We start from the raw sequence: 287463 nt of genomic DNA on the forward strand, positions 1-287463 counted from the left end.
GCCATTCAGCAACAGCCAAAACACCAGCGTGCTATCAAATCTGTTTTAGTCGCAAACCCCAAACACAGCAGTGCAGGGGCTGTAATGGAGAACAGCAGCTCCATCCTAGCAGAGGCCATCGGGAAGTTCACCTCTTCAATGAACCTCCCGGTGCTGTATAGTTGGCTGGGATACAGCAGGGAAATAAAAGCAAAGAAACCAAACCATAGTAGGGCTGGCTTTTTCACAGCAAGCTGGCTCCTAGCAGTAGCATTCAGTTGCCAATCACCCCGAGCTAATCGCACCCAGGCCGAAACTCCGGGAGGAAGCTCACCGACAAGCAACTGCTGCCAGCCATGCGGGGGTTCACTGGTGAAACTCCCACTCCAGCTAAAAATAAGCCAGGGCATAGTAGTATGTTATTTCCTGACCTTCTGTCTTTAGGTGCTTGAGTCTAAACTATCTCCAAGTTAGTGGAAACACCAGAATAGTTTTCCTGCTTCTATGAAGGCCGGATCTCAGCTTAGGAAAGGGGAAGGTAACGCTTAGTAAGGAGCCCGGGATAATTACAATTAACATTTTGCAGAGCAACAGCAAAATGAGTTGGTCTGACTGAATTCCTCTAAGAGGGATTCTTCCATCTGGAGCAAGACTGATGCAGCGATGTGGTTACACTGCAGGGTTACACCTGCGTAAAGGCTTCATCTCACTCTTCCCATCCTGCAGTACTGCATAATTTCTGAAGTGTTTCCATTTGGTTTAATTGGAGCTTAAAAGAAAAAAAGAAAGATATTAACAGCAAAGCTGGGCAAAGTTATGAAGCAAGAGTGGATCAGACTGGTTTCCGAGGACTGCTGGAGGCTGTTGCTGCAGCCACACAACTCACCCGCAGCCTCCTGCAGCTCTCAGGTTTACAGGACTGAGAGCACCCCAGCTCCAACAGCCACCGTGCCAAAGCGTCCGACAGCACGCTTTATATAGTGCCATCAGCTGTTAACTAGGACTGCCCGTGCTGCCAGCAGCAGCGGAGCTGAACTGGAATTAGCAGTGGTGAGAATGAAGGAAAATATGCCCAGGCAAGCGCATAAAGTGGGAGGAAAGAAATAAAAGGGCAGTCGGAGTCCAACCTCAGGTGGGTATTTTGGGCTATCGTGTTACAAACAGCCTTACAGGCACCGTATCCATAATGCCATCCCTTTCCTCTGCATGCTGCCAAATGAGTTTCCATGTGAGATGCATATTCATGAGACAGCCACCACATCAGTTCTACTATTATTTATTTTTTTAAATATTTTTGAAAAAATATAATTTTTTTACAATATTTTCAACTTAAACACTATTCACACTGAACACGTATGGCAGCTTAACCTACCCGAATATGAAGTTTAAGAAGCCAAAACTGTTCTAGCTTTATTAAAAGAAAAAAAAAAAGTTGTTGTGCTGTAGACTATTGTGTAGTGATGATTAAACAAAGCAAGGGAAAAGCACCACTCAAATCACTAATGCTAGGGTTTTCTTGGTTAAATCCAGCTATAATAAAGTTGTATGCTAAAAGTTACATAGGCAGTGCTATGCACATATCTGGGTTCTTGGAAGAAATTGTGATGAAACTCACATCTCCTTTAACATAATCAGGAAGTGAAACATTTCTAACATGATAACATACTGCAAAGTACAGGGAATTTCTTCCTTCCAATCACTTGGATGTTAGTTCAGTAGCTGAGATCTACGACTCTGTACAGGTCTGTAAAATTTCTGTTAAATCTCATGCTGCTTAAAAGGAGCATGAAGTTTTTTAAGGGGAAAAATTAACATTAGTAACAATACTGATATTTCAAAGGAAAGTTAGCTAATTTGCCTAACAATCAGATATCCTTGCTTTCATTTTTAAGTTAAGGCATTATCAGGTGCAAACTAGCACCAGTTAACACATCTTTAGTTAAAAACAGACCATCCATAGCAAATTCCAAGTCCTATTTAAAAAGACAGAGTCTGCAGAAGGTTTTATAAACGTGGTACTTTGTCTCAACTTGACTGGTGCTTCTTACCTCACTGCCTCCTTTGCAGAAAGCCAGGGCCCAATTATGTTTCCATTAAACTTTTGACAGATTTACTTAATAACAGTCTCAGCACTTTTATTGAGCATGCAAGACTAACAAAACTTTGGCAATGCATAAGTGTAACACAGTGACAAGAAGAGAGAGCTTTTACAATTAAATCTTCTAATACTGGCTTCACAGTGTGGAAATTGTGCTACATCCACCAAGAGAGGGCCCAGTCTACTCAAATATTTAAGTACTTCACCCCAGGAACAAACTCCTTTGCGTTTGGATTCAGATTACTCTTGACCTGAGGAAAGGAAAAACAGAAGTCTAGTTGAATCATTATTTATATCTTCCATTTTCAAGCTGAATACAATCCTGGGCAGACAGCATTAAGAACCGTTTACGGACTTAGAGTAACAGTCAGGCATATAATCGGGTTTTTGCATATACCAAAAGTCTCTATAATCGCTAGAAAAACCCACTCCTCTGTGCTAGTACCTGAATTACCCATCCTTCTTAGCACCGCCTGGACGTTTCAGTCGGATGAGGGCTCAGGGAATAAGAAACAAGAAAACCACAGGCACGCATCAAATACAGCAACTTCGCCTAATGCTGAAATAGCTTTTTCTGAAGTTGAGCTGTTAAAACGTGCCATGAGGCTTTTAGATCTTGCTTATTTAAGCAAGAGGAGACTTGTTGCAGGAACTTAAGCCACTTCTGGGAATTTAACATATACGAGCGCTGTATTGATTTTTTACAATTCTATGTCTGTGACTACCCAGTCCTCTCACTTGGTAAGCTGCTGCTCTACAATGTCCTGCTTTGTCCACCTGTTATAGGTGGGCAGCCAGCACCTTCAGAATGAGCTCTTTATCACAAAGAAATGGCGGATTAGGCTTTTGTGTTCTGAATTGAGTCTAAAACTGCTGCCTGCAGCTGCTTAAGCTTGGAAAAGTAGGGGTTTGCACCTGAATTTCACAGCCATTGTGCGACACGATGGTGTGGTTTTTGTACGCTGTATCAGTAACTTCGTATTTTGTTAGGGAAAATATGTACACACTGCCCTTTCCTTTTAGTTAAGCTCCGAACAGAAGTCATAGAGCAAGAAACAGGGAAATAATCATAGTTTAGCTGCTTTCCTCTTCCTTAGGATTTCTACAAAGAGATCTGCTATCGTTCACATGATCCAAACCAGACCTTAGAATATGGCTCGCACCTACCCAACATGTAAGTGTTGACAGATGCTGAATTAAACTTTTGCAGTCCTGTCACCAAATGGCACTTCACAGGGTCAGCATGCTTCGCTCACTGCCTTTCTTTCATAACATGGTATGCATACCCAAAGCCACTTGAATTTATGCCATGGACGAGGAAAGGCACCATGTGGTTATGAAGAAAACCACCGAATAGGTCACATCACTCAAGGAAACATCCCTTGCCCAACCGTCCCACATTTCCCCCTCCGCCATAGCCACACATGGTTTAAGAGTCTCTGGCCTACATGTAAAGGATTTTCTCTAGCCATTATCAGCAACAAAAATCAGCCTTGGACAAAGAGAGATGTCAAGTTTTAGAAATATGATGAGAAACTGAATTTACCACCAGATCCTCCAGTGATGAGCTGTCACTGATAACAAGGTCATTGAACTGGTCCTGGATTTGATCCATTGTTTGTGGGAGATCACGGGCTGGAATAAACCATTCGTGCTCCTCCTCTTCTTCCAGCATCTCCTGGAAACAGCGCTCAATAAATTCTTCTTCCCACAACTCCTCTTCGATCTATACAATGAGAAGAAACCGCTTCATCAGCAAACTTATTGAGAGCCTGTGTTTTCATTCCAAGGTTTGTGCACCTAGCTGACCTTCCTTCTAGCTATGCAACAGGCCTTCTAGCAGAACACCATGCTTGTGCTGCAGGAAGGCAAGCAGCTTTGATTTTTTTAACGTAGAGAAGTGCTCAGAACTTGGGCTGCAGTTAAAAGGGAATGGGAGAACACCCCAGCCCTAGCTGTTCAGTTTGCAGCTTGTTATGAGCTCAAGGAGAAGGAAAATGTTAGTTTCAGGTGAAAATTTCAGTTGTACCAACTAGTCTGGACTGAACTGACTGCAAGTGTGAGGAAGGGAACCAGGGACAACACATGCAGCCGGGCTTACTCCCTCGGTAAGTGTCCTACAAGATTCTTGGCGAAAAAAATAACCACTGTCCATCACTTTGAATGAGGAACAAGCAGCACCTCCTTGGCTGGAGATTATGTGTTCGCCCAGTGTAGTTCTCCTAAGGAACTCCACGTGATCTTAGCAGTTGCTAAGAATACTGATCTGCTGTACTACACACAGGACCCATCAACTGATGCAGAACTGACACGCATTGCAAAGATTAAAGGAAAGTTTTGCTTGGTTGTTCAGTAAACAAGCTTTTGGAGGGAGTTCATCCTGACAAATTTTCCATGTCCTGCATGGCAGTACATAAGAGTGGAAAGCAGGGAAACAGAAGCTGGTGTGAATGACTTGCCAGACATAAGGGAGCGGAAAAATGATTCAGGACATGTTTAAAAGTTCACTCAATGGAAGCTCGAACAAGTTTTCCTATCTATCCTTCACTCTGAAATCAAACACGTACTCGATCCTAGAGTGGAAATTAGGTTACATACCACAAATACCAAATCAAAAAAGTTAATGCCAGAGTTCAGGATTCCTATAAAATCCAGGTCCCCTGTGCTTGGGGCAAACACAGCTCACTTGGTGCTCAAGATGCACAGCTTTGGGGAACAGGGACTCATCACCATATGCTCTAAGCCTGTGTCCAGACAATTCAAACCCCGCATGAAACACCGACTTGGTGATTTCCCCAGTAAAGCACTCCAGCAAGGACAGCAGTCTCCAATCAATCCTTCTTGTGAGGCACTGTCTCCATCCTGCATGCAGGTAAAATGCAGCCATGGGCATGCAGCCACAAGCTAGTATTACAGCAGGGGTTGCCCAGCTCCAGGTTTTTTGTTACATGGTTGTACACCTACAAGCGCCTCCAATGGAAGCTCCAGAAGTACTAAATAACATTTAATTCCCCAAACGTCTTGAAATTAATATTGCCTCTTTGTATTTTCCAGCCCAAGTTTAACTTGTTGAGGTTCCCATAGAGAGATGTGCCTACAGCGGCAGGCGACCAGGCTGCCACATTGTGTTTGCCTGCCTGAATAAGACCATTCTCCTCTCGTGCTCCCACTTTTCCTCTTCTCTGAAAATGGAGTCTGTACCTGAAAAATACTTTATTCACGGCAGAACTCTCAGCTGCTTCCCCAAGAACTACACGTCCTGTATGCTAACTACAGTACAGCCCCCAGGAGGAAAAACCCACCAAACAGGAAACAACACTGAGACCATCCTAGCATATTGCACAAGAGAATTTAGATTTTGCGAGCAACCTGAATTTCAGATTATGTTTGTGCCCTGCTGGCACCCTAAAGAGAGAGCAACAGATGTATCCTATTTCAGAAGCTCAGACTTCAGCACAGCCATACTGTGCTGGCGTGCAGAGAAAGCAGCTACCTGAGTACAAAGATCAAGTTTTGATTAAGAAAGGGGCGGTGGAAAGAGGTAGGCTGTTCCCAGCCTCCAAAGGAGAGAACTGCGTCCAGATGCAAGGTGAAATATGAAGTTAAGGCTTCCTTCCAACCCAATTGCGAAGGCCAGCTGTAAGACGCTTAAGTATTAAGCAACAAAGAGGACTGCCACCCAACAGCTACATCCACCAACTCCCTTAGGAACAACAGCCCTGTTGACGAGGCAGGTATGCACCTGGACGTATCCAGTTCAGAACTACAACAGCGGGCATGTTTGCACACGTAAAACCTCCACAACTCAGCAGCCTAGCAAGACCTGTCCCTTCCAAAGTGCCACATAAAGTCTGTCAACTATTTTTTTTTTCTCCCTCCTGCAGAAGTAGGGAATCAACAGATACATTAGAACATGTTGCACTTCCCATATTTTCCATCAAGATTACAGAAAATAAGTATTTATTGCCAGAGAAAATGTTCCCCAGGATTATTTTAGCAAGCCTATCTTAAAAACCCCTTTTCTAAAGGATTCCCAGTCTTGTACCCCAGTTGCTAAGCCACAGCGCCTCCCCCTTCAGCTAGAAAATGGTAAGGCACATCACAAGACATTTATCGAGGGAAATTACTTGCCTGCCTGTTAAATTCCTCTTCGTTCTCCATCCACATGTACTCCGCAAAGGGATTGTCATCTTCATGAGAATGACCATTTATAATCACATCTTCACTGATGATGCTTGGGCTAGTACTGCTGCGACTTGGATCTTTCATGGCTGCGTCTTTGTTTCGAAGTCTGCAATTAAGAAACATGGTAATTAAAGATGTGCAGATTCGCTCACCACCCTGCTTCTGCATAAGCCCAGCCCAAGGGAAGGCTGCACCTGTATTTGAAGGTTCCAGGTAGCCTTACAGTGACTGTAGCAGAGGAGCTCTGCTAATTGCAGCAAGTAAAAAAGTATCGGAAACGCCATTTCCATTGTATGCAGATTTGAGTGACAAATTAATTTCCCAAATTAAACCTCACCAAATGCCAAGCACCACGACCAATAAAAAGTGACAGGAAAAAAAAAAACAGAAAGCATGCATACTTGCCAGTAGGAAAGTATTTAAAGCAACGTTCAAGAAACAAAAGGGAAAATTTGTTTTCCAAAATACTTTTAAAACTTCCACCCGAGTTTCAGCAAACTCCCCTGGAAATGAACTGCTCAGCATCCGTACTGTTTCAGAGGTGGTGGGCAACACTTCAGGGGAATTTCCAAGGATACCCACCGTAGGGGAAACTTCGGCGTGACTTTTAGCCTACCCAAATTCAGTTACAGGATGTTCCATATGATCACATCAACCAACTTTCACAGCCACCTCACCGCTAGGAAACCTTGCAAACGAGGCAGAAACCATTACACACCGATTCCTCACAGAGCCAAGTTGGCACAACAGTTCTTACAGCTACTTCGTTAGCAAAAGCCCACTGATGGGGAAGCTTCAGGTAAAGAACACCATAAGGCACTGGAAGACAGTACGTGCTTGCCTGTCATCCCACTTCATTAATATGGATTGAGTCACACCTGAAGAGCACTCAGCATTTCTGCGTGTCCATGATACATGATACCACAACATGCTGAACTCAAGGAATGAAGGTACAGTTGGCAAACGTGTTTGTTCCACCTAACCACTGCCAAAAGCAGGACAAAACCTATATTTGGTCTGAATCCTTGTCATAAGAATGGTATTGCAGCCTTTCAATCAGGCCTGTGTGAAGCTTGTAACTCTTGAGTTCAGAGACCCAAGTCTGCTCACAGCCTGGGTTCTTACTGGAAATCTTATTTGTGTTGTAAAGTAAATGAGACAATACTGCTGATTTTCTTATACCATGCTTAAGTACAGGTATTAATACTGGAAAAGCTGAGTATTTTTAGATACCAATACTAGCAGTGTTAAATATTTTGACAACAGTATACAAAGCCTGTGAGGCAATGAGCTCAAAAAAAACCCCCCAAAAAACAAAAAAACCCAAACTTGAATGATTTTCCAGTGCTAAAAATTCACAATGAAACGATGCAGCAGTAAGTATTTTTATTTTATTCACAACTCGACGTTTTAGTTCATCGTCTGCAAACCAAAAAATGACTTATTTGGAGAAGAGGCTATCAAAATATAGCCTCCACTGGCATTAGAGTACAAGGGCTTATCACGTAGCTCATATTTCTCTTTGTATTTCAGTTGGTCCTATTATCTGTGGAATTAATGCAAGTTTTGGTTCAAAATGTATTCTTGATAATACCAGGTCAAAAACCTGCCACATCCAAAAGATCAATTAAGAAAAGCACAAAGAAAAAGGAATTTGCCTGGTTTGCTCTATTCAAGGTTTTTAAATCAAAGGCAAACCCAAGTACGGAAGTCACTTTAGCTCCTTAGGAAGTACAACAAATGAGACAAGAACCCGGGTATTCTAGCAAGAGAAAACAGGTTCTTTTTGATGTTCTTTCAAAACAAACTTGCAAAGGATTACTGGCAGCATTTAATGTGAAACAGGAAAAGACATTGCATTTAACACCCCAACTCAAGCCTGAAATTGCTTTAAGTAACTTCAGCTGTTCACAAGCTAACAAAGAGGATGGACTAAAAGAAATAAAAGACCTCAGAGTCTAAAAAGCCTGATTTCTTTTTTTTTTTTTTTTTTTTTTAATAGTGGCAAGTGTTTTCACCTTGGTTTTGTGGAGTGAATCTTGACATTAATATTCCACTAGGCTTTCTGCGCACCAACAATTTACACTACAGGTGAATAACTGCAAGATTACTGTAAGGTACTCAGGCCCCATTCCAGGCAACTTCTGTACAAAGAAGACAGCACCTAGACAAGTCCATAAAGTTAAAAATAATAATTAAAACACCCCTACTTGTTTGTGTAAAAGCTTGAAAGGTTAATTTGTCAAATCATGGGCAAGTTTTCCAATTTCTTAAGCTTCCCACAGAACACAAGCCATTTGCTTTAGGAGGGAGGGAAGAGAAGTGCAGTGTTTCACATTTGGACTGAAACAACTTTTTCCATTACTGCCCAAGGACGATGTGGATCATTATCTTCGAGAAAGATCCAAGGCTCAGCCTGAATATCTGAAGTTTATCTGATGAAGCCCCAAGTCCGCTCATGTTTTCCCAGAGGAAAACACATCAACTAACACTTACCCTGCATGAACGGTTAGGAAGCCCCAGGCCAGTCCCTTACTCGCAGCACTCCTTGTAATTTGATTTTCTGCAACTTGTAATAAAATACACTGTATAGGGAGCTTTCCATTTCAAGATACAAACCAATTGACTTTCTGTGCTTATTTGCGAGGACAAGATTAGTCTTGTTTCACTGGTATTAGATACAGGCTTTTTAGTCAAGAGCTACAGGCAATTCTGAGGAGATCCAAATGCCGCTTTAGTCTTGCAAAAAAGTCACAATCTAAGAAGGCTGCTGCAGAAAAGAAGCCACAGCGACAGGCTACGCTACCATCGTGAATAAAAATAATACATTTTCCATCTGGGAGTAGGTGGAAAGCAGAGGATCTCGAAGCTCCTTACACTAGAACAGGAAATAGAACATTAGTAGTGCTAAGGAACAGAAAATACGGAGAATTTTGCCATAGTCCTATGACTGGCAATCCAGCCCTAAATTATTCCAGGATTTTGGTGGGGGGTGGGGGTGATGCAGGAAGAGCAGTGTAAGTGCATAAGGAAAGACAGAAAAAAAAAAAAAAAAGGATTTTTATCTCAGGAATTACGTCAGAAATTAAAAAACCTGTAACAGCAGGACTTTCAGTTGACTCAAAGTGTTTTCTGCATGAAGTGTGGAACTCATTACTGCAGAACATCATTAAGGTCCATTAATTTACCCACTTCTCTGAATTCTGCTGCGTTTATAGCAATGAAGAACCCTAGACTGACCATCATTAAAATTCAAAGCTTTGCGATCGAAGATTTTGCATTTAAACCCCAATCACAAAAGAAGATTATCTACCGCCTACTTCAGAAGATAAGGTCAACGGGCCTAATTCCGTATAGCAAAACCCAGGTCCTTACCCTTGATAGAAAAAATCCAGAGGAATAAATATGAGGTATTTACTTCAAGCACCCAAAAGCAGCAGAGAACAGCGAGCAGCACATTAGGACTTCAGTAGCAGCTGAAGTTTAAGCAAAGCTGTTTTAGCGCAGCAGGGAGTACTTTGAACTTCTGCAGAAGATGGTGTTATTTGTTTATTAACTAGCGATTACTCTTGTGAGTCAGGAGCGCTGGCCGAGTTCCTCGTTATCTAATTAGATTAGCAAGCGGCAGTTATCAACCGATTATACTCCGTATAATAAACAGATTTCTCAACCGAATCCGTGAGGGATGCCAGCGCTGTCTGACACTAACACTTCAAAGCACCGCGCCGGAGCTGACTTGAAACCAGCCGACCGGCGCAGCGGGCCAGCACCGAGGCGTGAAGAACCAGCAGGGCCCTGGCGGAGAGGGGCAGCTCCGCGGGGCCGGGCAGGCACGTCTCCGGGGCGGCAGGGGGTTCGCTCCCCGAAACGCCTTTCTCGGTGCCGGCGTTTTCGGTAGCGGCGACCGCCGAGGCCCGCGGAGCCGCTCGGCTTCAGCGGGAACCGGGCGAACCCGTCAAGCTCAGCCGCTCTCCCCCGACACCGCCTCGGTTACGGAGGCGAGGCGGGGCGGGCTCTACCCCTCCCGGGAGAGCGGCCGCGTACCCGCCGTGGCGAGAAACGCCCGGGAATCGCAGACACAGCCCCCAGCTCCCGCCGCGGGTGGATCCAGCGCCGCGGCTCTGCGCCTGAGGAGCCGCCCGCTTTGTTCGCCCGCAAGGGCCGCCCCCGCGGCGGGGGTGCCGTGCCGTTCCGTGCCGTTCCGTTCCCTCCCGTCAGGCCCCGCGCCGCCGGAGCGCACCCCCCCCCCAGGACCCGGATGGAGCTGGAGACAATAAAGACGGCGCCACGGGGCGGCCCCGCCGCGCAGGCCACGCCGCCGCGGGAGGCGGGGGGGAACGGCGACGGGGACGACGACACGCACACGACACGCTGAGGGACGGACGGACCGACCGACCGACGGACCGACCGCCGCCTCAGGGGAGGGGGCGGCTCCCCCCGCGGCGGCGGCAGCGGTGGCGGCCCGGGGCTGCGCGCCCCCCTCACCTGCGCGCAGAGGGAAGGACCGCGGGTGCGCAGGCCGGCTCCCAGCTGCTCCGCCGCCGCCGCCGCCTCGTCCCCCGCTCCGCTGCCGGCTCCGCTCCGCGCCCGCCGCCCCGCTCCCCTCCCAGCGCCGCAGCCCGCCGGACGTGAAATCACTTCCGCTACCTGCGTGACCTCACAGACGACGCCCCCTTCTCCCCCGGAAGCAGCTGCGGACGGGCGCGGCCGGCCGGCAGCCCGGGCGGAGAGGCGGCGCGCTGCATGCCGGGACGCGCAGTCCTTCCGCCCCCCGGGCCGCGCCGCGCGGCACGCCGGGAGTTGTAGTTCCGCCCGGCTGCCATTTCGCGCGGCGGCGCGGGGCAGGCCGGGAAGCGCAGTCCCGCCGGGGCAGGGCAAGCCGCCATCTTGTGGCGCCGGCTGGGATGGAGGCGCCGAGGGGGCCGGTCGTACTAACAAAGAGGTAGACCCCAAACACCACCGCCCCCCCACACCCCGCTTCCAGGGCAAACCTGCCCCGCTTGCAGCGGCACTAGTGCGCGGCCGCGGGCAGGGAAAAGGCCGTGGGGAGCGTTACCACACGGGAAACCTGGCCCTGCCGTGCCCCCAGGACTCCCGAAGCTTTTCCAGCCTCCCTCAGGGGTCACCAGCCGACCTAGGGAAACCACTGAGCCCTGGGCTTCACGGAGGAAAAAGAAATTTAATACTTTCTGAAAAACACGCCCGTTTACAAAACAAATGTTTCCGCACTAGACTCGTGCATTTTTAAGGCTTTGTATTAGGCAACGCAAATGAATGCTCTTTTCTGGGACCTACGGTAAGTGCCCGGACTTCAACCCTATTTACAAAATGGGTCGAAAAAGCAATTTTTTTATTTTCCTTTGATTCCCGCCCCCCTTTTTCTTAAAAGTGAGGTGGAACTGACTCTCTCCTTCAGACACCACCTGCTAAAAACAGTGCACAGAGGTTTTAGCAACGATCAGAGCCATGCTGTGCTCCTCACTGCATTTACCCGTCCTCTCCACTACTCTGCCTAGGTACAAGCTTTTCTAGTCCTCTGATCTTCACAATCTCCTAAAAACCAAAGGAACTAGACACTGACAAGAGTTAAAAGCCCCTTTGTTCCATCCAAGCCACAGATGAACACAGTCCGACTTGATGTGGAGTCAAAACAGGCAGACTCGCAAGCTAACCACCACAAAAAGCAGGAAATCTGCCCCAAGGGCAAGCTGGGAGACATATGGCAGAAAAACGTTTTTTATGTGCAACTGCAAAGCCCAAAAGTGTGCGTTACTGAGGTCTAAGTTGCACAGAAATAAGTAATCTTGGATAACACCAAAATCCATTAGTGGTTGAAGAGTCACCATATGTGACAGGGTTTTTCAGGCTCAAGAACAGTTAGTGAGCTAGCAACATACAGACCAACTTGCCCAGCGTAGCTCTTTGTATTACACCACCTGTTAGGCTGCAAAGTCTCCTGTGCTATCAAAACACTCATGTAGGCAGCTTGTGAGCAGGAAAGGGGCTATCTGAGGGTAACAATTTCATTAACATTTCTCTGCTCAGCCCCTTTACTGCCTTCCTCCTAAATTTTAGTAAGGGTTAGCCAACTCTACAGAAAGTCTTGGTTTTCTGATTTTCCAGGGACATATTCTCCCTTAAATCAAGCTACTTATACTGATTTTATTAGTCACCATTACTGACTTATGTCCAGGGCCTAAGTGCTTTCTCTAGGGCCTGTCACATGCTCACTAAATGCTTACCTTCTAGCAAAGTACAACCTCAAAATACCCCTGTAAGGATCATTCTTTAAAAAAAAAAAAAAATCAAAATTACTATGCTCTTACTGCTCTTATTTCCACCTCTTATTTTAGTAAATTCAGCACAACATGTGGTTTTCTTATCTATAATGGAGGCTTCTCTTTCTACTTATTTCCCCCAGTGTTCGGCAAGCCTAGTGCCTTATTGCACCTCTGCTGAACTACACACATGGCAAAGAGGCAACAGGCTCCAGGGTTACTCTTCTGAGCTGAAATTCATGTATGAAAGCTGGCATCTAAATTGCAGAGCCTGTTCAATATTTCACTCAAGTCTCATGCTTTGTGTGATTTCCCCTCACCCCCTTACAGTGCAGATACAGTTATTTCCAAAGAGTAAGCAGCCCATGGCAACACCACATATCAATTGCCACCAAAGTGTGTTCCTGGCATCTGTCCTCAAGATCAAGTTACTCTGATGCCTTCATCAGAAACTGTTGCAAGGCATGTATTCTCTCTCTGTCCTTTGCGTAAACAGAAGATGTTCTGCAGAAGCAAGTTAGGTTTGACTTACTTTCCAATGTATAGAAGCATCATGTTGCACATGTGCAGGTGCAAAGATTTACATACAGCTCACCAAGGTTTTGAAAGTACATGCATTAGACACCTAACATCCACTGATACTAGAAACAAGAGTTGATGGGAGCAAGGGATTTTCTGACTCTGAAGCTGGACTATGCCACAGTTACTTTATGCCTGGGAATTCTTTACATTTAGACACTAAACATGATGCAACATCCTCCCACAGTTTAATTCCCACCAGTTACACAGGTTAGCATTTGCAACAGACCGAGCACACTAGGTGCAAGACCACTGAACTGCACAGCTATTTAAGATGCAGGTAATAGCTAAGGAAAGGCTACTTTAAAAATAAAACACATAGAGCTGTAATATTTCAATACATTAATCTTGACTGCCATGTTGTAAGGAAACTTAAAATGCTTGGGGGAGGTAAGAATTTATTTTGAAGGTCTCTATCTACCATCTTTAGAGAGACAGGGGATGACTGCCAAACATCAAATGACCGCTTTGAAGTCAGGTCCTCCACTTGGCTGATGAACTCAGCAGCCTCTTGGAGACAGATGAATGACAAATGTCATCATAAGCAAGCAGGGGTCCAAGTACATCCTTGTGACTTCATCAAAATAGAACTGACTGCAGGGCTGCTGCTACTTGTGCTTTCTTTCAGGGGCCTAGGAAAGCTGTAGAGTAGTTTTAAGACTGTATCACTGCATTACATTTAATTGATTTCATGCAAACTCAAACAAAATTTTGCATAGTAATGAGTGCCACGTAGAAAGCAGTAACAGTGCAAGAATGAGTTGCTGCATGATAAAATTTTGTCATTTGGGTCTGCACCTTTAGCTGGTTATTAGCATTTCACCACTCTCTATACAGACAGTCCCCAGAGAAACTGCTACTATCACAGTAGGAGATATTGAAGTTACACTTAATTCTTGCACAAAAGGGATCACACACCTCCCCTTTTTGTGAGGATGCAACAGCAGAAACTTACAACTGGAAAGACAAGGTATCAAGACTTTACTTCCCCAAAACACACCATCTTGTGTCTGCTAAATGTATTTGCTTAAGTAAATTAAATTCATCAAGACTCAGCCTTCTACATTTGAAAACCCTTCTTAGCACCGAAGCCTCCCTGTTGGCCAAGAGGCTCAGGTTGAAAGAGTTGTCCCTAGTCATTTTTACCCACACAAACGTGATGATGTGCCTTGAACTTAAGCCTTGATGAAAATACCATAAAACTCAAGAAATAAAACTGTCAGCAGAATATACCTACCAGTGTTTTAACAAGTGGTATTTTAATTTGTTTGGAAACGAAAGAGGTTTTAGGAAAGAGAAAGAAGTTATGCAGTAAGGTGCTAAATCACAGGTGTTAAAACATGCAAATTTTAAAAAGACAGCTAGAGTTTCAGTGTGGTATCATGAACACAGGAGTAAAGAGTTCAGTAGACACATTGGTTAACATGCCAAACATCTATAACAAATTACTGTTGCCTAGCTTTGTTTATTGGTAAATCACTTTAGTAACCTGAATTCACAAATAAGCAGTAAATAACAAAAACTACAGATAAACACAGGTTACACATGCAAATTCCTGTTCACATATCACATGTGCAGGTACATAAAGAGCACAGTTCTAAAGATTCTTGACGAAACCAGATTTTAACAAAAACTGTTTTAAAATGCAGGTATGAAAAAATTACATGTGAAGAATATAAAGATACCTTTTTACATTTCAGGACTCAAACGCTGCTTTTGAATATACTAGAGATGTATGACAGCTACAAGATTCAAGTAAAAGCAGGAAGAGCTCAAGGAAATAATACTGGTCAGAGGAGAATGGGCATTTACTTTTCACTAAAAATACACGGAATAGCTGAATAGGAAAGTCTATCATCAAGAGCTTAGAAAAAAAAATCACAAAGTTGTAAAGCTGACTAATCACTAGTTTTCCTATTTGCTATATAACAGCAATGACATTAAAAGAAACTGCAATTCAACATTTAAAAATGCAACTTACATTTAAAGCCTTCTCAAAAGTGAAATGCAATGACAGCCTTACACTCGAAATTAAATATCTGCTAGGCTCAGACTGAAATATGGAATGTTCTAGATAAAATAAAAATACAGTGTTACTTTTTATTTTTTATTGAGAATGGAATTGAAAGACAATTTCTGAACCTTGAAAGTAGTAAATTTCACTTCAGTGAAGTTTTCTTCCCGTAGATGAGCTTTCCACAAGGGTGCAGGATTTTTTCTTTAATAGCTTGAAGTGTCAAAACGAAAACTTGTTGCCATTCTCACATCAAGAACAAATTTTTGTCATTAACTTAACTGCATATGCTTTTTTGCTACAACATTTAACACATGAACAGACCTATAATGCCTACTGTATTTCACTAAAACAAAAAAAGAATACAGTATTTCCATCTACTACTTGTACTGCTTTTAAAAAAGATTAACATTAAAAACAAAGCCACTGTTTTCCTTACATCCTTCCTTCCTTTTAAGCTTCCTTCTTTTGCCTGTGGTCTTCTGCCATTTTATCCAGAATTTTCTGTTGAAAGAAAGCAATCATATTTTGGATAAAGAGTTTCTCACAATCACAACATCAATAATAGAAACATAAATCCAATTTTCAAGTTGTAAAATCTGTGAATATTAACTGCAAAGGTAATAAATAACAAGACTGGCACTTCTCCATATACTGAAGTGGAGCTCTCCTGAAGCACCACATTATCATTATGTCACTGAACATACAGCTTGCCACCAGTAAACACCAAATGGCAGCCTCTGCAAGCATTTACCTGGCCCTACTGTTAATGCCTTCCTAATAGGCTGGCAAGCCAAGAGAATTACTTTCCATTTTGTCATGGACTTGTGACAGCGATCGTGCCACTCACCTGGTTGGAATTTGCCATCTATAAAACCAGGGATAAAACATCTCCCCTCCCTAGAGAAGGGTTATTTTGGAAATTTGAGGAATTTGTTACCACTTCGATGACATTTGGCAGCAATATCAATTCATCTATTTATTTACTCTTATTGCTCTCAAAGTGAACGAGACTCCCAGCTAGAGAAGTGCCTTGCCATTTTCAAACAAAAGCTGCATTCCCCCCTCTTCTTCCCCAATTGTAACATTGGTGTGGTTTTAGAAAGTCATTCAACAGCAGCTCGCTAGTCATTTGTGCCATGGAAAAAGCAAATCAAATCATGTTTCATTTAAGTAAGTGATAAAGTTAATAAACTGGGATTATTTCCCCCACTTCCCCTTTTACATCAGGTCTTTAAAGTCCCATAATCAGGTACCTCAATGGAAAAAAAAAAAAAAAAAGCTATGGGTGATGGATGAGGTGGGTTTTTCTCACTACAAGATTCTGCATGGTAATTGATTTTCTGATCTACTCCTCAATGATGTTGTTTGCTTCGTGACATTTAATTGTGCCATCTGCCTTCCAGGGCCCTGTATTTGTTGAGGGTTCCCTATTATTGCAAGGGAGAAAGCAAACGTTTTGAGTCTGAGATGCCACCTTCTTTTCTATGGAACCCCCAGGGTTTGTTTTCAGCTCAATAATCAACTGGTATGAAATCAATTTATGTGAACGCTACATTACTATTAGAATTTTGTTTAGGATTTCCCTTCCTCAGAGGTGACATTTAAAAGCAGCTCACAGTACACAAAGATACAGCAGCAGCATTATCATTCATGCCATGCAATCATGTGATACCTAATCCAATTAGAAATTGTAAAACATGCTCACAAAATCAGAAGTTGCAAATATAGATTTTTTTTTTTTTAATATATAAAAACTTCAGCTTAAGCTCTGTTGACCGGTTAAAAACACTCTCAAAGGGACAACTGGAAGGGATTTGAGTCATCTGTATTTACTCTGCACCACTACTAAGCCTGGCCTTTACTCCAATCTGAATGTCCTCTTTAATCCAAGTTTACAAAAAAAATGCTGAAGCCCATCTCTAAAATGTGTATCCTGAGTATTATTTTCACAAGATAAAGTTTTGGAGAGGTCTAGCTTGAGTTAAAAGTTATAGAATAAGCCAATTTCCACTGCCTGAGTGCTTTTTTTTTCCTCAGTCCAGTCTCGTTCAGATCTATTCCCCAGGAAAGAATCACGCCATTTAAAATGAACAAGTTTTTGCCTTACCTTCAACTTTTGATAATGAGGAAGGCTGCTGCAATGGGTCTTTTTTGCAACATCTTCATTTGTGTAGAACAGGGAACACAATTTGCAATAAAACCCTGTTTTGGGTACCACATAATTCACACCTAGAGAAGTAAACACCACAAAATAAACTAAGAGATCTACTCTACATCATTTCTTTTAATGTCATATGTCATTTCAGCTAAATCTTAAAACCATAATTCACTTTACATTAAAAGCTGCTTTATCTTTAAAAGTCCTTGGTTTAGTTTAGTCAAGCCGGGGCCTAGTAATAACTAAATATGTGCAGGCTTTTTTTTTTTTTTAAATTTAAAAGCAACCTTTCAGATTAAGGGTCCATTTTATCGGTTCTTTCAAAAGAACTAACAACGTTTTGTCATCAGTTTCTGAGTATTTAGTATGAATCTGAACTATTAACCACTATTGTGCTTTGTGCTATTAATGGAATTTGTGTTACTAAAATATACCTCTTCCAATTTAACTTCTGCCTAAGGAAAGTGTTATGGAGAACTGCATGAAAATAAGGGAAAAAAAGAAAATACTAGGGTTAGGGGAGGAGTGAAGAAGGGGAGAAGAGTGGGAAGCCCTAAAATGAAAGGCTCAGAGGCAATGCGTTGCCAGAAATAAAAGTCAAACGAAATGAGAAATGCTACTGCAATGCATAGAGACATATTTGAAAAGAAATGGAAACAGCCTTACCAACAGGAATGTTTGGCTGGTATGGCCCAATCCTAAATTCATCTGGAACAAGAGGTTTCTCTTGGACATTCTTCGTTTCCTGTTCATCCTGGGTGTCTGTATTTTCATGGGCATTTTTCTCGGTATCTTGTGCTGTTGTGGTATCAGAAGCTTCAACAGCTTCAGCCTTCGAACTATCTTCAGGTTTGGTTCCATTTTCTAATGTTTCATTTTCCTGCTCTGGCTCCTCAATCTTGTCTACCTTGATTTCTGCCAAACTATCGTCATTTTTGCCAGCAGATTTTACTGCCAAACCTGACTTGCGGAGTTTTTGATGATCCGAGTCTTCTTCATCACCAACCTCATCTAGAGTGACAAAGCCTTCCATGCTTCGCGGAAAGCCACCCACGTATCGCTGTTGAAAAAATGTTTTCCTCATGTCAGCTTATTCTTAAATGTTTCCCTCAAACTGTCTTAAGTTTCAGAAGAGAAATATCTTCTCCAAATTCCCCGGAAAAGTGCTTAAATTCTTCCTTCAAGACCTACCTCACTCATTCAATATGTTACTCAAGCATGCAGAAGTGTAACCAGCCCTTTTTAAATATACTCCACTGTCCCAGAATCAAGAGTTCAATTTCAGAATTTTTTTTTTTTTTTTGCATCATGAGGGTCCACTGTTTTATCATATGAACATGTGATCTTCAACTTGAGAATTTCAGTATCTTTTTGCTATATTCTTACTTTGAAAGTCCTTCTAACATGAGTATTTTAAGTGGAAGTAATTTTGGAATGCCCAAGTTTTGTTTCTATTCGAGACAGTCCCACAAGATCCTCAAATTCATGCCTGCATAAAAGGCAAAACCTTACCAGAATAATTCTGTGCCCACTAATAGTATGAAAGTTCATAAAAAAAAAAAATTAAGCACTTTTTCAACCAGTGGAAAGCTTGGAGCTTCCACATTAAAAAAAAAAAAAACAAAACCAAAACAAAAAACAAACAAAAAACCAACCGAAAACACACCAAAACTGGAGTTTTCTTAAAATCCAGCTTCATTAAAAGACAGCAGATCTGTCTGAATTCTGATGTTTTTGAAACGTTCCTGCTGATAGGGAGTAGTACTGAAACAGCATCGGCTGTACAGCTGTGCTCTAAGAATGTAGGTCTTCAAGGAAGCAAGTCTGGGTTTTGAGGCAGTTTATCATAACAAATACCCACATAATAAGAAATAATCACTGCCATTTGTATTGGCAGTATTAGTCCCAACACCATGTAACTAGCTTCCTGATAGAAGGATCCCCCAAAATTGAAAACCATGCACACTTCATTCATTAAGAATAAGGAACATGCCTTACTTTTTTGCAAAACAATATTCCAAGTCAATAAAGTTACTAAAACTTTGCATGCTACGCCACGTAACCAAGTATAATTAAAAAGCAGCTGGTAGGACATAAAAACCCATGAGAGTATGGGGTCATCTGGTGAGAGAAAGGAAATTCACAGCAAGTAGCCTATGACTGAAGACACCTTGAAACCAATTTCCACCCCCCCTCAATTGGAAATGGGCCTTGGCTAACCACAAATGGACTCGCCTACCTTTCTGGCCAAGCATAAAGTGTAGATGTATGTACAATTTTGTCCAAGTCTAGATTAGCCTCAAGTCCCAAATATATAATTTTTTGAACATCATTGTTCTGCTCTGTGCTCAAACTACAGCCAGTCTCACAAGAAACTGCTTGGGAGAAAACAGTTCCTGGCTGCTTAGTATTAGTCAAAAAAGGGTTGAAGAGAAAGGCAAGAAAAACCCCAGGAAGCGACATGGGTAGAAGCCCACAAGTTAACAGTTTCCGTCAAAACAGAAACAGTGATTTACAACTGATTCCATTTGCAAGTTGCATCCAATGGCATCTTCTATTTTCTTCACAGGAGCTTTAACACCCGTTTCTCTTCAGACAGGTGTGCCATGCATGTGCTTTAAAGGCCCACAGAAAAAGATCTGAAATAGAGTGTACTGTGGTGTGCTATTTAAGTTACACAGGGTTTTCCACACTCAGGTACCTTGCTATATGATTACCTTTTTAAGCTTCTTCTTTGTTGCTGGATTGGCCACAACATTCCCCTCAGTTTTTATGGTCACATCATCAGCTGTGTCCTTTTTTTCTTCAGTAGTCACATCAGCTAAATTGGCAACATCTGCATCATCTCCTGCTGAGCTGCCACTTTCTAACAGTGCTGCTGCTTCCTCCTCATCCACTAGCAGCTCATCTTCAGATTCAAGGAGTAAACTAGGCTCATCTTGGTCTGCCTGTTCACTGCTTTTAGCACCCGATGGCTCAGCAGCATCATCTTGTTTCTCCTCTTTCACTTTTTCTTCTACACTGCCACTTTCAGGTTTCTGAGTAACATCTGGTTTAGACTTCTTATCACTTGGAGAATCTTTGCTGTCTGGAGAGTATGTTCTCTTTCTGTAAAGAGCAAAGAATACTTGCTTGTAAACCTGAAGAGAGCCCAGAAATGACTAAAAAAGGTAGGTTGTATTTTTCTAGACAAGTCTAAAAAAGATTGTGTTTTAGTCCAGAAAATGGAAGGTTGAGGAACCTTGAAGGATACCATTCTTCAAATATGCAAAAGGCTGCTGCAAGGAGGAAGTGTCCTTACAAGACAGGACAAGTGTTCATGGGTTTAAATTGCAGGAAGGTAAGGCTAATTAAGGACTGGAAAAGATTTCCTGAGGAGCCTGAAGAGGCTGTGAAATCTCCATCATTAGAGGAAGAGGGTAGGTAGCATATTAGAAACAGTTAATCTCAGGGCACAGCAAACAACAATTTGATCTCAGAGCTTGCCTGACTTCTTTTGTCTAATTCTATACTCTGGATAAGGTATTTTCATATTTTTTTTAAAAGAACATTATGCTTTAACAATAGGAGATTACCTAGTTTTATCCTTTTTCAGCAGTTCAACTCCTTTGTTTGGAATCTAAAATAAAATTAAAAAGCATTGTAAGTCACAGTAGAGTATCATTTATACAACTGTTGCAGCATTAATTCAGACCAGACAGCAGAATCTAGCCAAGTGCTTCCAATTATGTAAATCCACAGGTACTCTTCACCATGCCCACCCACCAACCAATTAATAAAATGCTATTAAGTTAGACAGGACATTACCAACCTAGAAATGCCATGTCTTTATTCACAGTAATTATCAGTTATTAAATACAAAACAAATGGGATATCCTCCTCCAGAAAAATCATATACAATTCCCCTTTTGTTTATGAACTGATACAGTGTGGTGCAGGCAATGGCACAGATCAGTCTTAATCTATACCCTTCTCCCTATCATTAGTGGTGGGCTACACAGACTGCTTTAGCAGACTCACAATGCTTCACGTATTTATGAGTTACTGAACAGGGAATTCCACTTGTGTGGCAGTAACATGGAAAACTATTCAATGCATTGGTTAAATATTTGAATTTGCCAGGAAGTGTTCATTTTTGGTGCATGATCATGTGCAATAGTAAGATTTCTTCATATTCCACAATAGAAAGCTTATGTTTTTATGAGACAGCTTGATAGTTCAGATTTCTCCTGCTTTTCTACCTAGTGTCCTAGTCTGATGGACAAAGTCTTGTAATTGCAAGAGTAGCCTGCTGTTATGTCAAAAAAAAAAAAAAGCAGCTATCATCCAACCCTGCAAATATGCAGTTACAAAGTAAGTTTTGACAAAGCTTATTCTTACAAATTAGATCGTAACACAGTCTAGCTATCTAGGTAGTTGGAGTTAGTGTCCACAACAGGGATGAAAAAGCTTTCTGGTGCTAAAGAAAAAAGGTTTTGGACAGCATGCAATACAGGAAATGCATTGTGTTGTAACACTTCATAGTTCAAAATAGAGTCCCTAACAACATTTTGTCTTTTTTTCTGTACACAAGAGTACATGTACAACAAAATGGACAAACCAACCAGCAGCTGTGAAAAGCCAAGAAATAAGCATACAATGTACGAGTACAGAGTTCTGCCACTCAGCTTGATTTTACTCACTGATCATTTTTAGAGGAGCGTGAGAACAAAAGAACCCACATTACAGAACGTTCTAAATGGAGACATTTTAATTAAAATCTACACCAATTACTCTAAAATCTGAATTCTAGTTGTTTGGTTTTTGTTTAATCCGAAAGGAAAATCCTATTACTTTGTTCTAGGCCTCATAACACCACACTCATGCTAAGTAACTGCACTTAAGTAGCCAGAAAATACTAAAGCGAATCCTTCCATTTTACATGTGGCACTGAATATTCAGTGAGTGATAACTGTCTTCTACTTCACTTTACACCTTCAACTACAATTAAAAAACTAAAACCACTACTTACCCTTAACACCAGTTTCTTGTATTTTTCAGATAAATCCACTTTCACACATCTGCCTTGGAACCAAAGCGCTTTGTTGGCACAATGCTCAACCATAGCTAAAGCATCTTCTCTGGTCTCCATCTCAATGAAAGCCTGAAAAGATTAAAACACACATTAAAACCGACTATGAAATACACAACACTTTTGCAGGCAAAGCTATTTAACTTAAAACACAGCGTTTCCAAATGCTGAAACAAAATTATGAGATTCAGCTATATTCAGCTATCTTCAAACTAGCCGTACATCTTAGAATTTACCTAAGTGCTCTATATATCCAAGCTATTCAATTCAGTAATATCTGTCACATAGAAAGTTCTGAAATTAAACAAAAGGCATTTAAATAACCTGCAAAAAAAGGTCACCATAAAATAAAATATGTTTCCAAATAAAAAGCATCTGGACAATGAAACACATTCATTTGGTGCTTTAGTATCTGGGAATTCCAGGGTAGCTAAGAAACTACCCCAGTATTTTATTTTTATTTTTCGAGAGAAGCCTGAAACAGAAAGGCAGCAACTGCTGGTCTATAAGCCCTGCTTTGTGAGGTGTTCCTCCAAGAAACAAGCCTATGACACACAAGTTTGCTGAAAAAGCTTTTAAAAACACATCTGGGCTAGAGTATCATTGGCAGACAGAAGAAAGCTGTTTCTGCATCCAGCTTAGACAGCAAGGGATTTTATTTTCTAGTGAAATAAGGTCAGGGAGGACTTCCTAGGGGTCATACCATAGATTCAAGTAATTTTTCACACCACAAGTGTGCCATTACAGGATTCAGGCATTCATCTCTCTGAAAAAGTGCTGGAATTTCCTATTTAACTCAAGGGAGCAACAAACTGGGACAGCAAAGTTGAAAAAAAATTTAGAACTAAATACTTTAAACCGCTTTTTAGGTTTATAGGAACCATATTTATAGGAACCATGTACATGCACATCCAAAGCCTTTTACGATACACATGCATGCATTATCTTCAAACTTTTTTTTTTAAGTTAGAGCACCACAGCAGGACTGCTTTTGTTTCATTTTAAAGAATGAAAAACAAAGGGTAAATGAAAGAAATGTGTAATAGTGGAATACATTTGTTAATGTTCCATAGGTAGTATTTTTTCAGCCTTAAAAAAAAGTTCCAAGACTCCTAGAAATCTGCATAACAAAAAATTAAGCCTCAATGCTAAATATATGTTCTTCACAGCTGAGGCCTATTCTTTCTTTTTTTTAAAGCAGCTCACATTACAGTAACATTTTGCAGTATGCTAGATACCAAAACACCACCTACATAGGCCTCTAATAATTTCCATATCTATGCTAGAACAGAAAGTCGACACATACACCAGTTAAAGACACGTCATTTCTTCACAGTTAAAAAAACTTAGTTTCAAATTTTCACACATATATGTTCCTATGGTCAGTTACCTGGCTTTTCATTCTCATGAGTATGTAGTTCTTAATTTTTCCATACGGTTCAGCCAGTTTGAGTACTGCGTTGTCAGAGTATCCCGAATGAGGTAAATTGCTGAGGTGAATCACACGACCAAGTTCTGGTTTTGGCGGCTCAGTTTTTTGGTCAGGTTTACCCTCGGGTTTCTAAAATTAAGTGGGAATGAAATTTTTTAAAGTAGACACTACATAAAATATACATGGATGACTGTCCCTTGATTAAGTTGATACAGCTGAGAAGTACATAAACTAAGAATAACTTAAATGCAATGGCCTCACAACACTGACTGCCCTAGATTAAAATCAGGCAGTGTTAAAAAAGCAGAAGTGTTTTACCTTTATTCTTTTGTATTTCTGTGACAAGTGGACTCTGACTGGTTTACCAAACACTAGTGCAGGTGTTGTTGAATAGTATTCTACTGCAGCCTGAGCATCTTCCGTGGTCGACATTTCGATAAATGCCTGAAGTCATATAAAAACAAATTAAGCACTATTCCTTCAAGAATTAGTATTTTTGTTTAAAATCTCAAGCTCCTCCTTGCTTTCCTGTAAAAACAGCTGCATCAAAAATGAAAATTGCCTTTTGGTTACAACATTAACTGACCTGCAAAACTTCACATGAATTTCACATACTTTATTTAGGTGCACAAACAGAACTATTTAGTTTGTTTACATTCCACCTAGATTTGGATTCAGAACATTCAATTGCTTCCTGCTTTTTCTCTTCTATGGTATCAGCTTTTCCACACTCCAAAATACAACACACTGTATGATACAAACTAAGACCAAGTAAGTTTTCAGAGAGTATTAGAACAAGAACAGAATTTGCAAGCACAGTGTATTTTTGAGAAAGCTGTGAACAACAAACAGGAAGGATTTTTTTTAGCAATATTTAAGTTAAAATGCAGTACTACAGCATTTCTGCAAAGAAACATAGCGGTCACTCTTCCTTTCACACGTGACCTTGGTGACACGTGTGCCATCTTGCTTGGTAGCTGAGTAAGTCCTTTTACAAAAATTAAGCTCAGACAGTAAGCATACTAAAGACACCAAACAGCACCCACAGCAGTACTAAAAGGCCTAATCTTACCTCATTGATTTTGTTTAGAATCAGGTGATTTGTAATTATTCCAAATGGTTCAACAAGCTGAAGCAGCTGATATCTCAAGTTCTTTCCCCTCTGGAAATCCATGATGTGAACAACTCTGCTTGTTTCCTGTTGAAGACAAAGCATGCATAAACATGAAAAAAAAAAATGTGTATCAGCTGACCTAAACAGAAAGTCTGTCAAGGCTCAGCTCTACTTGGGGTTTTTTTTGTGTTTTTTTGTTTTTTAAATTTTTAAATCTTCAAGCAGTAACCAAAGCAAGATGCATATAGAAAAGGCACAGAACCTCCAGGGATTTCCACAGAGGAAGATGCCTGCCATGCCAAAGTTGCCTTTCTTGTATGTTCATGTCCCACAGCTTCATCAGAAGAGAATGTTTAAATAGGGTTTGTACAGTTTTGGAACAAATATTTTGTAGAGTACTTGGCACAACAAAACCCCAATCATATTCCAAAGCTTCAGTATTTCCACACAAATAAATCCTAAAAATCTCACTTTTAAAGACAATCCATTCATTTAAAAACAACAACCAAAAAAATCTTATGAAAGCAAACAAAAAGTATAACATAAAATTGTGGTTTTTTTAAAAAAAACAACAAATTTTTAATACTAACCACTCTGCCCTTTTGCATGTGTCTTGGTCCTTGCATATTTCCATTTCCAGCTCCTTTAAGAAATTAAAAGAAGGAGCAAGCTTAGTTCAACCTGCAAGACTAGTATTGTATTAACACATCTCTTCACAAGTTCTTAAGAAACCAGAATGACATCAAGTTTCAAAAACTAATTATTTCCTTACAGTCTGAAAAGGCTGATAATTTGTTTATTTCAGAGCTCTTGTAACTTGACATCCTCCTTCCTGGTCATTCTGTTCAGTTTAACATTAGAGAAAGAGCTGCATTTACTGATGTGCAGAAATAGCAGAGAGTAAGTAAAGCCCATTGAAAAAAATATCTCCTGTTTTAGAGTAAGATTTGCCATAGCAAAATGTCTCTGTACACAAAAGCTGTGAGATCTCCAAGAAGGATACACTTTTCACTATTGAGGTTTTTAGGTGCAGAAAAAGACTCCTAGTTTTGGTTCTAAACCAGTACAAATTCTATCATAATGCCCATTTTACTAGGAAACACCTGAAAAAAGCCTTTCAGTTAGTTAGGCTCAAAGTCAAGTTTGAGATGTTTTGAAAAATTAACAGTGTTATTTTAATGAAATTAAGTATGAATGCACCTATAATCTAAAAATTCCTTTAAAGTGTCTGAAATACTTGTACTCTGTCAGGATACATAGGTAAATGAATTAGTTTTGCTCTTTTAGTCACTTGAACTATTTAAAAGGTAGAAAGTAACAACTTCAGACAAGAACCTGATTCTTAGCCTGCCTTCCTGTGAAGAGGCTTGCATCATCTATCTTCCCATTTCTCACTTGCTATTCAAATCTATTTGTCAAATTCATTTGAAATTAAGGGGGAAAAACACTTAGGACACTGAATTCTATCAAGTTTCACCAAAAAAACCCCACCAACATGTAGCTAATAAGAAGACAGATACAAAAAAATTATAGACAGGAAAAAATACAAGTCCAAAATGTGTGGATTAATCAAACACAGTTAAAACCCAGCCATAATAATGTGACTTGTACTTAGCAGATGGTAGAAAGGTGAAAGTGTGGGATCTGAGCACCAGTCTTTGGCTAGGGAGGGACTAAAATATTTAAGTTCCACCACTTAGAAAAGTGAGTGTTTTGTTTTGTTGTTCTAAAACACTGGTAACAAATTAAAACAAAATAAGGGGGGGGAAAAAAAATCAGGAACTTAAAACTTTCAAAAGTAGGTGCCTGTTGATGTTACCTCTTGGCCCAACAGGAGGTCCTCCAAGGTGAAACGGAGGTGGTGGTGGTCCCAGAATTCCTGGTGCAGGGTTTGTGGATTGCTGCAACATAAAGGGATCACCCCTAGAAAGAGGGGAAAACACACCTTAATTTTAAACCAAAAAACTGCAAAGCTTTCATTCTCAAAAAAACCCTAATTTCTGCAGAACATCTAAGGAGAAGTCAACTTTAGCTATTTTTACTGCTGCTCTTCAGCTAATAGAAAACAAAGGGAGGTATCCATTTGAAGAAAAGGAGGTGTTTTGTTTCACATAAGATGTTAAGAATGTCCTCCGCTTCAAATAAAAATATTACTAATACTTCAAAAATCATTACTACTTACATTCCATGTCCTGAGTCACTGTCAGGATTCCATTCTGGATATCTTAAAAGAAACAACAACAAAAAGAAAACAGTAAGAAAAAATACAATCTCCTCTACCTACGTAATAATTTTCATACAAGCAGCTATACCTTTACATGTTAACACAGGTAAAACACACGGTAACACTGCCCACTACAGGACCATGACAAGAGTCATGAGCAGTATCTATTGACAGAATAGAAGTGCTATTCTTAATGAGAAACTTCCTACACTACATGTAACATGTCTGCCAATTTATAATACAAATTGCACAAAGTTCATTTTACAACGAGAATTTAGGAGTTGGTATAATTGTCTAGTAAAAAATTACAATAGATTGTCAACCGTTAAGATCCAACTCTTTAAAAATGTTACATATAGATAAGTAGGATTCAAAAGTTATGAACCAAGAACGCTTTTTTGTCCTGAAGATACTCTTTTAAGTTGTTTTTACTCCCTACAAGGCACAGCATGTTTTCCAAACCTGCTTTGTGCAAAATAATTGACCATTATTTAGTTGTACATGCCCTCATGCCACAAGAATGTTTACTGTACTTCAAATTCATACATTTCAAGCAGCAGCTGACAACGTCGGCTGTGAGTCGCTCCATTGATATGATGGTTCCACTCCTGCAGCAAAGTAAATAATTAAAAATTAACAGCCACGTATAGCAAGCCATTTTTAACAAATAATGTTGTATAGCGCAATATCTTCTCTTCTAAGCTGAAGTATCAAAGACACATAGATACCAAAATCTCTTTCTGTAGTGCTTTAAAGAAACACTGAAATTGGACCTACCTCTTAACTCCTAACCTGGGTGAAAAGGTGTCTGATGAAAAATGTCTTGCAATCTATGGGCTTGAACCTGCCTCAAAGGTGCAAAGCTTACCAGGGGATAACTGCTACAGCACACATGCATATCATTGCTATTTCAACTTTTAGAACTGGATGCTGAGATATTTTTTTGTCTTCAGTAATTTTAGAATTTCCTCCACTCTCTCTGCTTCATTCCTCAGACTTTTAAAGATTAATGTGAACTAAACACTCAAGTTTCTAGAACCATAAAGAAGCCAAGAAATTTCAAGGAATTCAGAAAGGAAAGACTAAAGAAATGAAAGTGCATAGCTAGGACAAACTACAAATATACAGGTGAAATATAAAAATAATGACCATTTGAGGGGAATAATTGAGAAAAAAGGAGATCTAAATCAAGATGGTACAAAGGAGGAATAATGGAATTAAACCAAATCAGCCAGGTGAAACTACTTCTGGTTCTGGCTTTAGCACTAGAAAGGAATGAGGGCTTTCTACTTTTTCTCTGCAGACTATTTTGATTACAAAGGGAGTTATTCAAGAGGTGAGAAGTCATGGGGACTCCTCCTTTATCGAAGTACAGAGTGCCTGATCTCCATATGCTTACATTTTTACAAGTAACAGCACTAGTTTGTGCTATATTTGCATTTTTAAAGTGACAAGAACTTCTGAAGTTTCACTGCTGCACAGCTGTGAGCCACGGTCTAATTTCTACTCTGCTGCTCTTCAGTAAGCAAAGGGATCAGCAGAGACACATGGGGCAAGTTAGCTTTATGTTCACAGAGAAGGGGAGAGTAATTACAGATTTTGGGGGGCAGTTTAACTGAAGGTTTTCTCTTATCGGCTACATTTTCAACTGTGAACAGGTATACTGCACCAGCTGATTGTTTTATATGTCTCTGCTTACATGCATATTTCTGCTCAGCACCCACAAATCATTTTTTCCTAATCCCTCATCTTTTCTGATTTTTAGTTTCTGCAACACTACAGCCACCCTTCTGGATACAATGAGACACTCCTGAGGCTTACTGTAGTGTTTCCATATGCTAAATGCCTACCTTGCACTTTCCACAAAGGAGAAAAACCTGGATGTAAAGTCTCCCATAAAGTACTGTTGTTAAGCTACACTACAATATTACTCCATGATACACAGAACATAACGTGGGGCAAGATGAAACCTTCATTCATTTTATCAAGATGTAAAATGAGAGCACCACTTTTTCTTATTAACTGCACAAGATGTAGGCTCTGCAACTATAAATTAATAAATACGTTGGCAATTAGGATGAAAAAAACCGCCAAAACCCCCAAGCAAACCTACCTATGAAACATTCAATACTTAAAGTTTCCTCAGTTTAAAACTTGCTAACAAGTTTTAGTACTATACTAGAGAAAACAGTCCTTTAAACACTAAAAAAAACCCTAAATTTGGGTGCGTAATCTGTAAAGCCTCGGTGGCTGATTCTGCTAGATGTAACATGCTTTAAAGCTGTCTTAACATATAATTTTAAAGTATTATAAACTGAAGTAGACATCTGCAAAATAGAGCCAAACTTTGGAAGATCTAATTCTCATTATATGTCAAAATTTTAAATTGCTTTTAAATTGGCAAAAAAGGGAGATCTGACATATAAATTAGGATCATTCCCCCCCCCCCCCGAAAAGTTTTCAGAACAATGGCTCATCTATATTATTAACTCTTTATTAAATACAGTTCTTAATCTGGACTTCCCTTTACTCCCTGCCTCTACCCAGTCTAAAGCATCACTCTTCTGAGGTTTCAGGGCACTAAATATTTACAGACACTGATTAACATTAACACCCAAAGTTAAGCTAGAGAAAATGTGAACTGAGTTTCTTAAAACTCAGATTACCTTTTGCCTCAATTGATGCAAGCAAGAGGACACACTGTTCTTCAGAAAATTAGGCCAAACTTAAGCACCTAATTTTAGATAGCCCTCTATTAGGGACACGGCCATGTTTTTCCTTTGAGATGTATCACCATTTCAAGTGTTTAACCTCCAAATTCATCTGCTCATGTTGCATCAGCCTTTTTCTTTGGCAGGGGAAAACAATCCCTCCCCATCCAACACCTCATTCCTTGATAAAGGGATCAGGATTGACAAAATGCCTAAAAACCCTGGGGCACAATTTACTTCACAATTAGACAGAAAACAAACTGGGTCTTAAAATAAATACACGTCAAATTAAAGAAGCAATTAAGAATGTCGCTAAAAAAGAAAGACAGAGGACCAGCCTGCCAGCTTTAGTTACACTAAGGGTGTTTAACCCCTTGCTCGAGCTTAAAATACACATTGCTTCATCACACACTTTTAAAAAATCTCATGGTATTTTTATTTGGAGGTGGGGGAAAATGAGATTTTGATACTGCAGTAATAAGTTTACATTGTCCCAGCTAAGAAAAGCATTCCCTTTCTGCTTTCCATAAATTTTGGTTCAGATCAGATTACTTTAAAAGTTAAGTTCTACTTGATTCAATTTTGTGGGAGACACAAAATAAGAATTCTGTAACTGTTAGGTATGCAAAGCAGAGGAAAAAAGGAGAGAAAGAGAAAAATTCTTACAGTGACATGATTTCTGTAATTAGAAACAAAGCCCAAACTTGGGTCATAAGAAACAGATGATCCAATCTCAAATATTTTATGGTGTACTAGCAGTTTTAAGTCAAAGCATATTCCTAAAAAAAAGACGGTTTTACATATTACAGAAGAAGTCAGCCACTTAAGTTATGCTGTCAAAAGAATTTGGTATTTCTCATACCTGGAAAGATACTTCATGTTGGATATCCTTTCAACAGATCTTCATACCAAAGCAAACTAAGAACCACGAGGCTTTAAAATGAAGTGCTAAAAAGAACCCTACTTACAGGATTATTGGTTGCCATCTTCAAGGGCCTCAGAAGTTTTTGTTTTCAATCTAACCAAATGAAGTCCTTTTACAGAACTGAGCATGGCATCTAAACTGTCAACACTTAAAACCTTTTATGAAAAGCAATGTCAAATATAGGAGACAAGAAACCCGGATTACTGTGATTATTTTATATAAAAAGTAATTAAAGCAACACAAGTTCATAAACTGTCAGATCAGCTGGAGTCATACAGTGTGTGCTCTAAAACTGGTCACTTCCTTGCAGGGACAGAATAATTCTCATGTTTCAAAAAGATTAGATGTACAGAAGCAGCACTTTTTGAGAGGTAACTGTAAAGAAATGGTTAGTAACAGCAATTCCACATTGTATCAATTTTACAGTAATAGCATGTATTGTATTTTCAATTGAAGGCCTTCAAGCTAATTAGCCACTAATTGTGATAAGAGGGGCACTGCATTAGCCAATTAGCCAATTAAATTGCCTAGTATACTGAAAATCAGCAAGATGAGTAAAATTGGAAAAGCTGAAAGGGAGAAGGCTCTGAAAATAACATCTGAATAAACAGGCCACTTTGAGTAACCTGCTACCTTTGCAGAGAGTTGAACTACTCATGAATAAACTAAGAGGGATGTCTCAGCATAACTGAATATACCCGAAGATCCACTCTACTGGTGAGCCAAGTAAAGAACACTACTAGGAACACAGAGCAGGATACTGCAACAGCAGACTGATTGCTCGGAGAGTCTACAGGGATAGATGCAACATGTGACAATAAAAAGTGAGTCTGAAGTGTCTAAGAAAGTTGTGAAAAAGGAGAAAAATGACGACAAATTTCAGCCATAGTATGAGATAGAGTGTTAAAGTGAAATTAAAAAGGCAAGAATGAGCTAATCTAAAACGTGGTTTTTACTTTTGCAAATAAGTTCCAGGGCTCTACATTAACTCTTTCCCTTTGGACAGGGAAAAAGCAGAACTGTGCAAGAATGCATCTTAACTACATATAAATCAGCAATCAAGACAGATGTGGAGGAGAGCTGAAACTAGCTTCCTGAATAGCACAGTAGATACACAGCAAAAAAACCCCAAACCAACAAAAAATAAAAAACCCACCCAAAAACTGCTTGAATGCCAGATGTTTGTGGTTAAGAGAATATGTAGATGTAAAATATAAATAAGATATCCCAGCAGATGATAGCTGTTTGACTTGAAGTTAAGCAATCTGGGCAAACAAAATACATTAATGTAAAGCCCTGGTTTACAATGTTTGTTAACAATTACCTTGTAAATAAACCAAGTGCCTTTTTCACTCTCAAACCAACTTTCAGATCATTTCAAAAGCAACAAGGCTATAGAAATAATTAAAGAAATAGGTAAAAACAGAACAGATACTACAACGTAAAGGAAAATAGAAGTATCTGGTGCATAACTCACCTTATTAGAATGAACTGGCATATCACATATAGAGCACAGATGGGGATAACCCTTCGGTAAGAATCCATGGAAGTCTTCAATATTGCTATTTGGAGGAGCACCTCTCTTTTTCTCAAAGAGAGATCTCTCAGGACCAGGACCACGACCCATTCTGTCATACTCACTGTCAAATTTATGATAGTTATGCGAAGTCTCACCATAAAAAGATTCATCCCTACACCTTTCTCCATCTCTTAATCTGTCATCTTCATAATCCATTCTGTCATAATAACCAGATTCTTGAGAACGACTTCCATGGTCATAGTCAACCACTGGGTTGAGACTAGGACCACGATCATCAAAGCTATCTCTTCTAAAATGCCTTTTTTCTTCCCAATCATCCCTAGGTACTCTGTATGGTGGTTCCCGTGTGGATGATCTGCCATCTCTACCATAACCTTCTTCAGCTCTCCTCCTTTTAAGTTGTAGAAGAATCTGAGGCAAGTTTTCAGGAGTAATCTTGTCCTCGGGATAGCGACTCAGTTCATCTAAGTCTCTAGCAGACAGACCAAAGCTGGCCAAAATGTTAGTGGCCTGGTCTGCATCTCCACGGTGCTGAGAAGACAAAGGGAGTGGACCTCTACTTCCAATGTTAAATATAGACTGCAAATTATGGGAAGAGGTACTACCAGAAGACAGTGCACTATGAGATCCTTGTTGGTTCAATGAAGAACTCATTCCAAGATTCATTAAGCTAGCAAGGCGTGCAGTACCCTGGTTCATCCTTCCAAGAGATGCTGGCATATTTAAAGACTGGGTAGCAGCAGCAAGAAGGCCTATTCCTGCAGAGAGGTCACGCCCATGACCTTGTGAATCCCTACTCAGAGATGACTGCTGGAATGACTTGGACATTGTAGAACTATAGCTTGTCTACTTTATGGATAAAAAAAAATTTCTTTTTTTTTTTTTTTTAAAGATGGCTGAAAAGAGAGCTCACACTAGAAAGCTAGGCAAACTTCACTTCAAAAATGGTAACGCCAAGAAAGAGGATCAATAATGACTGCAGATCTTCTTCAAGCTGAGAAACACCAGACAATTCTGTAGAAAAACAAGCAGTTTTAGTCACAAATCCCTTTAAACAGATGCAGTTTTAAACTTATGCATCATGTTGATCTAAAAAACATTAAAGATCTCAATCTTACAAGGCTTTTATTACATAACTTAACAGATTCAAGAGGTACCCAGAACCTACATGTATTATTTCAGATAAAAATACAGTAGTGTTTCCTATACATACTACTCTTCTTCTACAAAAAGCTACTTTCATACCGAAGACAAGCGAATTTCAGAAGTTTGGGATGTCTGAAAGCATCTAAAGTTTACTAGCATATAAGCCTTGATCTCTGGTTAATGGTTTTGTTTATACCCTACATTACTGTACTGTGTCTATGAGAAGACCACAAAAAAAACCTTTAAGCCCATAGAATCCAAGATGACTTGGGCATATAATACATATTTGAAAATGAAACCTATACCACCACAGAATAGGACGAAAGGAAGTTAAAAGTAACTGAAGTTTGGGCAAAAAGTTTCTGCGGTAAGATCTAGTAAATAAGACCAAACATAATATTCAATCTTTATGCAGTAAAATTCAAATTACTGATGTGAAGACAGATGTGAACAAGAAAAATAAGTTTTAAAATTTGCAGGAAGTAAACAAGACCTCTTGCTCAAATTGCAGTTATACTGATAACAGCACTTCGGAAGCGATTCTTTATTCTATTATATTGCAGCTGTGACATCAGCCTGTACTCGCAGACCTCAAGCTAAACAAGGTCAGGCTTAGTACTGCGATGGGAGACCCAAGGAAAAACCTGCTCCTGCAGAAAGAGACACTAGGTGAGTCAGGAGATGGCACTACGCCCCCAGCCAGGCCTGCAGAACAGCGGTGTCCATGTCTCTTACCAGCATACTGCTTCCTTGGTTCAGGCCCGACATTTTTGATACCATGACCACATGTGGTAGTTAAAGATCCTGAAACAATACTCATAAGAGAGAGAGATATCTGCCCCATGTCCCACTAAAATACTAACCTAGTATTAAATATTTGGTTCAGTTGCAGGTACTTAGGTACTTGAAGTTTTAACTAAACAGTGTATCAATATCCACGGTATATTTTATGATGCAATGGATATATTTCATAAAGTGTGTGTGTGGGGGGGGGGTGTTGGGGTTTTTTGTTTTTGGTTTTTTTGGTTGTTGTTGGGGGGTTTTTTTGTTTTGTTTTGTTTTGTTTTTTTTTAAGTGCAGAGCAGAAATAAACTGTAATACTTCTCCCCATACTCTTTCAGCCTTAGGATAGATACACAAAATTTAAAGCAATTCAACGCACATGAAAACATTCCACCAGGAATACACCATTCTTGGGTCCTCGATGTGGTAAAGCCCTTTCAAATCTCTGCAGAGCAGTTTTGCTTCTCCAGCACTGCCACTCAGATGCACATAAAACACATAATCACTTGAAAAAGAAACAGGCACAAGTTGCATAGCTCCAAATGAAATCAGCTTCTAAGAGAACAGGTACGTTTGGGGAGGAATGGAAAAGACAAAATGAAAGCAAGGATTTTTCCTTGAAGAGACCAGTTCTGCAGAAGGCAATTTCTCTTGTACTGGAAACAGAAGAAAAAAGGTCAAGGTTATGAGCATGTCTCTGTCCCAACTGCCTACACAATCCAGGGCCCTGTTTCAACAGCGCATAAACTTTTTTCTACCTTAAGTTGAAAAGCACTTGGGTTCTCTTTCTCAGTAACAGCATGTTACAAAACTATGCATTTATGTAGGAAAATAATGGATTCTATGAGATACACATAAAGTACACAAAACCCACACAACTCCATCTTTGAAAAGTAACTGCTTTATACAGTTTGCTACATATTCCGTTATCAGTACATCTGAACTCATATTTCAGCTATGCTTTTAAGATCCACATACATTGCAGTCACTTAAAGTAAGCTTAACTGTGTAACATTTGGTTAAGAGTAAGAGATTGAGAAACACGGGGATGGAAATAAGTTTAAAAGTATCTGAGGCAGAAGACAGAAAAGCATTGCAGAAAGCTTCAGAGGAAAACAGTAAAATAAGAATACAGGGAGAGCAGACGAGGTAAATTCTAAGTGAGATATCCAGGACAAGCTGACCACACTAAGGAACACCTGAATAGAAAGCATTTAAGAACTGTATCATAAAAACCAAGACTCTTTGAAGTTCAAACATGAGAGAAACACTAATATTTACCTGGGTACCATGTTTTACCTTACACACATTCAGTAATCTTCAAAGTACTTTATGACAATTTTACAAGTTAATCCTTATTCCTTCCATTTTTACATATAGATTTCCTTCTAGTTCATTCACACACTTACAGAATGGTTTGAAACTGAACTTACTAGGTTCTTCATAAAATCAGGTATTCCAGAGGGCTTTACAAACCTGACCCTGACAGTGATTCAGCAGACAACCATGTGGTCAGGAAAGGCACGGTGCATCCTGCTGTTAATGCAAGGACCTGCACGATACAAGTTTTCACTAAATCAGGAAAGTTCTCTACTCTTCAAAAATACCCTTTCTCTTTGAACAGATGCTCACTAATCCTCTTGTCACAATTTTCAATTGGCAGCTCATTGTCCACTGCTCTGGAGAGATTAGCAGAGAACAAAACCCAACAATTCCCAGCCTGGCATGGACCTGGGCTGCAGAAAACCTGATTACATGCCATGCTTTGATCCCACTTACACACAGAGGTTTTACATAACCATACCATGCTGCTGCTGCTGCAAACACCCATAGAAGAAAGAAGCAAAGGGTAAAATACAAACAGGAAAGATGGGAGGAAAAACGAGACAAAGAAACAATGAGGGACAATCTTACAAAAAAGCATGAAGTGGGACAATAAGACAACTGTATGATGAAGACAGAATATAACATTAGCAGTTGGTCTACTAGCCAGTACACTGCCCTACACCTAATCAGGTATTCCAGTGGAGTACTTAAAAAACTAAGTTTTGAGTTACCCTCAAAAATCACTATTTATCACATCACCGTCATCTTGCAATTGCTGTTGTACTCTACTCCTAACCATCCCCATTCTTTAAGATCAGATGAAGACAGCAACAAAACAAGGTGGGGGAAGAGCTCTAAAAATCATACCAAAGAATGTTTAACTTCCACATGGTCAGGTTTAATATGTGATTCTAAGATAGCATTTCTTGCACTGATCACTTCTGAAAGATTTCATGTCAGTATCTGATAGAGACAGGTTCCCATGGACCAATGCCAGCTTTGAAGCAAGTGTGCCATCAACTGAGTCACAGCAACAAGATGAGTATGACTGAACAAAGCTGTCTAAAGATCCAGACATGATTTAGCGGAGTTGAAAGTGTTATTCTAATTGTTCTTCATGTAATTTCAGCTATACTGGGAACAGACAGGCTTTCAGATACACATTTTTTAAGATCTGTGGACAGAAATTTGGCCATATTACTATTTGAAAATATATAATATAAAGCAATCTTGAAATAAGTTGAAAGTCAAAATGTTACTAGATTTCCAGACAAATGCAGACAATGAAAAAAACATTTTATATCTACAAGTTGCAAAAGAGTTTGCTGTAAAGGCAGACAACAAAAAAAAAAAGAAATTTGAATCCTAAAGAATACACTGCTACCAAATAAAGGCCAAAATGAGGCTGATTTAAAAACACTATAGAAGGTTTTTCTTTTCATGTAAAACTCTTCAATAAAACTTACAGAACTCTTGCTCCACATAAATATTAATTTTGTTCCTGATAACCATTTAATACAGTGAATTCTTGAGATACATTGATCATGGTGAACACCATAACCTTATAGAACACCAATACCTTGAAAATAATTCCCTAGCTCCCTATTCCTTCTACCACTCTTTTTTTTTCTTTTTAACCTGTGCACACATATTATAGCTTTAATATTAATCTTGTTCTTAGAACAACTCATCTTTTACCCACTCCTATTCCACTATTTATAGAAAAGTCTCAAAAATTAAAAGTAACTGTTTTCACTTTCTAGTCAGTTTCACTTTCACTTAAAAACAAAATTACTCAAAACACACTGAATTTAATCAAATAAACTTAATTATGGTAAAAACATGAAGAAATCTGCAAGCTGAAAAACACACCCTCAGTTTATAACACAAGACTTTTGAAGACTGTACACCCTTGGGAAAAAAGTCTCAAAGAAGTGTCACATCCACAATCCTTGCTCTTTGGATAAAAATCTACAGATTTTTCTTCTCCTCCCTTACATGTTACACTCAGTGCAGCAATCTATTCTGCTATGGAAGAATTCATATACTTCTCGGCAAAACTATCTCCAACGCATCATGGCAAAAAAAGGTTATCGACAGAAGAGATCTGGAAGTCCGAGTGACAAATTGGACAGACAGCTCCCCATGTTGCTCTGAGAACTAATGGTAGTAAAAACAAGAACTTGCAAGGAAATTAGAAGCAGATGTTATCTAGCCGCTGAATGACCGAGTGTAATGGATTTGGAATCTACGGGATTACTTTAACTTGGGACAATACAGAAAAGGCCATTGTCTTTCCAAAGGCACAGGAGGAATTGTCTAGCAGCCTTAGAGAAAATGCAGATTATCACCCATTTCAGGCACCAGTATTCAGAGTGGTTATTCAATATTGCTGTTTCACATGCAAGAAAACAACTCATCTTGTTCGACTGATCTTCAAAGGTCATGACCTCAAAAATTTAAGCAGCACCTGGCACACTGGATGCATGCGCTTTTTTTGTGCACAGATGAGACAATCTGTTTCAGGCAGAACAACTGGAAGAGTTTCATTTCTTAGGATTATGTTCAACTTCATCTCGGTGACTTGCTCGATCAGAGGAGCACATAATAATCTGGGATCTGAAGTTACTGTAACAGGATTGCTTCAGAAGTATAACATATGAAAAAGACTTAATTTATAAATGGGGAATTGAAATGACTAGTTTAGCAATTAAGAATCTTAAAAGAACTTACACAATTTTAACAACATTTGAATGTAGAAAAGAGCACTGTGAAAGATGCTGATTTCCTATTTCTGCTCATTATATAATTCAATAAATTCAAGCATCCTTCCTTTTGTAAGAAGTGCATGAAAAAAAGTGCATTTTTTCCTTTACAGAAACAACAGAAGTGAAAAAAGGGTCCAAAGAACAGTACAGAAAGAGTAGAGGAGTCAAAAAAATGTGTATTTTTAGAAAGGGAAAATAGAAACAGCCAGGAACATATAGAGTAACTGCCATGACGTGTACTGACCACTCCATCAACACACGATTACCTCTATGGCTTCCACGTACTCCTTCCTACTACTTGTAAGTCCACGCTTTGTCACTACCTTCAGAGCTCCAACTCTGCAATAAGATGGATACGCACAGGTTCCAGCACCTACGAAAAGCTCCATGAAGCCATTAAGACTCAGTTCAACAGAAGAGGTCTGCCAAAACCAGTCATTGCAGAATGCTGCAGGACCTTAGCTTGGAAGCTCTGGTAATAACGACCCTACGTTCATGCACTCAGCAAAGCAACGAGACAATCACTATTCATTCACATCAGTTTTGGAGATGAATAGCCTCACAGGCACCAAAACTTTGACAAAACCCACAGAACATAGCATAATTATTTTTAAAAATTAAATAGGTCATACATAAGATGATTCAAAGACAGTCCAAATCAGAGAGTTAATCACTGTAACAGAGAACCAATTTTACATTTAAAAAAAAAAAAAACCAAAACAGAACACTTCTGTATTCTGATCTGGTAAGCGATTAAAAAGCCTTCTGACTAATCAGATAATGTAAGTCTGCCTGCCTCCAGGCATTTCCAGAGCTGGGATAAAATCACATTCTTTCCCAGCTGAAATCTTGCATGAGGTTGTTGAGATGTATTCTGGCTGCAGAGAAGAAGAATCAAGGGACTGTTTGACTGTTTTAGTGCTCAAAATAAAATCTCTCGTTTTAAGTTATAACTACACAATATGGTACTTAAACACTTGCAAACTACATTAGTTCAGAAAGATTGCGAGGTATTTGCTTTTGTTTTCAAGACTTGTTGACTTAGAGCACTGAGGAAGAATGTAAGCAGCAGAGAGGTGACACAAATACACTCATAAATTAAGAAATAAACTGAATGGAAATAATTTCTTTGCAGCTTTGCTTACAAGAGCTTCTCCCTCAGATTTGCTAAGCTACCCAGAACACTGTAAAGCATTAGATTACAAAATATCTTTACCAAAACTCTCAGCAGAGATATGTGCACATCACAGAGAAGGGCAGTAGACAGTATTTACTTGTTTATCTCCCACCAAGCTAATACGCATTTTTATTTAAGTGCAGTCCTGAATGAACCAGGTGGCAATCATATTTCGGTTGTGTGGACCATGGATCATTTATTTAGTTTGGCGCCTCAGAGACTGACTCTTCATCCCTCCTCCTTAATTGGTTTTTAGTTCTTACTTTTAGGAACATGGATATTCACATTTTAAGGATGCATTTAGGAATTTCTCTTGGTTATTCTTCCCATCATTTAGTGCTGGGATGTACATAACACCTAGATATGTGCAAAAGACTGGAAACTGAAGTTTTCAATACACAGTAACTTCAGATAGCTTCTCTAAAACAAACACACAAAAAAGGCTAGTGACATTGCAAGCCTCACCAAAGTCATTAGGAAGTGATCAAAATTCTTGTTCAGATTTCATGTCCTTAGCTAGTGCACAACGTAACATTACGGATATTAGGTTACCACTGAACAAACACACGTACAAGGCTCAATTGCCAGTACCCTCACCCAAATTTAATTATTCCATGTAATTCAGTAATGAAACCTTTTGTGTGTTTTTGAATAACGTTCAGGACAGAAGTTCATCAATTTCACGGTAATACATTAAAAATGTTAACATGTTTCACTACATTTTGAAAAAATAACACATGATTTAATATATTAAGATTTTCAATGTATTAACATGTTTCAAAATTCCGGAAGACCAAACCACTGGATCAACAGATTCTTTATAAAGAAGTATCAGAAAACTCTCCCTTTTTCTCTCTTCTGAGGCACGAAAACTACACAGACTGTTTTAAAAGACTTATGTTTTCAACAAGAGCTGCTCCCTACTTATCTTACTCTAGGAAGTCAGGACCACCTACTCCACCCATAGGTCAAAAAACCTGAAGAATTTAAGGCTGACTAAAAAGAATAAAGACTATTCAATTGTTTAAAACAGTATCAGGTACTTTTTTCCCAAAGGTATGCTTTGTGGAAAGGAAAAAAGGTGCACATTTAAAAGAGGGATTTTTCAGCTTTCTTTCTACAGCATAAATGCTTCATTTATCAGAACAAAGCAGTTCTTCATGTTCCCAGGAAGTTCTTTTTAACTTTTGCTTTTTTCCAGCATAGGTGAACTTTATATCTCATTACTTCGACTCTAAAAACAAAATACATACATCAAAAAAACCACAGAATGTTATTAATCCATCAGAGGAGGGAAAAAAAAAAAAAAAATCCCTGCAGCATGATTTGCAACCACAGCCTGAATTATATGAAAGTGAAACTGAGCAGAAAGAGGAGTCAAACGGATGCTTCCACTGTCAGTATTCTTAATGCTCAACTCATTAATTCTTAATACCAGATAAACATCAAACCCGCAGTTTTTGAGACTAACGGCCTTCAGAGACGTTAAGAAGGCACGCACGATACTGGCATGCTGTTAAACTTCCGAGGGGACGTTCTTAGGGGCTGGGGAGGAAAGATGCCGACTCTGAGGCCTCAGCTGGAACCAGGAGCGCTAGCAGGGCGCTCCAGTAAAGTTTCAGTCAGGGGGCGAAGCGTGGTTCGAGCTGGGGTGACCCCTGAGAACACGTTTTACGTGCCGGAACACCGAGCAGCCGCCCCTCTCCCTGCCCTCAGCAAACGGCGCGGCGCAAGGCCGGGCAGGCCGCGCACCGCCGCCGGAGCCGGCCCTTCCCGGCGAGCGGCCGGAGGCGGCGCGGCAAGGGGAGCCGCGGGGCTTTGTTCGGGCCCGCCGGAGGCCGCGCGGCGCGGCGCGGCCAGGCCCGGCCCGGCCGCAGTACCGCCGGGCGGCGGGCGGGGGCGCCGGCGGCGGGCGGCCCGTGGGGCAGCCGGCGGGGGCCGCGGCACCGGCCGGGGAGGGCCCGCCGCTCCCGCATGCGCACTGCTGCCGCCGCCGCGCGCCAGCCCCGCTCCCCCCACACACCTCCACCTCCCCCCCCCCCCCCCCCCCGCCCGCCGCGGGGCCGTTCCTAACGGACGCCCCCCACAGCGCGGAGCGGCGGCCGCCGGCGCCGGTTCCTAACATGGCGGCGGGCCGGGGGCGGCCGCAGCGCCGCTCCTACCTGCGGGCCGGGGGCGGCGGGAAGGGAGCGCGGCGGCGCCTCCCGTTCGCTGTGGTACCAGCGGCGGGGGAGGGGAGGGAGGGACGGAGGGAGGGGAGGGGAAGGGAGGCGGCGGCTGCGCGAGCCCCGCGCACGTCTCGCCGCGCTCGCGAGAGCACGCCCGCCCGCCCGCCCGCTCACGTGCCCGGCGGCAGCCGCCCCGCTCCGCTCCGCGCCGTGCGGCTCGCCTCCCCGCCGCTCCGCTCCGCTCGCTGGCGACGGCCGCCCGCCCCGCCCTCCGTGTGTGGATGTGGCCGCGGGGTGGGAAGCGGGGGGGGGGGGGGCTGGGGGGAGGGAGGTGGGAAGAGGGAGGGCCCGCTGGCCCAGGTCTCGCGAGAGGTGGGAGCCGCTCACCCTGCTCTCGCGAGAGTCCCGCCGCGCAGCGCGGCGCCAGCCCGCCGCTCGCCCCCTGCTCATTGTCCGCGCGCTCCCGCGGGGGCGGATGGGAAAGTGCTCGGGGGCGGGGCTCGGCGTCGCCCGCCTGTCTCCGCCCCCCGCCCCCCCCCCCCCCCGGCCGGGGCTGAGGGAAGCGGGCGGGCTGGCGTAGGGGGCCGCGGGTTCGCGGCTGCCCTCGGCCTCTTGCGTGCCTGCCGCCCGCGCGGCTCCGCCGTCCCCGCCCGCCACCGCTGGAGCGGCGCGGGGTGACAACCGGAGGGACGGTCCCGGGGTCTGTGGCCTCTGAACCCCAGGGTCCCCCAGGCAGAAACGCGTCCCTAGCCCTGGCCGAGGGAAACCCTCCTCAAGACAGAGCCGGGGCTCCCCTCAGGGCCCGCGCCGGCCTCTCCCGCTTTCTGTGACTGGAAAGGGTGGAACGGGTGAGGCTAGCCAAGCGCTTCAGCACGTATTTTTCCGAAATTAGGATTCCTCGCTGCCACTTGGCTCTTCTAACCCCCAGAGCGTTGTTACCTTTGTAATTGGGCAGACACTCATAGTCCCTGCAGCTCCCTAGGCCGGGCTCCTGGCAGCCAGTGTGGCCATGCTCTGTCAGCTCAAGCCTAAAGACTGCTCTCCTCAGCAGAACGAAGATGTTACCATCTCTAAAATATTTAAGACAATGGGCTCTTGATGCCTATTAGGTTCATTAGAAGATTCTGGTAAAAGAAACCCTACAGCTTATATGCAAGGCTTTCCTTTTCATCTAAGCCAATATTGCCACCTTGCGCTGGTAGGAGGAAAGTTCACTTTTCCTGTGCTTTCCTTAAATTGCTTGATTTTATGACCGAAGTAGTACGCGTGCAATCGGGCAAATGCTATATATGATTTGAAATTGTTTCACAGTCAATATCTTTCTTTCCAATTTAATTTTGTGGCTAAACACCCAGTCTCTCCATCCTCTTGGAAGCTGCTGTGTTCCAGCAGCTTTATGAAGGTGAGGGTGCCTAGCTGAATGCAGTCTCCAGGGGAAAGAAAATACCTGCCTTTTGAATTCATCACAGGCTGATTTTTCTTCTCTACGTGTGGCTGGAGAGCACAATGAAACGATAACACAGAAGGTATTTGAAAAAAACAGGGGATTGGTACAAAACATGTGTTGAAATAATATGAAAGTGCTCAGAGAACAGCCACAAGAAATTCAGCTCTCTAACAAGCTCAGGATAAAAAACAATTAACTGCTCAAAAACAAACACATAAATTTAAGTTAACAATACTTCTGTGATCCAGTACTGCACAGCAGTAAAAGCAGAGCAAAGTGCCTTGATGAAATGTAAAGCAATCTAGCCACTTTTGCCCAGTAAAAGTCATATATAGATTGCAAAACGTATGGTGCTAATAAACAGAATCATAAATCACGTTAGCATTTCCTGACTACAAAAGCGGGTCTTGCTCCATTTCCCTGGCTTTATTTCAAAGCCAGTATTTTGTTCCTTTTGGACCACATGGGTTGTCTCTCAATTTCCTTTGTTGTCCTTCGGTCAAGGCACCAAACTGGTGGCGAAGTGAATCATTGTGACCTTTATTGATTGCATTTGTGCTGCAGAAGGAGCCATACAGTGCTGACCATCACTACCCTGCTAACACAGCTGCTGCGGTAAGACACAGAGCTCCAGTTCCCTGTACTGGTGCTGATCACTGGAGAATGTTTATGACATTCCTATGTTTTTTCTTGTCCAGTATGTGCACAAAGCCTGGTGGATTTGGGGAAAAAGTGGTACCCTCCATCTGCCTGAGAGTGGTGGGGCCTCAGAAGAGCTCTCATGCTGCATAAGGCAGAGCTCTGCAGCCATTCCCAAGCGCTCTGATGGGATAATCACCGCTGCCGACAGACTTCCTCCATCCTTTTCTACTGCCTTTTTTGCTACAGCACAACCAGGCCTACAGGTCTTGGGTTCAGCCCTGAGACAAGTGTAGCAGAGCTTTATCACAGCAACAGTTTTTCAAGGAAATAAGCCAGTCAGTGCGTATTTATTGTCCATATAGCACTTGCTTTCTGGGGCTGTGTCCTGGTTTCAGCTGGGATAGAGTTAATTTTCTTTCTAGTAGCTGGTATAGTGCTGTGTTTTGGGTTCAGTATGAGAAGAATGTTGATAACACTGATGTTTTCAGTTGTTGGTAAGTAGTGTTTATACTAAGTCAAGGATTTTTCAGCTTCTCAGGCCCAGCCAGCAAGAAGGGAGGGGACACAGCCAGGACAGCTGACCCAAACTAGCTGAAGGGATATTCCATACCATGCGACGTCATGCCTAGAATTTAAACTGGGGGCAGTTGGCGTGGGGAGGGGTTCGCTGCTCGGGAACTAACTGGCCATCGGTCGGTGAGTGGTGAGCAATTGCATTGTGCATCGCTTATTTTGTATATTCCAATTGTTTTATTATTATTATTGTCATTTTGTTATTATCATCATTATTATTTTCTTCCTTTCTGTCCTATTAAACTGTTCTTATCTCAACTTTACTTCTTTTCCGCCGATTCTCTCCCCCACCTCACTGGTGGCGGGGATGTGAGCGAGCAGCTGCATGGTGCCTAGTTGCTGGCTGGGGTTAAACCGACAGGCTGACAGTAGAGTGTATTCCTCGTTTTTTGCCAATTTCAGAAATACCTGGTACAGCAGCAGAGACCCCTGATGCAGTGAGCGTGTTTCTTGGCAGTCAGCAGGCAGAAACCCACATCCACCCCGAGGGCAGCGGGCAGCCAGCCATAGAGCACCCATCGCTCCCCTGCTGGGCGAGTACTGGGAGAGAGGAAGATTGCTGGGTACAACGTAAATCCGTAGGAAACCTGGTTATTAGTTTTGCAGGTAGAACTTGTTCATATAGAACCAGTATAATTATATTCGTGTATGTCATAGACTTCAATTAAGAAAAAACTTTTTTCCAGTAGCATTGAATACTTCGACAAATATTTCCATGTAGAGTATAAAAAACTCATATTCAAAGATCAGCAATACTCAGATGGCAGAAGAGCTAACAGGTGAGTGAGCAGTGTCAGGGTCATTTAAAACTTAGGAGAGCCCTGAAAAAATTCAGCACTGTAATTCATGCATGACAGAAGCACCTATTTGACATAAACCATCAGTAACTTGGGAACTAACCTGATGTGCGCTAGTGTTTTATCAAAAGCCTCATGGTTATAAACTCCAGCCACTATCAACATAAATACATTGACGCTGTTCACTCCTGCAGACAGCAAGGTGTACAACAGCAGTCTCATGTCCATGCTTCCCAGTTTGTGTATAGATGGCACGGCAGCTGCAGTAGCACCTATGACAGGATAATTGTAATGTGATGTGACTGAAGGCCCTTGAACCATTTTTAACACTGAAAAAGATCAGTTTTAGCCTAAAAAACTCCTAAGTTTTGATTGTTTCACACAGTATCCTCCAGAAGACTGCACTGAATCCAAATGGGTCAGGCATCTTGGTGAGAGCAATATAGTCCTTTGCTCTGACAACTACAGTCCCTTTTGCGTTTAAACAGCATTTTTGTCTGAATCTGTGATGGTTGTCTTTCCCCTCCCACCAGTTTCAATGTATTTTACATATTTGGCAGCCTTTTCCAACTCGCCCATTTTTTGTGGGCTTCACCTCCCCCCAGGCCCAGGGATGGGAGAGAACGAGAAGTTCAGGAACTGAAGCACAGGAGGGATATCTTGTGAACTTGTTCTGGCTGTGTATGCAGCAGAAGTAGGAATCCCAGACCTTATTTCCTTTATGGAAAACTTTAAACATCTGATCTCCTTCAGAGTGCCAGAGGAAAGGAAGCCTTGTTAAAAATCTGTCCTTGCAGCACAGGCCCTGGAGAAGAGTGTGTGTGCGTGGCAGGAGGGCACCAGGTGCCCAGCACCCCATTCATTCCTGCCTCTCCAGAGTCTCCCACAGGCAAGAATTCAAGGTGACTTTCAAATCCTGCTGTACCCGACAGCCTCATGGTATAATAAAAAAGCAGAATGACCAAGTTTAAATAAGTTTAATAAATATAAGTCACAGAAAAAATATAATTTTAAACAAGCAGCAAGAGGGGATTAACAGCAAATTGTATACATAATTCTTGTTATACCTTGCCCCAACCACCTCTGATGTTTCAAGTTACTACACCCAGATCCTGAAAACAAGTACTTCTCCAGTAGTCCCATTTAAGTTGTGGACTCTACATTTCCATCTTCTCAATCTCTTTCAAATGGGCATCTTCAAAGCAGCACCAACAGCTTATTTCTTTTCTTTTCACAACCACTGCTGCTCCAGCAAGCCCACACCTGCAGCGAAACATGCAAACCGTTTGCCTGTAATTAAAAAACATACAAAGACAGTTAACAGGAGTAACTCTAAAGGCCCCGAATTCAACCCTTAACACTGACCAGTTAATTAGCCGACCTTCATTTTTATACAAAAGATGCAGTATTAAACAAAATGTCCACAACATTTTTAATTTTCTGACTGCACATTGTCTGCATCCAGTCTAGGATTAACTCCACGGAGAAGGAGTTACTCCACTCTTAAGCATGCAGAGCACTGCCAAAACCTGGCACCATCTAGGGCCAGAACAGCACCTGTGGTGCCAGGAGCAACTTGGCAGCGCATTTCTCTCCCAGCAGCGTAACACTATCGCAGGCACTGAGCAGCAATGGGTAGCTGACTACCGCTGGATGAAAGAGAACTCAAAATTGAGTTTTTAAAGGACAGAAGGAAGTAGAGGCCCAAAAGCATATCCCTCTGGCGATGCGGGCCTCGCTTCTAACACCTCCTCTCATAAGGGCTTCCTCCAGCAACTGGAAGCACTGCGTGCTTCACTAGATAAACCAGGTTATTATTTCCACCCCAGAGCAGCAGAGGCTGGCACAACAGCCCATTCACAAGCCAGCAGAGGCCATTTAGTTTACTTAGTATGGCAGAACAAACGGTCTTTTTGCCCATCTCCCCACATTAGCTCGTGGAGAGACCTCACCCACATAGCTCAAAAGGCTCCTGAGCTCTCCCTGTGCCTCATGTGCATGTTACTCCTTCACATCTCCTCTCAGCAGGTCACACTACTGGAGCAAGTCTCCTCCAGAAGACGCCTCACTTGGCTGCTTCCACCTCCTGTAAAACTCGGGGGTTTTCATAAACGAAGGCCACCGGTGAGGACCCGTTACCTGACGGCTGTATCTTCCAGACAGCTCTCTTGCCACCCGAGACCTCCGATTTACAGCCATCCCTTCACACACGCTTAAGCTGCATATCAGCTGGAAGCCCTAAAGAGAGCACAAGAGAAACATCACTTCAAATATTCGATTAATTAAATCTATATTAATAGAGCTTAACAGCTAGGATTTGGCTTGCGGATGGGGGAAAAAAAAAAATCAAACGGAATAATAGGCTGAGAAATTGCTTCTAAACGGCACAGCCTGAACAAATTACCCTCCAGTCCCAGGGCCTCGGAGGTTATCAGCCAGCGCCGGCCGCCGGGCACCACCGCCTTTCGGCCATTAATAACAATTTAATAAAAAAAAAAAAGGGGGGGGATATTTCAGGCGGCGTTTTCCGTTTCCAGAGCCCCGGGGAGGGGTGAGGCACCCCAGGCGTCCAGCCCCGGCGGCGGAAAGACCCACGGCGGGAAACCCGGCGCCTCCACCTCACCTCACCTCATGGCGGCGAGGAGGCGGCCCGGAGCCCCCACCTCACCTCACCTCATGGCGGCGGGGGGCAAGGGGGAGGCGGCCCGGAGCCCCCACCTCACCTCACGGCGGCGGGGAGGCGGCCCGGAGCCCCCACCTCACCTCACGGCGGCGGGGGGCAAGGGGGAGGCGGCCCGGCGCCCTCACCTCACCTCACCTCATGGCGGCGGGGGGCAGGGGGGAGGCGGCCCGGAGCCCCCACCTCACCTCACCTCATGGCGGCGGGGGGCAGGGGGGAGGCGGCCCGGAGCCCCCACCTCACCTCACCTCACCTCACCTCACCTCATGGCGGCGGGGGGCAGGGGGGAGGCGGCCCGGAGCCCCCACCTCACCTCACCTCATGGCGGCGGGGGGCAGGGGGGAGGCGACCCGGAGCCCTCACCTCATCTCATGGCGGTAGGGACGGGGCAGGCGGCCCGGCACCCTCGCCTCGCCTCGCCTCACGGCGGCCGTCCCGGCCCCGCGCCGCTGCGCTCCGCCATGGCTGCGGTCGCCGAGAGAGGCCGGGCCCCGCCGTGCGGCCGAGGTGATTCCGCAGGCGCCGCCCCGCTCGCCCCGGCCGCTCCCCTCGGGGCGGGCCCGGCCAGGCGCGGCCCGGGGAGAGGTGGCGGGGCCCGGCGGGGCCCGGCGGGACGGGCGGCCTGCCCCGGGAGCGGCAGGGTGACGATGAAGTCGGTAACCTCCTCAAAGAGAAGAAAAGGCGGGGAAAACGGCGTGGCTCTCCCTTCCTCTCCTTCGCTCGGGGTCAGAACAACTGCTGGTATCGAGGATTAGCTTGTACCTCACCGTGCAGCGCTTGTAGGAACAAATACAGTGTGTTACCATCTCCAGTCCCCAGCTGTGACAGACAATTGAGGTTATAAAAGCGCTTTTCATCAGAGCCCAGCTAATGCCCCAAGGCTGCTTTGCACGTTACAGCCACGGTACCTGCGGCAGTAAATGGCCGAGGGAACCAGGACTGGCTGACGCAGCACGTTTGCAGAACTTTTCTTGCAGCGATTTACTGAATTTTCTCCCCCCTCCCACAGTATTGTTTTTTCTTTTACTCCGGAGACTGTCCGTGCGGCACAGATGCTGCTAAGCCAAGGTCTGGTAGGTGCGGAAGAATCACGGTACCGAGCCTGCAGCACCGGAGCCGGACAAGAGCAGGCGACCCCGGGGCAGGGAGCAAGTCCCCGGGCACGGGCGGTTTCGGAGCTGAGGAAACACTAAAGCATCGCTCGTGCTGTTGCAGGAGCTCCAGACGTTGGTCTGTCCCATCCCAGGCTTGTAGCATGCATGTTTTTGAAGCATTACAGCTCCATGCTACTGCAGGTCCCTCAGGTGGATGTACTGTGCCAGCAGACAGTGGTTCATGTCCTGACTTAACCCATCCCGCTAATTTATGGGAGCAAAACCTCTCAGATGTGATCCCTCCTTTATTCTGTAACTGAGCATCGACAGGGGTTAAACAGGCCTCTGGAGCCTGTTGAGTTGCTTTGAAGACAAACTGCAGGGCTCTGTCAGGATGCAGGGAGTTCAGGGGACGCTGTGTCTAGACTAGAGGAGCTCTTCTGAAGGCTGGCTGTGCTTTTGTTGTGTGGTAACTTGTATCTCTAATCTGGCTTGAAACAAAGTGTCTCAGTCCCTTCAGTCCCCAACACTGCACTTGCAGGAGAAAAGGAGGATGTATTTGGCTTCCACCAAGCCAAGATGAACAGCAGGCCGAGCAGGGATCTTGGTATCAAAGAACAACGTGATGTTTGCTGACATCAGCTATGGCCTGGGAGAGGAGGAAGACCAACACAGCTAAGCAGATGAAACTGCCATGAAACCAGCTCTCGGACAGTCAAGCCAGCGCTGTGGACACTTCTGGGGTATTGCTGCAGGCAACTGCCTGTATCTGACCCGTCCGCAGGCCTGGAAGCAGGCGGGAGGTCAGGCAGAAGGACCTGTTGCCCAGCCAGTTGCTGTTGCCAGTCACGGTGTGGTTATGCGCAGCTCTGCAGACTGGTGTCTGACCAGGCTGCTGCAGCACGGACTCCAAGCATGGCATTGCTGGGCTCAGCCTGTTTCAGAAGGCTTTTGTCATCCCCTCGGAGAGATGCAGCAGATCTAGAGAGCACACTCACCAGGAAGCTGTGGCAAAAGAGGGCTTCACTTGATACCCATGGCAGAGCCGTTGTGTTTCACCTGGTATGACACCTGTTACCCAAAGCTCACAAATAACATGCAAGCATTTTTTTGAGATAAACCAATGCTCCAAACCCAATTACTGGAGGGGAAGGCTGTGCAGGAACGCAGGGAAATCTATGCTGTGAAGTGAAAGGCTGGTCCTGGCATCAAGAGTCACTGAGTTCTGGTATTTGGCATTCAGAAAGCTTTGGAAGTATCTCCCTGGTCCTGTTGAAAATGTCTTATTATAGGAGGCAAGGCATATTAATTTGGGCCCCATGCTGCACTAATGAGTTATACAGCTTCCAAACTGGAGCTGTCGCTTAGGCAGCCTGCTCTGGGTCTCGGCAGAGCTCATCATCCGTCCCCGTCTGTGGGCACATGCCCTCAGCCACAGGCAGTAAGACCTCCAGTAACAAAATCATGAAGTGCTCTCTATGTTTGCTATTACCTATCCCACCAGCATAGCAGCTGTTCATCAGTGCTGGATCTTCTGCACTGGAGCATAGCCAGAAAACTCTTGTCCTTCACTAGGTTCATCACTAGCTGGGAAAGCACCTAACGCTTTCCACTGCTCAGCACCAGCCTCTCTCCCTGCACGCAGCCATGGCTGTCCTGGGCAGAACAAGCCCAGTGCTTCCTGGGACGAGGCAGGGACAGGCTGCGTTGGGGAGGAGCACCCCCCATGTCATGGCCTGCATAAGCATCCCCACATCCAGGAAGAATAGCTGCCCACCTTGGGCTGTGAAAAGACCAAGAAGCATTTGAAGAAGACAGAGATGGAGTGGGTGGTTGCCTGAGGCAAGAGACAGCTCCAGCTGAGCATCGGTGGTATCCCCAAGCTCTGAGACCCTAAGCTACAGGAGGAGCATGGGGGAGGGATCCCAGCCTTTCCCAAAAGGCCTTGAAATGTCTCACTGGAGCATAAAGCCCCGGTGAAAATCTTCCTTTGAATGGATCACAAGTGAGAGAGGTTATAGCTACACCGCTGTGCCTGGGCATGGATACATGGAGCACTGAGCTGGTGTTAAGGCATCCAATAGAGGTTGGGAAAGGTGTAGATGTGTCTCTCTCCCAGCGAGGGACTTGGCAGGACTACAACTTTTCTTCTGCTTGTTTCAGGGCAGGGGTTTTTGCTGTTGGCAGCTCACAGCTGTTTCCGAGCTGACTCTTCCTACCTCATGTGTCTGAAGTGCAGTATCAGGGGTAAGCAGAGAGCCAGCTCGCCTGCGCTCTGGTTCCCGTTAGCTGGCACTTGATTTCATTTTTTCCAGCTTCACAGATCCTGCGTTTCCTGTACTGGTTCTCCATACCCCTACATGCGCATCTCAGCGTTGTGGTCAGTGTGGATGTTTACAGCAAAGTTGATCTTGCTGAACTCTCCATCTTCAATCTGGGAAGAAAAGTTCCTTTACTGCTTGGATATGGCACTTGGAACCAGAAGTCCTTCCACCGCAGCTCATGACACAGGTCGCACTGTGTCCTTCCATGCTGAGAAGAAAAATTAGCCCTCAGCACCCAAGGAGAGACACAAGTCAGATTCTTCAGCCTGGAAGAAACTGCTTTTGTAGCCAGATAAATGATCTAGAAAGAGAAATATTAACTGAATGAATCATTTTCACTCTCTCAAAGCAAGAATAGGCACTTTTCTATCTGAGACAAATGTTCTCTTAGCCCCTGGCTTGTTAAACTGGGGTGCTTCTGCGCTTTCTATCCGTCTGAATGAGAGCCACGCATTTCATCCGCAGAGGGGACCCTGCAATTTCCACTCCCAGCTGTCATCACAAGATGGCATTGCAGACTTAAAAGCTGAGCTGGCTCTGCTAATGCTTGGAGATCTTTTCCAGACCCGGGGGCGTCCAACCCCAGAGGAAGCTGTGGACTTAACCCTGCCTGCTGAGCTCCTCCACCAGGTCTCAGCCCCCGACACTTGCTTTTAACCACGTCCCTTTAATGTCAAGGCTGTGCTTTAAGCACACGACATGCGGAATGAAAAGCTGCAGCCGTTACTCCTGTAACCTGTGAGCCATCTAATTGCACTGATTTAAGCTAGTTATAGTTTTGACAGTTAATGGCATGCAGAGCGCTTTAATCTTGACCTGCAACCCCTCTGGCTCTTCCAGGGCCTCCTCTGCCCCCGAGGAGACACTGCTAATCAGACCAAACAGTGAAGTAGTTTAAGACATGGCTAAAGGGAGCCAAGGGCAAATCATGAACGAAATACACCCAACTCATTTTGCTGCAAAGCACTGTCAAATTTAGAACTGTCTTTTGTTTGCCCAAGAGTGATTTGGGAGAGCAATGATAAGTCTTTTAATAATTTACAGCTTTAAAACAATAACAAAAAGAGAAAAATCACTCTTCTTAGCTGTGATTTTAAAAAATAAAGCTTATTTTGAGTTAGATGCATAAAGCCCTGGTGTGGTGCGCTATCCCCTCTGTGTCTCCCCTGCTACCTCTGCTCTCGTGGGGCTGCAGCCTGCCCACCCGTGGCATGACCCGCAGCCAATGGCCACAGCTCAGCTTGGCCCCACTGGTGAGGAAGCTCCAGCCCCACACGCTGCCCCGTCACCTCTGGAGAGGGCATCAGCAATGGTATTGGCTCATATGGGACTGTGCTCCCCTTCAGCCCTTGTTGCTGCCATCAAAGCAGGCAATGCTTTGCCCAGATCAGCCTACCATAGCTGTGCTCACTTGCTGGGTAGGTTCTGTTTGCCGAGGGTTATATGCAGCTTGGATCAGCCCCAAAGGACCAACAGCCCTTAATGGCCCTGACCACCCTCACCTGACACCGCTACACCCATGGGACAGCAGCCCCATTTAAGCTCAGCCCTGGAGCTTTACTCCTTCTATGAGTGATGCTGCAGGAATTCCTGGCTCTAGCTCTGTCTCCAGCCCTGCTCCTAGATAGACCCTCAGACATATGTTGTAGCTATGTCTCTGGCTCTATTTTCTAGATGAACTTTGGACCCATGTTGTAGCTATGCTTCCAGCCTCGTCCTTGGCTCATCTCCTCCTGCTCCTGGGTGGGTTCTGGACCTGGGTCATTGCAAGCTGTACCTGGACTGCTGGTGGACCCTGTAACCAGCAACTGGCTGGGCTCAGACCTAGCGGGACTCTACCTGCTGGTGAGGATGATATCTCTGCTGGCGTTATCTTGGCTCTGCTTCCCTTAGGGAGCAGCTGGACCTTCCTGCTCCCTGCTAGGCCCGTCATCTTGTTACAAGAGCGTAAGTACAAAGCTTGTTAATCTCTACACTGACCCCGCTCCTCTGTGGATCTTCCTGGGTCCCAGTGGGAGGGAGCTGTCCTGCTATGGTATTCAGTGGCTGTATCAGGAGACAAAGACGCAGGGCTGGGTTAACATGAGGCTTGCTGTTCCTGCATGTCAGTGGGTGCTCCAGGCTTTATCCACCAGTTGCTCCCTGCAAGAAGCAGCCATGATCTAACTGCACCCTCTTCCCTGGCCAAGGGCCCTGCAGCCTCCCATCAGGGCTTAGTATTTGTCTGTCTTGAGAGATTGGTGGCTGTGCTGTCTCCTGGGGTGACAGCTCTCCCCAGCGCAGCTGCCCTGGGGGTGGCAGTGGGGCGAGATCTGTTGCTGAGCCCTCTCTGAGGCTGTAGCTGGATGCATCCCTCTGGGCAGCACAGGGAAATGTTGGTCAGGCTGTTCCCTTCACTGCAGAGCTAGAGAGCAACCTCCCTTGGCCCAGAGGAAAGAGCAATCAAAAAATGTTATATAAACCAAAATCAGCCTGCTGGAGGGGTGGACGCACTGGCACCAAGTGCGGTGCCACTCTGCATCTGGCTGGGCAAGAGCATGCCCTGCCTGCTGGGAGAGCCCTGCCTCCCCTCCCTGCCTGCAGCCCCTCTCCCCAGCTGCCCTCCCTCCAGGCCTGCCTGGGTTTCATCCTGCTGCCAGAGCCTGGGTCTTTTTGTTGTTCAAAATGTACTTGGGCAGCACGAGGAGCCTGTGTGGTTCCCCTCTATTCTCAGCTGAAACTGCTGCAGAGCAATTTCTTTTTCCCTTTTGTCTCCAGCAGAGCCCTGGAGCTCTGCTGCCTTCCTCTTGCCTCCTTCCTGTGCTCCTGCTGAGCTCCTCCCTGGCTGAGTCTCCTTCCCTGGTGTCCCCTTCCAGCTTCTATTCAAACCCCTTTTTTTTTTTTGCTTCTCTCCCTCCTTCAGTGCTCCCATCCAGAAGACAGACTGCAAACTCTCTGTTACTCCGTGCCTTTCATCTAACAGATCCTGACCAACTTTCTCAGCATGATAAATGTGATCTCCTAATCCTGTGGAGGGGAATCCCGGGGACGCAAGCCACCTCTGGGATCTCCCACAGATCCCACGGCATCATGCTGCAGGGTCTGTCTTGGTTGCAAGTGTACAAGTGGTAAAGTGTCCCTGAGCACAGGCATCACAACTTGCTCTGCTCCCCCAGACCTTTTTCATCTTAGGAATTTACACATGCAGCAAGACTAACCAAAGCAGATCTTCCTCCTTTCAGTGGTCCACCAGCTCCCTCTCCAGCAAGGAAGAAGCTCAGTGGGGCAAGCAGCTGGGTATGGGATTAAGTATGCGGAGGAGAGCTGGGGGTGGGCTTGCACCAGCCTGAGCATGCAAGTGGGCTGTTCTTGATCTCTTATTACTCTAAATTGTACTATGATAATAAAACCCAGTTACTCTGCCATTTTGCTGGTGCTGGTTTAAATCTGTGAGGTCTTGTAAAGCCTGACTTGAGCCCCAGGGGATTTTAGAGAGTGCTGGCACCGGGAGCAGGGTGGTGTAAGCATGGCCAATGTATCCTGGGGTTGAGTGGTGGGTAGAGATCAGTGGACACACCAAGAAAAGCACCAGCCCAGCATTTTAGAGTAGAGCTAAGTAGAAACAGCTTATTCCATTTTTAAAAAAAAAAAAAGGAAAAAAATCAGTCTTAATTAGGACAGAAACCCCCAGATAGGCTTTTTCTTTAAAAAAGCCTAAAAATACCATTTTTGCTTTGATTTAAAAACTATTTTTGCTCTTCAGACTGTAAGATAAAACACATTTGAATTGATGATGCATTTCACAACAAAATATATTCCTTTTCATCTTGAAAATGCTGAAATGGGTTGTTTCAAAATTTTCAACATTTACCCCCCTTTTTTAAAAACCGAAATTTTTAATTTAGCTGAAATGTCTTTTTTTGAAAGGAAACTCTTGATTACATTTTTTTTTTCCCCAACAGCTTTAATTAGAATTAACAATTACAGCTGATTCTTAGTTGAGTGATAAACAGCTGGACTGAATCCACTCTGCAGCCCTCCCTGCTCTGGGACTTCCAAACAAGCTCCAGCACTAGCAGGAGATTAGCCCTCCACAACATTTTAGCCTTGTCTAGTCACTGGAATTTATTTTTCTTTCTTTTCTCCCCACTCTTTCTCCTCTGAGGGTTAGTTTTTACTACTGCAGCATCTCTAACAGTCAGGGAACTTCACAGTGAGTTGAGATCGCATTGATTTCTCGAGGAAGAAGCTGCATACTAATTTTTCCTATTTTTCTCCCATGAGGAAAGCAGGTAACAGCTTCAGGAAGGCAGCTGGGTTTGTAGATATTATGTTCACCTGCCAGATGACAGGAAAGTCTGAGGTCTGGGGGACCATCATGGGAAAGAAGGAGACCTTGGCTGGTCTGATGCAATGTCTGAAGGTGAAGCTAGTGTTGCTGGTAAAGCGAAGCATGTGGGATTAAAGCAGAAAGGGTTAAGCCTGAGAAAAGCATTAGGTGAGGATCAGGGGATGGATCAGTCCATGGTCCAGCCAATAAAAAGGCCAGGAAGGGCATCCTGCTTAAACCAGGCCCTCCAGCAGGCAGAGGGGAACCCTTGCTTGTCATGCACAGGGTGATGCTTGTTGTAGGCAGCAGCTCAGGACTCCCAGGGCAACGGATTGTTCTGGGCAGCTTTGAATCCATTGCTGGATCGACCCAAGCTGCTGTGTCTGCTGCCTTGATGCCTCTGCAGCAAAACCCACCCATTAGCTGGAGTGTTTCCAGGCTTGTGACCACCCTGGAGGGCCCCAGTGACCAGCAGAAAGGTGCTGCAGAGAATCCCAATGGCTTTTCAGACTGGAGCCCAGGTCATAAGCTTTCTCAGATGGTATCCCAAAGGTGTCCAGGGCCTTTTACCCCATGGTGTGGGGCTGGGGGCTCAGCCGCTGTCCTGGCAGTGCTTCCCTCTGTGTCCAGGATGATTCTCACATACCCCAACTCTTTGGGGCAAGGGAAGGAACGCTGCAGCGGTGTGAACAGAGAAGGAAGGGCATGGAGGTGGAGGGGAAGGGAAGATATTGGTCTGCTCTGAAAAGCCCTAAAACCTCTGTTTCAGGCACCCAGGCAGGTTTGTCCAGCCTTTGCAGAAAACCTCCAGAGAGCCAACAGTCACTGGGGCATCCTCCTTGGCCGAAACCAATGTCCCCGGTGCCCATTGCAGCTCTCCTGCTGCCGGATCCGGTCCTCTTCATCGCTGTCATCCCTGTGTTGGCTCGTTGCTGTTAAGGGCTGGTCTCTTTTCCCTGGAGGCAAGGCCATGGCTTCAGCCTGTTCCACCTTGCTGCTCCTACTCCCCTGCCAAGCAGTTATTACCATCTTGGATGATCTTGAGATGGTATTAAGTGAGAGGGAGGTTTCCGTATAGAAGTCTCCCTGTGATTAATGGATTAAGAGATTTTGTGAAAATTAAAGCCTTTCTTCATACTTCACACTTTTAGCTCTTCAGCTGTTGCTTTTTCCCTTTTACTTCTGTACAGAAATCCCTGTGGGCCTTGCTTGCCCCATCTCTTTTGCCGATGTTTTCACCCCACGGTGACGTGGAGATGTGGCCGGCAGTACCCACTTCCTCCTTATTTCTGTATTTATCATTGCAGTTCAGATGGATGAGGAATCCGATGGAAAGTTAGGTGAAACAGAGGAAATGAAAAAGTGTTGGTAAGTGGCAGCTCAGCCAAGAGACTGGCAGCCTTGAGGGTTTCCAGCAGCAAAAAGGCTTTCAATTACCATGCTGAGCTGCTGCTCAATAACATCTTAATTTCCCCAGCTGTGCTGCCGGGATGGATGGGGCAGCAGGTCCCTGCTGTGGAGCACCCCATGCCTTGCCATCGTGTGACCCCAGCTGTTTTCGCAAAGACTGCAGCCTGGTTGTTACAGTGATATGAACCCGAGACCCTAAAAAAAAAAAAGCACATTTGGTCTTGTTGGTGTTTTACAGGTCTGTTTTCTTCCTGGATGCTGGTAGGTACCATGAGTAGCAGCAGAATGTGGGTGCTGAGGCGCAATAAATATCTCCAGGTAACGAGCATCGCAGTCATTCGCGCCATGCTGGAAAGGAGCCGCAAAGGCTTTGCTGGACAACTTCAGAGCACCCAGCGCTGGGCGTCGGTGATGGATGATGATTTAAAGCCCATTTTTGCGGGGAATAATGGCTTACAACAGTCCCCTCTCCTTTAAGTGTGCGACACCACTGAGATTTATGGTCTCCTTGTTTCCACCTTATGGGAAGTGTTTTACTAATCATCCCTGTGCTTGCTCCCGAACCCACATGTGCTGCGGTGTGGGGATGCTTCAAATGTGGCAAAGAGGAGGTGGCAGGGCGGGATGCGGCTCCCAGGGGAGGCAGCCGGAGCAGCAGGGATGGGTGCTTCCTGGGAGCTTTCCAAGGATCTGAAACCTTCAGCCCTGGGACAGACTGTCTGCCCACGGGCCAAGGGAGCCTGGCTCAGCCTGGGCTGCCCTGCCGGGGATAACCAGGACTGCATGTCTCTGCCTAGGGCCTGTGTGTCCCTGGGGAGGAGGTGGAGGATGGAGCTGCCCCGCTGCTGCCTGCACCGTCCCCCTCCGGCACCCCAGGCCAGTGAATTTATTCTTACCTAAATCCCTGCTTGGACACCTGGAAAGGCTCCTGCTCAGGTCACTAGAGGTGACTGCTTCTAGAAAGGGTCCCTGCTGCCCTCACAGTCACAGCTGAGCTGGTGGCACTAAAACTTGATGTTCCCTTCACACCAGTTATGTATCCGCCAGGTCCTTCTGCTCTTGCTATGGTCTTTATTCTCCTCTCTGCTGCTAAACCATTTGTGCATGGCTTCCTAGGAAAGCGGCTTTGAATTGATCACCGTTGCAGCCTTATCTAATTTAATCCAAACCTGATATCAAACGGAAGAGAGCGAGGGAAGCCCGGTGGGAAGCCTGTGTGCGGCAAACCGCTTGGATGTGATGAAAAGTGTCGTTAATAACCTGTAATGAAATGCTGGAGTCATCTGGCATTGCCCAGCTCTTGAAATGAGGCAGAGCCTGCCCTCGCTCCCCTGGCTGAAGCCGCCAGGCTCCTGCGAGGGCCGAGCCATCCTGCGTATGCGTTCCAGAGGGAGAAGAGTCGTCACGGACTGACACCCGCCAGGATCCCAACCCCGAGCTGTGCTGCCGCCGCGCTGGCAGCAGCTCACCCAGAAACCCTCATGCTTTGCACCCTGGCCCTGCTGGCAGAGTCTCCCCACAAGCGGGGATGGCTCATCGCATCCCATTTACTGCTCCAATGCCTCCAAGGAATTGACGGCAAAAGCCCTTGGATGAGTCTTTTTTTTTTTTTTTTTTTTTTGATGGTGAATGAAATAGTATTTAGGCTGGTGGTGATGAGAAGCTGCAAGTGGGACCCATCTGATCCTTACGGCAGTTCAGAGAGGCTGATGCTGACGTGGTAGAACTGGTCCCGTAAAAGCCCCTGTGTCCCAGCACACAAAATGGGTGAGAAAAAGCATTTTTTAAAAGCAAGTGGTGTAACCCTGCAGCTGCAATACCACCTCATCTCAAGCCCAGGGTTCACTTCTGTCCTCTCTGGATGCATGTGCACTGCCAAAATCATCTGCTCTGAACTCAGGCTGGGTCATGACTCGCTTCTTGGGTTGTAAAGATGTGTTTCTTCATCTCAGGGTGGAAAGTGGCTGCTGCCAGCTCTCTAGCAGTGGCGAGGCCGGCCAGGGCAGGCTGGGAGGTGATGAAACATGGCACCGGAGCTGCAGGTTGTTAAACAACTATACCCACTGGAGACTGAATTTCATCTAATCTTTTGGAGCCACAGCATGATAGAAAAGGTTGAGGGGAAGGGAAGGCTGGAGGGGAAAAGTGTTTCCAACGACAGCCCTGGTAGGACTCTCTTCACAGTGACTGTCTGGCCACAAATCCATCTATTTTGGTGCAAGCATGGAGTGCAAAGCCTGGACCTGCCACCTAGAAACTCAACCTAATAAGTCTCCTGCAGCCTGTGGAGTTTGCTTATTACCTGGGAGAAAGACACGTTTCATGCTACACAGTCCCGGGGTCCTCCCGGGGGAAAAGGGCAATCAAACCCTCTTGGTGACAGCAGCTTGATGCAGAAGCCCTGTGAACGAGGCAGGGTGATGAGGGAGAGCACCGGCATGGGGGGACGGGAAGGTCCCCAGTGCCTGTCAGCCACCTGCAGCTGCATTAGAACAGCATCTCATGGCTTTCCTCAAGGTCTTCCCCCAATGAAAACTACTTGCAGGTACTTCAGCATGAAAAAAACACCAAAACCTAAGAGTTAACCAGCGAGGGGCAGCGCTGTGTGGCTTCATAGCGATGGCACATTGTTATTTGATTTTGCTTTTGGACTTAAATTGAATGTCTGATTACGAGTCTGGGGGTATTCGGCATGAGCCAGGTAATTCCATTTCTGACCAAATTCGTAACGTGTTGCAACAGCTGAGCTGCTGGAGAAGCTGGACGGTCCCAAGAAGGGGACGTGGCTCCAGCTGAGCATGTGATGGTCCCAGGCACAAACTCACATGCCTTTTCCTGAAGAAAATCTGAATTTCTGGTGGCCCAAAAGTCACCCTGTGGCCCTCAGCACCATCTCTGCAGCGACTGCCCATCTCGCCTCCAGCTCCTGCCCAGGAAGCAGCAATCCTTGAAATCAAGTAATTAGGGCCAGTAGCAAAGGCAAGGAGAAATTTTATTGATTTTATCGTGACAGTGAATCACACCGTGGTGTCAAGCTATTGACCTGGACTTGTGCTGATCAAGGGCAAGTTTTGTATCATCCTGCCTAAGGGGAACCAAGCTTTCCCTGCTGCTTCGCTGGTGCTTAGGCATAGGACTGGCCCAACATTTCCGGACCATTAGCCTAGTTCACTGTTAAACTTGTGAAGCTGTTGACATCAGTGCTGTTTGGCAGGGAATAACCCATTTCTGCATCCGCAGCTTTTCTGATTTCCTCTTTTGAACAGCCCAGCACTACTGATATGGGTAGAACAAGGCGCCCATGGCAGGTATTTGGGGATGCCAGTGGCTCTGGGCTTGCAGGCAGCCTGTGGGAGCTGGGCAGCAGTGCCTGGTGGTCTCTGCCTGCGAGAGGGGAGCAGGCAGGACCTGGTGCATGCCTGGGCAGGATGCTCTGCCCAGAGGGAGCAGCCCCGAATCCCACCACGTGCTTAAAGCTGAGCTGCTTTGAGCAAAGGTTGCCCCTAAAAGAAGGTATTTAAACACAAGGAATCAATTGCATTAAGTGCAAATTCATCTGTTGATGCTGCTGTATGCGGGCAGAGCAGCCGTTTACTGTGGTGTGTGATGCTGCGGGGATCAGCTGCTCTGTGCTCATTAATGCTCTGGGCCACTAACGATGCCCAGAAGTGGCTGCAAACAAAGACAACTGAAGTCTGATGGATTAATGCTGCCTCCCACCAATACAGCCCGCAATCCATCAATTACCTATCTGCTTAGTCCTTTTCTCCATCCTTTTAAAATCTAAATAGCACATTTTATAGTCGCTGCTAAGTGATGTGATCAACATCAATTACCTACTAAAAGAGAATCAAGTCTTGATTTAAAATTAAGTGCTGCATTTTGCCATGTTCTTTATATGTAGCCAACAGAATAATTGCAGTGACATAAAAACTAATTACAGAACTCCACAATTAGGCCTCCCTCCTAGTGCTGTGATTGTCTTTAAGTACATTGATGAAAAATTACTCCCAGCCCTAAATTACTCTCTCACACCCATCTTCTCCAATACCTTTGGAAAAAAACCTCCACCCCATCAGATCAAACAGAAGAACTCAAAATGCAGAAGATAATACATGCAGAGCGTGTTTTCTGATCTCTTTGATGTGTGAGCAGTTTCAGACGGTGGGATTAGGCTGGCATCGCCCGAGGATGCAGCAGTACTCCTCTCTGTGACCATGGACCAAGCATCTCAGCAAGACTTCCCAAACTGCCTGGGGCTGTCACGGGGCCATGAGGCTGGTGGGCTGGCACCCTGCAGCATCGCCATTAGGCTGTGGCTGGGGAGAAACTCCTCTTCCCTGTGCCCCAGCCGATGTTTGGCTCTTGGGCTGCAAGCAGAGGAGAGGCCAGCCCTGCCCGACTGCTGGCCTTGGGTTTTACTGCTGCTCCTGCTGTGCCTGAAAGAGGGGGCTCACCGTGGCTTTGGAGAGATGGCTGATCATCCTGTTAGTGCTGTTCCACCTGGCAGAAACAAGGGGAAAAGCTGGATCCAGCTTGCCTGTCCCACTGGAGAGACCATGGCAGGGTTTGGGCAGAGATGGATGGATAAGCCCAGTCCTGAGCTGGTGGCAATGCTCCTCCCAGAGCCGAGGGGGCCCAGAGCCCCAAAGGGAGAAGAAGGAAGAGGCTGGAGTACGGCAGTGCTTTCACACATCCAAAGGGCAGGAGTTACATCTTGCCAGAAATCACGTAGCTGCCTGAAAAATCACAAACCCTAATAAAAATCATAAACCTCAATAAATCTTTTGCGCACTCTGATGGGCTTTGTGGGTTTTGATTCCAGATTCTGATTTTGAGGTGTTTACATCCCACCTGGAAAGACTGAAAACATTTCATTTACTGGAAATGAAAGCGGAGATTTGCTTACAATCAATCTCTGGCTGCCAGGATCTTTGTGGGTGCCGGTGGCAAAGCACGGCACATGTGTGAGCAGAGCTGTGGGGACACTGGCCCAGGGGACAAAGTGGGCAGGCAGATTCCTGCTGGTGCCCTTACACCGTGCCATTCCGTTGGTCGTCACTTGCTGTCGCTGAACGTCCTTTGCCGGATAATTAAGCATTGCAGGTTTAATTTTGGGGCTGGCAGGGTGTTTTTGGTTGCTGCCTGGTGCACAGTGGAGCCCATGGGCATCCTTGTGCACCAGCTGCTCCTCAGCCACAGCCCAGCCCAGCCCTTGCTGAGCAGGAGGGTTGCGTAGCTCGTGGCTGTGGCTTTTCTGTCATTTCTGCAATGCCATCGCTCAGTCACCAGCCAGGAGAGGGGTGGGAAAAGCTTTGGCACCCAATTTTAATCAGCACGGTGCTGTGAGCAAACGAGGCAGAAGGGACGGACCCACGGGCCCACGCCTGCAGTCCGCATGTCTTCCAGTCTGACTTTCTCACCTCTTCTTCAGCTCGGTCCTGGGGACGTTAGGTGCCAAGGCTGTGAATTAACACCCTTGTATTTACCTGAAACTTCACTACCTCCCTCCAAACGTGTGAAAAACGTAGCGGTGCTGAAGCAGCCAGCTGCAGGGAAGCTGTGATGTGCAAGGCCAACATCTCGTGAACCTTGCACATACCACCCCCTCCTTCCCCACCGCCCACCTGGTGTGGGGGACAGGGGGAGCTCGGGATGCCCCAGGCACAGGCGGGCCGAGGCTGGAGCAGGCTGCCTGGGCAATGGCGGGCAATGGCGATCCCCACGGCGCCAGGCGAGCCCGAGGGATGACGCACGATGAGCGAAGGTCCTGGTGGCTCGGAGTCCGCAGGCAGACAGCTGCGGCGTTAAGGCCGCCCCGAAAGAAAGCAGGCGTTATTGGGCAAAAGCCGTTTATTTTTACCCTTTTTCCCTAAAACCGATACGGAAAGGCGACCGTCAGCCAGTCAGTCAGTCAGTCAGCCAGCCCCTCCCTCAGGCGACCGCCAGTCAGTCAGTCAGCCAGCCAGCCCCTCCCTCAGGGTGACAGGATTTCTTCAGGGCCTGGCACGGCCTCGGCGGGGCTGGTGTCCGCTGTCCGGAACAGGCCGTTTGCCCACGGCTAGGGCGTCTCTCCGGGGCCCGGTTCGCCCCGCTGCCGCTTCGCCCCGTCCGCTCCCGGGGCCGCCGGCCCCAGCCCGGGACACGGGGCGGCCCCGCTCCCTGCGACGGGGGAGGCCCCGCCTCGCGGGGGAGGGGCGGGGCCACGGGCGGGGGGGCGGGGCCGCCGCATCGGCCAGCGCGGATTGGGCGGGGGCGGGGGCCGAGCGGAGCGTGCGCAGTGCGGAGCGGTGAGTGGCGGCGGGCGGGGGGGGAGCGGTGGCTGAGGCGGGAGGGCGCCGGCCCGGCAGCCCTCGGCCCGGGCCGCTGCTGGGTGCCGGGGCACCGGGCCGTACGCCGGCCCTGCGGGTCCTGCGCCGCCGCCTTCCGCGCCGGAGCGTGTCTTGCCGGTGCCTTCGTTCGAGGGGAGCCGGCGGCGAGGCCTTGCCGGGGCGGGGGGTTGCCCGCCGCCCTGGTTTCCCGCCGAGGGACACCCCCTCTCCCCCGTCCGCCGCCCAGGCTGTGAGGGCGCAGGGCCCGGAGAGCTGCCTCTGGGGTGCAGTAACGGCGTTTGTCCTAAACCCGGGGAGGTTCGGCCGGCCTTGGGCAGGGCTGGGGAGCGAGGGCAGCTGCCTGGGCTGTCGTGTTCTAGAAGTGAAAATCAGGGCCCTGTGGCGGGCACCTGCCCGCAAAGTGCAGGGCAGAAGGCCTGGGCAGGCAAGGATCCCTTACGCCGAAGGGCTTTAATTACAAATTCAGCGAAACGGGAGCAGTTTGGGCTCTGCTTTGAACACGAGGACGGGCTGGGTGACCTCAGGCCCCCTTTGCACCTGGGCAGTTGTGGAATAAAAGTGTCCTGGTACTGCTGGTGTAGCTTTGGGCCATTAAAATGGATTTTGCTTCAGGGTATGCACTCGGTAATACGAGGCCTGAATTTTAAAACTGTTTAATTATTTTGGTACAAGCTTGCGTATGGCTCTTGCTGGAGAGCTAGTGAAATTACATGGTGCACAAAGCCAGGCAGTGAAAACTGAGCAAATGGGATTTTGTATATAAACACTATTTGGAATATTGCCTTAAAGTGTTTAACTTCAGTGGTTGACTAACACTCGCATTAGAAGTAATCTTTGACAAATAATCAACACTACCCGCCTCTCAAGATGGCCTGGGTTTACACTAGCAAGTTCTGTAGACGCAATTTCTTAGGGGCAAGTTATTTATTTTACAGTGTTTTGCTGATAGAACTAACCTAGTACAAATATGGCTTAGAGGCAGAAAGTATGACTTCACTGATACTGTTTAATTTGCTTGCCAAAGGAGTATAAGCTGCACAGGCACTTCTGTTGGTAGAGCTGTCTGCGCAAGGAGGCTGCTCCAGCATACAGCCGTGGTAGGAAACCTTTTAAGTGCAGATAAGTCTCTACGGTGTTGGAAGCCGATGACACACCCTGTCATTTACTGAACACGCTACCGCAGTGTTTTTGCTCTGTGCGATCCTTTTGAATTCATTTGCGCTCTGGGAGTAGCATTGTTAAGGGATGGACTACTTTTTTTTTTCTCCTCTCTTTTCTTTCCCCCAACCCTGCCTGAAAATGACCAGCCTGGACCATGTTGGTATTTTTTAGCAGGCTCCAAGGCGTTTCTATAGTGGAAGCATCCGCAGTCTTGCCACAGAAACTTTAACGTAGAAGTGCAGCTAACAGAGGTGAGAGCAGTGTCTGCAAGTTCCCAGGGTCTGCCATCTGTGACCACGTATTTACTGGATTTGAAGGGATACAAACATGTTCCTTTTAAAGAAATAAGCTGGAAACTGGCAATTCCTAATGCGTTGTCAGAACAGCCCTTGAATCCACAATGCCGTGCCCTAAAGCAACACAAGACCAGTAGTGGTGCTACCACTGCTGCTTTCTCCTTTTTTACAGTTGAGAATTTCTTTAGCCTGAGCAATAAAACACCTGAAAAACTCTCCAGCACTCCCAAACCATCTCTCTGTCTGGTCTTGGCAAGGAAATGGAAGACTACTTAAATACAGATGTGGTCAAGCTGAGCAGGTGTGGTTGAAAGCATGTCAGCTATACCCTGAGAATTTGCAAGGCAGTGGATTATTGGGATAAATTTAGGTATAATAGTTAGCCTTTGTGTGTGCTAATCCTCTCTGCAACTGACTCTCTCTGTGGCTTTTATAACCCACCTCAGCTCTCTTACCACTCAGCTTTCCCCTCTGAGAAATAATGTTCAACTTGCACTTGTGAAGTAGGTGAATCAGCTTTAATGAAGATTTGTTGAGCCCTTTGTTGATAAGTTCCCTATAAAGCTAGTTACTATTTTTTATTAACACACAGATATTCTTAGCATCTGAAGTGAAAAATGACACAACACTGGGGATCTTCTGGGAAATAGCCCCGTGAAAGGAGACCGTGTGTGCTAACAAAGGCTTTGTCAAATCACTTCTGGCTGCGGTTCATGAGGCAGCTTGCTTCTAAAGCTCTGACTCAAAGAAAAAACCAAACCCCCAAATCCTCTTGAGTCACTGGGAAATCTTAAATGTTCCTGGAAGTTAAGCCCTGCTTTTGCATAAGATTTGTAGGTCTTGCCCCCTTGCCGTATTTCTCGCAGAGCCTGCGGTCGGGGTTTGGTGCAGCTGTGTGTGTATGGCATCAGCTGCGCAGGCACAGCTGCTCTTGCCCGATTTGAAGCACCTTGTTTCAATGATTTCAATTGCTTTCAGCAATTACTGCCTCAAATTATTCTGTCTGGGGGAGGGAGGGCTTGCCTGCTCGGCTGGGTGGTGGCTACAGCCCATTGCACGGGTCAGTGGGGCTGTTTGGGGGTAAGAGGGGAGGAGGGAAGCCTTGCCCTTCCCCACGGGCAGCCCAGGTCAGCATCCCTCACCCTGCAGCGTGTGGGAAGGCCGTCTTCACCACCAAAGTAGCATGGTGGCAAATTGAGCTGAAGAGCTTCGTTTATGAAAGGTAATGAAGATGTGGATTGAAACGGTTACGGCTGTGCTCGTTCTGCATTGCTGTGTGGGTGCCCTTTCGGCAGGATGAGGAGCCCTATTGTATTTTGGGGAAGAGAAGACTGTTAATTTAGCTGTAAGATATCACTGCTGTAGCAGTGTAGAAGTGGCCAGGTGGAGGATGCTAAAATGAAATGCCGGGCTGGAAAAGCCTCCTTGTCAGTGCCCCTGTCCTGAGGCCAGGTAAGAGATACTCGGCTCCAGACTGGACAGCGGTGGATGTTAGTGCAGATCTGGATGGGGGCAAGTTCCCTCTGGGACTTGATGAAATCACAGTCTCGGAGGGCCTGATACCTCATCTAACTTGCCCTTGCAGCAAATTAGGCAGGCCACTTTGTCTCTTGCCTTCATAGAATGGGGACCCCAATGGATGGTTGTCCTTGTAAACAGCTGTTAAATGCCGAGAGCTGATAAGGACCCTGGATGGGAGCAGGGATGGAGAAACCCTTCAACAGCTGCTATGCGGCTGCGTTTTACACCGCTGACTGCTCCGCTTGTTGCCCAGACCCTCTGGTTTGTCTGCAACTTTCTTAGGTGCGATACCCAGCACTGAGCATGGCCTTCCAGCCCAAAATTAGGAATTTTATGCTCTTAAATCACAGAATGATGTTTAGCTTTGCAGCTGGAGCTGTGGTGTCACAGCACTGACACGTCGTATCTTTAGTGCAGTCCCCGATTTTCCTCCGCGTTACCTCTGTCCAGAGGGATTTCCCCCGTGTTGTATTGGTGTGCTTGATCTTTGTTTTTGCTGTTTCCAAGTGCAGTTCTTTGCATTGTTTTCCTTGCTTTTCTTTTTATTGATTCCTGGGTGTTTTTGGAACTTTTCTTCAGTTTATCAATTCTGATCGTGACCTCTGGAGTGCTTCTAGCTCTTAACTGCTGGGCATCCTTTCAGGTTTTATAAAAGTACTTTCTCTTTCATTGCTCAGGCCATTAATGAAAAAGATGAATAGAAGCAGACCTGGGCTGAGCTCTGAGGGCCCATACGTGAGGTTTTCTCCCTCTGTGACAGGGAATTGTTGATGGCTACCCCCAAAGTGTGTGTGTGTGAGTTGCTTTGTTGTTTTGTTTTTTTTTTTTTTCTTAGTTAGTAATGAGCACTGTGCCTCGTTAAGGTGAACTTGCCTAGTCCGAGTTCCCCTGGTTTGCCTGAAAGTGTTGGATTGATAGAGTGAAAAGCCCGCTTTAATGCTGCTGTGCTGGTCAGAGGTGTGGTGGGCAGATCTCTGCAGAGGGAGATTTGTGCCCTATTTCTGAAGACTTGGGTAATTTTCAAGAGCTTTCATGAATCTCACTTAACTGGGACTTCTTGCTGGTGCTTGCTGGGATTGCTCAGAGGCAATCCTCTGGTTGCTCAGCCCTGCTTTCCACCGAGAGCTCCCCAGCTTTCTCTGCTTTGGTAGCAGAGGGGTATGCATGGGGGCAGTTTGCATCCGTAGTGTCCTGCTCCCCTTTGTTTTTCTGTAGGCCTGTCCTCAGTGAGAGTTAGGCTTGTCTGTATGTGACTAAGGCAGTAAAAATACATTTTTCTCCTCAAGCAATTCGAAGTTTCTTGTGTGATTGCTCTGCTGTGGAAAAAAAAAAAAATTACTTGCTCTGGAAAATTTAATTACACTCATTTTTATCCCTGAATAGTGTGTCGCTGTGGGAGCGGTTGCAGGATACCTCGTTCTATCAGGGTTCTGCCGGTCACCTTCTCAGCGCAAACTCAGCTTAATGAAGAGGAGTTACTTTAACTGAAATACATTTAACTGGAGAAAACGTCACTGTCCAAAGAGAACCACCTCTAACCACCCTGAGTTCTGTAAGTACTGAGCTGCTGTGTTCAGCTTTTTGAATTTTAAGAGGTTGGTCCTTTTCTGAAGTGCACTTCCACCCACTATACCATCTTTCTTTGCATCGGTGTAACTGTGGGGTGAAATTTGGGCCCCACTGACTTCAAGGACAATACAGGGTTCCTCTGTGGTTTTCATCTCTTCTACCTCTCAAGGCTGGTAACTTGAGGTACCTGGCCACAGCTGTTCGCTCAGGCTCTGCTTCAAGGACATCATCAACGGGATGGAGAAGCCGTGCCCTGTGTGTTCCCCTTTATTGGTCCACAGCTGATGGTGGGTGCCCTGAACAAATTTCAGTTCCAGGGGAGAAAATCAGCCTCCCTAAAACATTCCTGTGGCTTCTGTTGGGTTATTCCTTACTCCTCTCCAGGGGACTGCATGCTGTAGTTAAATACTGGTAGAAATATTGTGTTCCACTCTGGATTATGGCTGAATCTCGGTGGTGGATAAATTGCATCCTAAGTCCAGTTTGCAAAGCCCTTTGGGCTTCGTGGGATGCAAGAAGCTGTATTTTATTCTAGATGTGTGTTTGTTGATAATTCTATAAGATTTTCAGTGAGCAGGTTGTAAGAGTCCTGATTATACTTGTTCTCTGTGCAGTGAGACTCTTTGCCCAAATAATTCAAAAGCCTGCTGCAGAGAGAGGGAAGGGAAGGTGGAAGGATGATTTAGAAACCTCTGGGTCACTGAAATAGGTGGGAAGAAGATGCATATGTTGATCTGAAGGATATACTGAGCCAGGTATATGCCTTTAAGCATCTAAAGAAAAGTCAGTATTTTTTTCAATGGCTGCCTACTTTAAACCCAAATAGTTTCTTTAATGAGAGTTTTTAAAGGTTTAGCTGTTAATTTTAGAATTTTTATTTCAAGCATGCTTCCATAAAATTAACTTTTTCAACGCAGAACGCTTTAATGTCTTCCGTGTTGGTGCTCATTTGCAAGAAATCTATGCACAATTATTTCTTATGTACCAGTTAAGTCTATCAGCCAACAGATGTCAAGTGTAGCAAAAATGCTATAATAATATTATGGTCTAATAATAGTTATAATGATTCTAATTACCTGGCGTGGCTTTTGAGAGAGGCAGACTTAGAAATTAGTGCAAAGGAGATGTGTAACCTTGAACTGCAGAAGCAAGGCACTTTCAGAGGTGTCTGGCCTGCGCCCCCTCCTCCCTGTCGGACATCCCATTCCCTTTATTTCTTTCAGCAGACTGGGAGTAGCTGTCTGGTCTGTTTTAAATGTTCAAACCTCATTCTCGTTATGTTCAGAGGTGGAGAAGAGTGCTGGAGAGCTGTAGATGAGCATGTTTCTTGAAATACCTGTGAATGTGAAGCCCCCGTCATTTTTATTCTCACGCTGCAGTCTAGCCACCCCGGTTTCGGCACACTCCTGCTGCCTCATGATTACAGCGTTCACAGATTGCTCTCACCTCAGGAAGGCTGCAGGAGGCTCAGCAATCTTCATCTTTTATGCAAGCCGGTTGTGCTGCTTTTAAGTGTCAGGGAGGCTTTGCCACAGCGTGGAAATCACAAAGCCAGCCTGAATCTGCCTGAGTGCTGCCGGGCAGCGTTCACTCTGTCTGCTGATGGGAGAGCAGGTGTGGGGGTGTACGGGCAAGCGGACACGAGTTGTTGATCCCGATGGAGGCTTTGGTGTGGGAGGCGAGGAGGCTATGTCAGCAGATGGGAGCCAGCCACCTTGCTGGTGCACGAGTGCGGCACTTGCTTTGCTTTCGACAGTTTGGGACCCGCACAGCCTCGTCGGAGTCTCCTTCCCCAGTTCAGGAAGGATGCTCTGTGTGCCAGCTCCGTTACGTCACTCCCAATGCCCCTCTACCGCCATATTTTTCCTTTAGGAAGGCTCCTGGGCTGCATTTTCTATATTCTGTTGGTTTTTGCCCAACCTTGCTATGTAGTGTCTTGGGGTCCCAGTGCTCATTATTGTTGTAGGACTGATAAGGCGATGCATAATGGATCACCCCCTGCCGCAGCTGTTCGTTTTAATTTTGTGACGTGAAGTTGGTGAGGAGTCCCTGATTCACAGGGAAGGATCCTTTCTGCAGAGGAAGCCCTGCATAGGCTGGAAGTTGACAGCTTTTAATGATTATGTGCCAGGCTGAACGTTTTCCCTTTAAATAATAGATTCAGCATGCTGATGAGAACTCAGCAGGACCTACGGGAATTCGGCTGCTGGTTGCTGATCCCCGACATGGGCAGCAGCTGTGAATCTTAGTTACTGTCTTCCTGTAAAATGGATCCAGAGGTGCCCTTGCAAGGTTTTATTCTTCATTTCCAGCCTGCTCATAGGCTGGCATGCGCTGCTTCTCACAAAAGCCCTGCCTGCCAGTGCTGCGCGCGCTCGGCGCACACAGCCCACCTTTCCCCGGGGCTCACAATGGTGGGAGCTCTGCCATCTTCAGCCTTTTCTTTGGGGAGGTTTGCCTTCTTGCCAGAGTCGGTACCTCCATCGGTGCATCACCATGGAGATGGGGCTGTAGAAGCTGCAGGGCACAGACTTATCCAGGCTCACGTGAAGAAGGGTGCGGTAACGGGCTACACTTGTTTAGGGAAAATGATTTCTCAGAGTACATAATTTGTCAAAGAATACTTGTTATTGCCCCAGATGCTATTAAGGAAGAGAGAAATCTTGGATCTCTTCAAGCCCAAGCCTGAGCTGTAAGGTTCATGTAATACTCACTTGCTTTTTAACGTGCTGCTTTGCTTTGTTCAACATCAGGCATTGCTGCTATGACCAGCGCTGACTCACTAACCTGCTTGTGCTTTTACTTAGCCCGAGAAACCAAAGCTCCCTTTATTTTTCTCCTCCCTGTAAATATTAGCAGTGTATTTCTCATCCTGTCGCAGAGCACCTTTCTGCATCCCTTTTTGCAGCCCGTTGAGAGTCCAGATTTTCACTGCTCTGAGTCAGTTGCAAAGGTTCACTTCCCTATGACCAGTATGGCTCTGGCTGAGTTTCCAAAGGACGCAAAGGGTGTGTAGGTGTATTGAGCTCTCCTGCACGCAGAGGAGTGCAGGCACCTCTTTGGCTTGGCAGACCATGCCAGCACACCCCAGACCCTGAATGAGCTCATGCTGAAACCTCCTTGGGGGTTTGGGGACGCTGCCCTTTCTGCTTGCCTGGCACTGGCACACTCTTTCTTTGTCTAGTTTTTGGTAGACAGAGAACTGCCTTGACAAGGTCTAGAAGAGCCCTCTGGCACCTCTCTGCCTCACTAGCTCCATGTCTCATTTCAGACTTCATCTGTAAACATCTCTTTGCCCTTGCTGAACACTGTGTCTCTTAATTTCTCTCTGCAAGAGTATTATTTAATTTGTAAATGTTTTGGGACGTTATTTGAAAAATACGGTATGAAGCTGTATTTCATTTACTGTAATGATCCACTAATGCGGGCATATTTCAAAGGCAGGCTATGCAGTACTGTGGGTTTTAATTAAATTTTGTTTTTCAAGTAAGCATCAACAGACAGACAATAACAAATGGTGGACAATATACATACAGAACAAAGTCACTCCATTTTCTTTTCCAGGACGGTGGAAGTGAAAATGTATAGCCCTTAAAATGTACTTGGCCTGTTCACAAGTGCTGCTTTAGTGCAGTTACTCACTTCAGGGGCACTTTTTTCTTCTTACTCTGACTTAATTTTCTTGATCTCTTCGTGCCCACAAAATGAACTGTTACACTATGGAAAATTTCCAGCAGGAGCTTTGGGTGATCTAAGTTCTGCTGCAAGCTCTGGACTTAGTTTTGAATATTGTGTTGTTGCTTAATGCATTATGGCTTGTAGAGATGGGTCCTCATCAGGGTTACAGAACCAAAGGGCTGGGTATGAGCTTTTGTGGTTTAACCCCAGCCAGCAACTAGGTACCATGCAGCCATTCACTCGCTTCCCCCCGACCCAGTGGGATGGGAGAGAGAATCAGGAAAAAAAGTAAAGTTCATGGGTTGGGATAAAGACAGTGTAATAGGACAGAAAGGAGGAAACTAATAACGATAATAATAATAATAATAACAAAATGACAATAATAATAAAATAATTGGAATATACAAAACAAGTGATGCACAATGCAATTGCTCACCACTTGCTGACCGATGCCCAGTTAGTTCCTGAGCGGTGATCCCCTCCCCAGGCCAACCGCCCCCAGTTTATATTCTAGGCATGACGTTGCATGGTATGGAATACCCCTTTGGCCAGTTTGGGTCAGCTGCCCTGGCTGTGTCCCCTCCCAACTTCTTGTGCCCCTCCAGCCTTCTTGCTGGCTGGGCCTGAGAAGCTGAAAAATCCTTGACTTAGTATAAACACTACTTAGCAACAACTGAAAACATCAGTGTGTTATCAACATTCTTCTCATATGGAATCCAAAACAACACTATACCAGCTACTAGAAAGAAAATTATTCCAGCGAAGCCGGGACAGAGGTGCTCATTCCTTTGGTGGGAAACGCCTGTCTCCAGTGGCTGGATGTGGTGCACACCAGCCCTGGCGCAGTGAGGTTGCCGTGAGGTAAAAATGATGTTGTTGCATCCAGCATTGTTGTACCCAAATCAGGAATAAGCAAGTGGCTCTTGAGTGCATTTTGTTCCTTTTCTTCCAGCAAGTGTGGGGTAATCAAGTACAAAATGTATGCAGAGAAGCTTGGAAAGTCTGTTCAACGTCAGCGGGAGGCTGTTAGAAATCATAATGGCACTCACAAGCATGGCACTTGTACAAGTTTTCTACTGGTAAAGAAATTCATTGGTGATGATGTAAATGGGCTCCTTTGTTTGGGTTTGTGTGGAGAATCGCTTGAGGAGCAGAATGAGATTGCTAGCTGGAGCATTGTTGAATTCTGGCTGTTTTCTGGTGGCTAGCAGGGGTTTTGTCCTCTCTTAGTGTTTGGGAAATTTTCCATTGTTTAGAAACATAAGCAGAATTTGCTGAGGAAATCAGTGCAGGTGCCCTGGACTCCTGCAGCACACTATAGCCCTTTCATTTCTCTCTGAAATCTCTCCAAGTCAGAGAGCTGAAAAAAAGGTAAATTCTTCAGAGGCGGACCCCCCGTCCTCTGTTCAGAGATTTGATGCCTAAAGCTTTGCCTACTTAACCTGCCTGCAAATGGATCCTGGGCCAGGGCAGCGGGGTGGCTGCGGGCGAGGGCTGGCTTTGCCTGGTGCTGGCTCTGCTCACTGCTGGCTGACCCGGGGTGGGTCACTATCCAAAGAGCTGTTGGGTCGAAATTGGAGCATGTAAAGCCTGGGAGAGGCTGTGGGAACCTGGTGCTTGACTGGCATCTCTGCAGCTGTTAAGTGCCTGAAAAGCATTGCTGTAAATGACAGACTTCTGTCTGCTAACCTCCTCCTTCATGAGATCTTGGTTTAACACTTTCTGTGTTACAGTAACAGCCTATGTTTTCTCCTTGCTGGAAAGCAGTTCCACAAGTACTTTACAGCTCTCCTGGTGCACGTACCGGCTGATGGTGTTTTCTGTGCTGGATGAGATGCTTGTAGGAAACAGCAATCCTGTCCAAGTAAGGCTGGCAAGACGGTGTCCTGTGCTTGATGCCAGTCCCTATGGCTGGAGACGAGTCCTGGTACAGATAAACCAGTGTCTAAATGTAACTTGTCATGAGGCGTCAGATGCTCTTTAAATAAATTCTGGAAAAAAAACCATGCAGCTGAGGTTTGCGCTGGTGCTACCAATAGCAAGGGGAATGCCCTGTGCCTGCCACCTTGTTCTTCCCTTGTTCCTTGCTTTAGGCTGCCAGGTTTTTTTCCTTTTCTCACTTCTTTTTGTTGATATGTAGTGTCAATTGAGGCTCCACTGCTGGGTTTTGGGGCAGGCAGTTGCTTTTTGATGACTCAATGCAGCATCTCCTACTTCTCATGTCCTTCCTGTGGATCTCCTGCTTTTTTTCTCACATTGTGATAAGCTAACCTCCTCTGTGGGCTGGTCAAGCTTCCTATCCAAGGACCTCGGGCCTCTTGCAGATAAACTTTTCTGGGGCCATTATTCATCTTCTATGGAAGGAAAGGTTTTCCTGGCCATGCTGGGGCTCAGGTGGCTGACCCCAGATGAAACACGCTGGCATCTGGAACATCTGGAGCAGGCGGCTGAGCCCTGGGCTGAGGGATTTGCCCTCTGTGTGGACCAGTATGTGCATAAGCTTCATCTTTGCAGGAGCAGGTGAGTGATTTTGGTTCCCCACAGTACTGGCTGGCACGATTAAATCTTGCAGATGTGCCCAGAACAGGTTTAGGGGCTCATTCTCCTGTCCAGCAGGATAACAGAGAGAGAACGATGTGCCCTGCAGCAGAGCCAGTGCTGGGAGTCTAGGGCCTGTGCTTTAATGGTTCTTGCAGGACTGTGCTGCAGATGGGGGACCTGCAACGGGCCTCGACACAACGTCTGGAATGACACAAGCCCAGGGCATGGGAAGCTATGATAGTGCTCAGGAGTGAACAAAAATAAAAGGCTCTAGGACTATTTAAAAGAAAAAAAGTAATCTGTAATTCAGTTTTGGGGGAATTAACTTCTAGTGAGAGAGCGCGAGGCTGGCTGGGAGAGGAGGAGCGCTTGCTCAGACGGATGGTAATCCATTGCAGCACCTTACCACGCCAAGGCTCTTTGACAAACATTAGCCCTCTTAATGCCTCCCTAGGATGAGCGAGATGCTGTGCTGCTGGATGTGGAACGTGAAGTTTCTGGACTATGAGGAGCTTCATCCCAGTGTGATAATTTAAACACCGAATTCTTTTTAGTAATGGATATTGTTGATGGCTGCCTCGCATGGGAGTGCTGCACAGGAACAGATTGCGTTGTACTGATGTGTTTTAAAAATGAAAAGTGTGCTGGTCTTCGTAAGCACTTGGGTCTGACACCGGCCAGCTAGGTTTCTTGGATTTCTCCTTTGGAGTTTGGCAGCCGTCTGCTTCAGGGAGTACAGTGGTCTCATAAGAGTTTATTTGATCTGACACATGACAAATTGTTTCTGCTGGTGGGTACTTCAGGCACAGTCTGTTAGCTGGCAGCCGTAGCTTTGCGGGTACCGGGGAAGTTGGGGAAGGCAAGCCTGCCCTCCTCCTCCTCTTAGAAAGTGTCAGTGGAGGGGGTGTTGTTGTAGTCCACCTCCCATTCCAGCCTTCTTTTTGCCGGTTGTTAAATTGTGCTGTTTGCATAGATTATTAATGTTGCTTATGTGCTGGGTGTTCCTGCAGATGGTGGTTGTGTTTCTTGTTGCGCCTTGGTGTGCAGGGCAGAAGAGAGCTTCTGTTTCTGGAACTGGACCCAGTTGCCATTAAAGGTGCTTTGTTAAGTTGCTTTTTTTAGGGCACCCTTTTAACTATGTAATGAGGACTGGAATATTACATTCCTCAGCAGAATAAAAAGTACATGTCCCCTGTGAGATACTGTAAATACATTTTATCTGTTCTATTACCTACAGTTTTGAGAATATGTCCCCTAAGCATTTTAATCTTGTTTTCCAGAGTTGTCTCAGGGTGAGGAATCACTCCTATTTGCAACTTTGGGAATAATTACGGTGTTCATTAATTTCTTCTCTTTCTTGCTGTCCATCTATTATTGCTTCTGAGAAAAAAAAATATCTCTGTAAATCTCCACTGAAACAGGACTGACTCCATGATTAGAATGAGAGTTATGTGCACTAGAAATGTGTTTGTGAGAGAGCATCTCGTAGCGGTGCACATGGACAGACCCACCGGCGTGTGCTGGCTCCTCCAGTGCCATTGAAAAGCACTTAGCCACATAGAGCCCGCCAGATGCCCGGGCTGGCTCACTGCTGCTTACCCTACGGTTAAAGAAGAAAGCACTGCAGGCAGCACGGTTCTGGGCAGTCGTGGCACACCTGGAGCACTGCAATGAGGCAGGAGTCTGAAGGTCAGCTCTGCTCAACCACCCGAGCGGTGCTTTGCCTCCTGAAGTGCTTTGCCTGCAGTGCCGGGCTGCTGTTATGAAATAGAAATTAGACGGGACAATAAGCGAAGTGGTTCATCAGCTGCCGCTCTTTTGTCCAGCAACTAAAAGCCAGTTCAGAGATTTTTTGTGGAAGCGCTGTTTGCTTTGGTCCTTTTTTGCTCTTTCTTTAAGTACAGACTGAAAGAACTGGAGACTGGAGGCCACTGTAATTATTATTCCTTCATGACTAGCAGAATAAATGTGCCATTTAATGCATAAATGACAGGGTCCTTGCCTCAGAAAAAATATGTGGTCTGACCCTGATGCTGCAAACCCTTCTACATGTGAGTAACCGTCCCTGCCTGGTTCTGGGTGCACTGAGATTTCTCACTCCCTGGATCAGGGTCAGTGCCAAAACTTGTCTTGACGTGTGATGTCTGCGGTCATTGGAAGTCACTGTAGAGGCTGTCATTGAAACAGCCTTGATTCACATCACAGCTTTTTTTAGATGGCAGCTGATGCAGAAGCTCTGCAGAATAGTTTGTCCATCATGTGATAAAATCTGCTTGCAGGAGGGAGCAACTGAAGTCTCTGGTCTTCGTGGGAGAAGCTCCCTCTGTACAAATGTGGCCTGGCAGTCCTGTGATGGATTTGCCATCTCCCCACCAGATGTGGCAAGATGAGGCTGTAGCACCACCAGCATGTAGAGGAAGCTGCTCAGGATGTTCTGCTGTCTCACAGCAGAGAGAAAGGTGCTGCAGTTACATTTTTCATCAGAGCTTAAAGAGTATGAGTGGCTAACAGCCTGCTGTTAGCTCTTACAGCAGGCAGGGAGATTTTGAGAGTCCTCCTTGGCTTTGCAAGTACAGCAAAGGCCAAGAAACAGAGAGCGAAAATCACTGTATCCTTTGGCTGCTGCTTCCCACTGCCTGTGGGTGCGTGGCAGAGGCAGCAGATGCAGTGACAGCCAGGACTGCCAAAGAAAGGACCCTTTGTGGACTGGTGCTGCTCACCTACTGAGATATGCCAGTCCACAAAATGGCTCTTTGTAGGGTATTCTCTAACAAAAAGATGTTCCTTCTAAGTGGCTGGGTCTCCGGCTGTTGGTCCAAGTTCCAGATGAGAAACAGTGGGTCTTGTCATTCTGGACTGGAAGGTGCTGAGGTTACAAACACAGTCGTTGTCCCTTAGAAGGGAAAATTGTGGAGGAAAACCACTCCTGGTCGCATCTCTGTTCCCCTCCTTCCCCAGCCTAGGTTTTGGGCTGCTGGAGCCTGCCTTTCTTGTGGCTGAGGGGCAGTGGGATGGAGCTAAGGTACTGCTCCTGAGTGAACCCCATGGCTCTGAAGAGCAGTGAGCATGGTCATGGAGCTCAGGAGGGACCTGTGGACTGGGAGCAGTCCTACTGCTTGGAAGGTTTACTACTTCTTTGAGTCTATCCATGACCCTTCATTGTGCACACCTATATGGCGCGGTTCAAATGTCGCTAGTGAAGCGGTTGCTTGAGCCTTCCCTGCAGAGAGGAGCTGTGTGGACCTTGCAGCCCTCAAGCGTGGAGGCTGGTGCGACTCTGACGGCACATGCAGGGTCCCGTGGTGGCTAAGGCATTCGCAGAAATGCTTTTTCATAACCTCTGCTGGGATTCGTGAGATGTAGAGGCAGGTTCCCTGATTTGTCACCATGTCGTAAGGATTTAAGGTTGAAGAACTCTTTGAAGCACCAATACAGCCTGTTTTGCCATGACAAGGTGGAGAGGAGCGCCAGCGTGACTTTTCTTCCCCAAGGAAAACGCTGTTTTGCACAGATCACAAGCCGTGGCTCTGCCGCTGTTTGAAGAGACCAGATGAATCGCAGTGACGGGCACTCTGTGCAACATCAAAGTCTGCCCCTCCGAAGCCGAGATGCTAAGGAACTCCAGCTCAGCATCCTTCATGTCTAGGCAGCAAAAGGAAAGAAGATCTCTGAACCGGGAGTCACTTGGGGGATCAAAGCTCTGCTTGGCGGAGGCTGATGAGGCAAAAGGCAGGACGACAGCAGGAAGGTCACAGCCCCTGTGGATGATCTGGGCCATCTAATAATGGCAGTCGGGCCTCCAGAGGGGTCTGTGAAACCTCCTCCTCTGCTGGAGGACTTGGGCCTGCATCTACGCCCGAGGAAGCAGACATGCAGCGTCCAGCACCTGCGCTTGGCCGGAGCAATTATGGGGTCCCTGAGGGATTGTTTAATTAAAGCGAGGCTACACTGTCACATTTCAAACTGTTTTTTCCATATGTTGCTACAAGTAACATCTAAAATAGCTCTAAAAGGCAAAAAAACATTCCCCAAAGTAGAGGTGGCAGATGATGAAGAACAGGAGAGGGAAGGAATTATGTTCTCTTTCAGCTTCCCATGTCTCTGCATCTACTTCTGCAATTGCAGCCCTTGGAGCTCTTTGCTATTTTAAATTTCCTTAGGAAAAAAACTGCTGAACGAATGCTGCCTGCTGCTGGCTGGCTGTTCTGCTTTGGTTTCAGACTGGGGAGGCTCTTACGCTTGGGGAGCAAGACTCTCTTTTTAGTCTTGGTGGGAAATGCCTGGGTAGAAGAATGGAAATCATCATGAGAGTCGTTTCTAGATGATGGTACTGGTAGTCTCTCGGATCTCTCTTTGTGCTCATTACTGTCCCAGGGCTTGCTTAATTGCTTAAGACCACTGAGACCACTTTAAAAGTACTAATGCAGTGGAAAAAAATAAGCAGACTCGGATAACGCCTTTCATCCAAGCGCGTGAAGATATCACTGCAGACATTAGTGGAAGGAGCCCCGCGATTGCCTTGGTTATAGCCGTGGTATCTGTGTTAAGAGTGGAGCAACTGAGCCCCAGCATGGGGAACGACTTGCCCATATTCATGCAGAGATTCAGGGCAAAGCCAGGAGCGATCCCGAGGGAACCTGCTTGGCCGTAGGTTATATTCATCCCCAGAGAGCTCCTTATTCCCCTTCAGGGGAGGGTTTAAAATTGGCTTGTTAGGGCTTTATTCTGGATTTTGGTGCCAGTGGCTGATCTGGCAGCTCCTGGGGGGGTTTGGCCCATGAGGCAGATCCCGGTGGCCCTCCACCTTTTCAACTGGGAACTTGCCATAAAACTGGAAGTGTGGGGGAGCCCAACTCGCTTGCAAAGGAGGTTCTGAGCTGGGCATCCAGCCAGGCGTCCCGTGCAATTAATCCCACGGGCTGCCATGCCACATTAATCCTGGCCACATAGCCAGAGAACGCGACAGGCGAGCCACACGTTTGCTGCCTGCGTGCTGTCCTGCTCCCTGCTGTGACCTGTACCCGTGGGTCGTCACGTTGAGTAAGAGCTGTCACTGCCGCCCAGTGCACTGTAGAGGTGAGGAAATACATTTTTCATAAACTTCACAGCTCACCGTTTCTGGCAGATTGATAGGGCTGCTGGAGAAGCCCTTTGCTTGCCCGCTGTCGGGGCACCTCTGCACCAGCTGCTCCGCAGGGCTGTGGCAGCGGGTGTCCTTAGCTCAGGAGAGATGGCGATCCCGATGGGAAACCTCTGGGCTGAGCTGGAGCCGGCAGCGAGGGTCTTGGCGGGGACAAGCTGAGATACAGACAGAGGGGATAGATGCTTGTACTGGGGCAGGCAGCGTGGTGTGGGTACTGCTGTGAGAGTTGTGTGCCTGATACATCAGAGTTGGATTTCTCTAATACTGAGCTTGAATTTTACATGGTTTTTTTAACCTCTTAATTGAATCTCTTTATAGGGAAGCTGGCACCTGACAGGGGAAGGAGGTTGTTATTCGATGCAAGAGCCATGAGTGAACAGCAGGAACTTGGAAAATACAAAAAGCTGTTTCCAGAGAGGCTGGGAGTATGCCAATTAAATCTTTGGCTCTTTGTGGGCCCAGCTGCAGTGGGACATCAGGGTGCCCAGTGACCTGGCTAGTGTGGTGTGCGCTTTCTTTCCTGTTAGATTCTCCAAGCTTGGGAAAGCAGAAGGGGTAAAAAAAATATACTCAACACTGGCAGGCTCCCAGGTTAGTCCGAGGCAAGGCATCACCTTGCAAATAGGGGCTGATGGAAACGATAGATACATGTCGGGGGGGAAATATCACTCAATTGTATGTGCTGTACATGGGAAATTGCAGCAAGGAGCAGGAGAAGGGATAGGAGCAGGGCAGGAGGAGACATGTTTTCAGCTGGCTTTTGGGGTGATGGGGAGGCGATGAGGAAGGAGAAAGCTGTTTCACGTGGTTGAGGTCAGGCAGTGTGGCAGCTTTCAGAAAGATGTTTGTCCTGAAGGTCCCTGTACATCTCTTATCTCCAGGCGAGTCCTAAACTGGTGCAAATCATCGCCCACGCTCTGGTACGGACTTGAACGTGCTTGCTAGCCCCAAAGCTCTGCAGAGTGAGGGTGTTGCGTGCGTGTGCAGGCTGTCGCAGAGCACTGCGAGAGCAGCTGCCAGAAATTCAGATAGATGCATTTTTTATAAATAATGAATGATAAATTTGGTCCTCTGACCTCTGAGGCATGCTCTGCTTTTGTACACTCCATCCTGAGCGGAGCAGAAGATCCCCCCCATGCTGGACCCAGGGCTCTCCAGCGTGGAGGGTCTGAGGACTGTTGGAGACACACTGGCTGCAGCGCCTGGGATCGGGGATCTTGCTGAGCCACGGCGGAGAGTGGCCCCTTCTGCCATCGCCGCTAATGAGCGGGTGGAGAGGATGACGGCAGCCTTGCTCAGACTTCAAACCACCAAAGTATAAAGCTGTGCTCTGGCCCTCTGGAGAGCAGTGTTTTCTGTGAACACTGGTTTCTGAAGGAATTCATTAAGTAAATTTAATTAATAGACTAAGTGATGCTTAATGTTAAACTGTGTGAGGTTGTATAAACAACACAGTCGGAGTTGCTGTGGTCGGGTAGAAGGAGCGATGCCAGGTTTGTCTGTAAATGACCTGCAACAACCCACTCCTCTGTCCCTGTGCGGAGCCGTGGCCGGTGCCATTGAAGCCGCCGGGTGCTGAGAGCTGCCCTCACCGTGCCCGGGTGCTGCTGTGCTGTCTCCTGTCACTGGAGACATCCGTGCTCTGCTCTTGCTTGCATCGGCACCTGGCAGTGCTTGTAGGAAAGACCAACGTTAGGTGGTATTGTAGCTGAGCTGCTGTTAGAGGGACTGATGTTAGCTAAGCAGGTAGCCTGTAGGGGTTATTAATATTTATTTTTATTATTTGTTAGTGGCGGTTATAAAAGTTGCATCATTGCACAGTAGATTCCAGGCTCTGTAAGCACATGTTTCTGCCATGGTTATCCTCCTCCCTCCCCATCCCTACCGCCCCATGTCAAAATTTCTTCCCGTGTGCTGGTCCCAATTCAGAGCGGTGCTTCTGCTGCAGGTCAGAGCAGGACCTGTTGCTTGGGGGCAGGCTGTGCCTCACCAGCAGAGCTCGAGCCACGATTTATTCCTGTAAACCTAAAAGCGTGGCCTCCTGCTGCGTGGGTTCTCTGTAGGCAGCCAAATACGGGAAGGTGTTCCCACAACTTTTCCCTTGTGTAGGAGTGTTTTTAACACACCAGAGAAGAGTCCTGGTAGGAGTAAATGATGAGGAGCAAGCAAGAAGAATAAACGATTTTTAAGCAATTTCATAAGCGGGATCAATGAGATGGTCTGTATTGCAGCTGCGCCTTCTCTGCTAAAATCTTGGTAGGGTTGAGGGTGTTTGCAAACAAGTGGTGCTCACTGTCCTGTCTTTCACCCATACACGTAGGGCTTCATGCCCAGGTGGGACCCTCTGGCAAGGTTTGGGGGCTCTTGGTGCAGAGAGCTCCTGTGTGGAGCTGGGGATACTCGCTGGAGGCATGAGCATGCTTTCCCAATGGCAGGACACCAGGAGGAGCAGAGCTGCTGAGAGCATCCTGAGTGCAGCAGAAGCAGATGCAACGTCACACCTCGAAGCTGTGCAGAGCCCATGCCAGCTCAATGTGGTGGGTCCGTACCCAGAGAAGTCTGTTCCTGCCTGGTTTGTCCTGGGAGAATTGAGGACAAACAAATTGGGACTCCCTCAGGAGCACTGTGTAGGTCCCTGAAGGAAGCTCCTTGTTATGTTTGGTTTTGCCATTCAGGGCTCTTCTCCTGCTTTGCATAAGGTGATAGATAGGTTCGTTATTATTATTTTATTCTGTTTTTATTATTAATTTTTATTCAGATCCAGTTCTTTGATCAGTCAAGTGCATTCAGATCTCTTCCAGGATCTTTGTAGTTTTAACGTTGGCTTTAATGAAGGGAAAATTCACTCCTGCCTCCTTTTGGAAATGTTGCTGATCAGGACCTGTCCATGGCAGGAGTGAGCTCAGACAGATGTATGGAGCAGGATGTCTCCCAGGTGCCTGTTGAGCAGAGCCACTGCCAGCTGTGCCAGCTGTGCAGAGCCACGGCAGTTCACCTGGGCACTGCACCTAGGGCAAGTGCAATTAATTGCTGGGCCTTGGCTTGGGGAAGAAAAAGTGTGAAAAGAAGATGAAGATGTCTTTTAAGGGGGAAAAGTGGTATCAGAGACTCACAAGTCCTGCTCTTAGTGAAGGCAGTAGGGAATGCTCACATTGTACAAGGTTTGGTAGCTCATTGTGGTTCTTGCAGCATCTTGCCCATCAGCTCACGTCTTTCTGCTGGATCCTGCACGTTAAAACGTGCTGCAGGTAACCATTTCCAGGTAAACATGTTTGGAAGGACAGGACCTGTGTTCTCTCTTATGAGAGCCATTGGGTTTCTAATATGGGCAAGTTGTCTTCTTATGGTTCCCATTTCCAGGGGTAATCCAAGAAATCCTGTGCTTCATGCCAGAAGCCACAGTGCAATGTCCACATACTGTCAGGGCAGGGAGAGCTGAGGCAAGTCTTCAGGATTGAGACCTGCTAAGCAGACACATGGTCATCTGGGCCTGTGTCCACCAAAACATGAGTATTTCCGGGCTGGCTTCTCTTAGCTTGGTTTGTACTTAACAGGAGCCTTTGCGTCCCTGTGCCTCTGGGAAGAAGAGAGGATAATTTTATTTGCAGATTGGTCTTGCTCATCTGTTTGAAAGCAGAGGGTTGTGAAGACCCAACTGTAATGAAATGGGGAAGGGCAGAGTGTCCTGTGGTCTCCTAGTAATCCTCTGTTTGTCCACCAGCTGTTTCCTCTCTTACACACAGGCTGAATTTCAGATTAAAACCTCTTCTTTCTCCTGTTGGTGTAGCTGCACAGTCATGGGAGAAGGAGGGACTGCTGGCTATGGGACATTCCCAAGGTGTCTGTCTGACTGACACTGCCCTGCTCTTCAGTAGCAAGTCAGCAAAAACGGGTGCTCATTACAGACCTGGGGACCCTATTGCTCAGAGGAAGAAAATTTCAGGTCAGTCAGCTAAATTTCCTTCTCTTTCTCCATTGTATGGCGCCTCACTTAGCATGTCATGCTGGTCTCAGCCATAGATGCCAGCGTCATTAAAATGACATTGTGTTTGAACAGGGATCTTGACACTGATTGCAGTATGTGTCCTGAGTGCACCTCTTCAATCAGACATCCTAGTTTACACGTCTGTCTTTAAAATAGTTTCCTTGACTGTTATTGCCCATCAAACTTTGGCTTCAGCCTAAGAAGCTGTGAGTGCTTGGAGGTCTTCGTGCCACCGGTTCAGCTGAAGGATGCTTGGGCTGTGTTCCTTGATGTCTTTTCCTGTTTGATTGTTCTCCAGTGCTGACCTATGCTCAGGGAGGGGAGCTCTGTGAATTATTTGTGCTTGTAGACACATAGTGTGCTGTTGACGCTTTTGTTACCACCAGCTATCTCAACAAAGGGTGGCTGGACAGATACCTGGCCTGAACTAATAAATTTGCAGACAATTTTGCAAGACTTATAATTCCCGTACTGCTCCCTCGATCCCTAGATGAGAACAAGGATTAGCTTATTGTTATTGCTTCCAGTTGGCTCTAAAACCAGAGCCTGGCAAGGGGGCCGGGGAGCTCTCTGGGACGTCCATGTGCTCTCCTCAAGCAGCAGATCAGAATTCAGATGAGGCTTCAGATGGATTTATTGGAGTGGCATAGTATACGCAGTGTGGGCTTTGAGTTAGGACATGAAAGAGTGGTGTGTTCCCAGCAGTGGAAGGCATTAATGAAATATGTTCCTCATGCTGACTTGCTTTGAACTGTCACCTATGACTACAGCAAACTTATTCACGGGGCTGTGCAGCATTTACTGATGCACAGCTAGTAAAATCAGTAAAAATGTCCCTGCTAATAGAGAGTGTAATGGCAATGCTATTGTTTCTGTGGCTGCTGGTGCAGACAGGATTTCCTGGAGCTGCGGAGCAGAACCTCCCTGCACTGCGAGCCCAGAACATTGCCTGCTCTGACAGGAGGACTGCCCCAGGAACAGAGGCTTCTTTGAGTGTGACCCTTTGCTCATTCCCTAGTACCTGATTTTCTTTGACATAAGAGGATTATTGTGGAAAAAAAACAACACCCCACTCCACACATGGGCAATTTGTGGTCCTCCTGTAGTGGTTCCGGTGCTGACTGGCTGCAGCTGTACATGGGTGCTGCTGGATCCAAAATAATGTCCCTAAATAAGAGCAAATGCTCCCCATACAGGTGGGGTCTACCACCCTTTCTGCTTTGTGAGCTGCAAGGGTCAGTTCTAAAAATGCATTGTATCCACATAACATTTGGTTTGGAAATCCTCTTATGCCCTCTGCGTGTGTCTGTCTTGTAATGAGATGTCAGCCTGTGCAGACTTCTCTCCAGGAGCTTCAAACCCCTGTGTTTCACATGTTAGTTCCTCCTGCCTACCTGGGACCTAAGCAAACTGCTAATTGTTGTGCAGATGTCATCTTCCAGGCAGGCATGAGTTTGTAGGCTTTAAAGAGTCTGTACTGTCATTTGCTACCAGCCTTCTTGGTACACGTGAGCTCTATTTTTATGGGAGTGTGCATTTTCTTTCAGCCACTGCTTTGTTGAATTTCTTTTTCTTCTTTTCTCTTTTTATTTCTAGGCTTGCAGGTAAAGTTTTAGGGATACATCTATTTTTCATTATCCCAGTTTTGCCGCTTGTTTTATAACTAAAAAAAAAAACAAAACCCCACCAAAAAACTGTTTCCGATGTAAAAAGCAGCAGTTTATTCCAAGGTGAGTTGAGGGGAGGACTGTATGTCTTGGTCAGTCTGAGACTGAGGTCCTGACTGTGGCACTGGCCAGAAGGATACGTTGATCTTCTCGGAGCAGGTGGAGTTTGAGCCCATGAACTCTGCTCTGGGTTTTCCAGCTCAGGAACGTGGGTGTTAGTTGTAGCCTGGTTGCACTTGGCAGTGCCCCAAGACAGAGATGGAAGCTTTGGTCACAGGCTGTCTTTGCCCGTCTTCTGAAAAAGGAGCGCTTTGCTTCTACTCCGTTTGTAGTTTAGTAAGGGCTTGTAGGTCCTTGAGGTGGTCCTTTGACCCTTTAGAAAAGAGGAAGACATCGAAGGAGGATATCAAGCATCAGGTCAGAAATACAAGGTGGTACTTTCATGCATGGTGTGAATTAAATGGTGGAACTCATTGCCGAGTTGCTGTGGGTGTCAGAAGTCCAGATCTGCTCCAAAAGCAATTAATGGGAAAAACAAAAATCCAGTTGATCTGGATTTGAGTTCAAAGATAGAGGCTGCTGTTCAGGAAGACCCTGGGTCAGGAGTTTCTGGAAGATGCAGAAGGGCATCAGATGTATTACTATTTGTGCTCCCTGCTCTGCTGCTTTTTCCTAGATGTCCACCACTGACCAGCATGATGCGGTGTTTTGCCTTTTCTTTTCTTTTTTTGGCTAAAGCAAAAACCAAGCAGGAAGAGGAAGAAGTAATGTAATGGAGTGGGGAGACAAGCTGGCAGTAAAGGAGGGGAAGGAGAGGACTCTACTCCCTCCATGTCCCCGAAGTTTTTTGTGGGGAGAGGTCCTTTGGTGGCAGGAGTTGGTGGTGGGTGTGCCTGTGAGCATATTTTCTGTTTCGTGGAATAGGAGATGGTTGCTTCAAGGAAGGAAGGAAGTCTGCGTTTGATGTGCCATCCTGATGGACGACAGAGACAGAAAGATATTTAGGACTGCATGTATGGGAGGAAATTCTTTAAAACCTGGATAGGAGTAGGAACAGACTTGATGGAGGGATGAGTAATGAAGGAGTGTTTGAACGGAACTAATCAGTCCCATCTTCTTTCAAAAGACCTCATTTAGTTTAATTTAGCAGCGTGTAAATTTAGAGCCAATCAAAGGAAATACTTCTCCAGCCTGTGTGCTGGCAGGCTGCTCTGTTCCCTACCCCAGTATGAGAAGTAGTAGTGAGCTGAACGCTGTAGGTGGATTTAAAGCCTCGTGTTGCGAGGCAGTGGGGGCACGCGTGTGCGTGAGCATGGTTACACATGTAGCAGTGAGGACATGAGCTCTGTACCAGGGTGACTGGCAGCCACAAGAGGAGGACCCTTCTTTTTTCCCCCCTCTCGAGTTCAGTACGTGGTCTGTAGTCAGTCGGGGCAGCTGTATGCCATGGGACTGCTTCATGGTCCACTGCAAGCGCAGGCAAAGCCAGCTCCTGGGCTCACAGTTTGGGTGAGCTGGCACTTTGAGCAGCAGGGAAAGTCTTGTGCTGTAGGAACGACCAAGTACACCTTGTTGACCTCTGCAAAATGTTTTCCTCAAGAAAAACCTATGTATGGGTTTAGATAAACTCCTGATCCTTTAATGGCTGGTAGTTTTGTTTAATTTGAATTAATGCAGCTACTTCTGTGCTTAAAATGAGGCAAAGGCATAAAAAGCCTTCGCAGGATTGCACTGATTTTTATTTTTCCCTGTAGTTGTCATCCATGGCACTAACACAGTGATTTTAAACAAGACTTGCTGGTCTCATTGTGTTTTCCAGGAGAGAGATAAGCCCCTGTGGGGTCAATATAAGCTACTTTTGTCATTCCTTGTCATAAACTCCATTAGCAGTAAAATCGGTACCTCTTGCTGTTGGCTGCCCCTGATGAGACCCATGCACTAACACCTCAAGGTGTTCTGTTTCCTGTGGTGTTGCACCCCTGAACCCCTGCTGTGTTGCAAAATGTCGTGTAAAGAATGCTGAAACCTGTGAAAATGTGGACTAAAATATTGTTCATTTTGTTTTCCTTTGCATTTCAGGCTGATGGCAATGTCTCACTGGGCCAGTCTCCTCTCCACTGCTGCCAAAGTCAACCTGCTGGTCTTGGTGGTTTCTGTGGTGTTTTCCCAGTCAAGCCTAAGCAACAGAGCTCCTGTAAGTGTTGGCTGCTCTGGCTGAAAGCTTCGCTCACAAAGGGCTGTCCAGCCACCGGAGTTTCTGGTGGGGCGACAGCTTTACCTGATCCCTCTGTAGGGCCAAGCAGAATGTAGCAGCAGTTGGTGAATCACCTCTCCTTGACAGTGGGCCTTCAATAACAACATTTCAGAAGGGCTTCTTTCTTGAGACCGCTTGCCTCACCCCAGGAAATCCAGAATATGCTCAATCCAGAGGGTTTGCAACAGGCACAGTGCAATTTGGGCAGCTCTCTTGTTTGCTAGATGTCACTTTTTCTATTTGGAGTTGTCACACGTTCCTACTGTGGCAAGAGGCAAAGCTAATTATGCGGTCTAGTGGCAAGAAGATGGGAAGAGGTGGCCTCAGTTATGTTCCTAGCTGTGCCTCTGTTGAGTCACTGCAAGTGAGTCAGGCTTAGAAGAGCACCCTCTCAGGTCCTTGCATGTGCGTGGATTTTGGTACTTGCAGTGTTGTTCTGAAGCTGCAGTTGAGGTGAGTGGTCGCTGTCTGTCCCTTTGCACTTGTACAGGTGTGCAAAACTCCCCTGGTTTGGATTCTGCTGCTAAGCCCCAGGTGCTAGGCCCCCCTAAATTAGCAGATCTGGAAAGCTTCCTTGAGAAAGCTTGAGTGGTAAAGAGTGGTGGGTTTTTAGTTTAATTAATGCTGTGGCTTAAAACAGGGGGTCCCCCAGCAAAACTGGAGTAGAGGATCACTGGATGCCACGTCCCTGGGCACTCGCTCCTGCCTTTGCATTGCAGCTTGCTGCTCTGTTGGTTGTGTGATGCAACTGTCTGGGGACTGTGCTATTACCCAGAGCAAATACAAGGGACAGCTGACAATGTAAGCACTGTAGACCAGCGCCTTGGGCCCACCTGGAGTCATGTAACAATGAGATAATTTGTCTTTATTTCAGGGAGGGAGGGGAGGAGGCTGGAGATAGAGCACAGTCATCCCAGCTGAAGAACAAGCACTGGGACAGCCACCCAGTGATACCTGCCTGAATTGGCAGGCAGCCTGACACCGAGGTTCAGACAGGATTAATGCAATGTGTGGTTAACTCTCCCAACACCTTTTCCTGCACTCCCGCTACAACGGCTCCATGGTGGCCATGCCCCTCCTTTATTGCAAACAGACTGCAGATTGTCTCAAACCCTCCCTGCTGAGGCTTTTCAGCTTATTGCAGTTGATTTCAGACTGATAAAGCAAGGAGGCTTTTTGCATTTAAGGAATTTCCATTGTTCGTTCTTTCTACTGTCTTAATTATGAAAACAAACTGAACAGGTTTCTACCTAATTTCTGCATAAATGAAGAATTGCTTGTGTGTTGTTGCCCGGTTTTGCCAGAAATACTAATGAAAATGGGGTATTGCAAAGCAGCTGCGGGCCAAGCAGTGGCATTAACATTTAAGTGAACCAAGTCACACCCTTTTACCCTTACTGAACATTTAGACACTTCTCTTAAGCAGAGCCAGTAAACATCAGCTGTCTCCATTATGTGTTTCAACAGATACAACACTTGGAGGCCTGTTGGTAAATTTACAATAGCCTGTATCGTTAAGTCCCTCTTGGATAATAATATAGCAGCGTAAATAAGCTAAGTAATAACTGCTCTGACTCATTTATTTTAGTCCTGTGGAGTCTTGGCTCAGAAAATGTTAACATTGATTTTCATCTGCAGAACCTGGCTTTTTATGTTTATGATTGTTACTGAGCTTTAACCATTTGTCATAATTTTAACAATTTCAAGCCTCTGATGCACTACGTGAAAGCAGGAGTTAAGCTCTGCTTTCCAGTGTATTTCCGAAATTTCAATCCCTTTTGACAGATAAAATAAAAACATTCTATAGGTTTGTCAACTATCTTCATGTGTTACCACTGTCGTTGCTAATTGTACGTGTTTTTCTCAGGCTGACATTTCTCTTGCTCAGAAAACACTCTCCTAGGCTGGGTAACGGATATTTATATGGAAAGCACCCAGATTCTGCCAGGAAATATGCATGCATTTTTTCCAAGAAGTGGAAGAAGTGAAGGCAGAACATGGCCTAAAATTTCCAGTTAACCTCTTAATTGACTTCTTCTTTTTCCATATGAAAACATTCTAAGGATTAATATCAACACACTTCATGAAGTGAGCTGTAACTCTTATTCTAATTGCCAACAATGAGGAACAATCTTTCCCTATAGGCTGGTTATTTGAAATGATTCAGTGGTGGCATTCTTGGCGATATCAGAAGCTGATAATACTCCCTGCAACAGAAACTGAGCTGTCTGGATGATTAGCCTGGGCTAGCTTATCTGTTCCTGTGAAAACCGGAGTAGCAAAGACCTGCTTCCCGAGCAGTTAATAGCCAGGTGTAAGATAGTACGAGGTCGTTACTTACTATGCGCTCTCAATAATTTTATCTGTTGCAGTTTTACATGACTCCCACCAGCTCCCTAGGGAGACTTTCCAGTGAACAGCGAGGTTTCCCTCACAGCAAAGATTTTTTCCTGCTTTTCATCCTTGTTTTTTCCTTTGCGTAATGTCGTACCACTCGTGCTAGCTGATCTACCACACCTCTGCCATTCGCGTGCTGCACTTGCAACGTAGGTGGCAATTAAATTGCTGCCTCATTGTTTTAAAAGACTTGGAGGACACTGGGAATGGGTGGAGAAAAGGATGCTCGCTTTTTTATCGTGTGGGCAATTCGGTGTGTTTTCCCCGTGTCCTATTTTGGAAATAGCTGAACTATTTTAGCTGAAATCTTCTCCAAGCCTGAAATAAGTGCATTTAAGAAAAAAAAACCCCAATGCTTGAGGCGTTCCACTTGCGTGGAAAATTTCAGCTGAAAAAGTTAAAAGTTTGACATATTTTTAGAAAAGGGAAAACGGGGTCTTACAACGTTACACAACCCTAGTAATAGTCAGGGCTCCTGGTTCCGACTGTAATATAGGTGAGGCTCTGTGAAAGCTTGTTTTAAACCTGCAGCCTGCATTGGAATAGGAAATAAGCTGCGTTGCTTTGTTCAGCACAAATGTCATGCTACTTATGCATGTTTAACCTTTAATATACTTTAAATCTAAATTTAACCATGTGGAAAGAATCTTGGATGTCAAAAAAAAAAAATCTGCTGGCGAGGGAAAAAATTTTGTATTCTCAGCCGGCACTAAATTACTCAGATGCAATTGCTAATGAGCTGAATCTTTTCTATCCGAAAGGAGTTTGCCCTTACAAAAATAGAAGAGAGCGACATAAAAGATGACAGTGGGAAAGAGCCGATAACAGAAGATGATGCTGATCCTGAAGACCTGGAAGTGTTTTACCCCACACATCAGTGGCAAACCATCCGTCCAGGTAACGTGCTGATGACTAATTATAGCATCCTTCTGAAACCCCACCTGACAGCACTGACAGAAGCCTTGCAGAAACTCAAAATACCTGTTTGTTCCCATGACGATGTATTCTTTTGCTGGTGTTCAGACAAAGAGGTATGGACCCAATGACCCAATACAGGGACAAGAGACCATCACCGAACCGGCTGGCAATGGGAGCGGTTGCTAAAGTGTTTTCAGTTCACTGGAGCAGGTCGAGTGGGCTGCCAGTCACATTGTAGGTGGTGATGTGTCTCCCTCACTAGCTCAGAAGCCCTTTCTCTCTTTGTACGCTTGTCAAGGGACAGATTTTATAACGTTTGTTGGCATGTGGTATCCCAGGTCTGCTGTGCTCCAGTGTGGGCTGGTGAAATGCTGCTCAGTGGCAATCTGATTAAGAACCATCAATGTAACACTACACAGCTTTTTAACAATGGGCTTTCTGTTCGTTGGGTGTTTGAAATCCAGCTCTTATCCCTATCCACACATGCCACAAAAAAACCCTCTTCCCTTTTTTTGGGCTGGTATCTTTTATTAGACGTGTATGGGACACGTATGGTGAGAAGACACCAACTGAGTAGGCTGGCTTCACTGCAAAAACCCGTGTGCTGGGAATGGCTCTGGAGAGGATAAGCCCATTTAAACACACACACAGATGCATGTGTGCACACTTATTTCAGCAATTAGGATGATCAGTAAGCCTGCCTCTGGGGTCTTGAACAAGGTATTTAATCCACTTGTGCTTTGGTGTCCTCATGTATATGCAGGTGTAATACCTTCCCACCTCAGAAGGGTGAACTAAGTAGTAATTAATTTTTATAAAGTGCTTTGAATTTAAAAGAGCTTTATCCTGTGCTCAGTTATCATTGAATGAATAAATATGGGATCCATTTGTCTTGAAATTTCTGCCAGATATAGCAGAACAACTGTTCCAAATGTAAATCTTTGTATAACATGAATGTCTAGCAAAAGCCCCAGTATATACTTGTATTCCATTTTGGTACCATTATGTATGGAAGGCGTGTGCTGCCGCTGTTCAGTATTCAGACTGGCGCATCTCCACCACCCTTGTGGAAGCAGAATACGTATATACTTGCAGTCACTATAAACGTCATTGCCAGTTTTGTTCAGAAGCACCTTCTCCATTGCTCAGGTGTCTTGTTCTGCTTTATTTTTGTAGCAGTTCCAGGCTGGGCCTGTGCAGTGAAGGGCTTGTGGAAGTAGGGAGCTTGTTAGCATTCGCAGAAGAGAAGAATTTCAATTACTCTTGTAAAAGGCTTAAGTGGTGGCCTGCCTCATCGTCTAGCCACTACGGATCCTCATTTCAGGTGTACGTGCAGATTTGGGTAGAGACATGTCAGAAAGAGGAGTCGTCTTTGGTCTCCCGCTGCCAGCCTGGGTTTTCATCCCCTGTGGGTTTCTCTGTAGCGAAATCTTGTGTGTGGACTGTGACTCGCACTTTTAGCATGTGTATTACCTGAAGCAAGGCTGGGGAACCTGCTACCGCCACGAGCTCATTCCTATGGCCTCTGAGCTTGAGGGTTTCCCCCTTGCTAGCACAGGTCTGTGCTGGGGAGGGAATTGACCCACAGGACGAGGGAAGCAGCCAGCATGGCTGCACGAGGGATGTGCCTTTCAGTCCTTTAGCAGAGGCACACACATCGGCAGCGTGTCTAATCTGGTGGTTCTGCGTCTTCCAATGTTCTCTGATGTGATTTCACTCGCTCGTAGCCGAGCAGAGTCCTGGCTGGTGTGTGCTCAGCACAGGCCAAAGTGAACGGCAGCACAGTGCTCAGAAGTTTGCTTTCTGCTGCCTGCCTCTCCAGGATGCCTGCATGCTGTCTTCTGTTGGATCCCTGCAGCAAAGGGGCCAGTCTCTCCAGGGGAAGCAAATGTTTTGATTTAAAGTCTGGATCTTCAATTTTGAATAGTGGAAGGGAGCTCAGAGTTGCGTTTCTCCCCATCGTGCTCCTGTTTCATCTTGTTCCTGTTCTGAGCTCAACACAGGATTTTTATGCTTCTGTCCAGTTCTGCAGTTGCTCATCTTTTATACATGTATTTCCAGTTTTGCTCTGCTGTGTTTCTATTCTCTGTTGCTAATTGCATCAAACCATGTTTCCGTCGAGACTGCAGCAGTGTCATCAACCTGTAACCTGTCAAATCCCTCCACCAAATTCAATTGTTATTGTATATGTAACACTGCTTTGTGCGGTTGTTCCCTTGCTGCCTACAATGTGAGCTGGATTTTGATCAAGTGCTTTCTTGCACTTTGAGCACGCTTCAAGCTGCTGGAGGTAGCTGGATGCAAACACAGAGAGACAGTTACCCTAAGAGCTCTGCCGCCTGTAATCTGGAAGCAAGGAGATCAGTTGTCTCTTCTGCCAGCTAGCTGGGAAGCTGATGGGCTGTGGAAAGGTTGGTGAAACTTCACAAAGTCCTTTAACACTTTGTTAGGCATTGCTTCTTTCTCACTTGGCACTAAATAATGCACCAGGCGCAGCTGGGTTAGACAGAAAGGACATGTGCGCCTTGGAAAGCCCTCCAGCACCTCTATTATTTTACTTCTTTTGGTATTGTCTGAGGAAATGGTGAAGTCATCTCTGGGGCTTTTTGTTCTGTTCTTGGTTGGCATCCATAGGAACTTGCAGGCTGTGTGGGTTTTAATGAGTAGGATTGCAATGTCCTCAGAATGGATGTTCACACCCGTGATCAGATCACTTCTTGTGGTCAGGTAACTGTTCCACCACAGACACAGAATTTTTCTGAAGTTGTGCTTCCTCTGATGTCTTTTTCCTTTCTGAATGCACTTTTACCAGGTGATAGTACTCTTGTGAGTTGGAAGATCTCAGAGAAACGTAGCAGAGGTGGTGACTTGCTTTTGTTGCTGCTCTGTCAAGTGCATGGAGGTGAGTCTGTCAGCACACAGAAACACCCTACCACTTTTCAAGGTGATCTCGCCAGATGGTTATGGCAACCAAAGGCTGATCCTTAGTCTTTGGGATGGCAGAGATGAATGGAAGGATTGGATGGTGCTGATGGTCTTCTCCACCAGTTTGACAGTTTTCTTGGGGGTTCTTTATATAAAAGCATTTCTTCCATGTTTTCAGGTGACCTCAAATCTGCCACGCAACATCCTAGAGCACATGAATGCTTCATTTCCTGGGAATTACCTACTTTTGTTATTTGGGTACCTTATTTTCCTCTATTTTGTTTAGCATTCCTGATGATGATTGAAAGTTTGATTGCTCTGACCAGCTAGTCATATCACTGGCCAACAGATTTTCCACCTGACATTAGGGTCAGAAGTAGCTCCTCTGGGAAGATATTGCTGTGAAGATTAAGAAAAAGGATATAAGAGGCAAGGGTTTAACTGGGAAAGAAAAAGGGCGTTAATTATCTTCTTAGCAGTGACCAGTGCTGCGGGGAGCCCGTGCTGTGCTGCAGATGGGCTCTGTCCACCTCTGTGGCAGCAGCATTTACCTACTCCCTGATGTGGCAGAAACTTGCTGGCAGGTTTCTCAGCTGACAGTTTGAAGTTGGCAATTAACGTGTCTAGTTTCCAAATCCAGGTGGACCAAGCGAGAACCTCATCTGCCCAAAATACCAAAATATTTACAGTCTACTCTGCATGCTTTCCACTTGAGAGGAGCCAACAGTGGGGCACAGAAAGGTTTCCTTTGGTCCAGAGCAGCTCCCTGCAGACTGGGGAAATGGAGCAAAATCTTGCATTGGCGATTGAAATGTTGCACCATTGAATCTCCTCTCAGGTTTGGATAGCATGTCTCAGTACCTACTGAGGCAGAGCATGTGTTACAGGAGCTCGGCTGGCCTGTACCTTTAGCTGTGGTTAAACTTCTTGCTTGCAGAGCTCTGTGCTGATACCTGCAGTTACTCTATAGCATTTGTACTGTTCAGAGTAATTTTCCTAAGTGCCTAATTATATTGCAGTTAAAAAATAAGAAGACATGACTGCTGCTGTTGATCAAACTGCCAGAGCAAAGTTGATGTGAGCATGCTCTTGTTGCTGCTTCTGCAAAGATGAAACCATCTTACATTCAGCGGGGAGCTGATGATACATTGCTTAGCATTTAAATATCCATGGCTGCAGCTTCCAAGGATCCTCAGGCTGCTTTCTCTGTTAGTAGCTGTCTTTGCTGTTCATACTTGTCTCAGGTCTTCCCCTGTCTCATTTGCTGCACAAACAAGGTTTTACACATATGAAAACACGTGTTTTTTCTTCTCAAAGAAAGCATTCACGTTAGGGAGGTAATTTCAGAAGCTGCTTTGAAGGACTTGCTGTGGTTTTGGAAAGAACAGGACTCAGAATGGGGAATAATTCAGTCCAGTTTCATTGCCAGTCTTTGTCTTTCAGGAGATTTCAGTGGCTGAATGAGCCAGCACTGCGATAAGCTAAGAAGAGGTTTTTAAAGCGGGGAGGAGAAGGTAATGGCAGGAGGGATCCCTTTGGCTCAAGAGTCCCATGCCAGGGCCTGTCCCACAGCCCGTGTGGGTGACGTGGTGACTGGCGAGGATTTCCTTACACCTTGTTGGTGGGTATCTTGCTCCTGCTGTTCACTGGGATCTCCTGAGCTACACTGGCTCCTGCTAATTGTTTTGCTGAATTAATGAATCTGTCCAAACCATTGGCTTCTCGGTGACCTAGACCTAACTCAAACAGTTGTGTGCAGGTCTCTGAAATATTTATGTCAGCATGGTTGAGAGAGGGCTGTGAAATACGGCATTAAACCACCAGGGTATGCTCGTTTTTGCAAAGCTTGACATGTGTAATCCAGGAAATAGGAGCCTCATAAGATCAGCACAGCTTTGCATGAAGAGGGAAGGCAAATGGGATTTAAAAACCTCATTTATGCTAGATGAAATGCTTCTTTTCCAGGTCTCTTTATAAAATAACTTGTTACTGATGTGCAGAGGGGGAAAATCTCGACTGTGGAGTTGTTATAATTTTCTCTGGCCAGCAACAGGGAGAGCTGCAGGGTGATTACAGCAGGTAGGAAAGCCCAGGCAGTCTCAAGAGCAATTGCAAATGTTCAGTGCTTGGAGGTAGAGTTATGGCCACTAGTAGCTCTTCCTCTGCTTGTTTTCCATCTGACCTCTTGCATACGAGGCTTTTGATATCTTAAATATATCTTGTGCCTGTCCTTTTTATTACCACATGCCTTCATGCTCTACTCTCTCAGCTTCCCTATCCTTGTGGGGTTTCCTTGACTTCTCACCTTCACATCACAGGATGCATCGTCTCCCTAACGCTGGCTTGTGCTTAATTCCTCCTTACGCTGAAAGCCTTCTTTGGCAAAAGTGCCAGGGCTGAAGCTCCATCTGCCACTTCTGGCTCTGGTGTGGGGCACTGGAGGGCAGGCATGTCAAGTAAAGCAGAGTCTCTGTGCCTTAGTCCTCATCCGTGTAAGAGGGATAACAGTGTCCCTGCCTGTTGTTGGTAAGAGGGCAGGATTGGGACTGCTCAAGAGACGCTCGGACAGCGTGCAGACAGGCGGCATCTCAAACAGCTATTTGAGTAGGGTGTGTTTGAAGGATGCCAGCTCTTGGACATGGAGATATTGTCTGTACGAGCATCTTTCCCTCTGGCTCAGCTGTGCAGATGAGGCCAGTGCTGTTACCTGTTTCCAGCCTTGCTCTGCATTATCCACTTGGGTTTTCTTTACTGGCAGGTTCCCTGAGCTGGGGAGTTGGAGGGCACCCACCAGGGATGCACACCTGGTCCTTGTCAAGCCGTCTCTTCAATGTGCAGACAACGGCTTGCAGCACTGCACAGTGAGCGGTCCGGCGTCCTGGCTGTGAGGCAGGTGTGGGCTGGCTGTCCCCAGCACGGTGAGCTGCCGGGAGCTGCTGCCAGCATCCTGATGAGATGCCAGTGTAGGTGATGCTGGGAGCATTGTAGCCTCGGACCTGTGTAGTTGAAACACTCATGAAACAAATCATGAATGTTAGTGGGCTGGGTCCTTGGGCACAAAGCTGACTTTTTCCAGGAGAGGTCAGAGCTGCAGAGCCTTTGTCATTCACACTAAGAAATGGGAAAATGGTAGCAAATAACAGAAATTTATAGGCCAGTAACTGAACATGCACATTAAAATAATAAAAAAAAACCCTCCCACTTTATAAAAAACACTCTGCACCTCTAATTTGACAAGTGTATTAATGCGATTTTGATTATATATTTTGTAGCGTGTTGTATATGCAGTATATAGATATTTAAATTTTGATAATGTAAGACCTCAGAACTGTATAGCTCCTGGTACTAAATCATTCCTGGGAACTGGGCAGAAATGAACTGTTGCATGTCACTACACTTAACTTGCAGGTTTTAATTACGCAGAACTGCAGGGGTTGGTGGCTGTGCCCAGCCCCAGCGCAGCACTTCTCGGAGTGGCGGGATAGGCGGCAAGGTGCCACTCAGTGCGACATGTTCAGCGTGGCCGGGTACTGGTCTGACTCAGGGCTGTTCCCTGTGTTTTCTGTCTGCTTCTTCATGACCTGGGAGGTTTTGCAGCCATTGTTTTCCCAGCACATCCGTGAGGGTATTGGGTTCAGTATTTGTGAAATGAACTGGAAGCCAATTTCCGCCCCCCCCCCCCAAATGCAGAGAAAACTTCTGTTGTCTTCTGTCGTTTCAAGAACTGTCGGTATCCTGGCAGCACCAGAGTTCATGAGAAAAAACTCTAAATTTACTACCCGGATTGCTCAGGTTTAGAAGCAGAGTGGGGCTGAGATGGGTTTTCGGTGTGTCAGGGTGAATACTTTCCCTTACTGGCCATGGTGTTACTGGTTTCATTAAACAAGCTGGTTATAAAAGTCTGCAGTGATGCACGTACTGCCAAAAATTAATTACGCTTCTGACCAGCTGAGATAAAAGTTTGCAGCTTCTTTAACACATGGACATGGGCTTGGATGTTGGGCATAACTGAAACAAGGGTGTAATGATGTATTTTCACGAGACAAACCGTGACTCCTGCTACCTGCATGTATGACTCTCTGCTCCGCAGTGTGTTACAGGTTAATTTAAAGTGGTTATAAACCAGGTGATGGAGGTGTTTGAGAGTCAAGTGGCTTTTTTTGTGCAACAGGAGGAAGTTAGGCTGCATTTTTCAAAATATTTTCGAACTTAGCTTTAATGATGCTCTGACTGGTGTTACTGTAAGTGTAGCATTAGCGAAGGGAATAAATGTATCAGCTGTATAGCAGTAGACATAAGCAGTGGGAATCATTTACATGGTTAAATTTACATTGTTTGGAGGGGAAAAAGTGCTTTGAAAGAAGAGAGACTGTTTCCCAGAGAAGATATCTCTTATTCTTCTCTTTTATCTTCTTTCTGCCAAGCCAGGGATGCTGTGAGCATGTGAGCTGCTGAGAGATGCTTAAATGTGTGCTGGGTGATGAGGAATATCTTGCTATGATTTTTATGTGCAAGCATGCTATATTTTCTGCAATAACTTTAATAACCTTCATGTGACTGTTTAGAAGGATGAACCTCATTAAAGAAGAGGTATTTAATAACAGGCCTATTTTTATCTCTGTCTTTATCTAACAGTCTGCACATTTATTTCAAGCTTGTAACAGTGCTTTGGAAGAAAAATGTTTTTCCTCCTGGAAGATGTTTTGGGAGTGGATCCAGCCTTGGTTATTTTGAATTTCCAATTTGAGTATCTTCCCTCCTCCTTCCAGAGCAAGCAAGCCATACCAGGACCTTGGCTCCAACATTTTCATTGGGTATTATGGGAAAGTGTTTTTCAAAAAGTGTAGCTTGGGTTCCAGAGTCATTTAAATGGTTCTGAAGGTTTGACCAAATATAATCAGAGCAACCCTCTCACACTTCAAATGCATGATCTTGTTTTGTGGGACAAGCATTCCAGGCATTGTAATGTGTGCTTGCTTAGCCACGGGTTGGACCTCCATCCCCACGAAACCCTGGAGGGTGCTCCTGTGGCCGGGAAAGTGTTGAATTCCCACCAAAGCACTATCACAGATGCTGGAGATCAGGTGAGCCATCCAGCTGCTGCTGCACACTGTGAGCTCTGAGCTGCAGGGTAAGGCTCCTTGTGCCAGCAGAGCTCAGCACCTCCCGATTACCTGAAGCCGTCCTTCTCTCTTCTTTGGTGACAGAGGGCTCCAAGAGCAATTATTTTCCTGGTTTGGAAATTATTTCCTGGCCTGTGGCATGACAGCAGAGCAGCACTGCTCCTGGAGCATGGGGCTGGGTTTGCTGTCGGACATATTTTGACCACACACTCTTGGAGAGGTTGGCAGCTCTGGAGATCAGGCCTTCCTGCAGAGTTGATTTCCACCCCCCCCCCCCCCCAAATTTGCAATTTTATTATGTAATCTCATAAATTAATCCTTGACCTATTGATATAATGCAGACATTGTGTTTTCAGACTGCTCTCCTGTGTTTTATCTCATTTGCTGGCTGAGGTTGGCCGTGATGGAGGCAGGTGGTCTGCCCCATCGCTGAGAGGATGCACCATCTTTCCAGTTCCTTCCACATCCATCCCTTTAATGTCACTGGTTCTGCATCCCGACTGTCTGCCTTGACTCAACGTTTCTTGGAGCAGAAGTGCCGTTTAGCCCACACAGAACTATAGTACCATACAGCCTGTGGCCAGAATGACCATTTCTGAACCCTTTTCCCAAGACACATATGTGGCCATATGCTCTGGGAGCTTGTGGGTTTGGTCCCTGGTGTGTGTTTGACAGTTGTTACAAAAACACCTGGCTCTGGGAGCTAAACCCTCCTTTTCTTTGGTGTTCAGTGTAGATCACGTACGTCACTAAAACACAGTTTCACAGCATTATCTTTTTCATAATTAGGAAGAAATTATTTTCCCCCATGGTCTTGCTCTGGCTGTTCCTTCCTTCAGTCTCCCCCATGGGCTAAGACCCTGCTTACTAAAATTTCTACAAAACTGATTCTAGGTGGGTGAGCACAAAGTCAGATTATTTTTTTCAGGCAGTCAGCACACAGTCAAATGGCTCCTGTGAGGAATATTTCATCCTGGTCCTTCACAGTTCATGCCTGCAAATTAGTGCTCTTACTCAGATGGGGCTGCACGTGCTGCTTTTTTTTTTTTTTTTTTCCTAATTTTTCCATATGTTTATGTGTAGGGTCACACTAGCAACAGATCTTCTTTTTCCACAAACGCTTTTCAGAGCCATGTGCTCTGCCTCCTCTATTCTGTCTTAAAAGCACCTTGCTCTTCTGAGGAAAACTCTGAATATCCATCATGCTGGCCTGATTTAGTGAGACATTTTCTCTGATCTGTGCCTTCCGTTCATTTTAGAATCTACAATGAATTTGGGAGGTAAATTAAAAAAGCTATTTGATATTTCTTGAGGTCTAGAAGCTTGTTTTGCATTTGTTCTTACTTGAATGCACACTGAAACAAATGTCTCTGCTTTACTGAAACAACTTCCTTTAGCATCTCAAGGAAGCTTCTGAGTTAAAAAAATAAATATATCTCTGTTATTCCAGCTCTGCTTTACCAGCATAAGCTTGGGAATGAAATGTAATCTCCTTGGGTCTGTCTTGATGTTTTGTAGAACTAATTCCCATTTATTGCAAGAACTCTTACAACACTATATTCAAGTTTAAATTTTTATTATGTGTTTACATTTTGGAAGGGGTAAGTGTGGTGGTGTTGGAAATTCTAATTAAGGATAACATTTCTGATTCAAAAGATCTTTCTTCAGTCCAGAGATTCTTTTTCCTCTTTCCTGATTTTCTGCCTGCTCCTTAAGACCGCAGGAAGTTTTGCTTGGGTCATTCACTTGCAACAGGATGTTATCTGAATACTGAATTAATGTATGCAGTCTGTCACTTGGTATTTCTTCTGTTCTTCTGCTGGAGATCTCCCAGGGTTGCAAAGACCTTGCAAGCGGCAATGGCAATAACAGGAATGTGCCTATGATCCTGCAAAGTAAAAGAAGAAACATTAAGCTGCATGTCTCTCCCATCACTGCAGGGTGTGAATAAATAGATCTAATCAACAATTTACATTTTAACCTCAGACCAGGTTTTATTTTTAGGATTTGTCATTCAGCCCAAGCGAAACCTTTCCGTTTCTGTCTGGTGGTGTTTCTAAAAGCACCTTTAAGTTATCACCGAGACTGTGTATTTTAAGATACATTTACGTTTTGATATAATCTGCTGCTTTTCCTATTTGAAACAAAGCCCACCTGTTCTTCATTAATTATACTGTCATTTAACCTGCTAACCAGGTTGCTACTAATTACAGTTATCTCACTGTTTTGCAGCTGATAATATGCAAAAATGATTAGACCTCTCTGTATCTCGATTAGCTAGAGCTGTAACGAGGTAGCAAATTGTGAAGGTTTTTACAGGTATTGTGAAGGTATTTACAGACTATATGATATAAAGCTGGGAGGAGTGGCTACTGCACCTGTAGAGTGTGCTGCCCTTCAGAGCGGCCTCGACAGCAAAAACTGAAATAGAAGAAATCCTGTTTAAACGTAGAAAAATCTGTTTTACTGTAGGGCGATTGAACACTGGAGCAGGTGTGCTCCACCAGAGAGGTTGTGGAGTCTCCATCCTAGGAGACCTTCAAAACCCAACTGGACACAGTCCTGGGCATCCTGCTTGAGGTGACCCTGCTTGAGCAGGGGTTGGATGGGATGATCTCCAGAGGTGTCTTGCAACCTCAACTGATCTGTGACTCTGTATGGCAGTGCCTTTTTTAAGACAGAAGATCTCGTGGTGAAGGAGCTGCAAATCCTGGTGGTGATGCTGACTGTTCCCCCTTGCTAACATCAGCTGAAATCTGAATGGAGCAAACGTGGGAAGAGTTGCTGAAGAATTCTCTGGAGAGAGGCAGCAGAAAGTAATGTCTGAGACCAGCTGGAGCCAGGAGCCGGAGGCTGGAGTGAAGGCACCCCAGGGGCCAGAGCCTTTGCTGGAAGATAAGCGGGGGGGCTTTTCAGTTGACCCCTGTTTTAATCATCTTTCTACCCACTTTGATCTCTCCAGATGCTCTCAAAACCTTTGGATTACATCCTGAAGTGGAAAGGACATGTCCTGAAGGAGGAGCAGAGTGAGGCTGCAGACAGAGGAGAGCTCATACCTCACCCTGCCGCCTGCAGGGAAAGCCCGGTCTGCTGGCAAACAGGAGAGGAGGAAGAGCCAAGGGTCTTCCAAATCAAGCTGTGTCAGTCAAAGGTGTTAATGTGACCGCTTTATGAGGAGGAAATGTATACGCTTTCCTTCATCCACTCCAACAAATGTCCTCAGGTTAGGTCAAACCACCTACACTGACTATTTTTACAGTTTGCTCTCTGCTATACTTGATGAACTGATTTGTGTGTGGGTTTTTTTGTTGACTTTTTTTTTTTTTCTGAAGAGGACTATAGATGGTTCACATGATTTCTTTTGTGTCCTCTGCAGTGCAGATGATGCAGACAGGGCTGGGGTGATACCCAAGGCACTGCCGATGTACAGCCTGAGCGCAAAGGTGATCTTGCAGGCTTAGGAATACTATACAAACAGGTAAAGCAAGACACTCGATGAAGACCACGCTGGAGAAAGACTGTATCTGCTGTCTAAAAGCCAGATACAGGGTCACTGAAGCGCGTGTCGCAGTGGTAGCGGAGCTGGGAACCCTGAACGGGAAGGTTTCCTGCAGTTCTGTCACGAGGAACGAGAGGACCTCCCAATGCCTTGCACAGGGCTTGCAGTGACGCCGGGCAGGAGCTTGCTGATGGGGTTGCTCTGTGGTGCAGCCCGGCAGCGTTCCTGGGGACTGCACGGCAGTGGTGCTTGGCCGCTCTCGGCGTGCTTCTGCTCTGAAACATCGCTGTGCGTGAAGGTGCCTTCCTACAATGGCTGCTCCTTGTCTGCATCGCTTCTGTTGGCGGAGCAGGGACAAAAATACCCTCCTGCTGCATCGCAGTGAGCCCTGTGGAACCAGCACACCTGAGAGACGAGCAGATGGTCTGTACTCTCCTGTGCATCGCCTGGGCACTACTGGTTTAATCATTTATCCCTGTTCACACCACCAAAGCTTTATATTGGGTGGAGATGCGTGTATTTGGTGTGGGTTAACCCCAATGGGTAGCTTGTCAGGTGTCAGGCAGGATTTGCAACACTGGTAGCTGGGGAGAAAAACTGTTACTAAGTGTAACGCAGCACCTTGGATACAGAAAGCAGGGGGAGACAATAAATACAGACTTCCGTAATGTCATTTTATAGTGTCACTCTTCAGAATTTATTAAGACTTAGTTACAGTGATGCCTGCAGCTTCTTCTGGTTGAATCGGTAAATTCTGTTCATTATCTCCAGCACTTATTTTGACCTACTGTGTTTTAAAAAAGAGGAAATATTGGAGGCATAGGGGCACCCCAATTACTTTCTTTGGCAGCTGGGTTTTTTGGTGTAAATCCAGATTTTCTCAGGTTTGCTGCTGACACCCCAGTCAGTGCTTCTCTGGGTGGATGGACAGACCCAAAATGTGAAGCGTTACTTGATGAGAGCACTGAGAAATGCAGGCACCGGTGACCTGCCTTGATCACCGTAGCCTCCTGCGGGCAGTGTGCGGCAATGGGAAGAGAAGAGCCGCAGCGAGGAGGGATGCGACTGTCATCTTGGAGCAAGTTTGCATGTCTTGTCATCCCACCCTGGTACCGCTCCAGCGTGTGGACAGTCTTGGACAGGCTGAGGATGGAGAAGGGTTCACAAGAACTTTCTTCACTACAGAAAGGTGGTTGCTAAAGCTGCGAGCTCAAAGAATAGTTCACTGTCACCTTGCTGCGGGTGTTGTTACTTGTTCGCTGTTGGGAGCTGGCTGCCTTGTTGGAGCTGAGAATGGCACTGGCTTTTTTCAAGAGTTCCTCAGTCTACAAATTAAATTATGCCTGTTTCTCCCATTTTTTGTCAAGCACAAATCACAGCGGCAGCGTGTTTGTGTACCTTTACCCCCGTCCTCAGCATTTAGCTCTCCAGGATGGAAGAAAATGAGTTCAAGCCCAACCTTCTGATAATTTATGTTCTTTGTGCTTAAGGGCAAAATTTAAGTTGCCAAAAGCAGATGTTTGCTTGCTCCTTTTTTAGCTCTCAAAGTACTTTCTGCGCGCTTGATTGATGGACGTCCCTGTTACATTAATAGTTGGGCTTTGCAGAAAGCTGTTATTACCAGGAGAATCTGGTGTGGGTTTCAGTTTTTCTTCTTGCATTGAAAATCCATTATTAATGTCTTTTTGAGGAAAAAAAGGCTTCAATTCAGGCATTTTGCTTTGCTTTCTCAGACTCCTTTGCAACTGTCTTCTCTGAGGCTCTTTTAAAATCAATATTACAAGTGTTCTTTATATTTCACTGTGTGGTTGAAGGTTTCGAAGTCTTGCTATTGATTTCAAATTGTGTTGCAGGACGTTTGGGTGCACGCAGATTGCCATGTGATGGACTACTTTATATGTGTCTTCCCAATCATCACTGGGTTGGCTTTTTGCATGTTCCCTCTTGCAGGATGCTGCTGCTGAGCCTGGAAGATACCGGGAGAGCTTTGCTAGCTTGTAGCCCGTGAGTGCAATCTTGAGACACTGAACTTGTGACCGCTCATTTAATTTTGGTTTTGAATTTCGTTTTATATTGGACATGGAGGTATGCTTGTGAGGTCTCCTTTTTTGTGTTGTCTTCATGGAGTTGTTCTGCCCTGGTTTGGGCCACTTCGTGTTCTGCATCGTAGGAGAATAACAGGTTGTCCTGGTTTTGTTTGGGGTGGTCATCCAGCTCTTTGGATCAGTGCTGGCATGAGCTCTGAAATTGCCCCTTGGATCAGCTCTGCTAGCAGATCTTGGCATTTCTGAGGTGCAAAGTCCAAGTCTCAAAATAATATGGAAACACAGACCACATCTATAGCTGCTGTAAAGTTGGATTTGCAGATATAGGCTCTCAGAGCACATCAGCATCGGTGGAGCATGGGGCACATCTGTTTGAGAGCTTGCTGGGACTAGAGGAGGGTGTGAGGGGTGACATGACTGTGGCCAGCACAGGTGCTCCAAAATGCATCCATTACTCCAGGTGGACTGCAGTGGGGGAAAAGTGCACACTGAAGAGGACAGAGGACCACGCGTGTGTATACACATGGCAAGTCCTAAAAGCACAAAGGAGAAAGAGCAGCCACAGAAGTTTTCTGTGTAAGGAGGGTTTGCATGTGCCTCAAGCTCATGTGAAGCAGGGTGGTGAGCAGTCCCACTCCAGGGCTCTCCAGGCAGGTATGGGCGTGTTTGTTGCTTGACCTGCCTGCGGGCAGGCTGCTTCCAAGCCCTCTGTGCATTGGCAGCACAAGCTCCATGTCTACTGGCTGCTTTGGTTGCGACAATACGCAATATATAGGTGGTCTGGATATACAGTAAATTGCTGCCAGCTGGATTGGGGTGTTCGCTTGTCGGGCTTATCTTCAGTAAGGTTCAACTCCTAGACATGTAAAACACACTGCGCTTCATGGAGGCCAGTTTTAGCTTTTAAGGAATTGGTTGTTGTAGTTTATCCATCCATGCTGGGGACCAGAGCAAAAAGATGGCGGAGGCGCTGGCACCATGTCTCTGGAGGAGCAGCACAGAGTGCGGGTGTTTTAAACATGCTCACAGAGGGGACAGGCAGCCTGAGATCTTCTTGGGTGCAGCGGTGCCACCGTTTGCTGGAGCCGGCAGTCGGGAGGGGGTTGGCATGCATAACTATGGGCAGGCTTTGACCTTGCCGCTGGAACTTTAGTTAGCGATTCTGTTGATGTTCTGGAAACGAAAATATAATTCAGGCCACCTTCCTCCTCCAAGCTGACCCTGAAAATCTGGGAGGAGAACAACTACTGAATAATTAGGGGCCTTTTTTTTTTTTCTTTTTGCTAGAGTTACTGCTCAGTGTTGAACTGTGCTGTAAAGTGTCATTAGTTTCCTTGAACTTATTGGTCCAAGTGTACTTTGCATTAATATAATTGCGTAAATTGCAGTCTCATTAATCACAGTGTGCTGCAGCATATCACTGTCTCGCCTTATTTTGCGGATGGTTTGGCTGGTGAGAACCCCTGTAACCCTGGCCAGGGGGTGAAGGCTGTGGCTGTAGCACTCCCCCTGTGCTTGTTTTAGCTCACGCTTTATATTTGGATGCCTCTTACTCTGTAAGATCCAGGAGCATTTGCCAGTGCTGCCATGACTGTGGAGAGCAGCCACGCCGCTGCGGAGGAGGGCAGCTGGGATGCAGCCGGGGAAAGGTAGGTTTGTCGCGAGGGAATTGTGCCGTACCACATCCCTGCAGCTGCTGTTTTGTTTTGGGTCCATAGAGGTCCTGGCATGGCAGAGCCCAGGCTCCTGGCTTTGCAGTAAATGCCCAGAGCGTGAGGTCTTGTGCAGGGGACCGCTGCAGGGCCGTTCGATGATGCTGTGGCTCTGTCTCCATGGCAGAGCTCTCAGACTTCCTGGCAATGTAAATTCTCCTGGCTGCATGCTAAAATTACACTGAGTTATTGATTTATCTTTGAGAGGATTTCCTTCCCGAGGGACATTTCTGGCCGTTGTAATGATTTAGTTCTTCTGCGAGTGCAGAATCCATAGCAGAGCAGAGCCACCCTCCTGCCCTCAAGTCTGCAGCCCAGGGTCGTGCCCCTGCAGGCTTCCTCCACAAGCTGATTTCTATTCCAAAGCTGGGACAAGGTTATGCTGTTCCTTCTGAGTGAAAACTGCAAATAAAAGGGCATTTTCAACTTTTCACTGAGGAAGCTGCAAGTCTCGGACTAGCCTTTATGCCACGGCACCAGCATTGTTATCTTGGACTTGTTGCAAATGCAACTCTGAGGCTGGCACATGGGAACCATGAAGCTGTGCTGGCATTAATGCACTTGGGCTCCTGGGAATGTTTTAATTCCTTAAAGCGGGGTATGATGGGAGCAGGATCATGCAAACATTTTTTTCTAAAGATGCAGGGTACAGCCTCTCTTTTCTTTGCTTTCTGCTGACTCGCCTGTGGATCATCTCTCAAAATCAGGCCAGGCAAGTTCAATTTCAGTCTCCTGCTTGTAATCCTGAGGAGGCAAAGCCAATTCTCTACTTCTACCACCATTTTTCTCCCCTTAGCCCTGAAATCACAGTCCACTGGTTGTGGCTCAGCTGGTGGGCACCATCAGTAGAAGGACCTGACCCTTCAGAGTTGGGCCAAATGTTTTGCCTACTATATGTGGAAGCAAAATGACAGGCTCTGTGTCCCTGGCTGCCCATCTCCAGTGATGGCCCGTCAAAGCACCTCCGTGTGGGTTCCTGGATCTAACTCCACAGTGGATTTGGATCCGATCTCAGCTGCAGCATGCACACTGATAAAATGTGAGGCTGCTCACACACACAGTGTTATAAAACTGCATCCCCTGATTAGGCCCAGGGAGAATGTCAATTTATTTTCCTGTGAACCAAGTGTGGCACAACTACTTTCTTTCCTAGTGATCTATCTGCGAGATAAAATAGGTCCTTAGTGTCTGTCTTAAATACTGCAGTGTTGACAAGTTCTCTTGACAAAAATTAGGCTAATGTCCCTTACCGACTGCATTAGCTATAGAAACAAGGCTTTAAACTGAAGCTTTGGAAAGCACTATACCAACAGTCTCTCCAAGGCATCTTCTTATTCCAGTTTTTATTATTCAAATTTATTCTTGCTATAGCATGGCAGCGTAGCTGGCAGACGGGTTTCTCCAATACATTCTGCTAGTCTCACAGCCAGGTGGTTTGGATCAGGCACCTTTCAGCGTTGACCAGGGGAAATGTTGTCCAGCTGTCTGCGGACCTGGGGTCTCTTGGCTCTGGGGGGATGCTCTAGGCTCGGGGAAATGTTGGTGCCGGGATGTTACTGCGGCCGCTGGTGTGAAAACATGAGATGAGCCAGCTGACACACATTGAGTAGGGATGCAATTTGAGTCAATAAGCTGCATGCCTTGCCAGCAGTACAGTGTGTCCTGAAATGCTCCCGGTGATAGCTGGAGCTGGGAGCAAGGAGTTTGGTTTTCCTCTGTTGTATGTGTCTTATCTTTTCAGTTTCGGCCTTGATTGAGTTATAAACAGAGAAGCTGAGGACAGGAACAGGGATCGCTGAGACCTGGTCATGAAGACGTCTTCTTGGGCTTTCCAGCCTTCCCCTTGAAAATAGTTTCCCTTTTTGCCCCTTTTTTCCTCCTGTTGCACAATCTCAGGCTTCAGCTCCTTGTTTCCAACCATGGATTAACCATGGCCAGCTTAGACCTCTTGGTTCTCATACTGGTGTTGGTCCTGATGGTTTATCCCTCCCTAGAGAGCACTTGTGTCCTTTCCACGCCTCTGTGTTGCCAGGTTCTTTGGGGATGGTTTTCTCTGCCCTTATGTTCATCTGTGGTGGCCATCTCAACAGCCACTGGAGAGAGGAAGAGAGACTCTCTGCGAGTGACAGATGTGGAAGACAGCTGTGGCTGATGATGTTCTGGAGGTGCTAATCTCTGTCATAGTAAAGAAGCCAGTGGCGCCTGTCTCAAAAAAGTATTAGATGCCTAAAATTTGGCAGGACAAATATCATCCTTAGCTCCTTTTGTCAGGTTCTCAATTCTCCTCGTCATCCCCCTCGTCCTTCTCTGCCTACATTCTGCACTGATCTTCTCTGAACGTAGATAAGCCTTCAGCATCCCCGATGGGCTTTCTAGTATAACAAATACACCTGTGGGATGACAATTATTGAATAGGTTGCAAGTGACATTATGAAGTAGTGTAGGCTTGGGGATAAATAACTTAGTGAGTTGGAGAGGGATTAAAATTGGCTTTTGTAAATAATGTTTCTCTTGGACGTTGAGTTGGCGACATGGTGAGACAAAGGTCACTGCAGTGTCCGTGCAGCCCGGCATGCTGTTTGATAGCTGAAATAATCAGAGTGTGGCTGGACAGCTTTGATCTCCACTTGCTTCTTCTGCCCAGACCTTTGTGGGATTAAACTCTAAACTGCTACAGTTCACAGAATCGAGCCCAATATCAGAAGAGAAAATAAATTAAGTGCTTTGTATTGAATCGCTAAGCACATGCATCATGCTGTAACCAAGGGTGTGTGGTAATGCATAAGAAATGACTGGCTCGAAGCTGGAGATAAGCATTTGCTTATGAAGTGAAAACATGTGTTTTTGCCAATTTTACAAAAGGGCAACCCTTCCTCTTCCTTCCGTGCTATTATTTTTTTCCTGGTGTATTTTCTGCTGTTGCAGTGCAAATGAGAGAGAAGCCTTTGCAGAGAGGGAGGTGGAAGGGCAGAAGCACTTGTTGCGAGGAGCTGGAGCTCTTTGCCATATGAAGCTTTTCTATATTGGCAGCAGCAGAAGATGCATCAACAGATGCCACAGCAGCGACTCCCATCAGAGAGGCACCATATGTCCTCTCCCAAGCCTTCCCGTCGCTCCTTCCCTAAGAGTCTTCCTCCCCAGGCACCTGGCTAGCATCCGCCTTCGTTTCCATTGCTTACTATCTCAGAGCATCCCGGAAAGCAGCAGACAGCTTGCAGGAGGTACGTGCTCTGCCCTGCACGTGACAGCCAGCACTCTCGTCCTCAGTGGTTACCTTGCCACGAGAGGGTCGAGGCTTGATGGGTTTTTAGGCAGGCAGCTAGCTCGGCTCTGTGTATGCCCCTGCATGAGGCTGGGCTACGTGCAGAATAATCTTTTTGGCTGCCAGCGATGGTAGGCGTGAGTTGAATGGACCTGCTCTGACAGCGTCAACCAGGATCCCTCTCCTGTCACTGCCAGGTTCGCCTGCTTCTCCCTCCCCTTCCGCTCTCCCGCTGCCGGAGCTGGAGGCGAAGCCAAGTGCAGGCAGTGGGTGGATTTGGCAAGAGGCATTGGGAGCCAGAGCCCGGTGCTCACGGGGTACCGCCAGTTTGAATAACTGGGCTCGTGGCCCCTGGCACTTGCTGATCGATTGAGAGAACATAAATACTGGTGCTGTAGGAGAGCACTGGATCAGTTTAAATTGGCAGTTGTAAGTAGTTGTCCAGCCGAGTGTCCAAATCTAACTGATGCTTTTGCGTGTCTAACCAAGTATTACTTACTGGAAAGCCCCTTCCTTGCGATGCTTTGTTCTCTGCTAGCTGCGGATCAAATCGCAGGAGGAGGGATTTGATTCTGGCATCATTTTAAAAACGTTTTCATTATATCTGCCGAGGGAAACAAATTACAGAGAAGACCTCTCAGCACTAGGACAAAAGAGTGGCTCTAAAACCCTTTTCAGATAAACAAATGTTTGAGCTGTAGGCCTGATGGATGGTGCTTAAAGACATGATTATTACTGCAGCAAGCAAGCGGTTGGCATTAAAAATCATAGGATGCAAGAAAGTAAGTTCTCCCAAGGTTCCCGTGGGCATGTGTTTCCCTGTAATCCTGGTTGTGAGGAGCCCTTAGCACCCTGAGTCCACATGGTGATGTGGCATTAGCCATGGGAAAACAGTAGCCCAGCAAGCACCAGTAAGTAGCTTCTCTCTTGCTAAATAAGAAACTGGAATGGGAATGGCCCTTTCTTTGCACCTTATTCGAGCAGGGTTCAAGTCCTGTGGAAAGTAGTGCTGCTTCTGTGAGACACATAAGGACCCTGGGCAAGAGCAGAGACAGTGGCACTTTGTGTTGGGATGTATCAGTGCAGTGAGTTTGGGTTTTTCCTGGGGGTGGCTCTGCTGCCAGCAGCAGTGCTGGGCACTGAACTGGGAATGGATTCACCCTCAGTGAGCTTGAAAATATTTCAGATGTCTTGGCTCTGCTGCAGCGTGGAGCAAAATCGGTATTGGAGAAGATGGTGTATTTAAACATCACCATTTTGACAGGTTGAATTGCAAGGTATTTGTTAGCATAGCTTGGAGTATTATATAATTAAGGTTAGATATTAGGAAAAAATTCTTTACTGTGAGGGTGATGAGGCACTGGAACAGGTTGCCCAGAGAAGCTGTGGATGCCCCATCCCTGGCAGTGTTCAAGGCCAGGTTGGATGGGGCTTTGAGCAACCTGGTCTAGTGGAAGATGTCTCTGCCTGTGGCGGGGGGTTGGAACTAGGTGATCTTTAAGGTCCCTTCCAACCCAAACCATTCTATGATTCTATGATAAAGATTTGTCAGATAAACTAACCAACTAAAGTGTCTTACATGAAACTTCGTTGATTTTGTTGAGGTTTTTTTAACTGTTCATTCAGTCTCTCAACAATTCATCACATTCAGGCATTTCTGGAAGAGAGTGGTACAAGTTGCTGCTGAGAGCTAAATACCTGTGACTTGGGGATCAGGCCCTTCCTGCTTAGTATTTGTCTGCATGCTCTGGGAGGCAGAAGAAGACAGCAGTTTGAGTTGTTTGCTTGTGCTGTAAGGACAAAACTCCTCTCTCGTGATTTCCTCCGTAATCCCAGGAAGGGAAGGACATCTCCTTATCCTTGCCGGCCCTCTGCACAGCAGCAGAATCTTTGTCCATATCGAGGGGCAATGATAAGACAAAATAATGGTGATAAAACCGGCCTGACAGCAGCAGGACTTTTCATTTGCAGGCAGAGGCAGCGTGGCTGCCTTCAGCCTCGAGGCAGGCAACCCTGGGAGAAGTGGCACAATGGGAATGGCCACGGTGGGTCACGGCCAGGGTTCATCAAGCATCCCATCCCCTACAGATGCTGCAAGCACATGCCTAAGGAACAGTTCATGAGCATGGTAAATGTGGTGATTATAAAAGAGTTTTCTCAATAGTTAATTACAGTAGGTAATTAGAGCCCCTGCTCTCACTGATGGTGTGGACCTGAGAAATCCAGGAGCGCTGGGCAGTGACCAGGACGATGCTGTGCTCAACAGGCAGCTGTGGTTTCCCAGCAGAAGTACAGAACTAATGGAAGCAAGAGATGCACATGAAGTGGCTTTGTAAAGCATTTCATCCAGCGTCATAGGAGTTTCTACTTGAAATGTGGATGCAGATATCTGAGCTTCCTCACCGTCTGCACTGCAGGCGAGGTACAGTGGGAAAGGCTGGGGGATGCTGGGGCAGCTTCTGGGAGGAGCTTCCAGGCCTGATGCTGTTAAACCTCTCTGCCAGCTATCTGGAAGAGGTGATATATAGCATATTAATGACCTTTTCCGGTGGCACTTAATTGGGAGGAGCAGTGAGTGCCAGAAAACAAACTAATACAAAAGGCTGTAGATGAGTGAAAAAGGGGCAGGAAGTAGCAAAATGAGATTCAGGCTCTGGGCTTCCTCTTCCCATCAGTAATCCATCTCTTCTTGACCTGTGTCTTCTACACATCTTCCCTTCCTTTTGTATGTAAAAATGTTCTGTTTTGAAATAACAGGCAATCCAAGGAGTGGTATGACTCACCCTTATAGGAAAAAAAAATAAAATAAAAAAAAAAAAGCCAGGCTTTGCTGCTTTCTTGCTCGACAGCACTAACGGGAGAGTCCGGAGTCAGAGCACGCACCGAGCCCCATCAGACTAGGGCTGGTTCCTCTGTTTCCTCTGAGCCCAGCATTCAGCGTGAGAAACAGGCAGCATCTTCATGCAGCCAGAGCACCGTGCTCATGTGAAATCCCATCCTCTCCCCAGGCAGAGCCCGTAGCAGGAGCAGGCAGCATGAGCAAGCAGTGCCAGCGATACGGCAGAGGGGAGCTCTGCTGCTTCCTGGGATTTGTCTCCTTGTGTATTTTTTTTAATCATTACTTTATTAAAGGAGTAGGTACGGTGCCATCAGATAACTTTTTGTGGAGGTACGGTGCCATCAGATAACTTTTTGCGGATGCTCTGTCAATCTTGCACAGCTTTATTGTTTTTAATATCGCAGCACTGCTGGTTTGTTTTGCTGGGAACATTCACGTATTGATTCATGGATTCTTTTGTTGCCTGTATTAGAAAGAAAGTCCCTTTCCCCTCACTTCCCTTCGCTGAGAGAAACAAAAAGAAAGGTAGATATTATCTGACGCTTGCTCAGATACCAAGGTGATTCTGAGAACTGCAGAGCTAGTTACTGACTCATAACTGTGGTTTGTTTTCACACTGTTAATAGATTTTTTTTTTCTTTTTTTTTTTTTTTCAATGGCAACCAAGGACACTCAGTTGGGAAGAAACCAGGGGATCTGCCTTCGTGAGCTGGATCACCCTTTTTTCTGCTTGCAGAAGCCTTCCCAGGGGGACATTTCTCTGCTGCAGGGGACAAAGTGTTGCCAGAAGGTGTTTCTGGAGGGGGAGAGTCTCGTGTCCCTCCTGAGCTTCTCTTGCTGAGCAGGTCGATGGGTGGCAGCTCGCAGGCCCAAGGGGTGTATAGGGGATGGGGATGCCCCTGCCAGGAGCGTAGTGAGTTATTGCACGATCTCGGTATGAGATTTGCATGTCTATGTATGATGTAAAACTTACCTGGTTAGTTTTAATGCCTGCCTGTTTCTGTGTAGTGAGTTGGGGCTCAGCCCTGTCCCCATGCAGAAAAGCAAAACCACTTTTGTCCAGCACTAAATGGAATAATGTGCTGGAAAGGAGCCGGGCAGGATGAGACTCTTCTCATTTAGTGAGGAAACACAGTTGATCATTTGCTTGGTCTAGAAAAGGAGAGATGGGGTTACTTGGATATTACTACGTGATGCATATTCAGCACAGCAGCCCTCTGCTTTTAGTTATCCTGTATATAACGTGCCTGATTCTTGCCTTAGTTGTGAGCGTGGTGGAAGCGTGTTCTGTTTTCCATTTGTTTATTTATTTATCATCTTGTTTTCAACCTCTGCAAAGCTTGATATAGGTATAGAGCTTCAGAAACGTACACATAACAGAATAACAGATAACTGTGATTTGGTTACAAGGCAATAATTTAAGTCGACAGGTTTAGCTGATAACATAAAACACAAGAGAGAAATAGCATCAGTTTATAAATGTCAGCAGAACCCCTGCGAGTGAGTTGCTGCCTTGAAGCCGACTCCGGTGCTGTTACTCCGTCTAATATATTATAAGAAGAAATAAAACTATGTCTGAAAAAATCTGGCTGACCAAGATTAAAGGAATAGGGCTATAAATTAAATTCTTCCTTGGCATCACTTTAAGCAACTTTCAGGACAGACAGAACATGTCCAAGTAAGATGAATGCTAATGCACTAGAAGGACCTCCAAAAGACCAGGTGTTTTTAGGCTGTGGATGCTCAGACCCATAGCAGCACCCAGGCATCGGGACAGTTTGTCCGGAGAGCAGTGTAAGTCAAAGCAGTTGTGTTCCAGCTCGTGTGGGAGAGCAAAGCCTGTCCTGATGTCTCTGCAGCCGATAAAGGGATTAAATTGAGAACGGGAATAACATCGTCCTAGCAGTGCATTGCCACAGGATCAGTGTCTCCTGCTTGGAAAATAAATGCTGTCACTTTGCTTTGACATTTATTCCCAATAAATACCTTGTCATTCGTGCAGTGGCAAGGGTTTTTTTTATCCTCTGGAAGTATTTTAGCTGTTGGATGCTATCTTTTTGGCTGCGAGGCAAAGAGCTGAGTGATTGAGGGGCAGGCGGGTGGCACGTCCCCATCGGGGACACTGGGTGGTATGCCTAAACCCCGTGGCTTTCTCTTGGATCCATCAACCCAAGTTGATGCAGTAACGTATATTCAAATCAGTTTAGTTGTGGTTTAAAAAAATTCCAAGTATGAGATATTTTTTATGTAGTAAAGAATACAAACCAGTTATGGGGGAAAGAGTTTGCCAGCTTCCTCCTCCAGCAGCTATAGCCTTTTCTGCAGGTTTGCGGAGGGGTTTTCGCAGCTATTTCTACTCACTGGGTAGTTGATTTGAAGGTGGGAAATCAATTAGAATAGAAACTCTTCTCTCTGTTTATAAGGAGTGAGAGAGTAGGACAGGATGATATCTAGCAGCTGTAGGATTTGGAGATCTCTGGAAAGTGATACCATTCAGCTTCATTCAGTAACACATATATGCAATGCATACCTGTTTGGATAGACGTCTTTTATTTTTCTAAGGTGTCAAGGAGAAAAAAGGTCAGAAAATTGCTTAAATATAAACTTGTTTTTATATTTTTTAATTGAGTTTCATTTCCCAAATTCAACTTAATACAAACAATAAGTAAAAAATTAATTTCTCTAGGAAAAAAGCTATTAAGAATATGATTCTGTATTAACAGCATGTGAAGCTGCATAATTGCTTACATATGTATTGCTCCGGTGCGTGCTCCCAGTTGTTGAATAGTATCAAATTATAGGAATCAAAGAGAATCAACTATTTTTAAGGGAAGTGTCTAGAAACTACATATTGAAACATGATTAAAATTCAGGATTTCCAGCTTGCTCATTTAAATCAGCAATTTTAATCACATTATTCAAGTCAACCCACCCTCAAACACACTTTATGAATAATACTTCAAAATACCCCAAACTAAACAAGACTGAAGACCTCATCCTGTCTCAAACGTCTGGAATATTTTAAAGTGACTACGCCAGTCTTTTTGCTGAAAACAGAGACATCTTTCTTGGTTTATTTAATAAAGCAGTATGTTTGTCCTGCTGTGGCATGAACCTGTGCTGCTGTGTACAGTGGCGAGAAGAAATCCCTGTAGCAACGAAAACTGCTTAAATACATCAAGGCTGAGGTTTGTGCTCTGGGGTTTGGATGGTCTCAGTCAAATCTCGTTTAGGAAAGTGTGAAGAAGTAGAAGCAGGAAAGGTTTGTGTCTTTTCTGATGGCAGTCTCCTTAATTTGGTTGTGCTGGGTTTGTGAGCTCATGCATGCCGGGGTTCGCGTTTTATTTACTGCTTGCTGAAAATAGAAACTGGGAGGACTGGTCACACAGGAGTCGCTCAGCCCTTCTGGAGGCTGGTCCGTTGCTTTTCCTTTTGATGTTTCTTTTAAGCAAAGCCCATCAGCCTCATTCCTCTCCCCTGGCAACCGAGTGAACTGATGTGGCCAGATGCACCGGGATCACAACAGCCAGAATATACTGTACTCTTCTAATGGGGACATTTATTTCTGCCTGTGTCTGACAATTCAGGAGTTGCTTCAGTGAGTGCTGTGGTTGTAAACTGGGCTGTCCCAGTGCTTGTGACCCAGCGAGGAAAGCCGCTGGCTTTGGAAGGGAAGGACCCGGCTCGCCCCTCGCTTTCTCCCCTAAGTGGTGTTCGTGCCCATGGAGGAGGAAGACATCCTCATGTATCTGTATGTTCGGCATGCAATGCCAGCGGGAAGATGCTCCTCTATCTAGACGTATAGATTAAAGCTCCCACGTATCACGAGTAAAGGAGCAGGAGGAGGTTTTTGTCCGTTGGTGGAAAGTGTGCCAAGTGTGGAGGAGGTACCTCTAGCCTGTCCTTGTATAGTTTAAGATGGTAAGATAATTGTGTCTATCCTCTTGCTTATCCAACCAATGCAACTTCCTATAGACAGGGCATGGAAGAAAGAAAGAAGACCTATCAGAAATGCACCCTGTTCTAATAGAAAATCCTCCAAAATGGATTTTTGGTTTTTCTAAATGCATTTATACCTGCTGGATGGCTTTAGGCTTTGAAATGTTTTTGTCTGAATTGTGACAAACATCCCAGTCTTATGTAGGAAGTACCAGGTCCTTTGATCAGTGAAATGTCTCTTTGGTCTTGAACAGGGAGGGATCAATCTGGTTGTTCCCGAGACTAGAGGATTTTTGTCTTTGAGAACACGTATTTATTGTACAAATTAATTATCCTTGTCTTTGCTTCCCTTTGGTAGGAGATGCTACCTGTCTCCTGCATGCTGTGTTATTTTATCCTAGGCATCTTCATAGGTAAAAGGAAACAGATAAAGAGAGAGAGGAGCATGAGCAGCTGTGTGTCTGTTTGTCCGTCTGTGTGCAGCTAAGACCTCTGTATTCATTCAGCTGTGACCCCGCTCTCCTAAGCAGACAGATTTCTTGCGTTAAAAGATGAAGCAACATCAAGAAGCACCCAAATATTGCCATCTCTTCATCCCAGTGTGACAGCTGGCTGTTGTGACATGTTCGTGGTGAATCGTGACCAAGAAAAAACAGTCTGAATTTCTCCTCTTTTCTGCATTTAAAACCAAAGCTTAATGTATTCCTTGTGTTTTTGTTGGTGGATAGTAGTGATCATATATTCCTTTTAATACAATATTTCCAAACCAACACAGCCTCGCCTCGGTACACTTGCTATTCAGCGTACCTGGCTGTACTCTGCGGTATGCTTTGATTTCACTTTGGCAGCTGTATTTTATGCTCTACCCCAATCAGCAACCAATTCCCCTTTCTCCAAATAGTCTCCAAATCCGCTCCTGATGTAGAGTTTTAGTGCTCTCTTAAGAACTGGCCCGGGAGGGAGGAGGGAGCTGGTGGTCTGCTGGGCTCGGGGTCGCTCCTCCCCTGCGGCATGGAGCCAGCCCAGCTCCGCGGGGACGCGTTCAGTGGGTCAGGGTGGCATCTGTGCGAGGTTGAATGGGCACTTGGGTCAAAGGGGCACTGCTGGAGGGGAGAGTGGTTGGCGGTGGATAGCCCGCTCCTGTTCACTGTGCGGGGCCAGGCTCACTCGGGTAGGAGTGTGCGCCTTCAGCTCGCCCTTCGTGCGTGAAGGTGAAATAATGCATGTGCCCTAAAATAATCTGACCTTTGTTTGTAGGTCAAGCTGTTCCTGCAGGGTCACACGTACGATTAAATCTGCAGACGGGAGACAGGGAAGCCAAGCTCCCAGATAGCGAAAATGGAAGGAGTGACACGAGAGAAGAGAGAAGAAGAAAAAGGTACAGTGATGCAAAGCATCAGAAGTGGGTGGGCTGTGGGTTTCATGTCTTTTATTAGGGGCCGGATTCCCTGATGCACTCAATTGCTGTCTCTTCCTGAGACTTAATTGCTGGTTTAAGAGTTCAGCAGTGCTGAGAACTAAGCCCCGTCCTTTGTGATCCCTTCCGGGTGGCAATAGAGGTGCCCTGAGCGTATATTCAGAGACACCTTCATGGCTTCTCATGCCACAACGCTGAAACTAAATTTGCAATGTGGCTTCTTCGAACGACATTTATTCCTTTGTAATGTCTGCAGCAATCGGTCTGAAACTACTTTCTGAGCTTGAACTGTCAGACCAGTTGTGAGGGGCTCGCTTTGTGTTGACCTGAGCCATATAACATTGTTTTCAGCTGGGTGCAGTCAGTAGGATTGCAGCATTCATTTACACATCAGTTACTACTGATGTTCTCCTTAGATCACAGCCTTCCCTGCACCTACATTTTTTAATTTGTTTTAAAAGTTTCACTGGCGCTGACTTTCCCCTTGGCACCCTCCTAACAAAGACAGGTTTAGTTACTATGGGGAACTTTCTTTCCTAAAGTGCATGGGATTTACCACCGCTTCCCTCACTTCCCTAGTTACTCCTGTTCGGAGCATGGAGAAGCTCTTTAGTTTCCTGATGTCTCAAAGGCTGGCTTTCTTTTTTTCTGTGCAAGAGTGTTTAAGGCCCAGATAAGTTCCCTGAACAAATGAGATCAATGTAAAGAGCAACACAACATGGTTTTAAGCATTTCTGTGTAATTTCTGCTTGGATTTACCCTTGCCCTAACTGTGTGTGTGATGATCATCAGCACTTCAGCTGTAGATCTCCCTGTTAAAGCTTGCAAGTCCTTACCAATGATCTAGTGGCACAATGGTGCTTTTTTGTTTTTCCTCTGAAACATTTCCTGCTTTTCTATATTGCTACATGAAATTCAGAGGCATAAATTAAGCAGCTCTTTCTGTTGTGTTAGGATTTGAGATTTTGAGCTGGCATGCAGATTACAGAGCCTTTTTTCTCAGGGTAAAGTGTCTGCAAACCACACACAAAAGGTAGCACTCGGACTAATCTTTTCTTGAGTGTGGAGTTTTTCTGTGTGTTTTAAGTGAGATGCATGGAAATCCAGCACTCTTAACTCCTTTTCTCCTAACGTTATCCATTGCTAGTATATCACGATGAAAACATTACAGGTACAATCGTTCACTCATAAAATGTTTTGTTTTGTTTCCTCTGCAAGGCTCGGCAAGGTGGATGTTGACTCAAATTCATTCACGGCCCAGGAGCTGAAAAAAGCGTTGGCTAAAATGAAGGAGAATGAAAAGGCAGAAAGAAAGGTAAGGGGAGTTCCTTGTTTCTAAAGCAATGCACACTATACAGGTGCGAACACCCTGCATTGCATGTCTCAGAAATATGATGGTTAAAGTAATTGCTTGAGAAAATATTGTGCAGACTAATCTTCTTGTAAATATGGACCTAAAATACCTTTGCTAGCCTGTTAGTAATATAGTTCCCTGGGAAACTCTCACCTCTTTTTGTACTAATCCTGGGTTTGTTGTAAAAATTAAGAACTCTTGTTCAGGTCCGTTTTATTCATTTCAAACTTAAAGGCCTTGTGTTGCAAGCTGCTTATAAGTACTTAAGTATATCTGCACAGTTCAGGGTGTTTCTCGGTAATAATTATCCCGTGAGCTGTCAGGGGAGAGGGGCTGCAGCGGTGGAATGGGCTGGGATCAGCAGTTCAACGACAGATCAGCCATCAGATGCTGCTGCTTTCTGGTCTTTACTCAAGTGAGTGGGATCTCAACTAGCAAACCAGACATACAATGTCCACATAACCATCCTCATGAGCCATTCAGACACCGAATTTCTTACTGCTATTCTTGGTGTACCAAAGCTAAAGTGAGGCTATGGGATCTTTCCTGAACCCAAAGCAGGTATGGTCAGTGAGCTCTCCGATGTGATGCTGCTCCCCTAAGTTTTCTGATACCAATGTGACTAGACCTGAAGTAATAATGCAAAAAAGTAACTTGCAAATGCTTGTGTGTACCCACGGGCTGATTTCCTTTCCATTGTTATTTTTATCCATTATTTTGATTTATTTGTTCAACTGCTGCTTGGTTCACAAAAATGTCTCCAGACCCCCAAAGTGGACTGGATTGCAGCATGATGGTGTTTGTAAAGGAAGTTATTTTGCTGTTCACTGTCCTCCTAAGTGTGAGTAAGTACAAAAAGTGTTGTGTAGCCAAGGCACTTCTTTTCTGGATTCAGTGATGGTGACAAGCCACTGGACATAACATCCCCTGCCACTGGCACAGCTGGATCCAGAAGTGATCTTGTGGTTTAAGTTTCCAATCTCATGCCTTGGGTAGTAAAAACCAAGTGGCTGTGGTGAAGCATAGGCTGAAATTTCCTTATATAAGCTGTAAGTTTCCCATTTAGTTATAAATAGTCCACAACCAAAGTAAAATTGTAAAATTGAATACAAGTGCTGCTTTCAGCCCTCTCCAGGCTTGGAGCTGGTCCACAGTCACTGGCATGACACTGGTGCGATGATATGTGACTCATCAGGTGGACCACAGCCTTTTTTTTCCTCTTCCACTCATCAGTATTTCCTTAGGCCCTAGCTCCTCCTGCTGCCTTGACGTTGTCTCAGTCAAAGGAAAACTGAGGTAGGAGTCAAGTCTCTAAAGTCTTGGAGACGCATAAAGTCTTTTTTTTTCCCCTATCTGGTACCAGGGCATTATTTCATTTTCTGTAAGATTATTTGTGTAGCAGCCAGCATTACTGATAGCAGGACTTCTTGAAATGAGTGTCATTTAAATGCAAAAATTAGTGGCACTCTATTGTGTGAAAATAAACCATATTTTAAAAAACCCTGTTAGAATAGCTATTGTCCCAGCAACTGGGCTAAAACCAGCTACATCTAATGGACCTAAAGTACTCCATTTAAAATCACTCCTGCAGGGAGCAAATTCATCCTCAAAGTAACTGTGTCAAAGTAAACTGAGTTACGCCAAGCGTGTTCCCATCTACGCTCTTGCAAAAGCAATTCTGTGTGGTTGGGATGAGGATGGTGTTCTGCGTTACCGCATGGTATCTATAGTAATTAGGCAGTCATTAGCACCGGTTGTACGGCTGCTGTTAGGTTGACAGTGCTTTCACTTCCATCGATCTTTTTTTTTCCTCCAACGGCTCGAGACCTCGGCTTCTGTTCACACGCAGGGGAGTGGGGCAGTGCTTGCTGGGGGGAGCACTGCACGTGTAAACCCTCTAGTTGGGGGTCACTCCTGTATAAAAATGTATTTTGGTATTTGTGTTCATGACAGAATCCCTTTCAAAAGGCGCTTTCTTGCTTTCTCCTGCTTTTGGGGCAGCCCATCTTCAGCACAGCCGCTGTCCCCTGCAGCAGCAGGCTCTGTCCCTGCCTGTCCCAGCGCCACCAGTGCTGATGCTGGAGAATGGGTCCCTGCTGGCTCTGGGGCTTTCTCAGATCTCTGGCAGTACCTTTTCCTTCTCACCACATGCTTTTCCGCTCTTGGTTCATTGCAGCCCTTGGGGTGCTGTCTGTATGAGGAAGACCGGCCGTGCTGTGGGACGAGCTATCTCCTGGCCAAGCCCCATGGCACAGCACTTCAGCTACCCCCATCTTATAGCTGGTCCTCCCGCTTTGCTTTCTGACAGCTTCTGTCCCCGACAATGAGTGCATACATTTCCACGAGAGATAAAGCCATCCTGAAACATGTTAAGTGATTGGGAGGACGAAAGCATCTTCCTACGTGTCCAAGGAGATCTCCTTGATGTCACTGGCCTGGAGTCACTGGGCAGTTCAGGCTGGACAGGACCTCAGGAGGTCTCCAGCCCCATCTCCAGCTCCAAGCAGGGTCAGCTGTGAGATTTGGGGAGGTTGCTCAGGGCTTTTTGCAGTCAGGCCTTGAGAACTTCCACTTGCAGGCAAACGGAGGACAGCAGTGCTATGCGTCTGGGCTTGATGGTGTTTTGGAAGGCACATAGGACGTAGAAATGGTGTACAAAGCCCTAGGTACAAGCTCAGCTCCTTGGGGAGTGCTTACTGGTACCCAAGGTGGGTGTCTTACAGATACTGGGTTCCTGGGCTTCTCAGAAGGACCCTCCAATGCTGCCCCCGCATCTCTGATGCACAGTGGTAAATCCGTTTGCATAGACAGCCAGGGTTCCCCTTGTAAATCTGGGGCTGGGGTTTCTTTCTATGACTTTCTTGGCTCTCTTTATCACCTGCCTTCATATCTGATTTCCTCCTTCTGCTTTCAAGGCCCACGAGGAAGAGGTGAGGAAGAAGTTTCGGCCCATAGAGCAGCTGAAGGAGGAGTTTGAAAAGCTGAACATGAAGATGGAAACAGACTATGAAATTATGGTTAAATTAATCAGCAAATTCAACAGCTCTGCCTCCACGCTGGATGAAAAAGTAGCGGCGCTTTATGATCTTGAATATTATGTTCACCAGGTAACAAAAATGCATTAGTAACTACTGTGTAAAATCCAGGGGATACGGTGTCATAAACGTGGTTTTATTTTTCTTATCGGTATCAGGTAATACAAATTGCTTAATTATCATAATCCTGGGACAATAACAGACAGCAGAGGGCTACTGCAGGCTTATTTTATATCGAAGTTTGAATAAATCATTGCTTGTGCCAGTAGCGAGCAGTTTCCTGCAGGTTAGCGTTGCCTGGTTTGTTGTCTGTTCTCAGGCTTTTTTTCTTGCCCTCTCTTTTTCTTCTTTTATATGCTTAATGTTACAAAATGGGGTTTTATCTGCCATTTTTTGGTAAGTAGAGTGGTGGTTGCTAAGAAAATAATTATTTTCTCGTTCCTTCCATGGAAAGCCTCTGTGGTTGCAAGTAGGTGCCCTTACATCAATTTGCAGAGAATGTCTTTGTACTGGGGAAGACAACAGCCACCCAAACCCCTGTATTTTGTCTTGGCGTGAGTAAGAAATGGCATGTAGAGCCTCTCTCACAGCTGTGCTGGTGGTGACAATGACTGAAGGCTCAGGTGAATGGCAAGTTGCTGAGCATCAGCTGAGCTGTGCTCATCAGCTCTGTGTGAGGTTGAATATATTTCCTGAAATCTCGCTTCCTCAGTTTTATGCTCACACTTTTTCCCCCCTCCCTCTGATCTCTCTTGCTCTGCTTTCAGCTCGCACATTTTTACCTCCTGTTGGTTGCAGGCTGCAGGGACACTGCTCTCCTCCTTTGTGCTTAGTGCCTTCCCATGCTGCACCCGCTTCGGTGGGTGTCTGGGCATCGAGGCTGTGTTCTGCCTCATGGGAAAGGACTGGGCTTCTCCCTCCCCAGCGACTGGGAGAGTCTGGAGTGGACTGGGAGAGTTTCCAGTGTCGCTCTCAGTAACTATCATTTCAGAGGGTGAATGGGACAACTCTTGGGAGATGCCAGTGCAAGACCTTTCACTGGAATGGCACTTAAAACCAAACGTGGTATTTTGGAGGAAGGTAGCTGAAGGAATGCGCTGCTGAGAGAGGGAGTCCATGTACCATCTAATAGAAGTGTTATTTCCAGGGCTCTTTGTCTTGAATTTCCACACTAAATCTCTGTCATACACATGCAGAGGCTTCCTTGCTGTTTGTTCTCAATGCTTTTGTTTCACTGACGGCATTTGTCTGACTCAGAGAATAAGTATGAACAATGGGTGCCCAAAGAGCTTCATATTTATACTCAGGGCTAATTCTGTCTGGTTACGGGTGCCAGAGTATCAGGCCAGCATGCTAAAAAGCAACCCCCAAACACCCTGGGATGCTTTGGATTCCAGCATAACGGTCTGGACCATTCCAGCATAAAATCCCACCTGCTTGCAGCATGGGATAGGGCAAACAATTTCAAAAAGGCAAGAGGAGCAGGGAAGCAGTCCCAGCTCCCTGTGCGGGGACTGGAGCATCAAAGGGAACCACATCCAGCATCAAAGGGGTCAGAAAGAGGGAAATGGCAGGGAGGCTGGCAGGGAGCACAGAGGACTCCTTTGTGCATCGATCACAACGTTGCTCTGTGCCCGCGCTGTCGGGGCAGATGGCTGGGCAGCACCTTCTCATCAGGCAGGAAGCTGATAAGAAATATGACTTGTCTCTAAGCCAGCATGGCTTTTCCTCCTCTTTCTTCTTCCAGCCAGTTGAACGCGTCCAGAGCATTATCTCTGCTTGGTACTGACTTTAGCAGCACTGGCTTAATGTAATTACTGAATAGCAGCCAAATACGCTTGTGCCGCATAACCCTGGAAGGGCTGAACTTGTCAGGAGTCTTCCGTGGCGAGCCACAGCCGTGCCGCTGGAGGACAGGGATCCTTGCAGGTGTGGGTGGCCCAGGGCAGCGTGCACCCACGTGTGGGACCGGTGACGGCTCTGCTACTCCCTCTTCCCCCAGACTCCATCTGAATGGTAACGTGCCATGGCTTTTGATAATCGTTCAGCTTCCAGGCATCCTGCTGCTGCCTCTGGGGCACCAAATGGTCTGTCGAATGGAAAATGCCATGCCCTGTAGGGTTTGCAAGCAAAGGATGCTCTCCGCTCTGTGGCGTGGTCATGAGCATCCTGGAGCGCTGGGATGTGAAGCAGCACGTGCCTCCGAACTTGCTGCGAGGGAGCGGAAGGGAAGCCATGGCCGGTGCTGAGCCGGGGGAGAGATGCTCTCTCCTGCTCTTGAAGAGTCAGCCCAAGGGCTCTGTGTTTGCTCAGCTTTTTGTTGCCAGCTCTGGTTTGCTTCTCATCAGTCAGGATTCAACTTGGCATGTTTGGGAGCCCATCTTGGAGAAAGAGCAGGAAGGTTTGGCTTGCTAGGTTATCTGTAATGCATAGAAACCAAATGCAAATGTGAAGAGGCCAGAGCATAACTCATTTATAAACAGAATTCACGGTGCTTGCACAGCAGTGTGCGGAGCCAAGACCCGTTCTCATGCGTTGCAGGCTCTTTCTCTCAATTATTTACTCTCCTTATCTTTCTCTCTCCCCTCCTCTGACATGCTACACCATTTCTCACTGCTAATTTCCACTCCGTTGCGTACGGTTGACATGCTGCTTTTCCTTGCTCTCATTTTCTAACATTTTCTCTTCTCGCCTTCCCTCCCTGTTTTCTTTCTCCTTCGATTCAAAGCCGCTCCCTGAATAACTGCTGTCATATTTGCTCTTCTCCCATCCCTCTCCTCGCCCACCTTGCCTGTGTACTTTACTCAAGAGCTCTTTTGATCTTTGGCTTTCTTCTGTGCCGATTTCAGTGGACTGAAAGAAGGCGCGAGCTGCTGCCTCGCAGCATCCTCCACTCCCCAGAGAGGTTAATACCTTCAAGTTGTTGAGTTTGGGGGTTTTGTTGGTTTTAAAACAGTGAGTGAGAGAAGGAGCTCTCACAACAGACTCCAGTTAAAAAAAATAAATACTTGTTCAAAATAAGCTTTACAGCACAATCTGTATTCTGCGGTTGAGGTGTCTCGCTAGTGCTGGCCTGAAGGACTCCGGTGCTGATGAGGTTACAATGACGGTTGGTTTTACCATGACTGATGCTGGATGCAGACTCCTGCCTGTCTATGCATTCCCTCTTGAGCAGAAGTCAACGTCCAATTCCAGCGTTAAAACAGCCTGAGAGTTTTTACAGAGGCTGAGCAATAAAAGGACCCACTGGTAGCTGAAATTGGGTTGCTGCATAGATTTCTTTGTAGACAAAGATGGTCCTGCAGAAAAGTAAGAGTTCTGGCAGGTCCAGTTTATGGGGACAGTGAAAAGAATAGGATCTGAAAGGATACAAAAGCTGCTGCAAATCCTGAATCAGCCCCAGCAGACCTGCAGAGATCGGCTTTCTGTCACCGGCTTTGCAGAGGGACAGCAAGCAGTGGGTATTGTCCCACTGGGGAGAAGAGACAAGCTGTAGCTCCCCAGGTCCTACTTTGGTAAAGACATACCCGTAGGACATAAAGCTAAGTAGCTTCTTCATTCTCCTGGGTACCTAAAATATCTGACTTATGGCCAATTTTGGTGGAGGTACACAGTTGAGATAAAAATAACACTGAGCATGAAGTCACTGTCGACTAAAAGAGCATTCAGGCTGGAGCACAGTGCCTGGGCCTGACATACCCTGAACGCCTTGTGGTGTTTGTCCTGTCCCACCCCATTGGTGGGGTCTGCTTGCTAAAGCTGGGGAGGTCCGTTTGCCTGGCTGATAACTCGTTTTTATGTTCTGTTTCCATCTGCCAACAGATACTGTTGTCTCCCTATCTTTCAGGGAGGAGAAACGTTGAAATTCTAAAACTGAATTTTTTGCACACGCAGTTCTAAGCGTTCATCAGATTCCCTTTTAAACTGCCAAAAAAATCCTTGAAAACCAAAATGCATTAATTTGACTTTGGACCGAATTTTGTACTTGAAGCACTTTGCACTGTTTCTCTAAATTTTGTTTGCGAGCCACTCAGAGCCCTTTTCTAATCTCCTCTCCAAGAACAGATGCCCACTGTGATTTGTGCCTGGTTAGCCCCAAGTCTGGTTAAAGTCAAAGATGGATGAATCCCTACTAATGTTTAAACTTTTCCCTACTGGCAGTTAGTCCAATATTGTCCGCTTTAGAAAAATCATTGCTCAGGCTGCCCCAAGGGAAAGCTCCTGTCTGACCCTTACAAGCAGGGACTGGCTTTTTTTTTTCATGTCTGCATGAAATTGTTGATGGTACTCATGAAGAACACCCAGACCTCCCCATGCGCCTCGCTGCGAGTAGAGGTGATGCTGCCCGTGTACCTGCTGCTGACAGGTACTTAAACATTCCTAACTCCTGGTGCTACAATTAGAGCATCAATTAATTAATTGCATTTGCAGAACATACAATTCCCTGGTTTCCCAGTAAAGGCCTGCTTAGGTGAGAGAGCAAAGAACTGGGGTTTTTTGACATCATTGGATTTACTGAATTTTTAACATCACCTGAATTACTGAAATATGCGTGAAGAATAGTTTTGATAGCTAATCAAAGTATTTGAGTTTTCAGTGATGCCTTCTGCATGTAGTAATAGCCACCTGTCAGTAGACTGCGCTTCTGCAACCAGGACATCCACTGCTCGCGGACAGTATTGTACAAAATTCAAGCCACAGTCATTCCCTCTTAATTTTTAATTGCTTTTAAAATTCAGTGCTGGTTAGACTGGGAGGGAGGAGATGCTGTGCTTTCTGAAGCAAGGTGTTCTTGAAGAGTTGTTGAGTGGAATCTGGCTGGGGGTTTTGTACTGATGGGGACCTGCTTTCTCCCAGGTGGACAATGCTAAGGACTTCCTCTCCATGGGCGGACTCCAGCTTGTGATCAATGGGCTGAACAGCACCGAGGCCACACTGAAGGAGCATGCTGCCTTCGTCCTGGGAGCTGCACTGTCCAGGTGAGCTCTGTCCCACCTTGAGTGGGAGGGTGAAAACCTCGGGAGACCAGACCGGGTCCGTGCTTCTCTTCATGTCTCTTGATTTATTCCTAATAGCAAGAGCTGAAAGCTTCTCTCGTCCTGCAACACACCAAATTGCCTTCTCCACTGCCTAGCCCTTTCCTTGCAACGCCACCTACCCTGGTCTTCTCCTCAGTGCATCCTCATCCTGCTTGTTAGGCTTAGCTAGAGCTAATTTGGTGTGGAAGCTCTGATTGTTTCTCGATTTTCCTGGGCTCCTTGTTTTTACAAAGTCCAAGGGGAATAATTCTGCCTCCCCTCCTCTCTTGGCAGCCCTCTCAGGGCGGAGATCTTAAGGATGGTGCGGTTGTGAGCACCCCAGGGAGCACCTTTCTTCCTCCTTCTCCTTGCTCCCAGGCCGCTTTAGGATAACGAGATGCTGATTTCGGAAATACAAGCGTGGTCTTTGGAGGGGGTTTTTAGCCCCGTGGGCATGTGCCTCTGACCCACAGGCATAATCAAAGCGCTGTCGATTAGACATGGGGTTAGGAATGGGGTCAGCAGACGGAATCAAGAAGAGACTGGTCTGAAGGATGTTTGTGGTTCATTGGAAGGTGGCTGTTGCCCAAAGGAGCCCAGTTGGCCTCATGCTAGGGCATAGCATGTAGTGCTACAGGTGGTACTGTGTGGGCTCAATGGGTTTTATCGGTGCCCTTTTTGGTTTACGGGTTTTGGGGCTTTAGGGTGTGTGTGTTGCATGTTCACATGTGCAGAGACTTTAGAAATGCATTGGATGGACCCAAACTTCAAGGTCAGAAGTGCAGAGTGAAGACTGAAAGTCAGGACCGTTATATCTGCATATTTCTATGCCTAAAAATACAGTCATCTTCTCCACCATTATAAATTATTTATCACTTAGTCTAATATATTGTCTACAAATCTGCATTTCTTTTGCAATCTTGTATGTGGTACAGTTGGTCCTCAGTGTGTGTGAAGTAATATGGCCTTGTGGACAGCAGCAGGTACCCAGATTTACACCAGGAAAGGATCCAGCTTATATTTTGAAACAGAGTTTGACTTATTGATCACAGGAAGATGTGCTCTTTCACATCAGAAACACAGACCCACTCTTCATGTTCTGGTGTATCTTAATGTTTGAAGCAATATTGCAATTGTTTCCTCAGGTTCTTTAATAGCATGTAGACTCTTAATGATACGTTTCATAAAGAGAAAATCATGTAGAGGCTTTGGGAACATTTGCAGGTAACCTGCAAAATGACGAGGGCTATTAAATCGCTTCTTTCTTGATTTAGCTAATGTGACATGATCAAGACTCAAGAAATTAATTGTATCGTGAGTGTGTAGCAATGGCCACAAAACTAGTGGTTTTATATACTATTCCTCAATTAATTGCAAATGCCTTTCTTTGGACAGAAACAATCTCTTTTTTCTAATATGACAATATTAAAACACTGCTTTGGAAACTTTTAGACCTTTTTTTGTTTAAACGACATTCTGACAGATGGTAATTTTGAGTGGTTTGGATGATGTATTGTCTGAGAGCTCAGTTCCAAAATGCGAGGAGTATTATGCCTGGATGTTGGGTTTGCTTTTTTTTCCCCTTACTGTGCTTAAGCTTTCTCAATAGACACCTACATGCCAACTCGTCTGCTTTGTGCTATCTGCTTAATTTGTTTGTTCGTACATTTTCTCAGCTTACTCCGTGCTCCATTTAAACTGCCGCGGGCATTTCAAGTACTTCACGCTAAGCATTTTCTGATGTCTGTGTTTTTCTGAGGGGTTGTTTTTTATTTCCTTCACTCATGTTGTTCCTAGGGGCCTCAGTTAGGTGGTAGGACTTTCCAGTAAATGCCCAGAGGTGCCACAGCTCACTGTGCTGTAGGGGCACAATCTGATGTGTACTCGTGTGCCTGGGGCTGGTAGCGGATTGTACGCTGGATGCTGAGCCATGCCTGGGCAAGAGGTGATGGTCCGCTGCTCACCAAATGGGTCTGTGGCTACCTCCCAGGTCTCTTCAGCCAGGTTGGCTTAGGCCAGCGGTTTCAAGCCAGGCAAACCTTCCCAGAGGAAAATCAGGGCATGATCATAGCAGTTCCTTGGCCCAGCCCGGGAGGTCATTAACTGCTGGCACAGCTGAATCTGGAAGAGGGAGTTTGGTGTTGTCTGTAGGCAAGTTGTTTTATGCAGGAGAAAACCACTGGACACAGAGCAGTCTCAGACGTGCTTGGGTCACATCCAGAACTTTTTCAACTCTTAAAAATACCCAGGTCTCCTCCAGATTTTTGTTGTTCTTAACACCAGTCAGGTAGTGAAGCAGGTAAGGGATGAAGCAACCAGCTGCATCACCCAGGTCTTGCCTGCACGCAGTCCAGCTGGGACCCGTCTCAGAGGTCTGGCTGTGCTGAAATCTGGTTTGGGATAAGAGTTTTCAAGTGGATCAACATCTTGAGCCAATGGGCCAGGTGGCTGGCCAAGACATTGGATCAGCAAAGGCAGTAGGAGGAGAAAGTGGAGGAGGAGAAGGCACAGCCGGGGCAGCTCAGGATTTCTCCCTCCTGGTACCGCTCCGATTTATTTGGGTTAAACTGGACCTGAGAAGCAGCCTTAGCACAGCAGAGTTTGGTCCTCAAGGCAAAGGGTCCCAGGGTCTAGCTGCCAGGGTGCTGCCTGCATGGATGCTGTCCTCCCGGCATCCATCTGCCCCTATCTGTGAGCCTCTGCCATAGAAGAGGGTGACCTGATATGGAAGAAATCAAGATTTCAACTCTTGTTTCTCTTATATGTCCTTCATTTTAGGCATTTGGGTTTTAATCACCGAGTCTGTGACCAAATCAAACATCATTCCATCTGGTAGAGTTTTCTGAGCAGTGCCCTTATTGCAACTCTAAAACCTCATCACAGTCTTACTGTTTTTAAACCTTTAACAAAATGTTTTCTGTTCAGCAGTTTGCAAAAGTAAACTTCATTTGAACAATCCTCAAGTGCTCTGATTGCAAATAAAAGTTAAATTCACTAACAAAAATAATTGCTAGGCATGTGGGATTGTACATTTAGGTATCCATAATTCACTAACAGTATATGCCAATACACAACATTATCTGGATTTTCAGTGATTGCATTAGCATAAAAGCATGTTAGGGTTTATCCAGTGGTACTAACATTTAAATATATATAAGTATGAAATATTAAGATACAGCATTTTGGAGGCAAGTAAAACTACTGTCTGTAAAATGTTCTTGCATATTTTTGAAGGTACACTCTAGTATCTTCGGATGACAATCAGCATTCGCACCATTGGGTCCAAACATTGCAAAAATGTCAATGTTTTATGCAAAGAGGAGCTATATTAAGCTAAAAAAGATTGCTGATGAGAGAAGTGTCTTCTGATGGCCTCTGAGCTATTTACAGGCAGCATCTTCCTTTGTTCGTAGCGCAGCCAGGCCTCTGTGCAATTTGTATCTAGATGTTTCACAAGACTGGAAACGTTAGCCAGAAAGGATTATGCTTGTGATTAAAACCTCAATTTTTAAAAACTTTACCTCCAGGAAACGTTTTTCCACACCAATAATTAGAACATTTTAATATTTTGTAATAAAAGGACTTTTGTAATCCGTTTAGAAGGGGAATAATAATTTATGTCGAACGCATTCTTGAAGCTTTATCCCAAATGCTCCCTGTATGCTTAGGGGTGAATTAGAGGTGAGGATGGAGAGAAACTAAGCTGTGGGACCTTCAAGGCAAAGGGAAGCAGTTTGTATTTCATGGGGAGAGGGCAGAAAGAACAAAAGGTGAGATTTTGGCATGGCCAAATTGGGCAGCCAGGAGGAAAGTCGCTTGTGCAGCTGCATTGAGACATTTGTGGTGTTTTGGCCAGTCCTTTAAAAACCCATGTGCTGTTCAAACTGGGTAGCCGGGGACAGGATTTCAAACTGATGGTCCAAGCTTGCATTTGCCACGTGTCCTAGCAGGACACAAGGCAGTCCTCAGCACAGCCTCTTCCAACAAGCCCAGCACTACTGGGATCTCACTGTTCCCTCTTTTGGCCCTGAGTGATAAAACAAATGTTATAGGTCTTGGTAAACTCATCACAGGTAATAACTCAAGCATCATCTTGTAGCAGCACTCAAGAGTTTCCTAGAGATGGCTTGCACCTGGGTATTGCTTGTCTTAACCACTTCCCATGAGATTAAAGCCCTTAAACTATGACAGTGTGCATCATGAACATCCCAATCACCATTATTCATGTTACCCAGCTCTGAGGCTTGTTTAGAGCTTGCACCATTTTGGCAAAGCAGACCGCCATAAAACATGTATCTGCTTTTCAAGATAAGCCTGAAAGAAAAGCCCAGAGCGATGGGCTCCCTTGCCTCCCTGCACAGTGCTGTGCTGGGTTGTCCGAGTAGTGCTCAGCATCATGATGTCTGGCTGTTTTCGGTTCTGCTTTCTCCTCTTCTTCTCATCGGGAGGAGGGATGGGGTAATGCTGTCTCCCCGTCCCTGCTCTATCCATCAGTATTTCAGTGGTGTCCATTCTCCTAGGGTGCACGACTTCCATGTTTTGTCAGAGAGGCACCAGCTTCTTCGGGATGTCTTTGTCAAGAGGAAAATGCTTCCACCAGATTTAACGATTTTGAATTAAGTCCAGCTTTGCAATGAAACTGGTTGATGCTCGCTGCTGTTAAATAACATTAAGGCCCAAGTAATAAACCCAGGAAAAGTAAAATTAAAGACCTTGCTTCAATGCTGTCTTGTAAGGACATAAGAATTTCTGGGCAGAGAAATAAATCTAGTTAGCTTAACAAGCACTGTCCCTACCCATTTATTTCAAATCCATCTTCATGTTCATCCCTTCCTCCTCCAGCTTCTCCTTTTACATCTTACAATCTTTGCCCATCTTTTCATCCATTTTCACCGTTTTTTTCAGTGGCCCTGTTTGCCAATGACGTGTGTTTTCCACCTCCCAGTTGCAGTAATTCCAGCTTGACTCCCTGCCCGCTTGTAATTTCTTGCTTTGTAGATTGTCTCTTCTATTTTTATTTGAACTTCTGACTTGTGTGGAGTTATCAGCCTCACTGCACTTAATTTCAAATTAATTTGATTGGGTCACCTCATTTTTTTTCTGTAACAATAATGAACTCAACCTATTTAGCCTTTCCCCATTATGAATAACCTTAACAAAAACTGCAGTGCGGTATAAAACTGTGTTTCATCGTTATGGTTAATTACACAGAAGAATAAATCCCTAAACATTTTTCAGCATCTGAAATCTAACAAGAAAGTGTAATGAACAATTAAATAGTAAACTGCCATCCCTGTGCTCTCAGGAAGACAGGGAGAGCAGACCCCGCAAGAAAAATCTAGAATCCAAGGTTTGCTTCTGTTTTTGTTTTCATAACTGCTTTGGTAATTTAAATGCTGGGGAGATTCTGGCATCTGGAAGCTGGCAGGGTGCCGCAGCTCAGGGTCGGGTGCTCATCCTGTGCCAGGTATGTTTTCCTTAGGTGCCTGCAACTGCTGGATAGTTGACAAGGTGGGATGGACGTCTTAGCCTCACCCTGTGGGACTGGTTTTAGGCTGAGGACGTTGTCACTTCTGTCAAATGTGGGAATTCTGGAGCGAGTTACTCCATCCAGAGAGTCTGGGTTGGGCTGGTGGTGCGAGAGAGGAGGACAAAGAGGTTAAGCAGTGAGGATGCAGATTGCTGAAATTGGAGTGTTTGGCCTCACATCATACTTCAGCAGCGAGCACACCTGCACGGCTTCCCCCCAGCACCAGTTACTGTTGCATTTTATCAGTTATCACAGGGCTCAGTCTTGACGATGCAGGTGGTCTCTTCCTCGTGTGTCCTTCACACAGAGATGAGCGCTCCCAGAGCTGTGCAGGGTCTCGCCGGTCCCCTGCTGCTCGCTGTTCTAAGACCCGCGTGAGGTGGCCTGCCCTGAAAACACAGCCCTGCAGAAGAGCTGGTGCTGCCAGGGGACGTGGCAGGGATCAGGAGCACTGGGAAGCCACGCCGGGGGGTGCTCAGCAGCACCCTCTCTTTAGTAGGGAGGTTGGTGACACAACCTGCAGCCAGGTCATGCGTTACGTAAAACACGTTGTTTCTGCCTCTTCTCATTTAGTAAATACTCTCCACTAAAGCATTTGAGTTTTTGTGGTGGTTTCCATTTAAAATATGTATTCGGACTGGTTATCTAATTGCTTTCTGCAAAAAAAACCAGCCCAAACTTGCTGTTTCTCAGTGTAGACCTGGTTTTGTCACTGGACGCAATGTGTATTCTTCTGTCTCTTCAGCCACTATTTATTCATCATCCATGTTCTCTGTTTATCCTTTTTACCGTAGCCTGTGCACTCAGCTAATGGCTTCACAAGCTTCAAAGATTTTCCTGCCTAACCACCTACATTATTTTCCTGACCTGCTGTGACTTTCCCATGTTGCGTGTTCTTCGCATTCCCTCCAAGTAATAGGTGCAAAACGCTCCACAAAGAAGAGGCATCTGCGTCTACTCTTTAATCACGGTGTACAGGAGGCTGTAGCAGCCCGTTGTTAATGTGTTTCAGAAGGGAGGTTGAAAAAGTGCATTGAATAGAACAAAGAAGTGAAGAATGGGAGGAAGATGAACAATGAGAGCAGGAAATGCAGGATCCAGCCTCAATTACGTACCTGCTCCCAGCAGGGTTTGGGGTGGACAGAACTGACCCAGCGATTACGATTGCGGGTATTGTCTGAGCTTGTATAGGAGGATCCAGATCCCATCTCTTCCTTTGTAGGTCCTGCTGTGTGCACCCTCCTACCCCTTTCCTGATTGCAGCTTTTGTTGTATTTAATTGCTGGCAGGCTGTACGCAGTGAGCATGCAAAGGCAGATCCAGCCAGGTTTGCAGTCTGAATGGTAGTGGCAGAACTGGGCTTTTGGAGGAGTCTTGGGGGCTGCCCTTAGCTCTCGTGGGCTGTTTTCTGAATTTAGCCATATTTACTCATCGGCCCTCTGTTGCTCCACCTCTCTTCCCCTTGTGCTGAGAGGCAGGCAGAGCTGCTGGGCCCAGAGCTTGCATAGGAGGCAAAATCAGATGAGCCAGCACCCGCAGGCTTTCGTGGCATCTAAGACTGGCCTTTGCCTGTCCTGATTGGAGAGGGATCAAGTCCCAGCAAGGGAGCTTGTTCCCAGGTTGGCATCTTCCAGCCTACCTGTTCTCCCGATGCAGTGTTTTGCTAAGTTTTTTCTCATCTGTCTATTTGTGTGCTTTAAGGTTCATTGAAACAGTTGATTATTCATCCACAAAGACAGTTCCTCCGGTCTTCCACCAGACTGCTGCCAACCTCAGCCCCTTTAAGGCTCTCCAGGTGTTTGAACTGGGTGATGTTCTGCAGAGAGAGAAAACAACAGCTTACTGGAAATTAGCTCTTTCTGAAGAAACTCATCATCGCTGTTGACTACTTGCCCTTCCCTCAGGTGCTGACATTCTGTGTCTTCTTGTGAGCTGGATTTTGATCTCTTTATTTTAGATGATCCTATTTCTGCTTAAAAGGAGATGTCCGTCAGAGGCCCTCAGAGCTGCCTGGCATGTTTTGGAAGGGGATGACTCACTGGCTTGACTGTCGGAGGAGCCGTGCAGACCTCTGAGCCCTGCTGGTCAGGGCAGCTGTCTGTGGCCACAAGATGTCTCCAGGGAGCTGGACCAGTGGGCAGCCCCCTCCCCGCGGGGTGGCTTGGAGTCATCACACAAGTTGGAGAAACACTATCGCAGCTACTTCCCACTGAGTCTTAGCCCCTTGACGCCACTGCATGAGCTCTGAATAGATTTGAAAACTAATTTGCTGCTCAGAGCATCAAGAGATGCATGTCACTTGTCCTTTCTGCTGCATTTAATGAGTTTCCAAGGTACTGCAGCCAGTTCCAGAAGGCAACCATCAAAGGATTGCGTCTTTGCTTCCATCAGAAGCGTCTAGCTGTCCCTCCAGCACACTTCAGTTCTCACAGATTCTCTCTGTTTTTGTCTCTTATGAATTTAACGTGCAGTTCATCGTATAATTTCTTGTAACCATCCTTTCCAGACTGTCTCTCCTTTTTTTTTTCTGAATGCCCTGAAAACAGGGGATGGAAAAGAAGAAGGACTCTTCCCACAGTCAGATGGTGTTAGCTGGAGCCCAAGCGATATATGGGTCATGGTAAATGTCCTGTCATGCTGCTTCTCTCCACATTCATGACTCTCAGTTATTCTCTCCTGTCACCCAGCCGTACCTGTTCCCTTCTGTTAATCATCCTGGAGCTGGCCTATGCTTTGAGCCTCCCTGCCTGCGTCAGTCCTGGCTGTCACCCAGGTGGGACCACATCTTTGCGTGGGTGAGGAGTGAGTGAATGCGTTGGTGCTGCTGGACCGACAGCCGGGAGACGATGGGCACAGCTCTGCGGTGGCTGTTTAGAGGGACAGGGCGTTAATCCTCAGGTCCATCTGCTGAGATCAATAATTAGGGCTGTGGCTTTGTATAAACCACCAGATCAACACAGGAATTGCCTTATTAAAGTGGACGTGTAGGCCTGGCTGGTTGGAAAGCCCCTGTGGCTGGATTTTGCAGAGGTAGGAACAAAAAGCCCAGGGTGGTAACGGTATGGTAACATGCAAATGAGGTTTCCCTAAGCTTTAAGCAGCTAAAACCTGCCATACGTGATGAACCACAAGGGTTCTTGGGTTTTTTATCTATTGGTGCAACGGAGAGGGTTGAAAGGGGGTTCTGGATCCTGGTCTGTGCCTGGTGCAGCAGGGTGTCTGCTGCCAGAACCCCTTTGGTTGGCAGCTGCACACACGAGCGTTTCCGATCTCCCTCTGCATGTTCCTCACCTCCCTTTAGAGGCAGATTGTGTTACATTTCCATACGTACTCTGCCATAAAAGCCCATAAATATGATTTTAGTGTGTTTGCATGTCTTGCAATAAGCAGGAATTCACCTGAGTTGTTTTCCAAATTAATACCCTGCTGCTTTTACTTAACAAGATCTTTTTCTAAGCTGAGAATGGTAACGACTGAAATTTTCTTTTTAAAAAAATGCATTTTCTTCTCAGGCACTTCATATTGAAATCTGTCTTAATTTCAGTTCAGCTAGTGTGTGAAAACACACGGTGAGGCATTATTAGTCCCTGAAGGAATAAAGACAGATGGAGCCCAAAATGGAATTGGCTGTATGATTAATTGAAACCTTCAAGAGTGGAATGGAGTCAGGACTTGGTCCTACCCCGTCAGCATCTGGAGATCAATTCAGCTGGCGTGAACCTCCATGAGCGCAGGCTGAGGAGCTTGGCAGGAGAAATACAGATGTCACTTGGTACAGTCAGCCCTGGGTTGTTCCCTTCCAGGTGGGACCTGTTGCTGGAGGAGGGCACGGGGAGGACCGGCTGGTGGAGCGGTGAAAGGGGTGTGCAGGTCGGGGTGACGGGGAGAGGATCGAAGGGTGTATCGGGGTCCTTGGCGTGTGATGACGTGCTTTAGTAATGAGCTGCTATTTCTGGCCTCGAGCTTCCCGCAGCTGTGCATGATGGCTCTTGTGACTGCCACGATGGAGAGCAGAGCTGGGAGGAGGGGAATGTTTTGAGGCATGCTCCAAAAAACTTGGGAATGGGCATGTGGAGGCGTGGAAGTGGTGGGCGTGGGTAGTGAGTTCAGGCTCCTGTTCCACGTGTGACCTGAGCAATTTCCTTGGGGGCTGTGGTTTCACATCCTTGCCTGTGAGATGTGAAGGGCAGACCTGCCCCTCGAACAGGAGTAGTGGAGAAATACTAGTTGGTGTTATCTGCACTGGCTTTGGCATTGAGAGCAGCCCTGAGGAGAAGGACTTGGGGATGTTGGTTGATGAGAAGCTCAACATGACCCGGCAATGTGCAGTTGCAGCCCAGAAAGCCAACCGTATCCCAGGCTGCATCAAAAGAAGCGTGACCAGCAGGTTGAGGGAGGTGATTCTGCCCCTCTACTCCACTCTCATGAGACCCCACCTGCAGTACTGCGTTCAGCTCTGGGGGCTCCAGCATAAGAAGGACATGGACCTGTTGGAGCAGGTCCAGAGGAGGGCCCCAAAGATGATCAGAGCGCTGAAGCACCTCTCCTATGAAGACAGGCTGAGAGTTGAGGTTGTTCAGCCTGGAGAAGAGAAGGCTCTGGGGAGACCTTATAGCAGCCTTCCAGTACCTAAAGGGGGCCTACAGGAAAGCCAGAGAGGGACTTTTTACAAGGGCAGGTAGTGATAGGACAAGGGGTGATGGCTTTAAACTGAAAGAAGGTAGATTTAGGTTAGATGTAAGGAAGAAGTTCTTTACTGTGAGGGTGGTGACGCACTGGAACATCTTGCCCAGAGAGGTTGTGGATGCCCCATCCCTGGAAGCGTTCAAGGCCAGGTTGGATGGGGCTTTGAGCAACCTGGTCTAGTGGAAGGTGTCCCTGCCCATGGCAGGGGGCTTGGAACTAGATGATCTTTAAGGTCCCTTCCAACCCAAACCATTCTGTGATTCTGTGATTACTGGATGTTTCTGGAGTCTGTAGCCACAGACCTTTATGGCATTCCTAACGTATCTGCTAGAAAGGAGAAAGAAAAGTGTCGTGGTTTAACCCCAGCCAGCAACTAAGCACCACGCAGCCGCTCACTCACTCCCCCCCCACCCAGTGGGATGGGGGAGAAAATCGGGAAAAAGAAGCAAAACCCACGGGTTGAGATAAGAACAGTTTAATAGAACAGAAAAGAAGAAACGAATAATGATAATGATAACACTAATAAAATGACAACAGCAATAATGAAAGGATTGGAATGTACAAATGATGCGCAGTGCAATTGCTCACCACCCGCCGACCGGCACCCAGCTAGTCCCCCGAGCGGCGATTCCCCCTGCCCCCACTTCCCGGTTCCTATACTAGATGGGACGTCCCATGGTATGGAATACCCCGTTGGCCAGTTTGGGTCAGGTGCCCTGGCTGTGTCCTGTGCCAACTTCTTGTGCCCCTCCAGCTTTCTCGCTGGCTGGGCATGAGAAGCTGAAAAATCCTTGTCATTAGTCTAAACACTGCTAGCAACAACTGAAAACATCAGTGTTATCAACATTCTTCACATACTGAACTCAAAACACAGCACCGTACCAGCTACTAGGAAGACAGTTAACTCTATCCCAGCTGAAACTAAGACAAAAGATGTTGCAGAAAGGACATCTCTCCATCATGCTTTGGGAGCAAGTCCTTCCCATGCAAACTGGCTTTACATCTCAGACCATGACCACGCTTGCGTGGTCCGCAAGTTCTGAGCAGCTGTCGAGTTGGGGAGAAGCAGCAAGTGAAGGCAAAGTTGCTTTGCAAAGGCAAATACAGGTCAGTTACGGAGTTATGTCAGCATGTGTGTTTGGAGAGGGTACAAAGGGTTGAGTGCAATGGTGGTATCCCCAGGAAATGGCCCAATTTCCCACCCCACCGGCTCAGTGCTCACAGCTGATCTTCCCTCTGTGCACGGGATTATGCTGACATGGGGCACGCTTGCCAAAGAGAGGATTGTGGATGCCTCTACCTTAGCTAGCTGAATGAGGCAGAGGGGTCTAAAATAATTTAAAGAAGGATTTGGTGTAGAAAGTTGATGTTGCCTATGGACATCATGGTTTAAGGTATGCAAAGTGGCCCAGAGGCCCATGACTGTGAGTGTGCTTGGCAGGTCTGCACTCCCTGCACCCTTGCCATACCCTGAGAGCAGGGGTATGTTGAACCCATCTTCCTGGGGCAAAGTGGATGAGGAGCAGCGTCCACAGGTGCCTGTCAGCTGGGAAGAAGGTACAGAGGGACATATCTCCTAGGTCCAGCCAGGACAGTCTTTTCACAAGTGCCAGCACCCCTTCCTGCAGCGCAGTAGCAGCACTTCCGAGTTAAGAACGTGACATGGATCTTGCTAATTGTCCTAATGAGTGGGAGGACTGCTACAAATGAGCTGATACTGCAGATCAATGGGGAGCTGAGCAAACACGTGAAGCATCCTGCCCAGCACCTCACAAAACATCTCTTGTTCACTTATTCTGACAAGTGTAGTTTGATTTTTATTATTTCTGATACACCCTAGCATGGCAGCAAATTTGCCGAGGTGTGTTTTGTAAAGGGAGGAAGGTTCCATAGTGTGAGGTCTTTCTGCAGGACCTGCCCAGGAAATCTTGGAGAAATACTGCAAGGCTGCTGTGGATTTTCTTTTCTTTCCCTGGGGACTCTGGGGATTGCAGATCAGCGGATTGTGGATTAGCGGATCAGGAATTAGAAATGCATTTTTCATTCTTGTGTTACACACTAATGAACTGACAAATTTAATTTTTCAAATCCAGCTACTTCAGCTAGAATAAGTGAAGTCGTCTTCAGTCTCTTTTGGTAACTCGGGAAAGGCTGAATTGCGATCTCTCTGGGCATCACATCATCCAAATTCAGTTCTTTGTCTTTGGCGTGTGGCTGTTAGGAAAGTAGAGTCTATTTACAAGAAAGAGCTCATCGCTCGTGGGTGGTTGCCGAGCAGTGCGGTGGCATGCTTGTTGGAGCGCTGTGGAGGGCTGCAGCTCTCTGCTGGCCACGTGTTGCCTTGCCAGTTCAAGGAGGTGAACTCAGCCCTGGGGGAGCAGGCCTTGCACCAGGCTGGTGGCTCCAGTTTCGGTGCCTGAGTCCCCTGGTAGGGACTCAGGTGTCCCTACCAGTTGCTACTGGGCAAACACCCTTTTAAAACCTAGTGCTGCGGCTCTGCTGAGTGTCTCCGTGGCACAGCACGACATGTTTGCTGGGCTCCAGGTGTGAGAGTTGCTTGGCTTACATCTAATACGTTTTTCTTGTCCTTGGGTTCATTCCTGTGAATGAAGCTGAGGTCTTCTTTCCTCTTTTGGATCCCTCTGTGGGGAAGGTTCTGGTGCCTTGGGCAGCCCCCTCTGCTGTAACGGGCTGGGATTTGGGAAGGGCTGGTGCCGGTGGATGCACAGGCTGCAGTGGGCTCCACGTGCCTCTCCTTTAGCTGAACTGTTCTTCAGGTCCTGCGGTATGCACCTCCCTACCCAAAACCTGTGCCAGGGATAACACAGAGCAGGAAAAGGCATTTATGTTGTTAAAAACCTAACGGACTGCGCTGTGGGACCCGATCTGCAGGGGGAAACCAGCTCCATCATTACCCAGTCACTCTTCAGAACTTTAAATGAGAGCTAAACAAAACGGCCTTGGCTTTCCGGAGCAGGCTTTATTCATTCACTTTGTGATGCTGAAAGTGGGTCTGAAAAGCGGCCGCCTCTCGACATGAACCGCTGGCAGCCCCAGCAGAGCTGTGGGCTGGAGCCTGCCGGGAGAGCCGCTCTCGCGGCTGGGGCAGGCACAGCCCGTGCCTTGCAGGAGGAGAGCGCTGGGACATCAGTTACTCCCCTTGACTGGTGAACGGATTTTGGGCTGTGCCCATAATATCTTGATTAACAATTAACATGATGGAACTGGAAAATACATCTCCTTTCTCCCCCTGAACCCGACAGGTGAGGATATATGTTTCCTGGTTGATTGCTGTGTCTTGTTATAGCCTATTTACGATTGATTGAAAAGCAGAGGCTTTGTATGAAGAGAGACCTTTAATCTCCTGGCAGAGCCAAGTGCGTTTTCCTTCAGGAAGCGTTCCTTCTCTTTTGCTTATCTCTAACTCCCACTTTAAACCTGAACCTGACAGAGACCAGAAAGAAGGCAGGATCAAAGTAAAAATAATTGGGATCACTGGCTTCTGTGGGCAGTCTGAACCCGTTATTCCTACTTACTAACTAGTTATTCCTAAATAACTCTTGCAAGAGACAATTCAGCAGTTGCAGCATCATCTTGATGAAAAGCTCTCAAATGGAATAACCATGGCAACAGTTGCTGAGGGCCGGTGCAATGAGGGACGGAGATGTGCTCGCTAAAGGACAATGGGCCCAGCTTTACTAACAAATGACACTGTAAAGCACCAGGGAGGTGATGTACGGTGAGCTCCGCATGCTGGCTGTTGTCCTGGTGGGGACCCAGGCACGTGTGCTGTGCTGGGGATGCAGGTTACCCCAGTGCACCCAGTAATGAGTCACGCTTCGTTAATGGTGGGCATCTTCCTCTGTAGATGAAAGGGGAGCTCATAACCTGAAAGCTGAGGGGGAACCATGGGGGCACTTGATCAGGAGGGAAAGGCCAGGGCGGGAACCTCAGGGGGAGACACCACCTCTGATCCCGAAGTCACAGATTATTTCCCAGGGTTTGGCTGCTCTGGGAAAGACTGTGTCTTTCTGCCGTTGATCTTCACTCAGCCTGATTGGTGCCAGAGACAAGTATCGATAATAAATACTTGACATGTCTAATTTCAGAGCTGCTTCTTTGTAAGCCATCTTTAAGACAGTGTTTGAAGCTCTGCGGGAGAGGTGACAGAAGCTGCGTGGTGTTGCAGGTTGAGGAGTTGGTAAGAAATGGGGCATTGGACTTGAAGAGTTGGCCCTTGGTGCATGGCAGGGGAGAGCGCAGGAACCAGCTGAGCCAGCAGCGCCTGGACGGAGCCTGGAGAGAGTTTGCTGTGAGGGTCCTTCATCCCTGGCTCATGCTCTCCCCTTGCTCAGGGGTCTTCTGAGTGCTCACTGATAGGACAACCCTGGAAAGACCCCTCCAAACACTCTGGTCTTAATATTGGCTTGGGAGCACCTTAGGTTATGCGATCAAGGCCTCTCAAATAGCTTTGTGGGGGTCGTGTTATTTTTATTAGGCAATATTCTCTCTCTGTTGTCTTATTTAATTGGACGTTTTATAAGCCTGAAAAGTAAAAGAAGGAAACTCTTTAATGTTCACCAGAAGAAAAGAGGAGCCTGCTGAAAGGCAGCATTTTTACAGATTTCTGAGAAGAAGGCAGTAAATACTCCACCTCTGCTTAATAATAATAATAATAGGCAGGCTAAGTATCTCTAAAAATATAAAATAACGTGGGCCTATTTGGAATAGTCAACATCCTTATCAGCCTGCTGCCATCTCTGCAAACAAGTTTCACTAGAGATTCTGGGCATGATTTTCAATGGCTCAGAGCAGCTGTAGCTTCTTTGACTTCAGTGAAAAGTCTGAGTGCTTGGCACGGCAGCAAACCAAGCCTCTTCCTTTCTGCTTCAAATTGGGTCTTGATTCTAAGTGAGATGAATTTTCTCCTCCTGATAATTCTGTGCATCTGAAGTGATTACAGCTCCGCGTGAGTGCTCTTTTAGGAGATTTGAATGCAGCATTTTCTTCCGTCTTAAAAAGGTTCCTTCAAGCCTTATGATTCTGGAGAGGGGGGAAAAAATAAATCCTGGTGGAAACTGTCACATCTTCCTATGCAGATTAGAGATTAAAACTTTTATTTTTATAAAACACATACGGGGGCTAAATCGGAAAACTTCTGTTCAGGCGAGCAGGTTTTGGCTGGTGACAACGTGCTGCTGAATTCTTATCTGGCGATGGAGAGGCAGAGCCAGCGAGTGGTATTATTTGGAGTTCTTAGAGAGTGAGCTTTAATGTTTGCTTAACTCCACTAAAAATAGACGCCACCCTCTTTTCCTAATAGGCGGCATTTGTCACACTTGATTCATTTCCTCTCCCAAACTGAGTTCCTTCATGAATATTCATCTCTACTCCCCAGGAATCTGCCTGTCCTCAGAAGTTGTACTCACTGCGACCATGCCATAACAATGCAAGTCAACCTTTCAAAGCTCACCGAATACCTGGCCCAATCCAGCAAAATGTTGTGATATCAACAGCTCTCATTGATTTCTGCTTTCTCTGTGAGCCATGATTGCTCGTTATCCCTCTCGATGAGACCCTTGACGAGTCTCCCGTTCCTGTTGTCATAGCAGCACCGCATTGCCCGGTATAGTGAAGTCTCTGTCACTGTTAATTGTGAGATGGGAGGATCAGTTTGGCAGTTTTTCTAGTGGGGATTAGGCCAAAAGGTCCCTTCTGAACTGTGATGAATGCAGTTTCCTTCAGAAGATACTAAAACTTGGTAGTTACAGAAAATTTCTGAAGGGGGAAGCTTTACATAGCAAAGAGAGGGAGAGCTGTCCTTACAGAGCTCTTCCCATTCATGCTCAGCCACCGCTTAAAGCAGGAGAAAAACAACCAGAAATGCCAAAGGAGAATATAAAACAGTTGATTCGTGGTTAAGGAAGTCTGTCAGTACCTCAGGCCTTCTAACCTTGGAGGTCTAAAGCATGTCAAAGGTCCCTGCTACTGTCATGCTCCAAGTTGCTGCTGGAATGAGAGAAATCTGCTGCTACCTGGTGAGCGTTGAGGAAGCAAAGGGCTGAGGTGATGCTGGAGGAATGTGACACCAGCAAAGCTGCTGGGCCATGGACCATGAAGCCCTTGGCCAACAGGTGTATGAGGAGGTGTGCATGGAAGGGCATCTGTAGGATCTTGTGATAGGTAACAGTGTGTTTCACTCAGCAGGGACCAAGGAGAAGACTTGATGCATTGCTTTTCAGGGCACTGGTATGGGTGACATGCCAATTTGCTGTGTGAAGGGGTGCTGGTAGTCACCCACACCTGCGTGGTGCCTTCCAGCACGTCAGGCTGCAGGTCTGCTCCCTGACAGTCACTCCATTCTCACACTGTTTGCTCACTGTGTTAACACCTTTCAACCTTGCTAATTGTTAAAGCAATTCAAGGACTAAAATTGATAGTATCTCAGCAGGGTGTTGTCTGCTGGGCTTGTGAGGACTACCCAGTGGGCAGACTTCTGTTGCCAGTGGGGTCTTTGCCATCAAGGGAGACCATGTTCATTTTCAGCAGTGTGCTAGAAGAGTTTTATAGGGGTTGCTGTGGTGTTGTGGGAGAAGTGTGCATAGCAGAAAGAATGATCTCATCACACCTTTCATCCTGCGAGTCCTAGAGCAGATGTGTTGTTGCCCTGTTGCGGTGAGATGTAGCCACGGTTGGTTGAAGAGGGCAAAGAGAAGCAGTGTGCTGTTTGCGGCTTGACCCAAAGGAGTGATTTATCAGCGAGGTTGCCATCGTTAACTGGTAGGACCTGTCCAAGACACTGGGTCAGCACCTCTGCTCTCGCACGGAATAGCACCGCATGGTTGTTTGCCCAGAAGTGGTAGGGCCAGCGGTTGTATGTCATCTCCAGGGATGACAGCTCATCTGCAGGCTCACTGCTGGCTCAGCACAGAGGCAGGGAATTGTAAACAATTTACTCTGTTTCCCACATGCCAAGGGATGGGGATCAGCTGTGCTTGTTCCCAGAGACCTACTCTCTGAATACGCAGGGCAGATTTGTCCTCCATGCCTGTCACTGGGTTTATTCCAAAACTCTGAAATGTAGCCAAAATAATCCGTGACCTGAACGTAGGCATGAGTAGCATTTTTATAGAATGAAAAAAGACATCCTTACCCCCCTCGCTCTCTCCCCCAAAATGAAAAACTCCACTGGCCAAGCCCTGCAAATGAGTTGTTGTTTTTTCATATGTGCAGTAAGGAGCCAGATTTCCAAAGGCTGGCTTTCAATTTTACAGGCGTTTATTATAGGCATGAATAATTGCTGGCACTGTGCTACCAATGCTGTTGTTTGCTCTTATGGTTAGGCCAATTACATATGTAAGCCCCTGATTTACAAGCAAAAGCAGAACTAAAGTAGCTTTGTGGCCTACATTTCAAGAACGAGTAATGTGTCCACAGTCAGCTGTAGGTCCCCGGGTTTGTGCTGTGAAACACAGAGGTCCGTTGCCATGAATACGTGGACCCAGATTATCCAAGGCATTATGCGACACGTGCTGTCACGGCACAGCGTGAAGGACATAAACATGGATGAGCATTTGAGGACCGGGAACTTGCCCAGATTCATCCCATGGCAAGCATGCTAGAAGATTCGTGCTGCATTTGGGGACTTTACAGAGAACGCACACAGAAGAGAGAGAATTTGAACTAAATATAATGGTTCTGAAAGATGGACTTAAAGCCTGTCCAAGTTCTATTTTCCAACATGATAATCAGTTTGTCTCCAACTCCTACTGTCCACTGAGCCCTCCTGGGGGAGAAGAATAGATGACATCCATTGCTGAATTTCAAATTGATCAACTGAGATCAAACTGAGAATTTTTTCTTGCTTTTGCATGATAGGCAGAAGAAGAGTGGGAAGGAGGTAGGTCAGCGTGATGACTGATGTCTCCATGGGGTAATGATTTCCAGACAGCTGCTCGGACAGGTCATGTCAGCCACAGTACCTGTTGACCTGGACTGTGCATTGCCCAACCTGGGGAACGTCTCACCTTGCTGTGCTGGTACCACACAATGCTATCAGCTGTGGGGTAAGGTGAAGAGCCAGCCCATTCGGTGAGGGAGGATGAAGAGCTGTACTGATCCTCCTTGGACTGGTGGCAAGCTGGTGTCCTTGCTGCTGGGGGGAGCAGAAGGGGAAGGATGTGAGTAAGGACAGAAGAAGGCAGGATGTTTGTGGACGCTGAGCTCATCGTCACAAATCAGTAGTGGATATTGTCTGCGGGAGGTAATAGCGGTAATAGCAGCTCCGCTTGGGAAGGAGGCCAGTGTTTCACACTCCGGGGGATGGCCAAGGGAGGATGATGCGCTCGTGTCGTTAGTCATTAGCACAGAGCAGGCGGCTTCTCATCTCGTAGCGTTTCTGTACTCAGCTGGAGGTCGTGGCAACCTCCTTTGTGTAAATGGCCCGAAGTCAGTCTGACTGCTGTGTGCTGAGCTGGTGGACGTTGGCAAGGAGGTGCTCTACGTGGGCTCAGCGCAGGGTGCTCCCACGTGGGTTCACAAGCATCCATCCGGGCAGGAAGCATTGGTTTAGGACCATCGGTTTCTGAGGTGATGTCCTTAAGCATCTACAGCTTCCAAAGGCAGACACAGCACCCTGACACCCCCAGGGCAGGCAGACCACCTGGTGGCATGCACTGTGCCCTCAGCAGACCCACTGGGCAGTGGCTTCTCTCTCTCCTCGGTACAAGGCAGATGGGAACGCAGACCCAGATTTGTTTACTAGGCTACAATCGACTGGGGTTTTACATCCCAGCAATTACTGGGAAGTCTTCTCTCCTCCTGCGCCTTTGCAGCACATGTGTGAACTTCTGGTTGTGTCACCTTCCCATCCTCTCTTAACAAAGTCTAGCAGTGGGAAGTGATCATCACAACTAACATTTGCGTAGCGTATGTCTTTCCACAGTTCCAGAGCGTTGAATAAATTGAACCCCGCTTCCTCCTTCACCCTTCATATTCAAGCTGTTTCTGAATCCAGGCATCTCATCTTCCACAACCACTCTCAGCTCTCAGAGATTTCTTCTGCCCCAGTGATTAAGCCCTTTATCTGCGGCCTCGCAGAACCTACCTCTGATGCCCGTATCGCTGCTCTCTATTACAGAGACAGTGTTCATCTCAAGATCTTTCTCGCTTTTCCTAACCATTTCATTGCCAGGCTAAGTCTGTCCGTTGGCTCCCTCCTCCACAGTAGCAGATGAGGCCTTTTTCTCTTTGCCTTTAGGGTCATTAAAACTTAATTGGCACATTGGCTTTCTTTGTCAAGGTATCTGTTCTCTCCATCCGTCAATGATGTAGGACACACTGCTGAAATTCCTTTCTTCTTGCATAATTATCTTATTCCACTGCATCTTTTATGCAAAATGTTCCCTTCTGAACATGCTTCTTCTCCTTGCTCCAGCCCTTTCCAAGCATCCGGTTTAGCTGTGGTACCTGCCACAGCTTTGTTTCCTGTATATGCACATGAATTCGTTGCATTATTACCATATTTTATTAGCTAGCTTGGCCATTTTAACTCCTTGACAGCTTGATTCAGGCATTCATAGGTGTTTCCTTCACCCTTTCTCTGAACATGGGATTCACATCACCTAGCTGCAGTCTTCCTTCACAAGTGTCCACCTGAGCTAACTGTCCAGGCTTCATCTCCAACCAGGTGAGAGACAAAAAGACCTCCAAAGACACAAAGAGAGCCTCCAAAAGACAAATCATCCCGTCATAAGACAGGAGTCATAGACAGCCCTGTCTCCCACGGGGCAAACCATCGTTTCTGCTCACTGCTGGTGACTGTGAATTCCCCAGACACTTTTCAAAATACATGCAGCCCGCTTCAGAGTGAATCTAAAGCCTTGGAGTGTAGACTTGCCTTTCTGGATTAGCCTGGGCAAGTCCCGTGCAAATACAGAAACAGTGGTTGGGTCTCCAGGGATGTGCAGAGCACAGGTTGGAACACCACACCAAGGGAGCCCAGGCAGCTTGTCTGAGCTAGATGTCTTAATTTTAGGTGTCTGATGTTAAGTGAGATGAATCTGACACTTTAGAAAGGTTTGGGGAAATGTTTCTGTCTTATTTTGTATTTAGAAAATATAAGGGTATATAGTGAATGTTTAAAAAAAACAACAACAACAGTAATAACAGTAATTATAGGTGGGTGCGATTTTCCTTTATCTTTTAACTGAAGCTGCTAGAAAAATTACTGCTGTGCTGATATTTGGCAAGGACACCAATGCGAGTACCCACTTGTTTCTGAAAAATGCTGTTGGATTTTTAATGACCATCAGCAGCACAACCTTGATTTTTAAATGTCATCCTAAATGTAGCAGTTCCAGCCTCCTCTGCCGTGGCATGTGGGTGTTTGAGTAGGGATGAATCAGAAAGCAGAAAGAATTGCTGGTGCTTTCTGTGACTCCCAAGTTTTCCTCGATGGCTTCCCACCCAAGAACTGGCTTGAATTGTCTGTGGGTTGCATTGCAGCTTCGTAGTCCCTGGTCCTGTGGTGGCACTCCTGCTGTCACTCTCTCCTCTATTAATGCGTGATTATGTTGCTTGATACAGAATGAGTTCATTAGATTTCTCCAGGAGCTGGTGTTCCACAGGTTATGCTTTCTGTTTATCAAAACCAGATAAATAAAAAAAGGTTTCCCAGCTTTTGCAGATGCAGCTTTTCCATTCTCTCTCTGGCTGGAAGTGTTCCCCAGGCTTCGTTTTTGGAGCTGAAGTCTGTGCTTGGCATTTGCAAGATGGTGATTTGCTTTTGTAAATGGAGCAAAGTCTCATTTTTGAATCATGACTCAGTGAAACAAATCTACTTTTCTAGTCTAAAATGATTCTAATAGCACTGTTAAACCTGGTGGGACTAGGAACAGCCAGAGTTTAAAACATGACATTGCAGTGGGTGTGATTTTCCCTGTGATCCAGCATCTTCCCTTGCCTGTAGAGAAGTGAGGTGGATTGAGATGAGGCTTGTAAGCGGTGAGCGGATCAGTTGTTTAAGAGCAATACCTTCTGTTGTGGTGCCTGGGGGTGCTCCAGGGCATGTCCATAAGCTAAACGGGTGGGAGATGATAGAAAGATTTGCTTGATGTAATGCACTGCCTTCCTTGGTTGCAAGGAGGAACGCAGAGAGTTGCGAAACAGATGGCAGGGTTAAAATAGGAGAGAGCATCGCAGAGATGCTGCTGGAAGGGAGCGAAGTGAAGTGCCTGTTCTCACACTTCGCTTTGTGTCTCATGGAAGAGCTGGAGAGTGCCTGCGCTCCGCTGGCATTCCCAACAGGGACATGCCAGGCAAAGGCTTTCTTTTTTTTTTTTTATATTATTAGCACTTGTCTTAAAGAAAAATCAGCTCAAATGAGCAAGCAAACAAATAAAGCGAATAACAATTGAAGGTCTTAGCCTCAGGCCACCTTTTAACGTCTCTCAAGATTATTAGTGGGATGCGTTAGAGAGGCACTTGCTGCTGCTGGAGAATATAAGCCAAAGTGTTAGGAGCCGGGCAGTTAGCACTAAGGCTTTCTTCTTGTGGTGCTTTCAGACAGCTTTTTGCAGTATTTTCATGTTACCTAAGGTGTGTGAATAGGTTTTGTTGGAATATTTGAGTAACGTTGCATGCCTTGAGTTATGCTTAGTGCGATATGGCAGATCTTGCAGGGATGCTTCTGTGCAAAGCTGCCCCACTGTGAGTTACTGTCGCAGAAGGGTCTTGTTCAGGGGTCCCGCAGCAGCAGCAAAGAGCTAGGTAGGACCTTGGGTGCTCCTGCGTTTGCCACCATCCTGGGCCAGTTGAGTTTTGGAGCCAGCAGGCTGGAGACACGCAGAGAAAAGGCGTGTGAAGAAGGAGAGGAGCGGGGAGGCAGGAGTCCAGCACTCATGTTTGCACCCTGGTGCTACTGCCGACGCTCCTGGGAGTGCTTGTTTCCCATCTATAAATCAGGGGCTGCTTTGAAGTCTCTGTGATGAAAAACACTGGATGAGCTCAAGGACATGGTATTAATCCTACAATATTGTTCTTGTTCCTTGCTGTGTTGTGATTTTTGAAAAGAAATCTACACAGTTTTTGTGGGCTATGGCTAAAATGGCATGGAAATAAATGAGTTCTGCTTGCACTTGTAGAGAATCGCTCGCTTTTCATTAATGCAGTCTTTGATGAAACAGACCCCATCCTTAGGCACCGATATGCATTTGACCTATGGTAAAATAGCAGGCTTTCAGAAATGCATAGAGAGTGTTTGTAAGCATGGCACATACAGCCTTAACGTTGATTTATGCCTCAAAATAAACCGTTGGTTTGGGTGATTGAGCACCAGGGGAAGTTCCTGTGATGTCCTTCTCCATGCATGGTGGAGCACTTGTTTGTACCTACCTGGAAGGATCAGTCATTCAACACGTTGTGCTGGAAGAGAGCTCACGCAGTTCCCTTGATCGCTGCAGATGGGGTATGAGTCACCCAGTCCAGCCCTTAAATCACAGCAGGTTGACAAACCCTCCAGAGTGGACTGCATGGGCCCATCCTTCACCGTCAGGAGAACGGAGAAGAGGGGCTAGCCTTGATGGTGCTGTTTCATACTCTTCCCTCTGCTGGCTCCTCTGGCTCCGTGCTGACAGGGTGATGGCAATAGCCCTGAGTATCCAAAAAACTTTGGTTTTTTAATCATAAAATAGTTGGTGGGTCTTTGATTAAACTTGTGGAAGCTGAGCTGGCATCTGAGGCTCTTGAAAGCTGCACCCCTCCGCTTGCCCTGGTATCGGTGGGAGCTTCAGGTGCACAATCCCCTCCAAAGCAGACCAGCAAATGATTCGGCCGTCAGCACTGATGTTCGTGTAGCTGGGGAGTATGTGCTGGCACCAAAATAAAGCTCAGAGCCAGCAAAGCTGAGGGTCAGGAGATGAGAGGGGGTCTGGAGCCTCACGCATGCCGGGGCAGTGGAATTCCTGCCTAGGCTCGCTTTGTTACCATGTGTGATCTCCAGCCTGTTATCATGGTACCTTTTTTTCTATGGATATAAATACAGCCTGTCGGTTTGTTGTTTGTGTGCATTCAGCAGAACAATCTGGCGTGGTTGATATTGTTATGGCACCTAAGGTTTTATTGTCCAGAGCCGGTATTCACTCTTCTACTCCGCTCCGTGGAGAGGTGAGGAGTAGGAGGGGTTTTGCTGCAACTTGACTCAGTCCCTCTGTTCACATCACTCCTCTCCAGAGCAGTCGTGCTTTGGGTGACAACTCGTTTCAGTTGGCCCAAACGAGTGCCCTGGCTGGGCCACCCACTCCCCTGCAGCTGGGACGCTGGGTCCCGGCTGCGGGGGCTTTCTGTACCCCTGCGAGGTGTCTCGCTGCAGCAGATTCGCTATTCTGTATTTTTGTTTAATTACTTACTTTTACAGCTCTTCATATAAATTTAATTATCCATCTGTTATGCTACATTATGGCACTGCAGCTTGTCTGATTTTTCTCCTGTTCCAAAATATTAGCTTCCTTAGCCTCGTCCTCTCTGGGCTTCAGCGAGCCGGGTCCCCTCCCTGTGGGGCTCCCTGTGGCTCTCGACACTGGCCACACCGCACGAAGTAGCTCTGCTCTACTCTTCCAGCTCGAAATTGTTGTGTCTGCAGAGGGCCAGAAACTCACACTAGGTAATTCCCACTTACATCGTGTATCTGAGAGCAGAGCTTGCCCTGCTTAAAGCCGATGTCACTGAGTCCCCAGGGAGCTCAGAGCTTCTCCATAATGGGACGTTATAGCCCTCCTGCTTTGAGCAGGGTCGTTGCAGGGCTCATAAGAAGCTCAACTATCTCTTGCTGGTGTCTGGGATGCAGATAGAGGGTCAATAGCAAGCCAAGGTTCCCCCAGCTTTTCCCAGGCAGTCTTCCATGCTATTTCTGCATCTCTGGGGTGACTCATGCTCCCTCAGTTTAAGTATCACATTAGCCCATCAAAATCACAGAATCACGTACTCAGCTCGCACTTATTCTCTGCGGTTCTATTCCTCCTCTTAGTAACAAATACTCAATAACCTAATTGCTCATTAAAAACCATACTTGCATCTATGTAATCCGTTATGTCACGTTGAGACGTGTTGCTCTCACAGGGCTGCTGCTGCTCCACCACTAATGCGATGAGCGCCTGGCTTGGTAGAAAGTGAGAAGGCAGCATTGCATTGAAATGGAGATTTTCATCTTCTCGGGGTTTTTTTTATGTCTCTCCTATATTCTGTGCTTTTGAACATCTAACATCTCTTTTATGCTTCACATCTTTCCTATGAAATTGTTGTATTGTGTTGCCTATTGAAACCTAGTTTTCCTTTTGTCAGGTTTTCCCCCCTCGCCCCCACTTTCTTCTTCGCTGTATTTTGATCGGCACAACTACTTAGGGCTCCATTTTTCTGGGTGGATTTTAATCTCCTTAAGTCAAAGCTCTGAAGGCCTTTGTCTGTGATAAACTCAGGTTTGAGCTGATGCTCAGAGAAGAGGCTTTCTAGGCCAGTTCTGCTGCATGCGGACCTCGGTGGGGGCTTTGGGGGTGTCTGTGCTTCATCCCTCCTCCTTCTAACTCCGGATAGTCACAGGCAGGCTTGTTGGGGTTATTTTATTATTACCCTGTACATCTCATATTGCGTGTGCAAATGTTCTTTTCGATAGGATGGGACTCTGCAATAATGGAAAGCCTCTGTGTTAAGTATGTATTTTTGTAAGAGATTCACCAATCCTGCACTTCAGCATCGTTTGCTGGCATCCCACGGCAGAGCCAGCGTGGTTGTTTCAAAGGATGAGGGGGCCACAGAACTGTTTGCCTTGAGTTGTCCTGGGTATCCTCCTCTTAAGAACCAAGTTTGGAAGAAGGTGTAGCCACTCCGTGTGTAGCTGGAATTCGTGGATTCAGAGCTGGCTGGGCTCGCTGCAGCTGCTCCGCAGTCATTTCCGATGGGGATAGTTCATGCCATAGCCAGGGCTTTCAATGCAATAGGAAAGCATATTCTCCCCATGTGTCACTTCTCACTTGGACTATTTTAACGCCTTTTTTTTTTTTCCTTAAACCTGCAATCTAAAATTCAGTTGTGCAAGTATTAACGAGCTGCTGATCATCCTGCCTCTTTTTTCTGCCCTTATTCAGACTCTCAGATTTACAGCTATAGTTCGGGCTGGGATTACTGAATTCCAGTCAAACATTTAAATGTTGACATCCTAATGATCAGTTTTATCTCTCTATCTATTATTTGTCAGGTAGTTTTAGCATGAATATACTTACAAGAGCTGTCAGAAATCCTCCAAACACAGAGGCCTCTGAAAAAGTCATTGGCCTTTTCATGTGTGACCCTGCTTGTATTGCTTTTGGTTTCCAGGACTCACAAAAATGACCTTTTCCATTGCCTTTCAAATTCTTACCCAGGTGTGACGGCTTGAGAGGCACAAGAAGCCGGGCAAGGCTTGGAGCTGTAATGCCATCGTAGGCACATTTCAGTCCGAGCCACTTCACTCTCCTGCGAGCAGAGCGTTGGTGCACTCTCATTTTCTTTGTTAACAAATTTTGGAGTGAAAAGTGGGGAGGGGGATGGAGGGAGGGGGCGGGCAAGGTAAGCCATGCTGCCTTGCTGCCTGTTTCTGATCCTCAGGTTACAGCACAAGCTAAATAGACTATACTAAATTTTTTAGGCTGTTTCACAGACTTACAGACTTTGATCCCTGGCTTTGATTTCCCACACGGCATCGCAGACCGCTGGTTCTGATGAGAGAAGAGACCCATTAAGTCCTGTCTAGCCTGGTGATTATCATGCCTTTTCACCATCACGTCAGGCTTTCATCAAAGCACGAGCTCTCCAGACTTACCTCCCCGTGCCCTGGGGAGGATGCTGGTGTAGCCTAGCAGCCGGTGACCACGAGAGCGGGTGTGCAGCTGCTGCCGCAGCAGGACATGCTCCAGCCAGGGCAGGAGGAGTGCTGTGCTCAGCACCCTGCTCCTGCCGGGCAGGAGCATCCCCTCCATTGCACTCCCCCATTCGCACCTCTCTTTGGTCTTTCTCTACCTGGCTTCAGCAGGATGCTCAGAGTTAGGAGATGACCCTTTTTTTCCTAGGGTCTCCTGAGGTTTGTACAAGCAGCAGGCCAAGAAATAAATATTCTGTGTGAGTCCTTGCTGGAGCATTAGAGACGAGGGCATTTGCCTGCCTGCCCTGCTCTGTGCTTCCGAGTCCCCAGGTCCCTCCGTACCATTTTTTTTTTTTTTTTTTAATTTAAATCTAATTTTGCTGCCGTATTGCAAGTTCCCATCTAACTCAAGAGCCACTGTTGCCTCAGGGCTGTGTTGCTGCTTTTCAGTCTTCCCATGCCCCTCACGTGCGGCCTGGAAAAACTTTGAAAAGTCTCCTAAATTTGTGCACGTGTACTTGGGGTCATTCTAGGAGGAGTAGGATAAGGGTATCTCTCGACGGATAGTACTCTTAAAAAATCCTTTCTTCAGCAAAACGGGAGCTGCTTCCATATAATGAGTTTGCCAGCGAAAATGGTAAAGGAGAAGCCTGTGCTGGATTTTCAGGAGCAACAGCTGTGTCCCCTGTGCCGGTGCTGCTCCTTAGCACGCCCAAAACAATGTTCAGGGAGAAATGGCAGCCGTCCCACGAGCAGGTCCCTAACAGCCCAACAGCAAGGTGCGGGGGAATTACAAGCTACAGCGTGTGGGGAGGCTGTTTTGGAGGGCTTTGATCCCAGCTTGTGAGACCACGTCTCTTCCAGGAAGCCTCCATCGTGCTGGTGGCTCCTCTGGCTGGTCATCCTCATCCTAACGGGTCCTTCCTTTGCTTCCACAAAGAGCTTTACTGTAAGAAAAAAGGAAGAAGGGTGCAAACATCCTGACCCAGCAGCTTGTGGAAGGTGCTGGGTGCCATCTCTGCCTTCACCACCCGCCCAAGGCAGGACCTGCCACTGGTCGCTGGGGCGTTGCAGCAACTTCATTTCAATTTTACTCTGATAGCGCTGATCACAGCGCGTCGGCTCTTGTTTTTATTGCTTTTGCTCCCCTCTCCGTGAGCTGTTGAGGCTTGTGGTGTCCTGGCAAACAAGCCTTGACTGTAATAATTTCTGGCCTCTCGTGGGAGGTTGTAACTCCAATGCAGTGAAATATAAACTGGCAGAAAACGGAGTGTTTCCTTCTGCCGTTGCAAGCTGCAGCAGGCAGGCTCAAATGGAGATTTTCTGTTGGCTTTCCCTCCCCTGCTCTTGTTTTTTCCCCTCTCCGTTGAAGGGCATGGTCATCCTCCTCCAGCCACCGAGAGGCAAACGTGCTGGGCTGATGAAATGGCACATTAGATTTGTGCTCGGCAAAGTCACAATTCCAGGAGCTTCGTAAGGAGGTAGCAGTGGGAAACATAAATGTTGTTTGTCTTGTGGTCAAAATGGTGCGTCTTAAGTGCTGCAGTCTGCTTGTGGCAGCCCCATCACTGCTAGGTGAGCCTGTCTGCAGAGGTCCCTGGGAGAGGTGGGGAGAAGCAAGGAGGTCTGCAGGCAGCTGGGACATCTTGAGTTGGATGGAGGACCAGCCCATATTGGGATTTGAAAACACAGAGTAGACCATAGTCTACACCCTGGGAAAGAGAGTATTATCTCCAGGATCCATATAGAGAGGATCTGGTGGCCCGTGCCCAGAGCTGCTCAGAGGTTCTCTCACAATCTGGGATGGATGGCCCATGTCTCAAGAACTTCAGGAACTTCTGCCGAAGAACAAAGCGCACCTTGCAAGGGACAGAGCTTTCTCAGGAGCTGCTCAGACACTGTGGCGTGGGCACCTGTGGGCAGGAGAGATTCCTGCCGGTCTCCCCAAGCTCTTCACCCCTGCTCAACGCATCTTGGGCAGCGTGAACACTGACAGCGTGCCCGTTAACCCTAGCCTGTCCTAGCGCCCAAGTGGTTTCTTGCATTGATCAATCATGAGGAGCCTGTACCCAGCCTTGTTTTCTACTCTTCAGGAACAGAATGAGAGAGAGATGGATGTGATGGATGTGGGCAACGTGGCTGGGAGGCACAAGGACCTCAGATGTGCGGTGAGGGCCACGTCTGGAGGGGATGTGGTATGACCCCGCGATTGGGGTGGGTCCTCCCAGGGCAAACTGGGGCTGTTTAGCACATGGGGGTCTCTCTTGGGAAGCTGCTTGAACCCCAGCACGACGCTTGTGTTGAGTCCCTGTAGCCTTGTGGCTGTTCCTCACCCAGGTTTGAGGCTGGTTTATCTAATCCATTGAGCACACCCAAATCTCTGCCATCACTGTAGTTTCACGCGATGTCATCGTAGGCCGTATTGCACTCCTGTCCCAGCCTCAGAGTTTCATTTCAGTGAATTTCATTGCTGGTACCGCCATCCCCTTACCCATTAGCAGATTAGCACAGGTTGAATTTCCCATGTGAGTGCTCCATAGTCTGTCTCATTGTATTTATTTTGTTCAGGCTGCTTTTCCCTGGGCTTGACAGTGTAATTTGTACAGATCTGTGCTGAGTTTTCCAAACCTTCAAATGAGCTTGTTTGTTAGCGTGAAGCCTGAACTATTGATAGTAGAGACATTAAACAACAGAAACATTGAGAAGTGAGCAACACGCCTACCATCCAGGAAGGCTTTCTAACCTCTAGAGGTGCTCCTTGGCAAAAGCTCCATGGTTCAGAGATTTTAATTAGATCTAATCCTCCAGGTGACCAACCAAGCATTAAAAGGCATACCAATTTTTCAGTTGCCTCTCTTGCTGTAGAGTTTTATTATTTATTTTAGATAGATGTGACAAAAGAACTTGGATATCCCAAACTTAACATTTTCCTTGAATGGCACTAAGAGGTTTCTGGCACAGGAGATTCTCCTTTCAGTGCAGTTATACTCAGAAAAGTGCCTGCCTGCAAGCTCGCTCTGTACTTACTCTGGTCTCCCTTGCCCAGAGTGAGTTGCATGTGAAATTTGGTCAGGTTTTCGGATCAAAAGTTGTATTTTCTGAGTGTCAGAGTTGCCAGCTCCTCCTTGGGATCTGGAAATGCAGCTGGGGTTTCTCCCCCTCTCATTCACACCGGTCACAGAGCCCCAGCATTGAAAATGTGCCTGACAGCGTGGCTGATGATGTGCCAGGCAAAGCCAAACCTCTGCGCCATGACTTCCCCTAGAAAAGCTCAAAGCAGAAACAAGCACAACCCAACCATACACAGACAAAGGCAGAGACCAAAGCTGTCATCGCTGGAAAAACAAAGCTGGAAAGAAAACTCCTTTTCCCCCTCCTACCTGGTTTTCAGCAGAGCTTGTCACAGCAGGAGGGCTATGTCTGTGCATCTCTTGTAGCGGCTGGGTGGGTTTTGGAGATGCGCAGGGCTGTCATCACGGCCCCAGTGGCTCTGCTTGTGTTGCCTAGCCTCTGCAGGAGAAGGTTTCACGCTGTTGTGGTGAGCACGCCTGTGCTCAGCCATCCCAGCTCAAGCACCAGCTGTGCCCAGCTCACTGCCAAGGGCACCTTCAGCGACCTTGGGACATGTATTGCTTCTCACTGCTGCGTTTCCTTGCTGCCTTCTGGGTGTTGCGTCTCTGGACTCCCGAAGGAGTCTTATCACAAACCCTGGATATGTCTGGCTTATACATCCATCTGGACCGAAAGGAGGTGCAGGATTTGTGTACTTCTGTAGGGTAGATGTTCCTTATCTCTGGCTCTTTTGAGGCGAGCGTCACACTTAGCACCTTTCCGCCTGCTGGGGTATGTTAGACGGGTCTTCAGCCAACTCCCGAGTGCTCTGGGAGCTGTTTGTCCTCCATTCCACCGTTGTACTCTTCCCATCTTTGCCCTGGGAGAAGTTGTTGAGGCTGGATGGGGTGCTGTGATGCTGCGGGGCTGTAGCACCGTCCATGGGCTGTCGCTGTGCTGGAGGGGCCATGGCTGTCCGTGTGAGTGCAGGTGTGGCTGGAGATGAGAGCAGTGGTTGTCATCTGGAGGAAAATCACCTTGGGTCCAGGGGCTGCTTGGGGGCAGCTGATGGTTTTGGGGCTGATGCTGTTTGCCTGCATTGACTCCTGACTCTCCAAAATCAAAGCCCAGGCCAGGCCACCAGAGATGCCATCGCTGCTCTGCAGGAAGAGGGGGTTGGCCAGGTGGGTCATTTCCCACCATACTGAGGGGGAAAATAACATCCTGTTGCTGCAGGAGGAGACTCTGCTGCACCTGTTGACATGGTGAGGATGGGGGATAAACACGTCTTGGTACATGCATCAGGTCCCACCTGGACCCAGGCACTACCAGAAGCTGGTTTGCACCCAGGGATGCTGGGGCTACTGCAGTGCCAGCACGCGGGGGTCTTCGGGTGCACCTGTGGACCGTGCTGTGAAAATCTCTTCTGCAGGAGGATCCTGAAGCTCCTGGGTTTGTTCTTTCTCCTTCCTGCCCTCTCTGGGCAGGTCGCAGATGTCCCCCTCCTCGGCAGGGTGCCTGCCGTAGCAAGCGGGTGACGAAGGAGAAATCAAAGGTGGCTTTCAAGAACCCCCTTTTTCCTGCCTTGAGGTCAGCCTGGTAATTGCAGTCAGGAACCTGCACACCAGATCTGCCACCTCCGAGCTGTGGATGACTCCTAATGGTGCGAGAAGCAAAGCCTGGATGGAGCAGGGAGGGTTGGAGACATTGCCCGGCACCTTGGTTGACATAGATGAGCTTAGTGTTTTGCTGTATTTCTGGGAGCCATGGGTTTAATTCAAAGCTGCTCCCTGCCCAAATCCATTTGTCTTCTGTTTTTGTTTTTTTATGACCCTGTCTGCCTCTGTCTCTCTTATTTCTTGGATGATGCTTGGCACTGGCTGCTCCAGCAGCTTTCTGGTTGCAGTAAGAGCTGTGTGTTTTGCTGTGGCAGGGATGCGTGACCTTTGTCTGGCCTCAGTGCAACTGCTGCTTCAAAGTCGAGCAAAGGCTGAAGTGCTGGAGCTCTTCCTCGGAGCACGAGACCTGGGATCAGGGATGTAGACAGGCAGTACGTTATGCTCTGACTGTGAAAGCCCTGCCAAAGAAGGGGCCTGTAGCATCTAACCTCTCTGCCACCTTCAAAGATGTACTGGAAGTGAATTTGCAAAGTGTCTGCATGGCTGAGATGCCCCTGCATGGGCAGCCAGTACCCAGGGGCAGCACAGACAGCAGGCAAGGTTTGTCTTCGTCTGCCTGCACCTGGGCCAGCTCTTCACATCCAGACCTGAAATTTTAGCCTGGTTCTTGCAGACAGAAGGATGCATTTAGCCATTTATATAGCCCTTGGAGAAAAGCACTTCAAGCAAGAGGTGTGTGGGTGGTGAGACGAGGCATAATTTGTGATTCAGAGGTGCTGGGAACAAGCAGGACCTTCCTCCAGGTGAGCTGGAGGGCCAGTCCTGCAGCACAGAAGCGTTTAAATAAATCAGCATGTTAACAGCAAGAGAGGAGTGGGAGAGAGGGGGAAAGTGAGAGCCGAAATAAAAGGCTGTTAAGGAATAAATGTGATGCAAAGCGAGAGGATTAATAGCTGCAAGGGAAACCCAGGGGAAGGCTCCTTGCCAGGGGAAGACAGGTAGGACATGGCCATGTGGTGGGGTGATATGGACAGCCCAGTGGGCCCTTCCCCAGCCCCGTTGCCATCGCTTCAGGTTGCATCAGTCACGTGCTGTGTTTGAGATGGCCTGCATGGCTTCACACCTTCTCCATAACCGCAAACTGTGGTCGGTGGCAGCTGGAGGGGTTTGCTCTGGGGTCGGGCTGGATTGACGCTCGTTCATGTCCACTGCGGGGTGCTGCCCCAGACAGACCCGGACTCTGTCCCACCCTGCCATACCCCACTCTGTTGGTGACCTGCCTTTTGCTTTTTTCCCTGTAGCAACCCCAAAGTCCAGATAGAAGCAATCGAAGGGGGTGCGCTGCAGAAGCTCCTGGTTATTCTGGCTACGGAACAACCCCTGGCTGTCAAGAAGAAGGTGAGCAAGTGGGGATGCACCTCTGGGTAAAGCTGCTTTTGTGCTGAACTCAATGCAAGTGCTCCTCGGGACATCGCTGCCATCGTGAGAGTGTGGGACCCTGCGCTGGTCCCCATGCTGGGTGGGCTTTGCTCCCCATGGGTGCAGGAGAGTGGCTGGCCCTGGGTGCCGGACCACCCCCAGCAGCCCCGGCTGGCCGGTGCGTGCTGGCCTCCCAGCGCTGTTGGTCTCGCCCCCGCTGCCAGCAGCGGCACAAACAGCAGCTCTGCCAGCCCCGTGGGGGACAGGGCTCAGTGCTGCGGCTCCTCTGGGAGGAAAGGCAAGGGTCCCCGTGGCAGGCATAACCATCAGAGTCTAACAAACATGGGAGCTGACATTTGGAAGGAGCTAATTGCTGGAGCCAGCCCCGTGTCCTGCCTTTGGCGGTGGCTTTGGAGCAAGCCGAGCAGCGCTGAGAGCCCCCAGCCAAATGTGCAGTGCTGTCTGTCGGGGTGGGGGCTTCCTCAGTGCCTCCCTCCCTCCCTCCTCGCTGTAATCCCTGGAGCATGAGATCTCATTACCCTTGCTTTAGCGTGTGATGCTCCCTCTGTTTACGGGCCATAAAATTATCTGGCTGCTCCTGAAAACCCAGCCCCATCGTTTAACACAGTGACCTCCTGTGAGAGGGGGTTCGGTGGGGAAAGGGAGCCACCAGCTCCTTCATTCATCTTTAATGCACCTGCTGTTATGCAAACAGTGGCGCACTGCCAGTGTTTTAACAAGCTCCTACAAACACATTCCCCTTTAGTCCATGGTAAGGGTCCTCCCACTAGTGAAAGGCACGGGAGAGTTTGGGGAACCCCTTTGCTTTTGGCCACATGTGTAAGGAGGTCCCAGCCAGAGAAGTGCACCACAGGATGCTCCGTGCTCAGAAACTCCTCCCTGGAGTGCCCATGACTCAAGCCGGAGCTTGTTTTGGGGTGGGGAGGGATGGCTGGGCATGCAGAGGCCCTGACCAGCATCATTTCAACCCCTGGGTGGTTGGGTACAGGGCGATTCTTTCCAGTGAGCCTGAACGCGTCCCGCTGGCAGCACCTGCAGAAGAGTGAAAGGGATGAGCTCAGTATCGTCCACATTCACGTGTGACCTTACGAGAGCCTCTGAGGGTTGAACCCCCTTTTCCAGGAGGGCAGAGGTTTTTAATTTCCAGTTCCTATGCTGTGTACGGTCTCCCATCTCCAGGCCAGGATCCCAAGGACAGGTCGGTGCCCCGGCCCCTTCCCACACCGAGCAGCAGCCCACAGCTCCCGCTCCGGTGGGTTTTCTGCCCCGGCGCTCACTGCGGTGTGCAGCAGCGAGGCCAAAAGTGCATTTCTTCCCTCCCCTGTCCTTTGGCCTATGGTTAAAAAAGGAGACGGAAACATCCTCCAATTCACCAGTGGCAACTCGGAAGATGGAAAATAGAAACAAGTGGGACCGGGGAAGACATGGCTGTCAGCTCGGATCTGTCCGAGGAAAGCGGGGATGCACGGTCCACCTCGGTGCGCGGAGGAGCCGGCTCTAATCGCTGGCAGGCACCCAGATGAGCACCCCCATCCCCGCTCAGGCAGCAGCCCTGCCCCGGGCAGCGTCAGCCCGTCCCCTCTGCAAACCGCGGTTGTCAAAACCAGAGGAGTGTAAGATTCAGCCGGTTGGCCCCTAATTGCCTCCTCGGTGTTAACCCCATGCCGCTCAAGGCAAGTGCGGGCGTGCTGGTGTCTCACTGGCGGTGCGTGATGCTGCACCGTGACAGACCCTGTTTTGGGACTGTGTCCTCAGAAACATCATGATCTTGTCCTCCATCCACATGGGTGTGAGGGAGAGGTGTCCAAATCATCTCGAGGGGATCAGGCTCCACTGAGCAGTGCTGGACCCCCCTTCTCCCTGTCCTTAGCCCGTAGCCGGGCTCTGTGCCGAGGACCGGTGGGGGCAAACTGTGAGGAGAAGCGATGGCATTGGGTCTGTTCAGGTGCTGGTCACAGGTCCCTCTGGGTTATCGTTCTAGCGAATGCGGTGACAGTCTGAGTTGGAGTCTGGGGGGAAGTCACCCAAGTTCAGGCAGCCTCACAGCACCGGGGAGGGTTGGGATGAGGAGAAAAGGGGGCTCTCGGAGATGCTCCTCAGCAAGGAGAGGTTTGAATGCATCTGCCAGGGAGCTCTGCACAAATGGTTTGGAGCGCGTTTCTCCTGTCCCTGTGGGATGCCATGAAGAGAGACCGCGCCAAATGCAGCGACTGTGGCCACCGTGCTGACGGACCTCTCTCCCCACCAGGCTCTCTTCGCGCTGTCCTCCATGCTGAGACACTTCCCCTACGCCCAGCAGCAGTTCCTCAAGCTGGGCGGCCTCCAGGTCCTCAGGAGCCTCTTCAGGCAGAAGGGGATGGAGACCCTCCACGTCCGTGTGGTGACGCTCCTCTACGACCTCATCGTGGAGAAGGTGAGGAGCCAGGAGGGAGGGGACGGGACCCGGCCAGGCACTCCCCACCTTCACCCCTTCACCGAGCCAAAGGGGCCGTTGAGCATCCTCACGGGACGAGGGTGAGGAGGGGCCGATCCAGCATCTCCGTGCTGTTGGGATGAGTTCCCTCCAGCCCACGGGCCACTGCTGTGGGGGACGAGCGCCCGGGAGAGCCCAGAGCGCGCTTAAATCTTTATTTTTTTCATTAAACCGCCATCGCCATTTCCACCCGAGGGTGTTTAAATAACAAAATGGCAAGGACCTGACTAGGGAAAACAGGCACCGGACTGCAGTGAGCTTGGCTGCGGCATCCAGCCGCCGGCTGCCAGCCAAGTGCCCGGGGACCAGCGCCGCTGCTGTGCCCCTGCCTGCCGGAGAGGCCCTTGCCTGCCTGCACATCCCTCGCTGGAGCCAAGCCCGCAACGTTAAGTGTTTTATTTTCAAATACCTTGGATTACTGCTGTAAATGTCAGTTTAAAACCCGTCTTTCCTTGCCATCGCTCGTTGTTTAGTCTGTGCGTTTCTCTTACTCCAGAGAATGGAAATTAAATCCACTTTCACTCAGTTTATAGCCAATTTGCCCTGCAGATTATTACTGCTGTAATACTTGGGTTTCAGGCACCGCAGAGCAATGTCTGTGTTTTAAAACAGTTGTTTTCCAGGAGACTTTGTAAAGGTGCAAATTATTTTAGCAGGTCTGAAATCTTATCAGGTGCTGGCTTTAACATGCAGCAATCCTGTCTGTCTGCTCGCATGGAAAGGGAGAGTATGTGGGCATTTTACCTGAACCGTTCCTGTTCACTCCTGCTGCACGTTTTATGGCCGCCCCTCCAGCAGCCCCATCTGTTCCCAGCTCCGCTGTGGCTGGGGGCAGTCTGCAGGCTCGGCAAATTCTCAGGTTTATGTTAAAACAATGATTTTTTGCTGCCTTTCGGACTGGGAATGCCATCTATCAATTCCAGCTGCTTCATGGAGGAGACGGGAGACCCCTCGGTGTCTGGTGGGGAGGAGGGCTGTCTGAGCGGTGGTCGCAGATTTGGGGTGGGCTGGGCGACAGTCAGATAGATTGGTTTGAAAATCGTAAACTGCCATCGGCACCTCTCTGCGCTGAAGCACAAATTGCCGGGGCTCTGAACGGCTTTTTCTGCTGCCCTCTTTCCTTTTCACCCCAAATCCTGCCTGGCCAGCGGGGATTTAGCAGGCAGCCCTCTCGGGGGACTGGGAGTGGGGACGTCTCCTCGGTGTCGTCGCTCCTTGTCCACACTGTGTCCTGTAAATCAGTACAACCAAGCTCCCTGCAGCAGCCGCCCAGGGGACGGCAGGAGTCTATTGCCAAGCTGATGAAGAGGTCAGAGAAAATGTTATGGGTGCCCTCGGGGACCCAAGCGGCCCCCGGGGACAGGATTTCTGCTCACCAGCCTCGCAGAAGCCCTCACCTGCCTTCAGCAGTCCGGGGCGAGCAGCTCTGTGTTACGCAGAACTAATTAGTGAAGCACAGACAGAATAATTATCACAGGGGCCACCAACCAAGCTGGCAGGATCCACTGGGGGAGTGGAGCCTGTTTGGGGAATTTCACGCTATCGATAGCCACTCCACCACCCAAGCCCCAAAGGGCGTCAGGGTGGCGGTGGGAGGTTTTCCTTCCTCCTCCCGGCCCCGGCGCTGCTCGGGGCAGGTCTGTCGCTGGGAAGGGAGCCGGCAGCCCTGCCTGCCCCGGTCCCTGCGGGCACCTTTCTGCTCTCGGCACCGTCCCTGCAGAATTTCAGTATTTGGGGTTTTCTGGACCAGGCTGGGAGGGGAAGGTCTGGCTGTGGCTGAAGGAGACCGAGATCTCCATCTTTTTCGGAAGAGCGGCATGCAGCCAGGCGGTGGTTTGTTAGGCACTGAAGGAGCCTGAGCGGCATCCCAAAGCAGCAGACCCAGAGTCTTTACAGGTCTTCTGCTGAACTTCTTTCCCCTTGAGTCCCCTTTCAGGGCCATGTGGTACTGAAAACCCTGGTCACCGAGAGTTTTCCAGGGTGGGTAACCAACTTCATGCATGGGCAACAGGGAACCAGGACACAACCGCGTCTTGGTTTTCTGTTGCAAGTCATTTTCCAAGGCAGGTGTTAGGGGGTGTGCGTCCTCCCCTCCCATGATGTGTCACCTCCTGCGAGCAGTTGCTTTCTGACAGGGATATTAATCCGTGTTCCACCACTTCCCACAGATGCTACTTGAGGACTCACAGCACGGAGATCAAATGGAAGAGAAAATCCAGCAGTACCGGCAAGTCAAGCTGGTCCCGGCGGTGGTGGAGCAGGACTGGTGCGTGGTCGTTTCCAACCTGCTGGCCATGCCGGAGCACGACACTCGGGAGAAGGTCCTTAAGATGGTCAGCGTGCTGATGGCCTTCTGCAAGGAGCGCTACCGGGGGGACCAGGCCCTCAGCACCACCCTCGGCCTCCTGCGCAGCGAGTACGAGGAGCTGGCGGCAGAGGAGCAGAGGGAAGGTGACAAAGAGGGCTATTTCAAGGAACTCCTTGGCTCTGTAAATACCATCATTCAGGAATTAAGATGAAAATAGCTGTAGATTCAGTTCAATTCCAGATAATTCAGGGCAACAGCGTGAGTTTTGATGGCACCAGTGTAAATGCACTTTTGAATAAACTGCTGGACTAAATGAGATCCCACCACTGGGCAAATGTGCCAACAGCTTCATTATTAAAACATACGTGTTTGGGGGCATGGCTTTTTTTGCATGGGGTACTGCGGGAAAAATAGAGGTATATACTTTAGAGGGAATGAGGTAGACTCTCAGCTTACGTTGCCTCCAACCGTGGTACCTTAGGAGTGTTCGCAGTGTGTCCGCAGGCTCATCTGGGGTGGGCAGGACTGAGGGATGTGGGACTGTCCTTGTTAGGCAGCTCTGCTGCACAAAGGGAAGCGTTTGTTCCCACAGCTCTGATCTGCCTTTGTTCTTGCCTGGCGATGACCTGCGGTGTCTGTGATCTTTTATTTGCTTCTGTATGATGCATCTCGGCGCTCAGACAGCACCGTTTGCCTTTGGATTATTTTGCACTTGTATGGGAGGACGGAGCGTCGTTTCCTTGAAACGTTGGTTGGAGGCGCTCTCTGGAGGTCTCTAATCCAGCCTTCGCTCGGAGCAGGACTATCCCTCGGTCAAGTCAGTGTGGCCGTGACCAGCTCGAAGCAGCCCAGCTCCACCACCCCCTCTGCGTAGGTCACGTAGCTCTGCCGTGGCAGCTCTCCTGCAGCCCCTCTCTGCTTGGAGGCCAGCCACGTCCCCACGGGCTGGGTGTCAAAACATCTATCTAAGCCGTGGAACCGCTCCTGCCATCATAGGGGCGAACCAGCTGGTGAAGCAAAGCACGCTTTGCCCTACAACAAACCATTGAGTTTTTCTGCTTGCGTTGTTCTTGTCTTGGGAGGTGGCTTCCAAGATGATCTCCAGGGAGTGAGGCTGGTGAGCCAAGGGGTTTTTGTCCATGATGTACAGCACGTTCTCCTTGCTGAGCTGGGCCAGGGCCTCTCCCTTCACACACCTCTTCCCGTTGCAGCTTCTCCTCTCTCTCCTCGAGGCTCAGGTCCCCTTTCCCCATGAACCTCCTCTGAGGTCCTCCTCACGCCGGATGGTCCGTTGGGGAAGATGTTCTGCCCTCTCCTTGTCGGGCTGATTCTCTCTCCCCACATCGTCCTTCCACAGGTCAGGAAGAAACCAAAGTCTTGCTCAAGGCTCTGGCTGCCCAGCCCCTGGCCTGGAGATGACTGCCACCTCCTGCCATCAGCAAAGATTATAAAAACTAACTTTATTCATTATTTTGCCTGTTTCATTAATTACCCCCTCCTTGTTCCGAACCCTTTTTGGGGAGGATTTGAGTGTTTTTTTAATAAAGAAAGAAATCAATTCTGTTTCTCATGAGTCCCCCTGTGGGAAACACGCTGAGTGGGATGCTGCAGTGAGCCCAGCGAGCTCCACGGTGCTGCCCCGTGCCTGGGGACGGGCACGTGGCCCCCCCCGGCCCCCCTGCCGGGGCTGTCCCCTAGGCGAGGACAGGCTCACCCGGGCCAGCGCTGGGGCTTTGGCAGTGCGGAGAAATGGGCATTAAAGGCTGGGTGGTGGCCACTGATTTGAGAGCAGAGGAGAGGAAGGAGAGGAAGGAGAGGAAGAGCTCCACCATGCTGTCCTCTCCTGGTGCCGTGGCAGGGGGGACACACAGCCTTTTCACACCAAGCTTTTATCTTCTCTTGGCTGACACAGCTGGGGTGACCGGGTGCTGTTCCACTGCGGGGGGAAGCCCCCATGCTCTGGGTCCTCGGGGCAGCCGGCAGCGGAGGTCAACCCCACCAGGATTTGGGGTCTGCAGAAACAGTGCAAGCAGCGTGGTGGTTTGGGGGGGGAGACGCGCTCGTCTCGCTCCCACCCTGCAGCTGGTGTTTTCCTACAGCGGGATGCCGGCACAGGGCTGAAATTCGGCGGCAGCCGGGTCCCGGCCACCGGCTTGGGCGGCTTCCAGCAGGTTCCCTGCCGACCCCTCCTCGAGGGCGGCTTTGGCAGGGGTGGCAGCGGCTTTTTCTCCACAGGCTTTGCCCAGCAGCGCGATGGGAGGCGAAGGCAGAGCGAGCGCTGGGACGTCCCAGCGCCGGGCTGCAGAGCTTTCGGGCACAGAGCGATGCTGCGGCCGCCCCTGCACCGGCCGGCGCGGGCTGCCGGTGGAGCACGCTGAGCGTGCCCTGCTCCCGGCACGGCGAGGAGGTGATTAGTTATAATTCCTGTATTCACTTTCAGAATTGCTTTCTGGCAATAGCAGGTATTTCAATCACCGCTACTCCTGCTGCCGGCTTAATGGGACCTGGGGGCTGCAGCACCAATGTTACCAACACAAGTGCAGAAAAATAAATTAAGAAAAAAAAAAAACCAAAAAAACCCACACCCCAGCTGGTCCCCACCATCCCCCCAGCTCCAAGCTGGGGCCAACACAGCCTCACAGGGCTTTGCCACCGCCGGTGACGTGCCCACGCAGCAAACACCAGCAGGACTTTGCGAGGGGCTGCGTGATTTATGCCCCCCCCCCCCGCTGCTAACCCAGACAGGCACCTCCCTGCAGCCAGCGCGGCCCTGCAGGCGATCGATCAGACTATTTCAAGGCTATTAGTCCTTCTTGATGCTAAAATATTTCTGGCTACTGTTTACAGCGTGTCAGTTGTCGCTGTTAAGTAGCGGGGCTAATTATAAATACTGATTTATTTTTTTTCTTGTCCTTCTCAGATTTCGATTCAGGCTGTTTTGCTGGGATTAAAAATAATTTTTTTTTTTTCTTTTCTTCTGAAATGCATTTCCCATCCAGGCCTGCCAGGATTTTGCTTTGTAGGTTTAAAAAAAAAAAAAAAAAATGTGATGGCAATAGCCAGGGCAAGCTTGGGAAGGGGCTTTTCTGTGCGAAGCCTGACCCCCCCCCCCCCCCCCCCCCCCCCCCCCCCCCCCCCCCCCCCCCATCCCAGGCGATGCCCGGGGGAGGCAGGTCTTCAGCTGGGGAGCAGAGCTGGCGCAGGGAGTATCAGAGCATGGATTTCTTCAGCCCTGGTTGCCCCTGTTGCTGTTTTGCAGCTCGATTTAATGAGGTAGGGAAGGTTTAACACCTATTTAAGGGCTGAGCAGGGAGGAAAAACCAGCTGGACCAACCCTCCCTGTTCAATGCCAAAGCCAAAACCCCACTCCCTAATCCCGTAAATCCGTTTGGCGTGGGTGCTGTGACGCCTGGGTTGGTCGAAGGCGCCGGTGCCCTCGGACGCAGCTCTGCGAGGGGCCGGGACCACCGTGGGCATCTCCGCCGGGTCGTTCCCACCCGCCACGGGGGTCTCGCGACGAGGGCTGGCTCTGGGAGGGGAAAAAAAAACCAAAAAAAAAAAACCCAAAAAAACCCAGCCTGCAAGTGCTTCTGGTCTCTGCCCTTCCAATCCCCCGCCACGCGCAGGTGAGGTGCCGCTGCGCGGTCCCGGCCGCAGCGCTGAGCACGGGGGTGGCACGTGTGGGTCTTGCTCTGCAGCAGCGGTTGCGGCCGAGCGGCTGAAGGGTCATGACGCCCACCGGCAGTTTCCCCTCACGCTGGCAGAGTACTGCGGGTGAGGAAGGCCACAACACTAAAAGGAAGAAAGAGAGAAAAAAAAAAAAAAAAAAAAAAATATCCTGGCATTGCTTATCACAAACCCCTTGGAACCTTGCTGAAGGTACTTGCGGTGCAAAGACTTTTTGAGGTCCTTGGACAGCACTGATGCGCAGTGACTTTCACATCCAGCAGCTGTGGCCAAACCCTGCGTCCTCCCTGCCCAAAGGGCTCTGTGCTGTGGGGGGATATGGGGGGACAGGGACAGGACCCCCCCCCCCCCCCCGCCTGGGGCACCCCCACAACAGTGCTGGGGTTTGCTGGAGCTGCCCCCAGCCCCTGCAGAGCATGGCAGCCCCTTGACTCTGGGGCCAAGGCATTTTGGGGAGGCAGTCGCATTGGGGTGGGGGTGTTACCAGTGCTAACCGGTCAGTGTCTCTGCCCGACACCCCCCCCCCCGAGAGCTGCTGTACCACAGCCAGCCCTGGCAGGACCTTGGCACTGGGGGGGGGTTGAGCTGCTAAAGGCCATCTTGGCTCTTGCCCAGAGCCATTGCACCCCATGGCCCTGGCTGCTTGTTGTATTAAGAGTGAGAGCCCCCCACCATGCCTCCTCCCAGCTGTGGGGGGGTCCCTGCGGGGGTGGGGGTGTCCCAGCTGTGCTGGGCCGCAGCAGCCCCTGCACTAACTGCTCCCAGTGCAACTCCCTTCGGTGGCTGAATACAACAAATTAACACAAATTACCTGGAAATATTGAGCACGGCCTGTGCTAAATAAAATGCAGACAATGACCCAGGCAGTTCAGCTCCAGCAGGCCGCCCCCCCCAGCCCTCTGCAGCAGTCTCCCTCTCAGGCCCGAACTGCTGAGCCAACCCCCCCCCCCCCCCCCCCCCCCACCCCCCTTTACCAAAGCAGCCCCCCCTTTATCAAAGTCAAGGCAGAGAAATCCCTCCCTCCCTCCAGTGCCTGGACACCCTGGGGATGAGCACGGTGCAGGCGGGAGCAGCAGAGCTGGGGGTGACCGGCACTGTGGGTGGCCCTGCTCCATGTCAGGGGGGGTCGGTGACCATGGGGGTGCCCCTGGGCTGTAGCACCCAGGGCTGGAGCTGCTGTGGGTGTCGGGGACCTCCACGTCCAGGCTGTTGGGGTCTGTCCCTGCAGGGAGCAACGGGACTGGTGCCGGGGGAGGCGGTGGCAGCCACAGAGTCTCAGAGGGCACCGAGGGCTCTGCCGTAGGGCAGCCACGGCCACGGTTCAGCCTTGGGGGCCGCAGCCCGAAACGGGGGCAGCCCGCCCTGCCCTGCGCGTCCCCGCGTCCTCGGAGGGCGACGGAGAAAAGCGGGCGAGCGTTGGGCTGATTTCCGCGTCCATAAGTGCCAGCCCAGGCTGGTGTCCCCGCTAATGACAGGCTTGTTCCCAAAATGGCGTTGCTGGTCCGCAGCCCAGCGTAATGACAGGGCTGCTGCCCGCCTCTCCCTCGGCGGCTGCGGGCAGGACAGGGACCAGCCCGTCCTGACCGAGTCGCTGCCGGCGGCACGGGGCGCATCCCGCTGCGGTGACGCACATCCCGCTGACCCAAATTCCCGCAGCACCACACAGCACCTTCGCCCACCGCTGTGCCCCACCACAGCAGCTCCCCCGAACCTGCACCACGGTCCCGGCCCGGAGCAAGCCGGGACTGGAGGGGTCCTGGGGCAGATGGAGACCCCAGGTAGGGCTCACTGGACCATGCAATCTGGCAGGGGAGGAGGTGGGATGGGCACTTTCGTCCTTGATTTTGGAGATAACGGGGTCCCTCTGCCCCGCTCCCTACACCCCCAAGGTGGGCAAGGCATTAAGCAGCAGTCTGTCCGGGCTGGCATCGCACACACGGCCAGCCCAGCAACAGCGTTATTGCCTCTTGCACCCACAAGAGCATCAGGAAGGTTGTGCTGGCTCAGCCCAAGCCCCCCAACCCCAAATCCTGGCATGCGGTGGGCAGGGAGGGGGCTCAGAGCAGAGACCAGCGGCCGTGCTTCCCTGGGCTGCTCCAGCCTCCAAAATCCACAGCACAGGGAAGTCCCGAGCTTTCAGCACTGGAGCACCTGATGTGCCTTCATGGATTTTTCCTTTTCCCACCCGTTTGTTGGGGGTTTTGAACCCACACGCCCCTCACCACCCACTCCGCTCTCACATGTAATTGCATGTTTGAGGTTTGGCCACCTTGGCTTGTTTTGAAGCCCGTGCTTGCTGCTGCCCATCCTACTGTTAGAAAACGCAGCTTAGGGTGCTTTATTCCCTTCTCCACACCCATCCCATCCTACCAGCGGGGCCAGTCTCCGAGCCAGGCAGCAGCAAAGCTGGTCTGAGTGAAGGGAGAGTGCTGAATGGAAAAGGCATTCGTTAAACGGCATTAAACCTCGGCGGCACAGAAACAAACCTTCACACGCAATTAAAGCAGCATAAATTCAACGTGGCTTGATTCACCACTGAATTGAATTAAGAGCACTTGAAATTTGGAATAAGACTATCTCCTGGGGATTTAATGTGGTTTCACTAATACACTTCAAAGAAAATGCAGGTTCATCTTTCCTGAGCATCCTTGCGCAGCCCAGTCCCCGCTCCCGGGGCGGGCAGGAGGGCTGCGGGGCTGGTGGGCTCGGGCCTGGCCTCACTGGGTCCTGCCATCCTACGGCGGTGCAAGGAAAACCCCAAATCCTTCCTGTTCAATAACTATTTCCATGTGTTTCAGGCAGTGACCGGGGAGCAGCCATGGCCCGGAGGTCCCACAGCCCTCCCCTGCCCAAAGCTGCTGTGGGTCCCCTCTGTCCCAGGCCCCCGGAGCCCCGTGATTTCTTCTCCTGTTAGTTGGAGAGGGACACTGAGCAGCAGGGGAAGGGTGGGAGAGGCTCCGCTCACTGCCCACCATCGGGGAACGCGAGCTTTCCCACCTCGTACCCGCACAGCTTTTACAACCCGACACGGTCGCGCTCACTCCCTCGCGGTAGAGGAGAGCGTTCCCCTCCAGCAGCCACAGCGGAGACCAACTGCACAAGCCCTTCCCCAGCGCTTAATTACATCAAGCAGTAATTACTGTAATTCTTTTCAATTGGCGCTCTAATAAAGTTACAGCTTCGCTCGCATCCGGACCCCCCTCGCTGTGCAGCGCAGCACCGCTGCCCTGAAGTGTCACTGCCGGTTTCACACGGGAGGTTTTGATTAAGACTGAAATTATCTGACACATCGGGATCAGCGTATTTACATTTTTTTTTTTTTTTAAACTACTGAGCCACCCACTCGCAGGGCCTCAGGTCCAGCGCTGAACAAGCCGGAGGCCCCGTTGCTGCTTCACTTGGGGCAACGCGAGTAGGAGCCGGTGCTGCTTCTGTGCCGGCTCCTGCTGAGCTACCGGGAGTTTGGGGTCCGCTCTGAAAGAACAAATTGCCGCTTACCGGCCCTGCCCCAGGCCCGCAAGACCAGCCTTCCGCCTACTCGTACAAATGTAAAAAGCACCGTCCACCCCTGCCGCGTCCTCCCCGTCCGTTTACCCAAGCTCACCCGCCTGACTGACGGAGCCCGTTTGTAGAGGCAAGGCAGAACTCACCTGGGTTTGAGAGCAGATCTTTGCTGGGCCAGCGCCCACAGCACCCGCCCGCACACAGGGCTCGTCCTGGTGAGCAGCAGAAGCGCAAGTGTCGATAACCACGTACCAGCTATTTATGCTGCAGCACAGAAACTGAAAACTGGATTTAATATGACACTAAATCCTCCCTCTGCTTTGGGGAGACATGGTTTTGCTTTCCCCCCCCAGCCACTTGCTGATGCATTCCTAACCAGAGCAATTAAGTTACAGCCACTAATGATTTACCTTGATGCACCTCTCCTCCACAAACCCAAACGCAACTCTCAGAGGAGCAGCAATTCTTGGATAAAAAGAAGCTGGGGCTGTCGGCCTCCCGTCCCCCCTCGCTGCCTCTCGCAGCCAAGAGGCACCAGCTTCCCTCCCGCCTCCTGCTTCCCAGCTGGGTTTTCACACCAGCCTTCATCAGGTGGAACCACATTTTAATTTGTTTGCCAACTTGATACTCAAAGTTTTTAGCATAAAATAAACTAACATTTATTTAAAAGCTAAGTACATACAAAATTCCTCTGTACATCTTAATATATGGCTTGTTTTATAAAGCTCATTAATAGATTGTATTTTGGGGAGAGTAGTGTATGTATTTTGAAGAAAACCACTGAACAGCCCAGGGAATGTAGCCTTTAAGACAACTGTATTAATACCAGGAGAGAAAAAAAACCAACCCCAACCATATTGTATAAAAGCAGTTCATAATTATATATAAAGCAAGATCTACAGCTTATCTATGACATTAACCCTTGAATGTCAGTGGAAGCAGCACATTAGCTTGCCCTTCAACAGATGTCTGATTAGATGTTAAAGGTGTATGAAAACTGGTAGATAATTCAGTTGTTTATTATCTGTACTCATGAGGCTAAAATGCTTGAAAGCATAATAAATTTGGCAAAAATATCCCAAGAACTATTTAGCTTAATTCTGATCAGCATTTTGGTAAAATGACAGCAATAACCTTGATATAGTAAATTATAAGCTGATCAAGCTAAATAAAATTATAACATAACACTGCCAAGGCTCGGCTCTAAAATTTAGGTGCAGTTTAAAACATTTAACTACAGAACAGGCTGCTTTCCATTTTAATGGATGCTTTACAGAAACAGCAAACGCAACTTTGACCTGCGCAAGTGCTTCTTCTCGAATACTGGACTTTATTGGTAAGAGTAAAACACACTGAAATTCATAAAATTTAAATAAGACAGCGAAATTATACCTCGTAGCTATAGTTATCACAAATAATGTATAGTCTAAATTGCAGCCTGAGCAAACACTATTTGCTGGGTGCCTTTGGAAGCCCAAGGCAGGATGCAGAGCAATTATGAGAAATGAGTACAAAGCCGATTTGCATCTGAATGCTGGGGAGGGGGTGCAGGGGCGGCTGGGAGCCCGCTCCATTCACAGCACCACAATACACCAGCTGGTAAAAGCAACTTTATTAGTGTCCCGCAGCAAAATACATTAGTAATTTGTAACCAGGCATTAAAATTCCCGTCCGGTGTCATACAGAAGTAATCAGCCGCCTCCATGATTGTGTGTTTTACTGGATTTGCTCTGGGTGCTCCCCCAGCAGAGGCGCGGGTGAAACCCCCTCCGAAAAGGCTGGCGGCAAAGTAACCCACCGGCGCTCCGTACGCCGGGCGCGCGTGGAAATGACCCGTCAGGAGAACAGCTCCAACGCAGCCCAGGAAAAGCAGCATCACATCACCAACGCACCACCAAGCACATCTCCGAACACGACCCCCTCCCTCTGCGAGCCCCAGGAAAACCCAACCCAGGCAAGGGGTTTTCCTAGTTTTTCCAGGTATTTTCCGGTTGTGGTCGCACCTGTGGCAGTGCAGCTAGCGCCTGCTGTATCTTCATACTCCTTTAAGTGTACAGAGCTTGTTCCCTGTCTGCCCCAACAGCAGGAATATACTAACACATACAATACTTAAATTTTTTTTTTTTTTTTGAATGAGAAGATCTGATTTTCCTCTCTTGATCACAATGAAAAACTGCAGTCTCCAAGTAGCATGATTCAACTATTAGTGTTAACCATTAGTGTTACTGTAAAATCCTCTTTGGTTATAGAATATTTTATTTAAAGCAAGATTATACAAAACAATTTTCTGCTAGAAATACACCCCTGAAATCTAAAAGCAATCTAAATTAACACACTTCCGCAGGCTGAAGCTATATTGATAGGACTTATAAATTTGAGTTTTTCCCCACGTAATCTAAACAAAGTTATCAAAATTATATTAAGTAAATACATTTTGAGGAATAGTAAACTTTTGAAAAATCCTTAGAATATTAAAAGTAGAGTTCTGGAAGTAGCAGTAGTGGGCTAGAGAAAAAAATAACCAAGACAAAGACCTCTCTAAATACTCTCCATCGCCTTGAATTCACTGAGAGCCTGCACTGGGTTAACGTGTTTCTTCTGGGACGCTCTCTTGATTTTAGTTTGGGTTTCATCTTGTTTCTCCCTCTTGACCAGGGGTTTCTTCTCCGGAGCCTTCATCTTCCAAGAGACGGCGGGAAGATTGAGCGAAGCCATGCCCTGGGACTTCTGGTACTTGGTCGATGCCACATAGGAAGCCTTCACAGTTTGCACCACCGCGTTCATCAGGTTCTTGGCTGCTTGGATAAGCGACATGGCACTGTCCACCTGCCAACAGTAACACACGTGTTACATGCCATCACAACCACACAAATACAGCATTCCAGAAAACACGACAAAAGCACTCAAAACCTGATTTTTCTGGGTTTTGTTTTGAAATCTGAAGTTCCAAATTCGAGGTGGTATTTTTCTTTGGGCACTAAGTCGTAAAAACCTGACTTGGGCTACCAAAAATGAAAGTGCAACATTTGCCCATGATACTTTTCCATATTAATGGCAATCGAAAAGATTTGTACTCTGCTGTTTGCTTTTGTGACTGTATTTGGTTTGTGTGGCAAGGTTTTGGTAGCGGGGGGACTACGGGGGCAGCTTCTGTGAGAAGCTGCTGGAAGCTTCCCCTGTGTCCGACAGAGCCAATGCCAGCCGGCTCCGAGATGGACCCACCGCCGGCCAAGGCTGAGCCCATCAGCGATAGTGGTAGCGCCTCTGGGAGAACGTACTTAAGAAGGGGAAAAAAAACTTGCTCAATTGCAGCAATGGGAGAGTATGTGAGAGAAACAACCCTGCAGACCCCCAGGTCAGTGCAGAAGGAGGGGGAGGAGATGCTCCAGGTGCCGGAGCAGAGATTCCCCTGCAGCCCGTGGGGAAGACCATGGTGAGGCAGGCTGTCCCCCTGCAGCCCAGGGAGGTCCATGGTGGAGCAGATCTCCACCTGCAGCCCGGGGAGGACCCCACGCCGGAGCAGGGGGATGCGCGAAGGAGGCTGTGACCCCGTGGGAAGCCCACGCTGGAGCAGGCTCCTGGCAGGACCTGTGGCCCCGTGGAGAGAGGAGCCCACGCTGGAGCAGGTTTTCTGGCAGGACTTGTGACCCCGTGGGGGACCCACGCTGGAGCAGTCTGTGCCTGAAGGACTGCAGCCCATGGAAGGGACCCACGCTGGAGCAGTTCATGAAGAACTGCAGCCCGTGGGAAGGGCCCATGTTGGAGAAGTTTGTGGAGGACTGCAGCCCGTGGGAAGGACCCCACGCTGGAGCAGGGGACGAGTGAGGAGTCCTCCCCCTGGGGAGGAAGGAGCGGCAAAGACAACATCTGATGAACTAACCCCAACCCGCATTCCCTGTCCCCCTGTGCTGCTCTGGGAGAGGAGGTAGAGAAAATCGGGAGTAAAGTTGAGCCCGGGAAGAAGGGAGGGGTGGGGGGGAAGGTGTTCTGAGATTTGGTTTTATTTCTCATTATCCTACTCTGATTTGATTGGTAATAAATTAAATTAATTTTCCTGATTTGAGTCTGTCTTGCCTGTGACGGTAATTGGCGAGTGATCTCTCCCTGTCCTTATCTCAACCCACGAACCTTTGATTATATTTTCTCTCCCCTGTCCAGCTAAGGAGGGGAGTTCTACAGTGGCTTTGGTGGGACCCTGGTGTCCAACTTCAGCTTTAGCACATGGCAGAGATGAAGAGCCAAAAATGGGGCAGTGTGGAAGAGAGAGAAGAGGACCAGTGAGGTGACCTCAGCTGGGACCCCACTGCTCTGGGGTGCCACTGCCCTGTTCTGCATGGGACCTCTAGCTTGTAAATGCCAACCGGTCTGGGGCAGGGTTTTAGTCTTGGGCAGGGTTTCAGCACCTCTGCTCAGCTTACACAAGAGCTCAGCAGCCTCTACACACTTAAATTCCTGTGTTGTAGACATCTAAGGAAGGTTTTGGGGAAAACCTTGAAGCCATTTCTTGTCTAGCAGCAAAACAAGTTGAGCAGGGGGGTGGTTGCTTTTCTTATGGCGCTGGTACCTTCCTTTCCATCACACTGTGTTTTGAGTACCACAACAGCAGATCGGATCTATGCCCTCCAGCAAACCAGTGTCGTCTGCTTTCCTCACCCCAGTCATTACGCTGGAAAACACTTTCATTGCATTTGACTATTTCCATAAATCTTCACAGCAGGAAGAATAATATTAAATGCAATGAAAGCAAGGAGGTACTTTTCTAAATGAATTGTCAGATTGCTTAGGGTGCAAGCTCTTACTGCCTTGGTTATAGCTCTGCTTTCACGAAACTTCTGTGGTATGTGGACGGTGCGGGATGTTAACACTGAGAAGAATTTTACTTTTAGACAGGTGAAGTCCCTGGACTGGCAGAGGTCTTCATGTGACAGAAGTTTAGCAATACTACTGGCAATATTTAGCCCCAGTGGACAGACTCCTGGAGAACAGATGAAACCAGGAGATTAGACTACAGATGCCAGCCTGTTCACGTAACTAATTTATGGCAGAAGGGTATGTAAATTCTGAAGGCACTGAATAACTGCAGTACTGGAGTACGTATTATTGCATAATGGCACATCTACTTCTTTGACAGCATGATGCCTTCAGCCTTCCAGCTAATAGGACATCAGGCATGCAACAGAGACACACAGCAACACGTTTCATTATATCTCATCACTCGGCTCTGCTGTGCTGGAAATCTGAGCATGTGGGACTGGCAGCAGTGGGAGGTGCAGCAGAGAAGCCCATCTCCCCTGTGAAGGTGCTAAGCTTATGCAAGTGTGGTTCATCACCACCATTGCTTCTGCAGCAGGTTGCTGCAGACCTCCCTCGGCTACTGCTGTCCCAAAACACTCATTCTACAATTCTAGTTTGTTTGCGGGGGAAAAGGATGTGCTAATAAGTTTAAGCACTTGAAATATCTAAATGGCAGAAGGTGGTAAGATTTTTTTCCATTTGCTTTTAAGGATTCAGATAGCAATATTGGACCTATCAGCCATTTCTGTCCCTTCTTCAAACCTCTTACCTCAGTCATGATGTGGATGTGCAAAAGCACCAGTCCAGGGCAAGGAAGAATACGCCAGAAGAAATTAAGAATTTAGCTCCACTTCCCTCCCCCCAGATATCCGTCATACAGATTCCTCTTAGAGGAAGCATTTCATGAACCACAGTGAAAAAATTATTTGCTAGGTAATGGCTAGAACAGGGAAGCAGGCTGGCCTATGGCAGCTTTCAGCTGTCATAAAACAGAGCAGCCACTAAAAATCCCTGCACTCTTCAGGGCACAGCTATTTTGAAATATTAACATCTCTGGAGCATTGCAGGGCCCCAGCATGTTCCAAGGCTGTGCAGAGACATGGGGTAGGTTTAGCTATGCTGATTGAAGTGATTTAACCTCACTAAGAGTGAAGAGCAGTCTGGAAAAACAGTACATTACACAAAGGTAAAGTGAATCTGTCTACACTGTTGAGTAAAGAAAAGTGAAGTCTGTATTTTCCCTCGTTCAAACAGTAAGCGTTTCCTCCACGAACAACGAGGCAGTGCAGGCAGTATTATAAACTCTGCATACATTAAAACTTTGACCGAATGCTCCAAAATCTCTTGTCTATATTCTGTAACGTTTAGCATAAAAGCTTAGCTTGGAATAATTGTTATCCCTGGAAGAAAAACTGCACAAACCGGACATGTCATAGTTCATACATACCCCAGACACAACCAGCTCCCCTCCAAGGTTTTGAACTTCAGCCTTCACTTTGCTACAGATGTTCAGCTGATGGCAATACAGTGCGATGCGCTGCAGGTAAGCTAGGAGGTCCTGCTTGCATGCAGAATCGGGGCACTGGAAAAACAAAGGTGAAGTTTTACTTTGCAATCACGAAAACTGGAACAGAAGTCATTTAGGGAGAAAACAGACAACTCCGTTCTGTAATAGTTAATGTGCGCCAGAGATCGTCCCCCTTTCTGTTGAGCTTTGGTTTTCAAAGACAGCTGAGCAATACATGAGCATCACTAAATACATATTAAAACCCAGAAGCAATAAACACAGGCTATCAGAACACAGGGGCAGCTGCTGGACAAAATCACCAGGGCTCCTTTCAGCTGCGCAGCTGTCCTTGAGCTCCCTGCGAGGAGGAAGAGGAGGAGGAGGGCTACCTAACCTTTCCAGAGCAGGCTTGTTAACTATAAAAGATCCTCCCTGTACACTGCACAGGACACAGCAGCAACGATTGACATCCAAGATCTCAAGCTGCAACTAGCAGATGTTACCAAATCCAGCCTCAATTCTCAGACTTGTGTATTTTAAGCTAGGAAATGATAAACCCAACAGTTACTCAATTATATCCAGCAAAGTAGATATTTTCCTGACTTCTGCTCCCATTTCTTAGCAGTGTGGAAACTAGATTCCTCACCAGGCATGAAATAAAATTTTTAAAGTGCTTGCTGAAGCACTCATCTGTAAGATAAAAGTAACTTTTTCAGCTTTGCAATTGAAAGACTACGTAGGTACCAGAGACTGCAGTGCAGTTCAGAAAGCTGTTTTCTCAGACAGAAACGAAGGGCCATCTCTTGCTTTGCAGAGCCAAGCGGCAAGATGATTAATGAGCCAGTCCCACACTGGATTTCAAAACAAGAGGAGCCCTGCTGAGGGGCAGCCACAGTCCAAAACGGGATCTGCGAGCATAAGACAAAAAGGCTACGGGAAGCCTTTTACTACCCATGCCAGTCTTGCAGCATCTTCAAAAACAGCAGCGAGCATGGTGCCCAGCATCGCTTCTCCAAAGAATAACAGGCCATCTCAGGTCTACTGGCACGCTCTGGCTGCATGAAGACTAGTGAATAAAGCAGCTGTCATGCATTGAACTCCACAAACCCTTTGCCCACCAGACTCTTGTGTTGCTGATGAATAAACCCAAGGGCATGCGTGCCACGCTCCTGCCCAGTGCATGCAGCACTAGCAGGGCACCTATGGCTGCCTGCACCCCCAGCGTGAGGCACCAAACATCTCACGACTGGGTAAATATCCGTGGAGGCTCAGACCTCCAGACATCGCCAGTGACGCTGCAAGCAGTGTCCAAGACGGCAGATTTTAAACCAGTCTGGATATATTCATAATGGCAGAAGCTATTGCAATAGGGATGCAGGAGATATTACGGTCCAGCAGGTCATGTTCTGGTGCCTGCAGGTGAGGACACCACGCTGGCAGCATATACATTTCTGACCAAAGCAGCAAGTTTAGAGCTGGGTGCTACATGCACACACAGGACGCCTATAGCTTCAATGTCCACATGTTTTACATTGCATTGTGTCAAACACACCATTGCTTAAACCCTGATCTGAACCCCAGAGCAAGTGTGACTAGTTGCAGGGCACTGCAAGCTCCCATTGCTATTTCCTCCTCTGAAACGGCTACTTTGCACATCATCTTCTCACCTTCCCACCAAGCATTCACAGGTCTCCTGGACAAAACCACTATCAGACTCACAATGATTCTTAAGTTTTCTGCTCTAAGGCAGGCAACGTTGTACCCAGCATTATTTCACCTCTAGCACCGTTCCAGCAGATCAGGAATTCAACTGGCATTAACCAGGGACAGGACTAAAGGCAGAGCCTGCAGTGATCTCTGTCCTTCTTAAGACACCTGCTCTCCATCCAGAAACTCGTAGTCTTGGTACACAATTCCCAGTCACTAAACGCAGGCTTTCCAGCATGCCATACACACGTGCACTCACATACGAAATCCAAATGCTTTTCCCTAGCCCCACAACTTAGCTTGACAGCAAGCAGGGCATACCACCCTCCACTTCTCCCCTCCAGGCAGTGTGTTAGCTGCAGGTCTGCCCGACCAGCCACTCATCCTGGAGAAGCCAGGCACCGGCTGTCTCCAAACAAGCGCCAAAAACTCCATAGAAACCACGAGCGGCCACAGTGATTTACCAGTGTTAGACGTGACAAGGAGAGAAGAGTCTTGCCCTAAGCAGCATTTGCTTCTCTTCACCCAGCACCTGCTTGCTCTTCCCACCGACCAGACCCTGAGATTCAGAGGTCTGCAGTCCGCGAGAGCTCTTCTCGACACACCTCTGGCTCACAGCAAAATCCCATTTCATCTAGTACTCTGATCCTGTACAACGGACCATCAAATGAAAATTCATAATGGACATGGTATGATTGGAAGAATAATCCTAAATGTGGCACCAATTTACTACTTAATGCTTCAATCAAGCTCAGGTTTATTGCTTACGGCCACACAGCCTCTCATCTCCTTTCAGAGCAAGGTAAAAATCCCCTCTTGGGTGTCAGCAGTAGGGTCTGAGCCCTAATTCTCACTGCAGACCTTCTCTCCTTAGCTACAAGATCAAAGTAGGAACCAAAGTTTACCTGTATATAAAAGGCACAAAAGGAGACTGCATCAGAACAGATCATCATGTTGCACAAGCAGTGGTGTGCAAACAGGGGGTCACATTCACGTGGAGCCGTTGCTTCCCACAACAGTAACTGATCTGCCATAACAGACATTCAACTCTGAAAGGAAGGTGAGTGTAGCTAATACATACATTTGGTTTTTCCAAGGCCAGAACAAGTGAGGTTTCTAAGCCAACATGGTATTTCAGCACAGCAGAGATTAAACAGCGGTACTCTATGTTGCTTATAGAGATGCCTCTGTATGGCAGGCTGCTGAGCTGTGATCTAAGGCAGCACACGCACATACACACAATGCACTATAACAGGATTTTTGGCAAGCTGGGACAAGCACATCAGGCTGTGTAACACAGGCTATGGAGATCTGGATGGCTTTATGGATATCTGACCCGGCGTGACCATAAACTAACAGAAATCACCTTCTTAGTCCCAAGGAAAGTAATGACAGACCCAAAGTATCTACAACTCTTACATAGGCCTGTTGCTTCCATCAGTGAAGTGAAAACCGTGAATAATGAAGCAGCAAAGCATGCAGGTTAATTTTTTAAGCTAATCAATATTAGTCAGCAGTACAAGATGTTTTAGAGAAAGTCCACAAATAGCATCGGCCAAAGAGCTAATGAAAAGCTGAAATTACCATTTTGGAAAATGCTCTCCATCTCCCAAACAGCTCATCTAACAAAGCGAACGAGCAGCACAGCGGCAGATTGAATTGAATGTTGACAAATGCACAATACGGCATGTCAGAAGGACCGCTAAGCAATTCAAGGTGCTTTATGGGTTGTGAGTTTATGGAAACCATTTAAGGAAAGACACTCTCAAGGAAAGAGGCTGCCGCATGTTTACCAATGGCTGAAAGAGGCAGCAAAACATTAGTGGGGGAAGCAGTGGAATAGGAAATATTATTCGGTTGTATATATCAATATGACATGAGTTGGAAAACCACATCCTATATTGTGTGTGCTATTCCTACGAGCAGAACAGAGAATTCAGTTCAAAGACAGATGATGTTTAAATAGAGATGTAACACAAGATAAAAATGAACATCAACAAAACGCACTGTGGATGCCTGTATGAGCCATGTCCCTTCCTACACCGGAAAACTCAGATAACCAAAAAACTCAAAAGGCAACAATTTCAACACTGATTAAGAAAGATTACATTATTGTATTAACCTACAACAGGCACAGACACAAAAAAATCCCCATCTGCAGAGCTAGCTTGGGAGGATTCCCACAACACGGTCACAGCAGATAGCTGCATTGTAGACAGAAACAAATGTGTGTTGGGGGACACCCCCACCTCCCCAAACCCCCCAAAATAAGGTGCTGCCACAGACTCAGTGGTGGTTGTTGGCAAAACCTAAGCTGGCTGGTCCAAGTCAAATCCAGGATCCATCCTGGACAGAGCAAACATGCACGCACATTCACTTCCTACCGCCCCAGTTGTGCCTGCAGAGAAGCAGAATCACCTCTTTCTCCCTTTTTGCAAAGAAAAGGGGCAGGGAAAGACAGAAGAGCTCTCCCATGGTGCGTGCTGATTAAAACAAGCACAAAACCCTCATCCCCATGTGTCTGGTAGGTGTAAGCAAGCAACCACAGAGACTTTTCTTCCTCCCGCTGTACCCCCAGTTTAGGGTATGAACACTGCTGTAATAATAATTCACAATAAAATGCCCCCGCCAGCCCTATGTAACAGCTGGGCTCGGCGCTGTTTGGTTAGAGAAGCTGAAAGCAGGCACTCAGTGGAAGCAGTTACCACGGCAGAACGGGCACGTGGCAATGCGTGCCAGCAGCTGTCACCCCGGACAGCCATCAGCCCACGCCTGGAGCACATCCCCGGACCAGCCTCCGCAGCGCTCGGACCAGTCTCGACAGCAAGAGGCTGCTGGAGCGTTTTACTGGGAAGCGGGGCAATCCCTACACTTGCCCCCAGCTCCTTTCAATTTAATAATCAGATACTGATGTAACCTCAACTTCCCACCACTGTCAAAGAAAAAAAGCAACAGAATTTTTCTTTTGCTTTTTAAGTATTTCAACACTGAAAAAAAATAATATGGAGAATCATTGTTTTGCTGCAAATCATTTTCATTTGTGTTGTACTCATAACTGCTTCATATTCCCCTGTTCAAAACAAGCAGACTGCTACTTTGAGTGAAAGATGGAACACCTTTGGGAAAATCTGCCAGCTGATGGCTAGACACTTTTCAACAGACGCGAAATACCTTGGATAATAGCTTTTATGGTTTCAAAGGAAATGTGCTGTAAAACTGCCTGACAGCAGGAGTTAGGAGTTCCTGACACACTAACACGAGGGGTCATGATTCACCCGGTGTCACATGGCGAACAGGACATAAAAACCCATCCATTTGTTAAAAGCCCATATTAGGCATAGGAAGGCATTAGTGCTCTGCTGAAATGGTTGCATTGCACATCCTCTGTAACTGTCAGATAGTTCTACGTTTACAAGTTTCTAAAGAGTATGTAAGCATATCTAATGAAATATGCAAGCTGAAAGTATTAGTAGAGTATGGAGTCAGGAAAAAAAGCCATATTCTTGTCAAAATGACTAACTGTACAGACCTGCTCATATTTATCTTCAAACATGTGCTTAATCTTTTACATTTTTAAGGACCTTACTTCTACTAAAAGGAGCCATTTAGTTTTCTTCTGTATTTTGAAATGGCTTGGTGCAGAAAACCGTATACCAAGTTTGCATAAAACATGTGAATTAAAAAAAAAAAAAAGTATTGTAAACCTTCAGCCCAAGATCCCCTGAGATCTAACGCAAACTGCTCCTTGCTTCATTTACCTACAGCAGCAGCGCACCTGAGTCTTCCAGAAATACCATTGTCAAAATGCTATAGCAAGGAGACCCATTTTAAAAAACACTTTTCAACTTTATCTCCCCACTGAACATTTCTCACTGCATCATTAATAAATTAGGGTGAAGACAACATCCTCTGGATGCAACATTTAAAGAGAGATCTGCATTACAAAGATTTACTTCCAAAGTGACATGGTTTTATTTAAAACCTTGCATTATGAATTTGCATTCAAAGAAGGACTGAAAAGCAAGTGACGGCTGTACAAAATAAAGTTTAGTCCATGATCTCAGACCTAACCTACCTGCATTTCAGGGTCTCTCCTGAAGGCAGAGTATTATTACTAATGCTGATGTTTGCCTGCAATTTGGGTGTGGACTGAGACCAAAGGCGCTTTTGCTTGGCCCAAACCAGTTTCTGAAGTGGCTCAGGACAGGCAGATGCATTGCATAAAAACCCTGAGCTGGCCATACTCATTCAATCCTATAAGAATTCTTTTCAAATACTTTTGTACATATAGCACAACAACATCCACAACAGCCTGGGACAGCATAGCAAATACTCGAGTCACTATGTGCCTTGCTCAAAGTCTTCATCAACTCTGACTGGACAACAAAAAAAGATACTAGAGAGTTTTGACAATCTCACCATTCAGCCTATGGGGCATTTGAAAATTGTCAATATTAAAAAGCTGCCTCAAAAATAATATTAAAGGTTGTGCAATAGGCCACATGCAATAATTAGTGTTGCCTACGCAGTCTCGTCATTGCTTTGGAAAGTATTGGGCATATTCTGAGCATGACAGAAGAAACACGAATTCAGTTTCAGTCCTGTTCAGTTACAGAAACTGGCCTAGATACTAGGTGACATGAAGCAGTGTTGGCATATTGCTACCTTAAAATGGTAGGTGCCTGATTTAAGCCAAGGAGCTGTTAGTGTTACTGCTGGGCATATTTAGTTGCTTACACTGCTTAGGGTGGCAGGAGAGCAGCTAGAAAGAAAAGGCTAGAATTTTCCAGCAGCAGTCTGGAAAATCAGTTAAAAAAAAAACCCAAACCTCAAAACTAAACACATTTTCTTCTGTTCATCATGTCTGCAGTACTAAAAGATCTCCTATTCCTCATTTGTGCTGGAGGCTTATGAAAATGAATTGTGACTTACATGGTCAGCAATAGTCCGTCCCAGCTTGTCCATCCTTGACCCAGCCTCTGCAATCTTCTTGGCTGCACTAATCACATCTGACGTATTTTTCAGTGGACCTTTACCTCTGCAAAACAGAACAGAGTCTACCTTCTAGCACCAGAAAACTGGAAGAGTGCACTATATATTGCTTTTCTTATTCTGTTCCAAACAGTACTGGAAGTGAATCCTCACCCAAACTGCATGAAAAAGGTTGCACAGAAATAGGCAGGTGTAACCATTACAGCACCTTCATTTTGAAGACAGTTTCCCCCTTCCAGCCCCTCCCCATATTTAGACTAAATCTAGGAATAAAACCATCTTAAATTTTACTGTTTTAAGAAACCTAATGATGATAAGAGATAATATTTTAGAAGACGGACTTGCAATTTTCATGGAATGCAACATCAAGTTTAAAAAAGTGTTGTATAAAATCTGGTAAATGAATTTCAAAAGGCATCAAAAAACCTCTCTTTCTTTTGCAAGTAACTGTACTAGGAACTATTTCTGCAGTATAGCAATATTGAGAAGCCCATAGAATTTAATGTTGTAAAGAACTGAGCAAATATACATATATATATATAAATTTATTTATTTATTTTCCTTGGGACAAGAATCACCCTTAAGACAGACAGGCAGGCAGGCAATAACTGCTGCGTGTCTACAGATCAATTTAAACAGTTATTACCACCCAGTCACTGCATAGTAATGCATCTCCTGAGCTAATACACAGGCTTTAATAGGGTAACATTTAAAGGAAATCATAAGTAGTAACACTCTTCAGAGTACTTGCAAAATATTTCATTGAAAGATCAGCATCCCAGCCAGTTCTGAGAGAAGACGGTGTGTGCACAAATTAAAAAGACTCACCTGGTGAAGTCTGTCATTTCCATCATAATCATACACATTTGTTTTGCCAGAACAATTATATCGTTACCGCTGTCATCCCATTTCGATACTTCAGCATCCAATTTACTCTTTTCTTCCTGGAAGCTTGCGACTTGCTCAGCGATCTTAGCTTTTTGCTCTTGAGGGAGCTGAGCCATGATAGCCTGAAAGAGAGTTTTCTCACATTGCCTTATGCCGCTGCTTGTAGAAGGCTTTTTGGAACCTTTCACTAATAACTAATTTAAGTCATGTAGATGGGGGATAAAACTTTCATAGCAATCCTCTACCTAGAGGCTTTACAGAACCATTTCCTTCCATTTTGAATCAAAGTTTATGCTCTTTCTTAAGAAAGAGTGCCCAGAAAGCCAAGTTGACACCTGAAACATGGGCATTTGCATGATAAAACTGTTAAGACTCCAAACAAGTTTGCCAGGTATTACTATCCCTCAAAGAAAAACTGCATGAAGAGGGGGAACTTGCCTTTTCTATAAAATTTAAGAGTTTTGAAAGGAAGTTCCACTTGGGTATCTTTCAGCGTTGCAATGCGCAGAAGAAGTATTATGAGTCTCTTTCCTGCAAAAAGCTAGATGTACTATTTTGAAACACGCATACTGAGGAAAGAGTAAGTGAAAATAAAGAGTATGTGCTTACTCCTGAATAAAATCTATTAGACTAGGTTTACAGCCTGTATGAGACTCAATGCCCTTGCCTTCACGTAAATACTAGGAGCATTCATGCCTCCAGGAGCAGGTGAAAAGGAGTCTTCAGTAAAAAAAAGCCTCTGGCAGCAGCTGTGCTAAAAGGTAAATTAGAAATGTCTGCATTTAAATAAAAGGGGGAGACAGATAGAGGAATAGACAGTGCTTGTACAAGGAAGGAGAGCATAAAAAATACTCTCAGTTAGTATAATTCCAAAGCCAAGGTGGCAGAAGTTTGATAAATAAGGCCTAGCTACTTCTTGCCTGGTTTCAGGCTAGAAGAGCCTCAACAAAAAAAATCTTCCATGGCACTTTCCCAAGAGTGTAAATTGTTATCGATCCAGAAGGGGACATGTCAAATAAAAACAACAGGTAAGGCCTGTTTTTCCTTCAATGTACTGATTTTAAGTTTTCACCTATTAATGATTATATATTGCCTATCAATGCTTTCATTTTTAACAGTCATAGGAAAGGCAGTTAGTTTAAATTATTTCATTTTTGAGGTCCTGTCAACATTGTCTTGATAAATGCTCAGTGGGCAAACACACACCAACACATGCATGAGAAAACATTTTGTAAAAATTTCTTGCCCACAAACTTACTATTTGCCTGTTGAAAATAACATTAGTATGATGGAATGATTTGCCCCCCATCTCCCTGCAGAAGCTCACCTAACTAACTGGCAGTGCCTACAACGTCTGCGATATCAAAGTAGTTCATCAGTATTAAAAGGATTTTGATCTTTCAGAACATCCAATATAAAACAGAGATGTTTCTCACATCCATCAGACCAACACATGCTGCATTTCACTTAACCTCCTTTTCAAAAGAAAACTGGAAATAAAGAATGCCAGTTTTCTGATCCAACACTTTCACCACCACCCCCAAAAAATTTAACCTGGATTTTCAAAGCAAGTTGAACTGTTTCTTGCAGGCAGGTCACAGTTCTATAATGCTCAGATTTCTTCCTTACCCTCGCACTTTGTCCAGCAATGAGCTGATCATCTTCGGTCTGAATACTTGTTCTGCTTCGGACATCAAAATCCTCAGTCTCAAAGTCAGAATCATCCAACTCTTCAGGAGTCTGAGGAAAGAGTAATTCAGTCAGAGTTAAACAACAGATTTCATGGCTCAAAATCAACAGGAATATTGTTTTTCAAGCAGAGAGAATGGAAATCAGTGAAGGTAAAAATTATTCAATGTTTCCAACAAAAAGGTAAATACAGGGACTGCATCCAGCTTGTGAACACCTATGATTATATATGCTTGGCTGCTCATGTTAAACACCATAGGGATCCCCAAAATTACATACCAGTAACTAAACATCTGAGATTTGTCAGGACACTAACACACTCAGGATTTGAAACACAGAAAAAAAGTTTTTGCAAAACGAACAGGATTTTTGCAAGTTGGTTAAATGTAAAAGCTTCACTTGAGATTCTGAAGCTAAAATTACACAGCTTTAAGGCCTGGTTCAAAACCACAGACATCGTCTTTAGCACAATTATGAATCAAAGCATTGACTAAATTAACAACAGATAAAATACACCAAAATTTATTCTTATCCCCCAGGAAAAGCTGAAAATTTTTAGCTAGTAAGGGCCAGCTTTTATGCTGTAGGCTAAACACATCTGACCTAGTTCCTGCTTGCCTAGGATTTATTTTTGCTACTGCCAGTCTATAGCTGGCAAACTTTTTATGAAGCTTATCAATTTTAAACAGCGTGTTTGTCAAAATACTATGTCTTTGCCTAGAGTGGCACTTCATGACAACTTCGGAGAGCTGGATCAACAAAGAACTTCACCGATAAATGCAATAAATTGTGATTAAAAGGTAAGATGCAAATAAAGTCCCTGTTCTTCAGGTTTCCTCCCCATGATATGAATTTTACAAACTTGTTTTCCGATACAGACATCTTGTGATACAGTTAAAATAAAGATGGATACACAAAAGAGCTGCCAAAAAGCAAAGGTGAGTCTGGTGACAATCAAGACCTAGGGTATTTTAGCCCTCTCCTCTTCTCCATGCCTTGAAGAACAGAGTATATCCATAAAATCAGTATAAGGACATATACTAAGTAGCTCAGTGTATCAACATTTAAAAAATTAAAGAAAAAAAATTAAAGAAAACAGTTCTGCTGCACCTTTAGAAACTGTTTATGATTCTCAAGCCCCCTTCTCTGCCCATGCATCCCAAGGCCCAAACAACCTAGGGCATACAAAGTGTAATTCTGCCTTTCAACCTGCTATCAAGGGCAAAAACTCCTCTGGGGGCAATGAGAGATTGCCTGGGGATCAGGGAGGAAAGAGCTTTACTTCAATACCCTACAGATATAGTAAGATTTTAGTTTTGAAAATACATTTCATAGACACAGAAATCAGGTGTTTCAGTGACACTTCCTTCTGGTTCCTGTAAAGAACAAGTAGTGCCACCAAACAAAGTTTCAAGTGCATCAGTGTATTTGCCCCAGCCAAGCTTAGCAGCAACCCCCTGCGAGCGTGGTTACTCCTGTGGTCCAGTTTGAGACAAAGCCCTGGAGAAGTGGTGGCTTGTTATCTCCATTTGTGTGGCTCTCTTATCCTAAACACATTATACACCTTACAGCCCTTTGGACAACAAATATAAACATTTTAACTTTTTTATAGGTCACTGATGTGTCACCAGTGAGCTGCCGTTAGCTACTGGCAGCTGCAATAAAGCCGTGGCACCCTGACATCAGAGATGCGGCACAAGGGGAAACGTCAGGATTCCTGGCATTGCCAGCTCAGCTAATTACTGACGACGTGGAATTGGCAGTCATGCCTTCATGTCCTGAATAACAAGGACTTTAGCAGGGGGTGAATCAAATTAGTTTGTCTGCATAGCAGGGGAGCATTGATATCTTCATCTAACATTGGTTGTCTATAAATCCCAAGCTTAAGTTTGAAAAAAATTATATGGTGAGCACATAGGTGGTTGTCAGCTTTTCTTCTGATTTTCCATCTGATTCTTTGTCTTAAGCAGCAAACATGGAAGATAATATATTAGTAACCATTGCAAAGGTTACTATAATCACATATATTCTGGGGCTGTATGTCCTTAATTTACTTATCACCAAAATGCATCTGCCATGGTTACCGTTCTGAAAGATGAAGACAGTTTCTCCACAAAGCATTTATGTTTGAATCAGAGGAGTACAAGGGGGAAAAAAAAGGCATAAAACCCCTACATTTGTTTTTGCTGTGTCTGGCTCCTGTGCATTTTTACCATGCTAAGGTTCAAGAAATATGCCCACAGGTCAGCCTCAACCAGAACTTTCTTTTCTGCATCCCTTCAATCAACTGCAGGAGCCCTTCTGCGTCTTCCCTGCACATCTCCTACCAGTCTAATGCTGCCTGACCTACCAGAAATTAGGACTTCCACATCACACTGCACCTGAAACACGCAAGCACAGAAGAGACAAAGCCTCTATAAACTGGTCCTTGTTTACTGAGGTTAGCCAATTAATGAATTACATGCTCTAGGAACTACAGACTGAACTCATCTAAACCTGTTTTTGACTAACTAGCATTAATTCTCAAAATTTACTTAATAAAGAGCCATCAGGTTTTATTTCTAAGCTCTCAAACTGTCAAAAAGCATCTATAGTTATGAATCCACTTGCTGCTGTTAAATTAAAGGTCACTGATTTTAGCACATTAACAAGCAAGGCATTAACATGATATTACAAAAGATGCGTGAAGGGTATTTAGCATCACAACTCTGGCTATCATTGATGCTCAGATCTGTTTAATGAATTTGAATCAAAACGTACTTCTGAAGTACTCCACAGAGCAATTAGCAGTTTTTAAGACTCAGAAGGGTAATACGAGCTAAACGAAAACCTTACGCTGTCTGCTCTCAGCAGAACTGATGCCTGTCAGTTCAATAAAGGTGGGAGAAAGCAAGCGGAAAAGCAGAAACCTATTTAAGTAAGTTACGCTCACCCGAATCATCAGTACAGCTTTCCTAATATCTCGTATTCCATCGTACACCAGTCGCGAAGCATCGATAAATTCGTTTTCATCCATTGGCTGAGCAGGGTCTGAACTCAGTGCTTCCACAGCAGCTTCTACTTGCTCAGTAAACCGCGGCATAACTGAATTAAGAACATAAAATAACAGTCAGTCCCCACCCCAATGCCACTTTCTGCTATGGACTCCTGTAAAAGGTGCCTCATTGTTAACTATCACTGGAAGCTGTGCAGAGATTCCATTTAAATTCAAAACATTCGTTACAGAAGGACACCGATACTGTAGCTCAAATCTTAGTCCAATTTCTGTTTACTCTGCTACTATTTGTTTTTTTTCCCCTTAGACAGTGAAAAGTTGATCACACCCTTCTAGCGGACAAGGAGAAAACACCTGGGGAAGCAGTTAGAAACTATGGGATAAAATATTAAGCATTTGTTTAATGTTCCCTGCAGATGTGCATTATTTTTTTGGGAAAAAAAAAATATTACTACCATGAAGCTCAAGTTTAACAAGGCACTGGAAGAGCGCAGGTTGTACTGCTGTACTTCAGTGAGTCACTGCACCCCAGGAAGAACATCACTGAACCATTTACAGTCTGTTCATTTCTTCAGTGTCACCCTTGAATCCTCATCAAAGTAATTAAAGCAAAACCAACAACTAACAGTTGGCACAACACTCACTGAAGCAACCGGAATAATTTCTTACCCTATATGGATGTTACCAGCTAGTTCACAGGAAACACCCTGATTTATTGTTTAGGTGTGGGGGACTACAACATACAAAATGTTTCTTTAATAGTTATAAAGATATTTTATAAAATTTACCCTAAATTATTACTCAAAATTTACTCTACTGGGCCAATATGGCAGAAAACTTCTTCCTGGATCCTGTACACTTACTTGCAGGGCCTGGTACAATACTGCAAGATGATCAGCATAACTTTCAAGCCCTGACTCACTGTTTGGGACTCGTTCCCTGGCGTTTTAGCTTTCTACAGCTCAGTCAATGACAGCAAGCACACTCAGGGAGACCTTGTGCACTGCTGAGTTTTAAGCCAGTCAACACAGCAAAATTACATTTCTCATTTTGCGACAGGTCTGCAAATAACTCCCACTAATTTTCATTATAGTATGTAAATAGAGTATTTAACAGATTTCACAGGTACATTAGTATCTGGTTGCCCATGCACTTGTAAGCAATATGAATTTAGGGCTCTTGGGAGTTACTGACTCTTACCTGTGTTGGACAATAACTTCGTTGCTTCCAACACCTTCTCAGTGTAGACTCCAGGTTCGTAGTTATCCATTTCAGAAGTGACAACATGAATGACTCTAGCAGCACGTCCTCGAATTGCACCAGCTGTGCGGTCTAAACCATCAACATCTTTTTCTTGGAGAGCAATGACACATTTGTTTACATCTTCTAAAATATGATTCTCTGGTGGTAAAAGAAGGAGGATTTAGGTGGTAATATCTTCTTTTCTGTTGCAGTCATCAGCATTGCAATTTCTCAGTTTGTGACCTGCTCTATAAAACCTCCAGCGTGATGCTGTAAAGCATTAATTTTTAAGCTTGCTACACAACCAGCAAACAGCTGCCCTTCCAAACTAGGTGTCAAAAAAATACATCAGTCCATCCACCTACTGGCATCCACACTTCTTGCCCCCGTTTGTACTCGATTTTACCAACAGAAAAGCTGAGTTTAGCTGAATTCTCCCCTAACGTGTTTCCTTCCATATTCCTACCCTGGACTGCCAAAGCCCTTATTCCAAATATTTGCAAACCACTCCCCCATCATTCCACGTGTGTGGGGCAATGAGGCACCTTTCCCAGCGCCACACCTAATCCACTCAATGCTCTAATAGACTAGGGAACTTGTTGCACGTTTCTAGCTTCCTGCATAGTGTTTTCCTACAACCACACACATACCATCAGAGACTATTAAACTGTTAGTCCTCCATTCAAATTTAAGACACAACAGATGCGGTGATTTATGCAGAAAGTGTTCCAGTGGCAGAGTACTCATTGCCTCTTAAAAAAAACAAAAAATAAAGCCAAGACCTCCGTTTGTAATTTACTTTTAGAATATACATTGTCTTTTTTATACAGAGATACTTTCCCCCATTTATGAAGTCCAACAAGCCCAAAATGAGTAAAACCCCTAAGAGATTTCTGAAGATGCCTAACAAGGTTGGGATCCTTATTTCGGGAAACCTGCCCAAAAGGTCTTCCAAACCCTGTTAAACACCTCTTTAACATAGCAGTACCAACGCTTTGATATTGCCATCCAACATCAGCATTTGGGCTGCTTGGTAAGAAACCAACTTGGAAACATTTCTGCTCTGTCACTTAAAATAGTTTCCAGCGTTACTTACCATTGACTTAATCATGCTACACTGCCAACCCATGCCACTGAAGTGGCTTTTATTCCCTATGCAGGTAGTAAAAGAGCCATTTTGCAAGAGTTTGTAGAAACGAGAAGCACATAGAGTTGACTGATAGAGGATTTGTATAAACTGGCTGAAAGGATTGCTGCTGGAAGTGTTACACTTAATTTACATAAAATTAACAGAGCCAGGTGCAATATTGCAAGACTTCTGTAAGCAACCTGGACAAAAAATACACTTGTGAAATACCTCTGAAGCAACACAGCCTGAACAAGTTCAGCTGAGGGCAGAATGTGGCCCCTAAGAGAGAGAAGTGCAGGTTCATTAGCGATTTGACAAGTCACTGAGTAGGCAGCCAAGGTACAAGAACTGCAGCAAGGAGCACACCGAGTTTCGGTATTTAAAGCAAGAGACAGACATCCCTGCAAGCTGCAACAGTAAAAAGAAAAAGCATTGGCATCAGGCCAAAACACAGACTGTTTATTGCTTGAATTCCTTAACGAATAAATTAAGCCACAGACCATTTAAAAGCCTCTTTGGATTATACAAACTTTAATAAAAGGCATGGACAAAATGAAGATGAATATTAAATGCCTGCTGATCATTTAATGTCTTTTGCAGATGCGAAGTGGCCAGAAAGACACTTCCAGGGAAAGACAACCCCTGCCACGGGGAAGTCTGCAATGGGCCCCAGGGAAGTATGGGACTGTCAGGTGCTTCCACTCTGGTTATACTCTCCAGTTGGATGATAACAAATAAGATTTGACACTGTTCTCTGTGCATGTACATACACACAGTGCTACCTGTCCTACAGGCATATGGACCACAAGTGTCTGGCACAAAATGCCATCTGCTGAGGCCAGGGTGGCGGAGCCCCAGAAATGCTGATGCACAGGTTCACCGCCACCACCTTCGGGGACGTGATAATGCCGTCCTGCATCAAAGCTAACAGCCTTCCTGTTGCTGAGCAGGAGAAAAATCTCACAGCAATAGAATATAACATAGGCAACGGCAAAGGGATCTTGTCCTACCAAAATAACTATAGCGAAAAAATGGTGTGGTTTGGCGACAAAGACATTTTTCCAATAAAAATGATTTTTAGAGCAAACAAGGAAATACATAAAACTGTGAAAAGCTAACAGAATTAGAAGTCCCCCACGACTGTCAATCCTCAATCCACCCCCACCAAACACCTTCCATCTCCACCCACCTCCCCATTAAAGGGATTAAGAAATCCTTTTCCAAACACCCCAAGAAGCCTGCGAGGGAGTCTGGGGGCTACAGGAGATCAAAACCAAAAGAGCAACAGTCAGGAGATAAAGCATAAATATAACTCCGCTTCTCTGCTGTGTCCCCTATGGAAGGTCTTAGAACAATTTCCATGCTGGACCTTCTCTTGACAAGGGACACTGGAGGAACCAGGTCAAGCAGCAGTGTCAGTAGACATGGTTATGGAACAAATACTTGAATGTTCATACACTTGTAAATACAGTATCCATCTCATAATGAAGAAGGACAATCATCAGGCCCAGGCAACATTCATCTTCAGGCTCTTAAGATGAAATAGCTCCACTGCGATGGGCAGTCTCTCACTTAAAACTCTGTCAGTGGCAGAGGAACAGAAGGCAGCAAATGGAATGATTTTTTTAGAGGGTTTCAAAGGAGATGCAGGTAATTTCAGAACACTGAATTTGACAATTACACGGTGCTATCAGCAACTGCTCTAAAGAACAGAGATAGTGGGCACACAAACATTCCCAGAGTGCTTAGGGAAGGCACTGACAAGAGGGATAAGAATTACAGAAGGTACAGAAGAGCTTTGAAACGAGGAATAATGAAACAGGCAAAGACTCTGCAGTCAAGAGATGACTGACTAAGCATATGACAGAAGTCTGTACATTTACAAACAGCATGAAGAAAGCGAGTAGGGGAAAAAACCTTTTCACCATCTTCTACTACAACTTGGGGCATCAAATGAAGCAAATAGGTGACACTGCAAAAGTGAGGAGGTTCTTCACCCAGAGCACAGTTAAGCTGTGAATTTTGCACAGGATGATGGAGATGCCAGCGGTTTATAATGGTCAAAAGAGCAACTAACACAAGCTTAAATGAGAAAAATCTGTCAAGGACTGTTCAGTAGATAGCACCTCTGATGCTAGAGCTCCCTGGGCTGCAAATCACTCATGGTTGGGAGCATATAGGAAAGATCTTTAGGCTATAGGACTCCTCTGCTATTAATCTCCTGTGCCCTGACAATTTGCCACCGCCAGACCGTTGTCCTAACTCAACAGGGCCCTTCCGGTGCTATGCCCTTCATAAAATGTTGTAACCTGCAAGCTTATCTGCAACACTGTGCATTTAAGTACCCTTCTTCTATGATACTCTCCTATTATCTAAAACCAACACCTCTTTCATCAAGTGTTTACTTGTGGATAATTGATACAATTATGTAGCATAAGGTGAACAATGAAGCATATACTTCATGATGGACAGCAAAGCACGTTGTAGGAATATATACACACACACAAAGACTCACAAAAACTCTTTTAAATTCTGCTTACTTCCCAGTTAGTAACTGATACAAACATCCTAACAGCCCCAAACGGAGCCTGGTATAAATCATACCCGTCACGATTTTATCCAAAGAGATGTTTAGACTCTTAGCAGACACATTGGAGTTGTAGCATTTCTAAGGAAAACATTTATCAAAGTTCAAACAAATGACATTTAAAACAATATTTATTGTTTTAATATTTTTCTAACATCTCTTTGATAACGCAGCACATACATATAATTGCTGAATGCACTTGAGCATCTGAAGTAGTCTCAAACTACAGCATTTCCATGGCATCATTTTGGGTGGCAAGCACGCACTAGAGGTGAACTCTCTCCTGAGTCAGCCTGCCACCGCCCCAGAAAAGAAACGTTCCCTGCTTATTGCCAAGCCCTTGAAACTCTTCAGAGCAACTCAGCAGTGGGCCAACACCATAACCTGTCCCCTCAAAAGCAGAGTACCCATCTCCTTGAATGACCTATACAAGGATGCAGACCACTCAGTTCCAGCGGCTTGACCCATTTTGAGCCACACCTGTAAGTGAAATACCGTAAGGCAGCTTTATACAGACTGCATTTTCACAGACTAACAGCTTTTTCTCTTTGAAATGTTTTGTACACTTGTGGGCAAACTGCAAGCGGAGTCATGAACTGCAGTACACAATTCTCTCTAAATATATTTCCCCAGAAATAGGCTCCTCACAGCTGTGCAATTTCAGCTACTGCTGCAACGATGAGGACGCAGACAGATACAAAGAACTAGGACATTCAATTGCCTAGTAAGTTTATGCTAACTCACTGCAAAGAAAATTTTTATTCAGAACGCAGGGAACCACAATACAACATGTATGATAATACAGGTGACTCATCATAGAAACACTACTTGGGGTTTAGGGTTTTTTTTTGTTGTTGTTGTTGTTGTTTTCTTTTTTCCAATTTAAAAAAAAAAAAAAGAAAGAAAGAGATGGTCTTTTAATTCAGGACCTTAAGTTTTCATCTACATTTTCTAGTTATGTTCACCTGGTACTTCTGACTCCACACATTCTCCTGTGAAATCTCTCTTTACAACTGGAGTTTTTAGGTCATTTGAGATGACCAAGCCTGTTTGCACCAGGAAAATTAGACCCTCAGTTTTGTAGCGATAATTTGCGAACGCTATTGCAGACAAAATTCACATGGTTATATCACTATGTTCTCTGACCAGAGCAGAATTAGAGGATGTTAAAATAAAAATGCCCCCCCTCATTTCTAAGTCACTACAGCTAATAGTGGGTCTTTATCAATGATGCTGACAAAATGGACTACCTTGGCAAGCACTTTGCCAAATGGAATTATTAATCTATTATAATGATCTAATCTTTTTAAAAAACTTTACTAAAGCTGACATGGTTAAAAATATTCACAGAACATTCTCTGTATGAACAGTTGTATTTTAATTAACTTGTATGACCACAATTTGATGTTCATTTTTGTTTACATAAGAAGAGTCTAAGGTGAATTGAATGATCATCTGTTTTGTTAGTTCATAACTTGGACATAAACATATTCTATTTCCCTCAATGTTACCAGTGAGGTTTGTCTACAGTAGCTAGATGGTAATTCATCGGTAGTTCAGCTAGCAATTCAAAATCTTGAGATGTAAAGTGTCTTTCACTATGTTTAAGCTGATCTGTCTACTGACATGTAAATACATACATTCATGCATGCACACGCCTTAAGTGCAGTGACAGGTTTCTCGAGTACCTGCTGAACTAAACTATTGCTGTTTTCACACTATAAAAATACCTCTTCTCCTCATGCCAAGATCTCCTGCTCTATTTTCACACCTCACTCGGCAGAAGATGACTCTTGCCAGGTGAAGTGTACCAACACCATCCCCTCCAAAAACCTGAGAAGACTCCAGAGCATGTGTAGAAATCACTTGTTTCCATGAATAAGCTCAGTTACGAGAATGATTATTTCTGAAATCAAACCCCTGATTACCTGATACAGCCAGGAAGTCATCAATAGAAGTGATGTCATCAACAGCATCTGTCAGCACGCGGACTTGCTTCTCCCACTGCTCTTTGAAGAGATCCATGTTTTCTTGAGCCAGCTTGCTTTGAGGTTTAGCAGCCAGAGCCAGTGCAGCATTAATGACCTATAAAATACCTCTGGATTTTTAAAACATACCCTTAATGAAACAATTAGTTTCCATATGTTTATCCAATGAGTTCAACAGCAAACAAAGCAAGTTTAATAAGTTTTCAGGAACTTGATGTTTAAACACAAAAGTGTTTTATTCTGTTGCTCTCACATCCAACTCATACCTGCTTCCACATTTATTATGGTTAGTTATTACAAACAAAAACACTTGGCAAGTATTCACAAGAGCTAGCTTCACCTTTCTTTAACAGCTCATGTTAAAAAGGTGTTGCTTTCTCAGTGCAGGTTGTGTTGTTAAGTATTTTAGGCAGGATGACATTTAGTACACTGGAGGCTGCATTTCCTAAGCTACTTGCCAGAACCTGAGAAAAAAGGTCAAAAAAGGATTAATCTTACACAGTCTAAAATAGAAACAATATGCAAATACAAAATTAAAGATAAATTTTGTATTTACCTTCTTTTCCTTAAAGCTTTACTCTGTACTTTGGCAGTAATTGTTATAGTACCTTGAGATTTCTGTTACAGCTGTAGAAGAGGCAGATTAGCCCAGGAACAGGAGGAGAGGATACTATTTGATGCTCCTCCTGAACACCCCCCTACTAGTTTTCTTCAAACCTTAAGACTAATTTACTCCAGATCCTTGTTTTTCTAAGCAGAAGAAATGCTACACGTACTGCTGGGTAACTAAGTTTATGCTGTGCCAACTAATCAGTCAATTAAATGACCAAAAAAGCTTCTTTGGGTGTGGGGAAAAAAAAAGCAATCTCAAAAGCCTGCTTGTGTTCTTGCTGCACTTTGCTCCAGCAGAATGACCTGGAAACATGCCAGGCATGAGAAACCATCCACAGTCAGACCAACGTGACAATCCTAACTTTGTTTTCAAGCACCTGAGAGTTAGAGCTAATTATCTTACAAGTTCAACATATAGTTTTTCTTCTCTACTTTAGGACCGTATTAATTTCACAAAGTTGCCGAACAAAACACGCAAGCACCAGATGTTCCCGGTTTTCCAAAATCTACTTTCTCTACTTGCTTCATTTAAAAGCGTCACAAAGCATTTAAAAAAAAATATATAAGTCACTGAACATGGAAATGATGGTGATGTCAAACATATCACAATGGCACTGAATGAATCGGGCAGGAGAAGGAGGCTGATTCACCCAAGAGATGCTAGAAGTTAGCAGTGACTAAGGAAAATCCACAGAAAAGCTATACTGCTCTCCACGCTACCATCCTGACTCTGGAGATGGAGGCTGCAAGTCTGGGTCACAAATCAAAATGAGTTTGATGGGTTTGATAACACAGAAAAATGCAAGAAACAATTTGGCATGAGAGACAATCTGTTGAGGAGACCTGTGGGGATGAAACATGCCTTTGAACCTTGGCAATAATGAGAGTATCCCCGTCCTTCACAAAGAACGTGGGGTCCTCTGCTGCTTCCCCTTCCTTAAACCAGCCACTGAAGTCACACCGTCTGTGTAGGCAGCTGCAGTAATCAGGATGTCTCTTCAGAGACAGACCTGCTGCCAGCCGTGGTCCACACTGCTCTGCTACCCTCACTCACGGTGCCTGTTAAGATCATGGTTCTCAAGTCCTGAAAGCCCCCAAAAAAGTCATGTTTAAAAATTTAAAATCAAACAGAAATAGAGGTTTTTGAAAAGGAAACCTGTCCTCTGCTCAAAAGCTCTGCTTCTGAAGTCTAGCCACCGCCATTTATTGCCCTAGTCTGATTGACGTAATGAATTATCCACCTATCAATCAAAATCTAGATATCCAAAGTTTTATGAAGATGAATCCAAATAACAAGTGTCCTGGAAACAAAAAGGGTGAACCAGACAATGCTCCAGAAATTTGTTCTCAGCTTTTATCCTGCTAGTAACTGTAACTACCGAGACACAGAAGATGGCGATACCAAGGGTCAGGCCACTTTCTCCTGCTCTCTTCTAGCTGCCTTGGCTAATATCAGATATGAAAAACACACTTTAAGCACTGAGACAGGTCAGCATTAACGTTGAAGAACATATGGCCTGTGTACCTGCGTGATGTATGTCTGGACAGCAGCATCTGTCTGAACAATTAATCTTTGTCAACAGCACATGTCCAACCCCAGATGCCCACATTAAGCAACTCTTCACATGTGATGGAAGAGCTGTCACACAGGGCTCTGCAAGTACTCAAGAAACTCAAAATGGGCATCATCACCAAATCCAAATGCAGGAGGCACAAGCTGCACCATCATCCTCCCAACAGGCAGCTTGTCCAACTGAAAAAAAGGAGATTTTTTTTAATACACTACAACAGCAAAAACACATGGCCAAGGCAAACATATTTTTAAAAAATGGCCAAGCAAAACTACCATGTAAGATCTCCTTTACAAGCAGATGTGTCTTTCATTTGGAAAGCAGCCAGTAGTGCTAGAGATGAGGACAACCTGGTGGGGAAATCAATGGCTATCAAGTGTCACTGTGGAGCTAAAGGCAAAACTACAACTTAGGAAACCCACACAGGTACGTGTGTGCATAGGAAGAAATTCAAGACAGCAGATACAGCTCAATAGTCCTTTTTTGTAGCACATACTCTATCTCCACGTGCAAAGTGGTCACAACATTCAGTTTTAGCAGGGGTGATAAAACCCTTCACTCTATGCACAGCTTAGCATTTATGTGGGCAAGGTATCCTGGACCCATCTCACACGTCTGCTTGAGGTAATGCTGCAGGGATTACTGACGAAACCCTGCAAATTATCTATTCAAGTAAATATGCTCTTACATAATGCCTGGTATCCGGTACAGAGTGACTGATTTTTTTTTTCCCCAACAGATGCTTAGATAGACATGGGAAAAGGACAGGGATGCTGGATCTTAAATAGTCTGTGTATGTAGCAAGACTATGATTCCTTTATTATCTAAAAAAGAACACTTGTGGGGGAGGGGGAAGGGACTGATTAAAGTACACTATTGCTTCTCCAAAAAACATGAAGCATTGGGCAATTAATTTAAAATATGAGTAACTCTTACAGGAAGGAGATGTATATATATATATAGTTCAAAAAATAGGAAGAACATGTCCAGACTACCTGAAATGTAACTGCTTCCATGTAAAACATTTAGCAATTTCAAGGAAATATTCTGTATTTCAGAGCTTTTCAAAATGCTGCCAGAGCACTGTGATCACAATGACTCACTGAAGTCGTACAAAGAAAAGAATCAAACAGGGACATTTTGAGACTATCCAGAAGGAAATGAAGCATGGCAAGAAAACACACTATTTTTATCGGTGCTTTGTTTCATGTAGCAATTGCAATGTTCAAGTCAGACAGCCCAATGCTCGATAATGTGGTTCCAGCAAGTTACTTGGAGTTGCTCTCCTCTACCTCGCAGCTTCCTGCGGCAGCAGCCAGGACTTGGCAATGAACGCTTCAAGATTGGGGACGCCTAGGATTCAAAAGACTTGCAATTGATTTCTCAATCCATACCTCAAATCCTCTTCTGGTGTCTTTCATGGGAAGAACCTGCTTCTTTTTTCTCCCCCCCCCACTCCTCCAACTGAAACTAAAGGTGTCAGACTGAATTTATATATTTATACCTTTGCAGGGCAGGACTCCCCAAGGTTCCCCGAAGAGCTACTTCTCCCTGGGTTACAAGACTGCGGCTACTTTGCCCAGAAGCTCTTTTAAAAAGCACAGCTATTCCAGGACAGAAAACACCTTAACCTTAGATATACTTTTGTGTAAGCTAAAGCCATTGGGTCAGCCAGAATTAATTTTTTTAGGCTTAATTTAGCATGGCTTCTAGCCTCATCTTTATAGCACCTGATCTGAAAGACTGATATAGAGGCTAGAGGAAAGCTTTCATTCACAGTGGTGTTCCTACAAAGAACAGTTGGCTGGCATAGCCAAAGGAAGAAACAACACTTGGGGGAAGAAAACTATCACCTATTTATTTTGCATTGCAATCCCTACATGTTGTATCTTTTAATATAGTCTCAGTGCACACAATGTCTCTAAGCCACATAACTCTCCATTTCAATGGCTATAAGCACTTTTTATTTTTTGCCTCAGTCTTTTTGATAGGGACTTTTTTCTCTTTACAGGAGACTGTTCTTTCTGCAGCTGGTTTAGCCTTGCCCTGCTTCCTGTAGTATTGGTTTTAGGATGCTACTGTGACACAACAAGGAGTTTTTCAGTTTCAAAAGCTCTAAAGCAAACACCCAGTCCTCTCCCCTCTCCTCACTACACACCTTTTCTTTACAACCAAAACATCTGCAGTTCCTAAGTAACTCACTTGTTTTTTGTTTTTAAATAAAGATCTTGATTTACCAGCTTTCTTGTGGCATTTGAGTAATGAGTTGGAAAGTAGCTCCATGGCCTTCAAATCCAGGATAGTTTGCATTTGTTTAAAAAAAAAAAAAAAAAAAAAAAAAGGGGGGGGGGGGAGGTGGCACTAATAAAACAAGCACACACCCATCAGCTATCACCTCAGGGGCAGAGGAAAAAGGGACACGCACAAACCAAGCCCCAGCTGGGATGCGAAAATCAGTTTTATTCTGGAGTATGTGAAAGGGAGCTCGTCAAGCACACCACAGGATCGAGTTTGCTTTGGGGAGAAGATCCAAGAACAAGCAAGGGCAGAAGCAGTGATCTCAGCTTTGCCTTTTGGAGCAACCTCAGCACAAGGCTGAATGGAAGAAGTCTCTTATTCAACCTGCCAAAACTGGTAATTGCACCACGCAGTGCCCCTCATTTGCTCGATTTTATTCCTGCCTCACAGAGTCCTCTGGTGATACTGAGGGCTAGTTGTAGGGTAGAAGCAAAAACATGATTCACGGATCACAGCCTCCCAAATGATCAACAAATGAATTCATGACTTCACCACCAAAGCTGCCACACCAGCTGAGCCCAGCCAGGACTCTCCCCTTGCCCAGGTGGATTTTAATGCTCATATTTTTCTGTATTAAAGAAAGCATAGCTTGCTTACTGGCAGTTTGTAAGAAGCTGCTCATAATTTAATGTTACATATGCCAGATGCCAAAGTCACCTCCAGCATTCACACTACTCATGTCTCCTTCCCTGCTCCTGACTGCATTCTGCTCAGAGTGGAAAAAAAAGTTCATAAGCAGGACATTTAAGTCACTTCCAGTAACCTCCAACCCCAGGTTTGCATCGCACGTCTACGTGTGCTAGCCCTCCACATACTTCAATATGGCAAAAATCACTCTGCAAACTCTGATGAGCTGAAATGCCTGGAAGCAAAACATACAGGAGATTGTTTTGCACTTTCACTAGCTATAATAGCAGTGACCAGCAAGTGTACAGATGCTGATGCACCAAAAGAAGGAGGAAAGGTTTGCTTTGATTTCCAATACTTTGTTCCAATGTATAAAAGGTACTTTGAGCACATTCCTTTTCTGCAAGTTACGCACAGAGTGACTGCAGGCATCTCTGCAGAGATACTTCTCTTGTTGTTACAGAGCTATAATGACCCACAGATACGCACTTTTACTGGAATAACATGACCTTTTCCAGTTTAGCATATACTACTGTCAAAGTATTTACTATGTGCATATTGTGTACAGATAATTACGCTATCAACTTCCCCATATATGGAAAAAGCATTTTCATTTGTAGCTGAGGACTGATATTATAGTACCAGTTAATGTAGAAGCTGCAAGAATTTTGGTGCTGTTTGTTTTGATGTCCATTTGTGTTGCTTCATTTTGCATTTCACTGACTTCAAGTGCTGAAGCTTTGAGGGTTTCAGGGACTCTATGTCTCTTCCGGACGCTGTTCAGCTACTGCACTCCACAGATCATACTACGCCTGTGATGAAAACATACGGTCCTTACACACTAACATACCTCCTTCTACAGAACTGAATCCCTTTCTCCTATCTTTGCTTCTTTTTATGCATCAGTAACTGCTTGAGTTTCTAATACTGTTTCTTTGACGACCACTCCTATCCTGTGCTGGCTCTTCTTCACAGCAAGCCTGCATGATACAAAACTGCAACCCAAGTGTTAAGTTTTTAATGTAAGGATTTCTACTCAATGCCAATAAAATGCTTCAAGCACCTGTAATTAAACAGTCTGGAGATAGATCTGCTAGTTAGCACATTCAAAAAAAATCTGACAGTCTTTCAAAGAGAAGAAAAAAAGGGGACAATTGTTCAATGTTAAGTCTTTACTGCAAGAAAAATGAAGTTATCTTCTTCTCCAACAGCCACCAGGGAACTGGCAGTAATTGGGGACTGAAGGAGGAGAGAAAGTCTGCCCGTCACATTTGGGTTCGGTTGATTTGAGGGGGTGGATTGGAGGGGGGGGGGGTTGTTTCTCTAAGATGCTGCAACTTTTAAACAAAAGTTTTCATGCTATTTGGAACCTCTACATGGGATTCCTTATGATATGGTATTTTGTCTATGTCAGTAGGTGTGATCAGCATATGTAACCATCTGCCTCATCAGAAATCTATAAGCAGCAAATTGCTTTTCAAGCATTTCAAAATTGGAATATAAGGATATGGAACAGCAATTATTAAAACAAGATGTTAATATGAGAAGAGCCAATTTATTTTTATAAAAAATGTGATTTAATCCAAGAATTATCTGGAGTCTGTTTAATGGGCAACACTCACTTGACTGTGCAGGGGACGGTGAGCTACGTCAAACATGCTGTCTGTGCTAAGGTAAGTATAGATAGAGGGAGCACATAAAGGACAGGCAGAGCCGCTGCCTGGCAGTGTTTCTAATGAGGATGGGCAGCAGAGGAGAAAAGCAACCAGCACTGGCTCAGAGCAAGCCCTGCCCTACAGATGGGAGAACAGGTCCAGTATGTCCACACCAGGGAAGTGCAGGTCTACCCTGCTCCTGCAACCCACTTCCCAGAAGATGATCAGTCTGAAGGGCAATGGGCTCCAGCTTTTGCTGGCAGAAGCAAACACCAAAACTGATGGAAATTCTAATCCATAATTATTTTCTAACACTCTCAGCCTGACTGCAATTTGGTTAGAAGTCTCTAGATGAACTTCACAGAGGCTTTAAAGAACAAGAAAGTCAACATATAACTGGTAACAGCTGCAAGTGACAGCAGACTGTCACATCAAAAGGCTGGAGCAACACTCTTTCCTTTCAAGAGCTGTACTGGGGCATTTTCACTGTTGCTTTCTGAACACCTACAGCTTGTATGATCAGAAACGCTCCTATGGTTAAGCTTTCTTCTCAGACATCTTTAATGCAAAATGCTGTTACAAAACAGCTTTTGCAGGCTCCCAAAGCAAGTACTTCTTGGAAACGGAACTCAGAAGCCAGAGTTACGAGCAAGGATCCAGGTTTTAGAGTCGAGATAAACAAAATCTTTCGCTAATTTACCACTGGCAAGCTCTGTGTTTAGCAAGAAGGCAAAGAAAACTTCCCCCAGCACTCTGCTAGGCAAATGGAGGAACTGCCAACTATTCCAAGCATTTCAAAGCAGTACTTTTCCATTTCCATTATGAAAGACATCTTAAATATTTTTTTTTAAAAAAACAATGCTTAACAGTAGTGATGGAGGACTTTTGTTCCTTCATCTTAACCCACCATAGACTGGTCTGTTTCTCCTACCACCTAGCAAGGCATGAAGCTGCAGGACTGCAAGTAGCTCCTGTGAGATGCTGGACAAAGTTGTCTCACTTTGATATACAGACTTTCAGCAATGCACGTCCTCAAAAAAAGAATGCAGGCAGGCTTGTAAGTCAAGGCTTCATGAAGAAAAACACCAGTGACCCCTAATGCTGCCTTATTTCTCCTCTGTAAACCCAGACTAACACAAGTCACCCAGTTGGCTACTGCAGAGCATGCACAGCTCTTCCTAATGGTTCCTTCTGCACCATCAAACGGGAGCTCTAAATATCACATTAAGTCTTCAACTTTGCATTAATTTCTGTCTTAATTGGCTGGGGACTCACAAACAGGAAGGATGATGTTACTCTTGAGGAAGAGCTGATTTCCAGTAACATAGCCACACTAAACAAATTTAACTGCTGGCTTTTGTAGAGAATTTTCAGATGAAAAATTTTCCACATCTTTTTCCTCAAAGAATTAAATTTCAAACCTGAGAACATCTGCACTTGTAGGTGACACTGGCAACGACTGAATTCTTGTCTGCATCAACAAAACTTCCAAGATTTCCCTAACCAATTTGAAGTGTTGCATGTTCCTTTCTCCTGCTGCTGGCTCAAAAAGGCTAGTTATGGCAAGGGACCGAATAACTGCTCTATTTGAGATACAGCTTTTATAATTAACTCTACAGATTGATTTCTGCAGAAATCATTCTTTAACCAGGAGTTCCCTACTCCCAGAATGGCCTCTACTCAGCTAAGCTATTTAAGAGGTTACCTGGGACTCAAGTGCATTAAATTTCAGTTTCATCCTTTCAACAACAGCAATACCTTGAATTAAATTTCATACATCGTATTTCCGTGTGATATTGACATATTCACTTGAGTTTCAGGGAGTATTGTAATTACTGATTGACTTGACTCATTCCAAATCCAGCATCTTCCTGGAAAAATACCTTCTAAGCAAAAAACAAAAAACCTAAAACCCCAAAAAACTACCACCAAAAAACCAAACAGATAGCGTTGGATTAAATCTGTATTTTATGCCTAAGTCACAACTTGTTCAGCACAGTCACCTGAAAGGATTCAAGAAGCAGCTGCGAATCTCATCAGCAATAAACTTCAAAATAAACAGATAATTGTCTGAAAAAGGAAACGAAATCCCACTGTGCTGTTCTTTATATCTTCTTATATCTAGAAGCATTTAGAGATTATACAGGATAATCAAAGTTTGGGGACCATTCAGTAACTCAGTTGAGGAGGATGATAGTGTGCTGCGCCGCTTAGACTGGCACAAGACAAACTTTTGTCTTGTTAGGAGAAAACACAGATGCCATTTGTAAAACAGTTTAGACAAGTGCCCCTAATTATCTCTCAGGATTCACAACATATTTAAATACTCTTAGAGCATTAAAGAATCAACCAGAGAACATGTAATGTAATGTAACAGCACTCTCTCAAGTGCTATAAACATCTATAGTGCCATTTACTAATCTCTTGGCAACAACCCTGAAATTAAGGCAAGACTGTACAGTGGTGCATCTAAACTGCAGGCTTGGAAGTTCAGATATGTGACCTTTGTAAAGTCAAAATCCATCAGTTATAGCCCTTGTCCATTTATAGATAATCAAAGCTTCCTGTGTGTTAAATATATCATCCATAATCCCTGAAGTCAAAGGTTAACAACTGTACTTCAGTAATGTGACTACAGTTTGGTGACTATTGACTATAGTTTGTTAATTATTTCATGTTGACTATCGTGCTTATTTTATAAAGGAGTAGATTTATTTAAATAGGCAATTGTTGGAAAAGGAAAGATAGAAGAGTTTGAAACACACACAATTTCAGCAATGGGGAGGGGATAACACCCTCCCCAGACTTGGACAACTACCAGAAACATTTAGATTCAAAGAAAACCTAACTTAAGAAAGATTATTATTTTCAAAAGCATCAGCATTTGCTTGGAACAACATGCATTAGACACCCATATTCTTGGAGATAACTAAAAAAAAAAAAAAAAAAAATTACCAACCTAGCTGGTTACTTTAGGAAAGAGCAAGCCCTTATACCAGGTAAGATGTATTTTTAAAAGCTTTTTCTTCCACATGCTTTGTTCCTACTGTAAAAATTGACCTTTGGTTTTAACGAGCCATACACACCACTTGCCCTAGATGTCGGAGGCAAAGAACTGCATAGCCAGTGCGGCTGATGCACCGGCCTCAGGGTCTGATGCAGGAGTGGGAACCACAGAACTTCACCCCAGGGTGACAGAAGGCCTCCTAGATAGTATTTAATATTTTATGCTCAGGTGCCTATCTTCACCTGTTTAATAGGACTGTCACTTAAAAATAATAGAAAAGGTAGAATAGTCCTGCTCTTCACACTGTCTTCACCTATTCCCTCAAAATTTCCCTCCTGCTGAGGTGGGTCAGGTGAACATATCTCTCCTTTTCAACTGGTTTTAGAAGGACCAATACATACGGGAAAACCTGAACAAATTCCAAATAATCCTGAGACAATACACGTTGTTTTCATAAAATGCCATTTGACCAATTTTTTTTGAGTACATATTTTCCATTAGCTCCTCATTACCAATAACAGCTTATTTTTATATTATAGATCTGAATTTCCTGTTGCTTTAAAAAATGTAAATTACAAGAATTGACAGTGCACTGTAGTCTTCAGGGGTTCATCCAAGTATCTAGTTGTTGACATTCAAAACATCAGGGCTGTCAAAATGGAAGAGGGTAGTCTAGTGCTTATATAAACTTAATTTCCTTGTTTCCGTTAAAAAGTTATTAATTAAAAGGTAGTCTCAGCCAGGTTCAAACTCTTCAGGCACAGCCAGCTTCCTCTGATCTTGCTCTATCAAGAATATTTTTTTGGCATATTTATATTCTACTCAGAAAAAAAAAAAGTATGTACAATTCATCTTACAGTGTGCACAGGAGCAGTGGTAGCGTCTTCACAAGACATCTTCCTGCTACATGAATGTGCACAGTAAACAACAGAAGTTTCACCGGTTTACTCTCTTGCAGGTTACTAGAATACCCTGGCCAAATGAAATTAGAACTATGATGTAAAAAAGACCCATTTGTATCACTAATTACTTTGTCATGTATTTTAAAGTTTCTAAGTCTTGATGCCTACACTGCATTTCATTCTCTACATATATTAAGGAAAAAGTCAAGTTCTGTAGCAAGTCCATAGACAGCCACTCAGAGGCCAGAACATGTACTAAGCAGGACCAGTTGCCCAACTTATTAGGGTATGTCTTATGTTCTTATGCTTTTCATTACCTGGGGACACAGGGCTTCAAGCTGGCTGGCTGACATGCGAACCAATTTCACACCTTCCTCATTGTTCGAGATGGAACAGGCCAAGTTGGCAACCTGTGTCAGAGGTGGGAGAAAACAAAACACAACTGTTAGAACTAGGTTTTATTTCCCTCTGTAGGAAACTTTTTAGCCGCCCCCAACAGTGACCAGTAACCCGTCATGAAATACAAAGCATCCACATTCGTTCAATTTTAACCAATTTTGAAACCACTAATGACATCTGTTCCTTCTCTAGTCATAAAATCATAACACATCAGATCATAAAACCATAGTCATAACAGGACAGACAAATCATTGTTACCACTGATTCAGTTAAGTTCTCTCCAGTAAAACATACGAAAGCATCATTGGCAGCACTTGAAGTTACAGTTAAAAAGCCCATTCCCACTTGAGTGAGACAGCAGCAACCACACAATTAAAAAAAACAATCAAGTTCCCATGCATCTGAGAACTAAGTATTCTGATGTCCGTAAGCATACGGATGCTCTCTTTTTCTTGAAACATTTCTATATCCTACTGCGTGTGAACCCAAAAGAACGTGGAGGCTCATCGAGCAATTCATGTATGCAAGTGGTGCAGTGGTGTTGCAAAATTCAAGCTGTTTTGCTGGTGTTGCACAGAGTCCACCTCTGTGACAGGATACAGGGATTTGAATGCATTGGCTTAAACTACTTGATGTACTACTTATCTAGTCAAAGACTACAGTATCAGGCAGATGTTCCTCCAGCCCTCCATTTATGATGCGATTCATTGAATAAAACCATTTGCTGGTACAGGTGATCTTGAAGATCCATCCACAATTCTCCAAAATTTGAATAGCATCTTGTGATACTAAAAACTTTACTCCAAAACCTTGACCTGCTGCACAGCAGCATCCATAACTAGGTCACCTTGAAACAGAGGATCTTTTGTAAACACCTGCCTTTTAAGAGCACACAGGAAGGGGACAGCACAGAATGTTTTGGTAATTGAAGATATTCCTCATATCGGAGCTACTCTCAGGGGAAGGAAGTCTGAAGTAAGTTACATTTCTTAGTTGACAGGTGAATGACAAGCATGTTATTCTGAGCCATTTGAACACAGAAAGCTGTAAAAATAGCATGAAGTGAACTGAGATGAACACCGAGTACTGTCCTTTCAGAGACAGAGCAACCTGCAAAACCCCTCAGTAAATGTGCTCTAAAAGCATCACCACAAGCCAGCAGATGCTCAGTAACACCAGTGAACCAGATTTCTCCATATACTTTTCTCTGTAAGCTGGGGAAATTGCATTCTCCCTTTAATTAAACTATCCTGTACATTCATATACAAGTCATTTTGAAGTAGTATCTGCAGCTATATCACATGCTTTTCCCCCTTCCCAAGCCATTCCCTTACGACAGATGTTCCCACACAGAATACATTACTGTCCCACAAACCGTCAACCACATGCCAATATACTTGAATGCTGTTTTTCATTAAACCCATTATTAATTTTGGGACCAAAAAGCAAGTTCCCATTGCAAAGTCCTCAGCCTTTTCCTCCCTCCAGTTCCAAATCAAGTTCCAAAGGATACAAAACAGTGCGCTGTCAAGAAGAGAGGTATGTTTCCACAAGTAAACAGATGCAACAGCATATATTTGGATTAAAACAAACTGAAGTTGAGAGAAAGACTGTGCAGCATCAACATCACATAAAAAACTCTGCCAACTTTCAGAAATATTAGTGTCCTACTCCTCAACTTTCTTTTGCACTAGTCTTTGTAGACAAGACCTACATATTATGAGGTAGAGTTGCAGTAAGTCTTCAGTTCATTGCAAGGTCATGCAGCTTGCACCCAGCTTAGCCAAGGCTCTTTTCTCTGTCCTTTCTGTTACCACATTTGCTACAGTCTCCAGCTTAGTTCCTCTCCGCATGGCACTACCACCAAACAGCTGTACTCTCTATAATGCCCTATCAGAAAGGGATTTTAGTTTGAACATCGGGGGTTTTTCCTGTAGATTTGCTATGTCTTAAATCCCTAGTTCACAGTGAGCTGTAGTATACTATGCTTTTATTTAGAGGCTAAAAAAAAAAAAAAAAAAATCAGAAGACAGTAAGATGCCATGATTTAAAAGTCAAATAAAGATTTTGCTGTTGTTTTAAGCACAGGTCATATTTTTGAGAAACACTAGTTTGCCAGTATTTTTTATGGTCCATATTTCCACATCGTTTCTGCCTCCACAGCAGCAGTTACAATCTCTAGGAGCGAGAAGAACACAAAGCTCTATTGAGTAGGGGCTGAATAAAAGCGACATTGAAGCACTACAAAATCAGCCTCTCCGATATCTGGAGATGTTGTGCTCTCTCTCAAGCCAAGTGTGATGAATCAAGCACAGAGAAACCCCGCTCTGTCTGAATACAGAGAGGCAAAGAAGTTTATAATTGAGTGTCCCCGCCATAGTATGATGAAATTTTGCTTTTTTGCACAGTCATTTTTGAACAGTCATTTTTCTTCTGAATACCTCACTGATGGCAATTCTTCTTTAGAAATTGCCCGACTGGGACTGCCAACCTTTATGAAAGAAGCATGTGTGCTTCCCTGACTGAGGGTCTTTGGCAGTTTAAGACAATCCAACTGTTGGCTGCCACATCCCATTCTACTGCTGTGTCTCCAAATCTCAACACTTCATTTCAGCATGCTCGTCCAAAAGCAAGCTATTTGCTTTGGCGAATTAGTTTCTCTGCCAGATTAGCACACAAACTTCCCAGCAAACTATTTGCTGAACATCAGAGCAAAGTGAGGATGTTGCAGCAGCAGAGGTGACTTCAGAGTGCTGCGGACATGGCTGTAAATTCACAGCAATACAACATTTACTGCCCCCATGGGAAGACTGTCAAACTATTGGAAAATGCTCACAAACCTCTTAAAATTTGAAATTTAAGAAGACCTATGTTAACTAATTAATCAAGTTATAAATGACATTACAATGAGTGAGGTATTCTAAATTATCATTCATTATCAGGTGCTCTATAGCATGAATTCTAAAATTGCATGTACCAGCTGAGGTGGATGGTTGTAGGATTAAGAAATTTAATTTCAAAACTACCTGAAAGAATCCATCATCAATAACTCCTGTGTGATATTTGACAAGTAACTTCAACTCCCTGTTTGTAGAGAAGATAGGGTACTACTGGCCAGTTATTTGACAGATACACATAATACATAGGATTTTACAACTGAGATGAAGATCAACTACAGCCAAATTTGTTTTAAAGCATGCAGAGCACTTAGAAATCATACATATCTAAAACTTCCAAATAAAATAAGAGCACGTCAAACAAACAAAAATTCCCCTAAAATCAAATGTAAATGAAGTAGTTGCTCCATGTCTCCAACAACGTAGCTGACTGACATAGTAAGTGGTCAGACTTGATTTAGAAAGAACACTTGTGCTTGAGAGCAAAATAGCAATTGAATTCCCACTGCATTTGTTCATTCTTACCATTGAATATCATCAAGCCCCTTTACATAAGCACTACTGGCACAGGCATCAAAGGAGACAAAATGATCGCAAATAATGTAATCAGCCATAATGAGCAATCTCTTGAAAAAAGTTAAAAATACATTGGGAATGAAGACAGGCTAGAGCAACTAGACTGACACAGTTCAGATACCTCTTGCAGCACTGACAGACCAATTCAAAAGCATCTTTTTGCTGCAATATCAAGGTTCTCTTAGTTTATAGAGTATACAACCGTGTCCCAAAGATGGCTTCATGTATCCCAAAAAGCAGGATGGACCCAAAGCAGCTGCTGATGTTTAGATGAATGAGCTTAAGTTTACCCCCAGCGACAAACGCACCGAGCATTATCAAGAAGTGCACGGACACAACCATTTCTACAAACCGACCTAACAAACCTGTGCCAAGTAAAACTCAAGCTCGACGAACTCATCTGGGAAGAGGGTTTCATGCACTGGTCACTTTTTGAAACTCAAATCGGATTGATATTAACAACAACATCAGACTACTGCAAGATGACATGATGCCTTGGGAGGAGGCATTACTTAACTCGTTCCTTCTAAAAGCAGATACCATCTCAGGGCAAAGGGTCTATCAGGAATAAGTTATTAGCAGGAAGGTGTAATTCCAGTATTAAAAAAAAAAAAAAAAAAATTGCACCATCTGTCACAGAGTGACTCCATCTCAAATTCTAGTTATTCTGATGCTTCAGAATTTACTAATTTTAAATCAGGAAAAACCTTGACATTTCTAAAGCAGTTTTTTTCCTCCATTAGTGACAATTTGTCAGCCTATGTTTGTGTTGTCAGCTGTTGTAGACAACTGCCTTGTCTGACAATAGGCAGTTTTTACCTTTTTCACCTGAAATACATTTTTGATTTTTTTTTTTTTTAAACTTCAAATTTGTTCAGATAATGACTAAGGAGCCATGTCTTCCAGCAATTCAAAGACTATAGCAGCCTCAACTACACAAGGTTGGGGTCTTTGCTAAGCTACTAAAATTACACTGTTGAAAATAATCAAGAAATACTGCTACAGCTTTGTACTTGTTAAACTTTCTCTTTGCACTGACATCCTAGCTTAGGTAGAGGGGTTACTTTACATGGAACTGTTTATTAAAGGATTGACAAATTGCTTTTTCAATAAGAGACAAAAAATGGAAGAGAAAAAAGGAACTATAATCTCTATCATTAAATCTTTTTCAAGGATTTCAAAGGCTGACACTGAAAGTTTGTATTAAAGTCTTTGCTTCATGCACCTGGATTGACTTCAGAAATGCAACAGCAAGTTTTTCCTCCTTGTTTACAGGCCATGTTTTAGGACAGCTTCTTCAGGAATTCAAGTACGCAAAGCCCTCCTAAACGGGTGCTGGATGCAATCATCCAGCAATGGTGTAATCCAAAGGAGGCTCTGTAATGTGTTTATTGTTGCATAATTTAAAATTGTCAGAGCTGCCTCTGCCACACAGCATTGTTATAAATAAGGATTATGTATCGCTATGCAGGAGACAAACATACACTGATTGAATTCTAAGAGTCTGACTACTCTCATTTGAAACTGCAGTTGTAAAAATAGCATTGCAGAAGTAAGAGTTTTCAGACTGTCTTACGATTGAAAACCATAACTTTTCAGTTTAACATTAACCAGTATCCTCTCATAACAGATGCTCACGAACCCTTATGCAAAAATAACAAAACCATACCCGTTTATACACAAATACTTTGGGAATTTCAGCAACATGGAAACAAAGCTTTTTTAAAGGTGTTCCTGACATTTTAATGTCTGATTAAACTTCAAAACTTCAGCTTCTTGCTCTATTTTTTACTTTTCATTTTACAATTTCTCTGGGAATGCAAATTCCCACTTGTAAGCAGCTTAAAATCACCCATATTAAAAGTAAAAAAAAAAAAAAAAAAAAAAAAAGAAGAATGGGGAGGCAGCCATTCAACATTTTCTTCTTGAGGACCTGCCAAAGAAAAGTGTATCTGATACTCTCACAAAATTCAAATACAGCACATCTAATTTCTTCCTCCCCCGTATTAAGAAAACAGTCCAGATTCACTTCATGATGGTCAAAGCCCATGAAATTAATTTATCTGTAGAAACAACTGTTCTGGCAAACCTAAGTGGCAACTGAGGACTCTCAGAAGAGATGTGTCAATTATGTAATTTCCATCCCTCTTAAAAAAAAAAAAGGCTTTTATTATTCAATAAGTCCATACATTTATTAATTCGCTTGTACACTACACTCAATATTCAAGACAAATGTGAGCATTTTAACATCCAGTCCTAATAGGTACTGCATGAGGGAGAAGTCTGCATTATAGCTATAATCCTATGAACTCACTAGTTTTGCAGAGGCATAGCTAATTATGAATTACGCAAAACAGTTCCACTTCTTCAATGCATGGAGGGATGGCAGGAGGACTTTGGTTCAAGCCCATAGGGACTCTGGAGCAAGTTACCGGGAGTCATGCTGTCAACTCCTCTGTGATTTTATATGACTTAAGTAGTTGCAAGTGGCTGCAGCTCCACAGAAGGTACGTTGCAAGAGCTTGTTGTGGGCAACAGAATCCCAATGTATTAACTTAAAATAGTAAAAGCCTTTAAATAAAACAAGCCGCACACAGAAAAACTCCAGACGTAAAGCACAGAGGGGAACGATGGACTAAAACTGAGATAACTGCTATTTCCAGAGCTCCGCAACCTCACACAGAAGATGACAGCAATTTTAATTTCAAGTCTGGTTATAAACACATGGAGGGGAAATTTCAGCTAGATGGAACAAAACTGGCAAGCAAAACGTTTGCAGTTTTCATTCAAAAGTCTTAGACAGTAAGAAATTGGGGGTTCAGGATTTTTTATTTCAACAGGCTGGCAACTGGTTGGAAGAGGAAGGGGATCAGAGACAATATTCTGTGTACTTTCTGCTCCCTGTAATATTGAGGCAATTGCTTAATATTTTCATGGTAACCACTTTTGGGATCAAATCGCAAAACCTGCACCTTTCAAGTTGTATCTGTGTGTCTAAAAATCTAGTTAAGGAATACAGCTTTGCATCTGGCTGTCAATCTAAATGAGCTGTCTCCCAACAACCTCTCCAGCTACCTGATGCCATTCTAGGTATAGCTGTCCACGAAAGCTCAGTACAACAAGCTCCTTCCATACCCAGAGGAAATGTCTTTCTCCAACAGAATGCAACCCCACATGTTGTCAAGGTTTCATAAAGAAGGGAAATTTTTCACACAGTTGGGCAAACCCAGAGTTTCTGCATCACAACAAAGTGAACTGGGCTCCATTTACTGAGCAGCAAGTGCAGAAGGGAGAGCCCTTCTCTCTCTTGCCAATGGGGAAGTTTTTCAATGAAAGAGGGGGAAGAAGTGTTTGAAGGGAACTAATACATCTAGAGCATAAAACATACCCACAGTAGTAAAGTGCTAGCAGTACAGGAATACCTTTATTTCCAGACTGGTAGATTATCCTTTCTATAGACCTGACAGAGAGCAGAGCTAGTAAAGGAATACCAGTGTGCTACGTGGGCACCGTGCCCCTCGTGGATGCAGCTGTAGCAGCAGATGTAACTATTGGCACAGGAACTATTCCTTCCTCAGACAAACAAGCTAAAGTGATAAAATGTTGTTATAAGCACAAAACACATTAGTTACACAAGTCGAACTGAGCTACCATGACAGAAATCACACCACTGGTATGTAATGTAGATCTGATCTTAAGTTAAAACTTTCAAAGCGAATCCTCATCTTAGATGCTTCTTAGCAACACAAATGTTTTTCTTTGAAATAAAAGTGTTTCTAGCAGTGATATTTGGACAGTACCTGAATAATTATCCTTATCCAAAAAAGCATCTGTGTTTATCAAAGTAGAAATCATAATTCTTTCCTAGCTCATTTTGCTTATCACTCAGAGCATGCTGCATTATCATCTTACTAAAGGCTTCCAACTTGGTGCTGTTTAAACCAGTTTTTGGTGATTCAGACAACTGTTCATGGCAAGCTTAATGGTAATTATAAACACATTATGCTCTTGAAGAAGGCAACAAAATAGTAAGAGGAATGAGCTCTACACAGGCAACTCCTTGATGACAATACATGACTAATATTCCAATATTGCTAATGATTAAGATGATGAAAATCCAGACCTGCATCGAGGCTTTTAGTTATATATCAAGAATTAAAACATTTATGCCACATCTGTAAAAGCTGTACCCCAAAAGCTACTTAAAAATGCTGTTGGAATTAAGACTCGAATATCTGGAAAATAAAACAGGCCAGGACTCTATTGCTTTTTACCTTCTTCTGAAGGCATCGTATCAACAGCACCTGTACTCAACTGTGCTTATACTTCCTGACCTCTTTTACAGATTTCCCCTTCCCTGAAGCTTCCAAAGGAAAAAGGAACAGAGTAAACACAGGGCTGTTTCTAGAGGGGTAAAAGGACGTTAACATGGTCACCATCCCTGGAGGTATTTAAAAAGCGTGTAGACAAGGCACTTCAGAACATGGTTTAATGGGAATGGTTGATGGTTGGACTCGATGATCTTGAAGGTTTTTTCCAACCTAAATGATTCTATGATTCTATAGTTTTCCAAACCTTAACCTCATTCACCTCCAACTTCTACACCCTTCATATCCCCTTTGGCGCAAGTGTTTAAAGACCAAACCCCACACTCTCAACAATCATCCAACATAATGACTGCCCCTATGGAAAAGGTATGGCAGAAATGCCTCTCCTCTATGTAGCAGCAGCTAACCGGGATGATTTTCAAATAAAAGAATGTTTCCAAACACCCCAATAGCTGTCCAGATATGTGAGGGTTCAAATTCATCTTCAATCACTTCATCTCTCCCATTAGTTTCACTGTCAGATTACTGATTATCTGGCTTCTCTCATGTATATTTACAATGAAATCTGGATAGAAAGATTACCCTGAAATCTCTTATTCCTCTTCCAACGTGATTTTTAATCTCTACCAGCATTCTACAGACCCTTTCATGCATAATTTGGTGTAGCATTAGAAGATTGGCCTCAAAAAAACCCTTACAAGAACAAAAGTTATCCTATTAAAAGGTCACTTGCCTTTACTTATGTATGATGTATTAAACTTGTATATCCAGTTTTGTTGGAAAATGGAAGAACTTTTTTTTTTAGCTAAGGCTTTCCTACTTTACTGATTATGAATGTAAGGAAAGCATGTTCTATGAGTAGAATTTAATTTATTTATGAATTAGTTGACTAATAAAATGAACTTACAAGGAAAGTGCATCAGTTCTTGAAGAGTGTCAGACTTTAGAGGGCACATTAGAGTTATACTGGTCATTTACTAAAGACATCTGTTTCAAATTGCTGCCAAGGTTATCTATAGACAAATTACAGAAAACGTGGTTGTTCTTTGGAAGAGACATTTTGCTCTCCATCTTAAAATAGGAAATTAGTCTCAAGTTGGACTAACTTTGCCTCTCTTCTCCAGACCATGGCGCAAGGACATTTCCCTTGTAATACACAATTACCTTAAAAATAAAAGCAAGTAAAAGACAAACTTGAGTTTGCAGATTTATTCCCCCTGTAAATTAGCTTACTGAACAGGAAAAATAGGTGCTCAGATACCACAGTAATGACTGATAATGAGTCTAGCCTGGAAAATGCTGAGTTTTGAGAGATTAATATACCCAAAGTTCAGAAAAACGTTCCAAGTCAATATTTGATTTGGGTGTCAAGTGCTATGCTTGTCTGCATTTTTCACCCAAGATACATCGTCTCTGTCTTTCAGTACTGATACACACCTTTGATGGCAAGCATGAAGAAATAATATTTAAAGAACAAGCAAAGCCAGTCCACTCCCACCTCCAAAGATGCTAGTTTTATAAACTTCGTATAAACTTTGGAAATCAGGTGGCTAATAGACACAAAGGATAATCTTGTGACACCAGATTTATTTCTAGATCTGCTGGATACTTCCATTCCGTGCTTCATTTTTAATAAATGCGTAAGATGCACAAACACTGAGTGTATACCTTTATCACAAAGGTAACTAGCTATGTCCAGGTAAGTTATATCTCATGAACAGAGGATAGGCAAGCCTCAGTTTTTCAAAACCTTTGCTGTGTCTGAAGTCCAAAAGCTAGCTATTATTTTAAAACCAAGCTATGTTTTACCCACTTCAGATTTTTTAAAAGCCTTTCACATATAAAAAAATCTGCAGCTGTTAAGACTCTCTGAAGAATATATAGGCTGTAAGGATGGACAAATCAGGACAAATTGTAGTAAAAATGTTGCAAGTGTGCAAGGCTTTGGGCTTTTGGAAAGTGGTATTTTTAGACCAAGGTCTGAAGAATTACTCTAGGACATCAGGCTAAACAGTTAGGGCGACAGAAGGGGAAAATGTCAGCGCAAGAGGCTACAGATAGCTTATGGAGTTGCAAGTGCCCAAATGTGATTCTTTCCAAGCAAATAAATTTGCAGTCTGCATCTGTTCATGGGTTTTCACTGAAGATGAGAAAATCATCTCTCCATATGCAAGATACAACCCAGTGCATTAAAAAAAGGCACAGAGCAGTCTTTTCAGATAAATTAAGGCAACTGGAAAAAAATTGATGCTTATGAAACATCACTGAGAGCTTTTGCCTCCCTGGTCTTACCAAGTTTGTCTGAGAAAGAGACTTAAACATAAAATTTGAGAAGAACATTTGACACAGGGGTACTGGGTTCCAGAATAAGATAAGATTATTCGCTGTTTTTAAGGAATTGCAAACTCTCTCTTACCAAAATATCCTTCAGCAAGCAAACAGCTACCAGAAGATTTTAACCTGGACTCTGTCCTCATCTACCTTTTAACTACCTAATTTCTTAAGGTCTGAGAAACTTTTCCATTAAAACTACACAGTATACAACAGCGACAAACTGACAACCTCTTTTTTTTTTTTCCCTAAAGCATTCAATAGTGTAGCAAAAGTTTCTTAACATTTATAGCTTTTTCACTTTCAGAGAATAGCCAGAAGTGTCACTGCAGTGACTACAGGGAGCAGTAAAAAGGCAACTGGTGCACAAGCACACTTAAAGACTGGGAAGAACAAAAAGTCAGCATGGTGCTAAGTGACATCATTGAAAATGAGCACCAAGTTGCAGGACAGCCTAATTTCTTCTAGGGAGGAACATTAAATCTAAGGATGCCAATGCCAAGCTGTCTTTCCTTAACAGCAAAGTTACAGGTTGGAGAGCCAAGGCTACTTTACCCAACACTGTAAAAACCACTGGAATGCAAGTAAGTACTTTACAATCTGTAAATTAGGAAAACTTTCATAGTTCACAAGTGAATTTAACTTTTTCTTACACTGGTTCGTGAAATGCTGTCTCTTCTGTTATTCTTGTGTGCTGCATTTAAATTGGCTTCTCAATTCCTGAATTAAACTCCTTTAACAAAATTCAGGCAGAGTGCTAGCTAGTTAATGGACTGTTAGTAGAGAGCAATTTTGAAAGCTATCTTTGAAATGTATTATTCAACTGACAAAAGTCTCATTTTACTATTTTACTGTTACTCAGTTTTCAAAATGCAGGATAAGGGCATTAGTATTTTACTACACGAGAAACAAATTAGATGGAAGCCCTTTGGGACACAGCTTTGGTATGGTTTCTCTAGAAGATACAGACCCAGCAGGCAAATCAGATTTTTGTGGTTATTGCGCCTTTTGGTCAAATTTGGCTGCCTGGACTTTAGGAACCACAAAGCAGACAGCACTCTGCTGCCAAAAAGGGAGTGTTTCAAAATCAAATTACCCAAAGCATGTGCTTGCATCTCTTTACAGCTACTTGGAAGGCCCGTAAACACCTCTGCACTGCAGAAGCAAGAACTCCCCATGCTAACCCAGAGCAGAACCAGCACTGCTACTCCTCCCATCTAGCCAACACCTGCCACAGTTTAGTATTAATAACTAAATAAATAAATATCACAGTCCCCTCTAGTGGCTGGTTCACCAGGAGAGCAGCACTGACTCCTCCTGGTCACAGAACAAAGGGGTACTAAATCCAAGGTGTAAAACATCTCACTAATTCAGATGGGGATCTTCTGAGTTACCTAGTGCAGAGCAGGTGTCTTATGTGTGCTTCTTCCCATTGCTTAGCATTAAAGGAAAGGACACGTTCTCTTCTACATCTAAAACGCAGCAGCCTGTCAATCACAGCGTGATACACAACACAGCTCCACTCTGCGCTGCAGCTGTTTTGTCACATTTGATGTCTTGAGTCACTCAGCAGCATTTCTGAGGGTAGTTACAATAAACTCCCCAGCACACTTATCTTCCACTGAAAACAGGTGGAAGCAATCACTTCTCATCTCACCAAGTGGAACATCTTCTGTTCTGCTCTTACACGATCTTTTATTGTTTCTCTGGATACCTGTAGCTGAGTTTTCTGCCCAAGAGCAGAATCATATGGGAACTTGCAAACATCCTTCTCCATTCTGACAGAGACACACCGAGACATTGTAAGTGCAATCCACCCCAACCTGTCTTCCTTCACAGTAAATTTGACATTGCATACGACTCCGCAGTGGCTCTCTATCCCCTTGAGACAAAGGCTCTGCAGGAGTACTGTTCCCCTTCTGTCGAAGCTAAGCACATATATTAATCCATCTACATTCATGGAAGAGGTTTATAAGCCACCTAGATCATGCTACTCATAGCTATAGTTACATTTTAGACAGCAAAAGCAATAAGCAAGCCTTCAAAAAGTTGTTGCAGCAGCATATCATTTTAGCAGAACCTTTTGATGCCAGTCAGAAATATTGTTTAATGCATACTTTCAGGGGAATAGTCTTTCTTGAAAGACAGACTGTTTGGCTGAATAGAGGTTCTGTAAAACTCATTTGCAGCTTGGCATTTTGCACACAAGGTAAGGTCTGTAAAAACTGCTCTTACATCCCAGTGAGGACAGCCACCCTGTTGCTTTTCAGATGACACACATATTCTGAAGGAGCAGGGAGTAAGGGCTCACCTAGCAAGAGCAGGAGAAAAGCTTGCAGACAGAGCAGCACAATTACACCTTTGTAATTATGCCAACGAACTCCATGTGTGGACACCACACATCCACTGAAGAGGTGGCAGAATAGGTACTATTGGTATGCCAGTCAACAACTTCTGTAAACAAGCCCTAAATGTAATTTTCTAGATAAATTAGGCTTGCAACACAAAGAAGGGAAGCTTTAGACAAAACCCGCTTCAAAGCGTTTCCACCACTGCACATGGAACAGCTGTAACCTGCTGCCGAGGCAGGGCACAGCAGCACTGTCTTCTGTCTGCTGTTTTGTTGAACATTAGTTACTTAAAATTTAGAATAACTTTGAAACTACATGAAGATGGCATCTACACTAAAATGCAGCAGGCCAAAGGTGAAGAATAGATACCTTTGAAGAATTCAAGATCTTCATTGCTTAGACAGCAACCCTGAAGAGCTGTACTAGCTTGGTGCACCCTAGACTATGGGGCAGTTGCTCACCACACTCGAGCCCCTAAGGCTTTAAAAAAAGTGAGAAAAATATATCGGGCAAGAGTCAGAAACTACTTTTACTGATGTTCAATAGTCTTATTCTTGAGTAATTTAAATCTGTCAAGTTGTGTGAAAGTATTCCTGATGAGCCTAGGAGGCACATGGACTCAATTATAAAACACAGTGATACTAAGAGAGCAAAAATACATTAACCAGTATCTGACTGTTCCCAGGTAGCTGCTGAGGTTAAGCACATGAGCCAGCTGATGCCTCAAAGCATACCGAAGTGTACAGGAGTAGTTTTTGAAGTTTATTCCTAGTGGCATGTTTCTTCAACAATACCTATAGATGTTTGTTCCTTGCCATCTAGCATCAACAGGCACAAAACTCTCATGCGAAAACAATGGCAAGAGGACAAGGTTACCAAGATGTATCCATGAATACAGGGTATGAACCTATGTTGCTTTTTGTAAATGCACTACCTGTTGGAAAACTATTACCTGTATGAGTAGGCTAATGATCCTTAATGCATTTTAGTTAAGACAGGTTGGTCCCATTTAAGCTGATCTTCCCATAGATTAGCTTTAGTCTTCAGTAAAATCAGGTTGAGAACCTTTGGGGTTTTATTAGAAAAAGGTGACAGGGATCAGTTTTGTTGTTATCGCAAGTTTTTTGTTTGTCCATTGTTTGCTCTTTACACAGACGCAAGCAGGTTTTCATTCTAAAAGTCTTCACATAAAAGGCCTGTTTATATTCAGTGGTATTTTACTGAAAAGAAAAAACCTCCAGGCTTCAAGCAACAGGTCCAATTGTACAGCAGGACAGTCAAGCCATAGTCTTCCTTACTCCACATCAGCATCTCCAATTAACAAATCAAGTAAAGGTAACAGCATGATATACTCACATTGTACAATATCGAAAACTACATGGGCGATGTAACAGTACCTGCTGCTTTTTGATAAGCTTACACTTTTATTTAAATATTAAATTAAATTTTATTTAAGTTCATTAAAATTTAAAAAGCAAATTCATTAGAGAATTTGCTATTTGTTTCAACAGAATTGAAAAATGTGTTTTGCCTACTCCTGTTTTAATTTAACTAGTGATAATTTAATTTTAATTTGTACCATCTTACCTCAATCAATTTGTTGGCATGTTCACGGAAAACCTGGGCATATTCTTTAACTTCTTTTTCGTTCCCATTCTTGGCAGCTTCAATCAATACTAAAAGCGGAACATTTGTTTCCAGAAAAGAGTCTGATACATGGTCCATAACAGCTTTGCGGAGCTAAAATAAAAATAAAAGAACGAGTTATTTTTCAGTAGTGTTCTACTGCTGTTTTCCTTTTACTGTATTAATACATAAAGCTTAAAGTACTTTTGTCATTGATCCTTCTTCCTTTGTGTGACCAAGGCTTTCCCTGCACTGCCTTGTCTATACGCTTTTTGCTTCAATTTAAATTAAATCTCCTTAAAAAACTGGATTAGTTATGTAAGTGCAAGTCACCAGTTTGGCCACAAATATTGATTTAGCAGCTCATATTGGTTTTGTCTGAGTAAATTTGCTGCTTTCCCTCAGCTGACTAAACAACATGCTGATTTAACTTTTTTATTTTTCTACTAGAATAAAAACATTTTTCAACAAACTTGATCCATATTCACATTTACTTGAAAAGGGGAATATATCACTTTAAAAACCAAACGGACAAAAGATTGATGTTACACAAATACAGTCCTCCAAGAAAACAGGCTGAGATGAATGCCATCAGAATTATAAAATATCCCTGATTATGTTCAAAATCCATAAAATGGGAGGTTTGGGGGTTTTTTTTGTTGGGGTTTTTTGGTTTTTTTTTTTTTAAATGTCTCTTGCCACGAGAATGGGTCAAGAATTAAACATCTTTATTACACAGTTAACAGGGGATTACACTTCTACCCCATGCTTCCCTGTGAACCAGGCTCTGAAAGCTCCTAGCTCTTAATTCACTAAATACAAGCAGGCAAGCCCACTGCCCCTAGAAACAAATGAACACATAACATATTTCCATAGAGGGCAAACATGCAGAAATGCACTCATTTGCCTCAACAAGTACCAACTTCATATACTAATTACCTGTCTACGCAAGTCTCTGGTCTTTTTGGTCATTTTATCAATCGCAGAGTTCAGTGCATCGCTTCTTTCTTTGCGTCCAGCCTGAAAAAAAAGAGACAAAGAGGTAAACAGGTATTCAGGGTCTCAACGTAAAACTAGTATTATTCATTTCGAGTACACTATCAGCTTTTTTTTTTTTTAAAGTGATTATGCACACTAGAAGTAAAACCTCCACCTGCCTGATAAAGCACTCTCTTCCTGGCTGGTTTGGGCAATACAGTAACATCTGACATCTTAAGATTCTACCTTTAACACTCTTCAGCTTGCTTTCAGAAGAAAAGGATGGTTTCATAAATCTAGATGTCTTTTTGCTCCTTATCAGCCAGAGACTACATTCAACCTCTGAATTTTACATTTCTCTTTTCTGCCAGCTCTGTCAACCACCCCACGGCTGGCACTGCATCGAGGCCAGAACGGCCCTGCTTCAACCCTCAATCTTCTACAAGCCTCGGCTGTCACAACCACCCAAGGCCAGTGGATTGCACGCAAACATCTCGCATGCTGCCTTCAACCTACAAGTATAAGCACCATGCAAGCAGTCCACAGGGCTGCCTGTCCAATACAACAGTGGTCCCTTACACACCTTCATACCCAACTATCACAGAAAACTGCTCTTGAGCAGTCAGTCAAAAGCCAAAAATCAATTATCTTGAAGGTAGAATCCTTACAAAACATTTGTCGAGGATGAAATCCAACATTTCAAGTAAGTATCCAGGCCCACCCACTGAGAGCTAGATTTTGCCAAGGTTCGATACAGCAAGTTTCACATTAGCCCTGTTGTTAAAGAGGGCAAGGGGCCAAGAAGGAGTGGCAGCTTCTCTCTTTATAACCAGACACTGGGTCAAAAATATCTTGATTTGTATCAAATTGGGAGCGTTAGATAAAACAATGGTGGTGGTCTGGTTTTGCTGGGAGTTTTTTCTGTATAATATAGCTTATATTAGAGCTTTGAAACATACTTTATGCAACCACAATCCAATTTCTGAAGTTCTAAGCCACGATCAATATAATTATCCTGTTGAGAAGAAAAACCATTTAGCAGCACTAAAGTAAGGGTATGCCAGTTATCAATTCTCCAGGTGACGGGCTGGTTTGAAATACCTGGATGAGCAGCCTTGAATCTAAAACATGGAATCCACACTACAGCAGAAATAAAAATTAAACAAAATGGGGGGGGGGGGGGGGGAGATTAGGATGTTGTAAAGTCATTACAGTTTAATGAATTATTGAAGATTTGCCACCTCCCTGATAGAGTAATTTGATTCTCATCACAAAAGGTAACTGAAAAGTGACTGAAATTAAAACCAGGAGCTCGTGCTGACTATGCCACAGCCTTTAGCAGACCCAGCGTTGGCCTGTTCTTCACCCCACATTCAAAAAATCAAAGCCAAAGTCTCTAAATAAAGTAGAGATTAATACTACTTATTTATTGAACAGTTTGCTGTTCCCATGCTTGGTGGATATGAAAACCGAAACGCAGTTAGGCTAGAAAGTCCCCGTTCAGCTTGCATTGACCGTGAATGCTTTGTCCCAAGCTGCAGCTCTGGGCACGCTGGTGGTGGTGGGCACTGCCTGCACCCCGAGGCAGGCAGCAAGCTCCTTGCAGCGGGCGATTCACCTGAAAACGTGAAACCTGCCAACTGGCAGCGCACAAACTAAAAGCCCGCTCTGAGACGTAAACCTGCAATTGCAGCTGCTTGCTCTTTCTGATGCTTTCACACCAGTTTACCTATTGCAACGTGACCATTTTACTGAACCCATGGCACCCCCCTGTACACATGGGTTTTTTTTTCCAGGAATATCTTTGGATCCAAGTTATATACTCATCTATTATGTAGAAAGCCAAACATTCAGCTATTCCAAGAAGTGCCATTTTACTTCTCCCTGGGTGCCCCTACGTTACCATTTTAACGCAAAGCAGGAGCACGCTTTTGAAGCGAGTCCACCCATCACTTCCACTTTGCTGTCCCTGGCTTCACAGCCCAGAACAGCCTGAGTGCACGAGGACCAGATGCCTTTCAGATGAGAGAAAAACCAAGAGATGGCTTCTACTAATGGATACTCAGTTCATGAGACGAGACCACAGCCAGTCCTATGTAAAATGCCCTGAAAAGCACGCAAGGCATACATTAGAGCCTAGGCAGCACCAGTTTCATACTGTTCATCCGTTCCTATTAAGCTACACCACGTATTAGCACAGAAAGAGCTGTATAATCTAAACCCATTAGGTTTTAAGCAAGGTGGTTCCAATTTATTTCCACCTTGTTGGCATTCAGAAATTTTAGTACAGGAGCTTGTCAAAAGTATTAACAGAATTTCCTTCTGAAGGCTGCAACATAAAATGCCCTGCTAATTTAGCTGCGGTAATTTAACAATTTAGTGCATATAGCTACTAACCCGGCTCCTTTGGTAGGGCTGGTGCAGCAAAGCAGAAGAGGACAAACATGATGGACGTCCACACCTCTGTGGCTACAGAGACCCTGTTGTCATTAACATCTTAAATCATCACAGCCCATTCTAACCAAGGTCCTGGCCTGGAGACAAGGATGTCAAGTTTTGCCCATCTGTAGTTTCTTGACCTTTTTTGCAAAAAATGAAACGTAAAGCACTAACTGTGGGACCAATTATGCCCCGTTAGCTCCAAGTGGAGGCAGCTAGTGGGACAGTGGTTCCTGGAGCACATGAAGAGCCATAAAGCCTGCGGCTGCACAAACCCTCCAGGGCACACAAAAACACTGACAATCATCCTTCGCCACAACAGTCACTTTGTCCAGGCTCCCACACGCCCCATGAATTTTACCCACTGGTTCCACTCTACAGCTCAACAAGTCCTGTTTGAGCTAGTCTCTTTCTCTGAATTAATAAATCATGTTTTAAAGGCTCCAAGTGACAGTTTACCACGCCTGGGTAATTTATTCCAGTAACCAATTACCCTTACTATTAAAAAATTGGTCCTTGCTTCTAGTCTAAACTTTCACTGAGAAGCCAACTAATGATCCGGCAGCACAACACATCCCAGCTATCAGCTTCTCTTATCCACGGGATTAGGAGCACTCACAATAGCAAAGCCTGAATATTCAGATTACTAATAGGATTTTTAGATATTCAGCACAAAACTCTGCTGAGGGAATCACAAGCTCTGCAGTCAGTAAGCAGCTAATAGATTCAGTAGATTTAATAGGGTCATGTCAACCATGTCAGTCATTTTGCAGCACGATACCACAGCTCTGTCCAGTATCATGGATAATAAATTTAGCCATGGTGCAAATTTACTTTAAATTAAATCAGATCTTTATCAAAGAGGCTGGAATTGGTGTTAAAAATTGCTCATTTCCGCCATCCCCCCATAATCTCTGCTCTTCCACCATCATTGCTACCCTGCTTGGAAAGCAATACAAGCAGTCACTGTCACATCCTTGCTGTTCCAGCTCACACAGCTATCCCCACTAGGGTTTGTTTTAATGGCTTAAAGCAAAGAAAGGGCATTTGTGTACAGGGAGGCAAGTGGAATCACCATCTCTGTCACCAAGCATTCCCTTTGTAGGCCTGCCATCTGAATTAAAACAAACAAAGAAACCCCCTGAACCAAGTTTTTCCTACAGCTAGTGACGTTAAAAATGTAACCCCAACTGATTTACAAAGGTAACAAGAGCACGGTGATGGCAGTGCATGAATGCTGTCTTAAAGCCACCAGAATCAGCAGTGCATGTATTACAATGAGTTACTCACAAAGCCATGTTTTTACAGCTAAATATCAAAAACTTTCATAGTTAATCTCAATGGTTCATCATCAGTTTAGGTTAAGCTAAGACTACAGAGCTATTGAGAGAAACAGTGCCTCTAGCCCGGCACCAGCCCTCACCTCACAGCGCACACACCCCTGCAGAGCCCAGCATCCCTTCTCCCTAAATCAGCACCCAGATGCAAGCCAGATGTGCCACCACTGTGTGATTGAGAGTCACCACTGCCCTGCCTGCCACCCAGCATGCAATTACCTAAAAAAGATGGTTCGCAGAGAGGTTTCTGCTTCAGATAATCTGTGAATTGTCTTCTGAGCTGTTTGTACAACAGGCAGCGTCGTGGTTAACGATGGTGATTTAATAAGTGAAAAATGAGCACTTGGCATACCTTCCTCTGGGCAGGCAGTGGCAGAGGCAGTCGTACGTCAGTGCGCCGCTGCTGAGCGGTGCTTCGTGGGGAGGCAGGAGATTTAGTGCTCAGATTCAGTTTGTCACATGCTTCATTTCTGCCTTGACACCTAGCCTAATTACATGTCTACAAAGGATAACTGTCCATACCCCTCTATTACCATGATACAAGGGCTACAGACAAATTCTAGATATAACAGTAGCTGATTCAAGACCAGGAAGGGTAAGCAATGAAGTATGACGCACATGAACTTCAGCGGTGTTTTCATATCTGACGTCTGATGGTTGAGGAAGCAGGACTATACACTGGTTTGTTGCAGGAAGGAGTCTCCCACGGTGAGCCCATAGCTCACCAAAGCACTGGGGCTGCACAGTATCATCTAGGGTTCAGCAAGAACCTGAATCAGAATAAAGATGCCTGCACTCCCCCTCCTGCACAGCTTGCCATGCCATGCCATGCTGCTCCCACCCCGACATCCCTCCCCACTGCCAGGCTGCAGCCATGGCAGCCCCATGCTCCCCTCAGCGCCCACGGAGACGGGAAGGGCTGGCTCCTGCACTCATCCTGGTACAAAGAGGAATTAAAATGTGCAACCAGTGCCAGGTGCAGAGTGCTGCCAGACAGGGAGGTGACAGTCACCACGCTACACCACAGCACACGTGCGTCCTTTGCTCCCAGGAAGATGACACCTGACCTATGGTACCCTGTTCCATCCCTTCCATCGCCCTCGCCCAAAAGACCTCTCTCTGCAGCTAGCCTGAAGGGCTGGACACATCTGTTGATGATGCATCACTTTGGACATGCGTTTTTCTCACGTGTCCACTTCTCAGGGCTCACTGCTAACCCAGCTCCATGGCAGTGCACCCGAGTGACAGTATGTGCATGGTAATTGTACAGCCACACGTCTGTGCTCGTCTCCTTCACCTCACAGCCTTACTGACACAGCACAAAGGCTATCTTTTAGCAAAATGCAGCAAATACTCCCGTGATCCCTGACGTGCTAATGTCCAGCAAAAATTAACGCAATCATTTCTTCAGGCAGAAGGGTGAGCTGTCTGTTTGCATGGTGCCACACATGCGGCTGCAAATCCCAGCTGCCCCAGCCTCGCCTGCAACTCCAGGGCTTGCCATCCTCCAAGCCCACAGCACAAGAAAGTCACGCAGCCCACATCTACATCATGTAAAATTAGCTTATTTGTTGTTCTTAATACACTAGGAAGGCTTCCACAAGATGTCAGCCTAACTAAATGACAATGCTAGCCTCAGGGTGCAATTCTACTTTTCCAGCACATGCATTTAGCAGGGAAACCAGTTCTGCTGCTGCTGGAGGAGCAGGGTAAGGGAGAAGCCCCTGAAAGGGTTATTTGGTCCAAGCAAGCTTATTCCTGAGGTGGACACGCCTTTTTCCCCTCTCCATGTAGCACATGATGATTCAGGCCATTACTTCAAAGTGCCCATTCTGGCAGAAGTCCCAAGATGGCACTCATAGGTGGTTTTCCTCAGCATGCAAGCGAGTTTTTAGTCTCCGGTGAAACGAAATTGTGTGAGTTTTGTGGGCAGCTGAGGTTTATTCCCAGCCTACTATACCTCAACAGCCCAGGCAGCTCCCAAGGAACAATGTGAATATTACCGCAGAGTTCTAGACTTAAGAGAATCAGATGCATGCTTTCAGTAATATCTGTTATTTCACAAGTGCACAAAAAAAGTGCACATGTTTCGCTAAGAAAAGCACCCATAAAGTTCGTGTTAACAGTTTCCCAAACAGGAAACTCGCTGGCAAGGTGCTAAATAGCCCTTGTTTGGTTATGGGCCAAAGAGTGGAGAGCTTTAGAAAGGAAGCAACTTACCGTGTTTGAACATTAACTCTTAACTCTGTGCCAAATTACACAATCTTGATGTGGGAGGAACCTACCAACAGATACTGATGCAAAAGAGCAAAATGTTTCTAAGAGATACCTAATTTCAGTCTCCTGGTAATAGCAAAAAGAGATAGCACAGGAGAGTAATATTTGACCTTACAGCCATTGTAATTTTCTTAATTACACCCTTTGGAACGCTGTTTTTAAATGTTGTGTTATCATATTTAAATGTTATTAAAATTCAAATCAACACTTCAAATCAGGTTTTACACCAGATGAGCTGCTATGGGAAGCACAACCACAGGTACTTCAGTGCAGTAGTTCCATCAGACAGCTGGCAACTGACAGCTAAGGCTGGATTTCAGCTTCTGTACTTTTTGTACAGTGAACACTAAATGTGAAGAAACTCTTTAAATAGGTTTATGTAATTTCTTTGCATGTATTTCTTTCACTCTAGAACAAATGTGAAAATATTTACTATGGCTGAGCAATTTAAGAAATTTATCTAGCATTTCCTAATTTGCTTTATCATTAAAGATAGGTACTTTCCTGATGGGTTGGAGGTGGTTTTTTGTTGTTGTTTTGCTTTGGTTTTGGGGTGGGTTTGAGGTTTTGTTTTTGTTTGTTTATTTTTAAAGAGTTCACGTTTCTCCATCCCTTTACTTTCCACTTAGCACTTGCCTTCAGCCTGCTCTGGACAGGCAGTCAGTATTACAATTATGCCACAGGACAGTGAAGGGAGAAGCAGGCAGAAAACAAGTCTTAGTTTAAATGAGTACCTCTAAGGAACCAAAGCTTAATAACAAAGGTAAATGGCCATTTTATTTAAAGTCTTCTTTTGACACAATTCATCATCTTCCTCCATCAGCATGGGAAGTTTGCTGTTCTCAGCTCATCCCATATCTTGAGGTTGTGATACCTCACCGCTACAGAGTGAACGTTTTCACGTGCCTTCTACTACATTATTGCTTTATCTCTCAAGGTGAAAATAAAAAAGCTTATCCACATTGCTTGGAGCGGGAAGCTAACACCCCCCTGCCTCATCCACACTGAGTGAAGGCCAGAGCAGCTGCTCCAAAGGCCTTCCTGCACATCCATGCAAAAATCCCCAGACCCTAAAAAAAAAAAATAATGTAAATCAAGTCTGTTCATTTACCTGTTCATTTACCATTTACCCTCATAAATCAGCTGTCCCTGAGGAGAGTTTACTCCAGCTAAAAGGGCAATGAACTTTTAAAGCAAGCAGCCATGACAGCACATTTGCCTCCTCCACGCTGGGCGTGCACGCTCCGGCCAAAGACCAGCTCGGCTGTAACAGCACATACAGCTTTGCAGGGTCACCGTTTCTGCAAATGCAAATTTCTGCAACTCTAAAACACACGGGATAACTGTTACGGACCTACCCTGCAGGGAGATGCTAACAGAAGTAACGTCCCCCTTTTACAGGGGGGCATATAACACCAGAATGTAATTGGTGACCACAAGGAAGCCCTCAAACTGCTCTGAGCCCCGACAGTAAATGCCAACATCATGATTTCCTCTCCTGCACTCCAGTCCCCAGGAAAAGGCAAGTACAAAAGCCACCGTTTGGGGGGTGGGAAAATAGATTTTTCCAGTTTCATAACTGCATGCTGTCAAGCTGGATTCCAATTAAATCTTTCCTGTGCCGTAACACAAGCTTTGCTTTTTCCAGAAATTTCTCATCGCTTGAACACTCACTCCTGTCCTTCGCTCCCAGGCTGTGTGCTGTACTTTCTGACACACCACCTTTACCTAAATGACTGTTCTCTCCCTTTACCACTTTTGCAGGGACCACAGTCGAACACAGTTGTTATGCATAGCTTTAAGCTGCCAAATACCTCTCACCTCCGTGAAAAGCTGGTGCTAACCAGCACTATTCAAACCGTGCGTACTTTGCCTCTAAAAGTTCCTTTTATGCAGCAATATTTAACAGAAAACCGGCAGCAGCTAGCACTAAGGCACTTCCAACCGCAGCTCTGCGCCGCTTTTAATACCAGCTGAATACAGCCAGCACAGATGTAGGAGGGGGGGAGCGGGGTGGTGCAAGTCTTTCCTATTCCTTGTACTGCGGGGACGAAGGACTCCTACCGTTGATTTTTTTTTCACCCCTCTATCAGTGGTCTTTAACACGATCACAGTATGCACCACAATGCTTTAAAACAGCAAAGCTTCTGGAAAACCCAAACAAAAGGAACGTCACCAGGTGACGTCAGCCTATATACAGCCCTGTGTGGTCGCAGCGCATAAGCAAATCCATTCTTGTACCGCTTCCCTGAAAAGCTTTTCAGTAAATGCACTCATGCTACTACAGGAGCTTCTCTCAGCAATAAGCCACCCATCTGCCATCAACAAGTTAGGACTAAGGGAAGCCACAGCTGCGGAAAGAGAAAACGTGAGCTTCAATTAAACAGCTGAGCAGCCACAGAGGACGAAAACTTGTATTAAGCATTGATTTAAAAATTGCAGACCTGTCAGAGGAGATCAAGCCAGTGATTTCAAAAGGAATATTCCAAGAGAGCATCGTGGATTCAATTTTGCACTAATATCAAAGGACACTAAACCCAGTAAATTATTCAAAGGCTATCTTACATTAGAGCCTTTTACAGACTCACCGCGTTGAGTCTAAAACTACGACTGAATGCAACCTCCAATGTACTCAAAAGAATGGGTAAGTTCCTGCATTTCTATATACCTTGTATAATGAATGACCAGCTATGCTTTAAAGGAGCAGTTAGATGCTAAAGCAAATTTTTCTGCACTGAACCTTATGAAAAAAAAAATGTTTTCCGATTGTGACACTGTAGTTCTCCGTAATAGAGATAAAGACTCATCCTAAGTGTAATATCCAAGTATTCTGTTTTTTGTAGTAAGTTGTTTCTTGCATTTAGAATTCGCTTGTCAGAAATGCATGGCAATGTTATCTGCAGTGAAATCTTCCATCGTGATGTTCAAAGTGTACTGATAAGGCTATCCTATCTTGTTGTTTTCCTAAATTATATTCTGCAGGCTTACATTTCAAGTGGCCATTAGGGGCTCGTATGCTGGCAGCACTATATGCAATGAGTATGGTTTTAAAAATGCTGCCTGCCTTGGGCATGGCTTGTCCACCAAAATGTCGCTGTGAGAAGCTGCTCTTTTACTGTGACTCTCAGGGGTTTCACTCAGTGCCAAACACCACTGAAAAGGGCTCGCTAGGTTTGTCACTGAGGCACAATTATATTTCTGAACTTGAAAGGGATCAATTTGCAAGCTTCAGTCAACTTACTTGGCTTCACTTAGATCATAATCAAATTGCAACAGTCAGAGAAGATTCTTTTCAAGGACTGTATAAACTTAAGGAATTAGTCTTAAGTTCCAACAAAATCTTTCATTTGCCAAACACAACTTTTAGCCAGCTGCTTAACCTGCAGAATTTGGACCTCTCTTTTAATCAGTTATCCTCTCTGCACCCCGAGCTCTTCTACGGCCTTCGCAAGCTACAGACCTTGCACTTGCGTTCCAACTCCCTGCGGACCATCCCGGTCCGCCTGTTCTGGGACTGTCGTAGCCTGGAGTTCCTGGATTTGAGCACAAACCGCTTGCGAAGTTTGGCTCGCAACGGATTTGCAGGATTAATCAAGCTGAGGGAGCTTCACCTAGAGCACAACCAGCTGACAAAGATTAATTTTGCTCACTTCCTCCGGCTGAGCAGCCTGCACACCCTCTTCTTGCAGTGGAACAAAATTAGCAACTTGACATGTGGGATGGAGTGGACTTGGGGCACCTTAGAAAAGCTTGATTTGACTGGAAATGAAATCAAAGCCATTGACCTAACCGTCTTTGAAACTATGCCTAACCTTAAAACCCTCCTAATGGATAACAACAAGCTCACCACTCTGGATTCCAAGATCCTAAGTTCGCTGACATCCCTCACCACCGTGGGCCTCTCCGGCAATCTGTGGGAATGCAGCCCAAAGATCTGCGCCTTGGCCACATGGTTGAGTGGCTTCCAAGGTCGGTGGGAGCACTCCATCCTCTGCCACAGCCCCGACCACACCCAGGGAGAGGATATTCTGGATGCAGTGTATGGTTTTCAGCTTTGCTGGAATTTATCAACTGTTGTTACGCCCGTGGCTACGACGTATGCAGCTCCGACTACTGAGTACACGAAAAGAATAAGCTCTTCTCATTTCCATATGGGTGACAAAGAGATTCCAACTACGGCAGGCATGGTCGTTACCACTGAAGAACATTTCCCCGAGCCAAACAATGCCATCTTCACTCAGAGGGTAATTACAGGAACAATGGCTTTATTGTTTTCTTTCTTTTTTATCATTTTTATAGTGTTCATCTCCAGGAAGTGCTGCCCTCCCACATTAAGAAGAATTAGGCAGTGCTCAATGATTCAAAACCACAGGCAGCTCCGATCCCAAACACGGCTGCATATGGCAAATATGTCAGACCAAGGACCATATAACGAATACGAACCCACCCACGAAGGACCCTTCATCATCATTAATGGCTACGGACAGTGCAAGTGTCAGCAGCTGCCGTATAAAGAATGTGAAGTATAATACCTACATGCCATCAAAAATTAAATCAGATAAGTAACCTATTTTAAAATTGTAGGGGACCTACATCAGATTCTAATTTTTACAAATGTTGACATAAAGCCTAATTTTCCAAGCTACTTAATGGAAACATTGTTTATGGAGTGGTGCAGTATTTTTAAGTTTTTTAAAAAATAAATCCATAATATTTTCAGTGTTAAAGAAGCAATGATTACATTAAAGTTGCACTCCTAATGTTTAAAAGTCTAAAAAGATGCTCACCTCAAACTATGTAAAATGTTTCATGTTATGTAATTATATGACTGTGTGTAAACATTTATACCCAAGTCTCCACATTCTACTTTTTCTAATGAAAACAGTCCGAGGGGATGGATACTGGATATCTGTACAGAGATCTGCGGGGGGACATACGCTCCGTTTGTTCCACTGCAGCTGTAGGATCCCAAACACTCCAGCTGGCTCCGTTCACTTTAAAGGCAGCCGTGGAGGAAGATTTTCCTCCTCTGATAATTTCACTCCAGTAAAAAAGGGGAAGGAAGGAAAAAAAAGAAAAAGAAAGAAAAAAAAAGAGCAACAAAGGTCCAGGTGGGGATTTAAGTGCATTGGGAACCAGTGAATTTATTTTTAAATACAGTTTTCCTATCTGCATATTCATAGTTTGGCTTGCTTAAATGGACCTTGCTAAAGCTCACAACAGATACAGAATGGAGCAGTTCACACGGTCACAAATTAGCAGGACGATCACAAATTAGCAGGACGATCACAAATTAGCAGGACGACTCTCCAGGCGCTTACAAAGTAGGCAGTGCAGCTTATTTAGGAAGGCTCAGTATGACAGGATCGATTCTAAATATTAAGTGCATTCAATTGTTATCGGCTCTCTGGTTTGACTTGATGATGCTTTTCATGAATTCAGGCTAATTACTTACAACTATGAACAAACAGCATTTCAACACCTTTTCATGTGTAAATACCCTTAATGCAAGTTTTTCTTAATTAAAAGTAAATATCAACCACGAGGTTAAGGAGAAGAGGGAAGGAAGGAAGAAGCCTCTCTTTGTCCCCCCGCTGCCCCCCCAGCTGAGGCTTCCTCTTGCCTGGAAGCTATTTTCATGCACTAACTCCACTGGTTTCTCTGGAGACAGAATTAGCCCCTGTAATATAAGCTCTCACTTGTCCTCCTGTTCCAAAATGCAAGGTAATTACCAGGTTTTGGTTTCTGTTTTTTTAAAAAAAAGTACCTTCTGATAAGTATAAGTTAGGATAATATAATTAGTTTATAGAATAGCTCACTGAAAAATGTTTCATTTCTTGATATGGGACAGAATCTAAACTAGTATGCCGTTGAAAAAAATCTTGTATAAATATATATACACACACACGCACCTCATTCTTAAGGAGTAATTTGGTTTCTTTAGCCAGAAGTACCATATTGCTATTTATACTATACTATGAAATTATATGTAAATATTTGCAGATCTATGCAGCAGTGGTGGTACTCAGATGCCACAGGGGCGGGGGGGTGGGGGGGTCTGCAAAGAATTACATTATTTTTAAGTCAACTGCTCAAATATTGTAAACATTCTAACCAAAGCTAAAAGGACCAGAGGGATAGAATTTTTTTTTATATATATATATACATGTATGTATAACTGAAAAAAAAAAAAAAAAGTGTTGTGTCCAATGCTGCAGTGTTAAACAATTACCAGCATACACCGATGAAAAAAAGAAATTCCTCACAGTGTTGACATACCTTGAACAAATCAGTAATTACAGTATGCTAATTGTGTTGTACTAAACTATTCTGCAAACTTTTTAAACAGAAAAGTCACTGCATAAAAGTCTGTTTGCTATTTCACTCTGCTTTTATATATCTGTATTACCACTTAGTGAGGTATTTAGGGTGCAATTATACAACAGTTTGATGTTTTATTGTGAAATGAATTCGTCCAAGGCAATTATAGCAAGATAAGTGTGACTTCTGTTAAGATTTTACATAAAGATTTTTCAATTACTGGTTTTGAAGATATTAATTTGCATTATTTTACTTTTACATACAGTGCCCTTATTATAAAACAAATATTTTGTTTACTTCCTGTGACTCTGTACTTTAATGGAAGAGATTCAGTGAAGCCTAATGGTTTTCCATAGAGATACCTTTGAACCCTCGTAACTGTTTATACTGTGATGAGCCAATTTACACCTATTCTAGAAAATCAATTACTGCTTTTAACTGAATACAATAAATCCTGTGGGGCAGGTGGACAAAGAGCAAATATTCTGTATGATTAAATCTCACGTGAGCCAGAAGGCCAGACCTAAGCTGATAAATACAAAAATGTATTGGTATCCAAGGGTATTTAGCTGCTTGTGGAAAGACTTGCTTCATTCCTTACCACGAATAAGCACTCACAGCTCTTCCCTTACATCCAGGCTTTTGCTCTGCTCTGGGCAAGCGAGCATGCATCACTGCCTCAGCAGCAACCTGCCCCTGCCTGTGCACCTCCCTTACCTCGTGTTAACCAACACGATGGTCTGCACCAGGGGAAACTGGAAAGCAGACACTTTCGGGATGATTTTCATGTACAGCTGTAGGGTACCAGCAGAGACAAAGTTATAACTGAACTCATTAATTATACTGGCAGCCAAATAATCTGTCTACACTATTATCAACCATCAGATGTCAATACTAAACTCTGATGTCCTCAGCTGCATTTGTAAGAAGGACTTCCACCTTTCTCCTCCATGCCCAGCAGAAACCCTTGCTGTAATAAGACAGTTCAGAAGGTACCACGTCAGTCTTCCACATGGTAACGAGACCTGGCCACTTGACTGAAGTGCTGAGGTTCCTCCCGAGGAGGTGCTTTCCCAACACCCTAGCTCTGCACAGAAACCCACTCCAGCTTTATTAGCTTATAATTATGCCCAGGAAGAGTAAAGACAGATGTTCCAGCAATGCTGGATTTAATCCTCTTCTCCACCCCAGCCACTCATACCAATTTTCCAAGCATTAAACCACTGTTCCAGTGTCTCTCAAAGCAAACACACCCAGGCACCCAACTTCTCTTCCCCACCAGTGTCCCCAGTTTCCACTGGTCCTGCAGTGCTGCCTTGGCTGCAGACAGCAAAGCAGGAGGCCAGCAGACGCAGCCTAGCACGGCACTGTTCAATTTTACTTTGACTCTCTGTACTACACACTAATACGCAGCCAATCTCCCAAATGTCGTGGTTTATGTCTGCCATTTCCAAAACCATTTGTTGCCAGGTTCCAGGTGTAAGCAAAGCAATTCTGCAAACATTACATTTAGGGTAACAGGTATCATAAAACTCACAGAATGTCAAACACTAGCAGTGAAGTCAACTTGAATTCCCTTAGAGGGACAGCAAACGGCAGGCAAAGCCATCACTCTACACAAGGACACGACCAGGGGCTGTTAATTTGGGGGTTTTGTTTTCTTTTTGTGGGTTTTGTTTTTGGGTTTTTTTTGTTTCGGTTTGGTTTTTTTTTTTGTTGTTGTGGGTTTTTTTGTTGTGGTTTTTTTTTTTTTTTTTTTAGTTACTGTCTTCCATTCTCAATTGCTTGTGACTCTTCCAGGCAAGGAGGGTATTGTAATAATTGCATTACTCAGCAGTCTCTGATTTTGTTTATGGAACAAGAACCATGATGATTTGGTTCAAATTAATTGTATTTCAGTATGAGTACTAGCTGATGACAAGAGGTTGTTAACTTGCTCTCCCCAAATATCTCTGTTGCACAGCCTCAGTTTCTACAGATACTAAATGGCATCATAGGTGCTTCACCACCTCTAGGCACAGCCTCATTCAAGTGTTCAGGGCCTTTTAGAAATCAAAATTTCTTCTACTGCTCCCGAGATCCTCATCCCATCCAAAAATCTCCTCCAGCCATCTTTTCCTCCTCCCTACCCTAGCATCAGTGAAATGCAAACCTAGCAGTACAAGTTCAAATTTTGAGTAATCATACTGGAACAGGTCTGAATTAATGCTTTCAGTTCCCCTCTTGTTAGTTGCTCTGCATTAGATCATTGTTTGAATGCACACAACTAAAAATTACTCGATAAAGAGTAAAATGGGCTAGCGTTTAGTGTCCAGCTGAAGTGTTCCCCTGCACAGAGCTCCCATTTCCCATCACATGGAAACATAATTAATGTCACTGTATCAATGTTTGGTTTTGTTTTCTTTGCGCCCAAGCAGAAATTATCTGATTTTTTTCAGTGATAAGCCTAGCCTGCATGCAAATCTAAGCATCTGAGCTTATGTCCCATTACCTCCCTTAGAAGACAGTGGCCTATTGTTAACATGTAAAATCAGAAATATCCAGTGGTTTAAACCAGAAATCTGCACTACACACATTTTTTAATGTGTCTAAGTTAATTTCTGTGCCACTTTAATGAAAATAAAGTTGATTTAATTTTGTGATCTACGTAGCTATCAAAATCCATCTGTTCAGACCTATGAAATCTACCCAGAAGCTGAATTTCATCTTTCTTATGAAGTTTTCCATAAAAATTAAAAGTTCAGAGAGAGCTACAGTATTTCTCCTCCCCCCAAAAAGGAACAAGCAAGAAAACAACAAAAATCAAAGGCAGTTGTGCAGAGGCCACTCCTCCCTCCCCATGCCCTTCTCCATTGCAAAAAGTCCCATACACTAAAAGTGTGCCGGGCTTTGCTTTTTAAGCCATCATGCTAGCAGGATGCTTAAAGATTATTTCAGAGTCAGCTGGAAATTCAGCATTTCACATCTTGTATAAAAACCTTTTGAGAACTATCTAGGGAAAGGTAACAGAAGCTTTGATGGATGTAATCTAGCCTCAGACAGGGCAAAACTTGCGCTAAGGGCAAAACACCATGCAGCTTGTGCACCTGTGGTGTTATCACTGAAAAGCTACACCTGCTATCCTTCAACCACTCATTTGTAAAAAACCAAACAAAACCCACCCCATTTTTCTTTTTACTAATGAAAACATTAGTAACTGAACTATTCTACCAGCTTAGCTACCAGAGATTTTTAGAGTCCTAGATGCATTGTGTTTAAATTATGTTTAAAAGAGCCAACATCTGGTGGGAGGGGGTGTAAGTAATGGAGTAAAATGAAGTGCAGTGTACAGAAAAGTTTTGTTATTAAAATTGTGTATACTGTAAAACTGAATTTGCCTCTTTCTTCCTCCCTTTTCAAAGAGAGGTGTCAAAAGCTCACTCTTTCACAATATGTAAAGACCAGTCTACATCCACTGTCCAAGGCAGATAAATCAGGTTTGGGCCAGTCCATTTGCCATAATCATATCAAATACAGCACCTTCTGTTTTACTACAATAAATGAGCTGGTCTGCATGGGTTCTTCCCAAACAAGACATCTCTTGACTAGCAGAAATTATTTATATAAGCAAGAGCAGAGAGTGAAAACCGAACCAAAGCTAAACTCTTGGCCCTTGAGACTGAAGCCCTGGGAGCACCTGCGTCAGAAACAGCACAGGCAGCAGCACCCTCTCCAGCGTGCTGGCATGAGCCCCAGCACGACCCAGCAGACATGCCTGCAGGGCTGCTGAGACCTGGCTGTTCCCCCAGGTCGCCTGGTAGACCACCGTGACCGCCTGTTGGTCATTGCGCCAGCCAAGAGCGTGGCATTTCCAACAGGACCACCTTGCCGAGAATTTAGCAAGAACAAACAATCTATATCATTTCGAGATGTCAAACTAGCAAGACATTGCTTCAGCTCTGAATTACAGCTATCTAGAAAGCGTCAGAAATACATTCCCTGTACAAGAAGCGTTCTTCATATAGGCTACCACAATGAATGTAACATTCAAAATCATGGTGCTTCAATAACATGAGAAAGATTTCTGATTTAGAGAAGTGACAAGTTCACGGACACAACCCAAAAGCCTTGGTACAACAGCTGAACAAAAGAACAAGTTTCAGGATGTTCCAAGATGATTACATGCACTGAACTGCCAACTAAAGTCATTTTAGTAACTAAGCCTTAGCTACGTTTACTTTTTTGCAAAAGGTTTGGCTGGAACAAGTTCTCAAGGGTTTTAAATGTCAGTTGGCTAACTGCCTCTCAAATCCTTCTAATACCTCAAAGCAGCACATGATAAATCTATTTTCTTAAAACTCTCAAAGAGACTAACTTAAAGATAAAAATGCATCTCATGCAAAACCAGTTGCTTTCACAAGCAAAGGTCAGATACATAAGAGAAAAAAAGAGTATTCTGAATATACTATGCAAAACCTTTCAATCCAATTAGTAACAAGGAAACATCAACATGACTAGCAACTTTTAAACATAGGGTGTGTTAAGACAACTGCAAAAAACCAGACTCAAGAACCTGACTGGAGAGGACTGCACAAATGAACTGAAAATTGTAGCACATCTGGGAAAGCGCCAACTCCTTCCTCCGGTGAGTGTACAGGCTAAGGTACAGAATTCAATACAAGTGTTCATCCACCATAAAACCCTAATGTTAGTATTTACATTACACTTCCAACACACACACACACACACACAAGCAAAACTAAAGTGGTATTCTCTACTACCAGGACATTTTATGAAATAAATCTTCCTTTAAAAAAAAAAAAAAATTTTAAATGCTGTTCAAGTAACTTACCCCTGTTTTCTCCCAGCAGATTCTACTACTTTTATGTTGAATACTCAAGCAAACTAGACACAGGAGAAAGTGCTATTTTTCTTTTCCATCAATCCTTACCCCTAAAGAGTGTGCAGTGCATCCACTGTTTGATATAGATGCATTATGCTTTATACCAGTTTTAAAAAGCAGCCTTACTTCACGAAAAGTCTTGAAGTAAGTGGAAAAGGTTCATCCATCAAGATGGTTCTTAAATAATTAATGGATCATAATTCTTTACAGTCAAAAGCAATTAATTTTCTGTATTACAATCATGAGAATAAATCTGAAAAATCCATTCTAATGGCTCTGAATCTGAAGATAGTGTTGCAGCTGAATTTTTAATCTTAAAATACAGGAGCAATGAGGACTTCTGCTGTTTAAACATACAATCTTCTACCAAACAGAACAGCTTTACTGCATATTTAATAGGTAGAATGGTTTTTGCAAGACTGCATGAGATTAAAGACAGCACTAGATACAGGAAATGCATTTCAAGTAGAAAAGTCCTTCCAAGATACTTCTCAACTGTAGAGCTACAAAAATTCTTGAAATATCCTTTATGAAGCATACAAAATACTGCAGAAAAGCTTACTGCAAAAAGTAGTTTTACTTATATGTTTGCAAAGAGCTAGAAAAAACTGAGAAGAGTGTTAATGCAGAATCCAGCTCAACCCTACAGCAAGATTAGGATGCATTTGCTCTCTTCCCTTGAACTAACTCCTAAATAATCCACATGTATCCAGAACCTCTGCCTCAAAAGCCATCTGCTGTTAGCGGGGACTATCAATTTCTGCCCTCAAATAGATTGCTCCAACCCTGATTCCACCTTAAGTTTTTAATCTTTCAGAGAAGAAAAAAACCCTGTAAAATTAATAGAGCTCTAAGTAACACTAATAATGACAATCTGTTAGAATTGAGAACATGGGAAAGGGGACAGGGACACAGACTACAAGTGAGTTTCCATCTCCAAATGCACCACAAAACAGTTAACAAGAGGAAAACACATACACATTCCCCTGCACTGCAGGCACTTTCAGAAGCTTTGTTAACAATCACCACTTTGATTAAGTAAAATTTTAGCTACCCAGGCCGACTCACTTGACCCAGAAGGGAGTCACACAGTAAACATCCTCAGCATGCACCTATCAAAGGATACCAGCCACAACAAACTAGTTAGTTGGGAAAACCACACGGTGGGCCATTCTTCAAGCCTCCAGGTCTAACCGTATACCTCTCATTTAAAGAGCATGAGATATTAAAGCATCATCTATGTTGTCCTCAGGATAGGCGAACATGCTTCAGTGAAGACGTGGAACTACTTATTGATCGAGTCTAGCCCTGAAGCACGCCATCCCAGAAAGAACAGCAACATCTGTTGTAGCAAGGTCTACAGAGACTTAGGATTAACTCCATGCTTGAAATTCTGGTTGAATAATTCAGAGCTTAAGGAATTCCTCCTCAATCTTTTCAGATAGTCCTGAAGATGGAAATAGCTGTGTTGCTGCTTCCAGGTAGGACAGACACCTAGCTCAGCACCTGGGGGAGCAGCAGACCACCACAAGGCAGACCCAGAGCATAGGCAACCAAGTCTGGTAACTCCTAATGACAGCTGGAAGCTCTACAGATATCAAGTGTATATTTTTAGGGTTCAGGCCTTCAAGAATTTAACAGCCACAGGGCAGGCAGGAAGAGAAAGCCATCTCTAGTTTGTATTTTTCTCTACAGATGACTGGCTTAGCTCTGGGACATCTATTAGTGCCATGGCAGCTGTGGAACTCCGAAATAAGAGAGCTTTGACTACATGACATGCAATTAGCATCCAGTCCTAAGACACCAGAAACTTCAAAAAAAGGCTAAGGTTAGACATTTCATTAGGCTGAACTACAGAAAAAGATACAGTAAGCTTTGATACAGTAAGCTTTGGCAGGTACTACATCTCTAACATGACACCACGCTCCTGAGCAAAACAAAAATAACAGATACCTTCAACAAGTTACTATAGTCTATAGTGACAGTTAACTTCTAGGAGATGTCTGTACATCCTTTACTTAAACTAGAAACTAGCATGCTCAATGTACCATGAGTAATGAGCTTTTGTGAGGTATTACTTTCTGCCTGTGAGTGGAGAGCAAGTCTCTAGACCAGCTAAAATATGTCAGTCCTTTGGACAACGGACATCTGCTGCCCATAGTTAAAATAACTAAACACTCACATAGTCCACTGCATAACGTAATGTAACAATGAAGTCAGGACTAAGGCATTTCAGATATTTACAGACCATGCGTGCAATTTCAATATACCTTCAGTGCTGGGAACTGCTGAACAAGTTGCAATGCCTCTTCCGCTCCAAGCCTTGGATTTGTCAGCGATGTAGGTATTGCTGACAAATCTGAAACTTGGAGAAAACCACCACGTTGTTCCAAATCTGAGAAGCGTTTATGGAATGAATTCAAAGCTCTTGCTCCCATGCTGCAGAGATGTACCCTTATCAGCAGGGACTAGGACAGCAAACACCACCAGACACGCAGCGAGGTTCTTGTGCAAAAAGCACTTGCACAAAAGCAGTAACAGTACACGGAGACCTGGAACGTGAACTAATGCAGCTCGAGACTACTCCAGGACCTTCCTGTGACTAACAGCTGTCTGACAGCATGCCGTAAAACACAGTGGACAAATGAAAGTACTGACAAAGCGGAGAACGACTCCGGTGCACCACACAGATAAATTTCAGGGATATTACGCCTTCATATCTACAACTGTCTATGGACAACAATTAACTTGACAAAGCATGCCAATGAGAGTGTCCAGAGACACATGAAAAAGTTTTATACTACATTCAAATGAGCTGATGCTACGAGACTGCAGACTGCTTTCTTCTTCTTAGTGGGCACTCAATCATTTGAATATACCACAGTAAAGCTGCATCATCAAAATAGGAACTTTGACACCTACTTTTACTATCCATTTATTCAAAAATAGTAATCTTCATCAGGCAAATTAGTAAGTGATCATCAGCTTTAAAAAAGTTTCAATTGTTTATGCAAACCCAACTGCATTGCAGAACGTTCTGTTCACTGCAACTCCTCTGACTTCAACCTGTGTTGTAACAATCAAGAATAAAATTTAGTCTATACTCACTGACCATCAGACACCCACTGGAAATCATGCAAATATAAGGAAATCGCTCCAAAAAGATGAGGTTATATAAATAACAAAACAACCCAACCACACCATTGCTCTAGAACATTAATTATGCACACATACGCAATGAATAATAAAAATAATTTAATAGAGATGTGACACAGTAAATCCACCTGAAACAATATGAAATATATGCAACCAGTGATCCCGAGGTACTAACTGAAAGCAGTATTTAAAAATCAAAATTAAATCTCAGAAAAAAACCCACCCCACTAACGGGGAAGTTTACCTATGGAAGGCAGAAAAGCTTCTAAAAATTCAGTTTCAAGAAGGGTCTGGGCCTCTGCAGATGGGATTCTCTGCACAGAGACAGTACCAGACTTCTCTGTTATTACGTTAACCAATTACTTAATGTTATCTTTAGGTACATAAAAGTACATCGGCTCTGACCATATAATCTTACCTTAACCTATGTCTGTTAAAATTGTGTGCCTACTACTTTTTACCCATTACCAGCTGCAGGACATCTGTCTTGCACTTCAGGTATTTCCTGGTGTCTAAACCTCCAGCTAGCCTAAGTATCACTCACTTGCCACAAACGAATTTAAATGGGTAAACTATGCCAAAAATATTACTAACTTTTATCCTGTGTTGTTTTTTTTTTTTAAATAAGTAGTATATACTATTTCCTGCATTTGCTTATGCAAGAGAAATATTTTAAACTATTGACAGGATTAGGACTAAATGACAAGTCCACATACTTGACACAGATTGCTCACAGACACAAAGTGGAAAAAAATGATGAAGAACATGAACAGGTTTCAGTGATCTGAGCCAGGGGGGAAAAAAAAAAAAAACAAACCAAAAAAACAAACCAAAAAAACCCCCAAAACAACCCACACCCATTCTGAGCAGAAGAGAGGACTTCTTTGTGATAATTAAAACAGCTTCTACTAAGGCCATTACACAGCCTGATTTCTATTTTGACAAGTGGTTTGGTTATTTCATTTCTTTTCTTTTTTTTATGTAATGCGGTTATAATCAGGAAAGTCCTATTCTACCAGTATGTTATCAAAAGCATTCCACTACCTTTGAAACAGGTATTTCAAATTAGTAACATATTTCCAGTCTCTTCATTAATATAAAAAACCCCCACCACCTCCAAAAGTCTTACTTCCTCATATGAGAGCTATAATTTGCAACTTCACTCTTGCAGAGTCTGTTCCCTAACAAAAAAGGAAAATCAGGAGAACACACAAGTTAGTCTTCTTCCAAATTTCATAACATCTTTTAACTTTAATGGCAGTTGACCAAAATCTTCAGGACTGCTCCAGGCTAAAACCCATTCCTAATCCCTGTAACTTGCACGAGAATTCCCACTTGAGGGCAATGCTGGGAGCAGCAGAAAATGCTGGGTCTGGTTACCAGGCACTGGGACTGGTTTGTAAGCACTTCACATCACAAGGACAATCGAATCTCGACCATACAAAGCGATAAATTTCATTCCCAGCCCATGCAGGAACCCAGTTACTAACTAACAAGTATATACACACATCCACACACCCTTTGTGCTCCAGCTGCAGGGGTAACTAGCAATTTTATTCACAGGCAACAGTAACTGAGCAAGTCCTCTTTTAAGCAATGGCGAAATCAAACCTTTAGAATTACTGTCTAGTGCTATCTATGTATTATTTCTTGAGGGGGAAAAGTGGTATTGCAACAGCACAAGGTAATTTTTTTTACTGTTATTTTCACCTGTGATGTGGGGGAGGAGGGGAAAAGATTAAGAGACATGTCTGTCTGGTCTGGAAAACAACAGATTCTCAAACATTTTATACTACTTTTGTACCACTACCAGGTAATGGAGCTACCAGTATTCTCTTAAGGCTTATCCTTACATCTAAAGAAGTTAACAGCATAGGTTTTATGATACAGAGCACACAGCTGCAACACATTTCCACCACTAAGGCAAAAATATCTATTCATACAGATAAGTAATGGTAGGAAAGTGCCAGGATGCCAAGAAAATCATCCTGCAACAACATGCATCTTTTCCTTAAGAGCTCAAAAGAAAACTGAAATTGGCAATAATACATCATACAGTAAAACTGAGTTTTCATTGAACTGAGTTCTCCTAGTTTCCATTAAATCATGATGCCAGGGCAAAGTTAGGACTCTCTAAGCCAGACTTGGACCCAGCATTAACAAAGCAAATGTACCTGAAATCTTTTGCAAAACGTGAGAGGTTTATGTTTCTTGTTACCTTGAATATGTTTTCTAGTTGAGCTCCAAGAGCCAGGTTGAAGGGCTCTAACTTGCACCTGGTTAAGTTTGCCAGGTCCCCACCTGCTCTTCAAGGAGCAGACTTCCTCTCCAGAGACCTCCGTGAGATGGCAGTTCATGCCTAGTCAACAGATGGGAGGCAGAAGAGTGTCTAGGCTCCGTTTTACACAACTCCAGATGTAAAGAGGTTATTTTGCAGTGGGTCTGGCATCCTACTCCTTCAGGAGCTGGCAAGCTTGTATTCCTCTTCTCTTCCCTCCCCACCACGAGCAGCCAGGGTACGTGCTGGAGCTGGGGCTCAGGACTCCAGCAACGCAGATCCAGTGCTCCACTGTGGCTGGTTGCACCTCTCCAGCGCAAGGGCTGACCGGGCACGTGTCGTCTCCTGGGTCATCCCGGACCACAGCCCTAAGCCCCAGCTCCCACCCAATCCAGCAGAGAGCAGAAGAAAACACGCGCTGCAACAGCAGCAAGTCGGCACCATGCTGCAACAAACGGCCTCCGCAGTCTTACGATGTGGGTCTACACAGACCCTAGAGATGTATCAGAACTGCTGATAAAAGCTCCATTTTAAACCTACAGCATTTCTTCATGCAGCACACAGGTGAGGCCTAATCCAGACTTCTCATGAATAAGAACTCAGGAGCTCAAGGAGGGCAGCACAATATTTTGTCAATACTTAACAGCTGTTTCCTCACAAGCGATTTTGTTGAATGACGACTAGTTAAGCTTGGCTACAGGTCAATTCATCTCACTTTCAGTATAGCTGGGTAGATGGGGGTAGCAGGATGGATGGGGGAATGTCTCAGAATACCAAATCAGAGGGACAAAACGCTTCTGCAGGAGCCACGAGACAGCTGCTGGGGCTGCTGAGTAATCTGCTACTGCGGAGCCGCCTTCACAGGCTTGATTTTCATTTTGATGTTAATTAGTAACCTTATCTAAAGACTATCTCAAGTTTTTCCTTTGCAAATTACGTGAACTAATAGATATATCCAGAAATATGAAAAGCAGACTGAAGTTTACACCCGTGGTAATTGTAAGAGCCTTGAAATATTTTCGTTTTTATCATATTTTACATACATGTGAAAGGCTTTAGAAATAGAACAACTAAAATTGGAACAACACAGACCCCTGCAAAACTCAAATTAAAAAGAGTGAGCCAAGACAGCATATGCCCTTTCCAAGAGGAAGAGAATGCATTATAAATCTGGGAATAAAGCCACCTAACTCCTGGCAAGACAGCTCGGAGAAACAGATAATAAAACAAACCTACCAATACAGTCACAAGACATTCAAAGCTAGAATTAATGTATTCTTTATTCTTTATTAGAAATATAAATAGCTTTAGTTTGTGACAGATTTTTAAGTATTTCCTGTAGGAAGGGATTCAGCAGGCTTAACCTGCAATATCACAGCAAAAAAAACCCTCAGATATGAAGTTGCCTTTGACAGAAAGCAAAAGGCATTACAAACTGGAAATAGCATCAAAAGCTGACCAACTGTCGAGGGACTAGCTACTGCACACCTCTAGCCTTACCAGCACCAAAAAGCATGAGTATCTCCTCTCCCTCCCACATGGGCATCTCAGCAACTTCACTTGCCTCCACAGAAGACAAAATTGCTTGAAACAAGAACGCCCTCACTGACCGTGAGGTTGACACCGCTGGTTGCTGTTAAAGAAAGCCAGCAACCTTATTCGCATCACCTCCATTTACCTAAAGCAACTGACTCACGGAGGAACCCTGCACGATTAAAAAGGCACTAAAAACACGGCATGCATAACGTCATCCTTTACAGAGACACTATCAAGCCATTATTTACTAAGCTAATTAGCCAGCCACCCTTGCAGATAATGAGAATGCATTAAAGTATTTAAAATTCCAGCACAAGCCTGACACATACAAAGTGGCTGCCCTTCTTCAAAAGAAAACGAATGTCAAAGGAAATAAACCATTTAGGAACAGTCAGCACATCTGAGGTGGAGCGGGAAGGTAGCATCACCTATGGTAAGTGTTCAGAGAAAGGAAGTAAAGCAAAGCAGAGCACTCCGGGATGCAGAGGTATTGCACAGTTTTATTGTATCAGCCTCTACTTGTAAAAAAAATAAAATCATTAGATAGATGACTTAAATTACCATTAGATAGATGATAAAGCAGCAGCTATTCAAAACAAACAGAATTAATGTACAGAACTGTACAATCTGGCACAAAAAAAACAGGGAAATTGAATGTACTTAAGCTGACAGTGATCTGAAAAACCCAGCTGGTTAAATTCAGTTTTACACCAAGAAATAAGCTTTAACTGAATATACACTTCACTGCAGTCTAGCACTGAAATAACCCTTCCCTTTGCATAGGCACTGCTCCAGAAGCGGGTAATGCAACTAAAGTCATAGAGCAAGTTTACAAAATGCATGAAACAAGTTAATCCATCTACTGGAAATAACACCAGGAATAGTCCCAGGGGATAAGAGTTCCCTGTGTACTTGATACAGTCCTACTCTTTCAAAAAGATTTCCTAAACTCCAGCTGAGAATACCCATCTTTTTTTTTTTTTTTGGGGGGGGGGGGGGGGTGGGGTGTGCAGAGGAGAAGATGTTTCCACAGCACTACAAAACTGATCGAGGATAAAAATTTAGAGGAAGTTTCAAGATTACAGCACCTGTCACCAAAAAGCCAGTTTTACATTCTCTGTGAATAAGTCTTCATGATAGCGTATGGGGGAGTATCAGGACATGGAAGATTTGCTGCTTAATTACTACCTTTTTCTCTACACACATATTCCTCATAAGATCTCCTCATTCATTTTAGTTACAGTTCCCATGGTAGAGTCCCACAGCATCTGCATATACAGGAGCAGCCTTTCTGGGTGAGAAAAGCTGTGTATGACAACAGAAGTGGGAGATGAGCAGAAGACCACCGTACCCAGGCAAGCCTGGGCAGCAATCTTACCCACAGCCACAAGAAAGCCAAGCCTACTTCAAACCAGCTCTCGCAACACAACATCATAAACTTTTAAGCTTGTGAAGACCCTGCCTTCCTCAATTAAAAGATCCCATAGGAAGAAACGCAACCATCTTATAGGCCATTAGCTCCAAAGGGGTCAACTGGTCAGGTGCAAGACAGAAGGGCTTTCAACTTTTTTCTTTTTTAAACATTTCAGTTATTTCTGCATTAACTTCTCATTTTCTTGGCTTTTTTCAGTCCAGTCACCTCTAGAATTGGGATTCTTTGACTCCTGGACAGGTGCCCAAAAACTCATTCTGCCTCTGAGGAAATTCACAATTTGGCATTTAAGGGGAACAGTATCAAATTATATAGCTGCAGTCTTACTTTGTACTTGACATCAGAGCTCTCATGTCACCTTCTTCCCCTGAAATGACTCAATAAAGACAGTCCTCAAAGGAGAGGTTCAAAGGCATAGCAGAGAAGAGCAAGCAAGCCCCATGTTACATTTTTTTTCCCCTACACAGTCCAAGAAGCTGACTGGTGAGGTGGGGAAGATACACACATGAATCCTTTGAAAAAAGGGAAATGAAACAAGCCACAGACACAGAAGCCACCTGGGCAATATAACACAGCTAGCTGCTCAACCTCTACAAGTAGAATTAATTGCTGGGGTTTAGTTCAGATGTTCTGAATAAAATTAATGCATACTTAAAAGTAATGTACAGTATTAGATTAAAAAACATGGGGACAGAATGCAAATGGAAGTATATGACTAGGGCCACCACTGACATTCACAGCTGTAATTCAACTGCTGGGGAGCTTGAAAATGAGAAACATCCATCAAGACCTTCCAACACTAGATACAGGACAGACTATGTGTGCTACAAACAAGTCCCAGGGTTATCTTCCTACTCAGGAAACAGGATTTTTTTAAAAACATCATATACCAATGTTGCTAATTAACATCTGGAATGAACCTGAAACATGTCAATGTTGGTCACAATGTTGATGGTCACAATGGTTGATATCAGGAAAGAAAAAAAACCTTCAAAATATAGATAAGTCTCAAGCACATAATGAGGGGTGTCTCAAAGATGACACAGGAAGATAACTTCAGCATCTCCAGCGTTTAATATTTCTGTGTGTATTTATTTTAATTTTGAAAGAAATTATGCAACTACATTCATACATCAAGACAACATAAAAAAATTAACAGTACCAGAATTAGTTGAAGTCTTGAATAGTTTAAGAATAAATGCCCTTACTCCCCCAAACTGCCCCTATGTGCAGCCTCACACTGCATGGACAAATCTCAATCTGTCAGTTATTAAAAAAACCCAAAACAACAATAACAACAAAAAAACAACAAAACACCCAAACCCACAACACACCACACAAAAACGCACGAAACTAAAAGGTGCCTGCCTCACTGGTAGGTGGGAACCTTAGTCTGAAATTCGATCAACACAAAGGCAATAAAAAGTAATTTTTTTATTTTTTTTTGAAGGAGTCCATCTTTTAAATATAAAACCAAAATATATTCCCTAAAATGCAGCAGATGAAAGGCAAGCTAGAAGGAAAATCTGAAGCAGGCAAGAAGCAGAGAGGACTAGGTGGCCAGAGAACCCCCCCAGCAAGGGCACACGCCTGCTGCCTGAACACCTCAGCCTAGCAGAGCTGGTAAATCACTCTGCAACCACCAAGACTAACTTGTTTACATCCACAAGAACTGTACCTCATCTCTCATCTCTCTCCAGTTATTTCACTGCACACTCCCACATCACCTGCATTTCCTTTGCTCCACAGAAATACTTAGTTCTCAAGATACCATACCTACAAAGTGAAACAGTTTCTAAACCAAGAACCTTTTGTTTTCAAAGCTCCCCCCCCCCCCCCCCCCCCCCCCAGCTACCAGGCTTCATTTTCCAAGTTCTTTCCGCAGGTTTCATAAAGTAACTGATAATGTCAATTCAAGTTATCATATTCAGTAAACCACAGATGACAGCACCTCAGGCATACAGAAGAGATTCTGAGCTGAGAAGCAGGTTTTTTTTTCTGGCCACATATGGCAGCAGTAAAGCACCCAATGAATAGCAAAAACTTTTTTTCTTGACAGTCAGAGATTAACATATATGCAGTACAAGTCAATAATCCACAAATGGCTGCATATCACGCAACATTTGCGTTCAACCTGAAACATACAGACGTTAAAGAAAAATACACTCAATTTATGAAAGGCATAGTTACTGTGAAAACAAGCTCAGAACCATGTGACTTTGCCTTTTCACTGACTACTGCTAATTTTGCAAATGCCCTGGTTTTCCCCTTATGGCCTGATGCCCACAGAAAACTTTTTTTAATTCGCGCTGAGGAAAACGCATCTTTTACCACACCTTTGCAAGGAAGTTCTTGGCCTGAAATCCTGTATGTTTGCTGCTGTTATTGTAAAGAAACCACTCTTTCAGAGTGCCAATTCAGCAAGAATAATTTTTGAGTATACAGTCTCCAAAGTCATGAAGTAAGTCTTTTCAAATAGCTTTCAGCAGAAGATTTTTAATGCTGGCATATACAAGTTGTCTCTGCTCGGTTTCTCCTCTGCCCATTTGCTTCTAACTCACTCCTGTCCCTCCTGCTGAAGAAACATGTCCCTGTGCAGACCAGAAGGAAGCCAAAATTTTCTCCTCTATTTCAACAACTTTCCAAGATACAGCTTAACCCTCATCCTTTCCTCAGACATCAGAAGCATTAAGTCATTATTCCACCTCTATTTACATTCAAGAGGGCTGCCACTACTTGGATACGCCACAAATGTTAATTATTCTGTATTGATTCAGTTGACTTTCTGGGACAAAGTAGGTCTAAAGCTCCAGGACACATTACGAGCATTACAGAACATCAGCTTTCTTACACAGGATAAAACAGGTTAAGTACAGAGCACAGTCTAGGTATTAAACACCACATCTAGAATAGAAATTCTGGGTTATCATCAAGACCTCTGCGGCTTGCATCGGGACCTATAAAAAAGGTGAAAATGTATTGGAAAGCAAAAAAAAGCCACAACAGGTTTTGCATATCACCAGAGAACTGGAGAGGATATAAGTGTTACCAGACAATAATAGAGACACATGCGTACACAGACAGCGACTGTCCTCATTCTCTCACTTCATTGTCTTCTGAATCCCATCTAGCAGAAAGATAGGAACTTAACGCAGAGTTTGTATTAGGTCAAGGCTGAAGAAAAAATGGGAAGTCCAGGACTTGAGATGCAAGTATTTTGTTGTAATGCAAGAACTGTAGTATTCCAACTTTGTAATAATTCCATCATCCCTTTCCTCCAACAAGAAAAATTCAAAAGCCCAGTTGTGTGTGTAATACTTCTGCACGCTAAGAGCATGATCCTGCTGGAGGCTAAAAGACTGTTTATCCACAGATCAGTAGTCAATTGTGCAAACTTATATGCTCTGTTCCATCTATACTCCTCGATTTTGGCTTTGAGAGAGTACTCAAGTATCACCAAATGAGCTTCATTAGGGGTGACTAAATATTTAATCTTATGTGGGCAGATAAGAGTTAAAATATTTTCCTACAAAACGGTAGAATTCAAATGAATTAAGTCACAAACCACAGAATTTTAAAGCAGAATCCATGCATAGCATTATAGCATATTTATGTAAAATGGTTTACAGCTCAACAAAAGTAAAGTGCTGCTAAATGCCAACCACCATATCACAAACAAGCGTGCACACATTATTTCAGGTCTTCCTTCCACCAATCTTAAATGTTATTTTATCAACATTAGATTAAGAAAGGTCTGGATTTATAATGTAATATTAGAAGATATTAGATATGTGTTAACATTGGAGATAGATTTATGTCTAACAAGAAAGGAAAAATAGATGTTTCATCAATACAAACCTTTAAAAAACCTAAAGGGATGTAGAAGGAAAGGAGGGATTGGGTAGGATGGAAGCCTTCACTGCCATACAAGGTATCTACAGGACTCAGTTGTTCAGTTAGAGATAGCATTAGATTTCAATTCTGCTGCACGCTTGAGTGGAGTAAGCATCCTAAGTGAGGGCAGCAACCTTCCTTCTTTTACATATATTAAGAGTCTACAATCAAAATGCTGAAAAGCATGGAAAGACTGCAAGGTTGAGTACTGCTGTACAAGACAGTTTAGACTAAGTCCCAGCTACTGTTAAATCTATTCAATTTAAGAGTTGTTACAAGCAATTTTGTGCCAAACAAGCAGCAAAGGCTGAAGGTAGCGGATGGAGAAGAGCAATGATTTAAGACTTCAGTAGACTGCTAAGTTTGTGCTGGAACTAGACTTCAAGTGCAAATGTTGAGCTTTGCTGGGTTTCTTTAAATAGGCATTAAGGCAGCCATATGCTTCCTTAAAGAAATGCATTCTCACTGTATAGCACAAACGCTGCCCTGGGCCTGAAAAAGTATTGAGGACTTTCAAGTTTTGCCACTTGCATAAATTAATTGGTAGCCTCAGCTGAGGCTGGCTGCACTGATGTTTACCACCAGCCATGATGAAACAACTGCAGCCCAGATGTGCTGCCCTTCCTCCCCTCTGAGGCCAAGCACGCTCATCGCAGCAGTTATTTGGGATCTCTAAACCAGCAATTCCACATGCACATCAGGATGAGCTCAGAGTAACTGATGGGATGACAGGGAGCTCTGAAAAACTTTAAAAGCCAAAGCTCACAAAGTTGATAAAGCTTTGCATAAGCTGGCTTCCATTTATTTCCATTGGCCCTTGTGTTACTACCAAAGAATAAAAGTTCCCAGAATGTCTTCTGAAAACATATCCCATGCTAAATCCCAAACCAGGATGATGTTGGGTAAGCAACCTGAAAGCTTCTTTCTGTGGCACAAAATCAGGCTTCACTCCAAGTATGCTGAATTATTTACTCTATGTCAGCCTGTAAGCATTAAACTTAAAAACTCTATCACTTCAGAAGTGTTTTGTTTTTAAAAGCAGCATCTTTGTCAAACTGATAATGTCTATGGAAATTAGTGCCCAGCATAACAGCATAGCTCTCTTCACTGAACAGCAAGTCCATGACAGGAAAATCCATCCAGGCTTTCAAACCACGTCCATCACATCAGCGTTCAAGCATCTTAAACTGACAGAAACAATATTAAAAAAGAAAGTGTAGATTATCTCAAGGCAGAATTTTTATCAGCATCTTTATCATAAATACGGATCAGTCTGCCATTTTAATTCACATCTATTTCCACAGAAATAGTTGCTTTCATTAAAAGGGCTATGCAAGAGCCCTATCAAATATATAGAAACTTGCTGTATATAAGTTTTACAGTTATGGGAAAATTCACATGCTTTCCTTTCCAAGCTTGAATCCTTGATGGGAATACAAAGCTGTGGATCAACATTATTAATAGGCAAATTCATAATGAAAACACATCTCCATTCTGTAAATCACAAGTGTCAGGAGTAGAAATAGCCTTCACTGGTAGTTCTGAAGACAAAATTATTTCTCTCAAAAGATACTAAACAGATAAGGAAGTCACTTTCTTGCCCGTTCATTTACAAGCATTAGAGATGCTCAAAGAAGCTTAGGGAAGAAAAGCAAAATAGTGCAATTAAGATCGAGGAAACAGTACTTGTTTGAAGTAGTACATTTCCATAAGCACATTAAACACAGAAACAGGGTGCAAACCAAGCATTTAGCAAGTTATGAGACCACTGAGTCTAAAACCAGAAGTGTTGAGACCTACTTCAAATATACTGAGAGCTGAACCACACTGGCCAGCATGCAAGAATTCCTACTAGGCAGTGTAGTGCAGCAACCTGGGGTTCAACCACCTCACTTACCTTCAAGTTGTGCTGTACAACTGTAAATTACATTAAAATCTAACATTGAAAGAAATACAACCCTCACACCCCCAAACACACCCATCCACCTATGGTATTCAACCACTTGAGGCCAAACAGAAGATGGAAATGGGGGGGGGGGGGGGGGGGGGGGGGGGGGGGGGCGTGAATCAGCTGAAATAATTTGTGCCTGGAATGCCTGCTCTGAAACCAGCCCCCAGTGGTTTTTCACCATTTGCTGCTGAGCTCCTCTAATGCAAGCCAGACAGTCAAGGACACAGTCCGAATGTTAATATGAAAGCATTAAAATTCCCATTGAAATAGGACCTGTCAAGCTACTTTATGTAACATGATTTATCATTTCCAAATGTAGTAACAAGGGATTTTATTGTACAAGAGCATGTTGTACACAATGGGGCTCTGGATTCGCATTCCACACTAGCCAATCTAGGATTTCCAAAAGTTTATGCTAGTACATGTCCAAGTTACTGGTATGTGTATGAAAGGGTAGCTATACGCATTAGAAATTGATGGGGTACAGAAAACACTTAAAATGAGAGCTCTCTGCACATTTCTGTGCATACTAAACAGAACTGGACACCTCTGATCACTGCTGCTGAATGGCTCCAAAACAGTGCTTACGGACAGAAGCCGAACTGTCCCCATCCCTCAGGGCACTTGCATCAAGCAATAAAAATGGACTTTCAAAACCTTCAGAAATTTTTATTTCCAGTCTTACATGTCAGTCGGGTAACTGATATCTGCCGCAAGTTCAATGTAGACAAACTGAGAGCAGACTGGAAACTTGTGGTTAAGTTTCCAGTGGATGGCCTGCACTTTCTAAGCCACTAAACCCCAACTTCAAAACCCCAACCTCAAAAACCACGATCTCTTATGTTTACTATATTTAACACAGCAGCTAAAAATCAACACAAGCTGCCCAAGTTCTGTGCTAATAACACCCATGGAGAGTTACAGCACAGAGCCCATACTCTGTCATGACTTCAAGTTTGTGGATTTTTGTGCCTGTAGACACATTTTCTTACCTCTCCGTTCTACATACCAGCTTCTCAGAAATGCAGAAGTATTTCAGCTCTATCAGCCCACTGGTCTTTATTTATGCTTCACTTTAAGTAGTTTAGATAATGTAACTGCAATGAAAACTACATGTATAAATTTGAGGCAGAGTTGACTAGCGCAGTACAGAAAAGCAGACACATTTACAAGAATTGTACCTGCTCCCTACACTGGGAGAGGTATCAGACCAGCTGCTAGTGTGGCAGTATCCCAGGAAACACTGGGATAAATTGGGAGTAGTATCAAAAAAATATTCTGCTTCATACTTTTTATTTGGAGCAAACTACAACCAGTCAATGTCTATACACACAAGATTATGGAGTTAGACACAAAAGACTGTTTCTGTTTTATTTTGTTATATGGCTGCACTTAGGATCCTAGCTTTCTTACTACCTTCTTCATTGGTGTACTATTAATCTTGAACATCATTCAAGCAGATGCTTTGTTCTGTCCTCTTCCCTTGCCTAAGTCTGGTATCCATGTCCAACTAAACTCAAATACGCTTTGAAACTTTTTCATTTAATTAGTAAAAATACACACCAAAAATGCCTGACTGCAACAGATCACACAAAGATCTGCATCTTGCCATCAATTAGATATATTACAAACTTAGCTGTGATTGATGTGGTCAATTTATTGCATTCCAGGCAATTGATCCCAGATCCAAGACCTTGGACTACTCTGCTTTTACAACACTAGTCAGAATCAATAATTTTTAGGCCTTGCCATTCTTGCTCTGCCATTCAGCACTAGCAGCAAGAATCCAGCTTACTCCAAGTAATAAAAATCAAATGCATATAGACATTCGTGTTTGCTATTTCAATCCAGGAGCTATCTGCAATGCAAGTTTAAAAAGGAAAAATATATTCTGTTGGAATCATGAGAATTGAGCAAAAGCCAGAACGGAAACCAGCTCTCCCTAGGCAAAGTGGAAGATGAGGGGGGAAAAAGCTAAAGAATCAGATACTACAATTAAGGGATGAACAGCTGCCATTTTAAGGAATGTGGCTTATAAACCAAGAGGCTGGGTAATAAAATGGCAGATGAAGTTCAGTGGACATAGGTAATAAGTGATGCGCAAGGGAAAGACCATCTAACTTCACATTCACAGAAACAGACTTCTACCACTATGACTCAGAAGCTACATCTTGATGGTAGCAGTTTCATCGAGATACCACCGCAGTGTTCAGCCGCTATCAGAAAGCAAATCAAATGTTAGGCATTATTAGTACAGGACTAAAGAACAAAACCAGAAGATACCATGACACTGCCTGAATCCTGAATGGCAGATGCAGTTCTGGTCCCCAAATAGCAAAGGGAATCTGAACATCCAGACAAGGCACAGGAGGAGATCGCGGAATGTGTCTACACCACCATTTTGGCTCAGATCAGAAGTACACTTTAGAAACTCATCTCCCATTCACTGCCACTTGCCGCACTGTGATTCTCCTCTCAGAGCCTTCTTGGCCCACATGAGCTGGATTCTCTGAGTGAATCTAAACAAGGAGACAGCCACTATCACAGCAAATGCTAACTAGCACCCAGTCCACAGGATTAGGCTAAAATCATCTGATGAAAAATTCTGTGAAATGCAGATAAGCCCAGGCATCAAGCCCTAATTCACTCTACAAATCCCCTCAGAATCCACCATGCTGTTTGATAATGAGGGCACAGCCAAAGCTGAGAGGAGGTGTTGAATATCTTGTTCATGGCAAACACCTAATGAAACTAGGACACTTCATTCTGGGGAAGATAAGACTCAAGTCTCCTACACAATGTGGCTCTGAAACAACCTAAGTGGCATAGAACAGGATGAGCAAGGAGTAACTGCTCAGAGTCTTTTCCTAAATGTGATGGAGGAAACACCCAGCAGAACAGGCAGAAGGTCATTCTACTTCAAAACAAAAGGAGATGTTTCTTCACACAGCACCTGTTTAAGCAGGAGAAATCCTTGCTAATGAAGATTATGGATGCTGTAAGTTTATAAGGGTTCAGAAAGAAACTATACAGATTCATTGGGGAAAAGTCTATGAAGAGCCATTAAATGCAGTCAGCAACACTAGCTCTGGAAGTATCCGAGCTGCAGACGCTAGGACTTCGGGCATACTTCGGGTAAGTAAAACTACACACATCCCTTGTTACTGTCCTCTTTCTTGTAGGAACCACTACTGACCACTGTCAAGACAGGATACTGGCCTTGATGTACAAAATTTAGTCTGACCACGTTGGACTACTCTTGAAAATGGCAAGACAGGTGTGCTAGACGGAAAAAGGAAATAAAATGCAATTTTATTCAATTTTAACCAATTTAAGAAAAAGGTATAGAAACTTCTGTAACGAACTACTGAGCAAGCAAATCTTGCCCTTCTTTTAGGGGCATAATCACAGGCTTCATCACCGTGCCAGCAGATGCAGCAGGGGTCAAGAGATCCTGCAATTCAGTTCATTACTGAAAACTGTTATTCAGATGGAAACTTCTGCCACACATTGCAACACAGCCTGCAATGTTTGCAGACTTACAGACCCTTGGGGACAGGCCCAGAGAGACAGTTAAACTATGGGTCCAAAACAATAAACTTTGAGTTATAAACTATCTAGAAAACAGCCTATTTATTGCAAGAGATCTGAAAGAAAACCCAAAAGCTAGAGGAAGTCACTAAACCAGAAGTCATTTAAAACTAAAAGGGAATCTGCCTAGAGAAATTCCTATGCTTCAACCTTTCCAATATATTCCTCATCCAATCTTCTCTCTGAATTTTTACACTTGGCCAATAAATACCTCTTATTCCAGCACTCACATAGGATTTATGATGCACTGCAAGTGCTGTGCAATTAACAGATTTAATGCCTGATTCATTTCCTTCTTCAAAGGGAGACTGGAGAAAAGCACAACAGGAGATGGCTGGGTACTGTAGCTGTAGGTATATCATACATATACATGATATGACATTTCCTCTACCACTACTATAAGTCAGCACATCCCTACTCTTCCTGTAGATGTATCAAACCTTTTTCACTGTTTAGATTCCCAACTATTATTCATTCTTCAGCTTAATCATTGAGGAGGGGGTTCTACCCTCAGTATGGATTTTTACACATCATCCCACATTTTCACCATAATTTATCAATTGGTTTTTCCACTCCATTTCACTGAATTCCTAATCTCATATCCCCAACTACACTGTCTACAATCATAACATAGAAGTGACTTTAAAGAATTCAGTATGCTCCACTAATTTCACAATGTGTTAAAAGAGATAACAGAGGGAATACATTCTTTCCATCTCAGCGTGATTACTTTAACTTGCATATCAGAGACAACAGTACACAGCCGAGAAAGAGGCTAGGCATTTCTGCCAATGGAAGCCAAAGCTCTGCAATCTTACACAGGTATTGACCAACTTTCAACGAGAGAAATGCAACCAACTCTTACGTGCAAGACTGAGCATTTACCTCTTCCACATTTTTGATTAGCATTTTGTGGATGTTTTATTCTGAATCATGCCGATAGGGCTTCATCCAATCCAGCAGCACATTTGTTTGAGGGATTATTACAGATGCATCATATACTAATAAAACACCCTGCTCTGAAAGGAATTTTAAATGGCACAACTTAGTGTCTTGCTTCCCAGCTGCAGTCTTAAGTTCTATATAATGTCAATGCTGAGCGCAAGCTACTTTCACAAGCAATTAAGACAGACTACATGAAGTACCTAGCTCAGCCCGCAGGCTATATAAGACTTGGCTTTCAGTTTTGTTCAATTACTTTGTCCTTGTCTTTCATAAACAGAAATCCTTGTTTTACTTTCTCTCTACCACACACTGCACCTGTTCTCCAAATTATACCACCCTAATCTGCACGTGGCAGCCTTTGGACCAGTTTTACTCTACACTGAAGTAGTTTTTGCCAAAAGATTTGGAGGTAAGGTACATAACACAGTGATGTTCCTAAATAAATTCTACTGTCTAAAAAAAAGTATCTCTGACCTAAGTTTCAACTCAAACATGCTCAAAAGCCTAAATAACACTTTGCCTCATCCCATTAAGATTTCTTCAGACAATTTTACTTGCCACAGTGCTACAAGCCACATAAGTTTGCTTAAGTTGTTGCCATTCCTGCAACTTTATTTCTGAAATAAACTTTAACAGTATTTAAGTTTAAAGACTAGACATAGTCTAAATCTTATGATATCCCAACCTTATCTCTCAACACAGCAAGAGCTATTCAGATTAAAACATCCCGGGATAAGAACAAAGAGGCAACAGAGGGAAGGGAAGTCTGATATTGTATCATTATGCCCCCAAATGCAGAAGCTCATCCGCATGACATGACACTTACTCCAACCATAGAAACACTCTCAGGTTTCCGATACTGTGTGCGCATTAGATGCCTAAGCACTGGCAAAACACTCCTTGGAGTCTAATATTTGTACTAAACTGTTCTCAGGATTTCTTACTAAATATTTAACTTCACACATCACCTCTACTCAAACTGAGCAGCAACAGTAATTAACTTGATTCGATATTGCCTTTAGCTGAAAAGATGACACAGTTAAAACATTCCAAGCCTCAACAGAAGTGAAGAAGTACTACTTTTTCCGTAAGTCAAGTTACCTTATGTAAGCCAAGGCAGAAAAACAGACTAGTTCTATTGAATTGCTCTACAAACCAATATTAACAGTCATAAAAACAGTGCCAAAGGGTTAACACTTTATGATGATAATAGTTGCTTGGAAGACTAGAGATCAATTTTAAGATAAGTATCATTGATGATTTAATTATGTTTTATCCTGCCTCCTGACAAACCCTTCAGGACTACTGGTTACTGTTCAAATTCTGTTCGGGAACAAAACAAACCAGCTTGAAGACACACAGCTTTGATTCCACATTTTAGATAATCACATGGAGTTAAAAACCACACAAACTAAACAAACAGAACAGAAGATACTCACATTCCCCATGTATTCTGAAAGTAGATCCTGCAAGGCCTGTCGCACTGCATTACACTCGGCAACTATACGTTCCCGTCGGTCATCACGTGTGCAGGATGAATCAGCCATCAGGGCTGCTCCACTAATGATGCTCTCGAGGCGCTCTTCCAGGGAAGGCCTAAAACGTTCTTCACTGAAGGTCGATGGATCCACAATAATTTGTTTCTAGTACAATAAAGGTTTTTAGAAATTAGTAATCAGACCAAGCAGTAAGTTACTGTTAAGTCATCAACACAACCAACATCTACAGCAAACCCCTGATCAGGCATAAAAGGCAAACACCACACAATTTTGGCACCGAGGTTGATTTTCATGAGTAGTTTTGTAAAATTACTAAAAGGCTCCCCAGCAGATTACATTGCTAGTCATTTCTTGTGCTGCTTTGACAGCTAAACAAAACTTGGCCACAGGAAGCCTCGTTACATGAATGGCAAAAATCAAACGTGCCAGCACAAATAAGGTTCAAAGTACAGAACTCATCTTAACTACATGTCAATCCGGACATGCCTTCACTAGTTAACTTGTCAGATATAATTATCCCATCATGAACAAAAAAACAAGGAAAACAAACGTCCAAAATTAGCCCTATATATAGTGCTCTGTTGTCCTAGTTTATCCAGTCTTTCTTCTCTTCACCATTATGCAGGTAAATACAACAGTATTCTCAAAAGTTCTCAAAGTGAAACATCAACACAAATGTTTCAAACAGCACAGAAATCAATTTCTTCATGGCAGAAAACGATCACAGGTTTCTCTTGACAGAGTATTAGTAAGCACAGCTCATACTGAGAAACTTAAGGCCGAAACAGCAGTACTGATGTATCTGCTTTTCAAGGGGCCAATACCACCATCCATAGAAGTTCACCAGGAAGAAGCAGTGTAGTATTGTTGTGGTTTAACCCCGGCTGGCAACCAAGCCCCACACAGCCACTCACTCACTCCCCCCTGGTGGGATGAGAGAGAGACTCAGAAGAATAAAAGTAAGAAAACTCATGGGCTGAGATAAAGACCGTTTAATAGGTAAAGCAAAAGCCGCGCACACGAGTAAAGCAAAACAAGGAATTCATTCACCACTTTCCATGGGCCGGCAGGTGTTCAGCCATCTCCAGGAAAGCAGGGCTCCATCACGTGTAATGGTTACTTGGGAAGACAAACGCCATCACTCCGAACGTCCCCCCCACTTTTTTCTTCTCCCCCCAGCTTTACATGCTGAGCATGACATCATATGGTCTGGAATATCCCTTGGGTCAGTCGGGGTCAGCTGTCCTGGCTGTGTCCCCTCCCAACTCCTTGTGCCCCCCAGTCTACTTGCTGGTGGGGTGGGGGGAGAAGCAGAAAAGGCCTTGACTCTGTGTAAGCACTGCTCAGCAGTAACTAAAACATCCCTGTGTTATCAACACTGTTTCCAGCACAAATCCAAAACACAGCCCCCATACCAGCTACTATGAAGAAAATTCACTCTATCCCAGCCAAAACCAGTACAAGTATTTATCACCTTGTGAGTACTTTCAGGTGATTTATTTAAACAGGTTTGCAATTTATTAAGGAAAAATTATTTGGCCATTTCAAGATTTGGTGGTTTGTTTAAGGTTTGGGTGGGTTTTCTTCCCACTACAGGGGCTGGAAGGAAGGATGTTGCTAACTCTTTATAAAAGAAGCCCCAACATTTTTTTAGATGGGAGTTTCTGCAATCAGTTTGTATGCCAGCTAACTTCAACAGCAACGTCACAACCACTACTTCTCCCGCCAGCCAGCACATTTCACCTCCCTATGGAGTAACCACACAACCTTTGCAGAGGATTAGAACATGGCACACGTTCTCCAACATGCTCCTCATTGTTCCTGAAACTTTTAGCTGTATGGATAATACAGTGGTATGCTACAACTCCAGAACTGCACCATCAAAACCAGACATAATGATTATCTTGTTATCTTCTGTTAGCCATTTAATATTTTTACCATCACAGTAAAAACACTGGAGTATTTGGGGGCATGTGCGTGCAAAGCCTCTATTGCAAGAGCGCAATAACACTCAAACATTAGCAGGAAATGAAGTGCAGGGATAACATCTGCCAAGAACCTGAACACATTTGTTTTGTCGGTCTCCTTTGGCAGGAATGAGATGACAAAGCTATTGCACACAACACACATTGAAGCTGGCCTGCTGAACAAGCCCTGCTGCTATTAGAGAGCCTCACAAAGTGGAACTAAGAGGTCAAAAGCTCCATGTGAACCACAACACTCAAAAAAAGTCTCCAGCCATATATTAGAAAGTTCATATAGTAAAATATGGCCATGTATCAAAAATTGCATTAAATGGTTTGAGCTAGATTAGCCAATCCATGAACCTGAACTGAATTGCCTCTTCAGTTCTACATACCTAAGTCAGTCCCTAACATCGTGTGCTCTTACAGGACCTGCCTTCCCCTCCCACAGATACCTGCTCAAACCTGCAAACCCTCAGGTCCTAACCTGAGGCACACTCTTAAGACTTACGTAGCTGAACATACAACTGATAGAATTTAAGAAAAGCAGAATTAAAACTGAAATCACAGTCACAAAGATTAAGACAACCATGACATCCTCTTGTTACCCAAGAGATCACAAAGAAAGGCTTCACACCAGACACAGGGAAAACTCAAATAGTACTTTATCCTGGTAAAAGAAACATGGCAGAGAAGGTAATGTAGGGGAGGAACAAGAGCAGTAAGAGCAAAAAGGAGAAGGTGAGCAATATTTGGCAAAAACAAGAGTTAAACACCTTTGAGTGATGGCTTTGCAATATTAAATAAAGTTTTAGAGGTAAGTTAGTGCCAAGGTGTTTAAAATTCAGAGGCTGAATCAGTGGTAGACACAGAATACTGGCTTCAAAAAGAAAGCGTTCTCAGTAAAAATGCATGGCTATCCTCAGTAACTTACTGAATGCAAGATAAAGAATATGACAGATCAGTACAACACATCAGTGTGAAACGACTTCATTCCCAACCAAAGATCATATTAAACTTCCCACTTCATGTTCCTCTCGATAGGTAGTTTGGGCAATTCCAAATACATTATTCACTTTTAATAAGTCATTTCTGTCACCTACAAGAATACATTACATATATATATTATGAAATAATCAATTTCAAATAAACCAAGGCCTTACATCTAATGTAGCAGTAGGCTAACTGCTATTTCAGAGCTAGTTTAACTTGACAGCCTTCAATCACCAAGAACCACATATATAACTTTCTATATTTCCATCAATCCTAGTTTGGAAAAAGACTTTTTAAAAAATAAAAGCCTACTTTATCTGGGACTTGCTCTATTTCAGTAGAAAATGATCTTTCAGGCAATATAAAAGCAAGCTGTTGCTAGTAAATGAGGTGAACAAACACAAGAGTTGGAGTTACTACTTCTTTTACACAAGGGGTTCAAAACTTACATCAAAGTTGTTCAGAGCATAAGCCAGCTCTCCACCTCCACCCTGCTGCTGGGCAGCATCATCTGATGCAGTTGCTTGAGCTGCGTTTGAGATGCCTGTGACCGCCTGCTGAAGCTGTTTGTAGATCAAGTCCCTGTTAGCTTTGTAAGCGGCTACATCAGGGTGCTGCAGACAGGCCTGGGACGCCGTATAAAGAATGGGAACGTTCTTCTGCAGAATTCCTCTGGCTGCTGCCATTTGATCGCGGTGACCCACATCTTTCAATTCCTATTAGGAAAATTAAAGGGAAAAAAAAAAAAAGGCATTTGAGAACATTCCCCACATTTAACATGCATACACTGTCTCCCTGCATCTTCAAAAGACAGGCACGTTCTTCGCCTAGCATGCTCAAATCTAACTATCTTCTGATTGAGTATCCCTATTCTCAAGGGCTCAACTAATTTCAAAACACAACAGCTTCATGAAGACAAAAGAAAGAAGTACTGTAGGGCAATTCACAACTCTACAATTCAAAATCTAAGGTTGGATTTTTGCTCCTCTCCACAATAGAGGACCAATATTTTGAAAGCCAGTAACACCTGTAAATCAGGAGGACATAGAAGTTGCGAGCACACATTTTTCTCCCCACTCCATCCAGTTTGCGTTACATCGGAAAAAAAAGTCATAAAGAAACCTAAATCCTCAAAACAGAATACCTTACATTTTTAGATAACTTAAGAACCAAGCTAATTTTTAACTATGAAACAAACAAGAGGCTTCCCCTGCAATCTTGTCTTGCACTTGCACATGAGAAGCAAAATCTTTAATTTAAACTTCAAGACTCACAACCAGAACGTTTTCTTTAGTCACACACCTAGAAGATGGAGTTTACTCTCCTCGACTCAGGTACTTAATTTCAGAAGAACAACTATATCATCTCATTCAACTTCTTATTCATCTCCAATGAGACAAGATTAATCCAATGACTGTAATTACCACTAATTTAAGATTAGCAAGCAAGTCCATATGTCTTTTCCCAAACACTCACTGCTGCAATTCTCTAAAGCACCATCACCTCCGTTTTGGAATAGAAGCACTATGATTAGATAAAGCTTCTGAGTCCAGCACAAGCAGTAAGTTTATAAAAGGAAGAACAAACACAGTTATTAGATTATCATAATTTTAAAGTTACCTCTTAAATCTAACGAAGAGGTGATGAAAATGAAGAGGACTGCCTTACTGAGAGAAGGAAAAAAAAAATCTGACAGACTCTTCAAAATGAATGGGTAATATGTGACCTCTATAAGATACACACTAAGCAGGGAGGGCACTCCAAGCAGGCTTACAGATTCACAGATTTAGTACAACCACCTCCCATAGTGTGGAACAATCCATCACAAAGCAGTTTAAGAACATTTATTGCATTGCCATCACAACCCTACTCCCATTTACTGCAATCAGATTTTAGATACATAACCAACTGGCAATCCATTTTAGACTGTACCCAGTTTATTTTCAAAGATGAATCTGTGCAAAAAAAACAAGCAGGGTCAGAGGTGCATAAGCAATTTTGGTTTGTACATATCAGCGGAACAAACAAAAAATGCTCTACAAGAATTATGCTATTTCTGATAAATGGGACTGCCCACATCTCTGCTTTCTTTTGAAAACTTACCTACACAAGAATGAGTCACAACAGTGCTATTGAACAAAACAGATTTTACACACAATTTAAGGTTAAGCACAAGCTATCCAAACACAGAACATACACATAACAAACATGATTTTAAACCCCTTCTCAAATGGGCACTTCTGTGCAAGACTAACCAGCACTGCCACTCACTTTCTTGGGAAGAGTTGTAATTCTGTGCCCAGCCATGACTTTTCCTCCTATTTAAATGGACATGTTCAGTTTGTCTGTGCAAACCACAAAGGCAGTGTGGTCTAGTGGTGAGTGCACCAGGCACCGACTCACATCTCAGTTCTCTTTCCTTATCCACACCTGCATTGCTTCAAAATGAGAAGGGCAAGTCTTGGGAAGCAGCATTTAATTAAGCTACTAAAGCATTAACATAAACAAATGTTTACTACTAGAAGAAATTCTGTCAGAAGCAGTACACTACAGCTGAGCAGACTTTCTGCTTACCAGGCAAGCTCAAATTTTCTAAACATGGCAGAGTGCAACAGAAAGTACTCAGCAATAAAAATAAAGTTTAAAAAAAGTAACAAAAAAGTATTAGCAGCAATAGGTACTGTCCAAGAGCAGCAAGGCTGCCTTAGTTTCTTATATTGAAAAAGAAGAAATAACATACAGAAGAAAGAGCTGCCATCACTATACCTGTTGTCTTTTGGCTGCCATTATGTTAAGTTTGTCCACTTCTGGTTTGAGGGCTTTGTATTGGATACCCAAATCCTGCTCCGTGCCAGCATTTCTTAGCTTCAAGATACCTTCTTCCACCTAAAAGAACATATATGCACATATTTTTCCAAGTAATACAAGTCCACAGTTCAGGAAGTAATTCAGAATGTACTTCATAGCAGACAGAGAAAGCAATCTTCGTTTGCCCCCTTTTCTTTTTTGGAGAGAGATACTTCAAAAGCTAATAGTACTCAAGGGTTAGCTACTACTTCATAGTCACCAGCTACCAAAGACAGCCAAGTACACGCATTTGAAAGAATATGAAGGAGCCCAGGGCCTTGGCAGAGCTGCGGCAGTGGCCGAAGGGCACAAGGAGAGTCCTCAAAGCCCTGCCACAAAAGCAGGCCCAGTATCAAATCTCATTTAATTTCAAATTCTGTACAAATCACCCACCCACCCTCTTGCTCGTGGGAAGAAAAGGCTTCCTCAAATATGCCGTATCAATTTTATTTAGTCTACCGAAGCTACTCATCCCTAGTAGCTACAAGGGAGTACTAGTTATAAGCAAGCCAAATTATTTCTTCAAGATGAAAAAAGCTGGTTATTACCTGCAGTTGCAGACCACAGTGCATTTTGTTTCAATACTAAAAGTTCAGAATAAAGTGCAACACAATGTCAAAAGCTACTGACAATGACTGTAAAAACAACTGACAAACATCCATTACACATGTTTTGCTCAGAGGAAAACTAAAAACTAAAAACCTCCCTGCTCCAGAAGCAAGCCACTGACAGCGCACACACCAGGGTCAGCACGCATGCATGAAACAAAGCCACCTGACAGAGCACGCCTAGTGTGCCAGGCACAGCAAAGTGAATCACAGCAAAGAACTACACTTACTACTTTAAGCTGAACAAGCAGCTTGTAGACATCTGCCATGTCGGCCAAAATCAGCAGTCGAGTAACAGCAGAGAGGAGGGCACGCGCTGCTCGGACCATGTTCCCTCGTTTCACAGAGGAGCAGGGGTCATCTGCAAACTCCCCAGAAGCACTCTTCATCAAGTCACCTGCACAAGGGGACAAGACAGTCTGACTTTAACATCACACAGCATTTCTTAAGGGGCTGTAAGGATTCCTGGGCAAGCCAATCTAAGTCTTGAAAACAAAATGCATTTGCTTGAACACAGCCAGCAATTAAGACTGTGTGTAGCTACCTCTAAGTGTGGTTACCACGTGGTATCGCAGTAGAGGGGCTTGTGCAGGGAGGAAGGGCTGGGAAATAACACTTTGATCCTTATTTCTAATTGTACAGGTGTTTTAACAAGCCAGAATCCTCCGGAGAGGCAAATTCAGCCTGTCTTCACTATTACATGCAGGATTGCAGTTATTTCACAAAATACAATGCTTTCAAAGCTTAAGCAAAAGCTTTGATTTGTGTGTGTGTAGGAGTTAAGCAGAAAGCAGCAAAAAGTACTGTAAACACACAAGGAAATGCCACAGCTCGTGGGACTGTAAACAACTCTGAGCGATGACCTGGCTGGATGTGCCCTGGTTTGCATTCAAAGCAAGGCACCGCTTAGTAAAACGCTTCAACATTTCATAGCCTGTGGGTCTGCATCTGGTGCAGGAGGAAAGAATTTAGGTTTCAGATGGTAACAATGCAATTGGTTAACTATGAAAAGCAAAGGCCACTTTACACAGCTAGAGAAATTCCTCCAGAAGGCATTCAGAAAGCATAAAAGTAATGTCTATGTATAGTCAGGAGTAAATTTTGGATTTCTCCCCCCCACTTTCTGGGGCAGTATTTTTCTTCCAGTACCACAGTTCCTACATGGCAGCAAGTTTTGGAATCCACATTATTATTCTTGGATCTCTTTGCATTTCAGAAACATTTGGTGAACAGCTAGGATTTAGTTTAGAAAATGCTAGGTACTCAAGGCCAAAGATTTGCAGGCAGCTAGAGATGACCAGAAAGCAGGCAAATAACTAAGTGTTGTGTCAGAGGCTTCCCAAACCTGTATGAAAAAGTGTCCGTATGGCCAAATACCGAAACAAAAATAGCACATCTCAGGTAGGAAGAACAGAACCTCAAATAGTGCTTCATAGGTGAAAGCTGACAGTGACTCCATTCAAGCCCACTACCAAATGAGGCTGGACGAGATTTGCACCGAAATCCCAAGCTGATGCAGTGGCATCATCCTGCCAACGGCTTGCCTGATCCCACAGCTAGGCACTCAGTGCAGCGTATCCCCAGTATGTGAAGTGCTTCAATTTTATTTTAACAACTTTTTTTTTTTTTAGCTCCTATTTTAACTACTCAAAAATACCTACAACTGGAAAGCCTGGGATTAACCATCCACATACTTATCATTAAGCAATTAATATCTTGCCCTGGAATAGTTTCTAGTACCCAAGCACTCTACACCTTCACAGCTAAATACAACCCAAACACAGCTGCCAGCCTGTCCAAGCAACTACATCAAGACACTCAATTTTGTTCAAATGCTCCCTCCTATGTAACACCCTTCCATCATCTTAAATAATACGACGAAGAGTGGCATACAACGTTTTAAGATAAAAAATATGCTACTTCAGTACTGTGACATATGAAAAAAGCTTCTCTCCAAGTACAGACCAGCTATAAATATCAATCTAAAGCTATCCCTTACCCAACTTTTTGAGGAACACAACTCATTATTTTAACAAGTGTTAAAAGCCTCAGATTTCCAGACGGGTGAAAGACAATGCACCTCCAGTGCTGAAAAACTGCAACCAGCCATAAGATTATAAAATCCCTACATAGCTGACATAACCCTTTTTTTATTCCTTCTAGAAGACGCTAATAATAGTGAAATTAATGTCACCATCACATCTATTAATAATCTCAGGATTTAAAGATATATGCCAGAACCAAAATTCACTACAAATATTTCCTCCCTTATTTACCTATACGTAAAATTCCCACATTTCCAACTCCCAAAAGAGAGGAACATTGTTTTCATTTATTTCCTATTTAAAACAACTTAGAGAGGTGGCCACTCGCTTCATCTGAACCTCAGAAATTGCTAACCCAAAATTATCCTCTACCCATCTCCTAGATTGCAAACTTACAAGCCAGTCCTGAAATAAAATGCTATTCCTTTTTATTTTAACCAGAGACTTTAAAAGATTTAGTGAGTTTCAAACAGCTTGTCAGGGTGTCAAAAGATAACCAGCTTCCCAGAATTAAAGGAAGATTATATTTAAAATTGTTGCATACATATTTTTTTCTGCAAATTAAAGAAAGCTGGCTTTCAGACTTTTCTTACAAAGAAAAGCAACATGGGGTAGTTATTTTAGCTAGATTCAAAGGGTAAGAGGGAACTCCGCCCTGGCCTAAGTATGCAGTTACTGCATTATGTGTGCGCATTAGCAGTTCAGACTGGATCCAGCATAATCTTCTCATTTTCAAATTTGAACCAGAGGTAACACAGCAAGTTTGAAAGCAGGGTTTCAAGAGTTAAAAGAAATACACTGCAGAAGAGCCAGACTATGAGGCTCAGATTATACAGCTGGTACAAATTCTTATATGAGTAATCTGTTTCTCCAATATAACCTTAGATTTTCACTAGATATTACAAGGGAAAGATAATAAAACAGAGTCAAGAAAAGAAGAGGCAACGGTAGCCATACTATGATCTTGTCAATAAAGCACTAAGAATTCAATTAAATCTAATGGAACAAAGCCCATTTCAGAAATAGTAAGATTTTAGTCCATCAAAAGAAAATTACCATTTTCTAGTCTCATTCCCACCATGCCCACAGGGTCTGACAGCACTTTCAGACAGCACTATTAATCCTCCTCAGCAGCACGGTACATGATGACCATGACAGAGAGGGCTTTCTTTATACGAACACTGACGGAACAGGAAAGTGGCAGAAAAGACAGGCAAGGCAAGGCAGACCTAGGACACACACAGGCACTGATACTTTTTTTCCGAGCTAGAAACTCATGCCCACACATCACCTTATACCCTTCAGCACCTTCCAGTTCAAAGCCCATCTCCAGGCTGCTTTGCCTGCAGTATTAGAAATACAAAGAGTGCCATCAGGCCATACCTCTACCTGCTTGTAACACCCTATCACGGTTCCCTAGAGGTTGCCTATTCCCCTCATGCTTGCCTATAAGGCAAGCATGAAATCAGAGTTTAAAGACTCTACTACTCTGGATGCTGAAGTCTTATCTTACCACTAATGCCACCTTCAATGTCCACCATGAGTGTCACAACAGGCTGTCCTTGCTCTCCACTATAAAGAACAAGGCCCTGTATCTCCTTTTGCCATATCAACATGGGAGTTGACACTTATGGCAACAAATGCTTCAATTCCTTAATCTTGTCTTCAGTTAAATCCACATACTGCCTACATCACTCCTCCTACAGTTTGCCAAGAACTGTCTCAGAGCTCCCTTAGGTTATGGCCTTTCAAAGATGTCAAGTCCTCGGCTGGAGGATTACTTCTAATACAAGTGGTACACTCCTAAAACACTTTTATTGCAGGAAAACAACTGAGAACACTTTGCACACTTCCAAGAAATTAAGCTAACTGGTCACAACAGAATTTTAAAGTTGAGTTTTCCAAGAAGAATTCAGTGTTTAACTTCAAGTTATTCCACAACTGGCCTCCTGTTCCTTGGAAATCCTTAAGCCATGCATCTTGTGTGAAGTACAGTTGAAAAAACGTTTTACCCTTTCATAATTTGCCTCACTGTTCAGTTTTGGAAAAAGCTTTGTGCAGAAACACAGGGCAGAAAGACACCACACTGAATCAGTAGGTTCGCTGCCCTGCATTTGCAAGCATGAAACACCATCAAAGTCCACAGGATTCACAAGACCATTCATCCATTCTCTTACCTTAAACCCTGTGCACAGGCTTAAGCTTTTTAATTTTAAGCTTTAATTTTTGGTCTTTTATGTAAAATTACCATAGGAAAAAACACAACAGCAAGAGCATAGCTAATACCCTGGCTCCTCACACTAGCATACAGATATATAGAGGCAGTGAACTATGCTCATCCATACTCCAGGAAAACAGGAAGAGCCAGGTCAGCCTAACCCAAAAGAAATTTCCTTCCTGAACCCACAGTTTGCAACTTGTCTCAGTGCCAAGTACCTGGGTAAGAAACTGGTTCAGTTCCAAAACAGCTCCCAACAGCACCAGAAGAGCTGACCATTTCAACACACAATCTTCGATGCTTCAAAAGAAGGTAAAGCCCTAAAGAGCTTAGAGTGGACGGAGTAAGACTGGGCAAGACCAATATTGCCCCCTCCATTACCCAGCAAAACTCCAGTAGTTGAAATTAACGTAGCAAATGCTGTAAGAATGCTGAAATCCAAGACATTCACATGAGATATTTTCCCAGTCCTAAGTCTTTTCTATAACCACAGCAGGATCTATTCTGAAAAACACTTTGATTCTTTGTCTTCACTATTCTGTTCAAAATTTTATTTTAAGAAGTTTCAGTACTTTAAAGAAGTCAAAAGTCCAAAGCTTTAAAGGGCCAGGAATCTTACTTTAGGATATTTCATGAACTTGTTTAATATTTAAAGCAAGTTGTAATTTATTCTTCCATTGTAAAAATCAGGAAGACTTTGAAGATCCACTTATATTGATTTAGCATGTAGCCATACTATCACTCATTCTAAATAGCTCTTTTCAATTCTTTGTTTTTACCCCCAACAAATGGGACTTTATGAACAAGCGTGCTCACTAAAATCATGTACCCTCTCAATCTTCTTCTTGCTAGGCTAAAAAAAAAAAAATTTTAATTTTCTCTGATGAGACAAGTTATCTATTGTCCTAATCATCTTCATAACCTCTGTCTACATTCATTCATCTTTTTTTATTATGGTAACTAAATCGCTCCCTACTCTAAATAGAGGCATTATTAATTCTATTTTCCTGTCTTCTGCTGAAGATCAATTGTGCTATACATCTATAATCCCACTGCTGCTGTCAGACACACAGATGCTGCCAGTTCATGATCACCCTACTGCTGACCAAGACATCCAGATTCTCCTCTCCACTTTTGCCACCCATTGCAAAAGGCAGATAAAGGCACCAACACCTGGAAGTTTTGCTAAGCATGCACACAGGCTTTGTATTACACTTCCCTTGTTTCCCCAGTTCATGAATTCAATTGGTCTACCACAATACTGGAAACACTTCTGAAGTGCATGGACTGTATATAAACATGTACGTTGGGAGTTTGTATCTCTTCACTGTTATTAGCACTACTGAGAACTGCAATCCTCCCCTTGGGCATTGGCAGCAATAAACCTTCCCTCTGTTGTATCTCATTTTTCACCATTTGCTTCTAATTTCCTCAAAGGTTTGTTTGTTTTTTAATTTCCTTATGAAGAGCCACTCTGCTAAACCTGACTGAACACTGGCACCGTGATGGGGCCCAGGCTTTTATCCGTGGTCATGCTGCCCCAGCAGCCCAGCCCTGCTGTGACTGCATTCCCACAAACGGCGGTGGGCACAAGACGTATTCAGGCAAATCACTCAAGTCTAATCATCATCCATCCAGCTTCAGAAAACAGATACAGCTATCCTCTCTATGCACCAGATTTCACGCAAGCTGCAAACAGTGAAAAGGGAAGAAGTGAAACAACATTAAGGTGGGAAGTCACTTCATTCCGGCACCTCGCAGCTATGAACACCACCTCCTCTGTCAAAGATCAACAGAGCAGGGAGGTTTTGGCATCAAGTCTATGTGTAGTCTCAAAATCAAGCAGGGGCCAAAAAACAAGTGATAGGGTCATCCTCAAGGTTTGTATATCAGTTTCTCCTTCCTACCAGCTTCTCACTGTAATATGCAACTACAAATTCAGCTAATGGAACTTCCCAATCCTGAGGACTGAGTACAGCTCCCTTGCTCACTAATATCACTAAGAGTCATTTGAAGGTACTCACAGATGAGCTTTGACTCTCAATTCTGAGCAGTAATCAAGCAAGCACCAAGAATTAAAGGCTTCAAGACAAAGGGGTCTCTTTTGCTGTTGTTTGTTGTTGTTAAATTAAGCCAACTCAATTAGCCCCTTATATTACAGCCTTCTTATGTTGATCTTTCTTTGGTCTGTCAACCAGGCTCGTCCAGAACTTCGAACCATTTTCAACTAATATTTCATCACTGTGCAACTTCTGCTACAAACAAGTAATTAATGCTAATGAGTTTTCCTTTTTTTGCAGCAGCAGCCGTCACCATTAATACCAGTTGACTGGGTTTCACCGAAGCATAGAAAAGGCTCATGACTGGAAGAATGATAAATGATTTATGAGCAACATATTTACTAGCGCATATTTTAGAGTAAGCCAGCTCCATAGGCTTTTCTTGCAGGCCTTCTCCAAGAAAGTAAAAAAGAAAATTATAAAAATCAACACTAGTTGTGGGGGAGGAAGCCTGGAATATTTAATCAAGGTCCTCGCATTCTGTTTGTTGCTGTTTACATTTTGCATATTTGAGACACTTGGCTCTGTCAAGTCAACACTCAGCTCTTCCTCCTACAATGCTGTTTTGTATACATTCAAATACTGAAGAAGTTATTGACATATTTGAGACGTACTTCCATAACATTTATAGGCAGGATGGTAAGTTGACTTTTTAGCATAAACTGAGTTTTAAATGTTCTTCAAAGAATCAGCCCTTCTGCTTCTCTTCCCAATCTCTACTCGGGACATCCAATTTCCAGATCTGCCCAGTTCATGCTATTCCTCAAGGAAGCCAGCAAGACAAGCTGACAATCTATGCAAGTGGAGAGGCACTGAGTCATTAGAAATAACAGCAAAAGGGGAAACAGGAACAGTTCTACTTACTCTGAAAAAAACACAGTTTTATAAGCTATCAGATACATAGCTCTTACCTTGCTTACGAACATCTTCCACAGCCGCTACCAGCTCCTCTTTAAGGAACTGGCTCTCTTTCGCAATTTTGTCTCCTTTCTCCAGGAAATTCTCTGTTGCTTGTTCAACTGATGCAGCCAAAACATGGGCTTTTTTAGAACGCCCTCGCTTTTTATTAGAGGGGCCCTTGTTGCTAGTGTTAACCAGTGTTGTTACCTAAAGACAAATATGGAGGGGAAAAAAACAAAAAACATGAAACAAATTAGAAGTTTATCAATTTGACAGCAAGGCCATGTGTATTTTTTTTCTAGACAGCCTATCACTAATACCTGCACTATTGCCAGCTCCAAAGGTTAAACTTGCAAATAAGTGTTTTTCACATCTCTAAACATTACCATGCTTCTCAATTTCTTAGATGAGCATTATAAACTCAGCTAAACTGCTTAGAGATTTTTCTTATCAGCAGCAGACCTGAAAATTTTAAGAATTGAGTTCTATTTGTATTTTTGATAAACTGCAATATCAGTAACAGGCCAGAGCTATTTAACACCACATAAAAAGAACCCAAGTTGGGATTAACTAGTTTGGGACAGCTCTCCAGGCATAAAAGACCTCAAACAAGGTTGAAGCCACCATCTACAGAAATCTAGCAACACAGTATCTTTTGAGTCCAAAACAGTACTACAGCCAATGGACTAAATGCAGAGCAAAGGACTTCCTAGAGCTCATTATTTCCCCAAAACAACCAAAACTGAACTCTCACAATCCTCCTGCGATCAACAAATATTTCCAAGTTTTATGTTTTAGACTGAAACCCTGCTAGGAGCTGGTCACCAGCGGCCAGATGACTGCTAGGTACACAGGATCAGGATCCATCCCCTTCAATCAAACGCAGCTAGATGTCACAAAATCCATGCCCACTTTTCCATTTGCCCCCCCCACCCCTTTTTGTTAAGTCTAGGAAAAGGCATACAAAGCTACTTCAGAGGGATATTAAGTCACAACACTAAAAAAATATTACTACTCTGGAAAGCCCAAGAACTGCTGACATAAAGGTCCTCAGAGCTGGATCCATCTTCTCAGTAGGGTGAATCAGAGAGGGGAACCCATCAGTTGGGAACATCGCTGTTGGTTTATGGGGAGCATTTGTATTGCGTAGTCTAAGTTCATCATGTACTACAAATAAAGAACAAGTTGCAATAATGCAACTTACTGTACTTTCCTCTCTGTATTTTGCCAGTCACATAATTCACAAAATTTGGGATTGCCAGTACAGCCTATTATGCTACTTGAGGAATAAGTTACAGACACTGAACTCGGACAAAAAGGTCCTATAAACAAGTTTGCTCAGTTAAGTTTGCTAAATTAGGACAATTTCTCTTAAGGAAAAACTCCATCAGTAACTCCAGCTAAAAAGCTATGTAGTAGATCACCAAACCGCCCATCTGAATATCTGGAGGGAACAAATGGCAAGTACGGACAGCAGCTTGGCAATTAAAGGGATGTTAATACTGGAAACAGAACTTGACCATTGCAGTTTGTGCTTAGCAGGAGTTGCATTCAGTTCATTTTAAAAATTTCTTATTTCAGGAAAACAATGCTAAAGAAAATGAGTTAACTGTCTCCAGTGCCTCTTCTCTTCTAGACCTCCTAGAAAGCCTCTTCCAAGAATCTTCAAAATGCCCAATACACGTAGCTTACATTTACAAAACTTACTCTAGCTCTCCTATATTCTTCAGTGCATTTCATTGGGCAATATACACCATGCAGAAATAAGCTTTGATTCACAAATCCAGCATAAAGCATAGGCATAAATTAAAAGAAAGCATGCATATCTTGTAAAAAATATACTGAAACAGTAGCAAATGCCATAAAAGCGTACTTCTTGGGTGGAATTCTGTTAAGAGGGGTCAGTAATCTATTTACAACACAAGGCTGTTCTAGACAGGTTGCAAACCTCCCCCACCATACATTTCACCATTTACCTGAACTTCCTGCCAAAGGCAACTCTAAACACAGGTAATCTCAAAGAAAAAACTTATGAGACCCTACTTCTGGCAAGCACTAATGGCTTTGTTGCAAGGGACTTTTGTCATTCCTGAATACCAGTTTCTAAATGAGACATAGCCCAGCTTTTAAAGACTCAACAAATAAGCAGCATACCAGCCAAAATACAGGTAAGAAACAGCACAGCAGCAACAGAACATTACTCACATGCATTTCTGCACTTCTAATTGAAATACTGTGTCTTATCAGGTGCTGAAAAAACACAGTCTTTCTAGACTCATGCCCAGTAACTGTTACAATCAAACTGAAGAAAGAAATTACTTGTACGCTTTTTTCCATCTTTAGTTTTGTACTGTCTTTACTTCTGGAATTTAAGCTTTGGAAGTTACTTAATTGAAATAATACATCAAAACAGGTAATCATGCTTATGAAGGTTTTTTTGCGCCCCCCCCCGCCTTGTTTTTTCCTACCTGTGTAACAAGGGGCTCAAGTAGTCTTTCAACTGCCAGTGTTCTTATCTCCAAGCTTTTGGGGTCCCATTTAAAGTTAACATTGCCTGCAGTAACAGCAGTCATTTCTAGAAGAAGAAAAGAGCTAAATGAATACTTTTTTTTTTTAATTAGTGCTGTTGGAATGTATTTTAAAAATAAATTAAAACAGAGGCTATTAAACACACAACATAGCCATTCGGTCTAAGTTAAGGTTATACTGTCTCCAGAAATATCAGTTTTGGTTCAACTGATGACAGTTCAAAAAATTGCTTATGACAACAATATACAGACATTACCTGGATGTTTTCGTTAGAAAATAAAAACAAAACCAAAACCAAACAAACAAAATCACACCAAGACCTATCCAAAAGCCACAATAGTTTATCAGAGCAATGAGTAGACCAAACATTACCTGTCCTGTCATCAGTGGTCCCCAAGCAATGAAAATGGACCTCACAGGTAATGGGGGCACTTTACCATGAAGCTGGAGGCTAAGCAAATAACGCCTTCCCTATTTCTGCTGCCTCCGCCCAAGGCTGGCTGTCCTGTGCTCCCAGAGCAGCTTTGAGACACAGCCCAAGGTCTTGGGGGAGCAAAAGGGAACACCTTGACTTCAACAGCACCAGAAGGCCGCCAGTTTACTCAGCTCCACCATGAGTCACTATCCCAAATGCTTCGTCAAACCAGGAGCCAGGTTCTAACTCAACTCATTTAATCCACCTGTTCATCCAATTCACCTTTTGGAAGTACAAAGGTAAAATAGTGAATATAAGCCTTATAAAGCCAGGAAATCCAGTTGGTTCATATTTAACAGCATATGTATGTACTACGCTTCCCCTTAACATTTACATAGGAGGGAAAAGCAGATTTGCACGAAGAGATCTGTTAAAAGCTGTCACTGAGCCGTTCCTTCCCGTTAGTTTTATATCAACATCCCAATGCAACAGCAAATATGATTATGGGAAAAGTTTAGTAGAACTACTAAAATAGCTCTGCTTCTGAAACCAGTAGTCTAAAAAAAAAAAAAAAAAACAAAAAAACAAAAAAACAAAAAAACCACACAAAAAAAACACCCACCAAAAAAAACCCCAAAACCACCAAACCTACAACAGAACACTAGATTAACACTATGATGCTGTACAGCACAACAAAGGAATAACCAGAACCATAATTTCAGAAAAAAATGAATTTAAAGTATTTACAGGCCCATAAAACCAGTTCATACCACTTTAGACTTAATAGATTCCAGCTCTTGGTGCTTTGGGTTGCCCTCAAAAGTCAAGATTAGACTAAACCCACATTTGTAACCTTGTATGTTTTAAAAAGTCAGGAAGAGAAATACATTTCCAAAGTCTCCTGCCACCCCTCTTCCTAAGCACCTACTGATGAAGTTGCTTTAAAAGCTTATTAGCTGATATTTTTAAATCTTACTCTGGACAGGGCATTGTCTGCACAGCATCTCAGCAGACAGATTGCTCTGACAGCACCAGATGTCCCCGAGCTGCCACACGAGCACAACATCCCATTATTTTTAAGAAGCAGGAGGCAAGGCAACAATTTTGGTAACCAACGTTTACAATACATACCAACAACTAACTGGTTTACACTGATAGTTAAACATGCAGAAAAGCACAGACATGCTGCTTGTTTCCCATTGAAGAATAAAATCTCTCAGGCACTTGAGAAACTCAGCCTGAGAGGGTGTAAAAGAAGTCAGGGCTTAGCATCACCCAGCTTCAGTCAACAGCACCTTCATGGCAGGCTGATCCTAAGACATGACATAGGCTCTCTTGCACCACAGACACAATATAACAGATTAAGTACTCGCTGCACTACTGAAAACACATCTTTACCCTGAAAAGCCTACACTCTGTTATACACTGAAGTACAACTTTGCAAGGTGCAAAGAAGGAATATTCACCTAACCTGCATTGAGCTTTCCACTTACGCCCACGCTGCAAGTGCCCACGCTGCTGGAGAGAAAGAAAACTTTAAAAGCTGAAAGCTTTAAAAAAAACAAAAAACAAAAACAAAAAAACAAACAAACAAACAAAAAAAGAAAACACAATCCCTCCCCCTCCCAAAAAGACTAAAAAGAGGCTGATGCATGCTAGCATACATATAACATTTCTGACTTTTAAATCAAAAAGCTTGGAGGTGCAGATGAAGGGTCCCAGCTCCTGCAGCAGAAGGCATGCCAGGCTGCAACTCCAGAGACGCCTGGTGAGCTGCCACCTCCCTTCTGCTGCAGGAGGGTGGAGGATGGCCACCTCCTCTTCCTCAACCTACCTCTGACACTTATCAGAAAGTCCTGTGAACTCACTAACTATCCTTCTCTTCCTATCACCCCCTTTTTTCCTTTTTGCTGGTCCAGCTTTGCGCTGGCTTGCACCATGGCCCAGAGGCACAGATGCTGGCACAGGGCAAGCTGTGAAAAGTCCTTCACCCCCCGCCCCAGGTACAGCCTACCTTCAACAAGGAATTTCACTGGTCTTTTCCCTCCTGATTAGCTCGGTGTGAATGCTTCCTACATAAGAAGCCAAGAAAAATATGCTGAAAGCCTTTACGGTTTCTGAAAAACATACCCAGTGCTCTGGAAAGCCCACTAGGTTTCTAGGTAAAAGCTGTTTCTATATATTTAATGCTGTTATGCCTCTTGCAGAAACAAAGTGCGGGATGAGGTAACCATGAGAAGATACATTAATTGTGTTAGTAGGATAATGAAGGTAATTCATCTGAAAACACGTTAGTATGATAGTTCACGAATTGGCCCAAAGTAATGGTCTATAAAACCACTTAGTATGAACGTTATTGGAATTTATCTAAAAAGCATAGCTTGATATCAAATACACTGTTTGGCAGCAATGACTTGGATATCATTTGAATAAATGTATTTACTGCAGTGTACAATTAAATACTTGTGAAGAATACAGGAACAGGCTATAGCTTAAATACATGTGTGAATGGGGTGGGTTTACGGGATAAAGGGACAACTGCCAGGGCCACGTTAAAGCAGGGCTGCACTCCCACCACGAGAATGCTCTAGTTCTCTGGAACCCATCTTATTCCTGTGACTGCTCAAGCTCTTGCATCACTGAATTCAAATACAGTAACAGGTAGTAAACCAAGTCAGAGGATATTGTAGCAGTGTTTAATTGTTGGCTCTCGGAGAGCACACAATTCCCAAGATGACTGCAATAACTGTAACATTTCATAAAGAAAGAGGGCATCCTCTGGAAGACGGACCCAACCACAGGCCAGCATAGCACTTGTTCCAGACAGCTAGGACGACCCAGCTGATATGGAAACAGGTTTTCCACAGCACAGATCTACCATGCACGGGACGCACAGCAGCGTATGCACTCGAAGCAGGAATTTCAAGGACAAAGCAGCACAGACCACACAGCGGAAGAGAGTGAGCAATGCTGAATCTCAAGTGGAATATATAGAAAGACACCACTGCACAAGGAGTTGTGGTTGCCTAGCCTGCAGTTTCGTAAGCAGCAGGAAAGCTGCTTAAAAACCAATGTTCATCCTCCCACACCCCTCTAGGAACTCATTCCCATCTTCACATCACACCCCCTCTGTACTGGCACAGCTTTTCCTACGGCTGAGCGATTAACCAGACGGGGAAGAACTGATTTGGCTGGAGGGAAAGAAATCCATTTTTACAGGGTGGGCTGAGATCCCCATCTGGTTCACCATGCCACCACAGATACTGCTGCGAATGGAACTGGCAATGGCAAGAGGAGATGGCTATGTCAGCTGGCACCATTGGCAAAGGCATTCAAGTGGAAACAGAGGGCAAAGCTGGATGTCACAGCTGAGTTGAACCAGGTGCCACTGAAAACAGAGCATCAAGCGGAGCCACTGCAGAGAGCACAAATGCCCTCCCAGCACATCTAATGTTCAGACACATGAAGCCCCAACGTTAAACCATGGTCACAGCCCAGCACTTTAACCGTAAACCCTTCAGGTTATTCTACTGGTCATGATGGTGCTCATTATCCTAGTAGATGGTACAAGGCTAATGCAATTATATCGTGCTGGGGTTTAGTGCACTTGCAAGGACATGAGGGTGGGGGAAGAACAGGCATTTAAAGAAGCCACTTTCAGAGTTCCAGCCAAGCAGGTCTGCAAGCAGAGCCATCCCAGGACAACTTGCCCCTGCTTTCTAGAAGGGATCAAGATCTCATCAACAGCTAAAGCTTAAGAGGTTTCCATTCTGCTTCACACTACTTCAAGCAAATGCTGCTGCAGACCTACTGCTCCTTTCCCTGCCACAAATCTGCCTCAAAGAGGCACCCACACTGGCACACACCTGATGCAGTGAGCCACTTCAGGGAGCTAAAATGGTCTCAGAGTAAGCCAGTAACTGTAAGTATTACCTTGCCAACTTACTGTCCTGAAGGAGGAGGTGGCACCACAGAGGGAAGTGGATGGGACTGCAGCAGCACTGGGATGAGCTCTGCACCCCAGGGCACATCCCAGCCCTGCTCAGGAGAGGTGAGGGCACAGACCTGAGCAGAAGGATGTATTAAACTGCTGGGGCTGCATTCACATCCCACGTTAAATGAGCTGGCCTGCCATGAACACACCGAAGGTGATAAACATACAGTGGTGCTCTTTGCAAAAGCCACAACTAAAGGTCGTAGTGTTTTCAAAAACTGGTAATTCAAGGTTTTAAGAATAACTTCAGATACCTACTTCCAGAACACTGGCATGCAAATAATTTCTAGACTTTGGCAAGCATAGAAATGCAGCTCTGTGGCTTCTTTGCAGAAGTGTCCTGAAGGCACTCAAGGCTTTCCAAAAAGCCCATGAAGGAGCACTATTTCAATATTGAGCTCTGCACACCAACAGAATGATGGAAAGGCCTAGTGCTCATGGTCCTGTTTTTCCAGGTTGCACGCCCACACGCACCCGAAGGCAATGCTAGCTGTATCTCAGGCACTACTGAGCTAGTACGTTCAACCTGCTCTGTACCAGGAGATGCTGCAGCCTCCCAACCTCTAGACCAGAGCAAATCTCTTGGTTACACAGTGGAAAAATCTAACTGCCCATCTCCTGTGCTGCAACTTAAGTCCCACCACCTCGTGCTACCTGAAGAGTTTTTTACATGCCATCTTCTATCAGTCTTCAAATTTTAACTATCCTGACAGGCTGCTTTCTAAAAGCTTTTAACTACACTCACCATTCTCTTTTGTTTTTTCTTAGGGAAGATGGTATTCAAACAGTGGTCTCACTAGCACAGCAGGGGGGGCTAACCTGGGCTAAGCACAATAGACCACATGCTGAATTCAAGCATTATGCTATCCAAAAAAACTAACAAAAGAGCACAGTACAAGAACATTTTATACCTGGGAGGACATTCTCCATTTTAACGCCCTTTCTGCTACCCACCTAGTTGTTCCCCATTTTGTGCAGCTGATTGTGCGCAGGCATGGCAATATGTACTTGATTGCGTTATTTTGCAGCTTATTTCTTTCTCTCATATTTCCTTAAGTAGTCACAGTCATTTTGAATGATCATCCTGTCCTCCACCACGCTTCCAGACTGTCTTTGGATATTCTGTGCAATGTAATGAGAATAGCCCTTATTCCATCACCCAAGTCATGAGCATGGAACATGGTGGGATTCACAACACAATGACCCAGCTTCATCTTCCAGCCAGAAAATAAACCAGCTTCCCTGTTCCCAAGGGAATCCTTTTGGTTTTGTCTGGTTTGTTACCTAAATACCTAACCCATCTGATAACCAGCAGGGATCCTTTACCCCTGCTGAAGGTAGAAGACAAGACAGCAGATAAAGATCTGCGGGAAGCGCATTAACACAAATCTTCTGAACATTTTTTGGTTTCAAAAAGGTTAAGGCACGCTTCATATTAAAGCCAGCTCACATGCAGGGGCTTCATAATGCCTCACTGACAGTTCAAAACTGTTTTCCATATAACTAAGAGTATTCAGGAAAAAAAAAGTTTCATTCTTTCGCTTCACAGTCTCCAAATGAATTTATCTGCCCCATTCCACAAATAAAGCAATACTCCTCTCAGCAGCTGAATAGCTGCTAGTCAAGGTTGTTTGGTATACATGGTGCTTTTCAAGAAGGACTTAAAACCAGCTTAAATCAACCCCGCTTATTTAACATCAAGTACACACAACTAAAAACAGATAGTCATCCTCTTCTAACATAGCCTTCAACCTTAAATTTCATCTACTCAGCTACCAAATCTTCTCCTCCACCATAAATGCCATGAAGGTACTACCTCCTTAGAAATCCTTACTATTAGAATTTCATAATCTTAAATATTAATATGCAGATGTTGCATAGACTAGATTCTTTGATTATCAAAACATTTCTGTCATTTGAGTATATTCAACTTTGCCACACATTTTTTTCCAGACCGTAGTAACCAGCTAAGTAAAAAGAAGACATTCAGGTTCAGATAAGCCTATTTCTCACCAGTACCATTCCAGATCCAGCTCTCATAATCTGTTTTCATATGTTTTTCTCTCTGCTGTGGAGAAGGCCTATAGAGAGGCATCCGAAATGCTCATCAAAAAGCCTTACACAGCCAGTAACAACAAATGCTTCTCTACTTCATTTGTTTAGCAAATCTTTAGACCTTGCTACTGAGTTAAGAGATGCAACCTAATCTGGTGTCCCTACCAAAAAAAAAAAAAAAAAAAAAAAAAAAATTTTATAACTGTTTTCTACATGGGTGTTACTTCCTGCCTGTTGCCTTGTTACTGAAGCCAGCAGCGTGCCATAGAGAACCTGTCACCTTTTCCCCTCTGGAAGCACAGCCTACTCTATACCATGCACCATCACATGAAACCAGGCATGGGGCATATCACCAGATTAAAATGCAACACATTGTCCAAAGCAGTATGTGCTATCTCCTAACAGCTTCCCAATTGCTATAGTACTGTGGATTCAAGTAACTTATTTTTATTCCAAAATCAGTAACGCACTCTGTAACAACAGGTTTTCATGCCTTCATTTTGATCTAGCTATCATTAAGAGGATGGAAGGGACGCTCTGTGCAAGCAGCTTCATCGTGGTGTTCCTGAGGCCACAGCAGTGATTTCACAACTACAAATAAACCGTTTTTTGGAGATGTCAGTGGTAACAACAGCCTCTTGCCTTCAGTTACATTAAGTGTTAGGCTCTGATCATTTTATTTTTGCCAGGACTCTTTTGCCTCAAAGGAGTTAGAAAGGAGATGCATGGCAAGCCAAATCACAGCAAGCACAGGCAATTAGTGACTTATTTATGTCACACAAAGGCTCCAGCTCATGGATGACATCCTAAAAGAATGCAAGAACCAAACTCAAGCTTATACCCATTTAACTGTCCAGATGGATATCCCGCTATGTCCCAACAAGCATCCAATTTATTTCTTCACAGTTTTCAGTTTCCAAAACTCAAGCAGGATTCCAACTACATAAAGAAAACTGATAGGGTATCAGGACACTACTTTAGAAGACACACATGCTTTTTTTCTAAAAAAGAGAACCTCCCATATAACTAAGATTAATCTTAACATTCTAGCTGCAAAACTTCATATTTGGGAAAAGGGAGAGGACACATCATGAGCAGCAAGCTATTACTATTAATAATAAACCACTCATTCTGTCTTCACAATAACATTGGTGCGTTTTATGCTGAAGACCTGCAATACTAACATCACGAAAGATAACTTCCAAAAATCAGAACAAATAATCACTGGATTTGCAACTGCTGTACTTTAGCTGTCTGCTCTTTGCATCAGGACTGCAACACTCTGGCCATGCGCAAAGGCAACACACCTGCATTTTAAGCAAACATCATCTTTCATGAACTTACACTTGCAGCAAAGATAACTCCAAACTCCCAAACCCCAGCCCTCTCACAGCCACATTTCTCACATTTAAGCCTACGGCTTAATGGTTAGCACTTTCAAACATAACAAAGGGACTCAGCCTGGAGAGGGGATATCAGAGCCCAGGTGAGACTTGTACATCTGCTGGACCACTTTGATTCAGCTACTGAGAGCCCTTCCAACCTCACAGTGTCTCTTCTCACCCTTGAGGCAGAAAATTGTGTGAAGCTTCCCTAAAATCATTAAGAAAGAATGGAAGAACAGCTTATTGCCACTCTCAGAACCACAGTATGCATTTCAGACCCTAGGGATACACAGTCAGTGAAGATATAACAACTAGGCTGTGGCTACAGAGCACAGCTCTTCGAATCCCAAACTACCCTAGCACAGGTTACAATTACCAACCTTAAGTTAGCAATGAATGCAAGAAGGGGCAACCTTTTAACAAATTAATTTTTGCCACAAGTATTCCCCAAATAAGAAAAAAGTTTGTTATAAATTAGCCTACTTTATCAGTTGGCACAAGAATTTGCCAGTGCTGCAAAATTAATTCTTGCTTAGCTTGCAGAAAATCACTGATGGCTGGCAATAAAAGGAAAAGAAAACCTGGGTACTTTTTTTCTGATCTTCTTCAGCACTCAATCTGCAATAAAAAGTGCCATTTAAGCTAGAGCGTCGGAAATAACCAGAATCTGACCCCACTCAAACCGCATTTTCATTCCTAAATTGATACGTTGTTATGCAATACCCTTCAGTGCTTTTAGCTGGCCACATCTTCTAAATCTAGACTTTCATTAACAATTTTAAAACAGTCAGAAGTATACAAACACTGGAGTTGTTTCAGCTGACACATGTTTTGAAAAACGCGAGACTCCTATAATTAGAGGTTTGATGAGACAATTTGCTTAAACATGGAGGAAATGGACAGTCTTGTATTAACAGAGACTAAATACCATATTCTCTCTCAATTGCATGCCCAGCACCGTAGCAACTAAATACTATGTAACAAAAACTCTTAGCATTACAAAACTGAAAAAAGTTTTCCATCATTTTCTCCATTTGCAAAAGCTACTAAAAGAAGAGCATCCACTGAAGCAAAGGAGAACATGAGTGTAAAGATTCTTCAGAGTAAAATGTTTTCTAAAGTTTCTAGAAAAAGTCATTCAGAATTCCTTTTTCAGTCCTTCACTGATTCAGGAACACTCTGTCAGTCTTATCTAAAAATTACAAAGCAATTCGTTTTTAAAGAAAAAAGAAATAACAAAAGCCACAAGTGATAAGGCTGAGAATTTCACTTTATGCTCAGGACAACCCTCAGCAACATCTCTGAGCTATAAACAACGAATTAGTTTCACGGGAAGAAGAATTGCACCATCACCGCACAGCCCCAGACAACTCTCAACTTGCAGCTCCACCAACACACGCTGTGAGTTAAGAAGGGGGAAAAAAAACCCCACAAACACAAAAACAAACCCCAGGAAGAAGAGCACAAGTGTTGTTCGGATGAGTTAAGCATCTTCTAAATGACTACAATTATCTGGAAGAATACGTTAGGCAGGGTGCTCTAACACACACCATCTCCTCTCCCTGCAAACTGTCAACAAGGCTGCAGACACTGAGAACACAGAGGGCACTGACTGATGAGAACTTTGCAGCTTCTCCAAAAGAGCAAAGCAAGTAGTAATAAAAACACACTGGTGCGATTAATTTTTGGATGCTTACCAGACTCACCTGCAAAGCCATAACCACTTTCTGTTAAGTACAAACTCGCTATGGGTGCACAGCAGTGCATGAGAATCAGAGCTAACAACCATCCACCTGGACAAGAATCCTTTTGAGTCACTGCTTTAGCATACGGAAGACCAATTAAAGCAACTTTTGTTTAAAAAAAGAAAACCGTCACTGACCCACTCACATTTCATAAAAGCAACAGGAAGGAACAGGAAGTTTTGAGAGGAAGGAGTCACTGCTTGGCTGGTCTTGCTGGAAAAAAAAAGGATTTTAAGCTAGTAACACAGCCATTTACTGAGTGGAAACCAACTTACATCTGATTAAAGGCACATTTTCTTTCTCCACCCCTTCTCCTCACCCCCAGAACAGGAAACAAGACAAAGCTACTGAACAAAAACCAGACGAGCTAAGAAATCCTGTTCAATTGGCTTTGCACCAGCGCTCTGCCTCTGGTTCTGCTGAACACTGCATCTTTCACCAATAACCATTGACTTTTCCCTAGGCCCATGATAATATTCTATTAAACATAATCAAATTGTCTTAACCAATTCCTGCAAACTAAGTGAAACAGCTTAAAACACCTGATGCTGAAGTACTGATGCATACAGACCAAAAATTAACTTTTTTTTTCTTGAGGTTATAAGCTTTTAACCCTGCACAACTAATTTGCATTATTCTGTTTTGTTACAAATAAACCTTCTAGCTTTTTTTTTTTTTGCTACTGTTTATTGCATCTTACATCATTAATTTTTTTCTCCCTAACCCCAGCTAGAAGAGGGGGAAAAAACCACCCACGCAATCGTATTGCACTCTTCACTGTGCAAGTACAAAATAAGAGTATTGTGATTGAGGACTCCACCAGCAGTGGAAGTGCCGCAGAGTAACAAATAAGGGCTATATCCACTTTCCTAAAAGCCTTCCCCACATCTCTGCTTTCAGGATGCTTTGTTTAATGTTAGTTACGAAATGCATTTCCAGCTGTAACAGCAGTAGTTTGTAATTAAACACTTCTTCCAAAAAGTGGAAGTGGCAGTAACTACAAAGCCATACTTTGTACAGAAATTTAAACCGCTCCAGAGCTTTTCATACAGCCAAACCAGATCCTTGCTTTTTACTCTCAAAAAACACATCGTGTCTTCCATTTTACTTGTAGCTTGTATGAAGCTGTTCAGCTCTCAGAAAAGTTTCTACATTTAAAAGAAATTAAGTCATTGAACTGAGCCTACTGAATACAATCAAGGCACAGACAGCCTGCACCTGCAGACAAGCCTGCCAGCATCAGAAGCCGAGCAGCACTCCTGCCAGCACTGGGCACTGGCCACAAGAGCCGCTGGACAAATTTGTAGAACAGAAATCAGCCCGGGCTCAAACTCCTGGCTCAGGAAGCTCCTACGCTGCAGGAGCTTGGCAGAGCACCTTAGGGAAGCAATGCTACTTGTTTGCCCTTTTGTCATGGTTTTGTTGCTTGGCTTGCCTGTTGCTTTCTCTTTTAGGGATGGCTTTAGACACTGCCACCACCCAAGAAAAAGGTGGAGGGAAGATACAGGGAAGGGAAGCCAACTGATTGTGGGCATCAATAAAAAGAAAGGTGGCGAGGGTCAATAATTATGACCAGGGAAACAGAGAGGGACGCCAGACACCACCCAAGAGCATCCATCACTCCTCAAAGGCATCAAAGGAGCCAGAGGTTACTGCTTAGCAGTGTGACAAGCAGAGGGAAGAGAAACAACCCTTGGACTTCCTGTCTTATTCCCTCCT

General features: G+C 44.6%; 6 protein-coding genes, 1 long non-coding RNA gene and 1 other non-coding gene across 24 annotated transcripts in view; 3 read left to right on the top strand and 5 right to left on the bottom strand.

The window, feature by feature from the left end:
• Positions 1-1239: 1239 nt before the first annotated feature.
• Positions 1240-10892, bottom strand: PAIP2 (poly(A) binding protein interacting protein 2). Its single transcript, XM_029998107.2, has 4 exons — positions 10748-10892; positions 6209-6368; positions 3624-3803; positions 1240-2328 (listed from the first exon to the last, which is right to left on the bottom strand). Exons 2-4 carry the CDS (start codon positions 6344-6346, stop codon positions 2263-2265), a joined length of 384 nt encoding a protein of 127 aa, XP_029853967.1. The 5' UTR covers positions 6347-6368; positions 10748-10892; the 3' UTR covers positions 1240-2262.
• A 3672-nt stretch (positions 10893-14564) lies between these two features.
• MATR3 (matrin 3) lies at positions 14565-42657 on the bottom strand. Of its 9 annotated transcripts, none has more exons than XM_029997630.2 (15): positions 41858-41931; positions 32249-33325; positions 27682-27743; positions 27094-27135; positions 26731-26834; positions 25502-25554; positions 24870-24995; positions 24116-24241; positions 23756-23926; positions 22306-22437; positions 20870-20913; positions 20012-20402; positions 17961-18354; positions 17244-17365; positions 14565-15637 (listed from the first exon to the last, which is right to left on the bottom strand). In XM_029997630.2, the coding sequence occupies exons 2-15, from the start codon at positions 33137-33139 to the stop codon at positions 15587-15589; spliced, it is 2709 nt and encodes a 902-aa protein (XP_029853490.1). In that variant the 5' UTR covers positions 33140-33325; positions 41858-41931; the 3' UTR covers positions 14565-15586. The 9 variants fall into 9 exon arrangements, with proteins under 9 accessions (XP_029853490.1, XP_029853489.1, XP_029853491.1 ...); XM_029997629.2 differs by lacking the exon at positions 41858-41931 and adding an exon at positions 41674-41809; XM_029997631.2 differs by lacking the exon at positions 41858-41931 and adding an exon at positions 34048-34084.
• Positions 42274-44220, top strand: LOC121232517. Its single transcript, XR_005931099.1, has 3 exons — positions 42274-42527; positions 43631-43741; positions 43825-44220. It is a non-coding gene; the product is annotated as an uncharacterized LOC121232517 (long non-coding RNA).
• Positions 44221-46100: 1880 nt separating this feature from the next.
• On the bottom strand, positions 46101-49834 carry LOC115334456. Its single transcript, XM_041119413.1, has 4 exons — positions 49687-49834; positions 48187-48479; positions 47278-47376; positions 46101-46428 (listed from the first exon to the last, which is right to left on the bottom strand). The coding sequence occupies exons 1-4, from the start codon at positions 49832-49834 to the stop codon at positions 46336-46338; spliced, it is 633 nt and encodes a 210-aa protein (XP_040975347.1). The 3' UTR covers positions 46101-46335.
• Positions 46589-46792, bottom strand: LOC115334472. Its single transcript, XR_003921130.1, has one exon. It is a non-coding gene; the product is annotated as a small nucleolar RNA SNORA74 (small nucleolar RNA).
• A 13359-nt stretch (positions 49835-63193) lies between the features above and the next one.
• Positions 63194-163899, top strand: SIL1 (SIL1 nucleotide exchange factor). 5 transcript variants are annotated; one of them, XM_041119367.1, is made up of 12 exons: positions 64400-64699; positions 67649-67817; positions 82984-83139; positions 86928-87042; positions 90261-90396; positions 117019-117139; positions 118397-118493; positions 121448-121639; positions 126425-126546; positions 158662-158758; positions 161049-161213; positions 163442-163899. In XM_041119367.1, exons 4-12 carry the CDS (start codon positions 86932-86934, stop codon positions 163790-163792), a joined length of 1392 nt encoding a protein of 463 aa, XP_040975301.1. In that variant the 5' UTR covers positions 64400-64699; positions 67649-67817; positions 82984-83139; positions 86928-86931; the 3' UTR covers positions 163793-163899. The 5 variants fall into 5 exon arrangements, with proteins under 5 accessions (XP_029854037.1, XP_029854040.1, XP_040975301.1 ...); XM_029998177.2 differs by lacking the exons at positions 64400-64699; positions 82984-83139 and adding an exon at positions 63194-63245; XM_029998178.2 differs by lacking the exon at positions 82984-83139 and having other exon boundaries at positions 64403-64699.
• An 8470-nt stretch (positions 163900-172369) lies between these two features.
• Positions 172370-287463, bottom strand: part of CTNNA1 (catenin alpha 1) — a 120539-nt gene continuing 5445 nt past the window's right edge. For both annotated transcript variants that reach the window (XM_029997850.2, XM_029997851.2), the window contains exons 2-18: positions 276090-276196; positions 273633-273828; positions 266629-266795; positions 265710-265829; positions 263393-263659; positions 259927-260130; positions 222410-222490; positions 221432-221584; positions 207280-207372; positions 196231-196387; positions 190545-190745; positions 189282-189433; positions 186290-186400; positions 184601-184782; positions 183713-183818; positions 177014-177148; positions 172370-173598 (exon numbers count right to left, since the gene is read on the bottom strand). In XM_029997850.2, coding sequence (XP_029853710.1) covers positions 173311-173598; positions 177014-177148; positions 183713-183818; positions 184601-184782; positions 186290-186400; positions 189282-189433; positions 190545-190745; positions 196231-196387; positions 207280-207372; positions 221432-221584; positions 222410-222490; positions 259927-260130; positions 263393-263659; positions 265710-265829; positions 266629-266795; positions 273633-273828; positions 276090-276194 — 2718 coding nt within the window. In that variant the 5' untranslated portion in view covers positions 276195-276196 and the 3' untranslated portion in view covers positions 172370-173310. The remainder of the gene's footprint in view (positions 173599-177013; positions 177149-183712; positions 183819-184600; positions 184783-186289; positions 186401-189281; positions 189434-190544; positions 190746-196230; positions 196388-207279; positions 207373-221431; positions 221585-222409; positions 222491-259926; positions 260131-263392; positions 263660-265709; positions 265830-266628; positions 266796-273632; positions 273829-276089; positions 276197-287463) is intronic.
• On the top strand, positions 230575-235303 carry LRRTM2 (leucine rich repeat transmembrane neuronal 2). Of its 4 annotated transcripts, XM_029997853.1 has the most exons (3): positions 230575-231145; positions 231484-232688; positions 232801-232951. In XM_029997853.1, exons 1-3 carry the CDS (start codon positions 231142-231144, stop codon positions 232834-232836), a joined length of 1245 nt encoding a protein of 414 aa, XP_029853713.1. In that variant the 5' UTR covers positions 230575-231141; the 3' UTR covers positions 232837-232951. The 4 variants fall into 4 exon arrangements, with proteins under 4 accessions (XP_029853713.1, XP_029853712.1, XP_029853714.1 ...); XM_029997852.1 differs by having other exon boundaries at positions 230584-231145; positions 231484-235303; XM_029997854.1 differs by having other exon boundaries at positions 230590-231145; positions 231912-235303.

This window comes from Aquila chrysaetos, chromosome 22 (genome assembly GCF_900496995.4).
Source record: "Aquila chrysaetos chrysaetos chromosome 22, bAquChr1.4, whole genome shotgun sequence".
Lineage (NCBI taxonomy): Eukaryota > Metazoa > Chordata > Aves > Accipitriformes > Accipitridae > Aquila > Aquila chrysaetos.

Bases quoted from the DNA above. Each gene is read 5' to 3' on its own strand.
- PAIP2 (XM_029998107.2), bottom strand. From the start codon at position 6,346: ATGAAAGATCCAAGTCGCAGCAGTACTAGCCCAAGCATCATCAGTGAA. The intron at 3,804-6,208 runs GCAAGTAATTTC...CTCATTGTATAG, and splicing joins AAGAGGAATTTAACAGGCAG to ATCGAAGAGGAGTTGTGGGA. The intron at 2,329-3,623 runs GTAAATTCAGTT...TCCTTTCCTCAG, and splicing joins CATCACTGGAGGATCTGGTG to GTCAAGAGTAATCTGAATCC.
- MATR3 (XM_029997630.2), bottom strand. From the start codon at position 33,139: ATGTCCAAGTCATTCCAGCAGTCATCTCTGAGTAGGGATTCACAAGGT. The intron at 26,835-27,093 runs GTAAGTAGTAAT...CCCTCTTTCTAG, and splicing joins AGTGACTCAGGACATGGAAT to GGGTGATCCCTTTATGTTGC. The intron at 20,403-20,869 runs GTAATCTCCTAT...TGCTCTTTACAG, and splicing joins CTGAAAAAGGATAAAACTAG to AAAGAGAACATACTCTCCAG.
- SIL1 (XM_029998177.2), top strand. From the start codon at position 86,932: ATGGCAATGTCTCACTGGGCCAGTCTCCTCTCCACTGCTGCCAAAGTC. The intron at 87,043-90,260 runs GTAAGTGTTGGC...TCTATCCGAAAG, and splicing joins GCCTAAGCAACAGAGCTCCT to GAGTTTGCCCTTACAAAAAT. The intron at 118,494-121,447 runs GTAAGGGGAGTT...TCTGCTTTCAAG, and splicing joins ATGAAAAGGCAGAAAGAAAG to GCCCACGAGGAAGAGGTGAG.
- LOC115334456 (XM_041119413.1), bottom strand. From the start codon at position 49,834: ATGCCATGCTTGGAGTCCGTGCTGCAGCAGCCTGGTCAGACACCAGTC. The intron at 48,480-49,686 runs GTCAGATACAGG...CTCTTTGAGGAG, and splicing joins GCTTCCAGGCCTGCGGACGG to GTTACCGACTTCATCGTCAC. The intron at 47,377-48,186 runs ATGAGGTGAGGG...TGCTCTCTTTAG, and splicing joins CCCGTCCCTACCGCCATGAG to GGCTTCCAGCTGATATGCAG.